The following is a 288,358-nucleotide window of genomic DNA, read 5'->3' as shown; positions in this document are numbered from 1 at the left end:
ATGTATGTATATCTGGGAAGTTTCGGTAATGAAATACCAACTGTCGTGGGAACGTCTCACTAAACTATTTGTATTTGTGATTTTTTTTTTCGTGGATTTCTAAATTTAAACGGCCATTTAAATTTTCCTTAGAAGTACATAAAGAGAATTTCCATTTTTTGATACTTACGGAATCTTAAATATTTTCAAAGTTAGAAAAGTAGAGAACTAATTACGTGATATTATATTGATACGCAAAGAATTCAATTACTTTGCACAATTACATCTGCCATTAGAGCATAGGACTATTTTAAAAGATTTTTTTTACTATGATTTTAGTTTTGTACCTGCATATGGACATATATATATAATTTTTTTTGATTGTTGCTATAGCACTCGAGTGTGCCCTTTCCATTCGCCAGACTTTCTCAAACAATTTTGGGTTGGTTGTTGTTGTAGTAGCATCAATCATTTTCCCTATCATTTTTGTGTCACGTTGCTTATTCTGGTATCGTAAGGCCGTTAAGCTTTATTCTTCTACCACAAGAACAATATAGAGTTTGCTGATATTCGATTTACAGTTTACCATTTAGCTTCATCTTTCATAAAGATATTATGGATGATATTGATGATGAGATATTCTAAGAGATCGGTCTCACGACTTACTTATACTCGTACATGATGGCTTAAATTTCAGCTTGCAAGACGCTGATGTGTCGAGAAAAAGACAATAGCCGCGATAGGATTAGTTGAAATTACCATGCCAACGAAATATGGGTAAGTAGAAAACAGAGATTGAAAAGGACACAAGCCAAACCCTTCCAATGTGCAGTTAAGTTGTGGAAGTATGAAAAAATCTGCTTCGACCATTTTATTTGGCTTAAAACCCACTTACCCACTTTATGCATTCAAATGAATGCTGGTGAAGCATCTGCTATCCGTTTTCTTGCGAACTGAGTATCTAGAATCATATCATATCAAGCGCATTCTTTCTCGTAGGGGTCTAGAAACATTAATACTTTTTTATATTACAAGTTTGCTTGCTTCGACTTCGATTATTATTGTGTAATTTACAAAATATTTTCAAGCATTGAAGGAAGAACTTTTGCCAAGAATGTGCTTATTATATACGTTCGTATACATACATATATATGTACGTACATATATAATTTATAAAGTACCTATGATATAGGTAAGTAACTCTCTGCAAATATTAGAAAAGTTAGGGTTACATGCAAATTGAATTATCAGAATCTATGAAAATATGAATTTATTTTTAATGCCGCGTTTTTTCCTGCAAGATTTTTAGGGTAATTTTTTAATTTTGTTAAACGTATGTGTTTTATTGTGTTTTATAAGCATTTCAATAGAGAACTCACAAGAAACAGCGCATACATGAAACACGTAATGCAATTACTCGTAAACATTACACAAACAGCTGATCGAATGTTTGATGACCACTTGTTTTGTATCTGCTTTCCGCTTTCTCTTCTCCCATTTCATTTTTCATACACATATGTATGTAACGGAATTTTCGTTCGTGTGCCGGAAAACTAGTGCCGGTGTTGTTGCAGTGGATAGGAAAGAAGAGGGTGTGTGGCTATTTATCGGAATGAAAATGCTTTTGGATTTCGCATTATCGCACCCGCCGCTTACATATGAATGTATACATATATGTATGTACGTGTTTTACATGTGAGTGGTTAGCCCACTGAATGTTTGGTTGGCTGGCTGGCTGGTGTTAATAATAATTTACGTTTTTTTGCTCTTTGTTCTATCGCTGCTTTTAACGTATGTAGTATTTTGTTTTTATGTTTTTGTGTTAGTACGTTTTGAAATTATTTTTGGTTTGCTTTGCTTGTTCGTTTTTGCTGCCTATAGGAAAAAAAAAACGATTTTTTTGCTCTCCAAAGGTTCGACTTTTATTTTAGCTCATTTTAGCGGCAGCAGTTTATCATTAGCTGTGGTCGCATTTGCATGTCGTGAACGGGTTCGTGTAGAAAATTTTTATTATGAATTATTCTCATCGAAAAATTTGTTGTGACGAAACTTGAATAACACACAACATTATTGATGGTGCAGACATACATATATATGCATAAATAGAAGTAATTACGATTTGTTTTGAGTGTTGCGAAGTGATTTTAAAATTATCGAATCAAAATATTATTGCACAACTCCTGTGAATAGAAAACAATTACAAAATTAGATTTCTTGGAGTGAAAGTAGAAGTAAATAGTGTAATACAATATAAGTGAAAAGAATATTCCAACTCTATATATGTATGTATATGTTCATAAAAATGAAATTAAATACGCAAAACTCAAATTTTTCAGATAAATGATGACTTAATTAAAAATAAACGATTTTCTATAAGTGGCTACACCGGTTGCTTTCGCAGTAGTTCATCTTGTCCACCAAATCCTATCAAGCCTTGTTAGCAGTTTCTGCCTACTGTTAGATGAGTTAGACATGATGATCGGTGACTACAACGCCCTGGCAGGGTTTAGTAAACTGCTTCGACAACAACAAACAAGTTTATGGCAAAGTACTTTTGATAACACGATTACCGAAATTAGGGCGCAAATTATCAATTATTTGATGCATTGTTTAATATGGAGCACCATTCTGCTGACACCAATTATCGTCCAAATTGATACCTTCAGTTTCAGTTCACGAAGACTCGGCCAACCATGATTGGAGTCGTTCATCGTGGAGCGAAATGGTATTTTCATCCTTATTTTGAGGAAAAAATTATGAAGTGATGCTCACATTTCAAAATTCACAACAAACTGCCGCTTTGTGAATGTGTTAGCTTCTAGAAAATCACGTGCGGATTTTTCTATGCTAAAAATCGCTGAGTTTAAAATGCACAACGTCCAAAGCCTTCTTTCAATTAACCCACCGAGCACTCACTTCGGAAATGGGCTTGCAATATTCATTACTGTTGTTCAAGCGTAAAGCGACTCATTTCGTTCTATGGAGATATGATACTGGCTGAAAGTTTTGAGCGGGAAAAAGCCAAAAGAACATATGATTTAAAAATAAACCTGTATTTAGACTACCCCATACACACATACTTATCTAAATATACAGTTACATATGTACGTATGTAAGTTTTCTTTGTATGTAATTAACTTCATATGTATGTGTATTTTCGAATTTGTGGTCCGAATTGTTTATAATTTACATTTGCGTTAAAAATGTCTATTACTGGAGATGATTATTTTTGTTTTGGTTTTTTTTTTTGTGATTTAAGCCTTGTTGTTGTAGCCAGGTTCATATAAAATTTACATACATAGGTAGGTACATATGTATGTATAAATAGTTTACGCCAGTTTGCCCGTCGTGTATTTGAATGCTCCGAATTGAAGTCAGTTGGACGACAATGCGGGTGCCTCGGTGCGATGTGTGGTGGAACGCGTCATATTTTTGTCTCTCGCTGAGCTCAAAATTTTATGTAAAGCAGCGGCACGCAGCAAAGTCTTATTTGACTCAGTGCGCGCGCGCTAATTAATACAGTTTTATTTGCGCTCCTGTTTTTTTTTTGTTTTTTTGTTTTGTTTTCATACCCAACTCATAAAAGTGCTAAGGTTTTGTAACGCTTCGTCTAAGATGAAGTGTTGTCAGGCTATGATCTAATGACAATAAAATTGAAAAAAATTAAAATAATCATGTAGGCAAATTTGGCGCAAACTCAGTTGCACTAAAAGCGTTGATAACGTCGCTCTGTCTGAAACTATGTAATAATTCAATTTCCACGTTCGTACGTTATCGTATCCACAGCGGTCAAGGACAGCCACTCCAGCCGCATTCCTCAAAAGTTCATTGGGAATGTTTAATGTTGTTGCAACAACAATTGAATTCAATTGCCATATACAGTTGCGAACATTGAAATCCAGATAAATAAAACTAGTGTTATTTTATTTAAATAGTGAATAGCAGTAAATAACAAGTATTTTAAGTAGTAAATAAATTTTTATTTACAGAATTTTGTTTCTAATAACATTAGAAAATCGTCTTAGGTTATTAAGATATTAGATATTCTAAAACCACCAAACCGCATAATTTGTAGAGCCTCCTTTACTTTTTAACGGCTTTGTATAAAAAAGGCCTTAGCAGCCAGTTTCTTCAATTAAAAATTATTTCAAAATTTATAAACACTTAATTTTTATTAGTAATAATAACAAATAAATAAAAATTAACAACTTTTATGCGCCGACATTGAATAGATTTTATTGTTGTGGTTGTTGTAAAAGCATAAAACTTCACCACAAATTTTTAGGTAATGCTGCTGGGGTAACAGGCCCATGTCTGATATATGTGAATCAATAGATTCTGCATTACTTCTGCTTCTATGGCGTTATATCGGGTGAAACAAAAAATAAAGGAGCTGTAAACATGCGTAAAAGTGTATATCCACCGTTTTGGCAATATGGTTTTTCTCGTTTATTGGCAAGTTAAAATATTAAATTTGGAGCTTTCCAAAACCCTGTTACCTCCCTATTACACATCGCTGAAAAGCTCATTGCATAAATTTGGAATCGTCTTTAACTTTTTGCTGCCGCAGGCGACTTTGGCATCAAAAGTCGTACTGAAATCTCCAACGCCAACGTCAGCCTTGGTATTGTTTGCTTGAGTTCTTAGTTAATGAGCTCTACAGATTTGAAATCATTCTGTGTGTTATTAATACACCCTTCTCTAAGCTGATCCATTTCACATCTTCTGAATCCTTTTAGAACCCTCTTAAAATAATCAGTTCTCTCGTGTGTTTTGTAAAATCCCCTATGAAAAACTTCCTAATTTTGAACAAATCTCGATACTAAACTAATCTTTATAAAAACAAATATGTATGTATATAATTGGTGCCTACACTTATGTGGAGTGTTTGGCTGAGCTCCTTCTCCTACTTGTGGCAAGCGTCTTGCTGTTGTTTCACAAATGGAGGAACCTACTGTTTTTTTATGAGGCAAATGATTTTTTATAAGCGACTTTTCATGGTAGAAATACACTCTTATGTACTAATCTTCATGCGAGTTCAAATATAGCACTGCTATTTTGGAAATTTTGCTTTTTAAAAAATACTTGTCAATCATCATCAAAAAAAGTAACAAAACTCGAAAGTTTTTGAAAGTGTGATATTCTTTCTAATTTAATCTGTATTTGTGGTGGTAATAACCAGGCCAGCTTCCTAAAATATGCGGGTGCAAAGTTTTAATTAATAATCATTAATAAACATAGCACAGTGTACACAGTGAGCCAGCCTTTGAAGACATGCTTATTTGACAATTCATATTGGAATGTACTTTATATGTGTTGGTAGTTTGCTTCCATTAACCCAACAACAGCTTACGTAGTTATTTCATAAAGTTTTTTATTTACAGTAATATTTTTTGTATTGCTTTAGTGTTTCCGTTAACTTGCCTTTGGTTCAAATTGGATCAAATTTCTCCCCATCTGAGCATCCAATCTCGTCCGGAATTTGGGATTAAATTAAGTCTCTTAATAATATAATCTGAGATGTACTCTAATGCGGCTTCGTAAAATTTATCGACCTCAATACTCTCTTCAAATTATTCCCATGGGTTACTATTTCATCTAATAATACGTTCACATATGAGAACATAGATTATCTACTATTTCGTGCTTAACTCCCAATCCGTATTTAGAAAGCGAGATTACCCATACAAAATAACTCTCCCAAAATCTGAAATTATAAAATAATCCTAGATTATTACCATACTTTTTTCCATAGCTAATTAATTTTACGAATGGCAAAGTAAAAACTAAATAAAATGGATGCCGGCAAAAAGCCAGGTTAATAAAATTTTTGTTATGTATACCGTGGGCAAAAAGTAAGGTTAATTTGGTTGTAAAATGAAAAATCTTTATTTATTCTTGTAAATCAATTTCATCCCCTTTAAAATAAACCCCTCTCGATGAAATACACTTATGCCAACGATTTTTCCAATCCCCGAAACATGCCAAATAGTCCATTTCCGGTATAGCCATCAGCACCTTCTTCGATTCAGCTTTTATCTCCTCAATCGACTCGAAACGCGTTCCCCGGAGTGGTCTCTTGAGTTTTGGGAATAGCCAGAAGTCACACGGAGCCAAATCAGGCGAATACGGTGGTTGCGAAACGATATGCGTGGAATTTTTGCGTGGAAATGGTCACGAAGAACGAGTGCAGTGTGAGACGGTGCATTATCATGATGCAAAAACCAAGAGTTGTTGGCCCACAATTCTGGGTTTTTTAGACGAATTGCTTCACGTAAACGACGCATAACGCTCAAATAATATTCCTTATTAACAGTTTGGCCAGGTGGAAGGAATTCATAGTGCACCACACCACGAAAATCGAAAAAAAACTGTCATCATGACCTTTATTTTTGAACGACTTTGATGTGCTCTTTTCGGTCTGGCCCTGCCTTTAGCACGATATTCGCTTGATTGGTCGGTTGTTTTAGGGTCGTAAGCACAAATCCAAGTCTCATCTCCCGTAATGATGCGTTTGAGCTTGTCCTGATAGTCTGAAAGCATTGTTTCACACACATCAACGCGACGACTTTTTTCCAAGAAATTGAGAGTTTTCGGTACCAAACGAGATTTGACTTTTCGTAGGCCCAAATGGTCTTTCAAAATGGTTTTCACAGATCCCGCTGATATTCCAATCATATCAGTAAGGTCTTTAATAGTCAACCAACGATTTTTGAGCACTAACTCCTTCACTTTATTGACGTGTTGGTCATCTGTTAACGTCGATGGTCGTCCGGAGCGCTCCAAGTCATCAACACGTTCTCGACCCTCTTTGAAGTCTTTGTACCACTTATAAACATTTTTCTGCGACATGGTCGAATCACCAAATGCCTTCTGCAACATGCTAAACGTTTCCGCAGCCGAAATTTCATTCCGCAAACAAAATTTGATGGCACTTCTCCGCTCAATCAAATCAGACATTGTAAAAATCGAAAAATGTACTCTTGGTCGTTTGGTAAACACAAGCGTAAATATAGATATTACTGATAATGACATTCACATGAAAGTTGTTATTAACAGTGCTGTCAACTCATGAAAAAAATAACTAGAGCGAAATTTTAACCCCGCGAAGTTTGACAAATAAATTCACCTTACTTTTTGCCCACAGTATATTATTAACTATGTATTCATATGACAGATAAAAGCGAGTGTCCATAAACGCTTTGTCCACTTATTATTTATTACAAAATGTAATATCGAATTTCGATAGGTGTATGGCTGCCATAATTTTTTGTAACCTTAGTAAACGTCGTTTACGGATTTCTTCTAACTATTTATTACTAGTAGCCAATTGCATAATTAAATTAGCTATCTTCTTGTCTTTTCTTCATATCGTTAATAATAATTAAACAAAGCCAAAACTCCAAATATTCCACCAAAGCAATTTCTATGAAGAAAAACCTTTCAAAACAGTAGACGTCCAGGTTTAGAAGAACATTTGTAAGAATAGAATTTAGAATGTTATTTAGTAAAAATAGCTTTAAATCGAATCTTCATTTAATAAAGAATGTTTATAAGTGAATATTGTTACGTTTCTGTGTTTGTATTTAAGTGAAATACGCGTCTGTAACAGGGCATTTTTTCAAGCTTATGCAAAAAAGAAGTATTTTTAACGTTAAATATTGCTATTAATTCTTAATTGTAATTTATAAAAAGTACTATAAATCAAAAGGCTGATATAGTGACTTCATTTGCGTGTTATAATTTTTAAATTCGGTCCACACACTTAGACATTATAAGCAAATTTATCGTGGTAGCAATGGAAAGCCCAGCCTAATAAAATGTTACTATGAATGAACTTGAACAAAAACTATCTGCTTACGAAAAATTACTGATAAAATACTGTTATTCAGTCAGATAAAACGACAATTTGCACTATTAAATTTAGTGCCCAAATAACGGAGGAAATATGAAATTGTCCGGTTTGTAGCAATGCCTGGTTACTCAAGAAGAAGACCGTACATTTGTAGTCGAATTTGGGGGAAAAGTTCGTGACGCTACTATAATGCTTCTCGTTTATATACACTTCTTTATTTGTTTACATTTTGATGTTGGCTTGCTATTTGAAAAAGATTGCTGCAGCGGGAGTAAAGTAAAGTATAATCCAGCACAAATATCGATTTGAAATCACTGTTATTAAATTTTGAACCATTTTGCATATTAAATGTGTTTATTCATGCTTTGAGTAATCAGCTCTGTTTTCTACATTTTTGCTTCATCGTATAATTCTTAATAAAAACAAAAACATCTCGTTGAGAAACTGACTTCACGGCTAGAAAAGAACAATTTTTTGGGACCATTGGGAGTAGGATTTTTCACAAGGGTTTTCAATTTGTCCTTGGCCACTCTCATCATCCCTGACAAGTGGAAAGCAGGGAGAGTAGTCCCCCTACTGAAACCTGGGAAACCTGGGCAATCTTATCGCCCCTTAACTCTCCTTTCCCCAGTGGTAAAGACACTTGAAGTTCTCCTACTCCACTGCACTCACCGCCATAAACGCCCAGGTAAACCGCGGGCTTAACCAAAACCGCCCCTGCGAGAGGACTGTCCTAGTAGCGTTGGACATGAAGAAAGCTTTCGATACAGTCAGCCATTCCAGGCTACTAGATGATATATATCAGTCGACACTCCCGTCAGAGCTGAAGAGGTGGTCCGCAAACTACCTGAGCGGTCGTCACTCGCCAGTGATTTTTCGAGACCAAATATCAAAGCAGAGGAAGATTAAGCAAGGTGTACCGCAGGGTGGTGTCCTTTCACCCTTGCTTTTCAACTTCTACAGAGGGAGTCTCCCTGGTCTCATACGCTGTCGACTGCACGATAATGGCGTCGGGCAATGACATCGATGGTCTGTGCTCCAAAGTGAACAGCTATTTCAGCGACCTTTCTCGCTTTTTCACTGCGAGTAATCTTCAACTTTCCCTCGCTAAATCCACGGCGACCCTCTTTTCCACCTGGACAAAGGAGGTCAAACTGTCCCTCAAGGTAAAAGTAGATGACACACCAATTCCGACCGTAAACAATCCCAAAATTTTGGGTGTGACCTTTGACAGTTTGCTTTTCTTCTCAGCGCACACAACCGCAATTGCCACTAAGGTCCAAAATGTTGCTATCGACATTTAAGGCAATTGGTCGGCCGGTTCTAAACTATGCTGCGCCTGTCTGGTTGCCTGGAACTAGTGACACGCAGTGGATAAAGCTACAGACATGCCAAAATACTGCCATTCGGGCAGCGACCGGTTGCCTCCTAATGCCTCCTATTCAACACCTTCACAATGAGGCACAAATGCTCCTTGTAATGGAGCACAATAAACTGCTCAGCAAGCAGTTCCTGCTAGGGTGCTATCGTAGGTTTCACCCTTGCAGACACCTGCTTGAGCCAGAGCCGCCCCCTCGGCACGGCGGTAGACACCTATTAAACTATGCCGACGAGATCCGAATGAGATTTTTTCATGCGGTCGCTCCCAATCGCCTCAAAAATTCTTTTCTTAAAAATTTAGTAAAAATTTAGTTAGCTGACAGGTTTAACTGATTATTAACTCAGTAGAATCCAACTCGTATAACGCATTCGACTTGGTGTAAGCACAATTACGACATTACTGTGATTGTTGATGGCAATTTCTATTCAAGCGTTATTTTGTTTTACTCTCTGTTTTGTTTAATTTTGTGAGTCAATGACAGTTTATAATAGTACTGCCATAGTTGAGTTAACCGAATAGGAATGTTCGTGTACAAAAGAATATGGCTATAATTATTGCTGAATGCTTAGCTAACAAAGTTGAGTTAGCCAAATCAGTTGAGTTTCTTTGATGGTTGATTTGACAGCAAAGGGATATCTGTATCTCTACAAAGAAGAAAATGTGGACCCATTAGATGACTTTATATATAGCCCGTGCTTATGTCACATAAGTGAAACAACTGTAAAAGTACGTTCACATATGCATTAATTACCAATAAATCCACAAAATTAATCTACCCGTTCAAATATTGCAGATTACCTGCAAAATTGACAATCAGCTGTCAATACTGTTTTGAAAGGTTTTTCTTCATAGAAATTATTTTGTTGGAATATTTAGGTTTGTTTAATGACAATTGGCTGCTAATAATAAACAGTTAGAGGAAATCCGTAAATGACGTTTACTGAGGTTGCAAAAAATTATGACAGCAATACGCATGGGAAATTCGATATTACATATTATAATAAGTAATAAGAGGACAAAACGTATATGGACACACGTTTTTTCTGTAAAATGAATCCATAATTAATAATATTTGACAAAAATTGTATTAGATTTTTACAGACCTGTTTTCTTTGCCGGCGTCCATTTCATTTAGTTTTTATTTTCTCCTTACATTCGTAGTAATAATTATCGATAACACGGGGTTGTATGTCAAAAAGTATGGTTATTATCCAGAACTATTTTATAATCCCAGATTTTGTGAGACATTTTGTATGGGAAATCTCGCTTTTTAATTACGGATTGGGAGTTAAGCACGAAAAAGTAGAACGTATTATAAATCAATTTGGCAATATTTTGTCCTAATGGATTTTTTTGTGGCCGACTTCGGCATTAAATTGGTAAGGTGCCAAAGTATAAACAAATAAATATTATATTTATGTGAATTTTGAATATCCGTGAAAATTAGCTATCATCTGAGAATTATAAGAAATCAGTAACAACAAAATTCGATCAAATCTGCGTGTTTATGCAAAAGAATTGATGTGCGTATTATAAATATTTGAGAGTGGTGCAACAACAATTTCAGAATTTATCATCACCTGAAGCGAAAGGAAAATAGGTATAATATAAAGGTATGTTAAATGCAAATAAATAACTATTTGATTACTCTCTCGCCAAAGCTCTCAATTTCGAAGAACTCATTCCGTATTCGCAACAGAAGGACCACTGTTCTTCGTCTTCATGGTAATAGACGGCAAAACCAAATGGCAATGATAAAGACCAATCAACAGCTTGGGCCTGGCCCCTGTGTAACACTGTACTGGCAACGATCGTACATGTTTAGCACCACAGTTCAATACGTCTCTGCTCAAGCTTTGCAAAGGAAGCTGCAAGTTCGACACCGCGTACATGCTACGCAGTTTGTGTCGTTTTTCCATACCGGCACCGTTGATGAGTAAATCGACCACCACCGCTGGCTCCCGCACCGCATGCCCTCCTAACCACTGTAGGTTTAAGTTCTGCTCGCGCCCTTGCATACTTAAATCTCGAATAAGAGCGTTGCCAACCATGGTGATAGATGATCCTTTGTCTAGAAGGGCGTAGGTGTCGACGCGCCTTTGGTTCCCATATAGCGTAACTGGCAGGATACGAAACAGAAGCTTGCCCTAGACGGAGCTGTAACTTAGAACTGCTTGTCCCGAATCTTGGGACGGCTGCTGGCTATGAGGTGAATGCTGCGTTGTTGTAAGCCGGTGCAGGGAACGTGCATTGGTGCCATACGTTGGCCTGTTATATGCATGGGGCGATGTTGACTGTCGTGACAAATTTCTGCTGTTGTCCCCTGTTTCGTGTAAAAGCTTGTGATGCACCCTTCGGCATCCCCCAATGCCACGTGACAACATAAACGATACCTTTTCGCTTCGGCCCACCTTTTTGAGACGGAATATTCTAAGAAGCGCGCACAACCTACGGGCTTATGTTGTCCCCCGCAAATTGGGCGCCTCGACGATCGTTGCGGCTCGACTCGGTGCAAAACGGTGGGGGATTTCGACTCCTTTGTCTATCTTCAATGCAGAGGGTGCAAATAACGTTGGCTTACTTGGTCAGCCAATCACTAAAATGCTTCACCTTGGCATGTAGCTGCATTAACGCTGCAAAGTTTGCCCATTCAATCCGTTTGCTCATGGGTAATTTCGAAACAAGCTCATCAAGCAGCGTAGGATTCATCAAGTGTAACCCACCTCAATGGGCAGATTGCAAAAACACACAAATATTGCTAACCTTTCTTGCAAACGGTATGAGCTTCAGCACCGAATTTTCGGAAATGGATGCAATTTCCTTCACCTGCGACAGCTGGCTACGAATCAGTTGTTCTGGACGACCAAATCTAAATTTTAGTTGTTCAAGGTTATTACCGACGTTATTGAGGATGAGCAGTGACTTAACTGCTTCACGCGCATTTCTTTTCAAGCACTTCTGTAGTCGCTGGTTATTTTCGAAATTGGTGTACCCATACATTACTGTTGATTCTGTGAAAACCGTAAAAAATATTGGCCAATCTTCTGGCTTTCAACAGAAATCCGGCAAATCTTGCATTTTCCTGGGCAAGCTCAACTGGCGTGTGGTTGCAGAATCTGTGCTGGGACTGAGCTGAGTGAAGCGGCCTCGCTTGCGGGTGTGGTCGAGCCATTCATGCTGCTTGCCATCGAAGCATATTACAAGCACCGGTTGGCATATTGACAATGCCGGCACTTGTTACAAATAACGGCGGCGAAGAACGGGCATCAGTAATTTGCTGCAACGGCACTGTGCAATTAGCTAACGATGACGACTGGAACTGTAGCAGGTGTAGTCGAGTTTTGGCCGAGTTATCTTTAAACTTATTCTCTAAAAAGGCAACTATTTTGGTTCTGTTGATAAAATTTTTAAACATTGCAACTTTTTAAGCATAAACTCTGAGGTGATTAATTTGGAAAAAATATTTTGAAAAGCTAATTTCATTTATAAAAGAGTCGATTTGGAGGTATTTTAAAATCGGTCCAGGCCACGTACATCTTAACAATTTTCCGAAATATGTTGGCGTAAGTCTTAAAATATATTAAAATTCATAGTTCCGATGGAAAAACAATACCAATTTCTGTTTTATATGGGGAGTGATGCATTGTAATGTGCATAGCCTTTATTGTATAAATAAATATGCTGTAAAGAGAGCCCTAACGAATGTTGGAATCAAATATTTCCATAGTATGTATGCATACGAAGGCGATAATGGCTTGCCGTCAGGTAGATGTCAAAAGGCGTCAAGGAGAAGAAATGCGAAGCATAACGCACGAAGCAAAAGCGTGCCCATAATTGAACTTGAAAAAACAAAAATCTATTGATTGATTTTACCATTTTAGCATTCGCACTTTCGTTTGGATATTTTGCGCATTCTACTAACTTTCTTTCCGTTGCCCGTGTTTACGTCTGTATTTGCAAGCCAAATCGCGATTTATATATTAGTAAAACAAATATAAAGGGAAAGGTGGCTATGACGAATGAAATCGCTATATGAAGATAACTGCGTAGAACAAATACACAGAAAAGGCTTGCCAGATTTTAAATGATCGCAATTATTGATGTTGAAATTATTACTTATACACATGCATACATACTAGTTGGAAACTACTTCAGAACTAGTGTAAGCCACTGACCCAACTAGTCAGGCGACTGCATTTTTTCCATATGAGTAACTCAGATTTTTTACATTGCGATGTCCTCTGCGACGTTTGTTCAAAATAGACAAAATAGTCCAATTATGGATCAAAATTACTACTTTGAGATTAAAGTAATTAAAAAATAAAATAAATTCATGAATGCACATAAAAATTTGTTAATTAAGTCTATTCTAAAATATTATATAATATTATATATATGTTAGGCCGGGTCGATTTGTGGGGAGGCAAAAAATCGCCCATTGCTCTGTGAAAATCATATTCTAGGGATCAAAATAAGAAACTTTGCCGAAGGAACCATACCTCTAAAACGAATTCTGATGTCCCCCATTTTGGGTCGAACTTTTTAGTTTCTTTTCTCATGTAAAAGCCAAAAATGGTGATATTTTGAAATGATTGTATGGGGAACCCCCCAGGAGAGTTCCAGGGGGTGTGCCACTGGCATGGGTGGATCGGCCGTCCAAAGTTAGTGGGGGTCGGTCATACATTTGGACTCGATTGGAGCACTCTAAATTGGTCAAAGGCATTTTTCGTTCGACTCAAATTAGGGGACATTAGAATTCGTTTTAGAGGTATGGCTCCTTCGGCAAAGTTTCTTATTTTGATCCCTAGGATACGATTTTCACAGAGCAATGAGCGATTTTTAAATCGACCCGCCCTAATATATGTGTATACTCGTATATATATAATTGACACTTACACACTTTTAGGGTGTTTGGCCGAGCTCCCATTCCAATTTATGGTGTGCGTCTTGATATTTTTCTATAAATGGGGGGATCTACAGATTTAAGCTGACTCCGAACGGCAGATATTTTTTATGAGGAGCTTTTTCATGGCAGAAATACACTCGGAAGTTTGCCATTGCCTGCCGAGGGGCGACCGCTATTAGAAAAAACTTTTTCTTCATTTTGGTGTTTCACGAAGATTCGAACCTACGTACTCTGAATAGTAGCCAAGCCATTCGGCTACGGCGGCCGCTTATAATGGATACCAAAGTTGATTTTATAGTAATGCCACAATTAATAAAGCAAGAGGTGCAATTATAAAACGGTGGCCAGAAGAATTCAATGATCCATAAGCTACTAAAGGGCTTTTTACAACTCTTTACTGAAATATAACTGGATTGTCGGGAACCCGCAATAGCCAATTTACATAGATACAAACATCTGCGTATTCATATTGAGTTTCCAACCGTTTGAAGCCGAGCGCCATGAGCCGCAGTCCAGCAAGTAAGTAATGAAGTGAAAGAGCTGGTAAACAGAGAGAAAGAGCGCCATATACTTTAATTAAAACCAAATTTTGACTTAAGATGAAGTTTTATATTTTAGTAAATAATAGATATTCTAACCAGCTTTTCAATAAAATTATACTGAAAAGAGTCGCCCAAATGAAATGAAAAATCAAGTGCAAGGACGAAATATGAGTATTTTAAAAAATTCATCCTATGCCAGCTCCTTTTTATACCCGGGTACGTGTACTCAAAGGTATTATAATTTTGTTCACATAACGGTTGGTTGTAACATTACAGTCACATCAGTTTAATAATGTCTGTTCGTTATTTTCAAAACAGCATAAAGCATGAACTTTAAAAAATAGAAATACAGCGCAAGTAAAATTTAGAAAAAATGGTGTTTGATTGATTCCAAAAATCAACAGCCAACCCTAATTAAATTGTACTAAAATGTGAGTGGGTAATAAAGTTCGGGCGGTGAGCCTTTCTAACTTACTTTAGTTTATGCTTGTGAGCAGCCAGTCAGTGCGTAACTGAAGCATAAGATATTCGAATCATTGGTGTTCTTCCTTTACTCGAACGACAATGCACTTCAGGTCTAGTTTTTAGAATCATGTAAAGGAAATTGCCAGCTTAATGAAGCATTTTTGATTTATCGATCCCACTTTTTACCGTATATCTCAAACTTTTTTTTCAGCTGATGAATTTGTTTTCTGTACCAGAATATTGTTAACGTCGACATGTTTAACAAACTCCTGTCTTTTTTTTGACCAACATGAAAACAAAAATGATCCGTCCGTCATGCGTACTGTGCCCCTCGTGTCGGCTGGGCGGGGGGAGTGTAACATCAAAATGAGCAATTCAATCCCAATCCATTGTTGCAAACTGTGGTCTTATGTGCTAAGGATCTTCCCGACCCCCTGTTGTAGGCGTTCTTCTGTTTAAAACTTTTTTACAGCTCTAAAACAGTTCACTGGAGCGTAGCTACATTATGATATGTAGCATGTCGAGAAAAAGTCATCCAGACAGTGGATGTGAATGACACTACCCGCTTACCAAAAAACTGACGCTTGTTGGTCAACCTTGGCTTTCATCGGCTTCAATTTAGTAAAGAAACCAGCTTTCTTGACCATCCCTTGGTTTCCGGTGTATCACGAGCGGAATGAATCCCTGTTTCGTTTATGGTTACGAAATGGCGAAAAAACTTCTTCGGATTGCGACAGAACATCGCCCAAAATGCTCCTGTGAACTAATCAAACCCAAGAGTTTTGTACTTATAACGTTTTCATTTTCAAATATTTTTGAAACTCAAATCACTAACCCATATAGCAAGCCTATAAGACTCTTCCAGTTCGGAAAAAATAAATTAAAATTTTTTTTTTCGATTGTCGGGGTGGGTTTTCGAGCAAACAAAATTGTTTTGTTGAGCACCCTATATTTACTTTTACACAACAATGAAAACTAGTTCGGAAAATTAATATGCATGCCTTTAAAATATGCTTGTATACCAAGGAAAATCTTTTATTTGAGGTGACAATGCTATCTGCTCTAATTTCCAGATACCATTGATTCACAACGGTACCAACTATTTAAGGTCTAAGCACGAGAACTGCCGAATATTAGTATGTACTATGTCAATCGTAAAGAACCAAGTCCGACACCAGAACTTCATTCAAAAGAAGTGTCTACATTCTGTCAAAAAAATATTAGGAGTTATTCATTTAAAAAGCGCACGATGACTAAACAATTATTTTGCGTTTTATTAAACAATTCCCGGTACTTTTTTGACAGAATGTATACGTAGTTAATGCACTCATAGAGTACCATCTTCATTCTGACCAACTCGTCTATATTCTAAATGAATTTAAGTACATTGCGATAGCTGTTGAAATTTTATTTTTCAAATTATAAGTACAGTTACACGCATAAAATATTCCTCATCTTTGCAATATATCTTATACAAACTTACAAAACTAATCAGTTCATATAATGTTTTGAAATCATGGGATGATTTGTCAATTTCAGTTCGCTATAACGTGATTTGTTTGCATTCTATTCCAAACTCATTAAGTGCCTCATCAAGTTTCACAGCTGTCTTGTCAGAGTTGTCAGAGCAATAATCAATATGCATTTACTAGTTGAGAACGGATTCTACTGGATAAATTTATTTAATTACCTGAGTATAAACGTTTCCTAAAAAAAATTGTTTACAAATACTTTTATTATTTATTTATTTATTTATTCTATACTTTATAAATAAATTTATAAAGTATATGTTGGGGCTAGGCAACTAAGGCCATATTGCCCCAAGGAAAACTGATTTAAACTTCATGAAGTAAGTTATGTACACTAAGAGCGTCTTTAAGGATGTTCATAGCCTTTTCCTGGCTACAGTCTAGGGCTTTTATTAGATTGATGTTTTGGTCTCCTGATACTGGACACTGTTTGAGTATATGTTCAACGCTGAGGATGGTTGAGCACCATGCGCATTCTAATGGCCTTGACTGTTGAAAGTAATGTTGGGATGAGAACTTTGTTACGCCAACTCTCATGCGAGCCATGATTATGCAATCTGATCTGGATATGTTTGGGTTGTATTTGGGTCGGTCGATGCCGGTGTTGTGTTTGGTTAAAAAGGATTCTGATAGAGACCATTTTTGATTTTCATTCTCTTGGACGTATTTTTTGTAATAATTTGTGATAATCGTTCTTAAACATGGAACTTCTGATATTAACGGCAACTTCCTGGCATTTTTGGCGGCATCATCGGCTAGCTCGTTTCCCTTTATCCCTGAGTGACCTGGTATCCATAACACTGTAATGTTTGCTTGGCCTGGCAGACCATTTGTAAGATATGTGAACTGCTCGCTGTTTTCATTAAGAAGAGATACAGCTACGCTGAGGCTGTCGGTGCATATTAGTGCACAATTATGTTTTGTTGCTGCATGGTGTGCTGCAAATCGTATGGCTGCCAGCTCCGCGTTGTGAATTCCAGTATTAGGTGGTAATAGTGATTCGGGAACGACATTGTATTCATCCTTAGAGTTTTGTTCGACTACTGCGTATGTTGCTGTTTCGTCGAGCAGGGAACCGTCTGTATATATGGTTATATCTGGAGCGTGCCTATTTTTGTATTCTAGAAATGCTTGTTGGTAGATGATTGCGTTGGTGTTGTTTTGTTTTTGTCTACTTAAGGAGATGTCAATCATTAATTTTGAATGTGATGTGATCTGTTCTATACTTTTATTAATTTTAAATTTTTAGGGGGGATGTACAAAGAAAAAACTAAGATTGAAGCTAGTGGTAAATGATTGTCTAAGTTAGAGTTGAAATAAACTGACGAGATCGTTAATTATGTGAGAATAAAGCCTGCTAGACACCCAGTTGATTATAAGACTTCACAAAGTAAACAGCCACACGTGTGCTGTGGGCCGCAGTGCAGAATAATTTTTGGTAACGCATGTGCTCTGAATTCAAAATTTATATGATCGATTTACATAATGATTGTAATTTATAATGTTTTAGCTCAGTGGTCGCTCGAAGAGAGCAATGTAACATCCCCTTGTAGGATTGATCTTTTCAAATTTTTTTACGAGGAACAACAGCTTTGAGGGAGTTACAACTACGAATAACTACAAGGGCAGATTTCTAGACCGAACAAGTTGTAAACTTGATATTGATCCCTATTCTTGATCTTGATGATGGGTTAAAAAATTACGAGTGAACGGGAACTGATAAGTGTATGTGGCTTATCGTGTTTCAATCTAAATATCCAACTATTTCAGTTTAAAACCTTCAAATGGTGTAAAAGATGAATTTATCGCTATCTTTCAGATAAGGGTCTTCTAATTGAAATTCACATCTAAGCTAGTAAAGGAGGTCTATGACCTTCTTCAGGTTATGGCAAGAAACTGTATCTTTGCGTGTTAGTGCGGCAAAAACAAGGTGCTGACGAGCTGACAAGAGCCCGTTCGTCCGTCGTCCTCCAGGTCGTAAGTGGTCTACGTCTAAGATACTAATAAATCAGCGAGCATACTCAGTACGGATTAAGCACTAAGTAAAGTGTGATTGTGGGGCAGGAAAAGAGTTTTGAATATCCTCTTAGTAGAAATAACTTAAACCGGCTTTTTTGGGCTGGCTTCTTTCTCTTCCAAGGGGCGCCTCATCGAATGTTGTCATCGTCCAAGCTTCTGAGCTTCTGGGTTGACTCATATATATATATATAATTGGCGCGTACACCCTTTTTGGGTGTTTGGCCGAGCTCCTCCTCGTATTTGTGGTGTGTGTCTTGATGTTGTTCCAAAATGGAGGGACCTACAGTTTCAAGCCGTCTCCGAACGGCAGATATTTTTATGAGGAGCTTTTTCATGGCATAAATACACTCGGAGGTTGGCCATTGCCTGCCGAGAGGCGGCCGCTATTAGAGATTTTTCTATTTTTTTATGGTTTTTTTTTTTTAATTTTGGTGTTTTCACCGAGATTCGAACCGACGTTCTCTCTGTGAATTCCGAATGATAGTCGCCTACCCACCCATTCGGCTATGGCGGCCGCCATCTGGGTTGACTTAGCGCATATTATAATCGACGACGTCCATATCTGATACAGAATGTTACGTCGCGAGAGTATTGATACTTTTCAACGCACTTTGTATGAATATCTGATCCCTCAAATGCGGATCTCTTGTGCAGGACTGCGGCTGTCATCGACCTTTTGGCCATTGGGGCTCAGTAACTCAATATCGGCATATATGGTATAGCATATTCCAGTTCGCAGTTTTGCGCTCTATCACTATCTTCTTTGACCTACTCAATTTTTACGTCTTTTGTTTTTGCGCTCAAATGCACAACATTTCTTTAAGATCGCAGAATATAAAGCTCAAAGTCCAACGGAATCATATACGTTTAAAAGGGCGTGTGAAATCTGAAGTTCTGTTCATGCAAATAACCAGTGGAGTAAAATTTAAGATATCTGAAGGAGTTAGTCTTGATTAAGGTAGGTTACTTTAATTTAAAAGAGGCAAAATTGGTCAAAAACTGCGCTAAATGAAGAAAAACCATCAAATGTTGTTTAAGTATGACCTGAAGAAGTATATATATAGATATATTTGGCTCTTCTTCCTATTTGTGGCGTCCGTCTTCATGTCTTTTGCACAAATAGAGGGACCTATAGCTTATGCCGCCACCGAACGGCAGAAAGTTTTTTATGAGGAGCTTTTTCATGGCAAGAATGCACTCATAGGCTTGCCATTGCCTGCCGAGGAGCGACCGCTGTTAGAAAAAACTTGTCGTATTATTTGGTCTTTCATGCCTGGAGAGAATTTGCTTCGATTCGATCCGCACCTTCATTTCCTTCAAGATGAATGAAATCAAAATTTTTAACTTCAATTATATTTAGTTTCACCTGAAATTACACTTAAGTCACGTGTGTTTAAGCTTTGTTGTGCAATGTCTCTGAAACAGGATTTGATGAAAAAAAATTCTCTTTTAACTCTTCTTTCTGTGCCTTCTTTATGTGTAAGTACAATATTGTGGTAAAACGAATTTAGTATTGCAGGACAAATCAAAAGCCCTCGACATAGTGACGGTGGCAATATCATTGAGAACTACAACGTGTATCACAATTTTCATATGTCGAGTGCAAAGGAAGTAAAATAAAAATGAAAATTGACTTCATTTGTTTGTTTTAAAGATGAAAAATAGACTTCACAACGTTGTATGTTGCTTCCTCACCCTGCTTGAGATAACTCCTTGTATATAGTAAAATTTGGTAGGCTGTCTAAGCGAGGGTTAATAAAACTAATGGAATAACATCGAAAAAATGATTTTAAATATTTAATTCATCAAAATTGTTATTAGCGTCGCAATTGGATAATAGCATTTTATATGTCTGATAAGAGATTGCAACGATGTATTTCATCATACCTACAGTGACGAGCATAACTGAGCGCTTGATGATTTTTTTAATATTTTCAATGTTTCTCGAGTTGGAAGTATTCTTATTTGTTGCTTAAATATCGTTCATTCTTGAATCAAAACCATATACATCAAACTTTACACAAAGAGTTCAACAAATTTATATTTAAATTTTGAAAACTTTAATCTGAATCTTTAGAAAATTTTCAGCTACGCGTTGCATGACCACGAAACTGATTGAATTTTTAATTTTTTTTTTCTTAAATGAACGTGTGGAAAAAAATGCTCAGAAAAGTTTACAAGCAAATTAAACAAAATAAACTCCAGTTTTTATTTTTAAATTAATTTTTTTATTTACCTCAAATATGGGTAGAAATTACTATATTATTTATTATTAATGCAATTAATGCAACTAGCACAAAAGGCACCAGTTTTTATAAATTGCACTTTTTATACATAGACAAAAAAAAACACAAACATCGTTAAAAATTTTTTTTTCAATTAACGCGATTCTTCAGTTATAAAAGTTTCACTTTATTATACCAAAATTCGAATCTCCGTGCATGAAACAGCAAAATGAAGTTTATTCTAATAGCGGCCGCCCCTCGGCAGGCAATGACACACTTCTGAGTGCATTTCCGCCATGAAGAAGCTCCTCATACAAAAAAAAAAAAAAAAAAAAAAAACTGCCGTACGGAATCGATTTAAAACTTCTTCCATTTGTGGAATAACATCACGCCACAAATAGGACGAGGTGCTCGGCTAAACACCTACATCTATACAATTTTTATTACTTTTTTCTTATAAAACAGGATTTTTTTAAAACTTTTTAACTGAGATGAACATTTTTTGCATCTTTCTAAATTATGTATAAAGTTTGAATACAGTTGAAGTGCTGAATGAGCAATATTTATAATATAAAAATAACAAAAAAATTCCAACCCAAAAAACATTACAAATATTAAAAATAAAAAATAATAATCATGGACTCACTTTTGCTAGCCACTGTATATACAAATCTAGCTCAAAAAACATTTTATGTTAAATTCCGAGATATTCGGCTAAATTTGGATGTTTTCAGTAATTCATTCGAAATTATATTTTGCATTTATTTTAGGTGCTAATCAACATTCAGATGAAAATGTAGCCTTGACGTCAGCACAGTCGAACGCTACTTGCATCCTGAATTCTCCGGGAAATAGTCCAACTGTAGCTATTTCTACCCAAAAGCTCTTCGACGATGGTTATCAACAGCAACAACAACAACAGCAGCAGTCAACAAACGATAACAATACCAGTAACACACATCAAAGCGCAAGCGGAGTTGGATGTGCCAACATCGATTCCCAAACCCAACGCCACTCTACAAATTCGTCAAACGAATACACATCAACACCGAAATCCACACGCACGTGCGTTGTTGGTGCGGGAGGCAGTGGCGGCGGTGCGAATTCACCCATAAACATTGCCAGCAATCAGCCGATCAATGACGAGAACACACCGATACAACACTTCAATATTGATTGTAGTGCCATAAACGAGTCACAGCATAATTCCGCTGATGGTGTCTATATAGATAATACAAATAATAGTGCTATCAACAATAGCAATAATAATAGCATTAGTGCAAGTAATACTGGGAATGATAACAACGGTAGTGGGCGCGCTCTCCAAACGCCTCCAATCATAACATCAACGCCTTCAGTGGCAACAACTGCGACGACAAATACTACACTTGGGAGTTCAGTGCCAATCGTTATACCACCACGACAAGCACTCCTTCCTTGGGGTACCCATTCGCGTACGTCAATTATTAACGTAATACCATACACGCAAGCTCTAGACATGCCGTTGTCGCAGAGTGGGTCACAAATGTCATGCGGCAATGAGATATCGACGCCGCCAAGGCCAGGAGAAATTGTTATGCGAAATTTGTTTAGTGATTTTACGGTGCAAGCGGAGAAAAAGATCGAATTGGTTATGCTGGAGAGTGCCGAAAAACAATTATCAAAACTATTACAACGTGGTGAGGATCAACAGTTCGATCAGTTGCTATCGGCGCTTGGATCAGTGGCCGAACACTGCCTGCCCTCGCTGTTGCACACATTACTAGCCTGGCATCGCCGCCAACTCTCAGATGGCGAAATTAAAAATGATCTCAAACGCATGGAGAAGAATGCTACACCTAAGCCCGCAATTGATTTGGAATTTCAATTACAACGCCGAGAAGCTGCCGTAGAATTCATATTTTGTTTAGCTCTGATTGAAATACTCAAACAATTGCCCTTTCATCCCGGACATGAGGATCTCATTCGAAATATTGAAAATTTAGCTTTCAAGCATTTTAAGTACAAGGAAGGTTTACAAAATAATCCCAATGCGCACAATATTCATATGATAGCCGATTTGTATGCGGAAGTGATTGGAGTTTTGGCCCAGAGTCGTTTTGCGTCAGTGCGCAAGCGGTTCATGAGTGAATTGAAGGAGTTGCGAGCTAAGGAGGCTTCAAATACGACAACGCAGAGCATTATAAGCCTGCTGATGGGTATGAAATTTTTTCGCGTCAAGGTAAAACATTACTAAATGTGTAAATAAATGTAATGGAATTATGAATTTTTCTTTTATGTTAATATGTAGATGGTACCTATTGAGGAGTTCGAGGCTTCCTTTCAATTCATGCACGAATGTGGTCAATATTTTCTCGAAGTTAAAGATAAGGACATCAAACATGCGTTGGCGGGCCTGTTTGTGGAGATTATAGTACCAGTAGCGGCGGCAAGTATTATAAATATTGAAAAATGCATGGGAAACAAACTTTATTTGCCGTAATTATTTTTTTTTTTTGTGTAATCAAGAGGTATATTATTGTGCTATACAATAGTGTTAATAATAGCAACTAACTTCTGTTGTTGCACTCTTTGTTGACGAGAAGAGGGAATGTTACTGTTGGCGTCAACATTAACCCTTCCAAGTCGACAGTCATTTCTTATGCTATATACCATACTATACTAAAATGGATGGAACGGTTGCTTGGCGATATTCACAGTGAGGTAATTACTCGCAAAATTTGAACGGCTAGCATACGTGTGCATTATGTAAGCTATGCACACATCCCCCATGGCTGGGATAGTGGCGATCCTTGAACTAAGGCCACTAGATATAAGGCCTCTTCTATTCGCCATTTCTCTGCTCGCTATATCTCTGCTCGGCTCAATTGAAGAAACATTTACATGTGAGCAAGGTTCGCAGCTAGCAAGTATGGTTATACCTCATAAAACTGGTATAACTCACTATTTTACAAAGACATGTAATTTGAGGCAGCTCTATTCCAGCGTTGCCGAAATATGCTCTTCTATAATATTTGCTTCATCTATTCGCCATTTGCTAATGGTTGGCGAAAAGAAGCTTCCTATAGTTATAAATCAGACTGCAAAACGAATATTAAACTGTCACAGCTCGAGGTTTGTTTGACCGACAAATATCGTTTTTACGACTCGAACGCCAGAGAGATCAGTTTAATGCGATGCATTCTCGTGAATACGAGAAAACCCCTTAGTTTAGTAGGGAAGTACACATAAAGGGTGATCAATTTATAGGTATCGGATTTTCAATTGAAATCAAATAGGGAAAATTCAAATTGATTGGGCAATATTTATTATTTTTGTGTAGAACCATTCATGGCCGCAAATGCACCGTAATCCGTGAACAAAGGTGTGATATCACACGATTTGGGTGACCTATCCCCTGCTCCGAGACGAGAGATAAATAGCTCACCGAAACGACGGGACAGTAAATCCATTGTTTCACGGGCTGTATGGCAAGTAGCGCCGTCTTGTTGGAACCAAATGTTGTTGAGATTACGGAATTCAATTTCCGGCATCAAAAAATAGTTTATATGGCGCGATAGCGTTCGCCATTCACTGTTACAATGGTGCAGTCTCGTCTTTGAAGAAATATGGATTGATGAATCCTCCAAGGTTATGGCTGTTCTTGAATGGGTACGGGTTGCTCCTTCTATTGACTTAGCCATTATTTAAATTAACAGTAGTTACGCGTGATCTGTTAAAAAACCCCTATTGGAAAAAGTAGCTCCAATCTGATCACTCTTTACATTCGGTACAATCTAATGTCCCCATAGACAAGAGGGCACAAGATATTTTTAGATCAAAGTGTATATCTCACATAATATATTCATAATACATTTCAGCAAAAATTCCAGATAACGGTTCAAATATGGCAAAAATACAAATTTTATGTTGAGCATAGAAATTATTTATATCAATGAAAGCAAAATGGATAGGGAGTTTAAATTTGCTCTAGAAATTGATTTATAATTTCCTTTAAAAATTATAGCATACAAAATGTGGAACATTCTGATCTAGTTCCTTGATATCGATGAGTATGATGTATATATGATACTAGCTTTAACCCGCTGCCCCGCTCGCGTAGGGGTAGTTTTGAGGGATTTAGGATATGTATATAAAAGCATTACAAACAATTTCATAGAAAATAATTTTTTATTAATAACCATAATATTACAATACCCAGCATCCGTTGCCTCTATGCCTCGTTGAATAAAATCAAAACAACCAATCAGAAAAATATCAAGCAAAATTATTTTTATTAATATAATTTTCTATCTCAAACCGTTTTTGAACTTTGCATTTGGGTCATAGTTGAACATCTAATGCGGATTATGAAGTCTATAGGGTGCTATAAATAGTGGAAAATAGAAAAAACTAAGATTTTTTAGATTAAATTTAAGCAAATATTCGATTATTAGTGACGAATGAGAGTGGTAGCGCGGCCTGGGCGCTGTGGGAAGGGAGTTCCATCATAAAAACATGCCTATAACCTTCATTGGGTGAAAATATGAATGTAAAAAATTTTTTACGTCATTCGGTGTTGTCGTTTCGTAGAGATGCGCGTACAACGTACAGACATTCACCTTTATAGTATGTATATAGTAGATGATAAATATAGGGTATATATAATGTGGGCGTATATCCGAATTTCCCGGCCAATTTGTGATTTGCGTCCTGATGTGGCGCCGCTGAACGGCCGGGATTTGTCGTGTCCTGCTGTGGTTCAACTGCTATAAAAAATTATTGTACAATACCACCAATTATTTTACTGTAACATTACATATTTTATAAAATCTGTGAATAGATGCTAACAAAAATTAACCAAATGTTTCGTAAAATCAGCGATCATTTACTTGTTTTTCAACATGTTGCTTTGAGAGTTATGGGTTTGGTTAAAGTTATTAAATACAAATTTAATTATTTTCTTAATTTTTCAAAATCTTATAGGCTGTGAAAAATGAAGTTAATGTCCCCTGCGTGAAAAATTTCGTTGAGCTGCTATACGTACAAACATTGGATGCTTCAACAAAGTCGAAACACCGCCTAGCTTTATTTCCTTTAGTCACTTGTTTGCTATGTGTCTCGCAGAAAACATTTTTCCTTTCAAATTGGCATTACTTTTTGGCCATGTGTCTTAGCAATTTAAAAAATCGTGATTCGAAAATGAGCCGGGTAGCACTGGAGTCGCTTTATCGTCTATTATGGGTGTACATGATTCGCATCAAATGCGAATCCAACTCGGCGACACATTCGAGACTACAAAGTATTGTAAATTCACTATTTCCAAAGTAAGTGCTGGACTTTGAAAAAAAAGTAACGATCTCACACAACAATTGTACTTGAATAATTTCATTCCACAGAGGCTCGAAAGGTGTCGTGCCACGTGATACTCCACTGAACATTTTTGTGAAGATCATACAATTTATTGCACAAGAGCGTTTGGATTTCGCCATGCGCGAGATTGTTTATGATTTACTATGCGTAGGACGTTCAATTAAGGTGAGTAGGGCCGTTAATTGCTGGCTAATATTTTAAATAATTCTTATTCCCTTTGCTTGATTAATTTTAGTTGATTCTAAATCCGGAACGCATGAGCATTGGCCTACGCGCATTTCTGGTTGTGGCCGATTCTTTGCAACAAAAAGACGGTGAACCACCGATGCCACGCACTGTGCCAGTGTTGCCCTCCGGTAATACACTGAGAGTGAAGAAAACCTACATTAACAAAATGCTCACGGATGATACTGCCCGCAGCATTGGCATGTCGACTTATTTTCCGCACGTACGTCGTGTTTTTGTGGACATTTTGCGAGCATTGGACGTACATTACGGTCGCCCATTGATGATGACTAACACGCAAAATCAAAATAAAGAGCCCGACGAAATTCTATCGGGTGAGCGGAAACCACGCATTGATTTATTTCGTACCTGCGTCGCAGCTGTACCTCGTCTTATACCAGAAACAATGACGGCACAGGAGTTGGTGGACTTGCTTTCTCGCCTGACCGTGCATATGGACGAGGAGTTGCGTATATTGACACATCAGTCGTTGCAAACATTGGTAATTGACTTTCCGGATTGGCGTCAGGATGTCGTGCACGGGTACACACAGTTCCTAGTGCGCGATGTCACCGACACTTATCCGCAGTTATTGGAAAATTGTACCAGAATGCTATTTGTATTTCTGAACATTTGGCGTTGTGCAATAAATGTCAATGGCAATGGAAATTCCAGCACGAATGCGCTCAAAACCACAATGATCACTGTCGGTGTTGCAAATGCGCCCGCCGGTGTTGCCAGTAGTAGTGTTGGTGTCGGTGGCGTACCAGTGGCAACTGGCTTAAGTGCCACGATTGCTAGTAAAGACACTGCCACTAGTCAGCTTTCCAGCGCTAGTAATGTAAAGAGCGTAAATACGAATTCAAGTGGTGCTTCGAGTATAACTTCCAGTGGCATGTCTAGTATCACGCAAACAACTGTCATAAATATTGGTGACGCCGCTAAGAAAAATGAAATACCATTGGTTACCACGCTGCACTTTGTAGAGGGATTTGCACTGGTACTGCTATGTAACTATCGTCCATTCTTGCGAAAGTTAGCTGCAATGATTCTTAAAGAAGTGAAAAATCTTATGAAAGCGCTTGGTATACCGGAGACCGAACCACCGGTTATCGATGTAATTGACAAGTCTTGTCCACAGGTGAGTTAGAGAGTTTGCCTATAAGCATACTACTGTCATTATACTTAATTTCATGTTTATAGGTTCTTGAGAAGTGCTTACCACATTTGCCACCATCGGAGAAGACAGCAATTCTAAACGCGAATGCTATTGATTTGCAATGGATTGCAGAACGTACGAGTGGCGTATGGTTGGCGGGACTTACAGATGGTAAATTATTAATTTTTGCTAATAATTTTTAAACGTTTGCTAAGTTGGCAAATATTTAGTTTTATTAGATACATCAAAATCATCCACTTCAACGCTGAACCTGTCACAGGGCAGTACATCAGTACATCAGCAGCAACAATTTGATCCCTGGTCTGTGGTACTGTTTGGTTTCTTGGAGCGTAATCGTATCTTACAGCAGTGCCCCTCTGCCGTTGCGCAGGCCTGGCCTATCTGCTACGCTCGTTTGACCACACTCTACAGTGTGATCGATCCCACGTGAGTGGCTTTGGCTTAAATACGTTCTCTTTGGTAATTCTTGCTTTTATACTTTTCTTTTTCTTTTTGCAGACCTGTTAGTGACAATCGCGCTTCCTTGCTGCGCAGCTCAGCGCCAACAAAGAAAATGCCCACCGAAAGTCAAAAGGATCTTTACTTAAAATTGTGGCGCAATCAAGTTGCTTATGCTATGCGTCTGGTACCACAAATTCCTAGTGTAGCGGTGCGCTGTGCATCGCCTGATTTAAGTTTGAGGTAAGATATCAATTGGCCTTTGTTTTTAATCATAAATTAAAGTACTGTTGTCTGATTATCTCTTGTAACATCGTAACATAACCAGTGGTTGATCGTCCTGTACGTTTTTTATGCATTTAATTTCAATGTGTGGTTATTTTTAATTTTAAATTTTTTGTTCACATAAACATAACTAAACATTATTTTTGTTGGATTTTATTTGTGTGCATAGAAAAACAATATTCATTCTCTTCACCATTTCATTTGTGCATGTCTATGTAATTTTTTATGCGGTATATTTTGAATGTAAGATGTAGTTAAATTGTTTTTTACACCTTTGGTGGATCCGAAACGTATGTATACAGTGCTTTTAACACGACATCAAACTTTATAATTTTTTAAAACAAAAAAACGAGTTACAAAGGTTATAGCCTATTTCCACCAACTTAATTTCAAATATCATGTCGCCGAAATAGAGTCTACTCAAACAGCAGATTTAAAGAGATTTTAGAGTATTAGGTACGGTGCACCAGATAGAGCTAGCTACAGACATCTCAAAATATTGCAATATACCTACACAATGAGGCATTAATGCTCTCCGTCAAGAAGCGCAATAAAATGCTAAGCAAGCGGTTTCTCCTTGGGTGCTACCGAGAGTGTCACCTCTGCAGACACTTGCTAGAATCTGAGTCGCCTCTCAGGCACGTCAGGAAGCATCTCTTCAACTACTCTGACGAGATCCAGGACAAAATGCATTTATAACTACTGGACCAGACAGTATACAGACAAACAGTAAACGACATTCATCGGGAGGCACTTACCACCTTCCTAAACTGCCGACCTCTGAGTGCCGTCATCGAAGTCCAACCACCACCTATTACAGACGAAAAGCTTCAGCCGCTTCGTGAGACCCGTGGTAGCAGGTGAAACTCGTACATCTCTAAAATCGACCCCGACATGCCCAACAAATGTCCAACATGTGAAGGCACGTTTTCACATGGCCACCAAACCTACTCACTTAACACCTCTTAACCACTTAACCTCTGGACCCAGCAAGGCACATCGCACGACATTAACCACCTTTTTACATGCCTCATCAAACCTACTCACCTAAAACTCCTTTCCCTCTGGACCCAACCTGTCGAAACAGTACGTTTCCTGGGTCTACCGTTAGATGAAGACGACCGGTAATCACATCGCATTGACAGGGCTTAGTAAGCTGCCACAACAACAACAAGAACTTTGATTGTGTTGAAAAATATCGTATTTCCCTGCAAAATATAATTGTGAATGTATAGTGAAATTTATTCTTCTTATGATTTGAAAAATATAATATAGTTTCGAGAAAAACGCATCTAAAGTTTTCGGTACGGTACGCATCGCACTTAGAGAAGATGCACTAAAATTAAAAATAGAAGTATTTACATAGATATTAGGGCATCTTTTAATAAAAAAATTCACATTTTTTTTGAAATATGTGGAGTGATCCATCTTTTGTTTGTATAATTTTGTATAGCTGCGGATCTGGGTGCAACTGGAACATCTTGTAAAAATGTTAAAATTTGTGGCACGGCTATCTTTTTTAACATAACATTTTCTGCTGGACCAACAAAGTTGACTCGACTCTATTTTGAAATAAAGTTTCGATACAACAAAACTTCCACTGGAATTTGAACTTTTAAAAAAGCTTCTAACCCACATTTAGGCGTAAACAACAATTAAGGAACGGTGGAAATATGCCTTTAGAATCACATCAAAGTTAAGAGGGGTATTATTTTATTATACCTACATATGTTACTTATGCTCATTTAGCGTTGTCAATAATGTTTTATACCGGGGAAGATGAGTGAACTAAGCTGCTTCAACATTTCGTTTCTAATAAAGTTTCAAACAAAAATGTTCGGAGTGATTATAGAAATAGGACTAGAAATGTCTATCCGTCCGTCTGTGCAAGAGATAACTTAAATCAACTAAAAACACGTACAAGGTCTGTTAAAAAAATAGGTTGAATTTTCAAATTTCTCAGGCTACGTACATTCCATGTTGGCACACTCGTCTCGAAGATATGTTCACGGCTTTAGCAATATAATGTTTAGTTTGTTTGTGAGAGGCATAAATAAGACAAGTGTTTTGCGTGTGCGGCGATTTTCTGCTATCGACTCTTGGCTCTCCTGGACTCTTTCACTGAGACGATTGGGCTTTGGTGTCGATGTCGTAACCATATACCCATAATTCGTCACCAGTTATGAACCTTTTAAGCACATCTAGATCATCGTTGACGTCATTGAAGTCACATATTTCTAATTAAGAAAAGATTCGTCAAAGGAAGCTAGGTATTCAAGTTGCTCTTGGTTAAAATAGGCAAAAAAAGTCTTTGATCACTACCGCCTTTCATACATTGATAAATTTGAGATATGCACACAAGTTTTTATTTTAGCAACTAATGAAAGATAAATTGCTGAAAATTGTGGCAATCGCTTTTTTCTCAATGTACAATGTAAGGTATAAATAGTTTTCAATTTAATCGGTCAATAACCATACTTTTTTACACATTATTTTCGTTTAAGAAATGGAGCAAAATTTAATCTTTCAATAATCTATAAGGAGAAATTACTATATATTGGTTTAAAGTATAATTAACATAAAAAAAAGTGGATTCTCTAAAAAATTTTGAAAATGAACAAATTAAATTTTAATTTTGAAATATATTTGTGCCTTTTAAAAACTACTTTATTTAAATCAAAATAATGCATGCCTTTTGGTTTCATCTAATAATTTGCAAAATAACGAAATCGAATAATCATGGTTAATCCCCATATAATAGGTATTTCAAAATAAGCCAAAATTGCACAGCCTTAGGCGTAGGCTGGCAAAATACTTGCATATATTTTAATGTAATTCGTGTATAATTCCACCTCACTTACGTTACATATTCAAAAATATTCACCAGCTATGTGTACCTATAAAGTCTGGCTTTGACCTCACTCAGACATTTCCATAAATTTTTACAATTTAATTATTTTTATTATTAATTATACTTTTCTAATTCATCTCTTGCGCATGAGTAAAATTTTATATTATTATCTGTTGCTTTATCAATGTATAAATATATCTTTTTGGCACTTAGCAATTAAGTTTTACTCACTTCATACATTTTCACTTAATGTTGGGATTTTGTGCGGAAAACGACCACTTCATACATTTCCACTTAATGTTGGGATTTTGTAATTCAAGCTTTAAGACTTTATTTAATATTATAACTTAATTTGCTTTTTCTCACACTACTTGTATTCTATGTAATATGTTCGGTATAAATCAGATACATAAATAAATTCCCTATCGTTGCATTCTATCATGAAACATGACCCGAACATACTTGTGCTCTAAGGGCAAACTCGATACAAGTTGTACACAAAACATCGTCATTAATCAAAGATTCCCTTCATTTTAAAGAAGTGCCGCAGCATTTCATGTTTTTTTTTTTATAACAAACACGACAGTCTTTCGGCATGAAGACTCTTCATGTCCATGTACAAAAAAAAAAAAAAAGCCTCAACAAATCAATTCATTAATAATTTTAGTCTACAAGATCAATCGGACTCACGGTCTCTATCCGATTCCTTGGATAACATACCGTCGAACGTGTTTGGACCAGAAGGGATTGTTACACGCTTTACACTGCCGCTATCTTATGGCCGTAAGGAGGCACGACAGAAACGACTTGGGTAAAATACACACTATAGAGAAAAAAAAACTAAATTTTCTTCCTGTAAGGGAGTCTTTGCCTTTAGTTTCGATGGACATGTAAATGTTTATAGTTGATTTCTTTAGTAAATTTCCAATATAATAAGTAATTAGAGTTTTTTTTTGTTATTATTAAATGTTCTAGAAACCCCAAGTATCTAATTGTTAGTTTTAGTAATAACTTAGTACTGTAGTAAATTCTTATTGCATTTTAAACAACGTATTTTATGTGTAAGTTTTCAATGCTAGTGCTGTGTTTGAGAGAAGAAATTGTAAAATTATTTTAAACCTTGCTTAATACAATATATGTGTGTGTGTGTGATGCCGCTGCTTATGCGAATGTGCTTATAGTTGGAATTCTCGTATTTATTTTTAAAAAATCTTATGTCGAATAATGCTATAGAAAAAAGAAGAAAATGCTAGTCAAATAAATGGTATTGATAGCTTCATATGTACTTCTGAGCACTAATTGAAATCAATTAGGGGGCGTCCATATATTACGTGAGATGTTTAAGGGGGGCGGGGGTCGCGTCAAATCTCATCTAATCTTACGTTGGAGAGAGGGGGCGGTCTCGGCAAATATGACGCAATTTTTTTTCTGATTGAAACAAAAAAAAATTATACTATTTTGGTCCATTATCCAGATTGTACATGCTTAAGATTTAATCTTAAGCGTAATCGTAGTATGATTAAGATCATTCACTAATTCGTTCGAAAGAAAATAATTTCATTCATACTTCGACGTTATACATTACTGGTGGCAAACCACCATATTTGTTTTATACCAAATAGCTCAATTTAATCTGAATTTACGGTACAGTGTAGCCCGTCGTTTGTTTTCGCGCCACTATCAGCCGAACGCGCGACTCGATGAACAAGAGCGTACGAGCTGAGTGGCAGCGACAATCGGACAGGTTCCAACCTTCTTTGTTTAGAGAGAGCCAATATTTACTCCAGGTACATTGCAGTTGATTCATATCAAATTTTTATGCGTGCCTATTTTATTTTTTTTGTTTAGTTTTTTAACGAGCGCGAATGTCAACAAATTTTTATTAAGAGTTACAAAGGGAAATTGTTTTTAATGTTTTTTAGGTTGTGAAATGCGATGATCAGAACTGCTGCAGCCCACACCGGAATGATCTGCATATGATTTTTCACGACCGTTTTCTGCCACCTCCATACCCTATCACTTAGGTTCACGGAAAGTCATTTGCTCTATTTCTAATACGCCTACCGATTCTACCGCTGAATGCCTTTATCAGCACGCCTTATGATCTCTATTGCCCAAGTACATATACGTGGTGATTTAGATTAAATATGCTGCAGTACATTCGGTATTTATCACAAGAGCTGCAGAGCACAGGCGAGCAGCTCACATTGCACCAGCTAAGCAAGCGCGTATGTACCGGAAAGTGCGACCCTCACGGATTGTCACAAGACGAGCTAATGAGTTACTGTGCGCAAGCGTCAATGGCTAGATCAGAACGAAGTTGAAGGAGCAGATGATTTTACTAAACATGTTGGTCCCAATAGTCTCTCTTGAAACCGCGCATGATTCTCCATGGACTGAATTAGAGTAGATATTCTTTCTTTAATCGCAGTAGTTACGATTTAAGTCTTATAATTTTTATTACACTTATAACTCTCAGCAATATTGATTACTAGTCTTAACTAGTCATAAATAAAAGCACGAAGCAATTTTTTTTTTCTTTTTACAATAACAATCTAACGTGTTTATATAATATAATATAAGAAACCCACATTTTGAAAAATCTCACGTGGGATTGGGGGATGGGGGAGGGGGTTTAATAAAATCTCACGACATCTCATCAGGGGGGGAGGGAGGTACAGAAAATTGAAAAAAACACCCTTAAATATTATTTTCATTCATTCTCTACCTTCTTCCATTTCTTAAAAATAAGACTCTACCACTTCGTGAGTTGCCACAGGACAACAATTAGTTCTCTTGATTTCCGCTTCAATTTTGCTACGGCTGCGGAAATTATCAAAGCCAACACTAACATGCGAAAGTAAACAGAAAAACGAAGCTGAAATGTCCATTTGCTGCCAAGATGGTAGCAGTGCGATAGCGGCATGAAAAAATGCTACGTTGCTGTGCTGTGAAGATCTGCGCAATACGAAAACGCAGCAACAGCAAAAGGAAAGTAAGAAATTTCCACTGTTGCTTCTGCTGTCGCTTTACTTTTGTTCAGATTTTTGAACAGCTATCAACAGCTGCCATGTGAATGTATGTTCGAAAAGTAACTGCAGTAATTGAAAAAACTGTGCTCTGCTATTCCTACATACCTACATAGCTTTGACCGTTAAAGCAACAGCACGTACGAATCGTAACGAGAATTTGAAAAGGCGCACTCACTAAACTCTTTAAAATTTCGCAGTCAAGACTATAGAACGGCAAATTGAAACTCACATTTCAGCTGAGATGCGAGTTAGCTGTAGACATGTGCGCGGCAAAGCAAAGCCACAAAAGTTTTTGAAAAAGGATATTTTCCAGTGCTGTTTCTGCTATGTTAGCAGTTTTTCAAACATTGTTTCTGCAGTTAAGCCGTAACATTTCGAACTAGCTTCCTCATGGTGTCTTCTATTATGTCAACTAACGATTTCCATATATTTCTGCTTTCTAGCATGTCCAGCAAGTGTTTATAAGTTATAGTTCTCTTTAAATATATTCATATGTTGTGAAGCTTGCCTTTTTGAAGTTATTTTTTGTGCATTCCACTGAATCAGCATTTCAGATAAGGGATGCAGCAGTAGGACGAGTTTTTTGTCGATGTCAGTTCTAAGGCATATTTACTTATACGGAAGATCGGTCGATACCGCTTTCAACAAACCACTTCTGCATTCTCAATGTTCTTGTAGAGCGATGATCCTCATGGGTAGTAATGGTGTATATTTAACTGTGGTACGAGAATATGTTCTGTTTCGACCGGAGCGAGATGTTACATGAGTTTGGTTTGAGTGGACATGGGAAGGGTTCGGGGTCTATTCTTTTAGTATTTATGCTGTGGTCCATTCTGGATAGGTAGGACTTTCATCTGGTACAATATTTGAAATGTAAGTTTGTCAGACTTACGCCGGTCTTGCAAGGTAATTCGAGCTCATCATCTGTAATGGGTGGGTGTTAGTATCCGATTCTGGTATTCATGGGGCGAGCGTTGATGTGGATGATAATTGACTCTCAATGCATGCCGCTGATAGTTTGACGGTTTGCCTACATATAACTGAACTTCGTTTTTTAGCTCAAGGTGGTAGCTAGGGATGGCTAGACTTCCGGTAGATGTCAGCTTGGATGTCAATATAAACTAATTGCATATCATTATATTATGTTCTTTGATGCGGAGCATAAGAGTTTCGTTGCGGGGGTGGTGGCGATAACGAAACTGCAATTTTCTGAGGTATATGAAGAATCTTCCACTACGTTCGACTAGCTCTCGCAGACCAAATCGGAGCCCGTAGTTTAAGACTGGCTAGCTGATCGCTTTGTCTGGAGCTAATTGCTTTTAGTTTCTGCTAATTTGTACCGAATGCGAATACCCAAAAATATACCATATTAGTCTGGCGAAAGCCGGGCAGCTCTAAGCTATCTTTATCTTCGAAACAAGGTGTACTCAGTGGATCGTCGATGATGCCTATGGTGACCATATGTTGACCCCATGAACTGTGGCTTGTAATTAGTTTTATCAGGACTCCTGTACCTGAGAAGGAATTTTGGTTCCACCCTGTCAGGCCTTTTCGAAAAACACTTGGGTGTTTTGCAGGTGTCAATAGGAGCTTATTATTTTCGTTAATCGCTAACCACTTATTTATATACCGAACTGATAATCAATGATTAAGTTCTTGAAAGATTTACATAGCTGGTTGAGCACTAGCTTTGCATTCTGTCTGTTTGTCTTGACAAGTATCTATCAGGGTTAGTCCTCACAAAAAAATCTGCTCGTCCACAGGCAATTATTTAGTAGTTTTTCAAAAGATATTTAAACTGATAGTATGCTAAATAATTGTTTCAGGCCAAAACATAATGGCAATCCACTTGTTTCCTTACTCGGTTGGAATTGTGCCCTTGCATATCAACAATAAACGGAAAGGTTGAATATTTCCACCTAAAAATTGTGTTTCCCAAGCCCTGTCAATTGTCACTGCATGTTATATTTTCGTATACTGAGCTGAATTCTGTAAACAGGAAAGGAAATTCATAATTCCATCGCATAATCCAAAAAAGGAGAGTTCGACCCTTGAAGATTTCAACTTGTATATCTGCTGGTTAGTGATTGCTCCGGAATGCATTAAAGTAGTATCCAGATGATGTTCCTAGAAGACCTGAACATGAGCGTCGAGAAGCCATTGCATTCTCAGAGGATGAAAGTTTATAGCGATTTGAGCGGTGGCATCATTGGCACATTTTTCTTTGAAAATGGTACTGGAAAAACCATTTCGGTCAACCGTGAGCGCTTCAGAGGCATGATAAATGATTTTTGTGATCGGAAATTGCAGATATAGACTTGGACGATATTTGATTTCAGCAGGAATGCACGCTATGCCATACAACCGATGCCACTATCGATCTTTTACGCACCAAGTTCGGCAATCGTTTTATCAGCCGTTTCGGCGATGTCAAGCCGAGAATAATGTGAATGTTCGCTCCTTCGAATAAACTAAGAATATACTGAAAATAATTTAGTTTAGAACCTATATGGATCATCCTGTGTTTCATCGTACTCGAAATATAATTGCGGCACCAGTTAACGTTAAAGACCTGCTAATCCTGCTATCAGTCTGTTTAGCGTTGCAACTGGCTGCCGCAATGTTTCAGCTACGATTTTTTTGTCGCGCCTATTGAAGCATCAACGAATGAAAACTTATGCCTAAGACAATATAATGACAATTGTTATAGTAAATAAGATATGTCTAGGACTATGTTAGTCATTAATATGTTATATATCCTTATACAAGGTGAAGTCCAAAATAAACAAGACTGGCGTCATAAAAATGTTTTTGATAGTGCCATCTTTTTAATGAGTTAATGCGTTGGAAGTTACATCCCTAGCTGACTTCTAGTGAAAGCTTGGTAGAATTCGGTTCAGTGGAAGCGTAATTATTGCGTCTAAAGTGTCAGGATGTTTGTGTCATCGGTACAAAAATGAGTTTCGACCAAAGATCTAATATCAAATTTTGTTTTAAAATCGGTAAAACGTTTACCGAAACATTTGAATTGATGAAAAAATGGCGATGATTGTCTATCTCGATGATTGTCTATCTCGTGCCAGTGTTCATGAGTGGTTTATACGTTTTAGAGATGGTTGTGAGAACATAAATGACAATGAACATACGGGCCGCCGAAAATCAGTAATCACCGAAAATCCATCGAAATTGTTCGTAAATTTATCAAAAATGAACCGAAATCCTCGTTGACATTCATGGAATCGGAGTTGAATATCTCCAAAACATCAATTTATTACATTTTAACTGATCATTTGGGCTTACGAAAGGTCTGTGCACGTTTCATTCCGCACAAGTTAACTGAGGACCAAAAATTGCTCAGAATTCAACATTCGAAAGACCTCATTAAAGAGACGAGAAAAGACAAGAACTTCCTTTACAATATTGTAATTGGTGATGAAAAACGTGGTGTTTCCAACATGAACCTGAAACTAATCGTCAAAGTGCGGATTGGAAGATCCCAGTCCAGTCACCACCCAAAAAATCGCGTTTGTAGAAGCCAATAATCAAGTCGATGCTCATTTGTTTTTACGATTCCAAGGGAATTGTTCACAAGGACTTCGTGCCGACGGATTCGAATTCGCCCGGAATACCGCGAAGGAGGAAGCGGCGCTTATTGCATGATAATGCGCCATCTCATCGATCCACTCTTGTGACTGAATATAAGTGGCATTTTAAAAATCAATCACTCACCGTATTCCCCTGATATGGCTCCCTGTGATTTCTACCTATTCGTAATGTTGCATTTGGCCATTAAAAAGGAAAACGTTTTGTGTCCGTAGAGGCCATCTAAAAGGCTTGTACCGACATCCTGAAGGACATTCCGGATTCCGATCAATGACCTGAAACACTCTTTCGAAAAGCTTTTAGATCGCGCAAAACAGTGTATCGAGGCCAGAGGGGACTATTTTGATTAAATAAACTCGAAGTTATCATAAAAAAGCTCCTGTCGTTTCTATTTTAGCTCATTCTTGTTTTTTTGGACTTCACCTTGTATATGAATTGAACTTTATAAACTTTCCTACTTTTAACAACTATTAAGAAGAGTATACTTGTTTTAAGGCTTGTGAAATATGGTTTGCTTTCGCCTTTTTTAGTTTGGTACTTTTTCGAAAAAATAAACCTTTTATACTTATTAGCATGTAATAATTGAGTAGAATAATAGTTGTTTTCAAAGTAGTTGACCAGTATTTATATTAAAAGCTTTCTGTGCTTCCACACTCACGCCCTACTCTACGCACTTACTTAATAATTAAAATGTAGTTTTACTTTTTCTGGGAAAATGATTCTTATTACGATATTATGCTTTCTTATAATAATTATAATATATAAACTGCTCAAGTAGTGGCAAACTTGGTTAATTAATTTTTGGAATCGCCGATTTCGTGTTAATTTTTAAGTATTTTTGGTTGTCTTAAATTCAATTGAATCGTTGCATTTTAGTTAGCTGAGTTTGGTGATTATTCCAATGCGCTAAAACTAGTATGACCGTTTGCCTTAAAAAAATAAAAAGATAAAATAATAAACTGCCTTTAAAGCTACTCGTTTGGTTACAGTTAAAAAAAAAATCATTTGGACAGTTTTTTTGCCACCGATTTAAACGAAGCAGGAAGAAGATTCAATACATATATAGACTTAATATAAAATCATATAAATATTAGCTAAATGCTATTTAAATCATATTTCGTTTCTCCGCACGTGCTCTTCCAGCTCATCCCCTGATTCGTTAAACGCCGACCGTAGTGATAAATCTGTTATGGGTTCAGCATCGCCTCAAGCGCTCTATAAGCTGGTTGTGCCTCTGCTGCGTTGCGAGGTGGTTGACGTGCGTGATGCGGCCGTAAATGCACTTGGAATGATAAATCACGAAGCCCTGAAGTAAGTAAAATTTGAATTTAATAAGCTTTGTAGTAAATGCTGCCAAGAATGACATAACTCAAAATGTGTCATAAAAATATTCAAAAGGAGGTAACAATATAAAGACTGGGCTTTTTGACATGAAGTTAAATTCGCAATACTTGTATCCCTTTCAGTCGGTCTTGAAGCAGCAATTGTGCTTGAATTTGTTACAAATTTGTTTGTATGTAAAGTCGAAAAGTATGACCGATCTTAATCGATTGTGCGTTTCTTTCCCTATACATTCTTCAAAAAAGTACCGGGAATTGTTGAATAAAACACAAAATAATTGTTTAATCATCAAAATTTATTTTGTCTCCTTCAAAATAGGCTCCATTCGATATACCAATTTAAGTTTTGTCGAAAGGAAAAAGTCGCAGGGGGTTAAATCCGGGGAATACGGTGGTTGTTCGATGATATTTGTCGAGTTTTTGGTCAAAAAAAGTGCTCACAATATGAGACGATGTGTTATCATGATGCAAGATCCATGAGTTTTCTTTCCACAAATTGGACCGTTTCCTACGCACATTCTCTCTCAAACGTCGCATAACTTTCAAATAATATTCTTTATTTGCCATAGAACCATTTGGAACGCATTCCGAGTGCACAACACCATGATAATCAAACAAAACGAGTAGCATGACTTTCACTTTTGACCGACATTGACGCCATTCAGCCGCCCGTTGACTGGTTTGCTTGTCAAACTCATATACCGACGTCTCATCACCTATTATGATGCGCTGGATAAACGTTGAGTCCGAACTCACTTCCTCAAGTATGCCTTATAACACCTTCTCCGATGAATTTTTTTAAAAGAAATTAAACTCTCTTGGAACGAGTCGTGCAGCCACGCGTCTCATGCCCAATTGATGGTGTAAATTGTTGCGAATTAATTCGTGAGACACGCTAACATAAAATATGGTTTTCTCAGCACCATTTCTTTGACTTTGTCGACGTTTTCATCCGTTGAAGATATTTATGGGCGACCAAATCTTCCACGACTTCTCGGCCCTCTGCAAAAGCCTTATACCACTCATAGACTCGTGCACAAAAATTCAGATATATATAACGCGCGTTTTTTAAATGAACAATTCCCGATATTTTTTGACAGAATTATATCTTAAATACGCCATTTCGATCATTAAAGTACATCTACTTAAAATTTTTTTGACATCATCCTGGTTTTTGTGAAAATGTGGCATGCAAGTAAGCTAAGATATTTTTTATAAATTCTAAATTTGGATGTGAATCATTTTAAATTCAAATTATTATATTTGTTGAAAAAAAATTAACTTTCTTTTGAACTTTTATAAAATGCGGAAGTTTTAGTAGCCCTCAAATATTATAAAGGATGACGACAGACCTAATTAAGAGTCTAATTTTGTTTCAAGTTCATAAAAAAATTTATTGTCCAAAAATTGTAAAATTACAGCTACTTTAGCCATGGGTCTGAAAAGGTTATTAATACCGACTGTTACATCCGCGTTCAGGTTGAATTTCAAGAACAAATAAAGAATGTTAAAGAAAGATTTCGGGAGAGCTGAACTTTGTATGTGTCCTATCTACGGCTCCACCCGCAGGGTGTTTTTGATTTAGGATAGCCACACTCGAGCACACCAACTTTTTGTTTGGTATACATTTTCTTTACATTAATAAAAAACAATCACTTAGTGTTCGCTGGTCTATGTAAACTTATTTTCTTACTAAATTCATTCGTATCTTTTGCAAAAGGTTTCAAATTTTGTAACATCTGAGTGCAATATCCAGTATAATAACTAAAATTTCATATCGCTTGAAGCTAAAGTATTATATTTACTTTCTTACACATCTGGGCATTGCAGCATTACAGCGTTGTCCAGACAATTGCTTTTGCAATTATAACATTCTACTTCGATCGTTCCTCTTTCCAATTTGTGATTCACAATTCTGCAGGTCAGCTATGCCCTCATCAATCCAGCGTTTACGTGGCCTCACTCGTCGTCTCCGTCTAATCGGTAGGCTATGGCAGGCTACACTGGCAGCTCTGTTTTTGGCCATTCTGTACATAGGCCCTAACCATCTTATTCTTTGAGTGTTTTTTATCATTGGATCGAGCTCGTCATTATATCTGATTCGATATGATCCGTCACCTCGTCAAAAGGGACCATATGCTTTTCGTAGTGCCTTTCTTTTAAATCTCAGTACATATTTGGGCGGTGTGTGCTGCATCAAGTATTCATACATCGCAGGGCTTTATAAAGGGGGATCAGATTGGATCTACTTTTCCCAATTGTGCTTTTTTGACAGTGCACGCGTACTGCTGTCAAATTAAATAAAATTTTTTTTTCAGTATTCATGGACATTTCATCATGGAGATCCTTACGTCTCAACAACGAGTAGAAATCGTACAATTTTTAATTCGTATTAGGACAATCGACGTACTGTGAAAAGTGTTCATCGCGGGCTCAGGCCAACTTATGGTGCACAGCGATGAGATCCATTTTGGCTGAAGAGCAATCTGTAGCCACTCAAGAGCAGCCATAACATCCATTGAAAACAACCGTTTGGTGCGGCCTATGGGCTGGAGATGTCATCGGCTCATATTTCTTCGAACACGAGGCTGGCGAACGCTGTCACACCAGAAATTGAAGTCTGTGATCTCCACAACATTTGGTTGGATTGACCATTAAGATCGTGTGATATCACACCTCTTGTTTGTGTGGGTATTTAAAGTCTAAATGCTTTGTGGATAAAGCAGCTTCCATTGAGTGATTGGAAGCCCACATTATTAAAGTTATTGACGAGATACCAACCGAAGTCCTCCAGCGAGCCATTCAAAATTGGTCGAATTGGGCCGAATTACATCACATTTTCGGCTAAAATTTCAAAGGAATTATCTAAAAAAAATAAATGTTATGAACGGTTCTACACAAAAATAATAAAGATTAACCAATCAATTAGAATTTTCTTTATTTTATTTCAATTTCAAATCCAATACCCCTAAATTGATCACACAAGAAGCAAGCTCATTAAGGTCAGCCTAAGGGGTTCATTTGTTAGTCGTCTGCATATAATAGGTGCCTGGAAAATTAAAAGCATCTGTTAATATTATTGATAAATAAGACAAAAAGTAGAGAAACCAAAACACTACCTGGAGGTACCCCAGAAGTTGCAATGAGGGGAGCAGAAGTTTCAAGCTCTATAGCAACAAGACAACTCCTTTCACTTAGATACGATTTTAATCACAGAAGGAAAACCGAGTGAAAGCCAAGACAGCCGGGGCCTTGGAGAAATCAGTGTAGATCCAATCAACTTGAAGTCCAGACGAAAATGTTACAGATCTATGCTGATTGGAAGAAATTCGATTTCTCGTAGCAAAGTATATATTTTCTTTAATAATAGCTTCGAATAATTTGGAAAGCTTTTTATATAAACATATTCTCAGTTTGACCACAAATGGAATAACACTGTGTGACAAAAAAAAAAAAATTAAATATACTTTTATGGAGACCTAGCACAACTTGTGGCTATAGAAAAACTAAACAAAATGGTATGGGAGAAATTTCCAATACACCCCCAAAATCTCATTTTATGGTCATAAAACCGTTTTTCAGTAGGTTCATGTGAAGAACCACTCCTAACTTCGCCAATTTCGATCCGATTTCGAATTTGTTTTTTTAGTTCGAAAGAACAAAAACAAGCCTTTTTGACAGTGTGTTGACAATTTTTCTGAAATGACAACTGACGAGACTGTAGGCGGAAGTATTTGGATTTTTTTTTTATTTTTTCTCTATTTTTTCAACTTTGACATAATTTTTACGATATTATCCGATATTGAGGATTTTTTTAGTACACTACTGTTATAGTAAATTTAATTTTGCGTCGAATGAGCTATATTTGACTGTAATTGAATTAAAATTAATAGAGTTGTGTGAGTTTTAAGATTTTATTTTTTTTTACTAATTTGGTATGTAGGCATCGAAGCATGAAAATGATAACAAGTGTCATTATAAACACATAATATTTATTGGAGTATTGTGCAGTGCAGCACTGTACGGTATGGTACGGTGCGGTACGGTGCAGTACACAACGGAACTGGTTCCAAACTTAAAAATGCATTGGAAACGGCCCTTTGGAGTTTAGTATGGTACGGTACAATTGTCATTCTCTTCATCAGTTTTGAATACTTCTCTGTAAGAAATTCGATCATCATCATTAATCTGAAGTCGTAATCACCTAAATTCCATAGAAGTAAATCACGAGAAAGATCTTGAAAATCTGAATTTGATACAATGTGTCGTTCTGAAGACTTAGAACCAGACGGAAAGTACTCTTCATCATCAGGTTTATTGTTATCAGTTTGATCATCATCAGCAATGACTTGAACTTCCTTCAGTTCCTGCAGTTGAGTCAATCATATCGTCCAAGACTACGGGGTTCTTAACAGTTGCAACATCAGCATACTTTATGTGCTTTCGAGCTTTATAATGATGACCGTTTACGTCCGTTTTATAAAAATAACAATCATCTGGTTTATGATAAGGCTGATGATGCCACATCATCGGAGAATATTGAGAAATTCGACTTTTCTGGCAACGTTTTGATTTATGTCTCTTGAATTTCAATGAAACAAACAATAAAACTTTGACGTTTTAATAAGGCTAAATTATAATAACAAACTTCTTTTGTTAATCAATGTACAGTGTAAACTTTGGTACACTTGGGAGCTTTTTCATATTTCCATTGAAAAAAAAGTGCTATAATATGTCAGATATTTTCGTAAGTTCTAACCAGTTCTGTTGTATGCAGTACAGTGTACTCTTATGTATACATATATACTCCAATAAATATTACGTATCTATAATAACGCATCAAAACACGTCCTTATTCCCATTTAGCGTAAGTTATACCTACATACCAAATTAGTAAAAACAAAAATAAAATCTTAAAACCCACACAACTCTATTAATTTTTATTCAATTACAGTCAAATATAGCTCATTCGACGCAAAATTAAATTTACTAAAACAGTAGTGTACTAAAAAAATCCTCAATATCGGATAATATCGTAAAAATTATGTCAAAGTTGAAAAAATAGAGAAAAAATAAAAAAAAAATCCAAATACTTCCGCCTACAGTCTCGTCAGTTGTCATTTCAGAAAAATTGTCAACACACTGTCAAAAAGGCTTGTTTTTGTTCTTTCGAACTAAAAAAACAAATTCGAAATCGGATCGAAATTGGCGTAGTTAGGAGTGATTCTCCACATCAACCTACTGAAAAACGGTTTTATGGCCATAAAATGAGATTTTGGGGGTGTATTGGAAATTTCTCCTATACCATTTTTCTTAGTTTTACTATACCTACAAGTTGTACTAGGTCTCCATAAAAGTATAAAATCACTGTCGCACAGTGTAATTTCAACTTTTCGAACGTTTTGCTAGAGCGCTAACTGAAACTACCCACTAAAAGTAATTTTATCATGATTTGTTCTAAAATATTAACGATATTGAGTTGTGACGTTTTAGTTGTTAGTATATGATATTTAACATTTATAGAGGCGTGAAATTTAAATTACCTATGTCAAAGCACGCACATTTTTATTAAAAAAATAACTGCATAATTAACTTTTGATTTACACTTTATTTTCGATTAACTTTCAACAGGGATTTAATGGAAGAGCTGGTTGTCTATATACGCGAAGCAGTTGATAGAAAACAAGAGAACATGCGACGTCGACGTCGTCGAGATGCTTTACGCTTGCAACTTGTACGTGTTTTGGAAAAAATTGCAGAAAATGGAACATTTGGAGTAAGGCAAGTGGTTTTGAAGGAGACGGCCACAGTAATTGTTACAAATATGCGTGATTACGCAGTACAAAAAACTAAGATGTTTTGATTGGCACAGAAAAGTGGCCATTAATCCTGAAAGCAAGTCATAAGTAGATCATTTGTGCAGAACAAAAGTTGTTTACAGTGTGCCAAAGTTTTAAAATTTTAGTCACACAAATTTATTTCACGTGTAATGGGTCGATTTTTCCTTTATATTATATTGTATGTTATGTAATTGTTATACCATATTATATGTGACCTGGTCTATGAAAAGGTACCTTACGTGTCAAAAAATCATTTTTCACTTTTTTGTTGATTCGAATAGTGTGTGAAAAGCTCTTTAAAATGGTGAAAACCAGAAAGTCATAATTTGTTTAAAAGTTTGTTAAAAGTAAAAAAAAAAGAAAAGTATAAATACGAAAAAAAAACAAAAAGCTAACTTATTTTTTAAAACGATTTCTGCGATTTGCATTAACTTTTTCTTATTTATTTATATATAAAAAAATGTTTTTCACTGCTTCTGTGATTTTATTGATACTGCGATCTATGCTGAAGAAAATAGGCCAAACCGGATTGAAAAATATTAATATTTAAAAAAGTTACAAGGGTTTTTAGAAGTTTAAACTTTAAATGCTGTTTTCTCGAAAACTTGTTTTCGCACGTAAGGTACCTTTTCGTAGACGGGTCACATATATTGTTATACTGGTGTGTAAGTGTGCGGTAGAATTACACGAGGCTCATTTTCTTGGAGTATCTTAATCACTTAACTTGCCTTTTTAGGTGCCAATTCGACTCTTTATAAAACTAAATTAAATTAAACTAAACTCAAAAAAATTTTTTTAAATATAATATTTGAATTTCACGAATTTTTTTTTAAACATTTTTTTCGTTAATACTCGTATAAGAATTTACCTATAATTAGGTGAAATATTCAACTATATTAAACACAAATTACGGTAATATTTGAAGTTATAATTGCAGGCTTATTTCTTTAATATGGGAAATAAAGCATTGGAATCAATATATAAATGCATATATATTTTTTCTGTAGACGAGTATTTCTATCAATTATGAGTAAACGTTTATATTGACGGCTTTTGTGTTTTCGGTAATCTCAACTAAGATTTTCTGACAAATATTTTTGTAAAATATTTTAGTCCTCGCATGGCGGATTTCAAAAGACTTTTTATTCTTTTCTTAGAAAAAAGTTCAAATTGACCCATGAAAAGAGAAACTAGATAGTTAAAATGTTCCTCAAAAACTATCCTACTAGAAATCAGCTTCTTACACTTTTACTTGTGAAATAAAAATTTGTTTGACTTTGGTGTTATAATCTTTGTTCAATAAAAGTGAAGTACTTTCAAGATTATATGGCCGCATGTAAAAATCTGTTGCAAGTAATGCTGAATTGAAAATATTAAATAAATATATGCATATATATATTTTTATATGCAGTACGTGTGTGTTGGAACGGGATACTATGTCCTTACATCCTACATTTGTGGAATACATTGAGGGAGCCATTCAGTATCTATTAGCTGAAACAGATAAGGACAATACCAGCATTCGAGAAGTGAAAGCGCATTTTTGCAATTTCATACGCAAAATGATTAAAAACTTTTCTCGTAAGTTTTCTCACCGTAAATTATTTCTACCTTACAAGAAATTTGCATCTCCGACTGACCGAAACTCGAGTATACATAAATTTACACTTTTAAAATTCATCTCAAGAGTTTGCGGTGCACATACATGTAATCCATCCCTTTTCACCATATGTACTTTCTTAGCCATGACATAAATATTGGGTTGCTCGATAAAAACATAATTTCCCCCCAGTTTTGTTTTATGTGTTTTATATATATTTGAATTTATTTGAAATGAACGGTCAGTCGGCAAAAGTCCTTTTATTGTAGAGATTTATGTACATTTCTAAAAAAATGTATTTTTTGTTTATCTTAACACTTTAAAATTCATTTTAGTGGAATCGTGTGGCACACTTCTGACGCGCGAGTTAAAGCGGAGTCTCTTCAATTTGCTCGCCACTTGGTGCGGATCATTTTCAAAACCATTGGGTTTCACATCACAGATTGGTCATACTCCAGATGAGGAAAAACTACAATTTAGCGCTTTGCAGGTAATGTTAGCTTTGGTTTTTTTATTGCATTTGGTTCAAATCTGTGGAAAAAAGTGTAAAGTGTAAAAAAGTGTTTTGTCTAACGTTCTTTAAGAGCTTGAGAACTTATAATGATAATACAAATCAGAAATATTGTTGAAATGATTTGTTTATTATAATCTGGAAAATAATTTCAGGGCATTTATTTTTTGAATATGTTATGCATATGCCACCTGCTGCGGCTACGAGTTACCTGGTCAATTCGACCAATCCAATTTTGACTGCTTTGTTCAATAAATCTAATTAACAAATCTAAATGAGTCCAATCTGAAAAATAGCTGCGCAAACGATGGCCAATCTTATGCGAGCTGTATTTCATAGGCACGTAAGCCAAGATCCTTGAGCAACAAGTTGAGCGCGACGACGAATCGACATTTCGGCGTCTTTTTCAACACGCCGCTAATATGAACTTCGCGAACAGATTTTTTTTAAGGAAAAATAGAACTAACTCACGCTTTTCTATTGTAAAACGCGGTCCTATGGTTAAAAAAACAAGCGGACTTAAAATTTAATAATGCTTTATGTTAAACTTACTTTAAAAACTCTCGCATACTAATACGTTTGTTGAAACTTCTTCTTCTTGATTGGCTCTATAAGCGCTTACGCGATTTTGGCCGAGTTTAACAAAGCGCCAGTCGTTTCTTTCTCATGCTAACCGAGGTTTTTAGTACTCAATTGCCTACTAAGTCCAACGTAGCACTTGTTGGCAAGAGATATTCTTGATTAGATTGCTGGCTGACGTTGTTATCGGTGTTAATGCTGGTTACTAGATAAACAAAGTCTTTTACAACCTCGAAACCATAACTGTCAGCAGTGACGTGGGTGCCCATACGTGAGTGCGCCGACTGTTTGTTTGATGACAGGAGGTACTTCGTTTTGCCCTCGTTCACCACCAGACCCATTCGCTTTGCTTCTTTATCCAGTTTGGAGAAGGCAGAATTAACAGCGCGGTTGTTAAGACCGTTGATGTCAATATCACCGGCATACACCAACAATTGTACGCTCGTATAAAAAATTGTGCCTGAGCGTTTAAGTTCTGCGACAGGCACGATCTTTTCCAAGGAAGTAAGGAAGTTAAGGAAGTTGGACGAGTGCACTGACCCTGTCTGAAACCTCGTTTGGTATCATACGGCTAGGAGAGGTCCTTCCCAATTCTGACGGCGCTGCTGGTATTGCAGCAAAGCCGTACTAGTTTTGCAGGGACACCAAATTCAGACATAACGGCATATACTGTGAGCGTCAAAATAAAGTGTACAGCGTACATCAGTAGCATTTTAGCGGTGTTGTACCGTAAAAAATACCGTTAAATTTGATTGTTTACTTCCTTTTTCGAAGCATTGAAACTTTTTTCATATTGTATTTTAATTGGTTTCGATCGGCAGAGTGAAAAGTTTTTGTCTACAATAAATTAAATTCTATTATTTATTTTTTTTTTTAATTATGGGTAAACAAACTTCGTCTGATATTAGAGAACTGGTACTAAAGCTTCGCAATGAAGGTAAAACCTTTCGTGAAATTGGCTCTATTGTCAACAGAAGCCATAATACTGTGAAAAAAATAGTTGACAAATACAAAAAGTTCAGCAAAGTAGAAAATCGCCCAGGTGCAGGCCGTCCAAAAATTTTAAATGAGACTGAAATAAGGTCTATAGTGCGTGATGTGAAGAAAAATCCCTTTGAAAGTGCGGTCAAAATATCACAAGAAGTTGCAACTGCATCAGATACTAGCGTAAGTGCCAGTACAATACGTCGAGCGTTGCACGCAAATGGGTTACATGATCATCTCCCACGAAAAAAGGCCCTAATATCGACAGTTAATAAAAAAAAACGTCTTGATTATGCAAAAAAATGCGAAAATCGGGATGTTTCTTTCTGGAATAATGTCCTGTTTAGCGATAAAAGTAAGTTCGAGGGATTTGGGCAGAAAAAACCGGTTAAAGTCTGGAGAACCAAAAATAAAGAGTATGTAGACCAAAATTTGATAACCACAGTTAAGCAGGGTGGGGGTTCGGTGATGGTGTGGGAATGTATGGCGGCAAGCGGAGTTGGCAATTTGGTTTTTATCGAAAGTACCATGAACAAAACAGATTATCTGAATATTTTACAAAATAATTTACTAACCAGTGTGCAGAAATTAGACTTGCAGGGATCTTGGATCTTTCAACAAGATAATGATCCCAAGCACACAGCAAAAATAGTAAAAGAATGGCTCCTTTATCGTACTCCTAAGACATTGGATCATCCTCCACAGTCACCGGACTTAAACCCTATTGAATATTTGTGGGAGCATTTAGACCACCAAATCCGGAAAAGGACAATCACCAATATGGATATGCCGAAACTCGCTATAAAGGAAGAGTGGGATAAAATTTCATCTGACGTGACAAAAAAACTAGTTGGATCGATGCCCCGAAGACTGTCTTCCGTTATCAAAGCAAAAGGGAAATCAACAAAATACTAAATCGATATCATTTTTGTAAAATATATCTCTGTACACTTTATTTTGACGCGTAAAATATGCACTAAATTTTGTTTTTGTCTTACAACTTTTGTTGTTGTTATTTATTTATTTGTTGTTTTCTAGTAATTAGTAGAGAATAAAATACTAATTTAAAATACTAATTTAAAAAAACATGAAATTATATTGTTTTGTTACAAAAGACTGAAATAAAATCCATATTATAACAAAATGCCTTGTACAATTTATTTTGACGCTCACAGTATGTAGGCAACCACTATTCGTGCTTTTCGTTTGTTGAAACTTGTGTCGGAAATAGGGGTACTTTTAACTGCATAATTTAGGCTGTGGCGTGAACTCTCTATGTTTTGTGCACACTTTTTGTATTTTATGTTGAGAAGTGAAATAAAGCAAAATAAATAAGATGTCTGCATACTCTGTTTTTCCATTTTCACAAAATATAATAACATGTACAACACCTTACTAAAAAATAGGATCTGCGTCAAATAAGGTGTGAGTAACTGTATATTTGGACGCCTTTAAGTTTTAGTTTTATTTATATTTTGGAATTTTTGTTTTTTATGATGTATTTAAAAAAATAAACAATAAAAAAAGTGTGAATTTTGTTGAAGTTAAAATTACAAAAATCAAATTTGTAGATATAGTGGGTAACTTTAATATTCGGTTTTTTATTATAAGATCGAGAATTTGAATTATGCTTAAATAAAATTTGAAATAAATAATTTTTTCATTAGATTTGAGTTTTATATATTTATTTCAATTCAATATATTAGCAATGAATAAAAATTGAATTGCCCTAAACAGAGTAGGACAAGAAAATACAAAATAGCCAACAATTCATTCAACATTAATATTCGGGTTTTCAATACGGTAGCAAAATAGTTATACAAAAATGTTTAAAATTTACCAAATTAATATTTAGTATTAAATCCACTGTTTCTAATAAATTTCGATACACGTTTTGGCATGTTTTTAATAATTTTTGTGAATATTAAAGTATTCATTTAAAAACGTCAAGGAACAAATAATTTTCAAAAATCTATGTTTAGTGGTAAAATTTACTACTACGTCGCAGATTATGCACAATAAATTCACATCCACAGTTAAATGTAATAATATAATAAAGTTTGCTAGCATTTTCCCAAACATTGTAGGGTGGCCTACAAGGTGAAGTCCAAAATAAACAAGACTGGCGTCATAAAAATGGTTTTGATGGCGCCATCTTTTTAATGAGTAAATGTGTTGGAAGTTATATCCCTAGCTGACTTCCAGTGAAAGCTTGGTGACATTCGGTTCAGTATGTTTGTGTCATCGGTACAAAAATGAGTTTCGAAAAAAGAGCTACTATCAAATTTTGTTTTAAAATCGGTAAAACGTTTACCGAAACATTTGAATTGATGAAAGAAGTTTATGGCGATGATTGCCTATCTCGTGCCAGAGTTCAGGAAATAAATGCCAATGAACGGTACCAAAATCAGTAATCACCGAAAACTCCATCGAAATTGTTCGTAAATTTATGAAAAATGATCGTTGAAATCAATGGAATCGGAGTTGAATTTTAACTGATAATTTGGGCTTACGAAAGGTTTCAGTCCGCACAAGTTAACTCAGGACCAAAAATTGCTCAGAATTATACATTCGAAAGACCTCATTAAAGAGACGAGAAAAGATGAGAACTTCCTTTACAACATTGAAGGTCCCAGACGAGCCACTACCAAAAAATCGTTTAGAGCAGTCGAAAATCAAGTCTATGCTCATTTGTTTTTACGATTCCAAGGGAATTGTCCACAAGGAGTTCGTGCCAACTGGCCAAACCGTCAATGCAATATTCTATTATGGTCCGGCCAATGGGCTGAAATACTCTTTCGAAAAGCTTTTATATTGATCCCGAGATGGCTAATAATACGATTAGCGAGTTTAGCGCGCAAAATATCCATTGTACCACAGGGAATGTGGCCATTCTACTAAAACCAAAGATCGCCTAAATCCATATTTCCACATTTTTGGTCATTAAAAATCATTTATCATGCTTTTGTAGCGCTCACTGTTCACATTTTCAAAAAAAACAAAAAAAAAAAACAATAGCCAATGTTTGCCACCGCTCCAAAAATAGCACCAAACTGTCACTCTTTGAGAATAATCCTCAGATGCATCAGTTTTGTTTCTTATGTAACCAGCTGCCGAGATGAAAATGCGCTTCGCTGGAAAATACAATTTTGTCTTCTTCAATGTCATTCGCTCGGGGCAGATATCATACCGATTCTCTGCCGAGCTTTCCAGCTAGAAAGAGCTGTCCCTCTCAAAATAATATAATAATATATAGGGTGGGCCATGTAAAATTTGCTTTTTGACTCGGCTATAAAAAAAAAAACTTATCAATATTTTTTCAAACTTTTTTTTTTATTTTGAAGATTGAACATTGTCATTTATGAATGAAAAGTAATATCGTTCAAATGACTGCCACGACTGGCTTTACAGTAGGACATTCGATCAACCCAATTTTTACACACATTTTCGATTGTTTGGGCTCCAATTTCATGTATTGCAACTTCGATTTCGTGTTTTAAAGCGTCAATCGTCTCTGGATGGTTCGCATAGCATTTGTCCTTAACGGCTCCCTACAAAAAATAGTCCAACGGGCTTAAATCACAACACCGAGGCGGCCAATTGATATCGGAATTTCGGCTGATTATTCGGTTTTCAAAAACGGTAGCCAAAAGTGCGAGTGTAACTTTGGCAGTGTGACAAGTTGCACCGTCCTGTTGAAACTAAATGTCGTCCATGTCATCCTCTTCAATTTTTGGAAACAACTCGTTGAGCATGTCATGGTAACGCTCGCCATTTACTGTAACCGCGGCTCCTCGCTCATTTTCGAAAAAATATGGCCAGACAAAAAACCGCACCAAACAGTGACTCGTTGTGGATGCATTTGCTTCTCTACAGTAACGTGTGGATTTTCTGAGCCCCACATCCGACAATTTTGCTTATTGACGTAGCCACCGATGTGAAAATGAGCTTCATCAGAAAAGAAGAAGAAGACTCACCACTTTGGAAATAGGTTTTCAATATTTCCCAATTTTGTTCAAGCGTATAGCGTGCCATTTCGTAAATGTCAAACCTTTAAGTAAATTATGAACACATTTGACATGTCATTTGTGTTACCATTTTCAAAAAAATAGATGGTTCAAAAAGCAAACCCTGTATAGCCCACCCTGTATTAGGCGTCGTTAGATTTGGCAATTTCGACAGCTAGTTCAAATCTCCAAAGAAAAGATCACTCGGGCTGCGGTGTTTAAAAAGCTGAATCGTTGTCGGAACTGTGTAACCGGTAGTAAGTTAACATCGTTCGACGACCAGCAGGCAGCACTATATATGGTAATATCTTAAAGTTTTTCACCAAAAATCGTTACAACGAATGTCTGTTAATGTTCTGTTGTGTGCTTCGTCGTCTCGTTGATGTTTATGGACCCAGTTTGCACGAGAGGCTGAGCCAAATTCTTAATAATAGTCCACGTTGGCGAGGAAATTCACGTTGCGTCAAAATTACAGACCGAACATAACAATAGCTCGATGTTCGTCAAGTGTTTTTCGCTCCATTGCTTGCCTATTAATTCTCTATCGATCTATCAGGTCAGTCCATAAGTTCGTGCGTTTTTTAAAGGTGGTTTTAAAATTAATAAAAAAGATATTTAAAGTATTTATTAATCAAAAATATATTCTCCTTCATTATTTACAATGTCTTCCCAACGTTTAGACAAACTTTTAGTTTCCTGCTCAAAAATTTTTTGTCCTTGGAGCTAAAATACGTCCGATATCCCTTTTTATAGCTTCTTCTGAGGAGTAGTTCTTGTTACTCATATGGGATTGAAGTGCCCGGAAAAGGTGATAATCACAAGGTGCAATATTCGGAGAGTATGGTGGATGCGGCATTAGCTCCCACCCGAGATCGTTCAGCTTGCTTAATGAGGTATGAGGTCTTGCGTTGTCGTGGTGAAACAAAACTTTGCGTCTATTCACTAAAGACGGTCGATTTTTGTTAAGTGCCTCATTCAGGTTTGATAGCTGATGGGAATAATAATCAGCAGTTATCGTCTGGTTTGGTTCCAGAAGTTCATAATAAACAATACCGGCCATATCCCACCAAATAGACAGGATAATCTTCTTAGGGTGAAGGCCATCTCTAGAAGTCGGTTCTGGTGTTTCATCTTTATCTAACCATTGGCGTTTGCGAACAGAATTATTGTAATGGATACGGTTCAAAAAACTTTAATTTTCAAGCCGTTGCAGCAGCTGAGAACGCACATTCACTCTCTGCTGAAGGTTGGCGACGGAAAGTCTATGCGGAACCCATTTTCCCAGCTTTAAAACCTTTCCCAACTGAACCAGGTGCCTGTGAACTGAATTTAACCTCTGAGTTATCATATCGAGTGTCAAATTGGGCTCAGCTTCTACGAGTTCGAGCAAGGCGTCGGAGTTAAAGACTTCAGGACGACCAGCGCGCGGGGCATCCTCCACGTCGCAGTTACCACTTCGGAATTTTGAAAACCACTTTTGCGCAGTCCTTACAGCAGCAGCAGTTGTTGCATTTTTACCACTTTTATAAAAAAATACAAAATATGCCTCTTATACGCATTCGAAAGCTCCATTTTATTTCTTAAAAACACGTGCTTCTATCCGCGATTAAAATCACTTGTATCAATATATCAAAGAAAATATAAATAATTCCGTTATATTCCGCGAATAATTTTTTGTATGCAAAAATCGTACAAAAGTGAAATTATGGCTAAAATACGCACTAACTTATGGACTGACCTGACACAATGTAGATATCAAAGCATAATAACATTTTACATAATTCGCAAAAATTAAGGCACATTCACATAATGACATAATTTTTGCCCAACCTTGTTTAGCAAATTTATGTTGATGTGGGATTAGAATAATGAAATACAGGGTGGCTGATGAATTTTGCTACATTAAGAAACTCAAATAACTTTTTTGTTAGTGTATGGAATTCATTTATTTTTTTTTCAAGTTGAAGGTCATTAAATTTTATTAAATGTAGCTTAACTAGTTTTAAAAATAATTGAATTTAAATGCCCCCATGCTCGTTGACACAAGTGCAGCATCTTAGTAAAAAGTTGTTCATTGCTGCTTTGAGAGTTGCGACAGGAATAGCCGCAATTGTTGCCCGAATGGATTGTTTTAGTTCATCCAAATTTGTTGGCATTGTTTTATAAACATCTTGTTTACATAAACCCCACAAGAAAAAGTCAGGTGCAGTAAGGTCAGGCGACCTGGGGGGCCAACGAAATTCGGAGTTTCTTGAAATCAGTTTATTGGGAAATTTTCGTCGCAACTCTGTCATAACAGTCTGGGCTATGTGAGACGTTGCCCCATCTTGTTGAAACCACACAGAGTTGAAAGAAATTCTCTTTCGGCGTAGTTCTGGATAGAAAAATTCTTTCAGCATTTTCAAATAACGGTCTCCAGTAACCGTAACGGTGTGACCATTTTCTTCAAAAAAATAAGGCCCGACAATACAGCGTGAAGAAACCGTACACCACACTGTCACGCGAAGAGGATGCAATTCCGTCTCGTGGAGTATCTGTGGGTTAGAAGTACTCCATATTCGACAATTTTGTTTGTTCACATTGCCGTTTAAATCGAAATGGGCCTCATCAGACATGAAAAGGCAGTTTAACATGTTTTGGTCTTCTTCCACCATTTGCAGGATCTTCTGGCAAAATTCCAAGCGAATCGGCAAGTCTGCTTCATTCAGTTTGTTAACCATTTGAATTTTGTAGGGAAATAAGTGTAAATCTTTGTGCATTATTGTTTGCAAAGACTGTCGACTGACACCAAGTTGAGCATATAAGCTTCTTGTTGAAACCCTTGGATTGCTTTGTATAGCTGCAGCTACAGCAGCGATCGTTTCCTCCGTCCGAACTGGTGGGTTTCGATGAAAAGGCCTTCTTGCGACTGTTCCTTGCTCAGCAAAATTATTCACCAGTCTCATTATGGTCCATCTGCTCGGGGGATCGCCGCCAAACATCCGCCTGTACTCTCTCTGTACCAAAACTACGGACTCCAGTGCGTGATAGCGGCGGACTATCCAAATTCTTGTTTGCGTGTCCCAGTTATCCATTTTAGTAAATTTTAAAGATCAATCTGCAAATTAAAACAAACATGGAACAGATAACTTAAAAAGAAAATAAGTTATTCAATTTTTTTTTGGTAGCGGCTTTCATCAGCCACCCTGTAGTGTATGATTTTTTTTTATATAAAGAGCTATATAGAAATACAATATTAGATTTAAAATATTATCTCACAGTATACTGATATTTTTATACTTTCCGTAGAATCCGCTCAAATTTAAAAATAGTTTTGTTCTTCCTAACCAAAATGCAAGTATTATTCTTGGAGATCTACTTATAAAGTAGTAGTAGTGCTAGTATAGATGACGGTCACGTAAATTCATGCGTAGTGAAATTGATATCCACTCGAATATGAATGATTCTGTAAACAGGTTCTACTATAGACACCACCAGTTTCGACCTTAAGCCAAGTCGCTTTTCAGAGTATGTTAGAAGGCATATCTTTGAGTTTATTAACGGCAACTGGAGGCAATTCACTCATGTCATTCATTCGTAAGATCCGACATTGGGGGCCAACCCACACTTATTGTAGATGAACACCTAGCACAGTACTTTCCTCTTCACTTGTACTCTTAAATCAACATATTCAATCACCCCTTGATAGTAAGTTATACGCGGCTGGAACGACCTGAATTTATATCTGTTCTAGGACAGTCAATTCAACAATATTCGTCAAGAAATGACGGATAATGTTTTATACTGCTACAACAATAACAGTATGGACTCCTTCGCATACACATAATTCATTAACATACCTATAAATAATTCATTAACCTGAATATCAGGAAGAGCAACATGGTTGAGTATATATATATTAATATATAGGGTTTTTCAGTAAGAGCGCTTCAACTTTTGAACTTTTTTGAATAAAACACAAACGGTTTGACTTTTTTAACTAATTTTTTTTTTTATTATCGAGTTTGAACATATACATTTAAGTATGAAATTCGATTTCTTTTGCATGACCACCGCGCGCCCGTTTTACGAAGTCCAATCGTTGAACCCAATTTTCGACCACTCTTTTGCATAAAACGGCCGAAATTCCAGCAATTTCGCATTCAATATTGGCTCTGAGCTCACAAATCGTCGTCGACTTGTTACTGTAAACCAATGACTTCACATAACCCCAAAGAAAATAGTCTAGAGGCGTCAAATCACACGAGCGCGGCGGCCATTCGACCGGTTCATTTCTGGAAATAATGCGCTCATCGAACTTACTCTTCAACAAATCAATTGCAGCGTGTGCTGTGTGGCTTGTGGCCCCGTCCTGTTGAAACCACATGTCGTCTAAGTCCATACCATTCAATTGCGGCCAAAAATAATCGTTTATCATGTCGCGGTATCGATTTCCATTCACAGTTACGTGGCGATCGTTCTCGTCAACGAAAAAATATGGGCCAATTACGCCGCCGGCATGTAAACCGCACCAAACAGTCACTCTTTGTGGGTACATTGGTTTTTCGGCAATCTCTCTTGGATTATCTTTCGCCCAAATGCGGAAATTCTGCTTATTGACGAATCCACTGAGGTGAAAATGTGCGTCCTCACTGAAGATGAAGTGCGCGATATGCATTTTGATTTGAACGCCCGTTTTCATAATAAGCCTGAATAACTTTAACGCGTTGCTCAAGTGTGTAGCGTTCCATGATGAAATGTATCCTAATGAAGTTTACAAATGACAAGCGAAAAATAAAAAATATTGCGTCGTTCGCCCTCCCTATCGGAAAAAAGTTGAAGCGCACCTATTGTAAAACGCTTTATATACTAAAATAACAACCCTTGTTCACACAAAATTTGAGTCAAGAACAAATTGCCGATGAAATTTAGAGAAAAGTGTTGCGAATAATTATTTTTTATTTATGATTCATCTGTTACTAAGTTTATTCATTAATTTAATATTTTTTCTCAACATATTTTTATCTAACAGGCACTATCTGCTCTACTTTGCTGCGGACATATATTTCACCCACCATATCTCTCAGATTATGGTATTATTTACGAATGGCTGGATATGTTGCTGACATCCAAAGATGAAAAGGTAACTAAATGCGGTGTGATGTTCTTTGTGCTAGCTGCTTTCAATTCATCTATCACCTATCGCGTAGTGAACGAACCAACAAATTTTCTTTGAACTCAGCGTTGCATATAATTTGGCAGCACTGCATTATTTTTGTTTTCACAGTTTGTATAGAAAACAATTTGAAAGCAATTTGTTGTGATCAAAGAGAAGTAAACTAGACAGAATTCATACAAGTAGACAATGAACAATTAAATCTGGTAAGAATAAGCATAATCCGTAAAATATCCCTACTTATGGATACTTAGAATCAGTCACCTGAGCATGTCTGAAATCGCTGAGCACAAACTTGTTTGGAAATCGCTAAACTGTTGTTGCTTTCATATAAAAATGGTTCGTTTGGCGAGCAGAGAAGTGGTGAATCTAAGCAAATAACACTATTTTATGGAATTCTATGTTCTTATGTACTATATATACTTATGTTATATTAAAGTTATTAAATGTTATGCCATGTTATGTCTATAACCAAATTAGTGTTTACATAATTATTTAGTTTGGGTATTTATATTATATAATATTAAAATTAAAACGTTATTCTTCCTTATTCATAGATATATTTGATGGCTCGTGATACAGTCGTTTTACTGCTTGAGTCAAATCCGGACAGTGGTGTGCTACTTGAATGGGTTATTGATCGTTGCTACACATCAACCCCGCGTGAAGCGGATGCTTGCTTTTTGGCTTTGGCATCAATATTTAGTGCAAGGTATGTGTCTATTATTGCATAAGTAAATATCAGCGGATTTTTGACTAAATCACCTATTTCTTTCACATCATTGATTTGCAGATTTTTATTAGTTTAAGAAATATTTTACTTAATTATAATTTACTTATTTTACTTATTTAATGCCACATTCTAACTTTTATGGAATTTTTTGACAAAGGTCTACAAACAGTTTTTTTTTTCAAGTCAATGTTATGTAGCCCAAACAGTGCCTTTATCGAAAGGAAGTGTTGGCTAAAATGAGGCACCCACCGTGCAAGATTGAGTAAAAAATTCATGAGACTGGCATCGATCTGAACAACTCAGTATTTAACGCATGAACCTGATGCGAATTTTGCACAAATACCTGTTGTTATTGCCGGCTACTGCGAAGACAGCCGTGTCAGCTACATATGTAAATAAAATGAAAAAAAAAATTTATAATAAATAATGAGAATTATTGGTCCTTCGAACAAACCAATAATATACCGACAGAAAATTGAACTAAATAAGCGTATACAATTTTAAGCCATTTTCGTGTAGAGTTTAACCATATGTATATATGGTATGTTGGCACATAACTATGTTTATGTGTAACACAACCGCTTCTTTTGCAGTAAACTGGAGAAGCAGAAGTCTTACTTTTTTTCTTCAGCATCGCATGTTTCGTGTTAACATAGAGAACACTAGAAAATGTATACTCGTATATTACTTTCTTTACGATTATTTTTGTTTTGCGTTTCTGTTTCTTTGAAAGCAAACCAACTGCCAAATTACTGCATTTATGATAGTTTCGCGTGCATATTTATAATAAAAAAAATATTATTTCGTTTATTTTTCATTTCATTCGAATGCATTTATGGGAGCATGAAAAAAGTAAAGAATTTAGCGATTAATTTAAAAAAATATATAAAATGAAGGAACTTCATAGCATTTCCAAACGCAAGATGCTCAAATAAAATAAATTTTTGCAAATAATGTTTAAAAAAATCGTGGAAATCAAAATTAAATTTAAATGATACCAAAGTTCGATATGGCTTACGCCAAACTCTCTGGGGTCCATCATGGTAGGCGAGCATCATTTTCGTCTCATCTGAGAAAATAACGTCATCCCAGTACTCTGTAGGTAGCGATATGTGCTCGGTGGCAAATCGCAGTCTTTTATCAACGTTTTGTGTTGATAACAGGGGTTTGTTTCCTAGCCACTCTTGAAAAATATTTGTGTTTTTGCAACACTTTTCGAACAGTTTCATGAGAAACTCTTAACCCGTCTTTTTCCGCTTGAGAGCTAATACTCTTGTACTGCTTTGCGGGCTATTATAAATAGTTTTAATAACTTTACGTTCAATTCGCTGCGTTACTTTTTTTGGTCTGCCTGTAGACCCTTTCAACTCGAGTCTTTCTTCATTTTCAGCACGGTTTATTATATTATATACAGTTCTAATTTTGAGGGAGAACATATCGGCGATTTCTCTGGCTGATTTGTCTTTGTAGTGATTGAAATACATTAATTGAATAATATTTTTTGAAACTCGTTTTCCTGGCATTTTTTTTATTCAAATCTGAGATCACTTGAAGCACTGAAGACAATCACTTTTAACTAAATAATTTCTTACCCCTTTCACATTCCATACCATTTGCAAAAAAAAACCAAAATAAATGAAATTCGCGGAAAATAATTGCTTTTTTGTTGTTTTCATCAGTTATGCAAAGATTTTTTTGACACTTTTTAAATAGAGTAAACATCTTTTTTTGTTGTTGTTTTTGTATTAATTAAGTAGTAGTGTAGACAAGTACAGTAATGGAATGTGTGCATACATTTTTTGGTTTGCTTTTTTATTTGTTGTTGGAATTCTCGATCAAAGCTAAAATTTTAAATTTTTCTTCACTATGCAAAGATATTCTTGACAAACTGTACAGGGTTGCCAGTATTCGACGGACCCATCTGGCAAGCCTGTATCTTTTGACAGAGACGTCAGATCGCTTAATGACATACCGCGTTGGAAGCGTCAGTCCAAGCAGATTTTTACCATGGAACAGTACACGCCACACGAGAGCTCCCAAATTGTTGAAATTTACATTCAACAAAAGAAGTCAATTGTGAAACCTCAACGTGCGTATAAAAAATTAAATAATTTGAAAAGTGCGCCTTCTAAAAACAACATTAAACGTTTGTACGAAAGGTTTTCGACTGGTGATGCTCTTTCTAATCCAAAGAGGTCAAATCAAAACCGACAAGACGTCGTCAAGGACATCCCAAAATCGCCGTTCTCAGCAGTTGGGCATTGCTCGGACCACTTTACAACGAATTATCCGCATTGATTTGCATTTATTCCCGTATAAGATTCAATTGACGCAAAGATTGTTGCCTGGGGACAAGCCTTGTCGATTCGAATGGGCCCAAAGAGTCATCGAAATCCGTCGCGTCCGTCGAATATGGGCAACCCTGTACATATGTACGTTCATACATAAAGAATGTGAAGTATCCTTTGGGGGAAAAAACAAATGGCTTGAACAATTATGTGATGTTTTTCTACATTTTTTATTGCGGTATTTGTGTGTTTCTTATAACTGTAGGTTATTCAATTTTTTATTATTTGGAAATGGCATACAAAGATTCAAAATCAATCAAGCAAATTTTTGACATTTTATGCTCTCTGGTGAAAAGCCTCATAATGCTGAGAAACCTATAAAAAAAAACAACCGACGAATTGAGCGAATGGTCTGCATGGTTTGTATATTTATTGAAAAAGCAAAACAAATTGAAAAAAAATAAATAAATAAAAAATAAACAAAAATATTCTTTGTGCTTCATTTTATCACACGAAATGAAGCGATGTTGTTGAGAACCTTTTTTTCTCGTTTACCATATTCAACATAACGTAGATTATCATTCCTTGTTTATGTTCCGATATTTTATCTACAATTTGCAATTGTAGAACACTTATACTCGTACCATAAATTAGTCTGAAAGTGCGTGTGACGAACATTAAATAAATAAATTTAACTTTCTTCATAATATTAAATAAGAAAACTTAGTGTTTGACATATCTAATTTTAATAGCTCCTGGTGACGCTCAAGCATGTATGCCCAGCAGCTTATGTATGTATATGTGTGCGTGTCGGGTGCATGATGGAAAGAATAATGAGATGGCGCCTATCGTGGTCCCGCTACTTTGCGCTCAGCGAATTTGACAACTAGTTACGTGATTTTAGCTCCAGCATGGCCAGATTACCATTTTCGTAACTTGATTTAGCATTTTTTTTTTGTTATTTAGTTTCGGAGTTTTAGTTCTTTCTTCATGACATTTTTCTAGCTGTTCTAATTAAAAGTAATGTTTATAATTTTGTAAAATATACATTTTTTAATAATTATTTAAATAATTCACTCAGTTTTATTTAGCTTTACTTTTTTTTAACATCTGGTGGCATTGCCCGCGATTGCAGGTGTTGTTGGTGTTCTTCTGCTTTCGGCAGTCAAATCTCTCTCTCGCTACTGCAGTGTTTCCTAGCTTTGGATATAAAAACGCACTAAAATGCCCATTCAAAGAAAATAACCCAACAAATTTTTATTGAATCACTTAAATAACTTTGTATTCGTTACAAATTGTCTTTAAAATGTGCGTTTTTTTAAATAAATGTGTTATGCTTATGTACAATTTAATTTATGAGGTTTTTTTGTTAAGCGAGACTCTTTTGTTAAGGGAACGACTTTTTTGCTATATTTGAAGTTATGTAACTAGATAAGGTACTCTTTTTGTAAAAGTGTCAGTATGGTTTCTTTAGTATTTTCTTGTTTATTTTTACAATGAATATAACTCTTAATGTCCTATGTCTCACTAAGGATTGATGACCGGAAGAAACGATTACACCTCTATGGTTTTAATTCGCATTCAATAAAGTCAAAGGCTTTTTAAAATGTGTAAAAAGGTTTTCAATCTTAAGAAGAGTTGAGAGAGGGGCATTTAATATTTTTGCATAACCTTAAATGGAGCCAAAAATTAAATTTGCACTTTCAAATTATCAAATTTTATAAGAGTAAAAAAATTTTCATTAGCACTAAAATCTTCTCAGAGTGACCTTTTTTAACCTTTTTTTGTTTAATAATACAGTTTGTTTTTTAACTTAAAGTTTTGGTAGCTTTAAATTAAAAAAAAGAAACAAACACGAAACTTAAAAATTTTTGCATTTTGGGTATAAAAAAGCACTAAATTTATTGCCAAGAGCAAATGGTTGGCAATACTGCACAACTCAGCAAACGTGACGTCACGTACGCTCTGATGGGCGCAATCTTCTTTCTATCATTCTTATGTCGGGTGCATGACGCTAAATCTAAAATTTTTGATTTTCATCATGCAATGCCGACAACAAGTATGTGTGACACGAAGCAAGTACGTGTGTCACCTGACACGCACACATATAAGCTACTGGACATGCATGCTTGAGCGTCACCAGGAGCTATAACTTTATTTGGTTTTTGAATCCATTTATTTATTACTATCTGTTTTTTTAACATTTAGCAATACTTTTACTTAAAACTAGGACATTTTACTAGTGAGTCTGTTGTTGACTTCCTCTTCAGTCTGTTAAAAGAGATCGGTGTGAAAGTTATTTCTGTAATTAAAGAGTTCGCGTGCGATTGGACTCTTATATTGTGTGATGTGGTAAACTTTTTTATTTATTCAGCTATTGTGAGAAATTTGATTCCAAGATGTATTTGGGCATTTGTGATGTAATATGGTGCGTTTGTAATCATTCTTAGGTTTTTTGACTGGAATCTTTGGAGTACTTCGATGTTAGACTTAGCTGCAGTGTCCCAGAGTTGTATGACATAGGTCCATATTGGCTTTTAGATGGCTGAGTAGAGTAAGAGCTTTTGAGAGAAACATGAGAATTTCGATTAAGTACCAGATTTCGGAGTTTGATTCCAACTGCCTTATGTTTAGTGAAATTATGTGGTTTCCATGTAAGCTTGTATGTAAACTATCGAAGTGCATACCAAGATATTTCGATACATTATTTTGGGGTATGATTACATTGTTGAGTTTCACGTGAGAGCAAATGCTTCGATTGAGAGTAAAAGATACTTGAACAGATTTTTCCTCTTTGGATTTTATTCTCCAATATTTCAACCATTGAGTTAAAATATCAAGTAATTTTTGGAGTTTAAAGGAATCCTTCAATTGCAAAAACTGCGTAGAGCAAGTATAGGATTGGGCCCATCAAACTGCCCGGGGGTACACCAGCTACATTTTCACAAAGTGTAACAATTTATGGGTAGCCTCGCTTTTATTTTGCTTAGCAATCCGTCATGCCATAGTGCCGATTTACACACGGAGACATCTGGAAGGGAGACACTGGAAATTCTCTTTTAATGTTTCATTCGCGGTCACACGGGCAAAATTGTTTTCCGCAACATTTGGACATTTAATACTTTAGCATCTTGTGGTTCGGATATATTCTACAACCCGCTAATATGTAAAGCGGAGAAAGTTCGTCAACAATTTCTTAAATATTTCAATGAAATTAACTTGAGTATCTAGAAATGGGGGGAAACATTAGAATTCAACATAAACGTGTCCCATAACTTTTTTAAATTATACCTACTTTTCTAGCAAAAATAATCCTGCACTTCCCAAGCAGCGTTTGGATGTTTGTCATCGTTGATATCTTCCGTTTGATTGAAAACCAACACATAACATAACTCAGAACTTTCTCCCACAAAAGAAGAAAACAAATGAAGCAACTGTCAAAATTTGTCGTGTCGCCAGTACGGGAGACAAATTCCCTTCTCTCTTCCGCGGCTGTCCTTCTACCCGGAACAAAATGTTTCCCATCTAAATGTTTCCCTGTGTAAATGGGCACAAACGTGGTCAAAGGCTGGGGATATGTCGAGAAATACGGCTTTGCAATACGTTTTCTGCTCAAAAGTTTTGTGAATACTATCTGCTAGTGTGTGCGCCTGTTTGATGGCATCGTGTATCTTTCTGAAGCCGAATTTATTGAATTGGAAATCTTCTTCTGGCAGTTGTTTAAGTACTTCCCCTGTGATGAGACCATATCTGGAGGCTTTCTTTGTATTAAACTTTTTTATTGCCGCTTTTACTTCTTTCTTTGAAATTTTTTTATGCGCGGACCCATTTGGAAAATTAGTTCAATGGAGTCTTTAAATTTTTGAGCAGTGCTTAGGGAGTGGTGTGAAAACTCGGGATAAGTGCCGAGAAAATGTGTGTGCTTTTTCGAGATCTGATTTAGCCCATTTAATATTTTCCATTTTAATGGCTCATTGTGTTAAAGTTGGCCTTTTTAAATTTTTGGCACCTTTCCAAAGTGAGTAGTCAGTGGCAGGGGTTACAGAAGTAATTCTGTAGTTGTGTGTTGTGTTCTTTTTTGAGAATATCTTTTAGCTCTTGGACAACCGAGTTTAGTGTTTTTTGTCTTCAAGATTTTTACTCCTTTGTCATGTTTTTCTTGCCTGTCGTTTTTCTTTTAATTTATCTTTAACCACCAGAGATACTTGTGTGTATTATCGCTTAGTGAGCGAGGGTGTTGAGTTTCATGCCGCATGTTGAAGGTAACTTTTACAAATGTTTTTAAGCTGTGATGATAAATTTTGGCAGGAATGTAATTCACTGATATGGTACCTAACAAAAACAAAAACAAAACTCAAATTAGTTGACTTAGAGCGTCACCTGACGGTTGTTCCGGGAACGTTTTCATCATGTAATTAATATTTTAATATTTAATTTTTCATCATAAAATTAATATTCCAAAGACGGCACTTTTTAAAAGTTGACTGCTTGGCGCAAGCTAATTAAAAGTTCATAGAAGGCTTTTATACGCGAATAGAATCCGTGCACTAACACCACCTTAACCGCGCGAATTAACTTAAGGGGGGAAGCTGGTCTAGAGCGCAAAAAATGGGCATATTTTATGAATTTATTTTGACTCAACAAAGGAATCAATCGAAAATCTGTGAAATAGGTTTAATAATATAGCTTTCATGGTACAAATACAAAATTTTTCGTCTGAATTAATTTCAAAATGGCCGCTGTCCAGCAGTTCTCCTAAGGCGCCTTTTTTTCTAGTGGGTCCATTGCCGAAGACGTAAACTCCTTAATTTTTGTCCTGGATCAAAAAATAAAATTTTTTTAGTTTCTATATAACAACAGAAAGAGACGTACGTAGGATTTTTTCGATATTTTGTTTTTTCGCGAAATGGTGCACGTTTGAACAAAAAGTTACAATTTTCACTATAAAGAACGACATAAAATTGTTGATTAAAAAAAAAACTATGTAATATAAATAAAAAATCCTACGTACGTCTCCGGAGAAAGGTATTTCGAATGTATTGTCAAAATTTCGTAAGAATCGGTAAAGATTTGTTCGAGTTATGTCTTCGGCCAGTTTAAAAAAAGTGATTTCGAGAAAAACGCGTTTAAAGTTGTAAATAGCGTTCGGGGCATACCTGCGAGGCACTGCCGTCGAATGAAAAATTTGGGCATTTAGACATTTTTGCTGGCATCCCTCATTTGGTATATTATTTCTAAGACCCTAAAGCACCTTTTAAGACAAAAAAAAATTTTTCGATTTTTTCAAAATTCTAGACCAGCTTCCCCCCTTAAGCTAATATTCGTTAAGTTCGTGCGAGTAAAATTCGCTGCCACTGAAACCATAGCCTTAATGTCACGCCTGAAAATTCTCGTATGGAGTTGCCTATTTCTAATGTCTACAACGCTAGTAAAGCCTGAACAACTTCGAAAACCACAACGCCTGAAGGGCTGGTGCTACAAAAGTAAAATATATGTAAATCTGTCAAGTAATGAAGCAATGAGTTGGGTGTGAAGACCTATCTTTTTGTTTTCAATTGGGCAGAGTGGATAAACAAATGTTCGACTAACCGATATGTGTTAAATTTGGTACAAATAAATTCAGCTAGGCTCCAACTGCGGGATTTGCTTTGAAAAATACATACATACATATGTAAGGACATATGTTCAAGTATAATCTTTCTGGAATCTAAAAATGCTTTGCTTGAAAAGGAATCTACATATGCATCATGTGGCCATTTACATATGCTGATACTAACATGCATGTGTACACATGTATGTATGTGTATGTGATTCCATAATCCTTAGTAATATCTGTGAACGTGATTGCTTCTTTCAAATTAAAATTCCTTAACGTCTCAATGGATTTGCCAAAAGGTTTTATCCTCTCCTTCGCCTAACTTTTCGTACTGGCTAATGACCACAAATTTACATACCTATGCAACTAGATACATACAGTTTGTCTCATAAATGTTTTCATAGGAAAATATTTGACAATGGAAAATGTGGGCATTGATGAAATTAGTATTTTTAGGTCATATTACTGTAGAATCTTTTCCCATTTCTCTGTAAAATGTCCAAATAGTCTTCAATAATTTTAATTCCACATCTTTGCCCCAAATACAGGTCCATAACATTACACTTAGCTTCCCAAATTTCACTCTGGGAATAATATTCTTGTTTAGTGGCTTTCTTTAAACTCTCTTGGGTGCAGCGAGGTTATTAAAGGCATTATTTTTGTCTCATCACAAAGAAAAACATTATCCTAATATTCCACTGAATGCGAAGCGTGAGTTAGAGCAAAAGAAAGTAGTTTGCCAACATTAACATGCGATAGTAATGACTTTTTTCTTGCACATTTTGACGAATATTTGAGTTTTAAGAGAACTCTTCTGTATTTCGTGACTTACTTTCACACACTAGCGGGCTTTCATATTCGAAAATCCATTGAGATAACATGAGACGTGATACGGTCGATTACATAGTCGAAAAATTCACAAACATGGAAACTTCAAAATGCGATATCTCAGTGAAAAATAAAGATATTAAAGCAAACTCAACGGCATTTAAAAGAGGAAGACTTATACTTTAAAATACTATGTTTACTTTTTTATGAAGAGCAAAATCTGCGTAGCTACATAACCTCAAAAATGGGCAAAAACAGCGTTTTTTGCACTTTTAGGTTAGGATATCTCAAAATCCTGACGTGATAGAGCAATTTAAACCCCGGATTCGGATTTTACGCAAAAAATTACCTCGGAAATGACACTACACTTTTTCAGACCTGTGTAATTATTTCATGATATTCTATTCATTAGTTCGTGAATTATTGCCCTAAAAGGTGACACCACTTTTGTTATTTTCAAAACAATCAAAAATAGTTTCTTGTTTTAATTTTACACTTCTTAAAAGTGTTATGAGGACTCCACTCCATTAGAAATAACAATAAAACGATGGTATGCTGGCCTCAAACGTTGTCATAGAGACACCGATGATACACCACGCAGTGGACGCCCACACGAGGCAGTAACACCAGAAAACATCAAAATCCACAAAATCGTTTTGAATGATCTAAAAGTGAAATTGCATGAGTTAGCTGACATCCTAAAGATATCAAAAGAAAGTGTTGGCTTTATATTGCATGAGCATTTGACTATGAGAAAGCTCTGTACAATGTGGGTGCTGCGTTTGCTTACGGATGTGTTGATGATGGTAAACCAATGACAAAACTACATGAATTGAACTTCGAATCACTCCCACATCCACCGTATTCGCCAAATTTGGCTCCCAGCGACTACTGGCTGTTCGCAGACTAAAAAAAATGCTCGCCGGTAAGAAATTTCGCTCGAATAAAGAGGTTATCGCTAAAACTGAGGCCTATTTTGAGGCAAAAGATAAATCGTGCTGCAAAGGTGGTATTCAAATGTTAGAGCGGCGCTGGAATGATTGCGTTTTTCTGAATGAAAATTACGTTGATGAATAAAGCTAATTTTGAACAAAAAAAGAAAACGTGTTTTCTTTGTTAGGCCTAGGACTTTTAAGCCCATGTGTTATGTCATAATTGAATCTAATGAGAAAATAATGTTACTTACAATATTTCATTGTCAAAAGAGTTATGAGATAAACTGTATGTACGAGGGCTGTATGATAATTACCTGGCCTACAAATGAGGTTACCAATTAGGAAATTATTGAAAAAATTCACAGTATTGTGATAAACGATCGCAGAGTGAAAGTGCTTGAGATTGCTGAGATCGTGAGTATTATCAAATATGAAAACCGATGAGGTCATTGCTGAAGCTAATGTGTGTTGTGAAGGGTTACAGGAATCTTATTTTTTAGAGGTGATACAAAAGATAGGAAAACGTTAGTCTATGAGTATCAAGCTGGAAGGGGATTATGTTGAACAAAAAATTGTTTTTATGTATCACGGCCAGACACTTAACATACAGCCCTCGTACGTACGAGTACACATGTGATTTCATAGATTCCGTGCTTGATAGCCAGTTTTTATGCTCGCTGAATTGTTTTTAATTGCTTGCCGTTGCTTCGAAAGAAAATAAAGAAGGAAATGTAAATTCGATCCGAACTTTAAACAAATATCTGCGAACTGTTTACTAAATTTAGTAAAATTTGGAGGGGCTGTTCACATTTGGAATCAGACGAACAGACGGAAATTAACATATAAGCAGTTTTTGACCGATTCTTATAATATTTCTAAATGTTGGTTCTAATCTAGGTGAGGAACAATAGCAATACGTGCAATAAGTTTGGGCGCGTTTTATTATCCAGTTATCGAGATATACGCGGGCATCGCTCATTTTTTTAACTTGTCTTGTATTGATTTTTCATTTTTGAGTTCATCATTCGTACTAACCCACTCTTTTGCCTATTTTCAATACAAACCTAAACAACACCCTAGTTTGGGCTTGAGTTATTGTGCGCAAGAACAGACTGACATGATTAAATCGATTCCTCTCATCATTCTGAGCATTTGAATTATACAATGTCTATGTCTATATCTATAATCTTCCCTCCTTTCTACGTTACTGTACTGTAACGTCATAAGCAACAACATCGTAAACAATCCTTCACCAATCTGATCCAAAGGAGCATTGGAGTTCTGTACGTGCAGTTCATTCACTGACAATAGGTTATCAGTTAAGAAGAGAAAGCGAAAAGTTGTTTGGTGTTGAGTTAAGCTTCTTGGTTCGCAATATAAGAGTGCCGGCTGATAAGTTCGCGGTCTAAAGTATTTAATGAATGCGAAGTATGGTTTTATATTTTATATTGTCCAATATAATCCCTTTAATTAAAATCAATTTTTTCACATCATAAAGCACTATATATTATATTACTGAAAAAAAAATCCTTAGAATTCTCTTCGAAATGGTTTTCTGGGCCGCCTTCGTCTGATTGCCGCCCGAAAATCCTCGTGTTCGTGATTATTTTAAATAAAAAAAAAGGAAAAAGTTATTGGAAGCCAGCCTTGGACTGTAGGGTGAGTGGGGCTATTTTCTGTGAATTCCACAGCTTTTAAGACCCCCTTTGCAAGACAAAAGTTGTGAACTGTAACACCACTTCGCTGCCAGTCAACTTGAAATGAATGAATGAGCTTATTACTGGCCGTTCATTGCAAATCTTTTAGCATGTAATCGATTACTAAAAGCTTTGTTTGCCGACCTTATCTCACCAATAACACCCCGAATTTTGACTTCCAAGTCGTTTATATTAGTTTATCTATGTCAGTAACTTGACGTACGCCCAAAAAAACGAATGCCATGCTGCACCGTCTTGCTGGAATTGTTTATGTGGGCAGCGCGCATTGTGGACAGTTATGCTAGTTCCATCTTTTAGCCATCTTAAGAGTATAGCTCTTTGATGGCCGAGTCGTGCAATCACAACACACGGTGACTTTTTGGAATGCAATGGTGGCTCAAGAGTTTTACGCCGCCTCCGAACAGCATATGATTTTTTATGAGGAGCTTTTTCAGTTCAAAAATACTATCGCAGGTTTGCCATTGACTACCGAGAGGCGACCTCTATTGGAAAAAACCTTTCCTTTTTTCATTTGATGTTTGGATGCATGGAGATTCGAACCTGCGCACTTCCAAATGGTCATGCGCCAAACCATTCGCCTACAGCTGCCACCAGAGTTCCGATTTCGCTACCTGTGAGGTTTCAACTCATTTACTGACACACATAGCGATGGCTTCCAATCCGGCAACGGCTGGTTTTAATACGAGTGTATATTAGGCCATAATCGTTGATTAAAACCTGAACGTATTGAACGTATTGAGTTATTGAAAATGACGCTGTGGAATATTTTTCTGCACCGAGGATGCCTGTATTCCATCGTTCCCGATAATCGCTTAAAGTACGTCTTCTTGCAACTTCCATTGCATTATTTTTTTATTTAAAGTATATTACTTATTAGTATCAAAAGTAGGTTTGAGTGCATTTTATATAACTTGTTTTTTTTTGTACCGTTTTATTACAGAGAATATCCATGTGACCACTACACATCTGTCATCACAGTCACACTTCTAATGACCGGTTGTCCACGCGTTGAAGTACATTCCACCGCTCTGCAATTGCTACAAATCTTGGATAAACGTTTCTTTGGCAGCGTTGCTTCACTGCACAACGAAAATGAAAAAGGTATGTTTGACAATCTTCCATCCACAATGTAGCACGCATTATAACATGAACAAAAATTATATTTTCGTGTTGAAAAATGTTATGAAATAAAATCTAATGCATAATTTATGAGATGGATTTCCTTGGGTCGTCATCAGTTGGTGCACATAGAGTACAGCTGAAATAGTGGTTAGGACACTAAAAAAGTGGAAGTGGAAGTATCACAGCTGTATATTAGTGTGAAATTAGTACGTTTTGGCACAGTACTGACCGCGCTCGATGCCCAGCAATTGCTTTCGGCTGCTTACTTGTTTATTTTTAGTTAGTATTGTGGAGAAATAATTAGGAGGAAGAGATAATCAAAATTTCGTTCGAACTTAGTTTATATATACTAGGCCGGGTCGATTTGTGGGGAGGCAAAAAAATCGCCCATTGCTCTGTGAAAATCATATTCTGGGGATCAAAATAAGAAACTTTGCCGAAGGAACCATACCTCTAAATCGTATTCTGATGTCCCCCAATTTGGGTCGAACTTTTTAGTTTCTTTTCTCATGTAAAGGCCAAAAATGGTGATATTTTGAAATGATTGTATGTGGAATCTCCCAGGGGAGTTCCAGGGGGTGTGCCACTGGCATGGGTGGATCGGCCGTCCAAAGTTAGTGGGGGTCGGTCATACATTTGGAAGCGATTGGAGCACTCTAAATAGGTCAAAGTGGGATTTTTCGTTCGACCCAAATTGGGGGCATCAGAATTCGTTTTAGAGGTATGGTTCCTTCGCAAAGTTTCTTATTTTGATCCCAAGAATATGATTTTCACAGAGAAATGAGCGATTTTTAAATCGACCTGCCCTAATATATACTACAGGGTTTGATTGAAAAGTAATGAGCCTTCCCGCGCGATCTGGAAGGCCTTCGACGACGCAAACAGACGAAGATGTGAACCGCTGCGATGTGTGCTTCCCCACCCTCCCTACAGCCCAGACCTGTCCCCTCCGGACTTCTTGTTCCCGCGCCTGAAAAGAAGGCTGAAAGGGAGGCGTTTCGACTCCATCGAGGCGGTCCAAAAAACAGCCGACAGCCGAATTGAACGCTATTCCGGCGGATGAGTTTAAAAAAAGTTTCCTGCAGTGGAAGGACCGCTACCAGTGGTGTATTGACGCTCAAGGATCTTATTTTGAAGAATATTAGTTGTATAAGCCAAAAGGTTTAATAAAACTGCTTACAAAAAATAAGGCTCATTACTTTTCAATCAAACCCTGTATGTATATTGCCGCACAGCGGGATATACAAGGTGGCGCAAAAGTAACCTTGCGATGTTTTTTGGCTGTAATTTAAAAAAAAACAGAAAAACTTTGATTCTTCTTGTGCATTATTTTTATTTGGTCTTTTAATTTTTTTTACATCAAGTCGAGAATATGATTTCATGTAAATGGCCGCGGCCACAGTTGATTGCCATTTGAGTCCTTTTTATGGCATTTTCCATCACTTTGGCCAAAACTCCCGGCGATAGGTCCTCACATTCTTGACGGATATTGTCTTTAAGAGCTGCAAGAGTCTGAGGCTTGTTGACATAAACCCGCGACTTCAAAAAGCCCCACAAAAAGAAGTCTGGAGGGGTGAAATCAGGCGATCTTGCTGGCCAGTGCAAATCGCCAAAACGGGATATTAGGCGCCCGGGAAATGCATCCTTCAGCATATCGGTTGTGGCACGTGCAGTGTGTGCCGTTGAACCGTCCTGTTGGAACCACATGTTTTCCAATCCCAATTCATCAAGTTGCGGCAAAAAGAACTCGTTGATCATTGCTCTGTAGCGCTCACCATTCACAGTAACCGTTTGGCCCGCGACGTCTTCGAAGAAAAAAGGTCCGATGACTCCTCCAGAGAAAACAGCACACCATACAGTGACTTTGAGCGGGTGTAATGGTTCTTTGTGGGTTACACGCGGATTTTCAGTGCCCCAGAAGCGTACCCCTTCAAATCCTGTACCAAAAATCGCTGTAAAAAGACCGTCGACTGATACCCATTTGCGTGGCACGTCGTCTGGTCGATGTCGACGGCGCTTCCATGACATCCTCGGCTACAGCAGCAATATTCTCTGCAGAACGGCTACTCCGGGGTCTGCCAGCATCTCGTGTTGTGCCAGTCTCTTCGAGGCGAGCGGCTAAACGTCGCAGTGTTTCACCAGTAGGCGTTGGACGGCGAGGAAATCTACGACAAAATTCACGTTGTGCCAAAGTCACCGACCGATTATTAGTCAAATAAATAGTCGGCAATATTCCGCGTTCTGGAGCAGTGTAGCGTAACATTGTTTATTAACGTGTATTTCGCATGTGTTTACTACACAAATGTCAAAACAGAACTGACATTAGGGACCAAGCGCAGAATTTATATTATAGCATTTTCTGATAGAAGGATTACTTTAGCGCCACCTGTTATATATATATATATATAATTGGTGCGTACACCCTTTTTGGGTGTTTGGCCGAGCTCCTCCTCCTGTTTGTGGTGTGCGTCGTGACGTTGTTCCACAAATGGAGGGACCTACAGTTTCAAGCCGACTCCGAACGGCAGATATTTTTATGAGGAGCTTTTTCATGGCAGAAATACACTCGGAGGTTTGCCATTGCCTGCCGAGGGGCGACCGCTATTAGAAAAATGTTTTTCTTAATTTTGGTGTTTCACCGAGATTCGAACCAACGTTCGCTCAGTGAATTCCGAATGGTAGTCAAGCACCAACCTATTCGGCTACGGCGGCCGCCATGGCCGGGATACGGCCATGATAAAACCCAACGGGCATTTTAGAGGGTTTCCTATGCTGGTGGACTATGCACTCTCGCCTGCGCTTGCCATTACAACGTTCACAATACTCTTACCCTCAAGGAAGAGTGGAAATGGGACAATGTAAGACAGGGAAGGTCTATCCATGTATTTAAGTACATAATAGCTCAAGGCTCGAGGACAGGGTGGGCGGAGGTTTATATTTCGAATATCTGGGGATATTCTTCAGTTTGATGGCAATAATAAAAGCCGTGGCACTGGTGCAGTGTGATGCGATACCTGAAGCTGATATCTACATTTTCACTGCTAGCCAGGCGGCGATAAGGTCCTTTACAAAACAGAAGACAACCTTCAAGGTAACCTTGAAATGAAGTACATGCCCTAACGAGATAGCTGAGTCGTTTCACCTAAAAGTAACATGGGCTCCTGGCCATTGTGACATTGAGGGTAACTGTAGGGTCGATGAACTAACGAAACTTGGCACCAAGTTTACTGAGTAGGTACACAGGCAATGACATAGGCATACCCTTACAGACATGTAAGCTACTTATATTTGATGAAATTGTACGAGCAGCGAATGAAAAATGGCGTAATGAAACCACCTGTACAATCTCCCGATAATTATGGCCGACTCTCAGTGCTAAACGAACAAAATCTCTGCTAGCCAAGATAAGCATAGTCTTGGCACACTGATTTCAGTTATAATAGGGTACTGCCTAATAGGCAGACAAACCCATCCTTTGGGGCGTAACTTCCGCAGAAACTGTCTAGATAAGGAAGTGGAAGAAACGATCTCGCACTTCCTATGCCATTGTCCTGCTCTTATCCAGATGTAGATTTACTATTTTAGGTAGAAAATTATTTATTGAATGGGAATATCTCAGTATTGAGGAAGTCAGGTATCTCCTAAAATTTTTGAAAAGCACTCAGTGGTTTTAAGGGAGATAAGTCAAGTTCCCCACGCGGCATCACAATAGGCTATGAGCCTGAGTGTGGTCCTCAGTGGACAATCGATTCAACCTCTACTATGGTGTGTTTAACACCGCCGCAAACCTCAGATTTAAATATTATTGAACATTTATTGTAAATTTTGGAACGCAAAACGCATTAAAAAAACTCGTTTCTAGCGCAGTTTACTCAAAGAGCGCATAATAGAAGTCTGAAAGAGTAGGTATAACATCTACAGAGCTGACAAATTTAATTGTCTTGATGACACGTCAGCTTCAAGTGGTTATTGATGCTAACGGTGGATCGACTAAATACTAAGAAGCAACAATATCTAGGATTAAGTAAAGTTTTCACCCTAAAGTAAGTTATTTTGGTATGTACTTGTATGCAAGTATTGTAAGTATGTAGACATTTGTCCGTCTTGACATCGATTTAATCGTGTAAACATATTAAATTTCGATACGGCGATAGAATTAAATGCGAATAACGCAAGAAAAGAAAAAAAACTAGATCAGATGATACAAAATCCGAAAATCAATACCATTAGTTGTATGTATCCATTGCTTATACACGTGCGAACATAGTTATGTATACTACATCCATACATAAACATAATGGGCGCGGCTTCGAGACTTAGGCGTCCCACAGTAGTTTACTTTATGCAAACAAAAATAGAAAGAGAATATATGTATAAAGAAAATTCGTGCATTTGCTATATGGAGAAAATGTGCTACACTATTAAGGAAAAAATGAGGCGGGTAAAAAATCAACGGGATTTTTAAGTAACTTGAAACTTGAACTATTAAGATATATGTATGTACATACATATAGAAACAGAAATCTTAGTTATAGAAATTTTAATTAAACATCGTGGAATGGGAATACAAATTTGATTTTGATGTATATAAAGCCTACAAGTTGGCTTTGTATAATTTTTGTTTGACCATGAGCTATACTTAAAAAAAAAAAAAAAAAATTTTCAAAAGAAAAAAAAAAAAACTAGTCAAAACTAGCAAAACTGCTGATGTTGTATTGATTACCGCGAGGTGTATACCATATTAATATCCTTGTAGAAATCAAGCTTATAAAGAGTCTTTCATTAGACAATTTTTGTAAGTTAGCAGCCATCAACACTGAGGTGTTGAGGAGTTTGTTAGCTTCCTCATTCGCGTGTATCGGAAGATTGAGCGAGTTTTTTAATTTATTCAGCCAGCGTAGATCTTTCAGATCTTGTGGCCACGATGAATATCCTCATTGCGAACGAATTGAGTCGTTGAAGTCTGCTTATATTACTTTGACTGGTGCAACCTCATAATTGCGTGCCATAGGACCACACAGGTTTTATAATGTGCTTATATAAGTACATACATATATAGCTATTTTATTATGTATGGAGAGCTTTGATCTTCGTCCAATTAGCCATTACCAGATGGATTTCATGCCGTTTAAGTTTTATATGATATGCTCCTCCCATCGAAACTTAGCACTGAGCATTATGCAGTGTTTGTATGTGGTATTGCGGCACCTAGAAGTATAATTGTTGGCAAAGTTTACACGAACTTACTTGGCATTGTTCAATTTTATGTGCCAAGTCTTTGTCCATTCTTCAATAGCATTTGTTGCAATTTGAAGTTTGGCTGCAGCTCCTCCTTTTTTACCAGTTACTAGAATAGAAGTGTCGTCGGTGAAAGTGGCGATCCAGCTATTCGGGGTATCGGCAAGGGTCTGCTGTATAAAAAATATAAGAGCGGTCCAAAAATACTTCCTCACGGCACACTAGTATTTATTTATTCCAGGTTAGAGTATTAATTTCCTTGTTTAACACGAAAGTAGCGTTCGGTCAGATATGACTTTACGAGGACGCCTCATTTGGGCGGCAGGTCTTTCGTTTGTTATTGAAACCGTCATGCACAAATTGAGCAAAGAAATTGAAAAATAAATGAGTAGACAATGCCCATATTTTCATAGCTTAAGTTCACACTGTCTGTCTTGAATCGACTCTGGGCTGTTGGCGTAGACCTTCTCTTTCACGTGGCCCCAAAGAAAAATGTCACAAGGTGTTAAATCACAAGATCTCGGTGGCCAATTGTGATCACCTCTTCGAGAGATAACACGGTCCGGAAACTTTTCCCGTAAAAGATCAATGGTTTCGTTGCTTGTGTGGCACGTAGCGCCGTCTTGTTGAAAATAAACGTTGTCCAGATCAATACCATCTAATTGCGACCATAAAAAATCGTTATTCATCTCTCCTGCTTAACACCTAACACCTGTTATTGGTATACCCTTTATTATGATAACCCTAAGCGTCGAAAATGTTGAATAATTCGTATCTTTGGCTAAGAAAGGACGGAAACTTATTCCCATACCCAACAATAATTTCATAATATATTATTTAACCACGAGGCCGTCAAGATCGTTTGGCTATTTTTGGTGAAACCAAATCAAAGATAGAATTTATATAAATTAACAAAAGGCAATTGCATTCGGCGTGAAATTGTGAAAGTAGAGCTCCAATGTTGCTTAAAAATCATAAAAAATTTTAGCAAAAAATCGATATGCAAAAATTTTTACAAAGCGTAAAACTTGAGCTGTATGGTCTTTGTTACATGTAGAACTGAAAAGCGAAAACAATTAATTAGAAAATGAACACGCAGTCAAAACTTTGCAACGTGTCGCGCTGCTACTATTTTGATTGGCACTGTAGTTTCGATAAAAAATAATAGACAATAGGATTGTACAGATTAAATAGGAAAAACGAGTAAAAATATACTTTATATATATACAGTGACCAACAAAAGTCTACACACACCCCCCATTTCCACTGGATTGAAAGTTCAAAAACTTTACTGAAAAATGTGTTTACACAGTTTTATTTGAAAGCTTTTTCTAATCATTATAAACCTAAAAAGATCCATTCACATTAACATAAAATAGCAAAGCTATGGCAAAAAAACCTAAACCCAACGTTGACAAAAGTTTACATACAGTACACAAATCACTCCAGTGTGAAAAACTTCACTTAACTCTAAGTAATATTTCTTCTTAGTATTTAGTTGGTCCACCATTAGCATCAATTACAGCTTGAAGCCATCGTGGCATCGAGGTGACTACATTTGTTAACTTTGTAGAAGTTATATTGTTCCAAGCTTCTATTAGTCGTTCTTTGAGTACTGAAACGCTTGAAATCGGATTTTTTCTAATTTTTCGATCTAAAATTTCCCAGACATGTTCAATAATATTCAAATCTGAGATTTGCGGTGGTGTATTTAATTGCCATGCTCCAGGTAAAGCAGCCAATCCTTCACAATGTGTGCTGCGTGCTTTTGATCGTTATCCTGTTGAAAGACCCAACCTGGGTGAAGCTCCAAATCACCCACCGAAGATTTCAGATTGACTTCCAATAGTGATTTGTATATATAGCGATCCATATTACCTTCAATAAATATCAGGTCAGTCCATAAGTTCGTGCGTTTTTTAAATGTGGTTTTAAAATGAATCAAAAAGATGTTTAAAGTATTTATTAATCAATAATATATTTTCCTTCATTATTTACAATACCTACCCAACGCTTAGGCAAATTTTTAATTCCCTGCTCAAAAAATTTTTTGTCCTTGGAGCCAAAATACGCTTCGATATCCCTTTTTATACCTTCTTCTAAGGAAGGGATTGAAGTCCACGGAAAAGGTGATAATCACAAGTTGCAATATCTGGAGAGTATGGTGGATGTAGCATTAGCTCCCATCCGAGCTCGTTCAACTTGCCTAATGTTTGTCTTGCGTTCTCGTGGTGAAATAAAACTTTGCGTCTATTCACTAAAGGCGGTCGATTTTTGTTAAGTGCCTCATTCAGGTTTGATAGCTGATGGGAATAATAATCAGCAGTTATCGTCTGGTTTGGTTCCAGAAGTTCATAATAAACAATACCGGCCATATCCCACCAAATAGACAGGAGAATCTTCTTAGGGTGAAGGCCATCTCTAGGGGTCGGTTCTGGTGTTTCATCTTTATCTAACCATTGGCGTTTGCGAAAAAAATTATTGTAAATGACCCATTTTTCATCATCAGTAACGATACGGCAGCTGAGAACACACATTCACTCTCTGCTGAAGGTTGGCGACGGAAAGTCTATGCGGGACCCATTTTCCAAGCTTTGAAACCCATGCGATGAATTTAACCTCTGAACTATCATATCGACTGTCAAATTTGGCTCAGCTTCCACGAGTTCGAGCAAGGCGTCGGAGTTAACGACTTCAGGGCGACCAGCGCGCGGGGCATCCTCCACGTCGCAGTTACCACTTCGGAATTTTGAAAACCACTTTTGCGCAGTCATTACACTCACGGTATTCACCGAGATTCGAACCTACGTTCTCTCTGTGAATTTGAAATGGTAGTCACGCACCAAGCAACTGCCCATAACCTCAAAAAAATACCATAGTTCCACAGAAATCGTTTTCAATTTGAGCTTCCCAAAGCGAATCAATTTTTTAACTAAAAATCGCATCAAAGCGAAGAAAGTTTTTTTTACTAAAAACAACGCCAATTTTAACGTCACTAGAAAAACAAAAGTTCAAAAGATTAACACTACAAAAGTAAGATGAACGCAATCATATTTTTAATGGGTTTTGACCGCAGCAGTATTATTAAAATTGTACCTACTATCTAATACTTAACTGTTTTTTTTCTAGAGGTAAATAGCAAAAAGGGCGGCTAATAATCCCAGCGATTGCACCTGTTATCCTTGTGAAGGTTGAGGTAGTTGGCGTGATATGTTTTGTTGTCTCAGCCATTATTGAGCTGCGTATTTATGTATGTACATATGAGAGTATATTTGTGGTTTCGCAGTTGGATGGTGAAAATAAAAATTTCAATAAATCAGCGGTTGTTTAGCGAAAGGATTTCATTTCGCCTGTGACATTACCTATGTACATATTTCTTAAGAGGTTAGGGTTTCATTTAATGATTGACAGGCAAATATTCAACACATTTAATTTAGTTTATAATTTGGTTTCATCCCTTGAAACTGTCATGTACATCAAAATATGTACTTACGTTGTCGTGAAGACTATCAAATTTCAGCACTTTATGAAATTAGTAACTAATTTGTTTGCAGTAAGTTGGGTGGTGCAAGCAAAATATGTATATAAAGAACTGTGTAAGTGTGTGACAACTGACTCTGCTTTATTGGCGCACTAACCGCCTAAGTGGCTTTTGCCATGTTCAACCGGTTTATTTCAGGTGCCAATCGACGCCAATTAGAAATGTCAACTGAAACCAAGTCCTTGTCCACTTAGTCCTCCGAAACAGAGAGCTTTTGCGTTTGTGTCGATTCGTATGGCGTGACATAGCCAGCGGATCCGCTGATTCTCAATTCGCTGTGCTATGTCCATATATATACATAGTTACTTATCATACATACGTCTCGTCCTATCATCTGTCCCGTCGCTAACACGCAAAGGTTCATAAATTCTCCGCAGAATCTTTCTCTCGAACACACCGAGGGCCGTCGCATATTTTTTCCATGACCAAAACAAGAAATACCTATTTTTTAGATTTCTAAAAATCCTGACAAAAAAGCTTAACATTTTTTGCAAGGTTTTAAACTTTGAGTTATATGATTTTTGTTGTAGTATGAACCATATCTTTACAAAAAATGAAAATAAAAGAGGTAAATAAAAATGCTATTCCTAAAACACAAATGCCTGCAATCTATCAATAATCTGATTCCTAACTAAAAATCCTCCTGCAATTCATACTATCGTAATGACAAAAAAATGTCAATTACAATAAAACTACAGGTTGATTTCTGAACACCTAAACACTCATTAAGATTCCCTACCGAAAGCGAGGGCAGCTGAACTCCTAATTATTCAGCAGTCAACTATTTCAGTGCTAAAGGTGCCAATATTTATTTACCCACGGCCAGATAGTTACACAAAATGTGCTCAGATGTCGTATCATCCTCTATACAATGCCTTCTTCAGTTGGCAAACTGCTGTGCGTGACGAACCAAGGATGATACTTAATCAGGTTTGACCATCACCTATGGTGAAAAACAAAATTGTGGGAGTAACTTTGGCTGCCACATTACCGGGGACTCGGCAGCAGAACTCCGGCCGCTCATTGCACACGTATTCAATCAGTTCAATGCGTTCAATCAGTCGTTGTTATGTAGAACTTTTTTCGTATATCACCAACACAAACTCAGTGTTTTCGTAAACAAATCGCTATCATGACCTCGGTTACGTCAGCCAATCAGCTAATTTTTTAAAATTCTCTGAGAACCGGTTAACGATTTTGACCACACCTTTTCACCATATATAATTGGCGGTTTTTAGGCCAAGCTCCTCCTCCTATGGGTAGTGTGCGTCTTGACGTTGCAACTTTACGCCGCCTTCGAATGGCAGATGATCTTTTTCATAGCGAAAAACACTCAAAGGTTTGCCATTGTCTGCGAGAGGCGATTGCTATTAGAAACAACTTTTTCTATCAAATGGTGTTTCCTGCACGGGGTTTAGAAACTGTGCATTTTCGAATGGTAGTCACGCACCAACGCTTTCGTCAACGGCGGCCGCCATCTGACTATCTGTAGGGATAAAAAGAAAGGTTGACCGTTTGATACCAAACCCATACACAGTTTTATCAAAGGGTGATTTAAGAAATTCAGTGATACTTACTTACCTTATGTTACTTACGTCTTTATTTTTTTCATTAGGAGAAGTCGGCGGTTAGGTCAGTTAGAATATGCCATTCCAGATATCGCTGTCTGCTTTTACACAGCGTGTGATAGTTACAAAGGTAGCAAAATTAGCAAGCATTATTTTGTCATCCCGACAATCGTACAATGGTTTCCCGCAGAAGCCAGTAAGCGTTGATATTCTAGCCGATCTGAATAGCCCTTTCTTAAATATTTACGTTCTAATGGATCTCTTGTGTGATTTTACACTGTTTAACATTCAAATTTCATTGTGTAGCTACTGATTAAAATTTTTATTACAAGACAAGTATTTAGCAAGAATAACAGTCTTAAATTCCTAGCTCCGTTTATGGCCTATGTAATAGGCTGTTCCTTTGTTTTTACATACATGTGAACAAAAAAATACTTACGTTTTACATTTATATTTAATACAAAATTCATCACCGTGATTGAAATTTAATCATTTAAAGCGGTTTGGCTTTTATTTACTTTCTAAAGTTAACATTTTTACAGGAAATGTGTACAATGAATAGCTAATCGTTTTACATAAATTTAATAACATTTTTTATGCATAAAGCTAATTTTCGCGCATATTTTAATCCATTTTTTATATGCCAAACATTCATTAAGTTAACACTTAAGCCATATAGCCGTTTGTGAATTTTTAAACGAAGTGAATATCTATTATAAGAAAAACGTTTGGGAGTGATTTGGGAAGTGCCTTTTCTAGCGGTGCTAATTATCGGTTTGGCAGACGCTGTCACGTTTTTTAGGCTGTGCAAAAACCGAAGCCAGCCCGGACTTTGTTAATATTTTCTGAACGTATAAACGAGATAAAACGATAGATTTGCAAAAGTTATTTCGAATTTTTTTATGGCCTACTAAACTTTTCATGTCGCATACTACGTTGTTAAAAATTAAAAAAACCGTTAGAATGTGAAATTAATTTTTAAAATATAATAAGTTTTATGAAAGCTCATTAAAAACGTATTTTGAGGTTTAAAATTTGGTGAACAAAATGATTACAGGAAATATTTTCATGGGTCACGGCAAATGAAAAATTCTCACGGATGAAGGAACATTTAACTATTTTATTTGAAGTAATTTATTAATTAATTTATTCCAGTTTGTAGCAAAGGTACTGCAAAGTCTCCTCTGGTTTTGGGTGAAGGCATTTGGGCCATTTGTTTTTAATTGGCGCTAGCACGAAAAGGGTGGATAAATGAACCTTGTTGAATTCGATGAAAATTGCCTTGCGATTCCTGCGGTTATCAAAAAAAAGAAGGATATGTATTGTTGCAAACCTATTTCATGCCTATTTTTCCCATACCTCCGCGCAATTCTTTAAGTCTCATACACAAAAATTGTTCGTTTTTTAAGTCAAATCAATCAGCGTGCGATTTGCCATCTAGGAAAATACTTTGTAGTGCTCGTTTCGATATTTATTATTGACGTTTTAAGCACGGTGAAACTCAATTTATTTATCAACAGTTTCACCAGGATTTAGGAGCTCATGCAACATTATAAGGAAATATAAAAATTTAGCTGTCTACATACAGTTTAAAGAATGTTTGATTGAACTCGCATACTGAACGCAGGAAAAAAGAGTATTGTCGTGCGAGCCTAGCAATGTTGTTGACGCAGTTTTTGAAAATTCATACATTTCTAGTTAGCCTCATATACAAGATAATTCATCTAATATTTGGAATTTGTAATATTAATTTTTTTTAACCCTAACTACTATAATGACATTCGTGATGTGTCCATAATTTAGTTTATAGTTAGATATGGCTTTTCGCTTGAATAAAGCTTGCCCTTTAGCTTCAGTCTACTGAAGACCTGTTGGCTGAAGATGAGAAAAACAAGTAGGCGAAGCTCATTTCCAGCTATAGTGGTTGGTTCGTTGGTTGAAGTGGTGATTCACCAAGAATCCAATTAGTGCTTCCGCACCATTTTTTTGCCACACTCTCGCTCACAACAACTTATACGATTATTTCTTCACGACTATATTCAGTATGTGAGATTGACAAACCTTATAAGACTGTTTACGTCTATTCCGGCCAGCTTTTCGATGTATTCAATCCTCGCCTTCCATATGGCAGAGGAAGTGGAAGATAGTTTCCTTTTTCTCCGGTTGATTACAACTATGGCCGTATACATTTTAATTAATGCCCATTTTGATCAAGATTACATTCCTGATTGCACCCAGTGAATACCGATTCTGCAAGAATGTTATTCCTGGCAGATCCCCTCTTGCTAGTTCTTCCGCGTTTTCGTTTTATGCAATGTTAGGATGCCCAGGACGCAGATTAAGGTAACGTTATAGTTTACTCTCAAGGTGGTAAGTCTATTTCTTTTTTTCCACTAGTTTAAGGGTTGTTGTAGCCGAATCCAGTGCCTGGATTGCAGCTTGGCTATTCCAAAGAATAGCGGTATTGCTTTTAAAAGAGGAGTCAGCGATTAGTAGCCTACAAGCTTTTCCTATGGCTTCCGCCTGGAAGATACTGCGCAAAGATTTTTGAATTCTAAGAATATATACCTACTCCAACACCACCATTCATTTTTGAGCTCCGTCTAGTTCTGGTGACTATGTTTGGTGCGGAAAATAAGCGAAAAGCCGCCGTTATGGCTACTGGCAAGCTTTATTGTGCTATGCTATTCAATTTACAATATTGTTCCCCAAATGGCATGGAGGACACCTGGTTTCAACCGGACGGCGTTGCGTTGCATGCGAACAACCTTACTCAACATTTCGACACCCATTTGTTTATTTTATAACAACTGCCAAATTTGATTTAATGCGATGGTAATATGCTCTCGTCACGGTGGAGTATGAATGTTGCACCAACTATTGAGAGACGATTATAGAGCTGAAAACTGGAATCGAAGATGCGCCATTGCTGAAATTAGTGTCAAAATTCGCGAAAATGCATTGAAAAATCTGATTCACAGTTTCTAGAGCAAGCCGCGGAAGTAATTCAAATGATATAATGTTTCTTGTTTAATGACGAGGTTAACTATTTACTATTAAGAGAAATATATGTATATGTATGTATATTAAACAGTAGTCAAGTGATTTTTATTGATAGCCGCATTTAATTCTGAACTAGCTAGATGGATCTCCCTGGCATAAGCACATAAAATTCTTTAGCTGACCATCTGTGCATTTAAAGTTATGATGTAATTTTTATTCAAAATACATAGCTTTAAAAATTTGTTTGTATCACTTAAAATCGAGTTCTTTGATAAAAATACTAAATTCTACCTCTTATATATAAAGTATATTCATACATACATACATAGTCACATATGTCAATATAAATAAAATGTATTTATATAAGTAAGTACTTTGTATATTCAGTTTTACTTATGCGAACGATGGACTATGTCAATTTTGAATTTGCATTAGCTAACAACTACATTACTTAAGTGGGTGGAGCTCGTGTATTTCGTTCCAGTACTGCTGCGTCATGGCACGTCGACTTGTGGACGCACTTGCTACTCCTCCGCCCCTGTTGCGACAATATTCCGCCACTGTGAATAGAAAATTTGAAACATAACATGAAAAAGTTTCAGATTTGCTGTCAATAATTTCTATATTCATATTTGCATTTGCATACAACCATGGGCGCAAGATAGGGATGGTTTTGGGGTTCAAACCCTCCCCAAAATTTTGACATCAATTAAGGATGCCATACTTAGCACGACAATAAAATTAAAATATTCAATCAGCGGTCCAAATTTATACTATAAAAAATATAAAATAGAACTGGTCAAAGATGTTGGCCCTGCCTTCGTGTTTTTACACCAATGATAATGCGAACATTATGGTGAGTTTGAATTTAAAAAATGACTCAGTAATGCTGTGAAGTAAGCTGAAAAGAATGGTTTTATTCAAAAAAAAAAAAAAACGTCCAGGCTTAACTAAGCGTTGATTTTCGTTATCGTATATCACTGTGTATGGTACACCGTCCATAGATTCATTTATTCGTCATTTAAATTATGGATTTTTAAAACAAAAAAATGTACTCGTTGGCTTTCCCCTTTGACTTTTTCTCGGTAATACCGCGCGCCTTGATGATAATGGTAATTTTAAATTAATTATAATTTTAAAAGGCTTTCATATTTCTAGTGATGACAGAATGAGACTTAGGGGAAGTTAGAATTAAGTACTTGCCATAAAATAATTTGTAATATGAAGTCCCAGAAAAGGGCAAGTACAGTTTTCAAAGCTATAGAACAGTGCCGAAAAAATATACTACGGAATACATATAATTTATTAATTATTCCAGCAACTCTTTCCATAACAACCAGTGAGAATGCAAGAAAAATATATCAGAATGGAAAACAATTTGAAGCTACAATTTCCTTAATTTCCTTCATTCAGGCGATGAAAACAGACTCGCACACGATTTCTTAAAACTACCTTAAATCTCTTCAAGACTCTATTCCAAATCAAATTTTTGAAGTAATTGCAAAGCATGATGACATTACTAAATAAAACAAATAATAGTTTATAACCAAAAAGTCTTTTTATCTTGGCATTTTCCTCTGCGATCTTAGTCAAGTAACTGAAAAATTAACATTTGTCGGTTTTAATTTACAACTAACATTAAGAGAAGAGGAAACGAAAAAACAAAAGGAAAATATTTAACCTTAATCAAGTGAGAGGGAGTGTATTTAAAAGTTATCAGCGGTATATTTGTAGAGACTCCAACCCCCACGGAGGAAAGAATTTTAGAAAAATTTGTTGAAAACAATCGACGGGTCGAAACTAAATCAAAGTTTTTTCTATTTTCATCCGACTAAATATCTTTATTTGTTTCTTTGGAATTTGAATTTAATTTGCTTTTATTAAAAAGTATTTTTTTTTGTTGTCTTCTTATTGGTTTTTTCGAACATTGAGAGAGTTTTGTACAAATCCCTCCCACGAAAAAAAGCCTAGTCGCGCTTGTACATATGTACATATACAACAATCACTGATGCTTCTGTTGGAGTACAATGATTGACGTTTACACATCTAAATTGGGGATTGTGTGATTAAATTTTCCTAATCGTACATGTGAGCGCATTTACAGATATACATATGTTCATATATATGGATGTATGAACGCCTGTGCAATTTAATGTAAATTTCCTTTAAGTCCAACAGCGTTTTGGTTAGTTTGCTACCATTCGCAAACGATGGCCTGAGTTTTTGATGTATTCAAGTGCAAGTGCACATATGTACCTATATACTTACATATATAATTGGCACGTACATCCTTTGTTAGATGTTTGGCCGAGCCCCCTCTCCAATTTGGTGTACGCGTCCTCCTATAAAAAGGAGGAATAGTTTTATGCCGAATTCGAACGGCGACATATAAATATATACCTATGTAGTTGTTTATGAAGAGCATGACATACTTATTTATATCTATGTATATGTAATATTGTATATGTGTTGGCGGCTGCCGTAGCTGAGTGGTTTGGTGCGTTTTAAATATTGCTATTGCAGGGTACATAAATAAAATAATAAAAATCGAATATGTATATAGAAATGATTAGCTAAAATTTGGTTACTTGCACTTTGGGGACAAATTATAGGTACAGTACAATTCCGATGTGTGGCACCCTTGCAGAGTTATTGAATACTTCTATATTTATAAACCAATCTATTCATATTCATTACATACGAGTGGATAGGTTTGGTGCCGAAAAATGAAATTAAAAAGCGTAGACTCAATAATTGATACCGTAGTATAATTATCGACCAAAGTTATGGGTACAGCACTTTATAATTAATACTTAAGTTTAGTTATATTCATATGTATGTACATATGTATATGCACATACGAGTAAATTTATGAATGTGCGTTGTTATGCAGACGATCACATGATCACCAGGATAGAATCACCGAAATAAGATTTAGTGGAGCGTTTGGAGCGTTAAAAACATTAAAACCTAGGATGTCTTAGGGACTAGATGAAATAAAATTATCTTTGCGAAAATGTGTTAAGAATAACATAAATAATAATCTCTACCTATTTAAAAGTTGTGCATTTGATTTTTAAATAGCAAAAATTTATGATTGCAATAACTTATGTGCTATAATGCAAATAACGTTGTAGAATTTATTTTTTTTGTAACAGAAGTGGAAGCAACTGAAAAAATAAATAGATTATGGATAATTAAATGTAAAAAAAAAATATTATGTGAACTATTTGTTTATTTAAATAATTAGCATACAAAAAAAATTGTTTTCTGTTATTATAGCATAAAAGTAAAATCGAATTAATTATTAAAAACAAAAAAATGATGACTATTTAAAAGAAAAAAATTAATTAACAAAAAAATTTGTCTATTGAAAAATTTACATTTTTTCAAATATCATCTTCAATTTCACTGATGTTAATCATAGGCGCTACATTTAGACAGCTGTCGTCGTTGCACTGTAGGCATGCTACACTGCAGTATAATCCACTTTTTCGGCATCCGCATACAGCTCCACATCCTTTTTTGCAATTGCAAAGTAACATTTTTAATAAATTTTCCGAAGCAGGTAATTGATTCGTAAATATTGGATGGCAGGTATTATTGGAATAGTTCCATCCCCAATTTTTTGGATGATTAAATCATTCCCTAACCACATCTGGATTTGTAGGTAAACCCGTTTTAAGTGTTCAAATGCTGCATACGATGTGGGAGGTAACGAAGATAAAAGAACACTTGTGTCTTTGGCAGTTGCTTTGATGAAAGAATTGAACTTGAATGTATTCAAATCTGTCATTTTTGCCGGAGCACCATACAGTCCCAAAATACATGTAATACCAGCTTGAAATATATTATTTGCATCTTCATGTACATTTTTAAATACTGCTGCTGAGTCATGTAGATCATTCCGCTTCTCAAAATTTTTGATAAACTTAATTTTTGTAAAACGCAGAAGTAGTATCACAGCCCGTGAAAGCATGTAAAAATAGAACATTTTCTTTGCATGCTGGTAGAGATTTTTCTAAACTTTTCGATGAAAATATTTGTTGGTTAAAGCAAAGTTAAGTCGGGATGGTTTTAAAAAATATATTTCACGATCAGTAGGCGCCAATGCCGTTAACACAACCAAGACGTCAATGTCTTCAGAAATTACAACAATATTTTGAGATTCTAAACTAATTGCTGTATCAACAATTAATTTATCTGCATCGCTTTCTGCTTGGCATGTATAAATATTGTTATCAGCTAATTTTATTCTTAACATTTCGATTAGGCGAGATTTATTTTTTTTATTCGTTAGAAATTTATCTTGAGCGATTTTTAACGGCATATTTTCATCAAATTCAATATCTGTACTTATATTTTTTAGTGCGCGACGATTCCTTTCAGCAGATTTAATACCGTCCTTCTTATATCCATCAAATACCACGTATGCGTTATTATAATTATTCCTCAAATATTTTACGTAATGTTCGCATATCATTTTGAATGTTTCATTTAATTGCCATGTTGCAACGATATAACAACATGCCTCCATCAATAACATAATAAACATTTCTAAGCTTTTCAAATTAATCTGAATTTCTGGGAATAATTCGTAGAAAGTTGATTTTTTTGTCTTTCGCAGTTGGCCATCTTCAAACAGAGCAACTGGATATGGCGCCAGTTCATAATTCATATAAGTTTTTAGTTCATCATCTGTTTTTTTCAACACACAAATACGTTGAAACAGCAACAATGGATCAACGGGAATAACATTGTCATGCATTTTTATTTTATTATTTTTAGCCAATAGAGAATTTATTTTATCTTTCCTTAATAACTTCAATTCGCGTACATTTTTGCCTTCGATTTTCTTCATAACTTTTAAACCTTCTTCAAAAGCATTGTAACAATTTATACTTTTATCACCGGTAATTCCAGTGGCAATTGACAATTGCATCTGTATCAGGAAAAGGACTGTGTTCTTTGAAAAAGTCTACAAATCTTTTTACATCGAACCATCCCTTTCTATTCTAGCATCTGTAGAATCACTGTGTTGATGACTTTTATTGAAAGATATGTCACAAAAATTTTCTACGCTTTCAATAATATCTTTACTATAAATAACTCCTCTGATCCATTTATAAACTACACTTTCAGTGGCACCTAGTTTAAAAGAACGACGCTCATTCCTTTCATTAAAGTCTGCTCAATAGTCTGATCACTTGCAATACCAGAAAAAAAAAATCTGATCGCCTAGATGTGAAATATCCTGTTGTATATTTTTCGAACTCTGCTGGATCCATTTTATACTGTAATTCCTTCATATTTTGCAGATAAGTTTGTGCAGCCTTCACTATTACGTATTCCCAACATTCACTCAACACGTGTCACTTATAACTGAACTAGGCAGAACAAATTCATAGTACGCCGCAGCTGCCGTTCCCCTCTTCAAGTTTGACTACCTGCTCAAGGTCTCTTCGACCCTTCAAATAAAATGGAACGTTGGGAAGATGTTTGTCTTTATCTATTTAAGTTAAATTTAACGTAGAACTAAAAAAAAATATTTTCAACTAAATATTATGCTCCAATATATTAATTTTTCATATTTTTTTGTTTAAACAATGAAAAAATTAATTGCACAATATAATATTGGTAGAAGTTACAATTTAGAGGATACAAAAGAAAATTCTGTTGGTTACATGGCAATTCATTCAGTCCCTATGAGATCCGAGGTCAAAACCCCCGGGCACTCCACTAATTAGTTTTTCTTAGTTTTTATCGCCGATTCAGTTTCAGTTGCGCGTAATACCTCGATTGAAAGTGGCAAAATAGGTCGAAGTGCGGATTTACCATTAGAAATGCGTAAAATTGTTATCAAATTGTTCTTGGAAAACAAGTCTCTGCGCGAAATCGACAAAACAATTGGCAAAACGCATTCTACGGTGCAAAGTGCTATTGATAATTACGTTAATACTGGTAAATTCGAGACTAATTACCACCAAACCGGAAAGCGAAATACATTGACTCCACGTGAGGAACACACCATAGTAGCATCAGTCGCGCAAAATCCAAAAGTAATCTCCACGATACTATGTCGAAATATTCAAGAGTCTTTGCATAAAAAAGTAGGCCCACAAACAGTCCGTAATTGTCTGCTTAACGCTAGTTATAGCAGAGTGCACGCCGCAAACCCCACATTTCAGATATTAACAGAAAGGAGAGATTGGAGTTCGCCAATGAGGTTAGAAAAACGTAATTTTCAGTGATGAGGCGAAATTTAATGTTTCCGGATCAGATGACCCTTCAAAAGTTTGGCGAAAAGAAAATACAGAACTGCATGAAAAAAATCTTGTTCCTACTGTTAATGGGTCCCGGTGGTCTAGACCTCGAAAAGTTAGGGTATTTTCAGGAATATATTTTTTAAAATAAAAAAAAAAAATGAAAAACGATATTTGAATTTTTTAGGAAGTTCTTTTATATACAAAAAAGAAAAAAAACATTTTTTTTAATTTTAATCATTTAAAAAATGGCGCTGAAGTTGACCCTCCCGAAAAATTGGACCCGGACGGTGCTGTCTATTTTGGCTCTTCTATTTATCTGAAGCACAAAAACAAAAAAAATATTCATCAGTATGATTGCAGCTATGTGCCGTACTAGAATAAAAAAATTGACAAAATGGCGCAGTTTTGAATTTGGCACTCTAAAAATCGGGGGTTTTTCAGGTTTTTAATCAAATAAATACGAAATAATTGAAAAAATAATATGATGCTAGTACGGGCGATAGCCATTGGTGTTGTGAGCAACATATTCAAATTTCAGACGATTCGGTTAAATAGTTTTTTTTTGACAATACCAGACCGCAAAAAGCAGTTTTGAGATAATTGAGTTTAAAGTTTTGATCATTTAAATATGACCATTCATGCCGCCGCGTGACGAAACTGACTCTACCTGCTAAAACGGCTGAATAATCGAAAATACAGGGAATATTCCTCCAAAAATTTTACAGTGTATTCTTAAAAGCTTCTACTTTCGAAATATCAAAAAAAAAAATCGATTTTTTGAAAATTCTAGACCACCGGAACCCCTTAAGCATCGAGGAGCAAATGCAATGGTTTGGCGGTGAATAGCTGCATCTGGGAGAAATGGTTTTGATTACAATTTGAAGTACAATTAGCATGACTTAAACTTGGACTGGATGCTAAAGGGTTCTTGTTTCAACAAGACAATGACCAAAACACTGGTCTTATCTCATGGAAAATTGGCTTATTTACCGCTGTAAGCAGATTAGAAAGGAGAATCAGAAAGAACAAATTAACATCAAAGATGTCATTATAGACAGCGTTAAGTGTTGAGTGGGAGAAAATTGCAACTAATGAAACTAACGTATTGGTAAAAGTGTACATCGACGTTTGAAAGCAGTTATTAAAACTAAAGACGGCCCAACAAAGTACTGAATACTCGTTTTTTCTATTATTATTATTTTTGAATATTCTTTATATGGCTATGTACGTATCATATATTTGCATAAAATTGTGCCTTAAATAGTTATTACCTTAAGTTCTCTAATTCCAGAAATGAATTCGGACCAATCAGCTACTGTTCAGACGTGAATGAAGAGACATTGTGTTAATTTTTTTCGTATATCACTAAAACATTCTTAGTTTGTTCGTAAATAAACCGATTAATTACCCCTGCTATGTCAGCCCATGATCTGATTCTGTCAAATTCGCTGAGAGCCGTCTGATATTGGCCACAGCATTAAAAATCTTTTCACCATGGTTGTAGACGTTATATGCCGATTTCGTGTTCGAGAATAGTAGTAAGAGGGTTCGAGTGGACTTGCAATTCCTCTGCTAGTTTTATGAATTCTGCTTCGTCGTCGACAATACGTATTTGAAGATCTCTCTCTTTCCCCCTATACACGTTCGACTTTTTGACGTGTCATGGCGATTCCAATTTGTTTGTACCCTTTGCATGATATTTATGCTCCGTTTTTTAAGAGCTTGAGATCTTAAAATGATAATATCAGGTGAAATGTTGTTGAAATGAACTTTTATTTCTTATAATCTGGTAGATTATTTCATGGTATTTATTGAATATTGAATATGATATTCGGTATGTGTCCGCTGCGGCTACGAGTTACATGGTCCATTCTATTAGTCCAATTTTTGTCTGCTTTTTCTCATAAATCTGGTCGCAAGGCATCAATGCTGGCTTGAATATTGCAAATGATCGATTTTTAAGCCCGCAGTTATGTTTGAAAACAAAAATTCAGCCAGTATACCTCCATAGTGCTCGCTATTCACCATAACATCAACTCCTTCCTCATTTCGAGAGAAGTAAAAACCCATGATTCCGTCAGTGCTCTATGAACTTTGTGAAGATATTTTTTTTTCGAAATAAATTTCCGCAATTTAGAAGCGCTGTAGCCGCGTTTAACGATTTATGATGACTTGCCAAAGCTTACTGTACAGAAATGCGCAAAACAGTGTTGCCAATCTCAGCTGTCAAACCATAGTTATCTATATCGATAGTTCTTATGCTGCTAACATCCGATATATACCTATCATATGTTATAAATTATGCATATCATGACTTTGTAGTCCAGTTTTAATGCAGATGTTTTCACTGTGTACTCCAAGTATCAGCCACTTCCAATGGCGAAGTTTTTAGAGTAAACTGGTCAAGAGATGACTAATTGCAAACTTGATGGATAACAAGTTGTCCGTCCCGTTTGTACTCAAGCACGTATGCATATTTAAGTACTTCTGCATACGTACATATACATAAACAAACTCGGAGCATAGAGGGCATGTAGAGAAATTCTGAGTTGAATAAGCAAATTTCTTTTGCAGAAGGGATACTTGCAAAGTGATATTATACTCGTAATATTGTAGAATGACAATGGGATGGATTTAAAATATTACATGAAATTTTTTACCAACTGAGTTATTTTAATTCGACTATTTTGAGTTCTATTTATGTATACTTATACATATACATTCTATCCAGACAGATAGGCTTTCCGTAATTGTCCTCAAAAACTGTTCGACCACGGATGCGGATGAGTTGATTTCCGTATTTTTCTCAAAACCTGTCCGGCCATTATTATTGCGCGCTAACTAATTTTTAATAAATTTTTATCTTCTGGAGTTTTCATCAACGATTGGAGAATCACAAATAGATATTACCCCAAATTTCAAAAGTGGCGAATTATAAGTCGATTTCGAAGCTTTCTACTATAGCCAAATTTTTGGAAGGAATAATAAAGGAAAATATATACTTTGCGACTAAGACTTTAATTTCGCCCAAACAACATGGATTTGTCACGGGTAGAGTTTCCAAGGTAGATGTGCTTTGTGAATATGGTTTTTCAACTTTTGCTGAAGATTTCCAAGTCCATTGTGTTTACACGGACTTTTCTAAAGCATTTGATAGAGTTTCTTACACAATTATACTACGTAAATTGGCCTCGCTAGGTTTTCATTCTGTTTTCTTTCAATAGTTGAAATTTTAATTATTCAATAGATGATGTTTGGTATTGATAGAACTGTCAAAAGGTACTGCCTTCTTTCTTTTAGAGCCTCTACTCTTCATTCTATTAATTATATTAGAACCTGTTTTTCATTGTAGTGTGACTGACGGTTGTTACGTGGATTACTGATGTGCTTGTTGGATAGTTTTATCAGTAAAATATGGACCGCAGACAACAAAGCTGCCCTAATACTAAGAAATAATTATTAATTTAAAAAAATATATTAGTAAATTGCAATTTCTCAAACAGCTCCGAAATATCGAAACAGTTAATATACAGGGTGAATGATATGAAGTGTTACCAACTTCACACTGATTGTATCTGTAAAACAGCTCATGACATCAGCGTCAAAATTGTTCTAATGGCAGTTCAATATATTGTTTATAAGCCATCAAAAGCATTTGCGTCTCAGTTTTGTTAAATTTTTTTTTCTGTGATGGAATTCAAACGTAATAGTGTGATTGCGTTATATTTGGCTGGGAAATCACAACCAGCCATTGTTCGTTAGGTTAGTCACCTCAAAGTGAATAAAATGTTTGTGTATCGCACTATAAAACGTTACAATGATACTGGTAGCATTGCAAAACGCTATGGTGGTGGACCAAAAAAAACCGCAACAACGCCAGAAATGGTTCGGAAAGTGAAGGTTCGACTTGAACGAAATCCACGTCGAAGTGGAAGAAAAATGACCAAAGAACTGAAATTATCGCAAGACAGCATTCGACGCATATTGAAAAATAAGCTGAAGGTCAAGGCTTACAAGTTTCAAAAAGCACACGATCTTTCACCCTCGCGAAAAAAAGTTCGGAGCGAAAGAGCAAAGGAGTTGTTGCTCTTGCACGAATGTGGCGAATTTCCTAACATTGTGTTTTCTGATGAAAAAAATTTCCCATTGAGCAGTTCATAAACACTCAAAACGATCGTGTTTACTTGACCGAACGCTCATACGAGAAGTTGAGCCTACGTATGACCAATCGAAACAATTTCCCATCGCAAGTAATGGTTTGGGCCGCAGTGACCGCTGATGGACGCTCTCCAATCGTTTTTATCGAGACTGGTGTCAAAGTGAATGCGACTTATTATCGGGAACATATTTTAGAAGCTGCTTTAGAGCCGTGGACACGCAAACATTTCGGTCGTAGACCATGGACGTTCCAACATGACTCGGCACCGTCTCATAAACCTCGTGTAAACCACAAAGGCTTTCGAATTCGCCAGACGCAAATCCGATGAACTATTCCATCTGGTTCATTTTAGAGAGCAAGGTGAGGACTAAAAAATATGCCAGTATGGATGCGCTGAAAAACGCGATTATACGAGAATGGGCCAAAATACCTCAAGATCACATTCGTGCAGCATGAAACTCATTTTTTGACCGTTTGAAGGCTATAGTCAAGGCAAAAGGTGGTCATATCGAGCTAAAGTGAATATATGTTAAAATTGTAATTATGTTTGCACAATTTTGTCTTTGATTTCACACAAAAAAGTTATGGTGTTTTGAATAGGTAACACTTCATATCGTTCACCCTGTATTATCGAACGTCTTTATGTAAACAAACATTGTATCCAATCTTTGTTTTTCTCTTTAAAACTTTCATTATTTTTCATTCACATTAGATATTAACTGTGACTGTCATTGCCGGCAATGTTGCCATCGAAAATTACTTTAATCCGTTTAAATTATGAGAATCAAGTCTAGTTGTCAATCGTCATTAGTTGAGCCTAATTCCCCAAATAATTCCAAACTAAGTCGCTAATCCTAATTAATGCTACTTTCTGTCTTGGCTATTATAGTATTGCTAATATTTTCCTTGAATCCGTTCATGAATTAAAATATCATCGTGTCATCTTTGACTCCAATTTTTCATGCAATAGCTGCATTAACTTATTGTATCTACTTCTTACACAGTTTAATAGCACGAAATTCTCTCTAAAAATAAATTTCACTTCCTTTGTTCGCTCTAGCTTCGAATATGCAACACTTCTCCAGATTACCATCAATTTGCAAATGAGAGAATTGAAGTGTGCAGCGGGGGTATCTTAGAAATGTTCTCAGGTCTTTAAATTCTCAAATCCTATCCCTTTCCATAATTCCCTCTTGATTTTAATTAATTTAACGCCTCCAGGTCTACACTCTCTTTTGTTTTCAGTGTAATTAAATGAGAAATTGATTGTACATCTCTATTGTGTATCATTCATTTTCATATCTCTACTAGATTTCTACGCAACAGTTAACATGAATTATGCGCGTAATGTTCCTATTGCCCTGCCCGTGAATTAAAAGAATTTAATGAGATCTCAAGTTCTATTCCTCTCGACTTTTCGGGGTCAACAAAAGAATTTTATGAATTTCTAAACTCTTTTTTTAATTTACTTATTTAACTATCTGCAGAAATTTAAGCTCATATTAACTTTAAGTGAAATAGACGAATTGAAATGAAATGAAATGCAACTTGTCACGTTATGAAGTCAAGATGAATGAAAAGATAATTTTTTTTATTTTAATTAATTTTTTATAAAAAGTCCATTGTATAAAAAAACCTTATTACTTACTCAAAGTTCCAACCTTTGCATAAAAGTCACAAAAATTAGAAAATTTCAAAAAAGTTATCACCATTTAATCATGCAATCAGAATTTTTAGAAAACTTCTGGTTGTGCAGTTTTATAGCCCATTCTATTTGAGTATAGATAATAAAGTACAAGTTTGAAGTCGCTTCAAAATCACATTGATTTTTGACATAGTTGACATTGTTTTTTTGCAAACGATGTGCTGTTGAGAATTTTCTTCCATATAAGCACATGTTCGGAAGTCTGCTGGCTGCTATTTGAATGTTGGAATAAATATTGTTAAACATTAGATATTTACGGAATAAAATGCTAAATATTTTGTAGTACATATTCTATATTTTTCGAATGACTCGGAGTGTATTTAAGCTCAAGTGAATTGGTTACTCATCACTAATGTGTATTTTGCTTAGTGAGACAACTATTAAGCTAAAATATGAATTTCATCACTAAAGATGATTTTTCGAAGCAATTCAGGATTTTTGAAAACTTTTACAGATTACAGGCACGAATACATCGATATAGCGCAAGATTTTTCCGCAAAATTCGTAACAATGTGGACTGCGAAATTCCTGTAACTCTGTGAACTTGACTCATCTTGAACTAAAGGATTTACCACAGTGATATTTTCAGTATGTCCTTCGGTGCGTGGTCCCACTAGTCGCTAGCAACTGATTATATTCAGTTCAATTGATTCGCATACACAGCCTATCTGCGACAGAAAATTAGAGCCAGCGCAGTTAGCGGTCACCGACTCATAACTGCGTTAGTAATTTTCTATATATTTCCAACTCTGCTCGCTCGAGAAGTTCATCATGATGACAATTTTTGGACGTTGCTAGATTACAAAAAAACTAACTAAGTACGAAATGAAAACCCCATTATCTTGAAATTCAAGGCATATTCTGAATTCATTTCTCTAGGGGTATCTGATACATATATACATACAAACATGAGTAACATATCATGGATATATGCATAACATTACATTACACAAAAATGCGTGTGGCTTGTGGTCAGCAAACTAAATTTTAGCTCACAAACTGTCTAAGCGTCTGTTAGTCGCTCGCATGTATGCATTTACTATGAATGTAAGAATGAAATGTGATTCGTGAATAATTTGGTGGAAACTTGATGTGCGTAAATGTCTAGTCACAGAGATTGAATATGATTTTTACTTAACCCTTAATCGCCTGTTGGTATATCCGAAAGGAAAGTTAACTATTAATTTTACACGATTGTAAGTTATATAATATACGTGGGTTGACTTTTATATTTTATGCCCAATAATAAAAGTCGAATATATTTAATTAGCTTTATTACAATATTTGTTTTGCAAAGTACTCTCCTTGGAAGTCATTACACTTCCGCATTTGCTGGAACTAATTTTTAAAGCACTTTTACCACTCCAAAGCGATCTATTTAAAGTTTTCAACAGCTTCTTCATGCACGCATTTAATGTTTGATGTTCGGAAACAAAAAGAAAGCACTAGGTGCCAAATCAGGGCTGTAAGGCAGATGACCCATTAATTTGGCCTTTTGAGTGCTCAAAAGCGCTCTTGGGTGAGCCAATTTTTGAGAGCTCGCGTAGTCTTGGTGAAGGATGTTTCGTCTTCGACTGATGATTTTTCTATATTCTCCCAAAAACTTCAGGCAAACTATAAGGTTGTGTACCATTCAAAATTATCAACTAGTTCTAGTTGGACGCGACACGACCAAATTTTCCGAAAACAAAGGCGACCATTTGCTGTGAAGTGTTTATTCCGCGAACAACTTTTGTTAGATTAGACTCGCCTTGGCACACCCATACTACCGATTGACTCTGACTCATATGTACGGATCCAAAAAACCGTCCCCTGTTACGATGTCATAGATGTGCTTTGAAATACCGCGGCAGAATTTCTTCAACATTTTTTACACCAATCGGCGAGAGTGATGTTTTGGCCAATTGCCAAATTATGCGGTATCCAACGAGAACAAATCTTTTTGACGACTAAATATTCATGCAATATTGAATGTATGTTGGTCCCACCAATGCCCAAGGATACCTCTATCTCGCGATATGCATGGAAATATTTACGAGTTAACTCCATCTTTTGGGCGAAATGAATTTTTCAACTTGCTGACAAGAAAAGGAAACAAATAAAGCTAGTAAGTGAAACCGTTATATTTATTGCTAAAAAATACAAAGTTTTTCGAAATATCGAATGAGAGCTCATCACACAGTTGAAAATACCAAGTGAAGCCAAGTCCTTCACTACCAGATTTTTCAACTCAGACGAGGGCTTCCTCTGCTAACACCAGCTGGTACCGCATTGAATACTTTCAGAGCCGGACCCCTTGTATTCATTCGGACGACATGACTCAGCCAACGAAGTCGCTGGATCTTTATTCGCTGCACTATGTCGTCGTAAAGTTCACACAGCTAGCTGATTGCTCCATCGCCTACGATACTCGCCATCGCCAACGTGCAAAGGTCCAAAAATCTTCCGCAGACTCTTTCTGTTAAACACTTCAAGCGACGCCTCATCGGATATTGCGAGCATCGATTCCTCTGCGCCATACGATAGGACGGACATAATGAGAGCCTTATAAATGGTTGGTTTTGATCGTTGAGAGAGGACTTGCAAGCATGCAAATATTTATAATTTAATTGAGAACCTTATTAACGTACAAATAGTAGTAGATATATTGAAGAAAATAAACGCAAGTAAAAAATACCCAAGAAACAAACGAAGCTATCAGAAGAAAGAAACAAAACATTGCTGTTAGAAAAAGGTATTATAATTATCCCGGGACTCCTCCATAATCCTGGCTTTAAAAATCCCGAATAAACTCAAAACAGACATAACAAAATCCAAACATGACTTAAAACAGACATAACAAAATCCTGACGCACAAATTGACGAAATAGAGAATCCCGAAGCTGTTTCTCTGTGTGCCCAATCCACCTCCACTTTCGATAAGGAGATGCTCCGATACTAAAAATGATGGCAATAATTACCTTCAGAATGCTTTTAATCCATATCAATTTACACTCAATTTTAATAATATATTAACCAGTAATACTTTCGCTCTCTGACCTTACGACGCTTTTTATGATACGAGCGCGTCATATTGCAAAATGTTTACTATTCATTTAGTTTTTTCCATTTTTTATAAATATACATATTATAAAAGGTAGCACAAAATTAATCATTCAATTTTGTTTCTGAATAATTTTACTAAAAAAAAAAATAATTTTGAGTGAATGAAATCTTTATTTTGACCTTTAGCTACTTTACTATGAGTGAGAAATCTATTTGCATGCGAGTACAATGCGAAATGAATTAACATATTGGTGGAGTAACTTTGAATTTCTTCCACAATGTAGGCCGTTTTTTTATTATTTCGCGGTTTTCAGTAAGAACATATTGTTGCAATGAAAGCGATACTCTTTTGTTTATATGTAGAAGCGAGAGGTAATTCATTCGAAAAAGAAAGTTTCACGCTGAACAACTGGCGGTCGTTGGCATTTGGAGTATGCATACTTCTTCCATAGAAGGAGCAATCAGGTTATTTAATAACCATACTTAGTACTATGTTATACGTATGTATGTACATATCTGTTCGAAATAAATAGTTTTCACACAAAATAATTACCTCAGAACTATAAATTTCTCCTAAGTACACTATTTGGGCCTTTTTATGAACTAAGTACATTCTAATTTTCGGCATTTTATGCAAAATCTAAGCATTTTATGCTTTATATAGAACAGCCTTGTTTCCTGAGCCTGAGCCTGCCGTTAGTTGAGAAAGACGACGTTGACCCGTGACTTTACTGTACTCGGCAGGGTTTTTTAAACTGCTACAAAAACAACAACATCATATTTTTCGATTCCGACACCAATGTTTATTGTTTATCCTCAACTTACAATACGGAATAAAAATCTTATCTATCCCTGTGTTTTATATTTTATTCATCTCATGCATTTTTTCTCTGTATTAAAATATAATATGGCAAATTGTGTACTTACCTTAAATAAATGAGTTCATCCACAACAAAGAACCACTCATTCTAGCTTTGTACAGCATGCTTATTTTATAGCATTAAAGAGTATCACTTTATGCCTCTCACAACTTATACCGCCTAAAGCCAATAAATAATAAGTAGTAACAAAAAAAAATATTTAAAACAAAAAAATACTTGGTATTCATGAAGAGGGAGGAAGTGAAACCTTTTGATGCTGTATTTACTAATATATATATATACAAATGTGTGTATATCTATACAATGAGTGTTTTCATAACAGAAATAATTATATTATATTTAAAGGCTTTCCATTGCCTATTGCCATAGCTTGTGCTAGCGCGGCTCCCGTTCGTAACGCTCGAAAAGAAATGTCAAGAGTTTGTGGAATTTTTGTAACTGAGTATTAAGTAATTGCGGCTATTGTGGTATACTTATTTGTTTTTCGCCGGCAATACTGAGAAATTTTACTCAATTCATGCCCAGTCCATGACATTTTACAAGTATTAGACTGACTTACATACATGCAAAAGACTTTGGACTACAAATTTCAGGGATATTAAAAAAATATGGCTGAGCCCCTAACAACAGATTATTATTACATTAAGAAGTTGTATGGCACAACAAAGATAACAAGATGAATATCCATAAAAGAAGTGGCAAGAATAACAAGACAATGTGATTGTATACTATCTAGAATAGGTATACGTAAATAGATATCAATACTCATAGTGCAATATTATGCACGAGTTAACGAAAGTATGAATACAACATTCTTCATGTTGCTCTTACCTAAGTTGGTGCGAATTGAAGCTGGAACAGTGTTCCAGATGCGGACAGATTTGATCGAAAATAGTCTGGCAGAGGTTAAAAATTAGTATTTAATCACGTCATTTCGGGGAGCCTATTTTGTGAGAGATAATGTCTATTAAATTAAGTTAGGTGTTTTATGCAGTATATGTCGGAATAGCAAAATACCTTTCCTCTCTTTGATGCACTAGGTTGTTCAATAAGTTTTGCGGTTCGATAAGAGAGGGTGTTGCTACTAGCGTAATTTTTTTTTATTATCTTGGTACACTCTCCATATAAACGTATGTAGAGTTTCATTTCAATCTGTCAATTCATTCTTTGCTTACAAACCATTTAGTATTGACGTGCCACAGTATTTTCTACATGGAAAAAATCAAGTATCGTGCAGCGAATTAATATTTTTGGAAGATTTAAAAGCAAAGAAAATTTATGAACGAATGTTGAAAGTGTATAAGGACGTTTAGGCATCAATTAATGCAGTAGAAAACTGGGTTGCTGTATTGAAACGTGATCGTATTGGGTATGGGAATAAGATTCCGTCCTTTCTTAGCTGAAATAATACATGATGTTATGTGCATTATATGCCATTGGAGGCTACAAATTTACTCCGACTAAAAATTCGAGCTCTTTTGACTTGATCCATTCATTGAACCAGTTTGCGATGCTCTCGTAAGAAGTGAACCGCTCTCCAATAAGGACTGACTGCATTGATCGGAGCAGATGGGTTTAAGTCAGGAGACTGCGACGACCGTTCTAAAAGATTAATTTTTTCGGTTTTAAACTACAACTTTGCTAATTTCGATGAATGCTTGGGGTGGTTAACCGTATCCAATATTCTCACATAGTCCACAGCATATATTATATTTTATCTTTCACCCAAAATATTGCAGCTACTTCTTCCTCCGAAGAGCATCCACTCTATATTTGCCACCGTGCTTTACCGTTTTTTCGTATAACTGCGATGAAATGCTGTACTTGTGGGTGTCGAACATATTTTTTCAATTCCGATGGAAGAGATGTTTTTTCTTTTGTTTTGTAAACTCAACAATAGTACTTCTTCTGGGTGTTCTTGCTACTAATCTGGCTTCTACCAGTCGGTATCGCAAAGTCCGACTAGTAACTTGCAAACTTAGCTCAGTTTTAAGCGCATTTGATAACAGAAAAGTTTTAATTTTGTTATGATGTTTGAATTTTTTGTTTTCTCTTGCCAGAATTTTACATCTTCTTCCCCGAGTTTCCGGATTTGTTACGTGAAAAATAGCATTAAAAACTATTTTCTTTGAACATTGCATTAATTCTGTTATTGCATCCATCATTTTTCCTTGTTTTCTTAAAATTTTCATTATATGAATTCTTCCTCCGTTCAACACTTAGCACATCCCATTTTGGTCATTTTATTTAATTCTAAGTAGCCCATACTTACCATTTAGTTTATTAATTTTACTTATAAGGGCAACTGAGCTAAATTTATAACGCTTAAAATTTGTTGCTATCACCAAATCGTTACCATTCCAACCACAAAACTCATTTGTTTACTCAATTACATGCATTCCAAATAAAAAATGAGGCAAAATAGAAGATGAGTAATACAGAACAAAAACTCATAAACCACTAATCACATATGGTATATAATCTGAAAAAAAGCAGTTTGTATATAAGTGCACTGTTCCTATTTTGTTTTGATTTTGAAGTATTTTAGCAAGGAAATTTCGAAAAACCCCAAAAATTTTTTTTGTTCAAACTAGGACTTGATCTTTTATTATACATTTTTCGTCATATCGAATTCTATATCGATGTTTTACTATACATATGTATGTACATAATTGCGAGGTGGAGCAAAATCGCAACCCTATCGGAGGATTTATAATTTTTCCACATATGTGAAATAGATAGCTGCAGTATGCAAATAGATACGATTTCCATCAGTCAAAATAATTTTTTTTTATTTAGTACAAAATTGAAAAATTAAAAATAAAATTGATAATTAATTTTGCGCCTATATGCACTAAAAAAGAAATACCATATACATTTGTGAAAATATAAAAAAAAAAGATAAATAAGGAAACGTAGAATTTTCGGTTAATGTGGATTGCATTGCACAAAATTTGATTTTGGTAATTTTTTGCTTCTGCCTTTGTGTCATGTATGTATGTATATATGTATATATGTATATGTATTAGATGTATAGTATCGGGTGTTTTTTTAAGAGCGTGTGAACTGAAAATTATAATGCAAAACAGAAATTGTGAAATGATTGTTTTTATTATGATTTGGTAGATAATTTCATGCCACCAATTTTTTGAATATGATATCCGGCATATGTCCGCCGCAGCTATGAGTTATATAGTCCGTTCGATCAGTCCAATTTTGACTACTTTTTTCGATAAATCTGAGCGTATGGCAGCATAGCCGATTTATGATGACTTGCCAAAGCTTACCGAACAGAAATGCGCAAAACTGTGTTGCCAATCTCAGCTGTCAAACCATAGTTATCTATATCGACAGTTCTCATGCAGCTAAAAAACACCCGATACATATATAGTATAACAGAGCTGACATCATCAGCAGGCGTAAAGCCTACTCGTGCGCATTAAATAAAATCAAAAACATGAAACGACCTGTGGGAATAAGAAAGGAAATATGTGGGAGCATTAAGGCTAAAGTGGAATTAAGTTATGGCCTAAAAATTGAGCAACATATTGTCTATTGTCCGTAAACTAACTCAACTTCCGCTGCCTGATTTTTTTGGTGTTTCCATTTGATGTATTCTTTTGCGCTTTTCTATAGCAGTGCCGAAAGGGTAAGAAAGAACGGGATTTCCTTTCGCCGGAAGTAATAATTTTAAAATTATTTCATTTTCAAAGCAATAATATTTTTATTCATGCTTACATACCATACTTACGAGGTTCGTTTGAAAAGTCCGTGAAAAGAGAGAAACGGCACTACTGGTGCATATCAAGATTATGCTTAGTTAGTAGCATCTCTTGGAAGAACATACCCCAAGTTTCAACCGGATCGGTTTATTTCTTGGTGTTTGGCATTCGTTTGAATCAAGGAAGTCGAGTGATTTTCCTTTTCCATCGCAACAACACACCAGCTCACACCTTAATTGTTGGAAAATAGGGTTTCAACTCATTTCACATCCCCCTTATTCTTCAGATTTTATTCCCTCGGATCCTTCGGTCTGCTATTTGTTCCCCAATTCGAAGAAATGGCTGGTGGGAAAAAGATTTTATTCAAACGAGGAGGTGATTACCGAAGCACATGGCTATTTTTCAGACTTATACGAATCCTATTATTCGGAAGGGATTCACGAACTACAACAGCTTTGTACGAAGTGAACGATGCTAGAAGGAGACAATATCTATAAAAACGGCTTAATCCAATCTATTAAGTAGCTTTTATTTTTGCATAGACTTTTCGAACGACCCTCGTACGGACATTCATTAAGTAGTTTTTATTTTTGCGCAGACTTTTCGACGACCTTCGTACGTACAGTCAAGTACAAACTTAAAAATGTCGGAAACATATTTGACTGACATCAGTCACTTAAGGGAACTTGTTAAAGTTAGGCAAGAAAAGGCTAAGCGTCGGTAATGTTATTCTCTAAAATATTCATAAAAATTACTGATGAAATGGCATATTTTAGTGCATATGTTTGCTGTTTTCTGATTGACAATAGAGGAAGATAGTTGGTGCTAGTGCAACGATTAGTCTAGAGCAGGCCATAAGAGCTGTGTGATTGGATTCTCTCGGCGCCTAAAAAAGCCCTAATGAGATTATGGAGTTATTTGGCTACAAAAACAAAAAAACCGTATCCTAATTTCAAACGAAAAGGTGTGTATGTCTACTGTTCGAAAAAAATACAATTTAGCCCAGCTCTAGCTTTCAAAAACTTATTTTGAAATGAAATAAAATGAAATAGTGGCCATGAAATAGTGGCATTACGTCTCGTTAGTTGAAAGGCACGCAGCTGTGCCAAACATACCTACAACCAACCCATGCACATAACCCTACAAGACAATGCTGAGCGCTTTCGGCAAAAATCCCAACCCACTTCCAAGTATATTAGTCTCTAATACATTATCAGAATGGCATATACAACATTTTTTAACATGGAAATCAAATATTTGATTTTATATTCCTTTCCCCTTGTCGGTGTGATATTCTATCTCTTTTACCAATAGTAATTTCATACAAGTGAAAAATATATGTGTACTCGAAATAGCAAGGCAACAATTTGTAAGATTATAATGTGCCTGGTTTTACAAGCGTGAAAAATTTTTGTATTGGCTGTATCGCCGCCACAGCCGAATGAGTAGATGCTTGACTATCATTTGGAAATGCGTAGGTTTGAATCTCCATGATGGATGAAAAGTATATAAACGTTTTTTAATGAATACAAAAAAATATTATTTTTATAAATAAACATTTGATGATACTCGTAATAAAAATATTAGCTAATAAAGGGTTTCCCAATAAGAGGTGTTATTTCCGTAAAAGATCAAGGATTTCGTTGCTTGTGTGGCACGTAGCGCCGTCTTGTTGAAAATAAGCGTTGTCCAGATCAATACCATCCAATTCAGGCCATAAAAAATCGTTAATCATCTCTCGATAGCGCAATCCATTCACCCTAACTGTTGCTCCAGCTTCATTTTCGAAAAAGTAAAGTCCAATGACTCCGCCGGACCATAAACCGCACCAAGCAGTCACACGTTGAGGATAGAGAGGCTTTTCAACAATAACTCTTGGCTTTTCTGAGCCCCAGATCCGCCAATTTTGCTTGTTGACGAAGCCACCGAGGTGTAAATGGGCCCCATCACTAAAGATGATTTTTCGATGGAATTCCGGATCATTTTCATGCATTTCAACGACCCAATCAGCAAAGATACGACGTTGTTGATGATCGGCCGGCTTGAGTTCTTGTGTTAACTGGACTTTATAAGTCTTAAGACCCAAATCTTTATGCAAAACACGGTGTACTGATGTTTGTGGAATGCCTAATTCCAAAGAATGACGAGGAATGGACAAACCTTGGTTTTCTTCAACACTTTCGGCTACAACAGCAATATTTTCGGCTGTTCTTCAGCGACGTGCACGGGTTTTATTCTTCGCATCACTAACTTGTCCCAACAGCTTGAGTTTTTTCACCAATTTCTGTATTGCGGTCCGGCAAGGTGCTTCAAGGTGCTTGTACAAGACTTCGTTTATTTAGGAACCAGCATTAACACCGATAACAATGCCAGCCTTGAAATCCAACGTAGAATCTCTCTTGCCAACAAGTGCTACTTTGGACTATGTAGGCAACTGAGCAGTAAAGTCCTCTTTCGATGAACAAAACTAAGACTCTACAAGACTCTCATCATGCCCATCCTAACGTATGGCGCAGAAGCTTGGACGATGACAACATCCGATGAAGCGACGCTTGGAGTGTTCAAGAGAAAGATTCTGCGTAAGATTTTTGGACCTTTGCACGTTGGCAACGGCGAATATCGCAGGCGATGGAACGATGAGCTGTATGAGCTTTACGAAGACATAGACATAGCGCAACGAATAAAGATCCAGCGTCTATGTTGGCTGGGGCATGTCGTCCGAATGGATACAAACGCTCCGACTTTGAAAGTATTCGATGCGGTACCAGCTGGTGGTAGCAGAGTAAGAGGAAGGCCTCCTCTGCGTTGGAAAGATCAGGTGGAGAAGGACTTGGCTTCACTTGGTGTGTCCAATTGGCGCCGGTTAGCACGAGAAAGAAACGACCGGCGTGCTTTGTTAAACTCGGCCAAAATCGCGTAAGCGGTTATCGCGCCAATTAAGAAGAAGAAGAATCGGTCCAACTCAGTGCCAAGAAAATGCCCTCCAAACCATGATGCTTTCACTACTTTGTTTAGCCGTATTTTGTGTAAACTTGGGGCTAACGCTTGAGCTCTTGGGCGACGTGGTTTCAAAGTTTTTCAATATACACCCATTTTTTTATCTTGGTTTTCACCCAAAATTTACAAGGTTTGCCTTTGCGGGCTTTTGCAAACGTTGGACAAGATTTAATGCGCTTGCTAATACGACCAAAGAGCTGAGCTTGGTTGGGTCATCATCACCTGGAAATATACCGAACAGCAGATATTTTTTATGAGGAGCTTTTTCATGGCAGAAATACACTCGGTGGTTTGCCATTGCTTGTCGAGGGGCGACCGCTATTAGAAAAAACGGTTTCTTAATTTTGGTGTTTCATCGAGAAGCGAATCTACCTTCTCTCTGAACTCCGAATGGTAGTCACGCACCAACCCACGCGGCTAGCGCGCCGCAGCGGGAAATATCAAGACCATATTCTTGATTTATTTCGAGCACTACTTGCTTTGCTGACTTTGTGAAGTAAAAAAACCTCAGCTTTCAAATCACAACGAAGAAGTAAATTTGCTATTTATCAAAAATGTAAAGAATTCAATTGAAAAGAACGGCTTTTTTACATAAATGCAAACTTCTTGACAAGAAAAAATATAAAATGTATGAAGTATTACATTCCCAATTTAAACAAAGTTTACGACAAAGAAAAAAAAAGTGAACCCAATATTGATTTAAAATTTGTGTCATTTATGTGTCTATGGCTGTAGGTATTAACAGACAGAAGCGTCTGCCGTTTTTGCGAACTGCATGATGAGACCCGGAGCATATTTCCTGCGAACGTCGCAGATCTCGCAAGTCGAAGACTCATACATTTAGGTGGTGCGACTTTAAACCAGTTAATGGGATGGAAAAAAAAGTCTGAGAAGGTACCCAAATTCATGGAAGGCCCGCAATTATAGGCTTGCATTGAAGCGCAATAGACCTCTTATGTGGGAATTTACTTTACTGAAATCTAATATTGATTACAACAGTGATAAAAAGTGAAAATTGTACCCATTTTTGCTATTTCCTTCTATTATTTAAACAATTTTCATTACCGACTTTTTCCTTTTTATATAAATACATATTTGTTTGTTATTTGAACAATTTTCATTACCCGACTTTTTGCCTTTTTATATTATATAAATACATATTTGTTTGTTAGTCCCGTTTCCACTTGCATTCAGCACTAATACCTAAGTATATTACATACATTTAATTTGTCCCTTTGTTGCCTTTATTTGTACTTTACTGCTCTCTCAACTTACACCCACTCTACACTGTTTCTGTTGCAGGGAATGAAGAATGAAAGTGCTGCCAAAATATTCCCGAGCGGGCATACCTTTTGTATTAGGTGAAGTAAAAAGTTCTGAATGTATGAATTTAGTGCAGCTACTTGTTTGTATAGCGCAGTGTTCCAAAGTAGCAGTCAAAAAGTGGAAAGTAGGAACAGACAACTACAAAAAATTTGTAAATTAAAATACTTCTGTAAAATTACCGTTTTTTGCTTGCGTTATGCGATTATTGGCTTTTTTATTGCAGGGTTAATGAAATAGTAACAGGCTATATCCTATTTAAATTACAACCTCACCCACTGTCTCCTAGACTTGGTACCCTCGGTTCCCGCTAGCGAAGCAATGTCGACCGAGTAAGGGCGGAATAACTCTAACATTCTGGCGCAGAGTAAATGCTGTTGCCACGCGGATAAAATTATCTGCAACAAACTTGCCAATAGGCACGTGGACGGACGTGGAGCGGACAACCCCATTCTACGTAAAACGAATAAAAGTCATGATATCTTCACATAAGCCTCGGAAACATTACAACCCTATCAGTAGAAGACCCACGCAACGTTTAAAGGACAACGAGATGGAATTCGGTTCATGCAATGTTCGCACAATGTTACAACCTAGAAAGATGGCGGAAGTAGTCGATGAAATAATGCGTTACAGTCTTGATGTGGTAGCGTTGCAGGAAATTCGATGGAAAGAGATCGGAGAACTACAAAAATGAGATTACTCTTTGTTCTACAGTGGAAGTGAAAAAACTGGAGCAAGTGGAGTTGGTTTATACGTCAGTAAAAAAATCAGAAAAAGCCTAATTTTTTTCAGCCTGTGACATATAGGCTATGTATTCTTAAACTCAAAGGCAAATTTCAGAGTGTAACAATACTCTCAATCTACGCTCCAACAGAAAATGCAAAAAATGAAGAAAAGGATGCTTTCTACGACTTCATTCATTTTAAAGGTTGCCTCCAATTATTCGAGAAGAGCCTTTGCTGTTTGTTGAAACGAAAGCGCATATTCCAAAAAAGCCACGTCAGCTCAGCGCTATAGATTTTTAATATGGGTAAACCCGCCAACGAAAAAAAGTATAACCAATCAACGAGATTTTTTAGCAATTTCTAATTAACACTTTATTGTACTAAAATTAAAAAGCTATAAAACTAATAATTCTAATAATATAAGAACATACATTCTCAAAATTCTAATTGAAAACCATCAAATTTGTATATGAAGTTTGTCGAATTTTTCCAATTTTTGTGTAACGTTTGAAACTTTAATTTATATGATTTTCGTTAGACAATGAGATATAATTTTATAAAAAAGATAGTGAATATCCGAAAAAAAAGAAGAGAAAGAAGTCAGAACTGTTCAAAGTGTGGATGCCCTACCTTTTGTCGAGGACTGTAGTTCATCACCCAAAAGAGCCAAAAGAATTTCAAAAAATGTCTAAATCTTCTAAAGACTTAAAAGCATTAAGAGCAAGACTTATGCTAATTCTCAGCTATTCCTTAAAGCAAAAAAAAAAAAGGATGACTTTATTATTACAGATTTTTCTAACAAAAAATGTGTTCCGCTGAGCTCAAAGATTTTGTAATTTATTCGTATACATTCGGATGATAGCATATTTTACTAGTAAAAGCACAAAACAAACCCAAAAATATTGCCGATTAAAATTCTTCTTAGCGATAAGATTTCGAAACTGACAAAAACGCAAATCACAATCATATAGTTGGAGATTTCTTACCTTTCTCCAACTATACTACATATTAGGCGTATTGTTTTGTGCACGAATTTAAATGTCAAGTTACATGCAAAGCAACAACACTACTCGTATATATTAACTCGGTGGAATCCAACTCTTATAAAGCTACATATATGTACGACTTCGTGTGAGTTTAATTATACCACTATTGGGATTAATCATGAACGAACTTGGAAAATTTGCCTTCAAATGCCATTTTGTTTTTCTCTTTGTTTGTTAAATTGCCAGTTGTCAACGACAGTTCATATCAGCACAGCCATAGCTTAGTTCATCATGTTGGAATGTTCGTTTGCAACTCTTGTACGAAAGAATACGGCTTATGGTATATGAAAATAGAAGGCCCTGCATGAAGGCCGTATTAGTATGAAACATTCTTTATTGCTGAGACAAAATATGTTCGAACTCGGTGAAACATCAAAATTAAGAAAAAGTTTTTTCTAACAGCGGCCACCCCTCGGCAGGCAATGGCAAAACTACGTTGAAGAAGCTCCTCATAAGAAATATCTGCCGTTCGGGTTCGGCTTGAAACTGTAGGTTCGCACATTTGTGGAACAACATCAAGACGCGCACCACAAATAGGAGAAGGAGATCGGCCAAACACCCAAAAAGAGTGTACGCGCCAATCATAAATATATATAATATATATATATATTAGGGCGGGTCAATTTAAAAATCGGTCATTGCTCTGTGAAAATCGTATTTTAGGGATCCAAATAAGAAACTTTGCTGAAGAAACCATACCTCTAAAACGAATTCTGATGTTCCCAATTGGGGTCGAACGAAAAATCCCACTTTGACCCATTTAGAGTGCTCCAATCGAGTCCAAATGTATGACCGACCCCCACTTACTTTGGACGGCCGATCCACCCATGCCAGTGGCACACCCCCTGGAACTCCCCTGGGGGGTTCCCCATACAATCATTTCAAAATTTCACCATTTTTGGCCTTTACATGAGAAAAGAAACTAAAAAGTTCGACCCAAATTTGGGGACATCAGAATTCGTTTTATAGGTATGGTTCCTTCGGCAAAGTTTCTTATTTTGATCCCTAGAATATGATTTTCACAGAGCAATGGGCGATTTTTTTGCCTCCCCACAAATCGACCCGGCCTAATATATATATATATACATATATATATTCTTTATTGCTAATGATGGTAGATGCCAAGGTATGCAATGCAACTTGGTTGCGGAGCGACTCCATCTTAATCGATAATTTCATCTTGTTCGTTTAAAATCGCTAACAAAGGAGCATTGAATCTTGGTTAGTCAAGCCTTCATCCGTGTATAATATCTTGCAAGTGCATTTGACATATCGGCTATATTTTGATTTTTAAATATTGGTAAGCAACAAGCAAACCCAGACCACGTCTCGAAAAAAGAAATTCAAGATCGATTGTATTCAGAAGATGATCTTATCGCGTCTTGGTGTCATTCGAAAAATAATCACACCCGCCTATGAAATATGACTTAACATATTCGATAAGTGCTAGTGGGATACAAAAATCGATGAGAACTTTTTACTTTACCCAATATATTGTTACAAATTATATTTAGATAACCCATTTTGGCTTTTTGTGTAAAAATATACAAAACGCAACCCTACAAAGGGGTCACGAAGCGCCGTGAACTGTCAATCATGCCGCAGCGAAGGATATACACATATCTAAATGCCAAAAGGTGATTCTGTTTTAAGCAACTGCCAAATTGAGTTTGTAACGGCGAAAAGTGAAAGCAAACATTTAATTAGCTTTAAAAATAACAAAGAGAATCTAATTGTGAGTAGAAAAGAAAAAAAACAATCCATAAAAACAAATATAATGTAAAATGGATGCTAAAATTAAATTGCACACAATTAAGAACAACCTTTTAATAGTTTGTATTTTCATTGTAACACAATTTTATTCGTTTACACTCCCACACTGCCATACATTACATAATCACCTTTATATGTGTGAGTTGCCATAGGGATATTCCATTTTCATTTATTAAATTTATTTTATAATAGAGAACTGTTTCGCATACGTACACATATCCCATAAAGTCTGCGCCCACCTTACAAATATTTGTAATTTGATTAAAAACACAATATAAATTTATAGTTAAACACATGATTTATTAATTTATTATTTCATTACATTTTTAAGTTACAAAATCAAAGGAAAATTATAAAATTCTTCACTTTATTGTTTACATAACGGTAAGAAATTGCAGCTACATCTAAATATAGCAACCAGAAAGTCTGCGAAAAGTTTGTTTTTTTAATAATACCGTTAATTTATTAGATGTTTTTCATTTTTACGCTCGATTCATCATTTCTTATTAAAATTGATCGGTTGAAAGTGGTAATAATATGAAAACATGGAAACCAAGGTTAGGTTAGGTTAGTATGGTTGCCCAGGGAGTGGGCACACTTGGACGAAGAGAAATTCGTCCTTTGTGATACCATTTTCAAGGAAGTGAGGAGAGGGGAAGGACCGATAAGGTGCAGGGAGAGGGCGGGGAGAGGTGGTGATGGGAAGGTTAGGAGCGTGCGGATTATGAACGATGACTATGTTTGCGTCAACCGCTTAATGCTGCTGATGAAACTCATCAGATTTTTAATGTCAGCGCCAGCTATCTCAGCAGGCGTTGCAAAGAAGTGAGAGCCAAGATGCCTGAATCTTAGCCCCGCCAGGGCAGGGCAGCTAAGGAGAAGGTGCTGAGATGATTCCACCTCATCCTCCATGCATCCAGCACAGAAAGGACTCGAGATGATTCCAAGTCTCACAGCATGCATTCCTCGCGCATTGTGTCCTGTGAGAGAACCCACTAGATTGGAGAGCTGATATTTTGTCAGCCTCAGAAGCTCACCCGAGCGCCTTCGGTCCACACGTGGCCAGAAGGATTTCGCGACTTTGCACGTTTGTGCATTTTCCCAGCGCTCGCTGAGTTTGCGCGATGCCCATCTTTCCAGGAGCAGACCGCAGGTAGTCAGGGGGATTCCAATTTTCTCCCTCCGCGGGGAAATCACCTCACATGTCCCTTGTCTAGCCAGCTCATCCGCCTCACAGTTTCCCGCAATGTCGCTGTGACCGGGAACCCAGATGAGGCTGATGTCAAAGAATTCGGACGCAGTCGAAAGTGAGGTCAAGCATTCCTTGACCAATTCCGAATGCACCGTCATAGACCCGAGGGCCCTTATTGCCGCTTGGCTATCGGAGTAAATATTTACCTTCTTGACTGTTAGTACACATTTGAGCAGCCAGTCAGCTGCCTCCTTGATTGCGGCTACCTCTGCCTGGAACACACTGCAGTGGTCCGGTAACCTGAATTTTAGTCTGATGGGGGGCCCTTCGCAAAAGACTCCTCCGCCAACCTTTCCTTCCAACTTCGATCCATCCGTGAACAAGTTCACCAGGCCCTGCCCCCAAGTGTAGCCCCCCGTCCACTCTTCCCTTGACGGGATGAGAGAGATGAATGTTCCGGTCGGACTAAATGAGGGTATACACTGGCCTGTTGACAGAGGGATGAACTCAAAGTTTCTAAGGATGCTTGAGTGCCCATAAGGGAGATTGAGCTTATAGCTCCAGCCCCTCAGTCTGATTGCGGTACGTGTTGCGGCAGTTCTGCCTGCGATATCTACGGGTACCACATTTAACATTGCGTTGAGCGCCAGAGTAGGAGTCGTTCGAAGCGCCCCACTGATTCCAATGAGTGCCGACCTCTGAACTCTTTCCAGCTTCTTCACCAATGTCGTCTTCTCTAGTGAGTTCCACCAGACTATGACTCCATATAACAAGATAGGCTTTACAATGGTATTATACAGCCAGAAAACAACTCGAGGCGAGAGGCCCCATCTTTTGCCAATTGCGCCCTTGGAAACCAAAGTAAAATAAATTATTAAAAAGAAAAATAATTATAAAATTGTGGAAAGATGCAAATATGTAGTTCCAAAATATTGGCAAAGCCTTCCTCTGTTCAACGCTTAGTAAACAATTTCAAGCAAACTGGAATTTTAACATCTATAGTAAACCCAGTTATGGGCATCCAAGAACTTTATCGGTCCGAGAGGGCGCAGCATAATTACTATGGCAATTCAAAAATTGTTGAAAACGTAAAACAAACATCTAATTGATTAACGCAAATCAGGCACAGGCACAGCTGTTGAGAAACAAAATGTTGCTGGTACAGTCAAACACAAGTGGTGTAGAATTTATTGAGTCTACAATAGCTAAATGATGGTATTTCAACATTTTAAAAAAGAGTTTGATACAGAGCACCGAAGATCGTGGCTTATAAAGAACCTTTTGGTTCCAATAATGGAACCATGGGTCGTTATTCAAAACACTCAGCCTTGTTCGTTAAGCTTTGGCTCTTGTACAACGCTCTAAAACAGCTCACAACACCCCATCAGTCGTGCGATCTGAATCACATTGAGCATCTGTGCGATGTACTAGAAAATGAGCTCGACAGCATGTGATAACAAGTAAGATGGCTTGGTGAATTGTTATGCGCGCAGAATGGGCGAGGATTACAACTGAGAAAACAAAGAAGTTAGTAAACTCAATGTCAAATAGATTGAGTGAAGTCCTAAAACATCGTGGCTATTCAGTAAAATACAATATTAATTTTCGTTTTTGTATATTACTTATAAAGCTTTTTCCATATGTTTTAAAACTGTACCTAGACTTGTTGGTTACTATATTTACATGTTGTTCTTTTACTCTTCTAACTTAAGAATGTAATGAAATAATAATAAATACATAAAATATGTTTTTAACTGTAATTTTTGTTTTTTATCAATTTACAAATATTTGTAAGGTGTGTGCATACTTTATATGTACGAAGTAATATACTTAAACTGTTTTTCTATTATTGCACTGATCTCTTTGCTTTTTTTCCTTGTTCGCTCGTCTCGGAAGCATAGGGTCTCCCTCAGACTGTCTTGCGTTGGTTTCGTTAATCTACATATTTGATTTCTGACAGGGTAGGTGATTAGCCTGCCGCTACCAGTCCTAAATAGTGGGAATGCCCACCTGTCGTTGCTTAGGAACAACGCCTTCTTACTGCTTGGAGCGCTTGGTTGAGTACTTCGCTAAATTTGGTGTGTATACGCTATTACCGCGGTTGCCCGTACGCTAGACTACCGAGACCGCTCTGACCTACTATCAGTAACAAAACGTAGTGTGGAGCAGAGCAAAACAGTTGGTCTCGTGTTCTGCGGCACCTACTCCACTGCTCATCTATTCAAGTTCTGATCGGTGGTGAGAGCAGAGCAATGTTTTCTTTGATATTCCTGTTACAAAGTAGTTTAGGTAAGAAAGTGCTAGTTTGAAGTTGCTGAAAAATTCCGTTGTTTTTTATTTACTTTTTTTATTAGACGGGTGTATTAGCAAATGCACGATACGGTAGCCGCAGCGGGTTGCATGGCGAAGAACGATTCCTTACACTTTTCTTTCTTCCCCAAATGTAGTTGCTAGTATAATAGTCGTCGCAGGCCAAATCAGAGAAATATGGGGAATAGTGCAAATAAATAATTTGGCTTTTTATCAGAAATCCCTTTACAACGCTTGACCATTGAGATTATGCATTATCGAGAAAAAGTGGCCAGCTGCTAATTCACCATATTCAGAAGGAATACTATGTTTTCTTCTGCCTTTTTTTTGTTTTTGGCTTAGAATTAGCTCTTTGCTGCTTAGCTCCGATTTCATATTCCAATAAAGAGCATCTGGTCATCAGTAAGCAACGTTTTTAGAAAGTTTAAGTCTCATATAATGCATTCATAGAATGCATTTGATGCCATTCTTGCAGTGCACAATTCAATTCGTTCAATTTTCTTGTCGCCTGTCAACTTGTGTGACACACAGCTTGAGATTCACAGCATTGCCAGTTCCATTTCAATGGTATTCTTAAAAAATGTCTTACTATTTTTGAATGAACTCACACACCCACGCACTTGTTCGATGTTTTCGGAGTATGCCATACGTTCGCTTTGGAAGTCACTAATTGTATACAAGCGGCGGGGTTTGGAACATTTGACGTGGTACCAAACTCTGCACGTGACCTCACATGTGAGTAGCATAACTGTGAGGGAGTTATTTAAGACACTTTTTTTGAGTGGCAGTGATGCGAGTGTCTGCAAATGGACGAAAAATTGATTGGAGCTGTTCAAAGTGAAAAATGCCAGTACGACGCAAAAAATCACGTCATTAAAAATTTATATTTGAATGCTCTAAAAACATGATTCAGTTATTAAAGGTTCGCCCACTTGTGACATTAGAATTCTGACACTGCCTTACAAAAGGTCGCATTTAGGAAGGGCGAAGAAAGCGGAAAAAATAAATACCTTCGCGGTAAAATTGGAAGCAAAAAGTGTGTTTTTTTTTTTACTTAAACTATACATAAATAATAATACAAAAGAAAAGTGCCAATTATTGATTATTGATATTAAAAAAAATTGTTTAATTGAATCCCAGAATTATATTTTGGGAATTAGTTTTTAAATTCAAAACTGATCTCGTAGTTTCACCAATATGACGTTATCATGTTGCCTTTTCATTATGACCCTAATTAATTCTTTCTTAGAAGAGGCGGATTCATCATAAATGTAGTTCACTAAAAACAAACCTTGAATATATTTAGACCTTATTTTTTACGCTTTGCCCACGTAAGTTTGGGATCTGGTCGAGATTTTATTGTAATTTCCCTGGACATGATTTCCCACTTTCTAAAGGGATTTCTACGAATTCTTGCTCGAATGGCTTTTATGGCTGCACTGGTTCGAATCAGGCGAGGGTGACGACTTCTTTTCTGTGTGTCAAGTCAGCAAACATTTTCAAAATATTAAGTTTTTTCAGCAATTCGTAAGTCTCATTTATACTTTTACCACACTTCTGTAATGTAATCACTGCAATGCAATTCTCCTTAGCTCCATCACTTTTTTTCCGTCACTGAATACCATCACATGTTCGAGTTGCTCTCCCAAAAACTAATTACAGGGTACGGCACTCGAAATGTAACCAATTAAAAAAGGCATAAATTTAATTTGGAAAAGTGAAAAATGTGTGAAGACATCCTGGAACATCTTCCACTTAGTGCTTTGATCTATTTTGTTTTTCCCAAAAAATTATTTCCTAAGCTATTTATATTGTTCGCGTTGTTGTTTTTATTTTCGAAATGTTTTTGAAGGACGTTTTTGGTGTAAATAACACCCCTATATATTAATACACAGATAAAAGTTATTTTGGGGGATTAGGCCAATGAATATGGTTTACCAAATATTTTTCTTTTATTCTTTTTGAACTAAAGCACTTCCTTCACACATAAAAGTAAAATTCTTAAAATTTTAAAATGTGAATTTGTTTCTTGTTGAGCTCATTATAGTGGTGTTTGGCGTTAAATTACTTGATACTTGTATAATTATTTATTTAGTATATAAACTAGTATTTCCTCTGGAATTTATTCTTGCGCTTATTTAATAACAAAATACTTCTCAATTTCGTGAATAATTCTTTTTGGATACCCCTCGGCAGGCAATGGCAAGCCTCCGAGTGTATTTCTGCCATGAAAAAAGCTCCTCATAAAAATATCTGCTGTTCGGAGTCGGCTTGAAACTGTAGGTCCCTCCATTTGTGGAACAACATCAAGACGCACACCACAAATAGGAGGAGGAGCTCGGCCAAACACCTAACAGAAGTGTACGCGCCAATTATTTATTTTTTTTTATGTATGTATGTTTATGTGTAAGTATACACAAGTTTTTATAATTATTTTCAAATATTTACATGGTAATTATTACAACTTAAATGCAATATAAAAAAAACGCAATGCTTTATATCAAATTGAAAATTGGCTGAAATGTATACAGCGCAAAGCTCAGAACTCCGGTGCGCTGGGCGTATGAGTGACTTCACCGAGACACAATTTGTAATTACTCATACGCCGTGTTGATCAAAATATAATACTAATTTTTCATGACGGCTTCGGATTACTTTTTCGAATATTTAAATTTTTTGATGCCGTTAATGGCATAAATACTAATAATGAGTAATTGCCTCTCGAAAATTTTACCAAAAATTAATAACTTATGCACAAAGGGTCGCCTTAGAAACGCATGCATAATTTTTCTGTTACAGAAGTTAATTGGTTGCTTGACACGCGCGTGCGTTTGTAGAATTAAACTTCACTTTAAATGCTTGATATATTTGTTCAAAATACGCGTTCTAAAGCAGATAGATGAAGCTAATGTTCTTTGCTCTAATAAAACTAGAAATGAAAAATTACCAACCACTTTTTTGCACTGAGTGCAAGCGCACACAAATGCAAATTAGGCGCAAAAGACATCCAAGCTAATCGCACAATTATGTGGCAGAATTTCGATACCAAAGCCAGCGCAAGACGATACAGAAATTGCGGCTTTTTCACCGAATTGTGACAACAGCAGGTGTTAAGTGGCTGCAAGTGTTTGTTAATGCCTTACCATTTTTCAATATTTGTATGCAGCTAAACGCACTGTATGAGCGATGTGACACTTTTGAGTAAAAATAAAAGTCTACAAAGTTTATGGTTTTGTACAATATTTGAAAATTTATTCGTCTCAAGTTTTATGGCATTTTTATCAGCCCCTAATTTAAGTTAGTGTTCAATGAAAATTACACATAAATGACAGAAAATTGCCATTTAGTTGAAAAAATTCATTAACGGCTTTGGAACACACCTGTATGTCATAATATTAGGAGCGCGACATATTGCAAAGGTATTTGTTTAATTGTGTATATACTTTTAATTCTTTATTTTTTATCAAAATATAGTTTATACGGCAATAAAAACCATGTAACCTAGAAATTGAGATTTTGTACTAAATAAAAAAAAAATAAATAAAAAGATTAAAAAATTATCAAAAGAATATTAAACTTTTTATTCCGAATTTGTACCAAAATTTCGAGCGTGCAGATTTGTAGTCCATTGAATGGAGATCACGTTTAAAGTGGCTTGCTGACTTTTGCATTTTCTCCAAATAAAAACAGATTTCCATTATTCGTTACATGGAAAAAATGCACAACAACGTCAACAAAAAAAGTCACCAAAAACTCAAGTAAATTTCTGACCCACTCAAAATTCATACAACCTTGTTCCAAAAATCAAGGATTACAAAACTGCATACCCACGATTTTTCTGAAAATTCCGTTTAAGAAGTTCGAAAGTTAGATGCAAATTTCTTGGATTTTTTAAAATGTTGTATAAAGTTTGAAACTTTGAGAATCTTTGGAGATGATTTAAAATTTTGTTGATAATGTTTTTGGGCGATTTTGGGTTTTTAAAATCTGAATTTCAATTCATAAACAGCATCCTTCTAAAAAGTATATTTTGGACAAGAAATATTGAATTAAAAATCAAAAAATTGTCGGCATATTGGCTTCGTCAACTTTGGCGACAGATTTGTATTCAGTGCACGACAAATTTTAATAAATACTTCATATTTTGTCTTATCTATGCTTAGGTTTGCGATGGCGTTAAAGAATTAATGCAGCCGTTGGACTAATTAACTAAATTTGGTTTTGCGCACTAATAGCGCGCTGAGCGACAATTGAAGTGCTTATCATATTAAAATATGACTCTATAATAGTGGACAGTCCCAATAGATCGGTCGCAAATTTGAGTAAAGCTAATACATTTTTAATTAATTTTGTAGGATTTCTTAAAATTCTAATATGTGCGATTTTTGTTTATACATTTTTTTGAAATTTTTATTAAACCAAATACTTCCTATATATTGTTTAGAGCCATTATACTATTAAGGTAGAGCTTCTGAATTTCTGATTTGCATTTGGTAAACCTATACATAATTCCTTTGTGTGATCCTTTTCTTGTTTTAGAAAAAAAAAATTATGTTTCGTATGCCAACAACTTTTCTAAATGTACTAAATTCACTTTCAGTGCATTGGGAGAGGTTTGCCGAGACCGAAAAAAATGATAGCCTAAGGGTTCGAGCACAGGGAATCACTTCTCGTTCTATAAAAAGATGAAGTGAAAAGTTATTTCATGTTTTCGTATCACTTTGACTCAGTTTCTGTGAAAAGATGAGAATAAATGTCGAAATATTTTCATAAGCAAAAGGTGGTACGAAGCGAAACGTTTTAACTTTTTCACAATCGTGGCGATTCTCGTTCTGTGAAACAATGCAACTAACTGTCGAAAACTCCTCATGTTTAAAAAAATGTTACATAGCCTATTTGTTCCTGAAAAGAATATGAAAAAGGTCAGTAGAGGAAAAAAACTTTTTGCGAAATATTAAACAAAGTAATTAAGGGGGAACGCCACTGTGGGAGGTCAAAAAATAATAGATTTTTGGGATTTTTTTTTTCGTAAGTAGGAATGATTATTCGCGGATCGGACAAAAGGCAATTTATTATATATGTATTAAACTATGTTGATGTAAATTTTTATTAAAAAATATTGAAAATTGACAAATTTATCTAAATAAACGTAACGAGCTAAAAAAAATGACGTCATCTGGTGGCAGCGATACAGCATTAAATAATCATCTGAAATCAAAAAACTAAAAATTTTATTAATCTACACAATAGTGGTTATCGATGTACGTAGCTGTTTTTTTTTTTTTTTTTGACAAAATGGTGGTGATTTGAATTTCGATGTGTGTTTCTCACCATTTTTATGATTTTCAACAGGCCCAAAAAAATAGTTATATTCAAAATTTGGAAAATCGGCTACGTAAAACGATAGTCAATGCGATAACAAAAGTTTTGAAAAAAAGAAAATTAAAATCGGTTCATTAGTCTTCGAGAAATCGTTGTCGCCGTATCAAAAAAAGTCGTTTCGAGAAAAACGCATTTGAAATAAAGCATCGTATCGTAAGCGCTACAGGGCCGAACCGACGGGCGCTCACTTAAGTGCACATAGAATCGGAAACAAAGCGAACTTCGCTTTAAAATTTTTACCACATTTTCATTTGTTTATGCAAAAAATCGATTTCTTTGAATTTTCACAGTGACGTCCCCCTTAAGATGGTAATTTTTGTTTCGGATTTATTTTTCCTGTTTCACGCTTTTGTTAAATTTCAAGTAACATACGTACAAAACGTACTTGTACTTCTAAAAGTTGCGCGGCTATAGTATGTGTATGGAAAAGGCTTGTGAAAACGGATATGAAAACTTTTTTCACCTCATATTTTCATACAACGATAGCTGAACATCGAATTGTAGGCTGTTTGGAGATCCCACTTTGAAGGAAATATTTTTTACAAGAGGAACAAACAATTCCGAAATGGCATAGAAAGTGAATAGAACTGATGCATTATTTGGAAATATTTAATATTTTTGGTGCTCAAAAGGCTCCGATTGACTTATAGAAATTTTAACAATATTGTGGGCACATCATATGCATCAATTCAAACAATTTTGAATCATCAATTTGTCGTCAGATGGGCTGTGTGACGTTCGGTTCCAAAAACACTTAGGTAGGCAGGCGAAATAGTTGAAGTATCAGTTTGACACTCCCCAAGTAGCACTAAAGCGCCGTTTTGATACCATTTTGATGTAATGGGAAAGATTTATGGGATTTAGGTTGGAATATTGCCCCAGGCTGTCGAAGAAAGGATCTCTCAGTGACTTTAATCGTCTAGCTACCAAACCCAATCTCCTTCTCTGAAAGATCCAAACAACTTCCGCGATGGTGATTAAATGGTAAACCTAGCTTTCCTGCGTGTGCGCCGATCGTCCAACGAGTTGGAAATTGAATGGTGGGAAGCTCCTAAAACTATCTGCGTCCTGCGTCTATTATACTGGGACTAAAGGGTTTTCGAAATAGCACATGCAGACATGGAGCTCCATCTGTCCTGGAGAAAAAAGTTGTGCAATTCCCCCTTAACAACAGTCAAGGGAACACCGATGTCTGGGTAGGAGATTCCTGAGGCCAATTAATCGACCCATTCTTGGCAATCTCATCAGCAATTTCATCTCCCTCTATGTTCCTCCTGGAATCCGGATCAGAGAAGTGTTACCTGCACACCCAAGAGATTTGATCTCCTCCTACATGTCTGCAGGATCTCAAAGATTTTTGTTTGAAAAACAGTAGCAGTCCTGCTACTCGAAACACGTTGAACATTTGAACCCTCTACTTGCCTTTTTTAATGATCTTTTATTATAACCTGGGGACGAGTCAAAAAAGCCCATTTCAGGTAGGAGTTGGAGGGCTAAAATCTACTGAAAAAAAATTCGTTAAATTCTATACTAAAGTAAATTCATTCTGCACTTTGTTCCCGTTCATCTTCAATCAACTGCCACTCAGAGCGCTGTTGAGTTGAAGGAGGTTGGCCTCTGGAGGAAAACTTCTGTAAGACTTGGTAGCATTTTGAGGCAGATTCCGCCTTACTTCACCGTACTTCGCACAGATCTCTCCATCCGCAAACTGGGTTTAGAGGGTTGTGCTTGGGTTATCTTTCCAAGCAGGCTAGATAGAAAGGAGGGGAGAGTCTTCACGGACATAGGCACCTCTATTTCCACCGACGGATCCAAAATGGAATCTTGGGAGGAAGGCATACATATCTTTTTCGATAGTCAAGCTACCATTAAGGCCCTGTGGTCGCATTGTTGCAGCTAGCTCTCTTCTGATCATGTGTGTCTCGAATGTGTAGGAAACATCTCCCTTATCTAGGTTGTAAGGTATAGGTTGCCAGGACAGGCTGTGGGCCTTTCAGTTTCGGTCGGTTTCAGTTGTCCCCAACTCAGACATCGGTGTCTCCTTGACCGTTGTAAACGGAACACTGCTAACATTTTTTCTCAAAAAAGCACAAGGTAGACGGAGTTCTATTTTATCATGTGCTATCTCAAAAACACTCAATACGACAAAAGCAGGATGCTTAAAGTGCTAGGGATCCCACGTCACTCAATTTCCGAGCTCAAAGTGGTGGTCACCGGTCACTGGGTGATCGGAACTCATGCGGAGAAGCTTGGACTTGCGTACAACCCCATAAAGGCTATAGATAAAATATATAAAGATACTCTTGAACACTTTCTTTGCAAATGTCCGCGTCTGGCGGCTAGGCGCTTGAGGTTCCGTAAAGTGCTCTTCGGAGATGGTTTTTCCTCCTTTAAGTTTTTGAGATTTTTCGCATCATATTATCGCTGTACTTTTTTTTACAATAAGTGGCAAAACTTTAACTCCTTCATCCTTTTTCATAATTATCAGCGTTTGGTCATGTTGAGTAATCGCGCTGTTGGACAGTGTTATCAGTTAAAAATGAAAAGAACTCTAAGGCATGATTTGGCGAAGTATTTGGAAACGAATATTAAGAAAAAGAGATATTCTTATTTACTGAAGTATATTTATTTTCAAATTGCATGCAATTTCTAATAATTGGAAAATAATCAATCAGAAATTTTCATTTTCTCATCACTGTTGTATGCAGCAGACCTGTAGCTTTTTTCCTCACTTGGCTACATCTACTTACATATCTACATACATACATGCATATATGCGGATGAGCTTCCATGAACAGCAATGAAGCAAAACCAAATTCAGACATTTCACACCATCATTTTCCTGGCGCTAATTACAGGCCACATTACCTTATCTGCCTCTATGCGTGTACCCACCTGTCACTTGGGTGGTGCCTTCCCTCTGGGTTGACGATACACGCCTAAACATGCTTAGCACTGCTTTGCTGTGAACGAGAAGTGTATAAAAGACAAAGGATAATATGAAATTTAAAATTTGAAGCAAATTTTCAATCAAATTTAAATTATTGAATCATTTGAAACCGACTATCTTTGTAAATGAAAATTAGAAAATTTCTCCAAAAAATATTCTTCAGTAATATTTGAATAATATACATATATATTTTGAATATTTCCTTAATTTGAAGCATTTTTTATCTAATTTCCCTAAAATGTGAATATGAATTTAATAGTAGGGAGTTACTTTATTATTTCCTACTAAAAACAATAGTTGAACTGCAAAACTTTCATCAATTACAGTAGTTGCTCAAACATAGGATCTCATATAATGAATATGGCCCATGGGGTCTGGCAACTCATGGTTCAAACAATCCGTAAAGATTTCTTCCACGGAAATATCACAATAGACTGCAAAATTTGTGCCTATCTATTCCAACTAAGTATTAAATCCATAACTCAGAATGTATTGGGACTGTTTGCAAAATGAGTTGATTGTTCGTGGAGTAGAAACTATTCCGGTCTACATTTACTTTTTGAAATCGCAACGCCACTTTATACAGGATATACCGTCTGCCTAATAGAAGCGTGAGCGCCATAACTTAGAAACTATTATATTTGACCATTTCGATTCTATAAAACTGCATTGTATGGGCTTATAGCATTTACTATATGCAGTACATTCAATAAAATGTATAGTCACCACCATTAGCTTTAATGGCTTCAAATCTTCGTGTTATACTCTGTGTTATTTTCGGCGCAAGTTGGGTTCCAAATCAGCTGAATTTGCATTGACAACTATTTGAGTGTCCATATTTGTTTTGCTCTGTGTTTTTGCTGAACTCTTGCCGAAACATTTTTAATAAGATTGGCAGGAGATGACTGTGAAAGCCAATTCAACATTCAATCACCTTTTGCTGTTTCCATTTTACACACCTTCTGCTTCGATGCTTGGGATCGTTGTTTTCTTGTGAAGCCCGAGGTTAATTAGTTCTCCCAAACATCTTCGCAGCGGATTGTAAAAATGCTTTTTGTTAAATTTTATTCATCAAAACTACATTAAAATTGGTCATAAACACAAATAAACGGCCAAATCCTTTTTCGGAGAACTAGCCCCAAACATAAACCTTAACAGGAGGCTTAATAATTCGTTGAAGTTGTTTGCGCAATTCCGTTCTGAATTTGCTTTAGCCCTTGCAGCCCTTTTTTCAGTGTGTGATAATGAGTGTAGCGGGTTTTCAATGTGCTCTGTGCTCAATCGTGTCTTTTAATATCTTTAAAATTTTGCTTACGACTACTTCCGCTTCAGGCTAAGATAAGTTTGGCCTTGTCACAAACAAATAAGTTATTTTGCTTTGGAGAGGTGCTTTGTTTCGTCCTTATCCGGGAAATTCGTCAAGGTTTATACTTCAATTATTTTGCTGCAGGTGCACGTGACATTTTAGATTGTGTACATAGGAACACATATTTTTATTTTATCTTCTCTTCGCATATTCAAGTGTTTCGTAAATTAATTTTCCAGTAAAAGAGCTAGGGCTTCTTAAGGGGTAACACCACTGTAGAAATTTCAAAAAATTGATTTTTTTTATAAGCTTAAAAAATTCTTTGAACCTTTTAAAATACAGAACAAAAAGTTTTATACGTTACCGAAGTCTATTTCATAAATATTTTAAGCTTTTAACCAAGTGTTAGTGACTGCTACCTAACGACTTCTCCAAATTTCCAAACTTTAAACGCGTTTTTCTCAAAACACGTTTTCTGAAATTGGCACGCAGCATAACTCAAACAATTTTAAATATTTTTAATCAGGTTTTTCACTACGTCTGTATCATAACCTTCTTAAGAGAAGAGCGTAGGGGATTTTCGATAGATTAATTTAAACGATTGTTATAATTATTTAAGTGCCGTTTTTTTAGTCCAAAATAGAGTTTTTTCCTTCAAATGCTTGCTAATTCCACAAAAATAAATATTTTTTAAATCCCCTACGTGTTTCTCTAGCTATTCTTATCTAGATTAAGAAAAAAAATGTTTCTTTGTTCCAGATTAAAATTTGCACCCTCTGTGCTGCGTGCCGCGGAGCTCCTTCAAGAGAAACCACATTACAAAAATGTCTCCAATGCCGCCATTTTGTAAAATTTTTCGATCAAACTTTGTAGTTTTGTATTTTAGTATATAAGTAATAACTTCCCAAATCAGAGTGATTGTTTTCCCTTTCCTTCTATACAAAAAAATTCTTTAAAAAACGTGTTTATTTTACGCGTGTACAGTGGTGTTACCCCTTAAAGAGAAAAGTGCAAAATAATTTTTTCTTCATTAGACAGCTTTTTCATTTCATCAAATCACAACTGGTGCTAATTTGATCTCATAACTTCGAGGTTTTTTTCTCTTTCCCCGAAGACTCTTCTGATTGAAAGAAAGACTTGGGCAGCCGACTTTTGAATTTAAAGGCGTTTCAGTGTCCTCAATAGTTATTATTTATTATTATAATAAATTATACAATTATATAATACATTATAGACAGATACAATATTCAAACACACAAGCAATGGAGCGCGTAAAGTCAAAATAAAGATTTCCATCACTCAAAATTAGTTTTTTATTTAGTAAAAAATTATAAAAAAAATTGATGAACATTTTTGCATCAGTTTGTACATTAAAGTCAGATTGGGCACTCACAATCACGGTTTTCACCCTCTTAACCAGACATCAAATGTCTTCTTAAATCCATTCAAGCTGCTACTCACTTTCCCTATTGATGTTCTTGGCTTTTTAATACGAAAGATTTTGTAGGTAGTAATTGTTTAAAAAGAGTGCGATCCATTGCTTTCGTTGTATGCTCTGATTGTCTTAATTATTTAACTGGTAACTGACTACAAACAAGTGGAAATGGTTCAACGAAAGCAGAGAAAAGCAGATGAAACTAATTTTTATGGCATTCGGAGTGCTTAACTGCGTATATGGATCTTATGTAGTGCATTTTCGTGGAGCTTTTTTATATGCTCGCATAAATGAGATTAAATTGTTCTTCTCCCCCAATTTAACTGGCTTAAAACCGCCAAATTTCTTCCATCCTTTTGCAATTGGGGACAAATTTTTAATACTAGTATTTTTACACACTGTTGGCGCACTTCACCATATCGACTCTTTTTTACGCTGGGACGAATTTTCGTTGTTCAATAAACATGAGCTATATTTATAAATATTTACTAATAATTTCATGATTAAGAGGAAATATTTTCGTGAGTGACAATTATAAATAAATGCTTCTTAATATATTATATTGCTTATTATGAAACTACTGAGAGGGTTGCCATGCAAAGCCCTTAAAATTTTTAATTTTTGCCACAAAATGGGGTAATTTTACCCATAGCGCATTTATATGAATAAATTTTTCTTAATAGTGTTCAATATTTCTCTAATTTACAAAGCTCACATAATCGAACTTGTTGGCACGTTTTCTCAATTCCCTGAATGCTAATATGTGCCATATGCTTATTACTTATACTTCTAGCTTATGTTTACGTACTCACCGAAAATTTTGACCGCTAACACAGTAAAGTACAAAATTTATACCAAAATTTGTTATGAATAGCAGCTGAAAAATATATTGCAAAATCACTGTGGTCTTTTCGTTGGTTGACGTCTGTGTCTGTAAGAAAATTCATACACACAAGTGAGAAGATTTAATTAAATTTGTAACATAAAACTAAAACAAATATTCAAATACCAAAATAGTTTAGGGGATTGTTCTACACTCGGAATCGAATTGTAGCTTCAAATGCTTTATTGTTGCATTTGAACTTTAGCAGAAGTAATTGTAGCTAATGCTCTTTTTGGCAAGAGCGCCCTTGCGCTCATCCATAATTCATCACATTGCTTTTTATCATTTATTCCGTCACTTCTTAAATGTGTTTCTTTTCATCAGCTAGGTACCAATGGAGCTAATTTTCCTTTTAATTTTTCCTTCGTCTCTTTAATTTTTTACATTCCAAACCGTCATGTTCTTTTCAGCATAGGCGGATAAACCTCAAGGGTTTAAAAAGAGTTCATTATAAAATTTTCGAATGGCTACGCAGTCCAACCATGAAGAAGAGCAAAAAATTATCAATTGCAAGGCCAGTTTTATGGCGCAAGTCTTTAATGTATTTTTTGCATCAGAGCTACAAAAGGAACACCCGAAAGCGGCTATATTTACATTTACTTACAGTTGCACCATTTTGTTTTGTTTCATGTGTATCCAGCAGTTTGAATTTTCGTTTCTATCAAACGGCGGCGAATCCATATAAGGAGATAGCAGAGGTACAAAACAGAAATACAAAACCCAAATTTGCATATTTTTTCCGCGTATTTTGATTTTGCAAATTGTTGCAGCGGCCAGTAGACAAAAATCTCCTTTTTTACTTTACAACACTATTAACCGGGCCACATATGTTGTTGCCTTCCATGTAATTCGCTAAATTTCCTAGAGCTCTTTTACAGGTCGGGTGAAAAATGAATACAGCTATTAAAGTGTGTATCTGCTAAGTACTCGTAATGTATGTAATATAAGTACTTAGTCTTGGCATAAATTCTGTGACATGCATACGGCGAGAACAAATTCGCAGAAAAAGTTCCGTTATTTTTGCTTTTGTGCGTATGCATTGTCTACTTAGAAGTTATACTCAGTTTCGTGGCAAATTTTGATGGATTGATTCGACAATGTTTGTTTACCGCACGATCAATCGTTTTTCCCAAACGTCTGAAGTGAGAGACAGAAAAAGAAGTCGTCGGTGTCAGATGGTTCGAACAAGTGCAACCATAAAAGCCGTTTGTGAAAGAATTCGCAGAAATCCCCTTAGAAAGCAGAAAAGCATGTCGAGGGAAATGAGTGTATCGACCAGACCTATGCCAAGACTAATTCGAGCTGATTTCCACATGAAAGCTTACCGTCGCTCAACCGGTCATCTTTTGACAACGCACTTGAAGGAAATTAGACTCCACAGAGCAAGCAGCTTCTTCGGTGGCACGCGGTTAACGGCCATGAAATTTTTCTTTCCACAGATGATACAATTTTCACTGTTGAAGAAGTCTTTAGTAAGCAAAATGGCAATGCTAAAACATCTAAAAAAGCCAAAAATGTTGTTCTAAAGGTTCAGCGTGGCCACCATCCAACCTCCGTAATGGTTTGGTGGGGAGTGTTTTACCAAGGCGTTACATTTCTTCATTGCTGCGAAAAAGGAGTTAAAAGAGTTAAGTGTACCAGGAGGATGTCTTCGAAAGCACTGTGAAGCAGTTGAGCAGTACTCTCTTCAATTGAGAGCGTTGGATCTTCCAGCAGGATTCCGCTCCAGCCCATAAGGCAAAAACCACCCAGCAGTGGCTGAAAACAATATTCCTGGATTCATAGCCGCAGAAGATTGGCCGTCTGGAAATTCAGATCTTAATCCAAAGGACTACAGTTTGTGGTTAGAATTGGAGACCATGACCTCTCAAAGACCTCAGAGAAATTTGCAGTGTCTCAAGCAATCTTTTGAGCACCGACGTCAATATCCATGGAAATGGCACAATAGTTTGAAGGCTTGTGTAGAAGCAAATGACGAAAGTTTGTTTTTTAATATTTACATCGTTAAAAGTAATATATACGGGACCTAACTTCCAACAGAACTTATGGAGGACTAAGCACATAGCCACACTTCGATCGATTTCCAAACGGGCGTGATATAAGAGTTCGTATGGCAGAGCTTGGCGAGAGTAGTAGCATATATTTTAGTCCTCACCTTGCTCTTCAAAATGGACCAGATGGAATAGTCCATCGGATTTGCGTCTGGCGAATTCGAATACCATTGTGTGGACGAAATGAAGTGTGGAACATGATTTTTTAACCATTCTTGGTTCACACGGGGTTTATGAGACGGTGCCGAGTCATGTTGGAACGTCCATGGTCTACGACCGAAATCTTTGCGTGTCCACACAATGTTAGAAAATTCGCCACGTTCGTGCAAGCGCAACAACTCCTTTGCTCTTTCGCACTGAACTTTTTTTTGCTGGGGTGAAAGATCGTGTGCTTTTTGGAACTTGTAAGCCTTGACCTTGAGCTCATTTTTCGATATGCGTTGAATGCTGTCTTGCGATATTTTCAGTTCTTTAGCCATTTTTCTTCCACTTGGATGTGATTTTCCAACCAAATATAACGCAATCACACTATTACGTTTGAATTCCATCACAGAAAAAAAAATTCAACAAACTGAGACGCAAATGCTTTTAATGGCTTATAAACAATATACTGAACTGTCATTAGAACAATTTTGATGCAGTTTTACAGATTGAAATCAGTGTGAAGTTGGTAACACTTCATATCGTTCACCCTGTAACTCCAAATTTTATCAGGATCCCATTATCTTGCTTGCAGGGAGCATAGCCCAGCTATTAATGAAAAAATAAGGAAAAAATCTGATGGGAGGTGTTTTTACAAATGATAAAAAAAAAATTTTTTACTGCAAATTTTGAATAAAAAAATTAATTCTTTTTCATAAAATTTTTTTTTAAATTAAAATTAAAAAAGAAACACAAAAGTGTATAAAAGTGTTCCAAAAGAACCGAAGATATTTGACTTCAAAATACTTACTATTTCTATATTTCTTTGAGTTATAAAATTAAATTACTAAGAAAGTAAAAAATTCAATTATTTGTAAAATAAATAAAAATTCACACAAAAGTTTACAAATAAAATAAATCAATAAACAAATTTTCAGCATTGCATAAATCTGAACGTTTAAAAATTTTTTCAGTTTACTTTAAATATTTTGGGCTCCTGACACGGAAACACCGCTTGTTGTAACTACATTCCATTGAGAACGCTTGATATTTCTGAAACTGAACAGAGCCTCAACTGTGCTACAATTAAGTTCAGTTGAGAATTATCGTTTCACTATATTTTTTCCATTATATCCTTTTTTGGGTGTTTTTATCCGCATCCGAAAGGCAAATGGTTTTTTGTGAGGTGAGTTTTCATGGCAAAAATACATTCGCAGTTTTAGCTTCCAAGGGAAACTCGCTACCAGGAAAAACTTTCTATCACTAGTTGTTTCGTGTACGGAGATTCGAAGCTGTGCACTTTCGATGGTAGTCACGCTCCAACCCATTCGGCTACGGCAGCCATTAGAGTATGATAATTGGCAACCAGCAGGATTCAAATTGCTAACAACAAAGTTGTTAAGTTAAAGTTAGTTATACTAAACATTTTCGATTGAGTTCCTACGTTCTCACTTGGTACAAGTAAGGCAAAGCGCATATTTTCATTCATTTGCGGGTGGGGCAATTATTAAATGAACAAACTAATTAAGAGTAATTACGCACCCACACATTAACATATGTGAGCAAGTTAGAAAGTTCAAAGCAAAACATGTGATTATGTTATTATGTGTGAAAGCGTTAATGCTCGACTTGTTGCTACTGGAATATGGTAATTTTCTTCCCTATTGGTATTTATTTTTGGGTTTCTGCAATCCCGATTTCGCTAACCAAGTTATTTACACCAGCGATGCCCAACAAATGTATCATACTGAGCAAAATGGCAACCAGAACCTAGCTTATTCCACCAAGTTGTGATGTGCGTCTTATTGTGGTTCCCCGCAATAGAATACCGAAAACTTGTATGCCTACTCCGAATGGCAGATTATGTTACAACAGTAGTACACATGTTTATTTGAGAAATGCACGATTTTTCTTAAATTTATACTGAGCGTGCTTTTCTCAATACAGAGTCAGATTTGAGAAACGTCTAATCGGAGTTTGTAGTGATTAAGATAAAGCACCTTCACGGGTGTTGCACTATGATCTACCATAACATCTACTTTTAAAATTGTAGCTTACCGGCAGTCAAGTTATACTTCATGGCGACGTCATTATTTTGAGCGTGATGGGAAAGCGTCTAGGTTCTAGACACATTATGCCAAACTGTCCTCTAGTAATATAAGAGAGCAAACTTAATGTTGGTACAACCAAAACCGAAATGCTACTGTTTTCAGTACACTGGTATAAATTACCCATTTCTACGCTCACAATCTTAAACCAGGCAAAATTCTTTGACATCATGTAGGGCAGGAAACTCGACTGGAATCAAAATAGTGACGATCGATTCAAGATAAAGTATATCACTTTCATAAGTCACAATAAGACGGGGGTTGGAAATGTATGGGAATAAGGCCTCATGTATATGTAATATATATAACCAGGTGGAGTTCACTGGAAGTTGACTGCGTTGGTACTTCCCATCCGTTTTACGGTGTTACCGTCTGGTTGCCTGCGATAGATAAGATCTCAACGGATTACTTCCTTCCTTGTCACGGCGGCTTCGCTTTGCATTGCCGCAAAGGTTCCCGAGCTTCTATTAAACCTTCTCCAGGCTGGATGCTAAGCAACAATATTAAGTATGACTTAACGCTGGAATGTCCTCACAATTTGACACTTAAGAATTCTAGAGACTGTTTCTGAAATATCAATAATTTTAAAATATCTGAATAGTTTTGAAATATCATTTTAAAAAAGAAAATGTCTGGAAATTGCGCCTAAGTTACAACTGCGCTCTTAATGTACGTAGGCAAGGTTACACAAATACATCAAGGAGCTCATGAAACAAATTTTCATTTCAGCACTGGTACTATTTCGCCTGTTGCAGTTTTGTATCGCCTACATTTCTACAACTAGGTAATACGTTGTTACGTCTAATTAAATAAACTAAAAGCAACCATTTGCATAAATATTGAACAAAATAATTTCTAAACATTTTACGAAAATAATTTTTAGCCTTCACATTCGGGGCATAGATGCTTAATTTATCCAGAGTTTCAAGTCTACAGTAAGCTATAAATAATTGCCCAAAAAGCTGCAATACCCAACTAAAACAATTTATTGGCAATATCCATAATTCAATTTTATTATCGAATCAGAGTAAGGGTTTCACTATCACTAAATCTTCAGTTTTTCGGTGTTTTAAGAGGGAGCCTGGTTTATAAGGTCAAAAAAATCATTTTTTTTTCGTTTTAAGCGATTCCTAATATATTTCAGAATATTCACACAAAGTTACAGAGCCTAATTCTCAATATTTCCGTAGATAAAAAGCCAAAGGTAGGCGAGCGTTAGGTAGTTACACACCGGACAGCTATAGTACAAACTTTATTTTCTTTTCTCGACTTTTCATTTTTATGATTTCTTTGAATTGGAGTACATGAATGAAAAAAAACTAATGAACCTTTTGAAATGAATCATAGCTTGTTCCCTTCAGTATTAAATTCTCTTCTATTTGAACTAACAAAATAGATAAAAAAAAATTTTCAAGATTTTTATACCAAGTTGAAGTGAATTTTTTTTTATAGAAAGGCATTTTTTTCTTTAAAACCTCCAAAAAGTTGAAATTTCGGAATTTCTCTCAGTTTTCTTAGTTTATCTAGAATAAAAAATCATGATAGTTAGAAATCCATTTGCATTTTTTGCTTTAGATAATATTATAATTAGGAGCTGTATCTTGTACGCCAGTGGGAAACTCCAGCGTTGCAGCGCTCTACTAATTTCTATGTTAAACATTTTTTTAAATTTATTTTAACCAGTACAAAAATTGTTTATACTTTTTAAATGTTCATTAAATGATAGAAAAAACTTTGCAGTGCTAAATTAATTTGTTCCTTAAAAAAAAAAAATTCGCAAAGAGATGCAATTTTTATACCTCATAAACCAGGCTCCCCCTTAACTATCCGTTTATTGCACTAATTATTTAGGGCACTATGCCCAACCTTGTATCGAATCATGAGTTCTACAAGTTTGGAAGGTCTGAAGTGTGTACGATAACTATTAGGGAATATGACAACTTAATAGTTCCTCTAGATGAATTAATAAAATGTTATCTTTTGTACATGTGGAAAGCTTTGTCTATGTTTGGAGACTTCGAAATGAAATTCGTTAGTATGCTCGTTTCACCGAGTTTAGTTTTTTAACAGCTTTAACCCTTTAAAAATACATTCATTGACACCAATGTAATAAAATGTCTTTCAAAAGACGCTTCTAGATGCTGTTTTAAAATTAAACACATAAAAATTTAGATTCTTCCAGGTTTCACTATTTTCCTTCAAAATAATAAATAATAATAATTAAAATTTCCACCAGAGAAAGTCTGCAGGTAATATCCGTCAAACAGTCGATTCATCAATGCATAATTGTTGAGAACGTCGAGATGTTGTTATTTATGGTTGTTTAGCAACACTTTGCATTACAGCAGCGAAATTCTCAACAGAACGTCCAATTTTTGGTCTGCCAGTCCTCGACAGAACCAGTTTATTGAAATTTTTTCATCAACCTTTGAATTGTTGACCCATTCGGATAGTTATTTTTACCAATAAATCCACGAATTTTGGGATATGTTGTTCTTAAATATCGACTATTTTCATAATAAGTTTCAATAATTTTAACGCGTTGTTCTCTCGTGAAGTATTCATGGTTCGAATTGCACTTTTATCTACTTGGCAAATGCCAAAGATGTCTTAAGAAAAGGTACCGTCTAGAAATTACCAACTACTCAATTCTAGGCGTCACTTTTGAAATACCCTTTTATTATTTCATCAGCATCTTCAAATTTCTTTTACGCTGATGGTGAATTATTTCTCTCCCCATTCACAAAAAGATTCTACAGTACCAGATATCCGTATGTACTCTTAATTTCAGCTTTACTACCTTCTGAATCTTTTCTCAATGCATTGCTCAAAACAAATTCTGAGAACATGTTCACTTAAAGTTGTTTTCTACATAAAAATTACATTTTTTCATAAAAAGAGTGGGAATCGACACCCTGGCGACGCCGATACTGAGCTTTGTAAGCAGGTTGTTTGTTTGAACTGACGCAATATTTCAGTCTGAATTATAGTACCGTATGTAAGTGTAATTCTTCATGCAGTTGCTTTGACATCTTCGTTTCGCATTTTAAATTCTTGTGAATGTAGTTATGAACGTACATATGTACATGTGCATATTGTTCTCCGGCGATAAGAATTCCAATGATATTTGTGAATGAGTGCACTTAAAGGGGGAGTTTTGCGCACACTTGTACATTTGTTTGCCTTCACTGAGATTGTTGCGCCCAATATTTAGCTTCTAACTCTTAATTTAACTTAACTTTGACAATACATTCTGTTTTTCTCTCTATCGTTTCTTATGTGATAAGAAATACCAAATCTTATTTAGTTTTCCTTTCTAAAAATAACCCCTCTTGCTGTGAAATTCCTGGAAAAAAGTTAAAATCAGTCGAAAATCATTTTGCTATCCAATATTAGGCATAAGGAAGTGCAAATATTCCTTTCTTTCAAATTTTTGTGATGATTTTTCCATTGTTCGAAAAATTCTTTTCACTAAGTTAGGCAAACAGAAGCTGAAAATCGAAAATTATGTACATACACAAGGTTTGTTAAAAAAATAATGGTAGACTCGTTTCGAAGATATCTTCATGGTTTTAGCAATATGGTGTTTAGTTTTTTGCGAGCGGCATAAATAAGACAAGTGTTTTGCGTGTTCGACGATTTTTTGCTATCGACTCTTGGCTCTCTTGGACTCTTCCATTAGCCTTTGGTTTCGATGTCATAACCTCATATCCCTGATTCGTCTCTTTTTATGAACATTTTAAGCAAATCTGGATCATCGTTGATGTTATTGAACGAAACTTGGAACGAAAAAATTTACCAAACTTGGAGCGACCTTCATTTTCTCCTTACTCAAAATTTTCGGAAAGATTGCATGACATGAGCCAATCGTGAATCGATAATTCTCTATAACAACCACAAGCAAATCTTCACTTTCTCAACATTTTCATCGGTTGTTGATGTGCTGGGGCATCCAGAGCACACATTTTGTTTTACTAATAAAATAAAGTATGCACATTTGCAAATCTAATTTCTGATAAAAAAATGAATAAATAAATGTTAAATACCCGCGAGAAGTCCATGACAGTTGTAGAATTGATTAGAGTTGCAAAATTAACATTTATTGTTTAACGACTCACAGCCAAAGGCTAATCAACTGAGTAGTCGATATCGCGCCGATTCTGCTGCTTATTTGTAAGGTTCGTTGAGAGATGTGCAATTTTGGCTTACGACCAATTTTGACTTACGACCTTTATTTTTCTCTCTCTACGCTAAACAGTACTTTTCTATCAAATGTCAACATGACTTTTTTTCACTTATCGCTTATTAGTTTATTATATCTAGTTAACATATTGTAATTATATGACGGCTGTCATATGATAACGGGTTTGTGCTCACTAATATCACTCGGCTGGTCTCGAACTTAAACCCACTACGGGCAAGAAGCAGGACGTGCAATGACTCTTCTTATAAAATGTAAATGGATAAAAAGGCGATTGTGGGATATTCCTGTTAAAATTTTGCAATTTTGGGTTCATACTAAATAGAATCCAGTTGCATAAAGAATATTCTAAAACACTCGAAGCTAAAATTCGTAGACAGATACATTTGTTAGCCTTCGTCAAAGAGGGGCAATTTTGAAATCTTATTCTGTTTTCTTAGGTTTCACTCTACAATCAATTAGAATTTCTCTATTTATAAGGGAAGGGTATTTTAGTTATTACGCTGATTATTTATACACCACCCATATTAAGATAAAATTAAAAAAATTACGCCATAGATTTAACAAGAAAACAGATTTACATAGACCCAGAGAAAAGTATCGAATTCATGTTGTTGTGGGATGTAAGGAAATTTTTAGTTTCTTGGTTCCGTTTGTGTTATGGTTGTGTTTTATATCGAATTTCGGATTATATGTCAATAAATGGTGATTTATTGCAATTAAATAATTATTATAATATACTTAAAGTTTTACGGCGGCCGCCGTAGCCGAATGGGTTGAAGTGTGAGTACCATTCGGAATTCACAGAGAGAACGTCGCACATACAGGTATTTGAAAGATCTACGGGGACAAAAGTCCATTTAACAAAACAATAAATACATTTACAAAAATTACTTCCTGAGGTACCTGACCTTTCCAAGAACAAAAGCCAGCCCCTCCCGCGCACTCTACAAGCATTTGACATACGATAACGGCAGTCGGAATTCGATCGTCTCACCTCGTGCACGTTATCTGTTCTCGGCACTCTTGCAAAACCCAAACTTTAAAAGTGAAATTTTATGTTTTTGTGTTCAACAGTGGAGTAAAGAGTTATGGATTCTGAAGCATCAGGTTAGTAATGAATGAAATCAATTAGAATCTTTATAATTTTCAAGTATTAAAGTTAACTTTTCAACCCTATAAGTACACACCTTCTTAAACTACTTTTTTTTCTTAAAATAATATTTGTTAGTCAATAAGTAATACTATCGAGCTAGATCCGGTTAAGATTCGATTATAATTGTTTAGTATGTACCTTGTTTTGACAATTCATCAAAGAATTTGATCCGGATAAGTCCGGATAAACGGTATTTTAGTACTTTGAATGTTGTTGGTAAAATTTTATGAAAAAGGTGTTTTCCATTACAAGGGATTAAGCGAAATATTTATTTGTTGTAGGTTCAATGGGAGCATCGGGAATGAGGATTGTGACTGGAAAATACTTGTTTGACCTCATGAACAATGAAAATTTACCCAACATAGAGGCAAGGCTAAATTTCTTGAAAGATCAGTTTATGCCTATTAAAGGATTCTCTGACAATCAAATTGAGACGTTGAAAAGCAGTTTTGCACATTTCAAATCAGAATTTAAAAATCGATGGACTAAAGCTCATTATAAAGAAGCGGTATTCCTAAAAAGTAATGAATCTCGGCTGAACGGAACCTTCGCCATTCCCGTTGTTGCTGACAGTCCTTCAAATCGAACAGGACGACCGAGTAAATCTCTAACACGAGACCAATACGAGACAATAAGAAGAACAAATAAGAAATTCTTTCCTTGTTATAGTCTTTTACAAAAAAGAAAAGTACAGGTGCGGAAGCCGAATTGCAACCTTTGGTCGACCTTACCGTTAGACGATTATCGGACTACCTGGAAGAGGTACTAACAACATTGAAGGTCCAAGAATGTGAGACCCTTAAATTAATTTGTAAATGGGGTTGCGGAGGGTCCCAACAGAGCCAGTTCAAACAAAAGATTGAAAATGATACGGATTCAGATACGAACATTTTTCAAAGCTGCTTTGTTCCTGTAAAATTAGTATGCGGCCAAAACATTTAAAAGACTATATGGGAAAATCCAACACCATCTTCTCCTCGATTTTGTCGGCCTATAAGATTTAAATTTATCAAAGAGACTACTGATGTAACAGAGCAAGAAATTAATCACGTCAATAATCAGATAAACAGTCTGGTTGCAACAGAATTTGACTTGAGTGGCAAACATTATTCAGTGAAACACGAATTTATAATGACAATGGTTGACGGAAAGGTCTGTAATGCTGCCACAGGAACCACATCAACCAGTCGTTGCTACATTTGCGGCACAACCTCAAAGGATTTCAACAATTTGGATAAAACAATAGCTGTTAATTTCGAGGCTATTCAATTCGGCCTTTCAGTACTACATGCCAGGATAAGAATATTTGAGAGCATTCTCCATTTGGCTTATAAGTTGCCAGTAAAAAAATGTAGAGCAAGAAAAACAGAAACTGAAAAAAGCCTCGAGAAAGAGAGAAAACAAGAGATCCAGGACAGGTTTCGCCAAGAAACGGGATTGTTAATAGATATGCCAAAGGCGAATTTCGGTAATACCAATGACGGTAACACAAGCCGAATATTTTTCGACAATCCTCAATTAGCATCCGATATAACAGGCATCAGCTACGAATTAATATATAGACTGAAAGTTATTCTAGAAACAATTTCTAGTGGTCATAAAATTAATCCTGAAAAATATGATATTTATGCAACAGAAACTGCTCGATTATATGTGGATCTTTATCCGTGGCATCCCATGACACCCACAATGCACAAAATACTTATTCATGGAGCTGTTATAATAAAGAGTGCTTTGTTCCCAATTAGCCAGCTCTCTGAAGAGGCTGCAGAAGCCCGCAATAAGCATTTCCGCTCTTATCGGCTAGATTTTGCCCGAAAAATTACTAGAGAAAATTGCAACAGGGATATTTTTAACCGCCTCCTTTTAAGTTCGGACCCCTTAATGAGCTCTAGGAGGCAAATAAAAAAAAGAAAGTCCCAATCATTTCTGCCAGAAACATTGGAAATGCTCATGCCTGCCGATCCAAACCTAGAATTTTCTTCACGTAGCGATGAAGAAAATCTAGATAATACCATTTGATTGGATGCTTTTTTTAATTGATTATATTTTTTTATGTTTGATCTTGTAAATCTTTCTTCATTCTCATATTATATTTCATTCAATAAATGTTTTAAGTTCATTATTTTAGTTGGTTTTATTCAGAAACATCCATTAGCACACGTTAAGCCCAAAAAATACTTTTGTCCCCTTAGATTGTTCAAATACCCCTATGTGCGTCGGTTCGAATCTCGGTGAAACACCAAAATTAAAGAAAAACATTTGTCTAATAGCGGTCGCCCCTCGGCAGGCAATGGCAAACCTCCGAGTGTATTTCTGCCATGAAAAAGCTCCTCATAAAAATATCTGCCATTCGAAGTCGGCTTGAAACTGTAGGTCCCTCCATTTGTGGAACAACATCAAGATGCATACCACAAATAGGAGGAGCTCGGCCAAACACCTAAAAAGGATGTACGCGCCAATAATATATGTATATATTAGGGTGGTCCAAAAATGCATGGGAAAAAATTTATATTAAAATTTTTATGCTGCCGCCCCCCATAATGGTAAAGAATGAAAAATAAAAAGACCCGTATTTTTTTTTTTTTAATCAGACCATATTTAATGGTGCCGCCGGGGCTTTGAAATATCCCATGTATTTTGCATGGGGAAAAAAATACTTTTTCGTAGATTTCATGTAAAAACCTGGAAAATGAATATATTTTAACCGGATAACTCAGTTTCTCTTCATAATTGGTCAGCGAATAACAACCAATTATGAAATAATTAATTTTTTTGTATTAACTATTTTTTATAGAACCCCAAAAAGCCCCCATAAAACGAAAATCTAAGAAAAAATCGAAAAACAATATTTTATATTACTTTTATGAAAATAGTTAATACAAAAAAAAATTAATTATTTCATAATTGGTTGTTATTCCCTGACCAATTATGAAGAGAAACTGAGTTATCCGGTTTAAATATATTCATTTTCCAGGTTTTTACATGAAATCTACGAAAAAGTATTTTTTCCCCATGCAAAATACATGGGATATTTTAAAGCCCCGGCGGCACCATTAAATATGGTCTGATTAAAAAAAAAAAAAAAAATACGGGTCTTTTTATTTTTCATTCTTTACTATTTTGGGGGGCGGCAGCATACAAATTTTTTTTGGACCACCCTAGTATATATATATATAAAACTTTTTCAAACACCTTTCGTCTGATGCCATAATTTTTTTATGTATTTTCTACGCTGCCTGAAAGTGCACCTTTAGTTTGTTCTAGACGTTGGTCTAAATATTCGGAACCAGTTAAGCTATTAAAATAAAGTATGGCCTCCAAAAGGAACGCATTGGCCAATAACTGCGGTGAAAAACAAAATTGTGAGGGGAATTTTGCCTGTCACGTCTCGGGAGTATTCGCCAGCTGAAATTTACACGATTTTGTCACATATATTCACACACTCGTTCAATTGACGAAGCGGTTAATTTTTTTCGTATATCACATTCTTAGTTTTTTGGTAAACAACCCGGTTCACAACTCCTACTACTTTAGGCCAACCGCTGATTCTGTCCAAATGCGCTGGTCACATCATTAAACATCTTTTCACCATTCGCAGTGTGTCCAAACACTTAACAGTAGACTTTTAAAAATTGTGAATTCCGTGTAATTTTACTGAAAAGTTTTGCTCTTCCTCTCACAGTAGTGAATACCCAGATATTTTTCTACAAATCGGATCGGTGACTAAAGAGAGCTTGCAGTGTGTAGTTGTTTTCTGTCTGCCTTAATTATTTAACTTGTGTACTTCTGTCATTATTGTCATGACGAATTGATAAATATGCGGGTAATGAAGATTGGCCAATACAAATTGCAATCAATACAAATGGCAGCATGAAATGTTCGGATATTCCGAGAATTTATCTGTTGTACAGATTCAATGTGTTGCATTGGGTGTCACAGTTACTTACCTCCAAATACGTTTTGATGCGCATTACACAGCTGGGCAAATTGAGGCAGACAAAAACTGTGGAGACAATCAGGAGCATCTTAGTCACCTTCAATTGTGATGAGTTTGTAACTTTTCGTCTCTCTGTGAATAGAGGTAAGTGAAGATAGTTGTCCACATCGATAAAATCACAGGCCTCTTTTGTAATTATATAATTTATCAGACATAAAATATAAAATATATTTTGTAATAATATGTAAAATACTTTCGTATAATTAATTAATTATATATATGATTTTTCAGTAGTTCTCAAGTAAAATGAAAAGAGTTTTATATGTTATTTTGTAAAAACTCCAAACTGGATATGCGCCAACATTTTAACTATTTTTTTGATTTTTTAATTTCCTTAATTTTTGATTGATTTTTTTTTGTCATTCTACAACAGATGTAATAAAAACTAAATTTCTTAAATTTCGTACAAAATTTATAAAAATTCGAAAAATCCTTTTAAAAATTTAAATTTTTTTATATCAGAATACAATAAGAAATCTTGGATATGCAGTTTCATAGTGCATTAAATTTTGTTGTTTATAATTGATACAATTTTTTCAACCCTGACGGTGCTGCGCATTTTCTCCTTATAAAGGGTGTTTTTTTTAGAGTTTAGGTTTTCAAGATGAAATAAAACGTATATAATTTAATGTTATGGCCAAGAATTTAGCTTTATTATAAAGATTTCGGGCAAGTGGCCGCCGCGGCTGGCTCGAATAAATTCCAGCCGAGAGGCCCAATTTTCGACCACTTTTTCCAGCAATTGGGGCCGTATGTCAGCAATAACGCGCCGAATATTCTCTTCCAAGACGTCAATCGTCTCGGGCTTATCTGCGTAGACAAGCAACTTCACATAGCCCCACAAGAAATAGTCCAACGGTGTTATATCCCACGATCTTGGAGGCCACGCCACAGGTCCACGGCGCGAGATAATGCGCTCACCAAAAGTTTCCTTCAATAAATCGATTGTTGCGTTGGCTGTATGGCATGTAGCGCCGTCTTGTTGGAACCAAAGATCGTCCACATCAACATCGTCCAATTCAGGCACGAAAAAGTCATTAATCATGGCTCTATAGCGCTCTCCATTGACTGTAACATTATGGCCGGCTTCATTTTTAAAGAAATATGGACCAATGATTCCCTCTGCCCATAGAGCACACCAAACAGTGACTTTTTGAGGATGTAACGGCGTCTCAGCAATGGCTTGTGGATTATGTTCACTCCAAATGCGACAATTTTGCTTATTGACATACCCATTCAACCAAAAGTGAGCTTCATCGCTGAACAAAATTTTCTTCGATGCGTCGCGCGAACCGAACCATTATTTTCGTAATAAATTTGCACGATTTGCAAACGTTGTTCAGGTGTAAGTCTATTCATTATTAAATGGCAAACCAAACTGAGCATAAATCAAGTGACAGCTGTCAAAAAGACCATCTACGAAAAAAGTAGTGCCAACTTGAAAACCTAACCTCTAAAAAACACCCTTTACAGTGGGTAGCAAAACTGAGTACATGTTCGAAGACTTTGCACAAAAATGCCCACAGAATGAAAACGATCAAAGCAAATGAAAAAAATTTTTTTCTTTATTCAATAAGAAATAATTAACAAAATTTCATAATTAAACAAAAAAAAAAAGAATATTCCATAAACCGTACAAAAATAAAAAATGAATGGACTCGTATGTACTCAGTTTTGAAAGTGCAATTTTGTTGGCTTTGTTTTAATACTTGGTCCATAGATCTTTATTTTTTATGACTGAAAGAATACGTCTAGGCATACTTTCTACCAAATTATGCAAAATGTCGTGGGGAATTTGCTTCCATTCATAGTTTATTATTTGCCATAACATGTCGAGGTTAGTGGGAGGAGTATCATATTGTCCCAACCGTCGCTTCACTATTGACCACAAGTTCTCAATCGGATTGCGGTCAGGACTTTGTGGGGGCCACTCCATCAACTTAAAACTTTGAGTCGTAAGCCATTGCTTGACCACCTTTGCTGTATGCTTGGGGTCTCCGTCCTGCTGAAATGTAAGTTCAGCTGACTGATATGCGCATACGTTCACAAAGCTGGTAAGATGGGTTTGAAGAATACTCAGGTAGTCCTCTTTTTCATTATGCCATATATTTTTACTAAGGGACCAAGCTTCCACCACGTAAAGCAACCCCACGCCATAACATTGCCGCCTCTGTGCTTGACGGTTTCCTTTATATGGCGTCTTTGCAATGATTCGCCTGGACGCTTCCAGCAATATTGCTTCCCGTCGGACTGGTAGCGGTTAAATTTTGACTTATCTGACCAAATAACTTTTTTCCAGTCGTCTATGGTCCAGTCTCGGTGTTTTTTGGCAAATTTTAAACGAGCCTGAACATTTTTTTTAGATAATGCCGGTTTTTTCTTTTTGAGCTCAGCCACGTATCCGATTTTTTGAAGGGCTCTCCTTGTTGTCCATCGAACATTTTTGCCAATAGCAGCCGCAGCATCTTTTGGTGTTAGCTGAGGGTCTCTCTTCAAGTTTGTGACTATGAGCCTTGCGTCACCATCTTTTAAAAGTCGTGGGCGTCCACCAGAATTTTTTTTAAGAGGCAAGTCCACACCTTTTCTGCACTCTAATTACCACCGACTGACTAATATTTAAAGCCTTTGCAATTGTTCGAGACGAAGAGCCTTGTTCTGTTAGGCACTTGATATTATTCTCAACGTCAAAAAGAATTTTTTTAATTTTTGTTAATTAAATTTTAGGAACACTTCAAATATTAATGCAATTGATTGCACTGATCTCACCGAAAGACTAAAATAAAATAAATTACATATTTCTTTCTTTTTGGGATGATTTTGCTGCTTGATAACTGTAAATCAAGATGCATTCGGCGATAATATAGCTAAAAATAGAAATGTGCAAAACTGAGTACATGCGAATTGTTTTTGTTTTTCATTTTCTTTTTCATCATTCTTTTAATTTTTTATTTCTCTTTCACTGAAATGTATTCTGAATTGATACAGCAAAATTACAAAAAAAAAATGTTTCATTTGCTTTGATCGTTTTCATTCTGTGGGCATTTTTGTACAAAGTCTTCGAACATGTACTCAGTTCTGCTACCCACTGTATGTAAAGTATGCACAACGTTTTTTATCTTTGTTTTCATCTTTTTATATACAGTCACTCACAATCTTTCTGTATGTTTTTGAATTTTTTGAATTGCAATGAAATGAGTGGACACGTGTTTCTATTTTATGTTGAAAAATGCAATAAATCAAAATAAACGATATATCTGCATATTCTGCTTTTCTATTATCGCAAAATATTGTGAAATATAGAACACTTTACAAAACCGTTTTTAATCGTCCTCTAAAGCTTATTCTTAAACCACATCTTTACTGTTTCTTCAATTGAAGTGGTGGTTTTCTTTGACAATGGTGTAAGTCCATTTTATATTATATGGATATATTTAAGGGTTTGCATTTGAATGGTTTGAAAAATATTGGAATATATTAAACCACTGATTTTATGTTTTTTAAATATTAAATTGCTTTAAATTTATAATGTAATCATTTTTTTTAATGTGATTAACAAAAATGTATACTTTTAATGACTTCAAAAAGACTTGCACCACTTTCTAAGTCAGCCAAAAGTAAAAATCTTACATTTACAAAATATTACAATAACTACGGGATCTCAATTGAAACAAACCAATTTATTTTTGTGAACTTTTCATTAAATACTTCAACAATAAAAAAGGCTTTATTTCAGCATTTACCATTCAACCAATCTTACTATTAATATATTTTAACTTTTTTCATGATGCGCAAGTTTTTGAAAGTAGTCATGATGTATTGGAGGGATATATGGTTGATTTATTAACCATATCTGTAAATTTTTAGAATTTGATTGGTCTGGAATGATGATATAAACTTGTTAGTACTTTCCAAAGTATTTCCAAAGTTTTGTGGTCTTCCCCTTGAGGGCAATACATTTAGTGATTTTAAATCCTCATTTCGCTAAATAAATTTCTATAGCGAATTGCTTTTTAAAACCCTAATCCAACATATCTTCAACCAATTAACTTCTTCACCATTGATATTTTTTCGCCTTCTTAGAACCGTTCACTCTAAGGGTTTGAAGAAACAAAATCAATATGTTTCATTTCATGCAAAATAAACTTTTTTATATTTTCGGCATTGTTTTATGATAGTATAATAATCTTTAGGGACATACAATAAAACTTTTTTCTTATAGTACTCTCGATAGTTCCAAATGTCGAAATTTTGTTCAGTTTCATTAACAAAAGTTTTACAATTTTTTGAACAACCGCACTCTATATTTTCAAATTTTTTGGCTGGAGTTATTTTACTTGTGTTTGTGTAATATTTTTGTCCGCTGTTGCGCAACATTTTTCTGTTCTTTTGCGTATTTATATTATTGGATTTCGTATAATCTGACGCGTGGTTATCGAGAGAAACAATGCCATCTGAACTCAACGTGGGTTGCATAATTCTCTTTCTTTAAAAATATTTATTTAAATAATAATTATTTTCATCAGAATTGCTTTCAGTACCTGATTTTAGGATTCTTTTTTGTTCATTTCTATGAGGGAAGAATAATATATTATATATATATATAATTGGCGTGTACACCCTTTTTGGGTGTTTGGCCGAGCTCCTCCTCCTATTTATGGTGTGCGTCTTGATGTTGTTCCACAAATGGAGGGGCCTACAGTTTCAAACCGACTCCGAACGGCAGATATTTTTTATGAGGAGCTTGTTCTTGTTCATGGCAGAAATACAGTCGGAGGTTTGCCATTGCCTGCCGAAGGGCGGCCACTATTAGAAAAATCTTTTTCTTAATTTTGGTGTTTCACCGAGATTCGAACCGGCGTTCTCTCTGTAAATGGTAGTCACGCACCAACCCATTCGGCTACGGCGGAAGAATAATACATTATTAAAATTAATTAAAATGTGGAATGACATGTATCGAGAAAATTTTTTTTCTGTAAATATTCACCTGAATACTTGTCCGATTCTAAATTGCAATTTTCCATTTTAATAAATATAAAATATGAAATGCACACTTAGTACCAACTTAACACTTAATAGTTTCAAACGTAATAATTCGTCTCACCTCCATTAAGATAAGTTAATAAATGCGACACTTTACTATATGAATAAAAAATAAAAAACTAACTCAACTCCATATAAAATAAAATACACTAATACAAAGAAAACCGATCAATCGTTGCCGCTGACTCCATTTGTTGAAATAGTGTCCGTGCAGTTGTAGAGAGGTATCCCTGCACTTTCCTGTACATTAAGCTTTAAAATCCGTTTCTAAAAGAAAAATCTTCGCCTCACAGATGACGAGCAGTAACGCTACTTTATTTGAAATGGTAGCTAGCTTTTGGTATTTAATAACTGGCATACCTCAATTTTACAACTAGTTGTTGTTGCTGCTGCTGTTGTGTGTTAAGTTATACTCTTATAGTACATCCATTGACAGTTATTAGGTATCCCGCTATACACACCATACATGTGGGCAGTAGAACGTCACGAATCATTGATAGGAAACGCAATTCTTCCAACCCAATTCAGCTGAATTATATTTGTTGTACTTGTAATTCAGTAACAAATGGGAATTCGCTTCTTTGACAGCGTAATAAACCATAGCACATTCACTACGGTTTCTAATGCGTGTGAATGGTTTTTGAAACCTCCAATTTAATAAGGGATGTTTATTGCAAAAAGATGAATGTTCGCTTAACAGCGAATACTCGTAAAAGAAAATATAAATAGGACAAATTATGCTATGGTGATTTAATATTGGACACTGGATGCGAATTATAAAGCGTACGTACATACTTACATATATGGCACACATGCACTATGTGCAATGCATTTACTGATAAAGTTATAATTTGTATATATGGCAAAAGTGTTGCCAAAAGCGAAGTGTTCGCTTTTATTTGGTTTCCAAGAAATGATTTTGCAAGCAATTATATTTTAATTAAACACATTTTTTAAAGTAATTAAACAAATTGTTTTTGTGTGGGCATAACACTCACTTTCCGTTTGTTTTATGAAGTTATGGTGGTATGCTAACACTTCTTTTGAATTTTCTCATTTCAATTTAATAATTCGGTTGAAGAGTATTGAAAACGACACCACAACTTTGACGTTCACACGTTTTTGAACAGTATTTGGAGAAATTTCGAGATTGTAAGAGCAGAAAAAAACCACAATGCCCGAACACAAGCATCTCGGTGCCTTTGTATATCCCTTTGAGAAGTTACGTGTTGAGGGCAACAAAAGCAGCCCTGTATGCGTGCGGTTTAACCAATAGAGGGATTAAAATGTATACGCCATTTTGAATGTTTACCTTTCATACTTTGTTTACAAGCCATTTGACGTTGACGGGTCAGTGAATTTTTTACAATAAAAATAACCGAATCTCATGGAGTGATACAATTTTTTGTCTTGGAAAGCTTATCGAATACGTTCGTTCATTCCAATCGTCGCTCAAACGCCGAAGTTGAAGTAACTACGTAGTGAGCGTCCGAAAAGTGCAACAATACCAGAAATCGTTCAGTAAATATCTCATCTTGCTTGTGAAGATCCAAATTTGACTACCTGATACGATAGGCACCTTAGATGAACGATCATCCCATATTTTACATGAAGAATTACATATGCAAAGCGAAGTTAGTGCGTTAGACCTTCACCAAAAGCTGTAGAAAAATATTCAGCGGAAGCTTCGGAAAATCATCCCATACATAGTATGAAGTTAATGGAGGATAAATAGAATACGTGTAAATAAGTAGATAGGAGAAACGATTGAAGTACCAGTCTGGCACTCCCCAAGTGCACTAAAGCGCCGTTTTGATATCATTAGGAGACCTCCAACAGGCAGATATCTACAGCCAGCCAGAGCTGTTGATGTAATGGAAAAGATTGAAGGGATTTAGGTTGGAAAACTGCTGAAAGCTGTCGAATAAAAAAACACCCAGTGACCAGAATTATTTAATTGCCAAGATCAGAGCCTTGATCGCAGCTTGATTATTAAAAAAATGGTAATATCCCTCTTTCCCACATTCTCTAAGGCTGCATGTCTGCAGAATCGCAAAGACTTCTGCCTGAAAAACACTAGCAGTATACGGCAATTTTAGGCATAAAGATAGATTGGCTAATCTATATAGAGAAAACTTCTGAGTGACTCCCGATTCTATATTGAAGGCAGATGTACCATCGGAGGTACTATCCGCAAACTGTACTGTAATAGTACAGTCCATATAATTTAATGTTTGAAGATTATTTCATGCAAATGTTGACCACGACTGCGCTTCAAATGGTCCATCCGCTTAGTCCAATTTTGGCATACTCTTTCCAATGCTTCGGCCGGTATCGCACATATAAATGTTTTAATGGTGTCTTCCAATGCGTGAATTGAAGCAGGCTTATCTGAATAGACATGAGCTTTGTCATATCCCCACAAAAAATAATCTAAAGGTGTTATATCGCACGATCTGGGTGGCCAATTGACAGGTCCCGAATGTGAAATAAAATGTTCACCGAACTCGTCTCTCAACAAGTCCATTGTTACGCGTGCTGTGTGGCATGTGGCACCGTCTTGCTGAAACCACATGTCATGCAAGTCGAAACCTTGCATTTTGGGCAAAAACAAGTTGGATATCATTTCACGGTAGCGCTCACCATTCACAGTTACGTAACGATGCGAAGCATCTTTGAAGAAGTACGGTCCAATGATACCTCCAACCCATAAACCGCACCAAACTGTGACCTTTTCTAGATACATTGGTAGCTCTGGCAATTCTTCTGGCTGATCTTCACTCCAAAATCGACAATTCTGCTTATTTACGTACCCATTGATCCAAAAATGAGCTTCGTCGCTGAACACAATTTTTCGATAAAAAAGTGGATCTTCGACCAACTTTCCAAGAACCCATTCACCAAAAAATCTGCGTTGAAGTAGGTCGTTCGGCTTCAATTCTCGCACTCTACGTAAGCGTGTTGGTGGTTTGATGTCCAATAATGTAAATTTGGTTCTACATTTAGTCACAATAGCTCGAATAACCGCTTCAGTGGGTCGATTAAACTGACCATAAAATGGAAGCAGCGCGCGATAAACTTTCTTAAAAGAACACGAATTTTTATAATACAATACAATGATTTGTAAGCGTTGTTCGTTTGTAAGACGATTCATGGTTAAATTATAGACCAAACTGAAGATGTTTGATAGTGAAATAAAACACGAAACGTGCGTCAGCTGTTTAAACCAACTGTTTAAAAAGATAATAGCTAAAAAATCACCCTTTAGTTGTGGTACGATTTAGCTTTTCTTTTAAATATATCAGTTATATAAGGCTATGCTAGAAAAATTACTAGAGAGAAGCCTTCGGTTATATACTTCCTTATAATATTATATATAGTTTTATTCCGATTTTTAATGAAACAACTACCCCTAAAGTTGAAACTTCCTTTTAGCGATTCTAGGGGGGTTTGTGAGTAACTAAGCCCTATTTCTTCAAATGATTTACCTCGGAAAAAAATATGTGTTACTTTTTTGGCCTCTACAGTATTTGAGCTCACCTGATTTTCTCTGTAATACTCTGACATCCGCCTGATTTTCATTATTAAGTGAAGTGCTGTATGTGGATGATGATTTTTGGCGCTTCACTGATGATGATGACCGATATGTCGATGACGTTAGTGCATCTTTAGACACCTGCTGTGTTTTTCTGAAATAGGATAAATAACGAAAATGAGTTTTAATATTATTAAACGTGTTTTCACATTTATATGTATGTACATAGGTACATAAATGTATGTAAATATAGAAATAAAAGAGTGGCACTCGAAAAGTCGAATGTTGAAAAGCAGTTAATTGGCAGTATTGTGTATCGTGAATGCAAAATAAATAAATACAATAGCAAGAAGAGCTATTCCATGCAAAGAGGATTCGAGGAGCTACAGAAAACTCTAGCGAAAAATTGCTGTGGAATTTTCCAAACCGGTTGAACACTTCTACATCGGTAGAAATATTAACCTAGCATTTGATTAGGACCCAGTTGTGAAACGAAATTTCATCGTCCAGTTGAATAGGAACAATAGCGTAGAAGGATCTGATCCTCTAAAGGATGCTAAGGAAGTAAATGAAGTTCAGCTGTATCCTCCATTGCCCTCGTTATTAATATTGACGCGAATTCCATTCACAAGCACACCCCATTATACTACTAAGTCATTGTAGATACATAATTAGTTTGACTGTGGCTGTATAAGCGAGTATATTTTTGTCGGTTCCGTCTTCAATTTTTCTCCAATTGGTCTGCTACAGGAGCGAAGTGTGACATTTCCTTGCGCGCTTCATCTGCTACAAAGGGTGATTAGCATGGTGAAAAGATTGAAAGAAGAAAAATTTGTCAGAATCAGCTGATGGAGTCACGGCACTTGGGAAGTGTTAACAAATAAATAGAGATTGTGTTGGTGATGAATGAAAATAATCAACCAATGACACTTCGTTGCCGTCTGAACAATGACTTATTGGACGAGTGTGTGAATATGTGTAAAATGATTGCGCAGATTTCGGCTCTTGAATCTTCTAAGTGACGTGGTAGCGGAAGCTCTCCTCACAATTTACTTTTTCACCAGAAGAGCCGACTTTGTAAATCTATCATCCTTGGATGATTAGGTTATCTTCCTATATTTTTGGTTTTTACAAAGGTTTTACCGACTAGAGTTATATTTTTAACATCGTCTTAGTTTGTTTCACCACAAGGACAATTTGTTAAAAAATCCATCAACTAGATCAGATCAATTTTTTTACTCGAGAATTTTTACTCGAGACTCCAATATAGCATTCATTGATGTGCTGCTTTTCTCGATAATATACCATATTTCACTTCTTTCAACAGGCTATCAACTAGTAGGCTCCACAGTAATGGTGAGAATATCTCACCTTCCTGTGTTCCTCTTATAAAACTCAAATCTGTTAACAGAAATTATTTGTAATTAGAAAAATATTGACTAAGCACAAAAAATAAAATTGTTTATTGCTTAACTTCTAGAGAGAACCTTATAATCAGAATATGTCTGAGCTCTGGGGTGACGCCGTGAATTCATAGACGCTAGTACAAGTTAATAAATCATTTGGGTGACTTTATGAAGGAAGTGTGCATAGTATAGCAGCTATAGTCGCCATCCAAAATTTGGTAAATGACACCCACCACACGAAGCCCATAGTGACTTAGCGATGCAAATGTCATGTCCCTTGCCCGACCATTGGAATATCTTTCAGTTCAAACTAGCATCTAGAAGCTGTAGACAGCTTATGGTCAACTTTTGTCCCATTAAACAAAATACCTATATGCATATATTCAAACAACTCAGTTGTTCCTAAGAAGCCTAACTCCGTCACAATCATTTTGGTAATAAATAGTAAAAAATTACCGCATATTTCTTAGCGTGATAGCACAGCAGTTCGTTCCTCAGTTAGGCGTACCGGAGCGCATAGGCTCACCAGGTAACGAGAAGGCAGATAAGAATATAAGCTTCGGTATTTCTCTTATGGTTCTGGAAATAACCAAGTTTTAATTAGATTTCTTATAGAAAAAACGGGTATAGGATTTCGAAGTGAATTCAGCTCAGGCTCATTGCCTCCATGGACTGTTTTAAGAAGAGTAGTGGTTCTAGATACATCTGGTATTGAGCACAACTGGCGGTCTGTGTTTACAACAGAAATGTCAGCAATTAAGTTAAACTAACTTATAAACTGCAGGTTTTGCCAGACAATGGAATTCATTAATAAAGTTAGTGGTTTTTTTGTATTCTGGGTACTACGCTGAAAATACATTGAATTGTCTGGTTAGATTTTTATTAGCAAATACATTCCATTCTATTGTAGTTGAAGTACACAAAAACTCCTGAACAATTTTTTAATTGTGCGGACATAGTTCGCCCATTCTACTAGAGTCTTGAGAAACTATAGAGGGTGGGAGAATCAGTGATTGGAACGGTGGTGTGGTTGCTAACTTCACTTCTCTTCGAACTGCGCAGAATATTTGAGAACCATCTAAATCTTTCGCGAACCGCCGAGAGTGCTAGATGATAAATAGAAGAAATTGCGTACTTCATTTAATCTGCTAATTTAATTATGGCATATGTATGTGAATACTGGTACATACGAGTATAGCAGCTGGTAGTTTTCGAAATTTATTAAAATTAAATCACGATTCTGTTTAAAAGTCTAAATTTACAAAGAGGGTGCGTCTTTATCCGTGTAAACTCTTTACTAATTACCTCTTTTGCATTGTTAGCGAACGCCGAATAGTTGCAAACTTCCATACTCTACAAGCAGTAATTGTGTTCAATACAAAAATTGTTGTAAATGGTACTGCAAAGACCACCAATGTATCCCAGTAGTTCATTACCGTCATGAAGTCCTGTAATTAATAGAAAGGTATGCAATTTTAATTATGTATCAGCAGTGTGAAAAGTGCGGTATGTACGGAGATATGTTTAATTAGAGCCAACTAAAAATTATAAAAATTTTAAACATTTTTATGCAGACCTTTTAAGTCTAAATTCTTTTATCATTTGAGGGGATTTTTATACTAATTTTATTTCTAAAAAACTCGGTATTGAAAGGGATTTCCAACCCGTTCCAGCTCACGTAAATCTTAGTATTTTTCGGAAATAGTTTGACTTCAGTTTTGAAATATAATAAATTTTATAATTCCGGTGGGAACAGCAACCGTTTTTGGTGAAAACCTAATGTACATACATATCAAATGTACTGTACAAATGAATGTTTGTTTGTTTCATCATTCGGTGTACAAACATTTCGGTGCCATTCATTTCAATGCAATTTTAATTGTTGTGTTGCTGCGGGTATTTCATTAATACGGCTATACAAAATGACGCTGCTCAATACCAGCGCCGAGCCGTGTGATACTAAACGAGACAGGGTGGCTCGCTGTTGGGTGACTTCTTTAACCTGATCTTGGAGAGGATCGTACGAGCCGCAGAACTTAATCGCTCAGGCACAATATTCTATAAGAGCGTAGAATTCTTGCCTTATGTCGATGATATTGACTTCATCGTCCTTAACAACCGCGCTTTTAGTTCTGCCTTTTCCAAACTAGATAAAGAAGCAAAGCGAATGCGTGGTGAACGAGGACAAATCGAAGTACCCCCTGTCATCAAACAAACAGTACTCGCGCAATGCCACCCATGTCACTGTTGACAGTTACGATTTGCAGGTTGTAAGAGACTTCGTTTATCTAGTAACCAGCATTAACACGGAGAATGTCTCTTGCCAACAAGTGCTACTTTGGACTAAGTAAAGAACAAAATTAATACTCTACTAGGCTCTCATCGTGCCCGTCCTAACGTATGGCGCAGAAGCTTAGACGATGACAATATCCGATGAGACGTCACTAAGAGTGTTTGAGAGGAAGATTCTGCGGAATATTTTTGGACCTTTGCAAGTTCGAGACGGCGAATATCGCAAGTGATGAAATGATGAGCTGTATGAGCTTTACGACGACATAGCTATAGACATAATGCAGCGAATAAAAATCAACGGTTACGTTGGCTGGGTCTTGTTGTTCGAATCGATACAAACGCTCCAGCTCTGAAAGTATTCGATGCGGTACCAGCTGGTGGTAGTAGAGGAAGTGGAAGTTGCGTTGGAGAGATCAGGTGGAGAAGGACTTGGTTTCACATGGCATGATAAAGAAACGACTGGCGCGCTTTCTTAAACTCGGCCAAATTCGCGTAGGCGATTAACGCGCCAACAAATAAGGTAGCGCTGGTGTCGAGATATTTATAAAAATCTTATTTATGACCCGATGTGGCTGATATTCAGAGTTTATAGAATTTGCAAAAATGAAACGCACCAAGTGGCATTAAAGTCAAAATATTAAAATAAATATTTACTGCGATCGAGATTATATAAATATACACCAGTGAGCAAATACCCCTTACCATTGAACATTTTCTGCTGAATTTTATTTTGATTTTTAAATCGGCTATGCTACAGTGAGAACTTTGCTTAAAAAAGATACCACAAAAACCGTTTATATAACGGTAGCAGAAAGGACCGCCAGGAAGACGTCGAGACTGTCAGACAATTTTATACACCGAGGAGTGTTAAAGATCGTTTCGGGCTTTCCGGTAGACCACTAGTCAAAAAATCGCCGTTCACACAGAAACTGTGGGTCAAAGGATTGGAGTGGGCAAGAGCGCATCAAAATTGAACTTTTAAGCAACGGAAAAGTGTGGTGTGATCAGTTGAGAGTAAATTTAATTTGCGCTGCGCCAAAAATATATCCTACGCTCAATGATTTCGAGGAGAAGATTTAAAGGATCGTGAGTCATAAGAACCATTAAGTATCCTCGGAGCGGACCTTTGCCGTTCCATGATGGCTTTATGAACGGTGACATTGTAGGGGCCTCAATCATGCCTTAGGGAAAAATCTGTAAGTTAGGTTTTGGAATACAAAAACTTGCCAGCATATCGTTAGGATTTCAGTTAAAATTTCAGTTAAGTTTTCGGAGCTCAAAATAACACTAATGGATTGACGCACAGTGCGGCCGATTCCCGAAAAGCGGGCCAAAACTCAAAAAATTAAGTAATTGATTCAAAATTTCTTACTCGGGGTCGCTGATTACGAATTTGATCTTAAAATTTTGAAAATCCACCCCCTTCCACCCCTATTGGCCACCCCCTCACGTGAAATAGCGTATATTCTAGAACATAATCAAGATGCATATAAATTTATATGTTTTCGGGTTCGCTGATTACGAATTTAATCTTAAAATTTGTATAGAAACCTACGTTACTTATACAAGCAGTATGTACTTATAGTAAGTACCTACTGCATAAATATAAGAAATGCAGAAATTTCACGCTGAACATTTCTGTAATGAAAACTCCGCATAGTAAGAAACTTTACTTCCATAATAAGTTGTACCTACTTATGTATCGGGTGTTTTTGTTAGCTGCATGAGTACTATCGATGTCAATAACTATGGTTTGACAGCTGAGAATGATAAACTGTGTTGACATTTCAGTTCAGTAAGGTTTGGCACGAATCAATTATGAAAATAAATCTGTTCGCGATGTTCATAGCGCACTGTCGACGTCATCGTCAATGAGGAAAAAGCCGCCGTTACGGTGAATGGCGAGCGCTATGGAGGTATACTGACTATATAGTAAAATAACTCACAAGTGTCATTTGCAAAAATTAAAACATCTTCCGATAGAGTGATTAATTTTTTTTTGTATTAAATTTATGTTAATTTCAACGTCGAAATAAAGTGGAAAATATGTTTTGAACTCTTTACTCCACCAAAATCCGTACTGATAGTAAGTTTGTGTTTAAATAATTGATGAATAAGCGGGTATAAGTACAAATGCAAGTAATTTGTGTACCAAGTTAGCGAGTTCTTTCACGAGTGGGCAACACTCAAGGTCGGTACCGACGCGAATTTGGCGCAGGGTGTACGAAACCTTATCAAGGAAGATTGACAAAATACATTTCGAAACCAGTCTGATGAGAATTTTGCATAGGAATCTCAGATTCCTTACTTTCAAGGTACAATTGGCTCTCCAATTGAAGGCAAACAACCGTTCGCTTTTTTCGCTACTTAGCTTGGGCCACTTCAATTGGGCGTTAAATAATGTTTTACTTTCGGCGGCTATATCAACAAACAAGCATGATCCTTATGAAAATTGGGAGACCTGCATTCGATTATTCAGAAGTCACACACCAACCCATTTGACTACAACGGCCCCCGGCATCTATATTCGCCTACATTCAACAAAATAAAGTCTATAAAAATGTATGTATGTTCGCTAATAATTATGCATAGAATACTCCGATGTGCATAATCTTTTTTTATGTTTTGAAGCTTATCTATCCTCGAAGGGTTTTTCGATTTTCGGATATTTTAATGATCACTTAAATATTCCATTTTGTTCCTATTGTCACTAGTTTAATTTTTAAGAAATCCTTTAATTATTGTTTATTTTTGTGATATTAGTCTATTAAATAAACACCACGTACAATTAAATATGTTTTATTAGTAATTAAAAAAAAATTGCATTTTTCGTATGAACGTGCAAGAAGTTCCGTATTATCAAACATTTATGCGTTTAAATGAACGAAAGAGTCTATCCGCCCAAATTTAATTTACATTTAAGTGCAAAGAAGTTATACAATCATCGAAATGTAGTCTCTTCAGATATTGCGAATTTGCTGTATTACAAATTCAGCCTTTTTCGAATTTTAGGTAATGGCAAAACGAGCAAAAAGGCAGTCGAAGGGTTCCTGCTATTTCACGAACTGCTGCTTGCATGTGTATAAACGTATAAGTACGTGTGTATGTATAATATATGTACGAGTACATCGTTTATATGTATGTATAAAACATCTGTCAGCGGCCGCCGTAGCCGAATGGTTGGTGCGTGACTACCATTCGAAATTCACAGAGAGAACGTAGGTTCGAATCTCGGTGAAACACCAAAATTAAGAAAAACATTTTTCTAATAGCGGTCGCCCCTCGGCAGGCAACAGCAAACCTCCGAGTGTATTTCTGCCATGAAAAAAGCTCCTCATAAAAATATCTGCCGTTCGGAGTCGGCTTGAAACTGTAGGTCCCTCCATTTGTGGAACAACATCAAGACGCACACACAAATAGGAGGAGGAGCTCGGCCAAATACTCAAAAAGGGTGTACGCGCCAATTATATATATACATAAATTTGATAAATATTACACATACATACATATGCATATATATAATATATACGTATATAACAAAGCGGCATATCAAACGTAAGTTAACAATTTGTGGAATGGTTGATGTAGAGAAGAATAGCAAATATTTTCAAATTTATTTACTTATGCTACATTTTTTACAGTTACAAACTTTTCAGCAAAATAATGGAACATTTCATTGCACAGAGAGTTACTCACATAAATGCCTTTTTACGCCTGAAATAAAAGTAAAATCAGATTTAGGTATTTGCATATCTAACATATTAAATGCGCAACTAAGTTCCCGCTGTTTGTAGATGCCGCTAGCAGTGTGCGCAAGTCGATTCTAACATAACCTAAACGTCATAAACCAAGCTTAGACATTTGGTAAACAAACTGCTTCGACACATTAGTGATTTGGTTTTGGTATCATATACTTTTGGTTTTGTGAAAATGTCTGATTTTGTGCCGAATAATCGTCATTTGCGGGAAGTGTTGATTTTCCTCTTTCATTCGAAAAAAAAAACAGCGGCTGAAGCGATGCTGCTTTAAGTAAAACAACGTGCCGAGTTTGGTTCCGTTGCTTCAAAGACGGTGATTTTAATGTTTAAGGAAGGTCAAAAACCTTCGAAGACGCTGAATTGGAGGCATTGCTCAATGAGGGTCCTGGTCAACCGCAAGAAGAGCTTGCTTCAGTATTAAGAGTCACCCGCCAATCCATTTCTAAGCGATTGCATGCTTTGGGAATGATTCAAAAACAGGGGACCTGGGATCCTTATGACTTAAAACCAAGGGATGTTGAACGTCGTTTTTTCGTCTGTGAACAACTGCTCTAGCGGCAAAAAAAGAAGGGTTTTCTTCATCGCATCATGAAAAATGGATTCATTACAGCAGTTCAAAGAAAAGAAAGTCATGGGGACTACCTGGACATGCTTTTGCGTCGTCGCCTTGGACGAATATTCACGCTGCGAAGGTTATGCTATGTATTTGATGGGCCCAAGTTGGTGTTATTTATTATGAACTGTTAAAACCAAGCAAAACCATCACTGGAGATCAGTATCGACTTCAATTGATGGGATTGAGCCGAGCACTGTGCGAGAAAAGGCCGCAATACGCGGAGAGGCATGACAAAGTGATTCTACTGCATGACAATGCTCAGCCTCACGTTGCCAAAGCCGTTAAAACCTACCAGGAAACACTAAAATGGGAAATCCTACCCCACCATATATTCTCCAGATATTGCGCCGTCCGATTATCACCTGTTCCGATCGATGATACATGGTCTAGCTGACCAGCAGTTCCATTCATATGAAGACATCAAAAAATGGCTCAAAAAAAATAACCTCAAAAGATGAACAGTTTTACCGCAACGGTATACGAGATCTACCAGAAAGATGGGAAAAAGTAGTAGCCAGCTATGGGCAATACTTTCAATGATTCTCTTGTAACCATTTTTTTTCATAATAAAGTTGTATTTTTATCAGAAATACAGTGAGAACTTAGCTGTGCACCTAATACTTCCATTTATATGTATGCATTCCTGTGTTCACAATAAAAGCAGCGCAACATATTGCAACGCTTTGACTCTTATTTATTTTTTACAATATTATTATTTAATTTGTCTGATTCAATTTTGTTACTTGCTGGCGGTCTGTGTATTTTCTCTATATACAAAAATGTCCAGCATTCCCTTAACAAGAATTTCGGGACCCTTTAAACTTGCACAATATCATATCAAAATTGAATGGGCCATACAACTGCATACCCAGAATTTTTCTAAAAAATCTGTCTAAAAGTTTAATATTTGGTTAGTTTTTTTACAACTTTGAGGGTTTATATTGCCTCTGCTGTTATCTGAACTAAATTACTATAAAAAATAAATATTACAAATAATTAAATCCTTGTAGTACACCCATAATCAAAAGTATTTACACAAAGCTCAAATTGTTATACTGTTTATTAGACTTTGTTTGTTGTTCTAAAAACTGTATTGAAAAATGCTGTTGTTGTTGAAATCTTGAGAGTATGCAAAGATAACTAGTGGAAATTCAAAGAAAATAACGTCATAACACGTGGGCTGAAAATTGCCGGGCCTAGCAAAGAAAGCACTTTTTTTGTTCAAAATTATCTTTACTCATCACCGTAATTTTCATCAAGAACAACGCAATCATTTCAGCGCCGCACACTGGGGATTTTTGTACAGAGATGCGGAAAAAAGTATACATCCCAAAAAATATTTACATTTTTACTACTAACGAAGTTGTATATATTTGTGTATGAAAAGAACATGTATAAAAACTATTTTTTAAAAAAATTAAAAAAAATTTTTTTTTTTTGTTTTTTTATTAATATAAGCCAGCGAATATTTACGCACAGGATACATGCAAGTTCATAATTCTGAATTATCCTCAAAATGTCAAAACAAAATTAAAAGTGTTTCGTTATCATTATGCACACACTAAAAAGCGTTTAGTTATTATCATTGCCAAAAAATAATCAGTGGCGCCTGGTGGCACCTGCAATTGATTAAAACCGAAAGAGACGTTATTAAGCAACACGTTGATACTAGTTTCTGACCGTAGGTAAATGTAGCTCAACTTGCAGATCCAAGAATATGAAGGAATATGATTTTTTTTTTTTTCGTAAAATTAATTATAAATAGATAATCAAATGCTTTACAGCCTTTGTTCTTCCGGCTAAAATATATAAAAATATCGTACCCTAAATGAAAAATAAAAAATTGGAAGTCGGCTCAAGCAAAAAGAAAAAAAACCACCTTGAGATTTGAAGTTTTTTCTTGGCCAGTTCAATACTATAAAAAAATTATACTTTTGACATATCTATAAAAAAGAAACTGTAAGTCGGAGTTTAGTAATTTTTTTTGATTTTATTGTTGGTTCTATTCTGGAATTTAGAAATACCATTAAACATTGCGTAGGTGGTATGTTGCATATTTGACTTTTTTCGCAAAATCCCCAGTGTGCGCCGCTCTAACATTTCAATACTAACTGTAACTAAGTTTCAATTTCATTCGAGCGAAATTTCTTACGGCGAACATTTATTAGTCTGCAAACAGCCAGTAGTCGCTGGCAGCCAAATCTGTTGACTACGGTGGTTAAAACTCAGCAGAAAAGCCCTGAGAATACTGTGTAACCACAGGCCAGAACGCATGTGGTCAGCATATGGCTGCCATGGGGGTCGTAGACAGCCCGATATGCCTATTCTGTCTTGAGAATGACGAAACTGCAGAGCATTTTCTCTGTAGCTGTCCAGCGTTTTCCAAAATCAGACTTAGGATATTGGGTTGCGATATACTGAATATTGATAAAGTTCATACCCTTCCTCTTCCGGATCTCTCTTGTGGATTAAATTAAAATTAAATTATGTTTTATTATTAATTAAAAAAAAACTTCCTCACCGGATCTCTCTTGTGGAAGAGTGACCTCAAACTAATTTATCCGTCTTACCACCCACATTTTATCTTTTCTATCTCTCTATTCTTTCTACTGAAATCTATCCGGGTGTGGTACAATGGTCTCCTGACTGCAGAGCTTTCTCATAGTCAAATGCTAATGCAATTAAAGCCAAGACGTTCTTTTGATATATTTCAAATACGGTTTGGTGGATTTTTTTTATGTTTTCTGTTGTTAACGCCTCATTTGGACGTCCACTGCGTTGTGCATTATCGGTTTCTCTACTACCACGTTTGAAGTCAGCAAACCATCGTTTTATTGTTATTTCTGATGAAACGGAGTCCCCACAACACTTTTTAAGCCACCGCTTTGCTTGAACGGTATTTTTTATCATCAAAAAGCAGCATCGGACATTCGGTTAATTATCGTAGTAGAAATAAATGCATTGATGCATCAAGTAGTAATTTATTAACTACTTATATGGTAGTATGTTTGCTGATTATTTAGTTTGGCTTCTCACTGCATTGCATACAGAGGTGGCGTAGTGCATGTGTTTTGCTTTCTTAATCGAACGGGTCAAGCATATCGGCTTTTATTTCGAATATTGTGGATTAGATTCAAACTTTTTGCGATAAAATATCATAAATGAGTCATCTAACGCACGAGCGCGATATAGTACAACTACATATGTATGTATAGGAATCTAGGAAAAACCCTAGAGATGAGGAGGGATGTTTTTAGTGGGATCCCATCACACGTAGTACCGTCGAGTTAACTATATGGTGCGAAGGCATTTTTAACCCAACCTCACCGCCAAAACAAAAAAAAATATATGCATATATAATATATACAATATATGTATATATATATATACATATATATATATATATATATATATATACATATATATATACATATATACATAGGGCTATGAATAAGTTCGTGCGGTTTCCAATTCGGTATCCATGAACTTTGGCGGCGCACCCTCGCGTTCTTCGTCTTCCAAGCCAAAATCACCACTTTTAAAGCGTGCAAACCACTTCTGGCACGTTCGCTCAGCTAGAGCATGCTCACCATAAACTTCCACCAAGATACGATGACTTTCGGCTGCTTTTTTCTTCATATTAAAATAATGAAGAAGAATTCCCCGCAAAAACACATTATTTGGCACGAAATTCGACATTTTCAAGTGTGGTAAAAATATTGTTGTTTACGCTTCAAATAAAAAACTTATACTGACGTTTGTGCCTTACGACAGTAGCTCTCCAATGAATGTTTGGAAATGTGGATCGATGGAATAATAATCAAGTTACGCCATCTGTTGTAAAACCGCACGAACTTATTCATAGTCCTATTATTTTTATTATATATATGTATGTATTATCCATGTAATGTTAAGAAAGCAAGACGACGACCACAAAAATCAGAAGCCAAATTTTGCTTTTTCGCAGTTAACATATATATTTGTTAAGAAATGTGAAACACGTTGGAAGCTGTGGCTACGAAGTGGCCTCACTACATAATTACTTATATATATATATGTGTGCACCTATATACAATTTTTGTACTCTTCTTTTTGTCCTTTGAAAATTTTCCAGCTTTATCAGATATTTAAATGCTTCAGTTCGCTTCTTTATTGACCGAACAAAAACAAAATGAAGAACTATGAATGTCGTTGAAACCATATTTACTATTTTTTTTTATTTATTTGTTTTTGGTACATATCGTACTTTTCATGGAGCTCGAGCACTTAAGCTACGGGCGACACGCTTATGCATTTGCTGTCCAGCAGCTTATATGTGTGCGTGTCGCAACCTCAGTTGGCGTCGGTTACGGATTTCCTGCAACTGTCTATTACTAGCAGCAAATTGCGCAATTAAATCAACTATTGCTTATTTTTGCTTATTATTGATAATTAAAAAAACCAAAAACACTAAAAATATTCGACCAAACCAATTTCTATGAAGAAAAATCTTTCGAAACAGTCTTGACAGCTGACTGTCAATTATGCAGCTAACCTGCCCTATGTGAAGGTACTTTTAATGAGTTAAAATGTGCTACGAAAATATTTCCGTCAAATTTTACGATATGTAGGTATGTATATGTCTTAACTTTCCATTTCGTTCAAACATGCACATACGAGGAGCGTTCAATAAATACCCGTGTTGGAAATGAAGATATCATTTTTCCAAATTTTTTTTTTATTTTTCAACATAGTCCCCTTTTAGAAAAATACACTTCTCCCAACGCCCGGCCATGTTTTAATACCTCCAAAAAATAGGATTTGTCGGACTCTCCAAAATACGTTTCTGTATCGGCGATGACTTCCTCGTTTGAACTAATTTTTTATTCCCGCGAGCCATTTCTTCATGTTAGGGAACAAGGAAAAGTCGCCTGGCTCCCTGCGGGTGAAAACGGGGGTGCGGCAGCAATTCGTAACGCAATTCATGCAGTTTGGCGGCGAAATCTGCAAATGGATATGCTGGTGCGTTATCATGGTGAAACAGTACCTTCTATTTCGCCAAATGCGGCTGTGTCTCCTTCAATTTTTTGTGAAAGCGGTCCAGTATCTCACTGTAGTATTGCCCCTTGATCGTTCTTCCTTTTTCCAAAAAATTCATGAGGATGACGCCGGCCAATGGGACTGTCTTCGCGTTCTTTGGAGCAGATTCACCGGGACAAATCCATTGTTTTAATTGGTGCTTAAATTCTGGTGTGTAATGATGAATCTAGGTTTCATCAACGGTGACAATTCGACGCAAAAAGCTAACAGCCGCATCCGCCAATCGCGGCGACAATTTTTTCATCGCCAACTTATCATGTAAAATATTAATTGCCGTTCCAGTCGACACACCTGTGGCCTCTGTTACTTCGCGAACATCCGTTCGTTGAATCATGTCGTAAACTTTTTGAATGATTTTCTCGGTAACCACATCTACCGGGCGTCCTTGTCGGTCCTCATCAAAAACAAATTCCCTTCTAAAAACAAAAGGCGAATCACTGAACGATACTGCTCTTTTTCCATCTTAGCGAAAATCACGAAATATACATCTTGTTCGAATAGCTGCCAGATCCAAACTAACCTATCAATCAGTCTGAAATTTGTTTTGCCGCCCTTTGATAGATGGTAGCATACGATGCTAATATTTAGTTCCCTCAGAAATGCCCTCTGTCATCCAACACGGGTACTTATTGAACCGCCCTCGTATATTTTGATGGTTTTTGAAAAACAACTTATGCTGACACATGAAAGCTTTAGTAGGCCGTAAGAAAATCGAGCTAACTTCTATAAATCCATCGAGTATTTTATTACTCATTGGTATACATTTAAAAAATCTTAACAGAGTCCATCTGGTTTCGGTTGTTACACAGAGTAATTAGTAGTAGTAGTAGTAGTATTTATTGCAAATAAACGTAAAATATACAAAATTTGAAATTTACTTATTATAATATTAAGAAAAAATAAATATTTACAATAATTTTACGACAATGGCATGAACCGTCTGTCGATTTATTTTTCGTACAAAACAATTATTCGGTTTACGGTTTTTTAAAACCAGTTAAACTCTTTTATTAAGTAATCTCTGTATCTAGAGGTATATTTAATGAAACGCAAAAGTTTATCCCATTGATCATTTTCCCCATTGAGAATCTGAATCAGCTGTGAATCATTTAAGGCATATTTTCCGAAAAAGACTTTTCTGTATTCTCTTAATATTGGCAGCGCGCCAGGAAATGTGCTATGTTGAAAACATAAATTGCACATTGAGCATAAAACTTGTAAATCTGTGGTTATTTAAAATTACCATGTCAGTTCTAGCCCTCATTATCTACATGCTTGATTCTATATTATATCTTTTTAAATAAACCAGAATTTTGACCAATCTAATTCCTTATATATCCTACTAGTACTTAAGCCTTTTTGTATGTACAAATTCATCCTAGCATGGTTGTGGTTTGTTAAAACCAATTTTGCATCTTCTATCCAGCTTTCTGATTGTATATTATCTGTTCGCCAAATGACATCGTTTTTACTAAACAAGTTCTTTAGATCTCTAATCCAGAAGACTTCTTTCTTTATAACAGTTTTGGACAGATAATGTGGCAGCCGATTTTCTGAGTACATAATCAATATTCTGTGCATATACTTAAGGAACAGTTCTAAAGTGAACAAATGATTTTCTTGCATGCCGGTTTCCAAAAAAGTATGTATGTCAGCATTTGTGATGGTAGCTTCAGAATTCGCTTTACAAAATACTTTTGCAATATATCAACTTCTTCAAACCACCCGAAACCCCACACCTGTGCTGCGTATGATTGTATTGAACGACAACTGCAAGAAAAAGTTTCCATTTAGCTTCAATTGAAATTTCTTTCTTTTTTAAAAGACAAGTACACGAAGCATTAATACCATTCTTTGCTGCAGCTGTTCTGTTTTCAACATGTTTTTTAAAATCATCTGAGGTGTTATTCCCACTCTTAAGTAAGTATGTATATCGCGACACAGTCTGCATTTCTTCCTTACTATAATACCATTTCTGTTCTTTACTAAGTTTCTCACCTTTTCTGAACACCATTATTTGAGACTTTGAGCGGTTTACTTCAAGATTCCACAGGTTGCAGTAGCTTTCACGGTTATTAATCATCACTTTGGCCGCGTAGCCGAATGGGTTGGTGCGTGACTACCATTCGGAATTCATAGAGAGAACGTAGGCTCGAATCTCGGTGAAACACCAAAATTAAGAAAAACATTTTTCTGATAGCGGTCGCCCCTCGGCAGGCAATGACAAACGTCCGAGTGTATTTCTGCCATGAAAAAGCTCCTCATAAAAATATCTGCCGTTCGGAGTCGGCTTGAAACTGTAGGTCCCTCCATTTGTGGAACAACAACAAGACGCACGCCACAAATACGAGGAGGAGCTCGGCCAAACACCCAAAAAGGGTGTACGCGCCAATTATATATATATATTATACATACAATATGTAGTTTGCCTGGGTGATCTGCTAACAAAATGATATCATTCGCATACATTAGAAGTCTAATATTTTTCCCTTCTCTGTTTAATCCTCCTTCTAAGCTTTCATGTAAGTCGTTTATGTAAATAGCAAATAGTATTGGCGACAATAAGCATCCCTGTTTGACGCCTGAGTTTGTTTGGAATGTATCTGAAATTTCTGAGCCATTCTATACAACTGTCTTTGTATCGCTGTACCTTCTGCTCAAATAAGAACAAGACGTTATCAATAAACATTTTGAGACAATTGAAGTCATAAAAGAGAATTCGAAGAACACACTCGAGCTTGACTTGTTTACAGTAGCACAGAAAACAAACTATGTGACATATCACGCTGAAATTTGCCATGTAAGCTTATAACAGTCCTACCAAAAAAATTATTTCTGCCATATGTCATCAGCGGGCAGTTTTATTGATAACGTCTCGTTCATATTTGACCAGATGGTATATATTCTCTATGTCGTTTATATATCAAGGCGTTTCTTGATACTCTATCAAATGCCGCTTTAAAGTCGACAAAATACGCGTAAACTTTCTTCTTTTCTTCGAATTTTAAATAGATAATAGCGGCTAAATTGAATATATTGTCGACTGTGGAGTAATTCTTTCTGAAGTCGGCTTGATACTCGTTTAAGATACTGTTCCTTTCAGTCCAAGAAGTTATTCTTTCGTTAATTATGCCCATCATAACTGTAGCAATGCAGTTCATGAATGAAATTCCTATGTAGTTTTCTACCAGGGCAGGATCCCCTTTTTCGAAGATAGGAAAAACTACGCTGGTTCTAAAAGCCGTGTCTACTTTGCATTTTTCGTAAAGATTTGTGTAAGCACTCGCTATAGCCGCAATGAAAGTATCGGGAGCATTTTTTAAGAACTCATAAGGAATTCTAAAGATTCCTGGAGTTTGTTTAATTTAACTTTGTTTAGCACAGACCTAACTTCACAGGGTAATTAGTTTTAACTGGTTTGGCCCTTTAGTTACGCTCCCTTTTTTTAAATGTATTTGTTTTTTTTATTGTATTCTTGTTTGTCGTATCGCAAATGAACATACGAGGTACATGAATGCATTATAAATTAAATTTTTTTAAGGTTTTAGAATTTGCGTTTCCAAATGTTCAATGCAGAGATATGTAACGACTGATGCAATGCATTAGCTCATACATACATGTTGTAAATTGATAAAAAATATTAAGTGTAACAAAACAATTTTATTTTTATTGGCTGCCGCAGTGAAAGTCTCCTTATGATACCTAAAAATCTTTCACATAAATATTAGCTTTGGGAAAAAGAAAGCCATTATTTTCTCGGTAGCTGGCTGTAGTGATCGATATCTCGTCAAACATCGATCAAACGATTTAAGGTTTATGCTCGTTGTCAAGTTGACATTTCTCATTAAAAAAATTCTTCTGCTGTATTTTGTTTGCTCCATTTAGTTGTTAGTACGGGGTGTTAATAATGGAAGTCAACAGGAAAAAAATCGGTACATTTTACAGTTTTTCTTTGATAAAGGCAAAAATGCAGCACTGCCGCTGAAATTATGAATGATGTTTATGGTGCCGATACTGTACTATCTTCATACGTGTAATTTTGGTGTCGTCGATTCCGTTAAGGATTTTTTGAAGGTAAAGATGCACCCCGTACAGGCAAGCCCGTCATTGAGTTAAGCGGCAGAAGTCGTAGCAACGCCCAGGAGCTAAAGATCGACCAAAAAACAGTTTTAAACCAGTTGTGCAAAATTTTTTCGCATAAATAATGGGTTTCTTTTTCTTTCACTACTTCCACTAAAATGTATAGTTTGGTGTAGTTTTAAATTATTGGATTTACTTTCCTTCAGACCAGTGCAATGAGTTTTTAAATAGCAGGGGGTTAATTCTCGTTCCGCGAAATCAAAAGTTTTTTCCCCGTTTTCTTTACACTTTCGATTCACGTTGAAAAAAAGGAAGAGAAACGTTAAAATGTTTTCACATGAAAAAAGGAGAATGAAACGAGATCTTTTCACTTTTCCATTGCACACTCGATAACTGTTGCGTGTTAAAGTGAAAATATTTTCTTATGAAAAATTTTCTTTTGCCTGACAATTTCTACGTGAAAAAATGGAGAATTAGTTCCGCAGCAAGTGTGTAAGTGCGAGTATAGTTGCCTGGCTATACAACTGTGTACCCGAAAAGTTTCTAAAAGTTTTGATTCAAAAATTTAAGAATTTGATGAAAATTTGAAATGTCTTTTTAACTTGCACAAAGTTTTAAACTAGAATTTATATGGTTTTTGTTGTGGAATGAACTCTACTTTTATATACATACTAGCTTATACCCGTGGGTTTCACCCCACATTTCTATCAAAAAGTATGCAATGTAAATAAAACAACTTTAACTTTTTTAAGTCAGTTTAGGTATTATTTAAAACGATCGGATATACGACATTTTTTGTTATATTATTTTGAGTATAAATAAAAAGGTTTTTCGGTGCGCCAACTCTGGAGCAGGCTACATATAATTGGCCATGGGTAAAACATGAGTTGGTTAGATTGCTGGACTGTTTACTTACCGATAAAGCTTTACCAATAAGAGAATGCATTCAATTCAGTAATACCTCTATCGTTGATAATATAAATTCGTTTCTTTATCAAATGGTCTAACCCCCATTTTTCTCTAAGCTCATATTTTTTCTAGGAGTACTAAATACTAACTTCATTAAACTTTTTACCAATTTTTGGTATTCTACCATAAATGCGCCCAGTGATATGCAGCATGAAAAATTCCATTTGTATAGGAGGTGTCACGCCCCATTTCTAGCTATCACCAGTTTTCATGCAGGTGTTAGGCTTTAACCTTATATAATCTCTTACCAAATTTCAATTGTCTACCCCAAATACTTCCGGAGATATGGACAATGAAAAATTGCATTTATATGGGAGGTGCCAAGCCCCCTTTATCGTTCTTCTCAGTTTTCTTGGAGGTGTTAGGGATTAACCTCATATAACCCCTTACCAAATTTCAGTAGTCTAACGTAAATACTTCCAGAAATACGGACTGTTAAAAATTCCATTTGTATGGGAGGTGCCACGCCCCCTATATATATTAAAATATTTTTTAGCCCATGACCATCCCGGTAAGGTATCCAGTTCGTGTTTCAAATTTGGTTACGATTAAAGTGGTGCACAAATGACTTGTTTATTACAAAGCAACAATTCACACATTGCATGTGACACTGTTTGTGATGACAAAAAGCAATGTAGGCACACAACTTGAACAGCAACGAAGAAAAACTGTCTTCAACAAGCAATACTACTTCGGCTCTATCGACAGTGCACGAATTGCACGACGCTGCTTATATGCTTGCATGGCAATGGTAGAAAAACATTCTCATACAAGCCTTGCCGAAAGACATCAAGTACAATGTGTGAATTGGTGTCATATGTATGTATGTACGTAGTGTGTATTAGCACCCCTTCGAGATGGATGAAAATTGCAAACATACACATTTCTTCGCTCCCCGCGCACTTTTGCGTATTAAGGGGAGAATATTAATAAATAACGGTAAACTTTCGATTAATAATTTTTAAAGCTATTGAAGTTATGAAATAAGACAGCTTTTAGTAAATTTAAAAGCCAATAAAGTGCGCAGAAGAATATTTGCCGGCAAAGTGTAAGTTATATTAAAATATTAATCAGAATTTAATTTTTATTCTACAAAACCATCATACCAAACATTAACTGCCTATTTGATTTTAAAATATCAGGAATTCATGTAAGTAAATAATCCACATTTGACACAATTCACTTGTTTGAATTGAATTGTTTTTCATTGCCTTTCAGTGTCATTGCTTTTATTGCTATCTTGCCGAAATATGTGTGTTGTGACAATGCTGAGAGAGAAACAAGTCATACAAAAGCATGATTTGGTTTTCTCTCTAGCTGCTATTGCCTGTTACTGTTAGTTGAGAACAAAACACTGCATTGTTGTGTGAATTTAGCAAATGACTTGAAAGCACATATATGTCGACTTGTGCACCACTTTAGTTACGATCGGTTTATGCGTTTAGGACGCAAGTCGATCTATAGATACATACATAATTTGAATTTTATATATATAAGATAGATAATACAATTAATGAAAAAAAGTGTGCACGAAAAATGTAGCAAATATTGAAAAAGAGAATATTGGACCATTTTGACTGGACTACTGCATGCATCTATGTATAATATAATTAATATTTAAGATTTCCAAATAAAACTAATTTTTTTGAAGTATTTTTATTTATGAGTACACTTCAAAAAAGTTATTTTTATTTAAAGTTTAAATATTTAAGTACTATTCAATTACCTTTGAACACCAAATTTAAACCAATGTAGCTTATGAACAAACATTTTTGTTAAAAATTAGTGGAAAAATTAAAGAAAATTTTGTAACTGCATGTTATTGGTAAAATTATCTTCCACTATTTGCAAACGTTGGGTTTTGCACTGTTCAAAATATCATGACTTGAAATATTAGTTAGTTAGTTGCATGCTAGTTCTCCACATGTTCTTCAGGTTCCTCAAAGTCTTCTAAATAAATCTCATCGTTGGTGGTCATTTCAAAAGGATTTTGTCCATCGCGAAGTGAACGTCTCAGCACTTTCAACAAATTCCAATAAATATTAAATTATTTTCAAAATCGGATTAAATTTACTAAGAACCATCACGAACTCTGTGCTACAAATCAAGCAAAGTAATATAATTATTCGCGATATATTTTCTTTACTTTAATCTAGCTTGACTTTTGTTTTGAAACTTGAATAAATTGCAAAAGTTTCATGGATACAGTGGAAATGGAACCCTTTTATCATGGCACAAACGGGAATCGTAAAATAATGGTTTGTGAAAAGACAGATTGAAAAGTGGCTGTGAAAACGAAAATGAAATCTTTTTTCACTTCACGTTTACACAGATTGAGGTGTTCGTGACATAAGCTAGACTTAAGCTACGGACACTTTAGCATTCTTAGCACTCAAAGTTGTTGTCTATGCCCATGGTGCTGGATCATTGTACACGCTCGCTAGGTCCAAGCGAAACTTTTTCCATTCATATTCCTTCAAGGGAAGAATCGGCGGGGTGCAACATTTCGAAACAGTGCATGGCAAATATGTTTACAGATGGCTCGAAATTGGACGGAAGAGTTGGTGGGGGAGTATTCTGCGAGGAGCTCCCCATCAAGCCCCAATTTAAGCTTCCTGACCACTGTAGTATTTTCCAAGCAGAAGTAGCCGCAATTAAGGAAGCTGTGGATTGGCTGCTCGCTTCTGTAATTACAGTAAAAGAGGTGAATATCTACTCCGACAGCCAAGTGGCAATTAGGGCCTTGGGCTCGCTGTTTGTGCGTTCGAAACTAGTCGGGCGGAATGCTTGAATTTCCTCTCGATTGCATCGGAATACTTTGATATAAGGCTCATTTGGGTTCCCGGTCACAGCAGCATAGATGGAAACTGCTGGGCCGATGAGTTGGCCAGAAAGCGAATCCTTGAGACGGCTTCATGGCAATATGAAAGGATATGAATTCCCTTAAGAATCTGTAGCCTGCTACTGGAAAGATGGGCTCGTTTCAACTCAGCACGCGCTGGGCTAGTGCGCAACGTGCAAAGTCGCGAGAACCTTCTGGCCGCGGGTAGATCGGGAGCACTCGAGGGTACTTCTAAGACTAACAAAGTTACAGCTATCGAACTTGGTAAGTATCCTTACCGGACACTGTCCGTTAGGTGTCCATGCGGTGAGGCTTGTCATTGCTTCAAGCCCGTTCTACAGAAGATGTCTGGAGGACGAGGTGGAATCATCTCAGCACCTTCTTCTCAGCTGCCCTGCTCTCGTCGGGCTAAGGTTTAAACATCTGTGCGGGTTTAAATATCACACATCTGGTGAAATTCATCAGCCACTCGTTGGTCGTCATCCTCTAATCCAAGCCCTGGATTCTGTCTGATTCCTCCGCCTCTCCAGTTCCCCTCCCGTCCCCCTCTATGGTATCACAACGGACAAATTCTTGTCCAAGTGGGCCCCTCGTATGGGCAGCCATTTAACCGAACCTTTACACAGAATGAGAATTAAACTCTAGCTCCAGCAATTTTGTATATAAACGTAAGCACATAATTTGTTTGCCAGATTTAAGGCAATGCCAACACGTCATTCAAAGTATGCATTTGTATCGCGGTATGCGAAGATTAACACTAAAGTAAAAGTTTCTTGTGGAACTCTGAGTTGCTGGTTCTAAATTCATGTAAGTCATAATAATCAGCCCACCAGGCGGTGCGTGCAATAGTGCATGAATTCTAGGCAACATAACGTTCATTGAATGTGATTATGTATTTTAAATCGTCCTCATTATTCCTTTCAATGTCTATTTGGCAATTGTTTTATATTTTATTTACATATACATATATAAGTATATTTTTTCAATTTTAGTTCTTTGCTTTGCTTACCTTATAGTCAGTGTTCATATCACATAAAATCGTTTCCAGCTTCGGCGCATAGAGCGGCGTTGACGAAATCCAATAGGGTGTGCAATGTAGGCAGCCCCAAGCAGTGAGTGCGAATATAACGATTTTCGCGCGACGCACGGTACACATTGTCTGCCGCCTAAGTGGATATCCCACAGCGATGAAGCGTTCCACAGTGAACGCCACTACAAACCAGGCTGAGCAGAAGCACGCCAAATTGCTGAAGAATGTAAAAAACTGACAGAAGAAGTCACGATTGTAAATGTCAATGTCGACAAAGTTAAGCCACTGCATGAAGAGGCCCAACAGGAAACAAGTATCACTAACCGCCAATGCGGCCAAATAGAAGCTGGACGAAAGTTTGCGTAATTTCGTTTTAAAAAAGACAAACACTGAGAGTATATTACCCAAACTACCGGTGCACACCAAGACGGGCACATAGTAATAATTCAACATAATACCGAGTATTTCGAAAGTGTTCAACATCTCATTACTTTCATCCAGGCCGCTAACAGTGCCACTGCCATTGCCATTGCCTGTCGAACTTGTATTCATGATTTGCAAACTGTTGTTGTATTTGCCAAGAATGAAATTATTCTGAATGTCATGAATGTTGCTAATATTGTCACCGCTAATGATGCGATTGTTGTCAAAAAGCATAAAAGTTCCGTGTGACTTTTTGGCTGTTGTAACTGTTGCGAGTGTTGTGAGTGACAAAGAGCTCATCGCCGGCGACTCGGATAAATCTTGCCGTGAAATTATAGACTCCATGGCTTTTTCGTTGTTGTTGTTTTATTCCCGTAAATAATTACATTTGATGTTATCGGCTTGTTTGCGACACTTTTCACTCAATGTACATTTTTATGTCACCAGAATAGCAATGATGTTCACTGCATATGCAATTTCTTAGAAGCTTAGTGTCAAGTTCACAAAGTATATCCTAATTACGGTTTGCTGTAAAGTTTTCCTCTTTTATAAAGTTTATTACCATAGAATATTTTGATTTTATTTGTTTCGTAGAAGAATTTTGTCTGCTTTTGAGCGCTGATTATTTTATTGATTTTGGCGCATGCATGTGTGCGAGCCGAAGGCTCATTATATTATACGTACAGAGTCCTTCAGGTTCGAGTTTCTTTGTTTAGCAACACTTTCTTTTGATATGTTCCACAGTTAGATTGCATGATTCACAGATATTAAATGGAAAATATAGAGCAATTTACAAAAATGCGTGTGATTTCGCTCGATAATTTTCAAAAATTAATTAAAATCCACTACGTGAACGGTAGATAAAAAGAAAACTCGATAAATTTCGGATATTTTCTGTTAAGAAAGCTATTCGTAAAAACAGCGTTGCACATTCGATCCTGCCATTCCGTGCGCATTATGGTCTGGTGGTGAACCCGTGCAATTTTTCTTCGTATGCTTCTGTATGTATGTTTACGTCTTAGTTTTTTTTTGCCTATTATGTATGAATATTGCCCATATGTCATGCTACACAGCCAACGAATCAATCAGTTAATGGCAGACAAATTTCTCGGATAGAGGAGTTTCTCGATATTCTGTCGCCCAATTTAATGTGTTTGGAATATTTTCTGTGAGACCACATCTCAAAAACGTGCATGCGTGGCATATTTGCAAAATGTCTTTTTTCATTCATAAATTATAGACCTTGTACTTTATCAACATACATAGTATATGTAAACCAATAAACTCGAACATGAAAAACCCTGTATATTTACATGTTTAGTTAAAAAATTTGTTCTTCTTTTGAGGCAACCTTTTTTTTGGGCCTTGTTTGTTCAGCTGTTGACTTTTCCTACTTTATTAACTTTTGTTTATTTCCATTTTCACACGCGTTCACCGGCAGGGTATTGTATTTAATGCGTTATTTTCACTCCTTGCTTGCACTTGTTTGTTTTCTTTGTTATAACTTTTCAATTCACTGCTTATAAACGTAAGCCGTAAGATTTGCGGTATTTCTCTTTTTCACATAGGTTTAATGTTGTTGTTTTTTTATTCTATAATTTCATTCTATTCTTATTGGAAATGTTGTAGGCTTACATTTCAGACTCTGCTTATATAAATGGTTTAGACACTTAAGACCAATGCTCGTAATGCCAGCATCCATTGTATGTAGATTTAGCGCTTTGTCAATAATAATCCTTTCCAAATCATTACATCACCACTGCTTAAATTTAGTGTATCCCTGTGAGTATGTGGTGGTTGGTGTATTAGACGTAGACTGCAGTCAAACCTATTAGTTCTAAACTATTTCTCTACCAGATTATTTTGTAGCTCAACTAAAGAGTTTGTTCTCTAACGTTTCTCAATGCTAGCGGTTGGTAAACTTATTTTTAGCAATGCGATATTCTACGGAACCCAATGTTCAGGTTTGGCATCAGCATTTTACGAGTTAATGGATTACTTCATAATAGACAAAAAATATTCTAAACCAAGCGAAAATCGTTAGTTTTGTACGAGTTGAAAAAATAAATAAGAATTGTTAAATGAAAGTTTCAGAAATATTTATTACTATTAAACGAAATATTTACATATCTTTACATTTGTGACTCGACTTAACCCTATGGACAGCTAATTATAAAAATTTTACAAAATTTTCATCAAAATTTCATACTTTTGAAGAGCATTAAATTTTGGTATAATAGAGAGGGTAGTCGAATAAGTTGGTGAGAGCCTTGAAATCCAACGAAGAATATCTTTTGCCAACAAGCGCTACTTGGGACTAAGTAGGCAACTGAATATTAAAGTCCTCTCTCGACGAACTAAAATTGCACTCTATAAGGATCTCATCATGCCTGTCACAACGTTTGGCGCAGAAGCATGGCCGATGACAACATCCGATGAGGCATCTCTTGGAGTGTTTGAGTGAAAGATTCTGCGCAAGATTTTTGGACCTTTCCACGTTAGCGACGGCGAATATCGCAAGCGATGGAACGATGAGCTGTACGAGCTTTTCGATGCCATAGACATAGCGCAGCGAATAGGATGCACCGGCTACGTTGGCTGGGTTATGTTGTTCGTATGGATACAAACGCTCCGGCTCTGAAAGTATTCGATGCTGTACCAGCTGGTGGTAGCAGAAGAAGCGGAAGGCCTCCACTGCGTTGAAAAGATCAGGTGATGAATGACTTGGCTTCCTTGGTGTGTCCAACTGGCACCGGTTAGCACCAGAAAGGCATTTTTGATATTAAAGAAAATGTCGATAAAATCACAGAAATAATCGAAGTTGACCTGCATATTATGATAGTAGTCGTAGTATCGCCCGGGAGTTAAAGATCGTCCAAAAAACAGTTTTAAACCACTTGTACAAAAATTTTACGCAGAAATAATGGATTTCTTTTGCTTGCACTACATCCACTAAAATGTATAGTTTGGTGTAGTTTTTGGTCTGGTAATAATTGGGCCATTTTTCTTCGAAAATGAAATGAAAGAACTGTTATTATTAAAGAAATCGCGTTAGACAACTGATGGCAAATGTTTGTGGTCTGAGTTTGAAGGGATAGATACAGACCATCTTTATTTTCAACAGGACGTAGTCACAAGTCACACAACACGGGTAATGCTGCGTAATGGTGACATCAACTGGCCAAGTAGATCATACGATCTAACTCCACAAGACTACGTTTTGTGAGATTTTTGAAAAGTAAAGTATATGTGTATAAATATGTATATAAGCCAACCACGATTCCAAAGCTGAAACTCAGCGTTCGGAGCTCAATGCGATAATCCGTGTGCAAGTCTTTGAAAATTTTAATTCTCCTATGGCAGCCTGTAGATGTGCTCATGGTGGACATTTAAATAATGCAATTTTTCACATACACATAATTGTTAAGAGTCGTATTTTGAATAAAAATAGTGAAACCTTAAATAATCTAAATTTGTATATGCCTTACACGGCTTTTGAAAGACCCTTTATCTGTAATAAAGAGCAAATCTTTACACAATTCAAAGGTTATTGCCCCTGCAAGTTGAACATTTTGATGAAAATTTGTTGAATTTTGGTTCTTTTTAATTAAGACAAGGTTTGAAATTTTTTTTCGTGGGAGAATGATCTATGTTTGCATAAAAAATGATTAAAAGTAAAAAAAGTAAAAGAAAAGTAGGCAACACTGGTCAAAAAATCGCATTTCTAATTAGCTGTCCAAAGGTGTATGTTGGCCCAACTTGCATGGAACGATTTTTTTGATCTTGTTTCTTGTAGTAGATGTGAATTTTACATAAAATTCAACGAAAAAAAGCCCTAATTTTTCGTTTTTAAAAGAAGCTATGTTTAATTAATAAAAAAAAAAATATAGAGGAAGCTCTATAAACAAATAATTATAAATACGTTGTTAATTGTAACAAAAAATAGTGATAAAAACATAATGTTCAACTTGTTTTTAAAATATTGTAAAATTTCCGTATTTTTGGTTTTTTGGCAAGTTTAAGTTTGATGTACTTATAAAGAAATTGCATACAGTGATTTTTCCTATTGCAATATTAAAAAATTACATATAATTTACTTTTTAGTGCCATCTTGCTGTTCTTTAAATAAAAAAATCCCCAAGTGCAAGTTTGTGTTCGAAAATTTAATATTAATAATACTTTAGTAAATATTAATGTTCATATTAACTTCGTATGAATTAAAGGTAGCTTCATTTAAAATTTGGACAACACGAAATTAATTTTGACGCTATGCTCAATGACTTTTTTATATAATAATTTTATGTAAAATCCGAATTTGCTAGGCACAATGCCACCATCAAATGTATGTTTTTATGTGATTGATTTTATTTGTAAAAATAACATTTTACATGAAAAAAAATTAAATTCTGTTATTCAATAAAGTTTTACTCTTTATTCAAATATTCTGCTAAGTTAGATTTTTAGTATTCACTACTTGGCTGGTTGGCTCTATTAACATTTATATTCGAGCAAACCTGATTTCTTGCATCTTTCATTTTAGAAGCGTTCCCATTTTTAGTAATACGTATCTAGGACTCTAATTGGTCATTTTGTAACTGGAACAATTATAGCCACTCTCGAACTAGTATGTCTTCTTCCATCAATTCATGAAATGTTTGCTGAACAGTTAAGCTTATCACTGCAAGGTTACTATACGGCGCATGTGTAAGACAGCATCGAGATGGTGACCGCATACCACAAATTGTAGTGGGAGCTAAGCCTAATACATAAAGGATGTATGCGTCAATTATATATATTAGGTATAAGTACATATTGGTACATTAAGGTGCACCGCTCTTCACTTAAAAAAAATGGTACTGGTTTTCCTTCATGTTATATTTCAAGACTTCCGCCACAATATTTCGAAAAATTATTAAAATTGGAGTGAGGTCGATTGAGATCGCTTTGCTTTATAAATAAAATTTATATTATAACAAAATGTTTCTTTCAAAAATATCACCTCAGATGGTGGAAGAATTTAAGATTAAAAGATTAGCATAAAAAAGTCTACAAATTTTATTGGCATAATCAAAATAGTGGAATTTGTCAAATTTGGGACATTAGTCACAGTTTAGAAGCTTAAGTCGCTCAAGATTTGGCGGAGTTATTCAAGTTTCCCTTATATCCAGCTTCGAAAAAACAGCATCAAAAACCGCATTAACTATTAGTTATTTAATTCTGTTGAACGAATTTTTAAGCCTAAACTCTTTTATCATATGATTACCTCACTTTTGGGGGAATAACATTTTTAAAAACTAATATAAAACAATAGATTTTCGGGGATACTTTCAAGCTCAAGTAAAATTAATATTTTGTTTTTTGTATATAAGTTTTATAATTCCGATGGATAACGCGTAATTTGTTTTTTTGGTGAGGCACCCTAATATGTATACAAAAATATGTTCAACACAAATACACTTTAATTTTGTGTTGAGAAATTTGGTCAGATTATTAAATTATGTCTTCACACTCGCATATGAATATTTGCTAAAAAGTTTTCCAGCCACCGAGAAAGTGAAATTGACGCGTTTACTTTGAAGTATAAGTTGGCCAGCCAAATGCGGAAAACGACGTGCTCTAAATAATAGGCCATAGATTTTTCATTTCTAATTGCTTAAAGCTTTATGAAAGCTAATCCCTAGTCGGTTGTACAAGCACGTGTTGTGTCTTTATGGTTCCTGATATACAATTAACACACACACACAGAAAAACAGCCGAAAACTTAAAGTCGGTAAAATTAAATTATGAACTCAAATTTGAAATTAAATTGCCTTAAATTTGCCATTGTCAAAATCATAAAAGTTACGACAGTAAGCTAATAAGTGTCTTAGCTCGCCACTTGGCGCCGCAAATAGTATTAGGTGAGTAAAAAGTTGTTTCGCTTCATTTCGTCAATGTATTAAATATACACAAAGTAGCGCGAAATTAATTTTGAATAACTTTTTCATTAAAAAAAAAAAAAAATTATTTTGAGTGATGGAAATCTTTATTTTGACCTTCACGCGTTCGGTTGATTGTCTGTTTGTACTGATCTACTGCACCTGTCTTCCATAAGTGTCAAATATGATTGCAATAATTATAAATCTTCTGATAGGGTAAGTAATTTTGCGTCACCTTGTATATAAGACCATGCCGTTTATACTCGTATATGCGGCGTTTTTTTCGATATTTTTTCTACATTGAGGGTGATGTTACAATTTCTCGTCTCTATTATATATATATATTCCCAGGTGGAACAAAAGGGCTTCAAAAAATAAGTTAAAATTATATTTATTTAAAGTTAAGTCGCATCCACGTGTTAGATGACCTACCACATCTCCGACTGCCTTGTGGGTTCCAGTCTGGGGCTACTTTTGCGATATCCCCATGTGGTTTTCGCAGTGTGTCATCGATTCCACTTATCTATCAGTATGTAAAAAAAAAATAAAAAAGCTTGAACTGCCCATTTTCGCAAACACCTCTTGAAACCAGATTTGTACCATCGGGGAAATTTTGCAAATGCCGGAATATCTGACGATTGCTTTGAATAGTACGGCGAATGCAAAAGAACTTTCCTTCTGAATTTTGGAGCTTCTAGCGTGTCTTAAAAATGTGGGCGGTCTGATGTTATCTCAACAGAAAATAGATGGTCAATCGCCTGCTTCAGTCTGATCAGCTCTTGACATTAGCAGTCTGAATTGAGTATTTGATCCAATGGGAGCAGTTCATAGTGGATGATTTGCTGTCACACGCACCAAACAAACAGAAAAGCCTTCTTGGTGGCCGTCAATCCGGGTTTGGCAATTGTTTTCACCGATCGTCCTTTTCGGCTTCTGTTTCTGTCAGTGACCCATTTTTCATTTGTATTCATCTCGAAAAAGCGTCGAAATCGCAAATAATTCAGAATCGAAGCAATTGCGGCACTGTGAGAGAAATAATTTTCTTAAGCGTAAAAGGGCTTGCAAGTAGGCATTTAAATACAAGGCGACACACAAACAATAAAATCTCTTACAAACCTCAAGGGAGTACAAAATAATATTGCTCCCAATTCAAAAATGAAACGCAAGCCCCTTATTTATCGGGTGATAAATATTGCATTCAGGTAATTTTTTATCCAAACAAAATAGTGAGTAGTTAGCAGATTGCACCTGCCCTTCATGGTTGGTAATCTCAATCTTTTGACTTTCAATTATTAAAATTTTGATCTGTTGGAATTCTTAATAAAGTATCTTTGGCTTGGCAGTTACTTATGTATTGTGTTTCTTGGCCATGCTATTTTTAAGCGGTTACATGGGTTTCGTCGGGTAAAAAAAAGCCTATTTTCAATATTTTTTTTCTATGTAAAAAAATTATTTATTTAATTCAAACCTTTTTCTGTCTTATAGATACATATTTAGAAAATAGTTTCTGAAATTTTCAAAAAAAATTAAAACTCCTCCATTGTGACGCCAATTACCGTTGACCCCTCGAAAAAAAGGTGCGGCCGCGTTGTCAGCATAACTCCTGACAGGATCAACAATAATGAAAAAACACAAATAAGTGCTTGAGCGAAGGAAAGAAAAAAAGTAATTTGAATTTTGGCAGACATTTTTCCCAAAAACTGAAAATTTCGGTCAAATTTGCTTGACATTTTGTTTTTTTTTAGTTGTTGTAATTGAAAAAAAAATCCTTCGTACAAGCACGAGTAAATTGTATCTCGAACACCTGTGCAAAATTTCATCAAGATCGGTTGAGTAGTTTTCGAGAACATTTGATAACCGACTTTGAAAACACTGTTCCGAAAAAAACGCGTTTAAAGTTTTGAGTAATAATAAAAGTGGCTTCGAGCGCACTCCTTCCAATGGCTGTGTCTCCGAAACTATTATTCGGATCGACTTGAAAATTTAGGATAATATTCTTGAGAGGTTGTAGAAATTAATAGGCCAAAAACAAAAATCGATTTTTTAAACCCACGAAACCTATGTAACTCCTTAACGGAAAGTTTTCTTCTTATTTGAAATATTTATCAGGAGTTGAGCTACCAGTGTTAAACCTGCAAATTATTATACATAAATATATATATATAATTGGCGCGAACACCCTTTTTGAGTGTTTGGCCGAGCTCCTCCTCCTATTTGTGGTGTGCGTTTTGATGTTGTTCCACAAATGGAGGGACCTACAGTTTCAAGCCGGAGGAGCTTTTTCATGGCAGAAATACACTCGGAGGTTTGCCATTGCCTGCCGAGTGGCGACCGCTAGAAAAATGTTTTTCTTCATTTGGTGTTTCACCGAGATTCGAATCTACGTTCCCTCTGTGAAATCCGAATGGTAGTCACACACCAACCCATTCGGCTATGGCGGCCGCAAGTTATTCACACACGTGAAATTATAGCTCTAACATAGTAATGCTGCGCACTCAGTTTTTAATTTTTCATCAATTTAAGGGGGAGCCTGGTTTATAAGGTCAAAAAAATCAATTTTGTGTTTTCGTTTTAAGCGATTCCTAATATATTTCAGAATATTCACACAAAGTTACAGAGCCTAATTCTCAATATTTCCGTAGATACAAAGCCAAAGATAGGCGAGCGTTAGGTAGTTACGCTGTGACCGGACAGCTATAGTACAAACTTTATTTTCTTTTCTCGACTTTTCATTTTTATGATTTCTTTGAATTGGCGTACATGAATGGAAAAAACTAATGAACCTTTTGAAATGAATCATAGCTTGTTCTCTTCAGTATTAAATTCTCTTCTATTTGAACTAACAAAATTGATAAAAAAAAAAGATTTTTATACCAAGTTGAAGTGAATTTTTTTTTTATAGAAAGGCATTTTTTTCTTTAAAACCTCCAAAAAGTTGAAATTTCGGAATTTCTCTCAGTTTTCTTAGTTCATCTAGAATAAAAAATCATGATAATTAGAAATCCATTTGAATTTTTTGTTTTAGATAATAATTACGAACTGTATCTTGTACGCCAGTTGGAAACTCCAGCGTTCAGCGCTCTACTAATTTCTATGTTAAAGATTTTTTTCAACTTATTTTAACCAGTACAAAAATTTTTTATACTTTTTAAATGTTCCTTAAAAGATAGAAAAAACTTTGCAGTGCTAAATTAATTTTTTCCTTAAAAAAAAAATCGCAAAGAGATGCAATTTTTAGACCTCATAAACCAGGCGATGTCTGATGCCTGATAATGATGTACTTAATATTAGCCTTCAGTTTAAGCTTTAATCACTTTTTTCACACATTCATTTTTTTTTTCAATTTTGTTTTTAATAAAATTGTTTAAACACAAAATTATAGAATTGATTGAGTCTAAAAATGCGCGTTTTTTCTTCTTCTTCGTAACATGGTTTTAAATTATTCTGAAAATTGTTTTGTTTTGTATAAGATTAGTTAGTAAACTGGAAAAATTCTGCAAAAAATATAGGAAACATTTTGGTATAGAGTTTTTAAAGTGAAATATCTTTTATAAAAAAAAACCATTGTTTTTCCTGATTTTTTTAAATACAATATAAAATAAAGTTAAAAGAAAAAGTTCTAGTTTTGTAAACATTTTTTAGTGTCATTATACTTAAACCAATTTTTTTAAAAATCGAAGACCATGCCCAAAATATTATTATTATTTATAATAAAAAAAAATATTGTTTTTTCTGAATTTTTTTAAAATAATATAGAATATAAAATAAAGTTAAAAAAATGTTTTATTTTTGTAAAAATTTTGAAGTGTATACGTAAACCAATTTTTTTTTTAAATCGAAGACCATGTCCAAAATATTATTATTATATACAGTTTATTCATAAAATAACTTTTACAAGTAAGCATAAAAAATAGGCTCTAACAGCTAAGGTTTACGGCCTATGTCCAAAATACTTGGATCACTTGGTATAGAATCGCTCTATAGACTAAATATTTGTGCTAAATAAATTTTCTTTCTTGATTTTCGTTGTTTGTGGCGAACATTCGTTGCCTAGTACTGTTTTTTGAAAGCATTTTGCTTTGTTTCCCAATTTATTTCAGACACCAAATTGCTCACACACTTATTAAAGAGTATATAGTTAATTATTTTCCGTTTTATACCATAGTTTTCCATATTTTTTGCAATTTTAATTGCAGAATTTTCAAATTCCTTTTTGAAAACATATTTTTTACGCACTAAGTGAAAATATTTACATATTTAGCGTATTTTGTTTTTTTGTTTTTGGTTTAAATTTTGTTTGTATCATCAATGAAAATATTTTTATTAGTTTCCGTAATCATGTAAATCGTATGATGCTCAATTAACTTCTCGCATATTTTCTAGGATTTATTTTTCCGTTCACGCCAATCGCCTTATCAACCGTAACTGAAGAAAATATGCGGGTCACTTTCGCTTTTTAACCAAATTTCTATTTTCTTCATATTTATCCTGTTTACATACACATAAATAGACATATATACATCTCGAAAAGCTCACTGGAAATATCGTAAAAGCTTAAAATTTCTTCTACTCTTTAATCAACTACCATAGCTCTGGCTCGTAACTTTCAGTGCTCTCTGTGCCTGCGCAATTCCGCGCAACTGCTATTCATTCATAATTTCCGTTAGAAGGATAATAGTATATTCAATTTTATTAAAGTACAATAAATACTGGTATGCCTGCTTGTGTGCTGATAATAGTAACCGGCACTTATGCTCAACAAAATACAAATACTAATATATATATACATGAATGTGCGTGTGTATTGCAAGTGCCTTTCACACATCACCTGACCTGACCTCTGTGTCGACACATCAACAACTATCAACAAGTGGTTGTAAATAAAATATAAGCAAATAAAGAGAGTTGTTATTGTCATTGATAACTTTGTGTATGTGAATTCAGGTGCATGTGGGTGTGTTTGTGTGTTCGCACGTTTTAACTTGAAGCATCATGCCCGTATGTATGTATATGTACATATGCGCATTTGAATTTTGGATTTGTCATTATTTGCTCGAGTGCATTCAATCATTTTCTTATCGGTTGCTTCAAATCACACTTTTTTTATTTATACAATATTTTTATGCGTATTTATATCCTCTCGAAGTTGAGTGATTTGTGTATCTGTGCAAAACACCGTCAAAGTGATGGTTCCGTGATTAGCTGCGACTGAAATGCCAAGGACTTATTATTATACAAAATATTCCATATGTGATTGATGAGCTCAGAAAATTGTTGGTAAATTATCACCATTTGAGCAAATATTTTAAGAATGTATGAATGTATAATGTAATGAATAAAAAATATCTTTGTAAACATAAATGCGGTATACCAGGAGCATGGCATGGCTATTGAATACGTGAAATATGGGCATAAAATGATGGAAGAATTATTTTGTACTAACTGTCGCCAAGAGGCAAGCAATGAATGGAAAAGCTTCCATAAAAATCCATCTACCATTCGGAGACATAATAAAACTGTAGGTCTTGCAATTTGTAAGATCAAGACTAAAATCCAGCAGCACGGTCAAATCAAAACTTATGGCGCCATTTTTTTTATAGAAGTTTTGAGTTCTGTATACACTGTGTTCACATAACTAATTCACTTTAGCCTTTTCCAATATTTGCAATATTTTATTTGCTTATCTTTTTTAAAAATATAGTCTTCAGAATATTGAACTTTTTAGGCAGAATCTTAAAAAAAACTTCTGGGTGTGTTTTATTAAACCCCATTAAATTTTAGTATAAAAAATAAAGGAAAGAAAAATTGCACCAGGCAATTCCGGGTCGATCTTGACTCATCAGAAGATCAGCGAGCTCGATTGAGAGGTTTTGATGCTGTTGCTGTTTATGTATTTTCCTGTTTATGGATGTTCTTGTAATGGTGATCGACTGTCCCAGTTTTCGGAAAAATGGAAGCTAGGGCTTCTGAGACAAGGGGGATTCTGCTGTTTCCGTGGCGCCACAATCTTATGGCGGATTCTTATAGAACTCGACAAAAGAAAACGAAATGAAGGAGTAAAATTTTTTGATATCTCGCTTAGTTTTCGAGATATTGAATAAAAAAAAGGCTGGAATTTAGAATAATGTATATTGGGCAATTTTTGGCAAACTATTATGTCTTTATTAATGAAACTTGGTGGAGATGTTCGTGAGGTGTTAAGGAACACTCTTTATAACTATTCCAAACTATTCGGGAAATAATAATTTCATAATTATTTGCTTTCAAAATGCCCTTTGGAACTTCACTATCATTTGCCACATTACACTATATATTTTTTAACACTTCACTAAAATTCACGAAATATACACTCACACGCGTGTTTTTACTTATTTTTATCCTTATATTCGAATTATTTGTATTAAAATAAAATGCAAATGCATTTGTCCATACAGTCACTTTCCAATTTTAAACGCGAATAAGAAGAAGATTGGAATGACAACAGTATGGTGTTGCCGGATGCCTGCAAATGAAATAAAAATTAAGTATTTAAGTTTAGTATTAATGTTGGGGATGGGGGTTATTGTGCCTCCTTAGGCCGCCCACGCGAAAAGAAGTTCTACGCAAAAATACGGTGGATTGCGTAGCCAGAGTCGGACTGATAAGGGTTATTTTTTTGAAAATTTTACTCCTATATTTTGTCTTATCTCGCCGAATTCTATCGAAACTGAAGAAAAAATTAGTATTATTATTATCATTTTTTTATTTAATATCTCGAAAACTAAGCGAGATACCAAAAAATTTTACTCATTCATGTCGTTTTCTTTTGTCGAGTTCTATAAGAATCCGCCATTAAATTGCGGCGCCACGGAAACAGCAGTATTGCCGAGACAAGCATAATTTCATTATTTCATTATCTTCAAAATAGCAAAAATATATCGAAAGAGGCGCATATTTGGCATATGTACGACGTCTTTATAGAATCATTTTAACTTTGCTAATTAAAGCTGTTTAAGTGAGTAACGTTAAATTTTGTTCTGTTTAACTTCTAATTTGTCGAGCAAAGCACTACTCGCTACTACGAGGCTAGGTCCTCCACAGAGAGGATTATCCTCAGAAAACATTGACAAAGAGCGCAATTTTCTTCAATGCAATAAGAAATCTCTCTGAAGATCATTGAAATTGAATTGATAATTTGAACCAGATAACGGTGTATCCCATTTTTACCAAGTTTACAGGTCTTCGTAAGTTCAATTCGAGATTTGTGCCGCACAAACTCACGGACAACCAAAAATTCGATTATCTTTGGTCAAGTGTTGTGAGTGAATTTTTGACAAAAAGATAAATCATTTCGTTGCACCATTGCCATTTTCACCTGATTAGGCACCCTGCGACTATTATCTATTTATGCATTTCCGTTGGCATTTGGTAGTGAAAAAAAAACGTCATGCAGCTGCACGAAGCTATTAAAGCGACAATGGCAACCGTACCAACAACATTCTTAATAGAGGAGAGAGTAACTGAGCACATGATGATTTCTTTAATAAAATGCTTTTTGAGTTAAAATTGTTTGTAATTTTTTTTTTTTTTATTCTTTAACCAAAACCATACAAAACAAACTTTGCTCTTTTTAATCTGAATTTTTGGGCCATTATGCAGTTTTATAGCCCAATTAAATGTTACAATTATAAAGTACAAGTATTATGCGTCTAAAAAATAGCGTTGATTTAACAACAAAAAATTTTGTTGGGGGAAATAAGTGTAATTTATAAAAACTGGGCTTGATTCTTTTTACTGTTTTTTTTTGCTTGCAAACATTTCTGCGCATTTTCTCCCACAATAAATTGATTTTTATAAGCCGTACCCAAAAAAAACTAACTGATAATAATAAAAAGCAACGCGATTTTTAGCGGCTTAAATCTAGCACCTATTTTCCTAAAACTTCATCAGCCATGTTACTGCATACCCAAAATTTTTCAAAAGATTCAGTTTAAAAAGTTCTTCAGATTAAAATTTGTTGAATTTTTCTAAATTAGTATTGTAATTCCTAAATAGTATTAAGGAAATAAATTAAATTAATTATTACTTGAAAAACATTGCCACTATTAAATCAAAATCATCTGCACTTAGTTATGCGCACCACTACAGATAGTCCGCTTGGTGATTTAGAAAAACGCGGAAAGCATTTTGCTATGAAAGGGGGTGTGTACATACATATTTATTTGAATATATTCTCTTATAAACTTACTTATACATACATAAAGGCCGAACATAATTGGAATTTGTTTCAGAATCATGCTATTTAATAGCTCAGTACCAATCTTGGTGTGTTGTTGGCGTAGTGTTTATTTTGTTTGGCATACCTGACATACCTCTATTTAGAATTCTATTGTAATATTTTGAATTTCTGCACGTGTGTCTTCCATTTATTTTTTTCTGAAGGGCAAATACCCTTTTTGTGAAAAAAAAATATTTATATACATATTAGGGCGGGGCGATTTAAAAATCGCTCATTGCTCTGTGAAAATCGTATTCTAGGGATCAAAATAAGAAACTTTGCCGAAGGAATCATACCTCTAAAACGAATTCTGATGTCCCCCAATTTGGGTCGAACGAAAAATCCCACTTTGACCCATTTAGAGTGCTCCAATCGAGTCCAAATGTATGACCGACCGTGGGGCCGATCCACCCATGCCAGTGGCACACCCCCTGGAACTCCCCTGGGGGACTCCCCATACAATCATTTCAAAATATCATCATTTTTGGCCTTTACATGAGAAAATAAACTAAAAAGTTCGACCCAAATTGGGGGACATCAGAATTCAAGATTATTACTATCGAATAAGAAGGATGGCGTAAGGGCTTTAGGAGGGTTCTAAAAAGGCTAGTGGAGTCGGCGGTGGGATATTATGTCCAGAGTTAGACTTACGGAAGTCGTATAAGATTACAGATCACGGTAGTGGTTTTCGTAGTTGGAAAGGCAACATATCTAGTTTATGATACAACTGGGATCAACTCCAAAGTTAACTTTTACATAGATAGTCAAGCAGCTATTAAGCAATTACATGATTTAGCATAACGTCCAAGATAGTCAAAGAATTGTACATTTCTACTACATTTCTATTGGGTTCCAGGCCATAAGGGCATTGAAGGGAACGAGATAGTAGACGATATAGCGAAAAACAGGGTCCCTATCTTCGGATTATGTGAACGAAATACCAAAGTCAAAACGAATGTTATGTAACGAACTAGAAGAAAACTTTAACACCAATAACAATGTCGGCCTTGTAATCCAACAAGTGATACTTTGGCCTAAGTAGGCAACTGAGTAGTAAAGTCCTTCCTCGACAAACAAAACTAGCAATCTAAAAGGCTCTCACCATGCCTGTCACAACGTTTGACGCAGAAGCATGGACAATGACAACATCCGATGAGGCGTCTCTTGGAGTGTTTGAGAGAAAGAGTCTGCGCAAGATTTTTGGACCTTTACACGTTGGCAACGGCGAATATCGCAGACGATGGAACAATGAGCTATATGAGTTTTACGACGGCATAGATATAGCGCAGCGAATAAAAATATCCAGCGGTTGGCTGAGTCATGTCGTCCGAATGTATACATACGCTCCGGCTCTGAAGGTACTTAATGCGGTACCAGCTGGTGGTAGCAGAGCTAGATGAAGGCCTCCTCTGCGTTGAAAAGATCAGGTGGAGAAGGGCTTGGCTTCACTTGGTGTGCAATTGGCGCCGGTTAGCACGAGAAAGAAATGAATGGCGCTCTTTGTTAAACTTGGCTAAAAGCGCTTAAGGGGTTAACGCGCTAATCAAGAAGAGAAGACGAAAACATGATCAGAAATTTAGAACAAGATGAGAGAGCCTAACCACTTGCAGGAATGCCAATAACATGTGTAAACATGATGATCACAGTCGATTCTTGATACTCGATTTATACTATTACTAACGCGAAGAGATGGTAAAACTATGATAGGTGTGCTGATGGGACATAGCGCAGTAGCAGCGTATGCTTATAAGATAGCAATCTGGGACTGGGAGGAATGCAGGAAATGTAGGGAGCAGGGCTGTGGAGCATTTCCTCTTTGGATGTTCTGCGTTATTCAAAATACGCTTAAAATATCCGGGGGCACCGCAGTTTGATGGATTGGAAGATATCTCAGCAGTAAGTTGAAAACATCTCCTTGGGTAGACTACTTCGCTAGTCGCTTTCCATAAGGTCTGCTACGGTTGTGCGTTTTAATCATCATTGAGAAGATTTCAGCCGAAGTAAGGTTGATTCTGCATTATTGTCATGATTAGTCGCTGTTTGTGAGCTTGTTGGTATGTTTTACTAGGGTACAGTTCATTATGCTTCGCATGATTTTCTTTTGCAGACGTTAAATAGAGGTGACGTGCTTTTGACTAGCGCATCCCCAGAATTGTTTAGCGAAAGCCGGTCTTAGTGTTTGTTTGTAAATAAGTAATTTGTTGCGCATTGATAAGCTTGAGCGCCTACTAATGAGGTAATATAGCTTATTTGATTTCAATTAAAGCGTTTTTCGTTTCTCCTTGATGTGAGTTTTCCAGCGCAGTTTAGCATCAAGTGTTATGCCCAGATATTTGGCCTCGCCGATGGTATTTCAAAGCAATAATGATTGTCTTTTGTCAATCTTCATGAGCTCCTTCGATGAGTTACTCAAGAGAGAGCAATAAGTCAACACTACTATGTGCACTTTATTTCTGAATCTTGTAAATATATATCTGTGTATATAATTTGCGCTATTATCCTTTTTGAGTGTTTGGGCGAGCGATTGGTTTGTTGGGACAAGCTTTTTCATGGCCGAAATACACTTGGAGGTTTGCCATTGCCTGCCGAAGAGCGACAGCTTAAAAAAAAGACGGTTTATGTCAATTGGTGTTTTGTGCCCGAGATTTCGATCCTGTGCACTTCAAATGGTAGTTATCCATCCATTCAGCGACAGCGGCTGCCATCCTGCAATGGCACGAGAAAAAAACGACTAAGTTTTTGGAAGTACAAGTCATGGGCTCTGCATCAATGCCGCAGACTTTTCAATAAAGGGTACTAGATTAGGGTCCGTTGCAGCTGTGAAAGTGCTCATATTTTTACTTATGTGAACGTTGGTCGGTTGCAGAACAGTTTGGCTTAGTTTTACATTTTTCAGCTATTTTGGACATATGGTAATAGACCGGATCAGTAAGGTATTGAAATCCAGCGTCACTCAGTTATTACAGGTGGATTGATGTGTGGCATTAATTGACTCCTTTTTATGACGATGATGACGAGGTATAAAACGTTAGTAAGACATGATATAAGACAATTTTGTAAATTTGAATTTTAATCAACAAATAAATATTAATAATCAGGTACGAATCATCAAATAAATAATCCTGTCAAAAGAACTTACGATATGGCTTCAGTTTCAGCGATTGTTTACGCCAGAGAGGCATTCTTGTTATTCCAGTTTTCTACGTGAATATTTTTCCTTTCCACGAAAGCTTTCCGCTCAAAGCTAAACATAGGACCAAACTACATATTTCAATTGCTGCTGCGAACAGTTGCAATCCTGACATCAGCAACGAAGGATATGTAACGCTTACAAGCAATTTTGTCTGCAATCTCTTGATAACTTTAACTTCACGTCAATGTCTACTAAAATAGGTTTTAATTTTTCATATTTATTTAGTATTTTAAATTTTTATATATATACTTTAATTTTTCCTACTTTTCCATTTTTTGATTTATTAACTTCTTTTGATTTGCTGGCTAACAACTATGTATTTTTATTTGATGTTCTTTCAGAAGATGACAACAAAGTGGGAACTTTGGATACACTACTCAGCAATGCATACTGTCGTTCGCAACGGTTTCTCTCCAAACAATTGGCTCAGCTGCGTTCAGAACTAACAATGTCAATGTTCTCTGGTAAGTAAACTTAAAGCCATCACCCATTTCAAATATGACCTTCAAACAAACATACTCATTACTTGTAAATACTTTGCGCTTATCCTTTATGTGTAAACGCTCGGTATGCTTGCTCATGAATCGATTTGCTTACAACAATTTCTTCCTAATTGAATTGTGCCTCATTTCAAACATCATTTTAAATATCTTTGCCTTTTGCTATCTCTTTCTTCTCTTTCAGAAATTACACATCGCTTCCAATCAGCTCGAGAAGATGTGCGTGCGCTGTTAATACAATGTCTATTGCCATGGTTGCATAATCTGGAGCTGGTTGCCACAAGTGTGCCACCGGCAACGCCGTTATCCTACATTATGGTGAGCGAAAACTATGATATGCACAATTATAATGTGTAAATAATAATTCAAAAATTGAGGCCTGTGTTCACAATTATATTTCTACATTTTTTTTTTAATATTTTTTTTTTAAATTAGTTTCGATTTTTATAGCCCATTAAATTTTGGTATGATAAAGTGCAAGTTTGAAGTGGCTCGAAAACCGAGTTGATTTTTTACAATATTTTTTGTGATCTTATGCATTTTCTCCATAAAAAAAAAACAATTCGTTATAGGGAAGAAAATGTACATATCGCTCATTTGCTGCAACGTCGTCATAACTCAAAAATTGTGATTTTACAGGAGACGCATTTTTCAGTTTTTAAATTGTTTTATATATATTAAAATTGTATATGAAAAGGAGATTATGGTCAAATTTGCTGAAATAGCATCTGGTTAAGACGTATATGTAAATTAAAGGTTGAAATGTATAATGGACTTTTTTCTGTAGCTTCAAAAGTACTCCGAGTTTTTCTTATGACGTTGTTGCTGCAAAAATAGGTTTTATGGTCTGACATAATTAAAATTGTGACGTTACTGCAAATAACAAAAAGTTTTATGGCTGAAAACCTATTGCAAATTCTGACTTGTGACTGTATTATATTTGCACTTACTAAACATTATATATTATATATTAGTTCTTATTAGGCGATCATTAATATTCAAAGTATTTTTAAAAAACAGTTTGCATACTCGAACTTTCTGCCCATTGAGATGAAAATAGAAGCCATTATTATTTTCCCTTTTCTTTCTCGTACCACCTTCACGCACATAACGATATTTAGGCTGAATGAGCTCCATACTATTCTGAATAAATAGTCGCTGTTTTTCGTACATAGCCAAATCCCAGTATGATCTAAAAATTACCATCCGTTCCTCTTCTGTAAATTTTTCAAAACATTTTCGCTTACACTTCTCTGTACATGGAGGTTCAATTTTTCTCTCTTTTCGAACTTTTTGACACGTAGACCTCATTTTGTTTTCTTCTCCACTATTTCGCAACTTTTTGTTTACATTTCTTACCCAATTACTCTCATTTCGTTTACGCTTTACTCCTTTTTTTAGTGGACTCGTCAAAATCATCGGAGTATCGACACCGGTTGTGTTAGCATCAGAACTGTCTGATGTTGAATTTGGTTCGCAGTGACTGTTACTCTTACTGACAATATCGGGTGGAATGTATGTGGTATCACGTACGGAATCGTCATCATCCTCAGAAAATGAGCTCGAGCTTAATGAGTCTGATTTCATTTCAACAAAATTCACAGTTGATGTACTTTTTATCTGGCATTCTTTACCCTTTCCATCTTGTTTTTTTAAAGCCATTCCCACCATTTTGGCGGATCGAGAATTAGTTTCCATTATTTTTTGACAGAAAATGACAACAATACTGACATAAATGGAAATGATTCATAGCAAATAATTTATACTTAAAAAATATTTAGTGCAAGAATGCCATAACAGTGAATAGTTCTTTAATACACTATTGCTTCACTAATACATCTTATTTGTAATAGTGTTTCAAGACAAAATAGTACTGAAATAAAAATTATTATTTTCTGCAAAAACGTCATAACACTCAAAAACACTACAGGAATTCACTCAAATTTTTACATGCACAACGTCATATCTTAAAATAATGCAATATACACGATACAGAAAGAGATATAAAAGTGAACTTATCTTTTATTAATATTGTCACAAAACGAAATATGACACTTTTCTAGAGAACTCCACGATATTAACCACACAAAAGCCGACGCACAACTGAGATAATACGTTGTTGCAAATACGCCGCAATAGGATATGTAATTAGAGCGAAAGGCATCTATCGCGATGCTGCGTGAAATGTTAAAACTTCGGATATAACACTTTGTCAGTTGATCAAACATATTATTTCCGATATATTAGTGATGTTAACTAAAATTTTGCGATTTTTGAGTTATGACGACGTTGCAGCAAATGAGCGATATAATATATGAAATATCGGCAACAAAACAGATTATTAAAAATCAAAACGAATTTTCAGCCACCTTGAACTGGCTACCTGGCTAACTGCATATCCTCTGTTCAATTAATCTTTAAATAATAGAGAGTCTTTCAAAAGTAACGCCTAGATGTCAGCACTGAATAATTCCTAGACTCTACCTTTTTCTATGTCATCTTTGTCAAGTAGACGGATGAACAATTTTACACATTAGGATAACGCTTTGAAATTATTGAAACTTATGTTATTACGAAAATGGTCGATCTTTAAGAAAATCATATCGAAAAATTTATGATTTTTTTGTTGGAAATAATTGTGCGAATGAGTCGACAATCCAAAGGTTGGTGAAAAAATTTCACGAAACAGGTTCTGTCGAGGAAAGAAAAAGGACTGGCAGACCAAAAACTAGACGTTCTGTTGAGAACCTTGTTGCTGATATCTTGACGTTCTCAACAATTAGGCATTCTGAATCGACTGTTTGGTGGATATTATCTGTTTAAATTTATTAACATGATAGAGAACGTTCATTCGGTATTGACGTGTTTTCAGCGTACTCCGTGCTTTTTAGTTCTATATTGTGTAATATACTTTGTTTAAAAATACGTAATCTAAGTAATAAACAAATGTTATAGGGGCAATGACTCCTTTATCAAAATATAAAGCATAAATTGCATATTTGCTGTACAATGCAGAGAGTGGATCGCTACAAAGTTAATGCCAAAGTTCAATGTGCTAAATGTGGCGAATTTTTCCATTTGGATTGTGTTGGGATTTTGCAATCCGATTTAGAGTTTTTGCTTAGCTTAACAACAAGTACTTGTGTAAAAACTGTCAGGCTACTCGTCGGGCATCTATTCGTTCCCCTCCCCTATGCCCTTCTCCAAGTGAGAGCATACTAAACAAACAGTCACCGACGTAAACGCAGTCCCCTGTCAGTTGTTACTATCAAACTAATGAGAACCCCATGTAAATGAAAAATTCCTTCCTTCCGTATCGTAGTGCCGTAGATTTTATTGCACGAGTTTTGAAAATTCCCGGTGTTGCCAAGCAGTACATTTCGAAATCATTTAGAAAATAAACTTAGAAAAATATTAATTTTTATTAAAATACCTTAAAAACACTGTTGAATTATGTTAAATTATAGGTAAATGAACTATTTGCATTTGTTGGTTTTTGGCTTTGGTTTATTAAACAATGAAAAATTGTAGCTGATAACGCGGATGTATGAAAAAGTGTGTAGCAAAACTATCAATGGCAACATGGTGTAGATACAACCAAACACATACACACACAAACCGATGTATTGTGTAAATATGTAACTATAAGAACGCAGTTCTTCTCTACGGGATGAGTTTTGCTCAGTTTTGTGCTCGTTAGGGGCTGCGGTAAGGGACTGCATACGCCGGTCACTGTTTTCAGCATAAAGCTATGCGCAAATCACACGCCGAAGCTGCTTTATCTGCTATTTCTATGCTCACAAAAGAAGTTAAAGAACTCCGACGCATTGCATGCTCTTGCAAGTGTGCTAATAAAAATGTGAAAAGTGCACCAAATTTAACAATTATCTCTCCTAATGCTTCGGCGACACGCTTATGAATTTGCTGTCCAGTAGCTTATATGTGTACGTGTCGGGTGACACACGTACTTGGTTCGTGTCACACATATGTACTTGTTGTCGGATTTTGCATGATGAAAATCAAAAATTTAAGATTTTTTCGCAGGCAAGCGTCATGCTCCCGACACGCACACATATAAGCTGCTGGACAGCAAATGTATGAGCGTTGCAAGTTTTTTCAAGAGCGAGTAAGCAAAGAAGTGACTACTTAGGAACTGTACCATACGCTCTGTCTCCTGCCAATGAATTATCAACAAGTACAGCGAATATACATACAATCAAAATGTGAGTGTAATGCAAGAATGATAGAAAGCAGATTGCGCCCATCAAGAGTGCGTGACGTCACGTTTGCCGATTTGTGCAGTGTTGCCAACCATTTGCTCTTCACAATAATTTAATGCTTTTTTATACCCAAAATGCAAAAATTTTTAAGTTTCGTGTTTGTTTCTTTTTTTTTAATTTAAAGCTACCGAAACTTTAAGTTAAAAAACAAACTATATTATTAAACAAAAAAAGGTTAAAAAAGGTCACTCTGAGAAGATTTTAGTGCTAATGAAAATTTTTTTACTCTTATAAAATTTGATAATTTGAAAGTGCAAATTTAATTTTTGGCTCCATTTAAGGTTATGCAAGAATATTAAATCTTCTTCTCTCAACTCTTCTTAAGATTGAAAACCTTTTTACACATTTTAAAAAGCCTTTGAATTTATTGAATGCGAATTAAAACCATAGAGGTGTAATTGTTTCTTCCGGTCATCAATCCTTAGTGAGACATAGGACATTAAGAGTTGTATTCATTGTAAAAATAAGCAACAAAATACCAGAAAATACTAAAGAAACCATACTGACATTTTTACAAAAAGAGTACCTTATCTAGTTATATAGCTTCAAATATGGCAAAAAAGTCGTTCCCTTAACAAAAGAGTCTCGCTTAACAAAAAAAAAAACTCATAAATTAAATTGTACATAAGCATAACACATTTATTTAAAAAAAAACGCACATTTTAAAGACAATTTGTCACGCATACAAAGTTCTTTAAGTGATTCAATAAAAATTTGTTGGGTTATTTTCTTCGAATGGGCATTTTAGTGCGTTTTTATATCCAAAGCTAGGCAACACTGCAGTAGCGAGGGAGAGATTTGACTGCCGAAAGCAGAAGAACACCAACAACACCTGCAATCGCGGGCAATGCCACCAGATGTTAAAAAAAAGTAAAGCTAAATAAAACTGGGTGAATTATTTAAATAATTTTTAAAAAATGTATATTTTACAAAATTATAAACATTACATTTTAATTAGAACAGCTAGAAAAATGTCATGAAGAAAGAACTAAAACTCCGAGACTAAATATCAAAAAAAAAATGCTAAATCAAGTTACGAAAATGGTAATCTGGCCATACTGGAGCTAAAATCACGTAACTAGTTGTCAAATTCGCTGAGAGCAAAGTAACGGGGCCACGATAGGCGCCATCTCATTATTCTTTCCATCGTGAGTGTAATGCGTATTAAATCTACGCAGTTTTATCGTAGTGCGTCTTTACACGATTATGACGTTATTGCCATAACTAAAACTTGGCTGAATGACAACTTCTGCTCAGGCGAATATTTTGATAGTTACTATCACGTATACCGGAATGACCGCTGTCCGGAAGCTACTGGTCTTCAAAAAGGTGATGGAGTGCTACTTGCGATTCGAGCTGACTTATGCAGAAAAGGTGTAGAATTGGATAGTTTTGGAGGCACAATCGACGAAACCTGCGTCAGTGTAAAATTTTCTAATAACAAGTCAATTATATTCATGTTGTCTCTTATACCTGATTATAAAAACAAAGTTACTTATCAGAAACCCTTAGATAATTTAATTAATATTTTGAATGTTGTTAAATACGATGAGGTAATATACTTAGGTGATTTTCATTTAAGCAATATAACTTGGTCTTACCATAATAAAAGATTGTTACCAATTAATATCAAATCGGATGTCGATATTTTAGTTATAAGTACTATACTTTCCCAAAGTCTAATGCAATTTAACTCTATTTTAAACAACAACGGTAAAGTCTTAGACCTTGTGTTTGCTTCCAACAACTTGAAGATTATTTGCGCGGAGTGTGTCACTCCAATTTCAAAGAATTCTTTGCATCCCAAAGCTTTATGTATTAATTTTAAATTTTATAATTTTGATACTCAAACAGCTGTTGATGCAGAACACAATTATTTCAAGGCCGATTATAAGGGCATTAGGAGTTGCTTTGATGAAACCGATTGGAGCTTTTTGGATTCAGCAAGTGATCCTGCTGATTCCTAACAAATTTTATGTCTAAAACTTTCAAATGCCGTTTAAAAATTTGTTCCTTTAAAAAACCAGCAACCAGCAATAAAACACCATAGTTTAATCCTAGGTTAGTGAACTTAAAAAACAGAAAAAACAAAGCTTTTAATAAGTCTAAGGCCAGTAATTCAAAAGACGACTATGCACAATTTCTCAAATTGAGGAAGGAGTTCGACTCCTTTCACAATTTTTTATTCCCGCAGTATATGCTTTCTATTGAAATGAGCTTAAAATCCAATCCATCGAGTTTCTGGCATTACATTAAAATCAAAAGAAAAACTACGTGGCTTCCTGATAGTTGAGAATATGGTGGAAAGATTTCTGATAATACCCAAAGTGCATGTGACTTATTTGCTCAAGAAATTTTTCAGAAAGTATATGATAGATATAACACCACGTTATTTCCTACCATACCAGCTTCACCTTTGCAAACTATCAGCTCCTTTGAGATTAATAAAGATGATGCGCTTCTGGCGATTTCAAAACTTAAGTCCAGTGCTAGGTCAGATAGTGAGGGTTTCTCACCACATCTTTTTAAATATTGCGCCGATTTACCAGCTCGTCCTCTTTTATTGATATTCTAAATGTGTTTAAACAGTGGAACTTTCATCGACTCATGGAAACTTTGCTGGATTGAACCAGTCTATAAATCAGGTGACTGGAATGACGTCTGTAACTATAGGCCTATTGTCAAGCAGAGGACTGTTGCTAAGTTATTCGATCAAATAATACAAATGAAGTTATAATATTTGATGATATACCATAAATCAGGTTATATCACATTACCAACATGAATTTTTCTCCAGCTCTCTCACCTGCTCCAATCTTGTTATAGCTACTCAATATTTTTGTAAAAGTTGGAACTCAATGGGATTGGAGGAAATCTCTTAAAGTTCTTCGCCAGTTTCTTAAAAGGTAGGAGACTATAGTGAAAATTGGACCCATTGTATCTAAAGTCAAGGAACTCATTGCGTGTCACTGCTGCTTACTATTTTTGTAAATTACTTACCTAAATATTTCAAGTTTGCAACTATTTAATGTTTGCGGACGATATAAAACTCCTTCAAGAGGTATATAACTTAAAAGATAGTCAAAATTTACAATCGGATCTCGTCGCCTTTCAAAATTGGTGCTGAATGTGAATAAATGTTTTATTTTAACATATACCAGGAAGCCAAATTACTTTTCTCTCAACTACAAATTAAATAACTGTATCCTAAGTAGGAAGTGGGAAATGAAAGATCTTGGTATTATTTTTTATACTAAACTTTCATTCACTAAACATATTGATTATACTGTGTGACAAAAAAAAAAAATTAAATATACTTTTATGGAGACCTATCACAACTTATGGCTATAGAAAAACTAAACAAAATGGTATAGAGAAGTATTCAAAACTGATGAAGAGAATGACAAATGTACCGTACAATACTAAACTCCAAAGGGCCGTTTCCAATGCATTTTTAAGTTTGGAACCAGTTCCGTTGTGTACTGCACCGTACCATACCGTACAATGCTTCACTGCACAATACTCCAATAAATAATATATTATGTCTTTATAATGACACTTGTTATCATTTTATTTATCATTAAATTTACTATAACAGTAGTGTACTAAAAAAAATCCTCAATATCGGATAATATCGTAAAAATTATGTCAAAGTTGAAAAAATAGAGAAAAAATAAAAAAAAAATCCAAATACTTCCGTCTACAGTCTCGCCAGTTGTCATTTCAGAAAAATTGTCAACACACTGTCAAAAAGGCTTGTTTTTGTTCTTTCGAACTAAAAAAACAAATTCGAAATGGGATGGAAATTGGCGAGGTTAGGAGTGATTCTTCACATCAATCTACTAAAAAACGGTTTTATGGCCATAAAGCGAGATTTTGGGGGTGTATTCGAAATTTCTCCTATACCATTTTTCTTAGTTTTAGTATACCAACAAGTTGTACTAGGTCTCCATAAAAGTATAAAATCACTGTCGCACAGTGTTATGTGATATCTAAAGCATTTGCAATGGTTGGTTTCATCAGAAGAAATTCCATTGATTTTAAAGACACTCAAACGTCGAAATCTCTCTATGTTGCCTTAGTACGACCTCGCATTGAGTACTGTTCACTAATGTGGAACCCATACTATGAGGTTCATCCGAGGAAAATTGAAAATGTACAAAAGATTTTCACAAAAAGGGCGTTGTTTAAAATGGGCTGGAAAGATTATTTTGCCCCTTATATAAGTCGCCCTAAATTACTTGGCTTATAGTCATTACAGGATAGGCGTATATACTTCTATAACATCATTAATAGTAATATCGATTGTAAGGAGTTATTAAACCAGTTTCACATCCATATTTCTTTTTATAGTCTAAGAATTAATCGTTTATTCAACATTTCTAATAATACTATTAATTATGCATTTAATGAACCTCTTGTACGATCTGCGCGATTGTGTAACAATTATTGTAACATCATTACCTTTAATGATAATATTGTAAAATTCAAGCTTATCTGTTTACCATATTTAATTAAGTGAACTAGTCTGTAAGAACATTTTCTGTAGACTGAAGTAAATAAATAAAATGTGCTCATGGTGGACATTTATATTAACTAATTTTTCACATACAATTTTTAAGAGAAAGAAAGAATCTAAATTTTCACATGTTTTTTTTTTTAACGACATCTAGGCGTATCCTTTGACCCTTTATAATAATAAAAAAGTTACTAAAAAATATGTGTAAATACTGCAGAAATATTGCTTAATTACGAGTAAATGAATTTATTTCAGTATTTCCCCGACTCTGGTACACGTGGGCGTAGAGAAGGCACAGGATCTACGGAGGCCACTGAAATGATTTTAAATAATCTTTTCTATATCACAGCAAAGGTAAGCCAAGTATAAACATGTTCTGTATCAAATAGATGCAATTAAAACAAGATATTTTACTATTGGTATTAAACGATTATTTTTAAAAATATTGTACTAGATATGTATTTTTTTAATGAGAGTTAAACCTTATCTAAAAAAAAGTCATAAATGAATTGAAAAAGTTAACTGAAGTATTGCGATGTAGGAGCTAAATGAGAAGTATATATAACAGCGCAATTAAAACTCTTGAAAAAAAGCTTAGTGTTTTCTAAAATTACTGACAAATATTGTATATTTTACATATTAAAAATACCCCTATTAGTCAAATGGGTAAGGCTATGGACCGATTTTGCTCATTTTCAATGCTTTTGTCAAATTTGCATTGGAAAATGTTAATTTTTGTTCAAGTTATCGTTCTTTTATAATTCTGAGCATTTATCTCGATTCCTTTTTGCTGTTAAATGCAACCGTAATGTGGAAAAAAATTATAATGCCTTTTGGAAAATAAAATTAAGATCAATAAATTTTTGTAATAATTAAATGCAAAAAACGTTTCCTACAATATAATTTAGGTGAGTTTCGAGTCCACTGTGGATTTCGAGTCCGGGCTCTACCGAATGGTAGTCTCACAAAACCCATTTGGTCGCAGTTTTGGAATACTCTATATATGTATGTATATAATTGGCGTTTACGCCCATTTTGAGTGTTTGGCTGAGCTCCTCCCCTTATTTGAGATACGTGTTTTGATGTTTTTCCACAAATAGAGCGATCTATAGTTTTAAATCGACCCCACACGACAGTTATTTTTTATGAGGAGCTTTTTCATGGTAGAAACATACTCGGAACTTTGCCATTGCCTGCCGAGGGGAACCGCTATTAGAAACAACTTATTCTATCTTCCGAATGAACAACTTATTCTATCTTCACGTACCAACCCACCCATTCAGCTACGTCCATCGTCCTTATTACAACTACCTCATTACTGTGAGTGGCACGTATACATCGTTTTTTTTTTTCTTTTTTTATTTCGTTTATACATTTACGGGATTCCGAAAATTTGAAAATGTTCGGTTCGGTTTGGTTTTAAAAATCAATGTTTGATCGTTCTCCAGTTTTGATCTTTATAAGCTCAGCCGGTCTAGGATAGTTCTTATTTACCGTCAAGAATATGTAACTCTTTTTGAAGAAAAGAAGAAGATTGAAGAAAACTGTTTTTAAGTTTTGTGGCTTTGTGGTCCCATGGATTAAAGGTACAGTCGCGCTTGAGAATATTTAACAGGTGGCGCTAAAGTAATCCTCCTATCAGAAAATGCTATAAATTTTGCGATTGGCCACTAATGTCAGTTCTGTTTTGACATTTGTGTAGTAAACACATGCGAAATACACGTTAATAAACAATGTTACGCTACACTGCTCCAAAACGCGGAATATTGCCGACTATTTATTTGACCAATAATCGGTCGGTGACTTTGGCACAACGTGAATTTCGTCGCAGATTTCCTCGCCGTCCAACTGGTGAAACACTGCGACGTTTAGCCGTTCGCCTCGAAGAGACTGGCACAACACGAGATGCTGCCAGGCGTGGCAGGCCCCGGAGGAGTCGTTCTGCAGAGAATATTGCTGCTGTAGCCGAGGATGTCATGGAAGCGCCGTCGACATCGACCACACGACGTGCCACGCAAATGGGTATCAGTTGACGGTCTTTACAACAAAGTCCAGACGGTGCATCAGCTGTTAGCTGCTGACCGCCAATCGCGTCTAACATACGCTCAAGCCATCCTTAATCACCACCAAGAGGAAGATGATTTTTCATCAAAAATAATCATGAGTGGTGAGGCCCATTTCCATCTTAGCGGGTACGTAAATAAGCAAAATTTACGCTTCTGGGGCACTGAAAATCCGCGTGTAACCCACGAAGAGCCATTACACCCGCTCAAATTCACTGTATGGGGTGCTGTTTTCGCTGGAGGAGTCATCGGACCTTTTTTCTTCGAAGACGTCGCGGGCCAAACGGTTACCGTGAATGGTGAGCGCTACAGAGCAATGATCAACGAGTTATTTTTGCCGCAACTTGATGAATTGGGATTGGAAAACATGTGGTTCCAACAGGACGGTGCAACGGCTCACACTGCACGTGCCAAAACCGATATGCTGAAGGATGCATTTCCCGGGCGCCTAATCTCCCGTTTTGGCGATTTGCACTGGCCAGCAAGATCGCCTGATTTCACCCCTCCAGACTTCTTCTTGTGGGGCTTTTTGAAGTCGCGGGCTTATGTCAACAAGACACAGACTCTTGCAGCTCTTAAAGACAATATCCGCCAAGAATGTGAGGACCTATCGCCGGAAGTTTTGGCCAAAGTGATGGAAAATGCCATAAAAAGGGCTCAAATGGCAATCAGCTGTGGCGGCGGCCATTTACATGACATCATATTCTCGACTTGATGTAAAAAAAATTAAAAGACCAAATAAAAATAATCCACAAGAAGAATCAAAGTTTTTCATTTTTTTTTAAATTACAGCTAAAAAAACATCGCAAGTTTACTTGTGCGCCACCTTGTAGAAAATCATTATTATTTGCATTCCAGCAAATCATATCAATTCAATTTTATCTGTTTCAGTAGATTCCACTCCAAACTTATGGGATGAATAAAAATTGATTTGCTCTGCCAACAATTTCTAAAAATCCCTATCAAAGCATTCAAAAAATTAGTGCAATACAGTATGTTTGAATTCTCTTCTATTTCGTGATATACCTACTAAACAAATTTGCTTCAATTTCATCCACATTTTCATCGGACTGATCCTTTGCTGGTGAAGACCCTTATGAACCATCTAAGAAGCACTAAATATTCATCGAGTTCATCAATTGATAGCTCCACATCGCCAGAAATAGTTAAAATATAACTCAAAATAACACTAATTGAAGCCCAACCTGCGCATATAGGGTAACCAGTTAGAGAGGAAAAGAAATACAAGAAATTTTAATAACACAGCAACGGTGTGAGATGTCAAATTGATTCTGGATTTATTTTGAAGCTAGTTTCGTGCCATTATATGTATATGGAACAGGAGCACATCATTCAAATGGCTCCACTGGCAGTGCTTTAAGCCGTCGCTATAATTTTTGGTGGCTCGGTTCAAAGTTGCTGCCTTATTAGCGTAAACTAAGGGCTTGACGTAGTCTCAGAAAAAATAATCGAGGGATGTCAAGACACATGATCACGGCGGCGAATTAAGGGGTAACACCACTGTAGAAATTTCAAAAAATTGATTTTTTTTATAAGCTTAAAAAATTCTTTGAACCTTTTAAAATACAGAACAAAAAGTTTTATACGTTACCGAAGTTTATTTCATAAATATTTTAAGCTTTTAACCAAGCGTTAGTGACTGCTACATACCTAACGACTTCTCCAAATTTCCAAACTTTAAACGCGTTTTTCTCAAAACACGTTTTCTGAAATTGGCACGCAGCATAACTCAAACAATTTTAAATATTTTTAATCAGGTTTTTCACTACGTCTGTATAATAACCTTCTTAAGAGAAGAGCGTAGGGGATTTTCGATAGATTAATTTAAACGATTGTTATAATAATTTAAGTGCCGTTTTTTTAGTCCAAAATAGAGTTTTTTCCTTCAAATGCTTGCCAATTCCACAAAAATAAATATTTTTTAAATCCCCTACGTGTTTCTCTAGCTATTCTTATCTAGATTAAGAAAAAAAATGTTTCTTTGTTCCAGATTAAAATTTGCACCCTCTGTGCTGCGAGCCGCGGAGCTTCTTCAAGAGAAACCACATTACAAAAATGTCTCCAATGCCGCCATTTTGTAAAATTTTTCGATCAAACTTTGTAGTTTTGTACTTTAGTATATAAGTAATAACTTCCCAAATCAGAGTGATTGTTTTCCCTTTCCTTCTATACAAAAAAATTCTTTAAAAATCGTGTTTATTTTACGCGTGTACAGTGGTGTTACCCCTTAACGAACGCTCGTCGTGAGATGATCGAGTCATCCAATTTCTCCTTCACAACTGTGAGCATTGCAATGCTTGTATGGCATGTGTCGTTGTCGTCTTGGAACCACAGTAGAGATATACCGATGAGCTGTGGTCGTAGAAAGTTGGTTTGCATCGCTCTATATCGACGACCATTATCGATAACAGTGCTGCCTCCCAAATTTCATTTCAATAACACAAAAAAAAAAAGGGTCTGTTGCTGCCACTATGTCATAAACCGCACCAGACATTCAATCGTTGTGGATGCATTCACGCTTGATATGCGCTCCAATAACTGTAATTTACTTGTCGACGTAGCCGCTGACCCAAAAATTGGCTGCGTCCGAAAAGATGATGTTTAGTCAAAATACGGATATCTTTCTTAATGAATAACGTCTGAATGTATACTAGAATATATTCTGGATAATCATTGAAAAAGTTATGAAGTGTGTAGCACGCACAACAATTAAATTATTAATTACTTTGATTTAGCTTAAGTCTAAAACAATAAGAATTTAAATCCTATTTGATTATTTAACGTAAGATTTAAGTACTAATCCATAATTTATATTCATTTTTAGTTGCGTGTTTTTAATTATTGTACAGGGTGCGCCGCCTCCATTTGTGGAACAACATCAAGACGCACACCACAAATAGGAGGAGGAGGAGCTCGGCCAAACACCCAAAAAGGGTGTACGCGCCAATTATATATATTCATATATCTACATCCATCTTTTATGTCGGTATGAAAACATTGAATAACTTTGTTGATTTGTATAAGTGAGGTATTTTTATTTGGTTTGGTTACAATTTACAATTTGTTAAAACTATTTTTTGAATACAATATCAATCAAGTGACCACCTTTATTAGCAATCACAAACTGCGATCTCTTTTCTGCGTTTGTCATCACCTTGTCAAGCATTTCGGGGTTTATAGCGCCGATTTATCGTTCTTTCGGTGTAAAGCGATCCATGGTTGAAATTGTATTGCATTGACATATCGAAAACATGTATAGTATGTTGTAGTCGATCGGCTGGTAAATGACAAAGTTATTCAGCGTTTACATACCGACATAAAAGATGGCGCACCCTGTAATATACTCCTACGTAGCAATTATGCACTGAGTTGTTTCTTAATTAACGTGATTATTAAATATTTTCAGTTTTCTGACTCACATCCCCGTGATATTGAAGAACTCTGGGGCACACTCTGCCAGTTCTGGCCAAACAACCTCAAGGTGATCCTACGGTACTTGGTTATAATGAGTGGCATGGCGCCCAATGAACTTTTGCCATATGTAAGTGAGAGTCAAAACAGAAAAAATAAAACCGCCTCCACATCAACAGCGACAAATGAAATAACACTTTTTTATATTAATTTACACTCTGCTCGCTTATGCGAGGGCCACTTTTTATATTGCGCGCCTAAATGTTATTAGATGTTAGGAGAGATTTCCACGAAGAAGTTGGAGGTTTTCGAACTTATTCTAAAGGTTTTGATATTTGACCGCGGTTAGTACTATTTGCATTTACTTGAAAGCTGTGTAAAAAAAGTAAAAAAGTCTTAAATCTTAAAAATTAAAATTATGGAGCTTAATCGCTGGGCCTTCGCACAATTAAAATTTCGGTAACGTCATTCAAAATTTGGATACTGCGCAAAAACTGATGCAACAACTAAAGCAAAAAGTACGTTTTTTTAGTAATTAGTAAATTTAGAATTTTTCCTTAAATAAGCTTATATCCAATTTTTGAGACATAGGCGTGGCACCGCTTACCTTCGAGTAAATATAAATTTATTTTAAAACTTTTTACCAAAAAACCTTAAAATAATTGAAATGCTACAAAACCCAAGCCCACTCCCTCCCATACGATTAAAATTTTTACTACCGCGTTTGCCTAACTTCCTGCAAAGAAAAATCCACCTAAAACTGGAGTGGGGCATCTTTACGAAATTTAGTATAAATGCCATTTGAATTGGACGAACGTTACGTTCCCCTTTCCTACAGTCTTAAATTTAAAAGTAGCTAAAAATACGAAATATTTGTAATTAACGAATGTAGTGTGATAAAAATTAGAATAGCAAAGAATAGTCAAAGAAAGCAATACGAATACAAATAGGTTTACAAAATACCCCCACATATTGATAAATTTGTAATTTCAATTATTTTTTTATAAAAATATAGTTTATACTGCAATAAAAACAATATAAGTGAAGTCTCGAGCTTCAAACTCAGAATTTTCAGAAAAATTTCGGGTATGCTGTTTTATAGATCATTTATCGTGTTGATTTTTGACAATTTTTTCAGCTGACGGTGTTGGGGGTTTTCTTCCATCTAAAAAACACGTGGAGTAGGCGTTAAATGTAGAAAATGCACAAGACCGCGACCAAAAAAAATCTCAGAAATCAGTATGATTTTTGATCTGCTTGAAATTTGCACTTGACTATACCAAATTGTAATGAGATATTAAATTGAATACTTGAAATGTTTTCAGAAATTCTGAGTAAAAAATTTGATATTTTGGTGGCAATTGCCAAATTCTTACAAATTTTATACAAAGTTTGAAACTTTGCTTTATATGGTTTTTTTGTCATTTGAACCGTGTAAAATAATTGAAATTAAAAGGTAAATAAATAAAGTCTAAACTTATTTATATGGTGAACACTTTGCTTTGACGTTGACTGTACAATTTATTAGAAGTTACAACGAGCGCGAGTTACATAAAGTTCAGTTTCAGTCAAACTTAAATTATTCCATAGATGTTACTATTAGACACCGAACATAAATAGTGGCCTTCGTATATGAATAAATTTGTTTTATTTGACATATCCAACCACGATATTTGTTTGTATATCTGAAAAGGCGAAGCGCGTTGCACTGTATCTTGCCCGCACCTGTCCCGACCGTCTGCTGGACGAGCTGATGGTAGAACTACAAACTGTGGAGACACTTAACTGCTTAATTGAACGCACCGAGACACCACCATTTTATCGCTTAACAAGCATGCGGAAAGCTTCCAGCCATTCTGCTGACGGTAAGTTCACGAATTTCGTCTCACACATACCTATAAAAAACATATATTGCGGAAGGTTGGGGACTATTATTATATACAATACATACTCTACGTTTTTTCAATTATGTACTTATATTTGTATGTATGTATGCTTGTACTACAGCAGTTTATCACAGTTTTAGTAGTTATATCGCTTGTTTCAGTTATAGGGGAAAACATTCAATTGTGATTGTTGATGCAACGTGTATAAGTATAGGGTGTTTTATTTTAAATTATTGGTAGAGGAAAAAAAATCTTTTCCGTTGCGTGTCAAAGTGAAATATACATATATTATGGGCTAGTCGACACTCTTGCAGTGAAATGTTCACTGAATTGGCCAGACAAGGTCCTCTGCAGACACATAAAATTATAAGTTGCCATGCTTGATCTGATGCCTTCTTCGGAAGGCTTTTTCATACAGTAGTAGAGTTAACATACCATACACCTTAACAAATTTCGTCTTCACTTACGATAATATTTAGGTGTAGAATACGAGGTGTGTTCAAAAAATTAGGTGCATTTTCAAATTACGCGGGTTACGTTCGAATTTCGATTATTATTTTTGTTTAATGTTGGTATACTCGTCTCGAAGATATGTTCACGGTTTTAGCAATAGAGCATGTTTAGTTTGTATGCGAGAGGCATAAATAAGACAAGTTTATCAAAGAAGTTGCATCAAATGTTGTGTAAAAAATGGAATTAAGTGCGCAAGAACACTTGAAATGTTGACAGCGGTATACGGTGGAATACTTTGAGTCAAAAAAATGTTTACGACGCTCGCTCTGGACGCCCTAGCACATCAACAACCGATGCAAATTTTGAGAAAGTGAGGAAAATTGTTATGGAAAATCATCGAATCACAATTAGAGAAGTTGTTGAAGATGTCGGCATATCGGTTGTCTCATACTATGCAATCTTTTCGGAAATGAAGAGAAGTTCGTTCCAAAATTGTTGAATTTTGACCAAAAACAACGTCGCATAAGCAACGCTCAGGAATTGTTGAATGACGTCAACTATGATCCAAGACCAAAAAAAGTACGCCAAGTTCGATCAAATGTCAAGGTTTTGCCCACTGTTTTCTTCGTTTACCACGGCGTAGTGCATCAGGAGTTCTTACCACAAGGTCTTACGGTAAATAAAGAGTATTACGCTGTTTGCGTAAAGAAATACGACAAACACGCCCGGATTTGCTCACTCAGCTTTGCTTGTGAGAGATTATTTGGCCTAAAATAACACCATTGCCATGCCTCAGCCACCGTATTCACAAGATTCGGCCCCCTGCGACTTTTTCCTGTTCCCAAGATTGAAGAGCCCATAGAAAGGACGGCGTTATGTGACGATTGAGGAGATAAAACCGAATCGCTGAGAGAACTCAAGGACATACCATAAAGATATCAGGACACCGCAAAAACTCCAAAATTGTCTCCAGAGGGCTAACTTTTATTAGAAATGCCTGAATTCCGAAAGTCCTGGAACTTATGGTTCCAAAAATTCTGATTCCAATAGCAATTCTACCGATTTTTAAGACCAATCAGAAGATTAATTAAACATTTTGTGTAGATATAGGGGCAAAATACCAATTTCCTACTGAAATATAAAAATAATTGTTTAATTCTAAAATTAAAAAACAAAAACTAAGAAAAAATATATAAAACAAGAGTTAAAGAACATAATTTAAAAAATATTAATTAATTAAAATAAAGTGGTTCATAAATAGTACTGCCACTTCCTCAGGCGTTACAACACTAACAAAACTAACTTCAGCTCCAGAATTCGTATAGACAAAGTAGACAAATTAAAGATAAAATTTTAGAAGTTAATCTAAATAGTTACAAAGAATAGCATACGTATCTACTCAAAGTGTGCTCTCTAAAGAAAAAAATTATCCCAAAAGTCATTTCAATATCGTGGTTGTTGCAATTAATGGCTATTTAGCAAACCGCCAAGTTGAATTTTAAGAATTGACAATTGGAGTGTTATAATTTATAATTCAAATATGTAATAATTTGCAAAATAAAAGCCGGAACTTTATTTATAATGAATTTCACAATTTGAGAATCTACCAGCAATGAAACATTTAGTCAATTGCGATTGCGCTACCTAGGAAGATCGTGCCTTCTAGCTGACGATATTGTTACAGAGTTGCCTACAGTGGTCAATCTGCTGTCTCTCATTAAATAGTTTGTTGCTCATTATTCATTGAGTGGCATGCTGAAGGATCTCCAGATGGTTGCAAATCTTCCAAGCTTCTATAGAACTGACTACAGACATCTACAAGGCACTTATTTAACAAGCTTAAAAAATCGGTTTTGAATGGCAGCAAGACTTGGCAATGCCCCGTCTTTAAAGCCCCGAAACTTGGATCCAAAACGACATTTTCAACTTTTTTGTAAGACACTTGGGAAAGAAAGGAGACAGTAATCCTGAACTTTTAGCTATTTCCTATTGCAATACTATAATGTTATGGCCGTCTTCTACTCTGAATAAATGTAACTAAGGGTTTTTCAATTAGCGCGGGTCGATTTTGGCGCCCTGTGGCAGCCATTTTGTTTTGGTGACATCTGCCAAATCTTTTGTTTATTATTCAGTTGTTTATGCCAAATCATCATGGCAAGTTACACGATTGCACAGCACGTTCAAATGATAAAACTTTATTATCCAAATGAGTGTTCAGTAACGCAAACGTTGCGCGCATTACGCCCATTTTTCGGTAGACGTGGTGGGCCTTCCAATTCCTTACGGCCCATATTGAAACATATGGACCTAGACGACATGTAGTTCAAGCAGGACGGCGCTACGTGCCACACAGCAAACGCCCCGACATTCCATTTCAACATCTAGCCGCCCTTATTGAAAAACCCTTTACATAATGAAGCCAAAAACTCGTAGTACACGAAACTGAAATGTTTATGAAAGTAGCGGCGTTTCAATAACATTTTCTAGTTTTTGTGTGTGAAGAGATTTTCAATATTTCTTTGGTGTTCGTACCATATGCGAGGTGTGTTCAAAAAGTATCGCGAATTTTGAATACGCAGGTTACGTATATTCGAATCTCGATTTTTCTCTGGCGATATGTTGGTGCTCATGTCTCTCACTCATGCCGACGAGTTCAGCCAGTTTGAATGTTCAGTTAATTGTTGACAGCTGCTTTGACTGCACGTGTTTCGGCTCGTCTTCAATTTTTACCTACTTAAAAAGATGGATCAAAGAACCTGTATCAAATTTTGTGTGAAAAGCTAAATTAAGTGCGCGGATGCATTCCGAATGTTGTCTGTGTCATACGGAGAAGCTACTTTGGACTAAAGCAACGTTTATCGGTGGTAAAAAATGTTCTACGAAGACCGAGATGGGAGCGACGAAAAGCGTGCCGGGCGCCCGAGCACTTCAATAACAGGCGAAAAAATTGATGAAGTGAAGAAAATGGTATTGACCAATCGTCGAATCACCGTTAGAGAAGTTGCTGGGAACCTAGGCATATCGATTGGCTCGTGCCATTCGATTTTTTTTTAATGATTTGGGCATGAGACGGGTCACCGCAAAATTTCTTACCAAAACTGCTTAATTTCGAATAAAAGCAGCATCGCATGAACATTGCTAATGAGATGTTGGACTCTGTCCGCGACGACTCAAATTTACTCCAGAGGGTCATAACTGTTGATGAATCGTGGGTTTATGGTTATGTCGTGGAATCTGCCGCACGAACCAAAACCGAAAAGAGCGCGCCAAGTGCGGTCGAATGTAAAAGTTTTGTTTACCGTTTTCTTCGATTGCAGGGGCGTGCATCATGAGCTCTTGCCACAGGGTGAAACGGTCAATAAGGAATATTATCTGCAAGTTATGCGCAATTTACGCGAAGCAATCCACCAGAAACGCCCGGATTTGTGGAAGAACAAAAATTGGCTCTTGCATCACGATAACGCCCTTGCTCACACATCGTTGCTTGTGCGCGATTTTTTGACCAAAAACAACACACTAATGATACCACAGCCACCGTGACTTTTTCTTGTTCCCGAAACTAAAGAGGCCCATGAAAGGACGACGCTACGCTACGAGACGCTACGATTGACGAGATAAAGACGGCATCGAAGGGGGAGCTGAACAAGATAAAAAAAAATTATTATTGGAAGTGCTTCGAAGATTGGAAAAAACGTTGGCACAAGTGCATAATATCTCAAAGGGGGCAAAATATGTAGATATTAATGAATAAATAAATAATTTTTGAAAAAGCACAAAATTCGCGATATTTTTTGAACACACCTCGTACTACTATATATCTTGGCAAAGCATTTAAAACAAAAAAGGGCATCTGACTATCCGCTTCTATTTTGTTTTTTTTTTTTTGTTACCATTGGCAGGCCAGGCAGTTGGAGGCATCAACGACTCGCGCATTCAGGATTTAATCGTGGAGAAAGGAACAATACACACAAAACGTCATAGTGGAGAAGATCCCATTAAGACAGGGTAAGTAAATATATATATTTTGACTTTTAATAGTCTTTTGCTGAATATGTTAATGCCTGGTTAAAATATAGGTATATACTAAGTATTTTCACTCAACTACTTTTGAAAATCTCGGAGTTATGTGATTTTGGATATTTTTTGAAATTTGGAAAATACTGCACCAATTTGGAACCCTAAATTGAAGCTTTTAAAATTTGTTTATGATAGTTAACTACTCCTGTGATATATCCAATTGCATACTTTACTTGCAACCACTAAGATTTTATTTAAAAACCATCACTTTCTACGAAACAAGAATATATGTATTCAATAAAGGGAAATAAATTAATTTTTGCAGAACTTGTAAATCCGACAGCGGTATACGCGCCTTCACACAATCCACAAATAATCGTCCACCTCGCGGAGCTGATAAAATTCGTGCTGCCTCTGGGCCATCAATATTACCCCGCCCAGAAGATATCTTAATTAACGATGCTGAGGTAAACACACACAGCTACATAAATACTGCATTCGTACTTATTATTAATTAAGCCTTCGACTTAAGCATTTATTTCCTTTTTTTCGTTCCATATGCAATGAACTATGCCCGCACATAAACAGTTACGACAGGAGGAGAACGTGGAGTTACGTTCAGCTGATGCACCATTAGTACCACATCCGCTACCCATGCCAGAGTATGGTGGATATTTTGCGCCGCTCACTGAATTTCTGCCAGACGTCAGCCTGCCAATTAGCGGTTTTCATCGGTTAGTAGCCATTACATAATGAACCTTTTTCATGAATCCTTTAATTTTTCCCCCTTTTATATTTTTCGATTCTCGTATGTTACCTTTAGCTGTAATGTTGCCGTAATGTTATTAACAGACATTGTTGTCGATGGTATTCCGGGCATTGATTGGACATTGCATTTACCATTGATGTTGCACATTTTATTTTTGGGTCTAGACCACACGCGTGTAATTGTACGAGAGCACTGCAAGCAGCTTTGTATTAATTTACTGGTAAGTATTTTTTGCCTGTTCATGGCTTCAGTATGTATACAGATGCGGGCAAAAAATATTAATACAATATATAGTCAAGCAATCAGTGTCGTCATCAAGAATACCTTGTTTTGTATTTTTATTTCTTTTAACACCATGCCAGTTGCAACGGCCATTGCAAACTACAATTGTTTCTGGATATAATGAACTAATTATAATATTACGAGACCTGTTCACGCTACCCAGATAGTTCAAGTTGACATTTTTCGTTCAGAAACTTTTTTTGTGTTTTTGATTTTTTGAAATGTTCACAGCAATTCGTAAAAGGGTTACTAAAGTGGAATTTTAATAAAACAGTAAATACATAAATAAAAAATGGGAAAATGCAACTACATTTGTGGCTGGATATAATGAATTAATTACTAAAAGGCTTGTTTACGGTACCCAGAGAGTTCAAGGTTAACATTTTTCGTTCATAAACTTGTTTTTTTTTGTGTCCTTAATTTTTTTTAAATGGTCACGCCAATTTGTAAAGCGGGTACTAAAGTCGAATTTTAATAAAACAGTAAATAAATAAATAAAGAAGTGTGGGAAATTCAGTTGCATTTCTGTTGGGGTATATTGAACTAATTAACTAATTATGACAAGGCCTGTTCGGGGTACCCAAATAGTTCAAGGTTAACATTTTCCGTCAAAACGTATTTTATTTGCTCAAAATTCTCAAAATACTTATTCACAAATGCAAGAGGTCATTGGAATAAATACTCGCATTTTCTAAGGATTTCTCTCTTAGATGCTAAAATTATCTGGTGAGAGATAATATTACGTCTCTTTTTGTTTATTAATGATTTTTTTTTTTTGATTTAGCTACCCCAAATATGTTTGCGAAATATGAAACACTAACGCCTCTCCCGACTCTGAATGATTTCATGTTTTTTCTTCAAGTAAACGAATTGCATAGAAGGCACTATCAATTTTTTAGCATTCATAAACTTTTAAATATATGTACAAAGCCTTGATCTGCACTCGACAAAAAACAAAAAAACTAACGCTAATCTCAAGTAACAGCAGTCAAATTACAATTTAGGGGAATACACGTTTTCATGTTTGATTATTTTGTTTGTTTTATTGTTGATTTCTGCTAGTAATTGCTTTTAAATTTTTTTCACTATTTAGGAATTTTTAGATGGTTCACTATTTTAAAAAATTCAGGGTTCACTATATCCAGACACGACTGTAGTAAACTTGGAGAGTGTAATACAATGTTCCAAAGATTGGCATCTATAAGCAAAGCGGAGAGTATAGTATGCTCCCTTACGTTCACGATAAAGTCACAATAATTTGCTATTCCTCGTTACGTGTATTTGCTACTATTATTTTGACTGTAACTGTATGTGCTACATACATTTATATGTAATTTTCTGTATTCTTGAGTAATGCAATTTCAAATTGCAGTAATATGTATTTAATTTGTTTCCCACATTTCTTTCTTTAGATCGTTTTGCCTGAGCATAATGACCATCTGACTGTTGCTCGTATTTTGTTGAACAGCGAAACAACGAAACTTGACTTGAGGCTGTCGGTGCCGTCCTTGCCCGTGATAGATAATGTATTTACAGGTGCGTTAATGTATGAATCTTATATTGATTTTAAGCAATGATTTCGATAAATTAAATAACGTTCAATATACATAAAAAATTTAAACTTTGCTAACTTTTCCATTTGAAGAATCGAATCATATTCTAATATTTGATAAGTTTAGAACAAATCAGTTTTTGTTTTCAGTGGAATGTCATAGCCATTGTTAGGCCTATATCATAGGTTCGGTTTTAGTTTTGTGCGCTGAACGAGATTCTGGAGCCCTAAAGTGCCTACTATGTAATGGTTTTGAGAAAATGTGGGATAAAAACCCATAAAAACGTGTTTTTAGGGCTTTTAACTCCTCAAAAATCGAACTGGCTAGAGATTTCAACCCATACTCAAATTAAATCTCAAATTGTACACTATAATAACCATGCAGCGCTAGCTTAAAGTAAAAAGTTGCTAAGTCCACTTTTTCTAAAAACAACTAACAAAGCAGTAAAAATATATTATAAAAATGTGCCATTGTCAAAAAAATCAAGCTACCAGATTTATTTATTTTATGAAATATTTTTTATTATATTATATTATAATATTTTAGATTATATTTTATAAAATACTCGCTGAAAAAAGGATAAGTCCCAAAGAATACAAAAACAACGTTGTGGAAATATATTCGTTTGGAGTTGTCTAGCTTGGAATACGCGAATGATATGGATTGTATTAGAAATGTGGCGAAATAAATACTTGAAGAAAATAGTTTTAAAGATTTTTATTTTTTTGTACTTAGCAACTTTTCACTCTAAGCTAGCGATATGTAAGTTAAAAAAAAAAAAGAAAAGCTTTGAGCGAAATGGAGTTAAACTTTTGAGATACATTGATTACGATCGAATTCTAAATTATAAAACTTCGATGGAGCTAAGCTCCTTTAAATAGCTACTCGAATGTTTTTGTGTCGCTGATTACACATTCGTTATGTGGGAGAAAATGTAATGCACCGTTAACAAAAAAAAAAGAAAAATTTTCAAAGATCAATGCAAATTTGAACCACTTTAAACTGGCGCAATATTATACCAAAATTGAATGGACTACAAATATGCATACCCAGAATTTTTGTAAAAGTTCTGACTAACAGGCTTTAAAATTTTGAAGAAAATTTTTTGATTTGTTTCAAATTTTATACAAGGTTTCAAATTTTGAGTTATACGGTTTTTGTTGTAATATGAACTAACTTTACAAAAGAATAACAAATAGATAAATAGTCAGAGCTTTGCAATATGCCGCGCTACTATTACTATGAACAAAGGTGTGTTTATATGTATGTATATATAATGTGCTTATTCTCTTATTTAAAAAAAATATTGTGCAGTTTTTATTGCCCGTGATTAAAAAGTCTCTTTAACCTTGAAATCATTATTTTGGAAGAAATTACGTTAAGTAGCCCCAAAAAAATTTCAAAAATACTCATCTTTGTTATGGCCGGCCTTGGCTATCATCCAAATTTCAAAATTTCGAGAAATGGTTGAAGTGTGGAGCTTGCGTCAAAAAATTGCAACAGATTTCTGAATATTTTGTGAAAAATTCAAGCCACCATTATTCATTAACCGTTTGAGTACGGCAAAATTTTCTTATGCATATGCTAAAAGTCCGGGATGAAATGCGTAGAATTTTTTTTTTATTTGGGGGAAAAAAAATTATTTTCACGTATAACAAAGTTAAATGAATAAAAACTGCTACTGATATTACTACAACTGCTCTCAATAATTGCGTAAAGTATACTACCAACAGCAGCGTCTTCGCATTCTCGATACAAAACAAGACAAGCGCTTTCGCGCTGCGCTGTATTTTTGGCATACGACAAGAGAAGCACAATAGCGCTTCCCCGGACTCAAACGGTTAAGTTCTTGCCTTGCATTAGCTAGAACACCAGGGAAATGTTTAGGAGCTTTACAATATGAGAAGCTGGAATGTATCTCGAAGTTAGAACTTCAGAGTTACATTCACAAAATACGCAGACTTATTGCATAGTTTTTCCATGAAGAGCGTTTCCATGGCGGAAATTAAACATTTTGCTCTATCTTGGAAAGGTCCCTCTGGTGTTCGAAGTTGACTTGCCACTGCATTAAATTTTTTTTTTTCTAATTTACTTGTTGTTTGTTGTAATTTAGTTAATATAGAAAACAAAAAAATTCAAAAAGTCGTTTTGTTTTTGTTTTGTGAAAATTATATTAAAATTATATTTTATATAATTAGTTGGATAAATACAAATATATACAATAACTTGTTAAGGGGGAAGTCTACTGTGACAAGGGAAAAAACAGGCTTATTTTCCGGATTTTATTTCTAACAAAATATTGCTCGTACATAAAATCTATTTAAACTCTTATCTTTATTATATATTTAAGTTTTTGAAAAAAAAAATTTAAGTCAAAATATTCAAAATGGCCGCTGTGGCACTTCTGCAAGCGCAGGTCCGCTTTTCTTAGGTGCCTAAACGGTGTACATGAAATCTTACGTTTCGGTGATCTAAAACAAAAAAACAAAATATTGTTATCATATACATAGTATTGACTCTCGTCTGACGTAGGATTATGTCGATAAAAAATTTTGGCGTTGAAAAAAAAATTCTTGAAATTTTTTTCTTTTTTTTTGCCTAAAATTGATGTTACTATTGTTTATAACAATTTAACAAATAACGATATCAAAAAAATCCTATGTCAGACGAGAGACACTATTACAGAGAATATATAATTAAATTTTTAAGCTGATTCATTTATCAGAACTCGAGATATCGTGTACACCGTATAGAAAAGCGGACCTGCGCTTGCAGAAGTGCCACAGCGGCCATTTTGAATATTTTGACTTAAAATTTTTTTTTCAAAAACTTAAATATATAATAAAGATAAGAGTTTAAATAGATTTTATGTACGAGCAATATTTTGTTAGAAATAAAATCCGGAAAATAAGCCTGTTTTTTCCCTTGTCACAGTAGACTTCCCCCTTAAATAAACTTTTTATAATAAAAAAAAATCCTAAAAAATACTCTCACTATTCTGACTTTATTTTTAGAATCGCATCAAGAGTTCGACAGTTACTTGTACAACGTTAGTTCTTGTAATTTGCCAGTCTCGAACTCAAGTGGGATGCATGCGCTGGGTCATAATGTCAGCTCTGTCGCGCCGCTGACGGCCGTAACTGTGCAAAATGCTCATACAGCATATTACACAGTAGCGCAACAGCAACAACAAGCGCAACACACAAACCTGCAACATCCACCGCCACTCACTGCTCAGCTGCAGTCACAATCGCAACAGCAGCAACAACAGTGCCAAGCGATTGGCCAACAACAACAGCAGCAGCAGCAGCAGCAAAATCAACAGTCTGGCCAACAGCATCAAGTTGTCTTGAATGTTGGAAACTTGCAAATAAATCCTAATACATCAGAAAACTCTGAAGTACCATTAATAATAACGGATGAAAATGCGCCACCACAACCTGGACCCACCATTCTAATCTCACATGTAATCAAAAGTTTGTTAAAGTTTCTTGCTCAAGACACCTGCCAACCATTGTGGAACTACGAGGATATCACAGCCAAAGGTGAGTTGTGCGCTTAACACACGGTTTTTCGTTTTCTTATCTTTTCTTGGATGGAATTTCATTTCAGTATGGATGGTGAAGTCAGCTGAACAGCTTAGCTGTTTCCTTAAGCACATGGTGAAAGTGTTTGCAGATAGTTACCCACAGGCACGCATTGCTGAGCGCTGGGCACAAACAGCACTGCAATTGGGATTATCTTGTTCGTCGCGTCACTATGCTGGCCGTTGTCTGCAAATATTTCGTGCGCTAAATGTGCCCATCAATTCACGTATGCTCTCCGATATACTATCTCGCTTGGTGGAGACCGTTGCCGAGCAGGGGGAGGATATGCAAGGTTATGTAACTGAATTGTTACTAACTTTGGAGGCGGCTGTTGACAGTTTGGACTCCGACTTCCGTCCGCTGGATGTAATGAAGGATATCTTCAAGAGCACGCCGAATTTGAACAACAAAGACGGAGGACCGAATTCCATTTTGCCAGGCAAGAAGTCACCATCTGGCGGCATTGCACCACAATCACCAAATTTCTCCGTTCCTAGCCACGCACGCAGCACCAGCTATTCGGTAACGTACTGCGCTCGGAAAAGCACAAATTCACCATGCGACAAACAAGGTTTGTTTTGGTAACCTGCAAATAATTCTGCATCTAAAATATGTGTATATTTGTAGTTGAATTGCGAAATCGCGCATCTGGCATGTCGGGAATGTCTGAAATGGAAAGAAATGCGGCTAAGTTTGGTGGCTCGGCGCTTTCGCGTTCACGCAGCGCGCAAAGTTTGAAAATGTTGGGCGATAGTGCCACACAAGTAATTGACCTTCAGCATTTAATTAATACAACTGGTATTTTAACTCTCACATCTTTCTTCTCTAATACAGGATGATAAAATGACCATTCTGGCACAATTATTTTGGTTGTCTGTCTCACTGTTGGAAAGTGATTATGAACATGAATTCCTTTTGGCAGTGCGTTTGCTGACTCGAGTGCTGCATCGCTTGCCCCTTGATCGTCCTGATGCTCGAGACAAAGTTGAGAAGCTCCAACAACAGCTCAAATGGGCAGGGTATCCGGGCGTCCATGCACTGTTACTAAAGGTAATATAGTATGCGGAAAGAAACAACAAATGCAAAACTGCTTTTGTTGTTATAGGAACAGTGTAAAATCTACGAAGGTGTATGCGCCTGCAATTACAAATATACCACTTTCAACTTCAATAACCTTCAAACCAAAAATCCCAGCTTCGAACATTTACTATCTGGTTGCTATTCTGGTAGCCATGCTACGCAACAACAATCAAGAATTTTATATTATTTTATAAGATTTGGCCAACGGAATCAAAATTGTGAGAGTAACTAACGGCAACGAAGTAACATCAGCACTGTCTTCGTGCATGACCAACACAATCTCAGCCACAATCGTTGTCATATCTCTTATTATGTCAGCAAATCAGCTGATTCCTACAATTTCGCTGAGAGCCGATTAACGGTTTGATGCTGGCCACACCTTTGCATTCTGTACATGGTGGAGACAACGACATTAAAACTGAAACACGTCGAACTATTCTCCAAAGTAAAATTAGGTCGGTAGATATGAATTCTCTCATTAATAGTGCTGACCACTACGACACACCCCTTGTGTCCAGCGGCACACAGTCATGATCAGAAATTGGTTGATATTACTAAATTTGAAAATTTGAAAAGGTCGAGCCAAGGAGCACCAGGAGATTTGGTGGCTCCTAAAACACTCAGGCTAAAGAGCCCATTGTGTTTAAAGCTCTGGAAAGGGGGTAGATAGTCAAGGAGCGAGTGAGAAAAGTATCAGAGAAAGAGATAGAAAAGAATAGAGACAGAGATAGAGATAGTTAGTGCTGTGAGAATTTTCCAGATTCTTTGGCAAATCTGTAAATATCCTCCAGTTTTAGAGAACGAATATTACTCATTCTCATGACATCGGAACCCAATACTCGTAGTCGTGCTCTAGCAAGGGCAGGGCACTCACAGAGAAAGTGCTCAGTGCTATCCGCCTCCTCCAAGCATGACAGGCATACCGGGTCCTCGATGATTCCAATGATGGTCATATGCTGACCCCATGGGTTGTGTCCTGTAATGATGCCGACCATCAACCGAATGTCTTTCCTTCTAAGTTTTAGTAGAAAGTTTGACAGTTTACTGTTCGGACTTGTCACAAAACACTTTGCAGTTCTGCAGCGTTCTAGACCGGACCATCGCTCTTTATGTAGATTGCCTACATAATCGCTGATCCAATTCTTGATTCCTGCGGGACTGATTCCGATTATTGGCTCTGGCCCCTGTGGGGCACCGCTGATCCACGGTTGGCCAATTCGTCGGCAATTTCGTTTCCTTGTACACCGGAGTGTCCCGGAACCCATATAAGTACAAGCTACAGGACTCTCAATTAGGAGATTAGCCAAAGGTGCGTCAGCATTAGCGGGCAAAGTGGAATAAGCACTTGAAGACTTTTACTTGTATCCCACCAAAGACAGTATCAACAATGATAACAATGACAACCTCCAATTTCACCTCTGTCCCATTGCCGGGTGTTCATCACATTCTATAATTGTACTCTGCCAGACCCGACGCGAACTGCGAGTTATTTTAGCCTGTAATTCATTTTACAACCTGCGGTGAGAAAGGTTAAGCGTCGTATTTCCGGAAGAATGGACAAACTGCCAAATAGCAGTGCGCAATTGCTTCCACCTGTCAGACGTTCATATGTTCAACAAACACTTGAAAGCCTGTAAACCAAGTGAATTCCTGTCGGTCGGTATCTCTAATTCTGCCTGTAGAAAAGTAAGGCAGCAAAACAATACGGCTTCAACGTAGTGTGCAACTTTTAACGCCAAACACTTGGATAAATCGTAGCCCATGCTCCAACAAAATTTTTGTAAAAGTCAACACGTATTTCGAGGCACTTCATATTTTCACTTGGGTGCACATAGTCGTATATATACATGACACTCAACGTCTTCAATAAAAACATTAGACTACGTCTAAAATTTAGTCTGAATCCGAAAATGTATGTGTTACATCAGCATTTCGACACTTCGCACAGTGGGTGGGCTTATTAAAAAGCGCGGCAAAAAATGGAAACTATCCGTTCTATTTGACATTTGACATAGGCCACTTTTGCGTTGAGATTAAGAAAACTTGGAAATGTGCATGGTCACTCAACTGTAACGCCTACCTCCAATCGTAAAAGCAGATGCAAGACATTACAGTCTCTAAATTCGTATACTAGACGGTTATAGGTATGCATACAATGACAAGAAGGTTTTGTGTTTGGACGTAAGGTATTATTTATCGCTCCCACTTTTCAAAACTACACTTTTTTACAGTATTTCTTACATTTTACGTTTACATTTTATACAAATTGGGGTGATTCTCACTTATCAGAAAATGGTCTCAAATCAAAAAAACTATCTCAAGACTGATAGCATCTTACGTACATAGCAAGAAATATTTTCACTGCTCCAGTTTGCCAAATAGTAAAACGGTAAAAGCAAAACAAATGCTAAAACCAAGAAACTACAATCACTACTGTAAATTTTTTAAAGTTAATCATGACTGGACTCTTGACACTGTCCACCGCAGAAATGGCAAACGATGCCTGTTACTTTTCTTATATATATTTATATTTCAATTAAATTGTGGAATATCTAAGAAAGAGGGAGGTCTCGGAACCCAATTCTTATTATTTTTTTTTTCTAATGCATCAACAAATATAATGATCGAATCAGAGGCAAACTAGATTTTTAAGTGTATTTAATTAATAGGTGAAAAAAGTGGCAAACTAGGTTTTTAAGCGAATTTTAAGATGAAAAAAGTTTTCGCATAAATATTTAAACACCACAACAAGTCCCTTGCAATAATAAATAGAAAAGCTTAGGTTGTTTAAACATTTCTGTGTTGTCATAAAAAATTATTGTACCTGAATATACTCTATATACTCCAGTTTTTTGTCATTAAATTTTCCATTTTATCGTTTCTAACCCTAAACTGCGGAATTAGCAATATGTGGCGTCATGAAAACCACGCCATCCATGGCTTTGGACATCATGCTACATCTGCCACCCCTAGATTTCTTCTGCAAATACTTAGCGGCCTGCTCCGCTGTAAGGCTCAAAGCGAGCTCCCAATGGAAGACTGTCACACAGGGACATTCAACCATCTTAGACTCCTACACGGATATATCCAGTGACTGTGATTATCCTTCTCCCATTCTCTGCTTCGAAAGGAATTTCCTAATGAAAATCCCTTCTAGACTGGAATGGTTTGAAAAAGATCCAGCACCCAACACACCCGTTAAGATCTACACGGACGGGTCTAAAATGGATACCGGTGTAGGATCAGGGTTATTTTGCGAAGAGCTTTCTATTAGTGAATCCTTTAAACTACCGGATCACTGTAGTGTTTTTCAAGCGGAAATAAACGCTATTCATGAAGCCTTAAAATGGCTAAAGATAAACAGGATATCATCAACGGATATCTGCATTCTATCAGACAGCCAAGCTGCCCTACGAGCCCTGGATGCATTCCAAACAACATCAAGGAGTGTCTTACGTTGTCGCCAATCTCTAAATGAGATGGCCAAACAATATCGTATAATCTTGTGCTGGGTTCCAGGCCACAGAGATATACCAGGGAACTGTAGGGCAGACCAACTTGCAAGAGAAGGTACCTGTATGCCAGACATAAGTAATTTTATGGAGATACCTCTCGCAACTTGTAAGCTTCTCATTAAGGACGCATTAATCAGGTCTACAAATCAGAGATGGATTAGCGTTAACACCTGTGAAATTGCTAGGCAAACATGGCCAAGGCTAAATTTACGTCTGTCCAAGAGTATTATAAAGCTGATGAATAGACTTCAAATCAGGACCTTAGTAGGGGCCCTCACAGGACATTGTCTCATAGGAAATCATGCAAAGAGATTAGGCGTTTACACGCATGATTTCTGTCGTAGCTGCAGAAATGAGGAGGAATTGGAAACAATTCAACACCTTTTTTGCACATGCCCAGCTCTAGCCAGAGGCAGGAACCGATTTTTAAAATCCTACTTCTTAACGAATATAGATAATCTATACATTTTAGGTATCAACAACCTTTTACGCTTTGTCAAAAGCTCAGGATGGTTTAATATGGAGAGGGAAATGTAGCTCAGCCCCCGCGGTTCACAACGGACCCATTTCGTGGTCTAAGTGGCATCGTTGTCTCTATGTGCGATGCGGCTGCCAAACCTAACCTAACCCTAAACTGCCAAATTAAAGCCGGTGCAACGGCAGAATTGTAAAAAAGTCCAGATGCTCCAAAACAATGTATTTGTTTGTTTACAAAAAATGCCATCGTATGTTTTCAGTTACATGTTTTTGTATTAAATATTTCGGCAAACATTTCTCCAGCTTAAAATGAACCGTACTGTCGCTTTTCGCTCTCAATTTTTGGTTGTTAAGGGGGGATTCTACTGTAAAAATCAAATTTTCATGGATTTTGTTTTCATACTTGTATTAATTTAATTAGTAAAAAAAAGTTTAGGGTTACATAAACACAGGTCTTGAGTGTACAAAAAAATTTTTTAAATTTATTTTCATTTCAAAATGGCAGCTGTACAGCCGCTCCCCCGAAACGCCTTTTGAAATCTGCCCACACTGTCGCGCATTTAAAAAAAATCTGAAATGAAAAAAACCAAATTTTTTTTATTATATATCATTATTTTTAGTTGTTAAGCCTATTACTTGCAAAAAAAAAATTTTTTTGTAAAATTTTTGAAGTTTTTTAAAAAATCGACATTTTTTTGTTGTCATTTTGTTATTAAAAAAGGGGTTATAAATAATAAATGTTTTCCCACCATAGCTTTAAAAACTAGTAAATATTATTAAAAATATACTATCAAAGTTTGAGCTTGATATGTTAATTTTTCACGGAGCTGTGATGTGGGCAATTTTGAAAACGTGGTTTCGAGAAAAACACGCTTAAACAATTTTTCATACTTACAGCTTAATCAGCTATTCCTGCCCCATATAACATTTCGTCTGCTCTTAATATTTCATTATCCTCTTCAAGAAGAGCCTCTGTACGAGCTTTTCGGGCTTCGTGGGTGGATTCAGAGCGACGTTTAACCTTTTTCTTCTCACGACGATTGTGGAGTAGGGAACGTCTTATCTCTTGATCAAGCGCATATGACCGTAAACCGCTCGAGCGCTCAGTTTATACCTGCTTTGTTAAAACTTTTATAACTTGAAAACTATTCAAGATTTCTTTTTAAGATTTTCATGGAACATTCTGGAGTTGTTTTTGAGTATGTTTCAACAAAAAGTAAAAAATCGATTTTTTTTTAAGTTTTACAGTAGAGGCCCCCCTTAACGACTTTTTTGGCGTTAACGAACGTCTACTTGCAAAAATTAGTAATAACTTTTACAAATTTGTATGTTATCGAACACGACTTTTATTAAAAAAGTAACATTTACTCAAAACATTTTACTCAAATGCCATATGAAGCATTAATTTGTTCATTTCTTAAATACGACTGTTCATTTCATATTTTTTCCTTTTCAGGGTTGCACTCACACCTCAACATACGAGCCCACCATTACCCTGCTTTCTCAGTTCGCACCGATGCTCAATTTGCCTGTTTGCGATCCGACACAGAGCTGTGCATTCCCAATGAATGTCATTTCTTTACTGCCATACATGTTGTTGCACTACGAGGACGCCAATGAGATTTGCATACGTAGCGCAGAGAATATAGCGCAGGTTTCATCGGAACTTGGTGCCAAATTAGAAAATCTCGGCACTGTGATGACACTCTACAGCCGCAAGACGTTTTGCAAGGAATCATTTCAGTGGACAAAATGTGTGGTGAAATATTTGCACGATACATACGCGCATATGGGCCTGCATATGTTGGCCTTCTTGATTGAGGTACTGGAGAAGGGCCCACAACAGATACAGGTGCCTGTGTTGAATGTGATACATTGTATGTTGCACTATGTTGATTTGTCCGCGCCACAAGCACAAACAATTAATAGCGATTTGTTACGCGCCATCGGCAAATACTTGGATGTAAGTCAGAGTAAAGGATTTATAATTCAAATATTATAAAATAAAAAAATTTATTTCATTAAAAATTTTAAATGATTTTTTCTAGACCGCCAATTGGAAAGATGCATTGAAGATACTCAAATTAATTGTCACACGCAGCTCCTCGCTGCAAGTAGTGCCGCCAAGTGAAGGTTGTAGCGCCGGTTTATCGTTCTCCTTCTATGGCACATATCCGGATTCGGATATGTTCTGTAAAAAGGAACTTGCTGGTCGCACGATGGAGTTCACATTCGACGTATCACAAACGCCTCTTATAGGGCGACGAATTCTTTTAAAGACAGATGATAATCCCACCATAATAGGCGGTACACACTCTTCGAATGCCTCAACGAACACCACCGTGACAACAGCCAGTAGTGCAACAGTTTTAAATAATGCTGGTGGCGGTGTAGCTTGTTCAGTAGGCACACAGCAGCGCAATGCTAGTAATATGGCAGGGGCAGCGGGTAGCAACAATTATAATACAACATCTACCGGAGCGCACTTGCAGCATAATAACAGCGTGGTAGGCACACCGAATTCACCACGACGCAGCGCAAGCCTCTCACCAGCCGATTCGGCCTCACTTAGCGGTTGGAAACGGCCGTGGATGTCTCAAGGCAGGGTGCGCGAGTGCCTTGTGAATCTGTTGACCACTTGTGGTCAACGTGTAGGATTACCTAAGTCACCATCGGTATGTATGAACTGGCGGTGTGCAGTGCCTCACAATAGTTTAAAATTGACAGCTTCGCAAAAACGTAAAAGTGCTATTTGCTTTTTATGCAGCGACTTATTGCTCGGTTGCTACTTAATGTAATTTTCAGCTCAGACAGCAGGAAAGAAATAGACGATGTATTGGGTATTAATAAGTATTTAGTAAATATAAATTAGCGCTTCCAATTGTTTTTGGACTGCGCTATGTTAGAAATATTTTAAATTTATTTTACTTTCGTTGACCTGCATGCTAGTTTCCTCTTTCTTCTTTCATACATACATATAAACAGTTTGCCTTCCTTATTCCTTTTTCATCACATAAATATAATATTTAATTCATCATTGATAATTAACCTACGAAACCCGCTTACCATTTCTCGTTTTATTTCCATGTTAAATTCGTTTCGTGATATACAAACAATTATTGCTCCATGTCAAAATTGTGTTTCAGGATGATTTCATTAACTCTATTTGCTCAAAGGTAGGAGTATAAACCATTTTGTTAAATTTAAATGAACTTTACAAAAACTTGTATTTACTTCGCTTAGCTTTTTTGTTGTTCCACAATCCTATTATGGCATTTGTTTCTGTTTGTATGCTTTAATTTTGTGTCGTTGCTTTTGATTTTCGTTTACTCACTTAAGGGAGGGGTCTAGGGTTTGAGCATTTTTTTTAATGAATTTTTGAGACTTTGCTTTAGAGATATGAATAGTGAAAATGTATTTAAACTTTTTGTACATTATAAAGCATCATTTCAACAATATTGTACTAAATTTTTGTAAGAAAATATCGGGAAATAAGCCGGTGAGGTAACTTTTCCGAAAACGCCTTTTCTAAAAGGTGATTTGCGGTGACTATCGTATCTAGTTGTAGAATCACCTGAAATAAAAAAAACAGAATTATTTGGTTAAATTATCACCAAAACCTCCCCCCCACTGGCTCCGATTTTTTTTTTCATTTTTACGTTGCCAGCGCGTTTTTGAAGCAAAAAGTGCGATTTTCACTGATTTTTTCGCTGTATAAGTGGAAACCGCCCTTAATGTAAAACAAAAAACTGAAAAAGGAGGGGGAGGTATTTTATATATAGAAGTTATATACCAAATTTGAAAAGGATCAGTTAAATATTGTTGAAGTTCTAATAGTCACGGACTTTGAAAAAGTGGTTTCGAGAAAAACGCGTTTGAAAAAAAGGTATTTTTGTAACGCTCCGCTCCAAACGCTCGCAGCTGTCGCAGAGGAGTGGGGACAAAAACGTCTATAACTCCAAAAGTTTTGCTCCGATTGAGCTGAAATTTTGGGACAATATTTTTGAGATGATTTACTATAAGAAAAAGCTATTTCCAAAAAATCGATTTTTTGAAAGTCAACCCTAGACCCCTCCCTTAACATGCCATATTTGTAATCTATATTAAAATATAATTTTAAATATTATTTTGTAAAATGCTTTAAAGAAAATTCAATTTACAGATATAGAACCCATATCTAGAATATTTAAGTACATGATTCTCATAAAAGTTGAATTATTGGAAAACAGATTTTGAGGTCCTTATAGTACCAGCTTATTCACGTGTATTGGCAAGATTTTCATGACCAGTGCAACCTTTTCCTCTTTGAATTATAGGTTTGAGTTCTTGTTTTAACGAATAGAGGGTATACACAGGTATGCTGTACAAGTGTTAACACGTACTAGCATCATCCAGTAGGCGAGATTCGGGCTATTGAAATAACCGCTTCAATTCTCAAGTCTACATAAATAGTTAAATAAAAATTATATCCTCTTGAAAAAGCATAATTAACACATTGACTGCCACGTCGGCCATATATGTGTGACACTGTACTATGCGGTTTACGCCTCGTCGGACACATATGTCCGACACGACTATTATTCTCTCTCGCCATGTCACACAGCAACGATTGACGATAAATATGATTTTATTGCAATAATAAAATATATGGGTTCCCATGAAATTTCTGTTATAGTGGCTTCGGCGCATCTCAAAAAAAATTTTCTTTTCGACATTCCGTAACACAAATATTATCAACCAATAGAACGCGATCAAGTCTTCTTGTTTACTGAGCATGTAATAAGCTTTGACTTGTTTCTGTTTGCAAAAATAACGGATTCAAACATCAAAATACATTGTCGTCATATAACGTTGTTTGGTGTTTGTTTGCAAAAACAACATACTCCCAATTGTTTTGTCGTGCATATATGTCCGCCATGGCTCTGAGTTAAAAAAAGTCGGTAGGCGCCACGTCGAACATATGTGTGTGAAATACTAATTAGTTAAAAACTGCCTCTTTCTAAGCAGAAAATATTACCAGCACTACCCTAAATTCCAATTTTGACGTCTCTGATGAGATTAAAAAAAAAAAAATGCTGTGGCCCCAGAGCATCTTATTTGCTGAAAGTGCCTTGGCAGTCAATGTGTTAATACAATATGTTTTCCAAAAAAATATTTTATTTTACTAGATTTGGGACCCAAATTTTTGGCAGCTAACTACACTACGTTAACAAAAAATTCAATATTCTCACTTTGTGAATATTAAAATATTTAAAAAATCTTCATAAAATTTCACACTTTTTAATCCGAATTGGACAAAAAAAATTCAATTTTCAAACTTTATGCAAATTAAAAAAAATTGAAAAAGCCTTCAAAAATGTAACACTTTTTAATCAGAATTAGGCCGAACTCGTCCTATTTGTGGTGTACATCTTAATGTTTTTCCAAAAATGGAGGGACCTACAGTTTTGCGTCGTCTACGAACGTCATTGTCATTGCCTGCCGAGGATCGACCGCTATCAGAAAAAACTTGTTCTATTATTTTGCTATTTCACGCACGGAGATTCGAACCTATGCACTCGCGAATGGTAGTCGTTCGCCAACGCATTAAGCTATGGCGGACGCAAGTGCAAGTTTCAAGTGGCTCAAAGATCGTACATTGAAATATAAAAAAAAATATTAAGCATTCGTTACATGCAAGTTTCCTTAGCCTACCATTAGGTGGCCACAATAACAGCGATTAACTAGCTCGCCGGCTTAGGCTTAGATTTGCCTTTATCTGTTGTGATGAAACATTTTGGACAACTAGCCAATGTGCCATTTACCAGTGCGCTCATCTACGGCGTCCGATAATGGAATATTTCTTGTCAAACGTATTCGGATTCACTTGTGATGAGATTCAAACAATGAATTTCAGTTGACTTTTGTGTTCAACTCGCTAAATGTATTTCCGAGATCATCCAAATGATTCAGTATACATTAGGGGATTATTGTTTATCCCATACGCAACTTTGCGAGTGGTGCAACTGTTGAGAAACCCTTACGACAGACCAAGTCGTCTTCAAAATTGATGATCATCAGAAAACAACGAAAAGGTGTATGATTTCATTCGGAATAATAACAAATCGTCTATGAAAAGTCTAGAAATGGAATATGGCATTTTTCAGATTACTGGGTATTGATTTTTGATCGACTTTTTAGGTATTCTTGAACTCAAGTTATCGTCTGTGCTACACAAGCTAACATATTTAACAGATGAGCTGAAAAGTCCCGCGCCTAACAAAGAAAACATGTTTTTTTTGTTAAAAAATTTGCTTTATTCATCAACGTAATTAGCAACGCAATTCCAAAAACGCAACCATTCCAGCGACGATCTAAATATTCAATACCACTTTTGTAGAACGATTTATCCTTTGCCTCAAAATATTCCTCAGTTACAGCGAAAATCTCTTCATTCGAACGAATTACTGGCGAGCACAATTTGGTGAATACGGTGGGTGTGGGAGCAATTTGAAATTCGACTCATGCTGTATTGCCTCTGTGTTGTTTGACTTGTGACACGGCGCGTTGTTGTGTTTTGGTCAATAGTGAGTCAACGCGGCGGCACCCACTTTGCACAGAGCTTTCTCATAGTCAAATGCTCATGCAATATAAAGCCAAGACGTTCTTTTGATATATTTACGATGTCAGCTAACTTACGCAACTTCACTTTTTGATCTTTCAAAACGATTTTGTGGATTTTTTTATGTTTTCTGTTGTTAACGCCCCATTTGGACGTCCACTGCGATGTGCATCATCGGTTTCTCTACTACCACGTTTGAGGTCAGCATACCGTCGTTTTATTGTCGTTTCTGACAAAGCGAAACCCCGATAATAGTTTTCAACTCATTGCTTTGCTTGAACGGTATTTTTTCCATCAAGAAGCAGTGTAAAATTAAAACACGAAATTCTTTTGAATCCATTGTTTTGAAAACAGCAAAAGTCACTCTTACACAATAACTCACGAACTAATGAATATAATATTATGAAACTTCAACAGCTGTCTTTTTAAGCTTAGTACTAACTAAAAATGAGGTGAATGCACTAGAAGTAGTGTCATCTATGTGTTGGGCACGGGACTTTTCAGCTCCTGTGTTACGACCAAAAAATTGATCGTTTCCGATCAAGAGTTGTGAGTGAATTTCTAACAAATTCATCTGATTTGGCGCTTCGCGACATTTATCTACATAGTCTCGAAACAGCATTTAGCGTTTGGAAAGTGAATCAATTGGCGTCATTCAATCCCAAACTATGCCCACCTACCCAAAAGACATTCCTAAAAATGGCATAAACCCTATGATCAGAAAGTACCGCGAATGTTTAAATAAAACAAAACATACTTAAATTTCAGGCAAATTTATTTTACTTCCTTCAAAATATGACCCGTATGAAGCAACACACATGTGCCAACGTTTCACCCAGTCCTCCATGCACCCATGGCCTTCAGCTCCTTCGTCGCCCTCTCTTTGATCTCCTCTATCGACTGAAATCTCCTTCCATACCAGGTGAATACGGTGCTTGCACGATGGTATTTACTTGGTGTTTGGTCAAATAATCCAGCATAATTTTGACTCGGTGCGATGGCGCGTTTTCATCATGCAAAATCCAAGAATTGTTTGCCCACATTTACGGCCGTTTGCGATATACAGGATCTCTCAAACGCTTCAAAACGGATAAATAATATTCTTTATTGACTATCTGGCCCGATGGAAGGTACTCATGGTGCACCACGCCTTGGCAATCGAAGAAAACAGTCAACATCATCTTTACCTTTGATCATAGGGTATATCTCGTTTGATAACTTGGATAAGCATGCAAAATTGTGTATAGAAGCAGAAGTCGAATATAGTTATTAATTCTACTTATTTCACAGTAGAGATTTGAACAAAAACTAAACTCGTGAAGTTGGTGTCATAGTTATTTCTATCTACATATAAAAGTACGGTGATTTTTGGAATATAGAGATTATATCCAAACCCCATTTATTTATTTATCGAAAAATAACGGCGGCCGCCGTAGCCGAATGGATTGGCGCGTGACTACGTGACTCCGTATTTCTGCCATGAAAAAGCTCCTCATAAAAATATCTACCGTGCGGAGTCGGCTTGAAACTGTAGGTCCCTCCATTTGTGGAACAACATCAAGACGCACACCCCAAATACGAGGAGGAGCTCGGCCAAACACCCAAAAAGGGTGTATGCGCAAATTATATATATATATACATATATAGGTATATAACCAAAGTAATGTGAATTTAGAACCAGAAATGTTGCGCTATCGATTTGTTAACTTGCTCCTCATAGTTGGCTTGTAACGCTAAATATTATATATTTTTCTGGCATATAAGTGATTGCTTTTCGATGTATGTACCTTATAGGTATGTGAAAATGTAACACTGCAGTGTACATGTGTTTTATTGTACGCCCATTTATAGACCTAATTGCATTGCTTGCATTTGCCTTCGCTCAGGAACGAGATTACTCGAGCTTGGTTAGTGTGGGAAATATTTTTTACTGAACTGGAATTTGAATTTGATTTCAGTGCTTATGTTTTTGTTGTTTTAATCTTTGCTTACACTTTACGTGCCAACTGCTAACCGCAGTCCTTGACAACTTCGACCATAACTGGATCCATTGCAACCAGACAAAGCGTAAGCGTTCTTTTCTCATTATAAATTTTTTCTTTTTTCATATAACTTTGTCATTAATTAAAATATTTTGTAAAATGATTTCTATTGCTTTCACTGTGCAGCGGATGTTTATAAAATACACACCCACACACACTGAAGCATATGCACTCGATATTGTTTTTGGAGCATATATCTGTTTTGAAAATTAACGGCACTTGTTCCTTTGTTTTAAAAAATTTCTCTTACTCTCGATTTCCTTCGTGCAGGTGATTTTCAGCCAATCGTCCGATCTAATGGAGCGTCAATCGTCCGCTGCATCCTCTACAGAAGAAACCTCTGGCCCGCAAGGTGATCTGAGTAGTGGGTCACGGCGGGACGACGGCCAGCCTGACTTTACCGTCTTCAAAGATTTCGATTTTCTCGAATACGAAGACAGCATTGCCGGCGAATCGACAGACAACTTCAATTGGGGCGTAAGACGTCATCAATTATTCGAAGGCGATGAAGAACGCTTGACTTGTGGCAGTGGCATTGGCGGTGGTTCAATCAAGGGTGGTCACTCATCGGCGCTAGAGGACAGTTTTAGTGAGAAGACGCCAATTTTGAGCAAGAGACGTCGTCAAACTGCAGATGATTCATCTGACGAGGATGGCGAATCGGAGTCGCCAATTGATGAAGATCATCGCCAAGCTTTTATAAAATCAGCATACAATGTGGGCCCGCCCACTTCGCTAAGTTTACGTGAACGTCGTCGTCGCAATTCTGTTTCACGCAGCGATACGAGCGGCTCTAGTGCCGGTGACTTGGGCGACATAACGCCTTGCAATGCATCTCCTCATTTGCCGGGCATTATACGTTTCGGCGCACCCATACGTGACGAAGCCGAGGAGAACTGGCGCAAGCAACTTCAATCGATGCTGATCAATCAACCCTCGGCGCATACATCGGAGTTGCTAATGCAACTTTATCGACTTATAAAGGAGTTGACCTTCAAGACGATCAGCATATCGAAGGAGGCAAAGAAATACTTTACCGGCATTGGCTCACAACTTGGCAACCGCATTTCGCTGTTCACAGATTTGCTCAGTTCGCGTGCGGATCCACCGCGTGTGTGGTGTAGCGATACACAGACCACCACTCCTCGCCTATTCGAAACATTGCGTTTCAATGTGTTGGAAGTGCAAGAGCACTTGGAGACTTTTTTCGACCGAAAGGATCAAGTACTGGAGGTGAGTGGTAGCGTAGGTTATGAGATGAAGTATGTATTGTAATTGAAGCATTTCACATTTACTTATAGTGTCTCGATGCGGTGAAAACATCTTGCAAATTGTCGCTCTTCAATGAAGCAGACGTGGCGGCGTCTAGTATGGAGTTGGCGACGAGCACCAACATTGGTTACATGACTTTCGATCCAGCCTCCTCTGAAGTGGTATTAGATTTGGGTCGCGCTTTGTATAAATTAATGTTTCAACTTTTGCTACTCATCGAGTCGAATCACAAAATATCCTCGAATGTTGTAAATCATTTTAGAATCAATGAAAACGTAAGTTACACTTAGTATTTTTAACTCATATTGTGACACCCTTTGATGTATCTTCGTTACAGATGCATGACATATCCGATTTATACGCATTGGTGCGCGATGCTTTGGTACGCAGCGTCAGTGAAGCTGAGCTCGAGTGCTTCGAGGCGGCGTCGACATCCACCGAAGGCGAACACACACCCACCCCCTCACCAGGTATACCCATGACAAGCGAGGAATTCGAAGTTACGCTACAAGAACTTATCGAGTCGCAAAAATGGTCTGTAGCTATAACGCACGTGCGCCAATATAAACGCATCTCCCAAATGACTGCATCCAATCCCAATTTGACCATATTTAGCTACAGCAATTTGGATAACCGTTTGAAGTTCGATGAAATGTCCATCATACTGAATGCATATGCTCAAAGCATAATGAAGGATCGTACGGGTATGTACAAATTTTATTAAATGCGCCTAAAAGACACAAAGTTGACTGTCTGCATGAGTTATTGACACCTGTCAAAAATCTTGCTTTGTTCCTTTAATGGTTGTTGCTAATAGCCTAATATGATAGTAATGTAATCGTTGAAACTGCAACAATTTTCTCAAATAAGAGTGCCAATTTTTTTATTTGAAAAAGTGAGTCCAGTAAAGCTTTTCAGACACTTGTTCACATGAACTAAATATGAATGCAACCGTACAGCAGGCATGTTTGTTGCTTCCCATATAAACTAACTTTAGCCTCCGTTCGTCTGCGGAACCGTTAACCCAAGCAAAAATCTGCCCACCTAAAAGTTAACCGCTACCACTCAGAGCTTTCTCTCTGATTTTTCTTACATTCTTCTTCTATGTGTAGAGATTAACTTAGACAGGAACTTCGGGAATGAGCGAATTGCCAATCTAACAACCAAAAGCGGTTTAAAAACTCATATTTCTCCCGAAGGATAAGCTAGAATGCTCACAGGCCATTGCAGACTGCGCAGCCAGCGGTCCACTGATTCTTGTCGTCTCTGCGACGAATCCCAGAGGGCTCCAATGCACCTTCTCCTTGAATGCAACGCTATAGCGCAGAGGATGTTGAGACATCTCGGTCATTCGCTGCCAAAAGATAGATACATACGCTCAGTCCAACCCAGCTCTATTGTAAGTTTAATAACGGAAATGTATCTGGATGAGAAACTGTGATGAGTATAGGGCACAAAATACCATGAAGTCGAAGAGCACATCTCAAATAAATCCAAATCTAAATCTAAATCTCTACACTATTTCCACGCAACCATTTTTGTCAGATATATAACGGGTGATCAATCATGAGGTGCTTTTTTCAATAGTTAAAAAAAAAAAAAAATGTAAATTATGTTCAAAACCTTTATTTATCATTTGAAAGGACATTCTTTGACATTTACTTTTTGAATATGACTTCATTGAAATGTTGGCCGCAACTACGCTTAAGGTGATCCATTCTGAAGGTCCAATTTTCAATCACTCGTTCGAGCATTTCGACTGGTATATCGTGAATAACACGCGTAATGTTGGCTTTCAGAGCTTCAATCGGAGCTGGTTTATCAGCATAGACCTTGGACTTCACGAATCCCCAAAGAAAAAAGTCCAAAGGTGTGATATCACAAGATATTGGTGGCCAACTCACAGGTACTAAACGTGAAATCAGCTGCTCTCCGAAATGACTTCTCAATAAAGTCATTGTTTCACGAGCTGTATGGCAAGTGGCTCCGTCTTGTTGAAACCAAATGTCGTAGAGATCATTAGATTCAATTTCAGGTAGCAAAAAGTCCGATATCATGGTACGGTAGCGAGCACCATTCACAGTTACGTTGCGGCCATCATCATTTTTGAAAAAATATGGACCGATGATTCCACCAGCCCATAAACCACACCAGACCGTTGTTTTCTCTGGGTGTAAAGGTAGCTCTTGAACCTGTTCTGGTTGCTCTTCATCCCAAATACGGCAATTTTGCTTATTGACGTAACCATTGAGCCAGAAATGCGCCTCATCGCTGAACAAAATTTTGCTCGAAAACAGCGGATCTTCTTCAATCTTTTCAAGAGCCCAATCAGCAAAACGGTGACGTGCAGGAAGGTCATTTGGCTTTAGTTCTTTTACGAGCTGTATTTTGTATGCTTTTAAATGAAGATCCTTCCGTAAAATTGACCAAGTTGTTCCATACGACAGTCCAAGTTGCTGAGAACGGTGCCGAATCGGTTCATCGCGGTTTTCACGTACACTCTCTGCTACTGCCGCTATATTCTCAATGCTTCTTGCTGGACGTGGTCTATTCGGTCGAGAATTATCCACCAATGAATATTCGGATTCAAATTTGTTGATGGTATGTCGAATAGTGTTTAAGGCAGGCCGATTATGTTGACCATAATGCGGTCTAAGCGCACGAAAAAAATTTGTCACAGAACGCTGATTTTCATAATACAGTTGAACAATTTGTAGACGTTGTTGCGGTGTGAGTCTTTCCAAGATGAAATGCCAAACGCTGTTCAACAAATCCACGATGACAGTTTGCCACAACTCGCGCGCGATCTGTAAAAAAAACGCAAATGAAAAAAACTCCTCTTAATTGATCACCCGTTACATAGCAATTTTAACCAATTTTAACTGTAAATAACACCAAGTTACTACGAGCAAAAGCCCGTGCAAAATTAAAAACTACTTATTTGCTTGCGGTAAACCTTTGTCTTCGGCATAGTCTCCTTTTAGATTTATACACTTCATCCAACGCTGTTCTAGTTTGTTGATCCCTTCCGAATAATGAGATATGCCCAAGTCTGGAAAGTCGGGAAAATAGACAATCGTTTCTGTAATAATGAATAAAATCTTCTTTCTGCGAGCCATTTCTTCAAATTGGGGAACAAATAGTAGTCCGAGGGATCCGAGTGGTCCAAGTCTGGAGAATACGGAGGATGTAAAACGATCACAACTGCTGAGGCGTCTGTTGATGCGTTGTCGTGAATGGAAAAGAGTGATAAAAAAGGAAAATCACTCGACTTCCTCGATTCAAACCAATGCCAAACACAAAGAAATGGGCCGATTTGGCTGAAACTTGGTGTGTGTTCTTCCAAGAGATGCTACTAACTAAACGTTCACAAACGTACGCGCCAGTAGTGCCATTATCTCATACGTACGTCAGTTTGCGGTACCGCGATCACAAGTAGAGCACGGAGCCACAGCAAAACTTTCAAATCACAAGTCGTTCCTGGCTGGACGTAACTCGTAAGGCGATGTGGCCGGTTAGTCCAAAACTATGCAGCGCGAATTTGCATGCTCTGTAATGAGATTCTACTGGGATGTTAAAACCACTGGATTGGCACGGTATCGACAAGTTTTGAAAACAGAAAATCACCAACTTCAGAGACTCTCGTCTCAGCTGCTACATAAGCCCAGCATAACATTGAAACAATTACGCTCTGAATCTTGTAGGACTAAAATCGACCCGAAGAATTCGATATATTTTATGCATTTGAACAAACGCTGTTGCGGAATATAAAAGTTGTTATCGACAGAAGTGGCTGGGCATCTGATATCGCTCTAAGTAATGAGGATACTCTAGCATTCACAGGCGGCGCCTAAATTTATACTGAAATAGGATATGACGTATTATCTCAAAAAGCTTACATTCTTCAAGATTACTGCTATATTTTTCAAGCCGAGATCTATGCACTCGACGTGCCGGCAGACCCGGTGACTTCCTGTACGAATGCCAAATGGCGGTGATGTTCTCAAAAGAATAAAAGTGGTGTAAGAGTTTAAGAAAAAATATTAATGGTTGATATCCAGGGCATACTTAAGTTCTGCAGATAAAATTTTTGTCTCAGCTACATTTCATTTAAAGCATCCTTCGAATATAGAAGTGAAGTGAAGGTGACGTAAAAAATCCTGAATGTTTTTCGTTATATGTTTCTAGAGAGTTACATTTCAAATTTTATACATTGCATCGATTTGTCCTATACGGCGACTTAAAGGTGGCATTATATAGCGGACGTCTAAGGAACTCAAAAATTTGTCTGCTTATGGCAGGTGACCGCTTATGAGATAAGTGTAAAAAAATTAATAATATGTTATCGGGGTGTTAACATGTTATGGGAGAATTGTCAGCACAAGAGAAAAAAATTCTTAAGGATTTGTGGTACGTATAGGAAAAAGTGTCCGCTTATGGGAGGTTTCCGCTTAATGAGAGGTGTCCGTTAGCAGAGGGTACACTGTATATATGGCACATATTATACAATTGGCGCGTACTTCGTCCGTTTGGTGCTTGGCCGAGGTCCTCCTTCAATCCGTTCTGTGTGTCTTCTTGCTGTTCTACAAATGGAGGAACCTACAGTTTTTCGCTGCCTCCGAACGGCAGATGGTTTTTTGTTTTTTAGAACATTTTTCATGGCCGAAATACACTCTGAAGTTTGCCATTGCCTGCCGGAGTGAGAAAAACCTTTTCATCAATTGGTGTTGTGTACCCACAGTGGGTTTCGAACCCGACGCTCTTTACTGACCCAATACAGTATCGGATATAATGCAAAGCGGTAATCCCAACAATTCACTTCTGGTAGACCAACCATCAAAAATATTATAAAAATAATGAAAATTGTCGAGTTGACCGTGATGAGAGCTTTTACTGCATTGCCCAGAAATTGAAGATTGGGCAAAAAAAATTTTTGGAATAGTTTACATGAATATATTTATAACTTCATCATCATCATTGAAATACTACTGTGGGCAAAAAGTAAGGTGAATTTATTTGTCAAACTTCGCGGGATTAAAATTTCACTCTAGTTATTTTTTTCATGAGTTGGCAGCACTGTTAATAACATCTGGGCCAAATTTCATGTGAATGTCATTATCAGTAATATATTTACGCTTGTGCTTACCAAACGACCAATAGTGCATTTTTCGATTTTTACAATGTCTGATTTGATTGAGCAGAGAAGTGCCATCAAATTTGGTTTGCGGAATGAAATTTTGGCTGCGGAAACGTTTAGCATGTTGCAGAAGGCATTTGGTGATTCGACCATGTCGCAGAAAAATATTTATAAGTGGTACGAAGACTTCAAAGAGGGTCGAGAACGTGTTGATGACTTGGAGCGCTCCGGACGACCATCGACGTCAACAGATGACCAACACGTCAATAAAGTGAAGGAGTTAGTGCTCAAAAATCATCGGTTGACTGTTAAAGACCTCACTGATATGATCGGAATATCAGAAGGATCTGTAAAACCATTTTGAAAGACCATTTGGGCCTACGAAAAGTCAAATCTCGTTTGGTACCGAAAACTCTCAATTTCTTGGAAAAAAGTCGTCGCGTTGATGTGTGTGAAACAATGCTTTCAGACTATCAGGACAAGCTCAAATGCATCATTACGGGAGATGAGACTTGGATTTATGCTTACGACCCTGAAACAACCGACCAATCAAGCGAATATCGTGCTAAAGGCGAGCCCAGACCGAAAAGAGCACGTCAAAGTCGTTCAAAAATAAAGGTCATGATGACAGTTTTTTTCGATTTTCGTGGTGTGGTGCACTATGAATTACTTCCACCTGGCCAAACTGTTAATAAGGAATATTATTTGAGCGTTATGCGTCGTTTACGTGAAGCAATTCGTCTAAAAAGACCAGAATTATGGGCCAACAACTCTTGGTTTTTGCATCACGATAATGCACCGTCTCACACTGCACTCGTTCTTCGTGACCATTTCGCCAAAAATTCTACGCATATCGTTCCGCAACCACCGTATTCGCCTGATTTGGCTCCGTGTGACTTCTGGCTATTCCCAAAACTCAAGAGACCACTCCGGGAACGCGTTTCGAGTCGAGTGAGGAGATAAAAGCTGAATCGAAGAAGGTGCTGATGACTATAACGGAAATGGACTATTTGGATGGACTATTTCATCGAGAGGGGATTATTTTGAAAGGGATGAAATTGATTTACAAGAATAAATAAAGATTTTTTCATTTTACAACCAAATTCACCTTATTTTTTGCCCACAGTAGTAAAGCAAAAAGCGTTCAAAACTTTTAACTTCGCCTTATATTATATGAAGATTGACTTCGTACGAACTTACAACACTTCTTTTCTTATAAAATTGACTTTATTTCTTTACTCTGAATTTTCTCAGCGTTTACCTTAGATTGCTACATAACTAAGTACTCTATTTTTTTCAGAGGCTTTTATCGTTTCAAAATCTGATTCGGAGCTCTTCGAGGTGTACGCAATACTATCGGAGAACTTGTACCATGTATCCAGTGCACTCACGACCATGGAAATCAATATGAAAAGCTACTCCGGCAGTTCAGCCGCTGCAGCAGCGGCCCTTGCGGCGGCCAGAGGGGAAAGCAGCGATGCAGTAACAAATCTTTGAGAACCTCCTTTTCACATTGTCAAAATTTTCCATTTAGTACTACATTTTAACATAAAATTTCGAACGAAATTAATTAAATTTATTTAAATAAGACAACTACTAAAGAGCAAAGAGATGTGACATCACTGATTGATATACATATATCAATCAGACAGATTTTAAGCGATAAAAAAGTTTGCACAAGTGAATACAAGTGGTTTATTTTAGTTATTTCTTATCTAATAGCAGTAGTTTAGTTGAAGAAATGTTTTTGTTAGAAAGAGAAATTATGTTATATTTATGTGTTAGTATTTTATTTTCATATAAATGTGGAATCCATTTAATCCATTCAGATATTATGTGATGAGTTTTTTAAATTTCGCAATCCATTCAAGTTGCTAATTAAATATTTTGACTTAAAAACTATTTGATTGAAAATTGTGTGCAAATACTCCTAAATAGCAGATTTTATTTATTTTGATTGCTGTTATTACGTCGAATAAAATCACCACAAAAATTAATATATTTCTTTCATTATTCAAATTTAATGAAATTTATTGTGTAAAAACTTTATTGGTATCTTATACAGACAAAATGGTCCACGTAAAACTTACCTAGATTGCTTTCACTAATGAGGATTTTGCGCGAATTTTTTGGTCCAACCGATTGCAAACGGCCTGCAGCATTAGATCTTCCCATTTTGCGTCTCGTTGTAGTTGGAATTAGGCTTCGAATTTTTTTCGAATTCAACACCCGACCTGCATCAGAATCATGCTTTCCCGCATTCACATATTTTGTACCGAAAAAATGTTGCAGTACTATCAATTGTTGAGCTTCCCCAATGCATTTTCATCACATAGAAATTTGTCATTTTGACTAGTACTGGTATAAGTGTCAATAACAAAAATAAAATGTTACAGGCAGCCAGAATTTTGAATTTAAATTGAAAGACCACTCAGCTCATCATCGGCGCGCGAGGGCTTCGTCCGTCTTTCAGAGTCATGATATGTGATTCTTTTTTGTTTTTTTTATTTATTTATTCACTCTTTTCATCAATTAAAGTACAAATCAAATAGATTAATAATACTAAAGCTTAAATATTATATAATATTTGGTAAACAATACGGAAAGATACATTAATCACAATTCAAAAAGTGTATCTCCAGATTAAGTTTGAGTTGGAGAATATATCTAAATTTTTAGAAAATTGGTTAGAATGCTATATATAACATGCAAGCGGTACATTATGACTAAAATTGGTCTTGTAATTAGGTAAATGAAATATATTGCTGAGTCCTAAGTTACAAGTCGGACAATTAAAAACTATTAGCTCCAGTATGAGGGGGCATTTGATATGACCCATGGCTATGTCCCTTATAAACATTACCGAAGACATTTTTCTTCGCATTTCTCAAGTTCGCAATGCTAATAAAAGGCATCTACTTTTATATGCAGACAAATTGGGAGGGTGTCATTATTCTGTATTACAAAACTCTGGGTGACAAAATTCTGCTTTATTAAAATTCTGCTTTTTCAAAATTCTGCATGTTTAATGCGAACAATTCTGATTTATTCAAGTTTTGTGATTTTCGTCATACAAGAAGTAACAAAATAAACATTTATTCCATAAATATACATATGTATATGTTTAAGCGATAACAATATTTTAGTTTAGCCAATTACAATATTTTTTCCAATTCTTTTTAAATATGTAGTGTGACTTAATTCATTTCTTTTCTTAATAATCCTTCGCAGCGGTTCGTTTTTTAGAAGAGTTCTACGCAAAAATACTGTGGATTGCGTAGCCGGAGTTGGACTGATGAGGATTATTTTTTTGAAGCGCGGCCGAAGGCCGCCCACGCGAAAAGAAGTTCTACGCAAAAATACGGTGGATTCTATCGAAACTGATGAAAAAATTATTATTATTATTTTTTATTTAATATCTCGAATAATAATAAAAAATAATAATAATAATAAATTAAATAATTACATTACCTCTTTCACATTGTTAACATTTTGAAGCAGAATTTTAGAAAGCATAATTTAAAAAAAGGAGAATTTTAAAAAAGCAGAATTTTAAAAAGCAGAATTTTGTTTTTAGAATTTTGTACATACAGAATTTCGACAACAACCCAGACAAATTACAAGGCCAACGAAGGGAATGAATGGCAAATCTAGTGAAACGTTTCTGAACCTTCTCAATTCTTCAAGATAATCCATATAGAATGGATGCCAAATAATGCTGCAATATTCGAGGTTTGATCTAAGAAGAGAAAAAAAATCAGCGTAGAAATATCCTGGAACTCGCTATTACAAAGCCAAACAATGTTCCAGACTTGGCAATCGTAAAGTCTATATGTTTAGAAAGCGACGTTTTCGATGTAAATATGACCCTCAAGTCTTTCTTTCCATAAATTTGTGTGAGGGTGGTGGTGCCCACCTTGTAATCGAAATAATCGCAAGTTTGCGGCTACTGAAAGACAATTGCTGATATTTACCAGCATTAAGAGGTTAAGAGTTATCATCACACCATGCTCCCGACCTTGTTAAGTCCTTTTGAAGTCTTCCAGTCAGTTACGTCTTCTAAACGACTGTAAATTTTCAGGTCATCTGCACACATTAGACAACGCGATGTCACAAAATCGTCTGGGATATCATTAACAAATATAATACAGGGTGGCGCACGAATCGTGCTACAAAAACAAAACGTAATAACTTTTTTTCTAATCAATGTATTTAACTTTTTGTTTTTTTATTGTATAGATAATTCAATTTTATTTTATGTAACTAATTAGTTTTGAAAATAATAGAACGTAAATGACCTCCATGCTCATTCACGCATATGCGACACCTGATGAGAAAATTGTTCATTGCGCACTGAAGGGTTGAAGTCGGGATCGCCTCAATTATTGTTGTGATGGACTGCTTCAATTCAGTCAAATTACTTGGTTTTGCTTTATACACCTCTTGTTTGAGATAACCCCATAAAAAAATCTGGTGCAGTGAGGTCAGGTGACCTTGGGGGCCAGCGGAAAGTGGAATTTCTGGATATCAATTTATTTCTAAATTTTCGTTGGAGCTCCTCCATAACCGGTCTGGCTATATGTGCAGTTGCTCCATCTTGCTGAAACCAAATGCTGTTAAAAGGGATACGTCTTCGCCGCAGTTCTGGATAAAAAAACTCCTTCAACATGTTTAAACAACGGTCCCCATTTACAGTCTCTGTTACACCGTTTTCTTCGAAGAAGTATGGCCCGACCATGCACCTTGATGAAACTGCGCACCACACTGTGACTCGTTCTGGGTGCAGTTACATCTCATGGAGTATTTGAGATTTGATTGACTCCATATACGGCAATTTTGCTTGTTTACATTGCCGTTTAGATCAAAATGGGCCTCATCAGACATAAAAAAGCAATTTATGAAGTTGTTGTCTTCTTCGGCCATTTCAATAATTTTTTGGCAAAATTCCAGGCAAATAGGCAAATCCAGAGGGTTTAATTTGCTTGTGATTTGAACTTTGTACGGAAACAAGTTTAAGTCATCATGAACTATCCGCTGCAATGACCGTCTGCTAACTCCAATTTGCGCCGACAAGTTACGAGTCGAAACTCTTGGATTTGCCTGAATTGACGATGCTACAGCCGCGATTGTAGCTTCGACCCGAACATGGGGATCTCGATGGTACGGTCTGCGTGCGATGCTTCCAGATTCAGCAAACATGTTCACCAACCTCATAATGGTCCATCTGCTCGGGGGAGTGCCGCCAAACTCCCGCCTAAATTCCCTTTGGACGGAAATGATGGACTGCAAAGCATGGTACCGCTGCACTATCCAAATTCTCTTTTCGGTATCCCAAGCCTCCATTTTTTGTAAATCTAAATCTAATCTGCAAAATAAAAAAAAAACAAAAGCCGATTACTCACACAGAAAAAAAGTTATTACGTTTTGTTTTTGTAGCACGATTCGTGCGCCACCCTGTATTAAGCACGAGATGGCTACCTTGAGGTAACTTTGATGACATCAGATTTTATATTGTTTATACGAACGAATTGAGTTTTATCTGTGAGATAAGATTCAAACCACTTAAGTAAGCTAGGATGAATACCAATTGAACCCAGGTTTTTAAGTAGGATACTATGGCTGACTCTATTGAACGCTTTCAAAAAATCGGTGAATATGACATCTCATTGTTGGCCAGTTTCAAATTGTTTTAAGACAAAATTTGCGAGTAAACCTAATCTCGTAATAGTAGATCTACCCTTAACAAAACCGTGCTGATAAGGCGATATGAGATCTTGAATTGTGAAGAAAATCAAATCATGAACTAGTTTTTCAAAGAGTTTAGTGTACTAGAGATTTTGCAGTTAGGGCGATAATTTCGGTCATCCGACTTACTTCCAGACAAGTTTTTTCCAATTATGTTAATTAAAGATAATTGTTAATGGTTGTCCTAACGATGTGCATAGTTTTTTAATAATATGGGAAAGAAAACATATTCTCCCGGAGTTGTGTCATTGTTAAGGCCTAAAGGCCCCCGAGTACATTATTAAATGAGAGTTGGAAACCTTTAAATGTGGGTGACCTGTTAAAAGAGGCATTTTCTATTCCGGTATCAGATTGACAAACATAAACTGAACGAATCGTTATAGCATAAACTATGGTTTTTGGGGAATGTTGCTAAAATGACAGTTCTTGGTCGGCTATGAATTGGAGCTGTTGCAGCATCATAAACATTCCCCATACTTACATACGGGGAATGCTGTTGGAGTGACAGTCCTTGGCCCGATATAAATCCGGGTCGTTTCGGTAACGTAGAACCGACTGTCGTGGAAACGTATGAATTGGATTCGAAAGTGATGGTGTTGGAAGTGCTACTGAAAATGCCATTTAACGGTAACGGTGAGTACTAGAGCACTGATGGCCATACCGTAGAACAAAAGAGCTGGTCAGCTCTTTACTAAAGCAAAAAAAAAAAAATTAGCTCACGAAAGAGCCGATTATTCACTTACAGTTCTCTGTTCCGTAGACTTTGATCTGTTCAATTTTCCCTAGCCCACATCTTCAAGTTCTTCAAATGTCTAATAATTTTAATAGGTCAAGCCAAGGAGCACCAAGAGATTTGGTGGCTCCTAAAACAGTCGGGCTAAAAAGCACATTGTATGTACAGACTGAATCGACACAGACCTTTTAGGTGAATCAAGCCGCCTATTAACTTTCGGAAGACATACTGGGGTGTGAGTCACCCCACAAATATTTGATGGGTTGTAATTTGGTACGTATCCATAACATAGTTTAAATTCAATAATTTTCAAGGCTTGATATTTGTTTTATGTGACGAAAATTATAATCTAAGCCGATTTTTTTTAATTCAACGCCGCACCATCCTTTACTACACCTCAATTTTACGATAGATTGGGGGTGGGATACGGTACACTAGACAGGGCTAGTTTACTGGGGCGGCAGCCCTTGGTCGGGAAAAACCCGAAACAACACCTCAATTTTGTTCGCTGTGTTTTGAAGCTACTGCTCTAATTACTTTTGTTACGTTGAAAACTTCGAAATAAATTTCTGACGGTTTGTACTTTCCCACCATAATATTCGTATATGCTATTAGCCAAATAAAAAAAAAATGTAGCAGCTCTGTTCTTAGAGAGAAGAACTATTTTCAAAGTTAAAATCACCTTTGTTTCTCCACCGACTTTGCTCACCCATAAACGAAAATCTCAATTTTTTTTATTTTTTTTTAATAGCACCACTTCCTATATTTAAAGTACAAAATTGCTTTGAAAATGTACATAAATGCAGAAGACGTTCGGGACTTGCTTATGTACATATGCAAATAAAATTGATGCAAATATTATTTTTTAACAGCAAATTTGTACAAATTCATATTAAAAATATTTTGTATATGTAAACATTTAAGGATTATATTAAACTTATTAATTACTAAATATCATTCTAACCGAATTTGTTGTTGAGGTCCTATCGGTTATTTAAAGAGATTTTTCATCGCTTCCTTTTGTGTGCGGTTGTAGTTTGCAAGTAATTTTTTAGCTCGGCTTAATTCGCTCAGCACACTTTTATTCCCTGACATTATTTCATTCGCTCGATTTAAATCAGCAATGGCATTTTCATAATCTTTTAGAGCTATGCTTGCTTGACCACGGCGATAATAAGCCTTGCAACACCCTTCATCAAAACTTAAAGCCTAGAGTAAATTCATAGAGTTAAATTGGAGCTTTATTTTTATAACAAATAACAAATATTGTAACTTGGTACCAACCTCGTTGCATGCCGTTCTTGCGTTATCATATTTTTCCAACTTTAGTTCAACAGCTGCTAAATTAATTTGATTAATAACTGAAAAAGCATCTATTTTCTTTAGATCTTCAATAGTGCCGATAAGGTACTCGAACTCCTCTTTCTCAAAGCGTGTACGCAGTATATTGTAATAGCGATTTGCTTTTCGATACTTTCGACGCGCTTCATAATACCGTTGTTGAGTAAAAAAATGATTACCTGCACTACGTATACCAGTTAGCAAGGCTACCATTTCGTCGCCCTATAAATGGAATAACTAAAAATAACTTTGTATTGCGCTAATCCGTAATAATTACTGTATACGGAGTAAATTTTTTATCCCAATCTCGGGGGTAAGGCGGTAGTTTATCATCAGTCTCATCATTATCCAGAAAACCCCAATCTTCTCCGGGGTGTATTTCTCCACAGTCTGTAATTATTATATCCTGCAAAATATGCATGCATAACTTCACGAAGTAATTCATCTTGGCAAATTCACCTCTTCCGGTACACCATCTTCATTTGAAACCAGCTCCATATCAGAGATGATAGCCAAACCACGCAACACTTTACCGACAACCACATTTGTACCATCAAGGTTATTGCATGACACTGCGACAATGAAGAACTGCGAGTTGTTTGTGTTTGGCTCACCATAATTAGCCATACTAATAGCACCTTCTTCATGCTGTAAATAAGTAATAATACTAATAAATATAGATAAAATCGTAGTACGTCAATAAATTTCGACTCACCAATAGTGTGAAGTTTTCATCCTCGAAAATTGGCCCATAGATGCTCTCTCCGCTGGTGCCGTCGTTGTTGACTACATCTCCACTTTGCGCCACATACACTCGAGTGACTTTATGGAAGCGTATTCCTTTGTAATGCAGCTGCTTGCCTAATTTACCGTTGCCTTTTTCTCCAGTGCATAGCGCACGGATATTCTCTGCTGACTTAGGCACTACATCTTTCCGGAGCTCAATAACCATCCGTCCAGCTATTGATAAATTACGATTTTGAAATATTTCATCTTACTAGGGTGGGAAATTAAATTTACCAAACTCATTTCCTATTGTAATATCAAAGAAAACTAATGGGTTGGTTTCACAAACCGGCTGCAACAATTTGTTCATGTTTTAGAATAAAAAAATACAACTAATCGATGAAATAACAAGCAAATAACAAAAACAAAAGGAGTACTGCAAATTCATCGATATATGTGAAATCGATAATTTGATATACACCAGACGATATCAAGTTCTTCATTGGTCAGTTTGTATATCGTTTTCACAAATTTGTTTTTCTTTTCATTTTATTTAAAGTATCTCTAGAAAAAATATCACAGAAATGTATACAAATAATACAAAATACAAAAACAATAAAAAATAGTATTCAACTTCAAATCATTTTTTATTAAACAAAACCTTATTCTCCTTCCATTTTAACTTCGAAGTGATAACCATTGTACAGAAGTACGAGTAAAACATTCTGTTCTTCCTTTGTACAGGTACCCTAGTTGTGAATTTAACATTTACTTAGGAGTACAATAGTGTGAGTGCTTGGTCTGTTTGCTTGAGTGTATTGACGGGGTGCTATGCCAAATTGGATTTTTTGGTAACATTAAAAACTAATGGAATATAATAATACAAAATAATATCTTTTACTTGGAAAATTTACAATAAACAATAAATATTTTTACCGCATTTCTTAGCTATTAAATGCTTTTTTCGAGAAATATCTAAATTTGAACGAAATTTTCTGGATTTTTTGTTACGATTTTCTATGAAATTTAATAATTCTTTATGCAACCCTGTTAAGAAAAGAGTGTTTTGAGAGTAGGTGATTTCAGCTGTGGTTATTTTTTGACGACCAGCTGAGTGTATTTTTATTTATATATCTGTACTTCATGATGGAAAGAATAATGAGGTGGCGCCTATCGTGGTACCGTTACTTTGCGCTCAGCGAATTTGACAATGAGTTACGTTGTTTTAGCACCAGTATGGCCAGATTACCATTTTCGAAACTTGATTTAGAATTTTTTTTTGTTATTTAGTCTCGGAGTTTTACTTCGTTCTTCATGACATTTTTTAAATCTGTTCTAATTAAAATGTAATATTTATAGTGTTGTAAAATATACATTTTTTAAAAATTAGTTGAATAATTCACTCAGTTTTATTTAGCTTCATTTTCTTTAACATCTGGTAGCATTGCCCGCGATTGTAGTTGTTGTTGGCGTTCTTCAGGTTTCAGCAGTCAAATCTCTCCTTTGCTACTACAGTGTTGCCTAGCTTTGGATTTAAAAACGCAATAAAATGCCCATTTCAAGAAAATAAATACCAAATTTCTATTGAACTACTTAGAGAACTTTGTATGCGTTAGAAATTGTCTTTAAAATGTGCTTTTTTTTTAAATAAATGTGTATGGATATGTACAATTTAATTTATGAGTTTTTTTGTTAAAAGAAACTATTTTGTTAAGGGAACGACTTATTTGCTATATTTGAGGTTATGTAACAAAATAAAGTACTCTTTTTGTAAAAATGTCGTTATAGTTTTCTCAGTATATTCTGATATTTTGTTGCTTATTTTTACTATAGTTACACCTCTTGATGCCCTATGCCCCGCTTAGGATTGAGGATCGGAAGAAACGATTACACCACCATGGCTTAAATTCGCAATCAGTAAATTCAAACGCTTTTTAAAATGCGTAAAAAAGTTTTCAATCCTAAGAAGAATTGAGAGAAGAAGATTTAATATTCTTGCATAACCTTAAAAGGAACAAAAAATTAAATTTGCACTTCCAAAGTATCAAATTTTATAAGAATCAACAAATTTTCATTTTTTTGCACTAAAATCTTCTCAGAAAGACCTTTTTTAACCCTCTTTTGTTCAATAATATAATTTTTTTTAACTTACAGTATCGGTAGCTTTAATTAATTAATTTAATTAAAAACAAAAAGAAACAAACACCCAACTTAGAAATTTTCGCATTTTTTGTATAAAAAGCACTAAATTTATTGTGAAGAGCAAGCACTGCACAACTCGGCAAACGTGACGTCACACATTCTCTGATAGGCGCAATCTTGTTTCTATCATTCTTGTCTGTACTTATACAATGTTTGTAACTCTGTTGCAGATACTCAGCTGATACTTATCTTAAATACTGCAAATACAATAATTTGGGCGGTTTGCATTTGAGTGAGATTTTAACAATGAATTAGTTGTTAAAATTAGAAGTGGCGACTTGAAAATTTGTGACAGCGGCTTATTACTAGAGTATAAGAAATCAAGCAGTCAAGGCTTGATGCGGAAAGAAAGTGCGTTAAGACGGAAATAAAAAACAAGACTGTGACAAAATTTGCAAACTTCTTCAAACTAATTCAGTTGTATGCGTACGATATATTTACAAATGCATATTTCCCACATTTTCGGGAGCATTTAATGTAAGCAACGCACTTTTCACTAATGTCTGTGTTTGATAAATTAATAAAAATATAAGAAATAGCGAATTTGTTTAAAGTAAACTTCTTCCAACACAAATTTTGCTGTTCCGATTTTTCAGAGTTATGCGTATATGAAACGTTTAAATTCGAAATGCTCGAACGCTTAACATTTTCAAAAGTTGAAAACGTTTTAATATCGCTTCGCAATATTGCCATATTTTTTTATTTTTGACGTGACAACCTCTTATAATTCGATTTACTCGGCTGCACGCACGAAAAAATGTGTCGTTGTCTTGCTCATGCGTCGTTATCTTGCTCAATCGTCGTTATCTTGCTTGAACTGCAAGCGAGAGCGCGGAACGAACGACAAAGAGCACAATCGGCCCCCCATATTCGGCAACGTTCGACATCTGGCTCTCTCCTACTTGAGTGAGCATATATATGTATGTATATAAATTCACATATTTGTATTTGCATATGCATTTTTTCTGTGTGCATGGTAATGAACCATTTCTCTGTTGAGAATAGGACGATGATAGGAAAAGTAGGAAATGAAAGGGGGTGTTTCGAGTGTAATGTGTCTTGAAGAAGGCAAATCGATGATGTTGCCTCTTAGTGTTGTTGACTTATTAACATCTGATGCACAATCGAAATTGAACATATCGCACCCTAAATACAAAAGGGTCACAACTCAAAATTTTCCACACTCGAGCTTGACTTGTTTACAGTAGCACAGAAAAAAAACTATGTGACATATCACGCTGAAATTTGCCATGTAAGCTTATAACAGTCCTACCAAAAAACAAAAAATTTATTTTTGCTATATGTCATCCGCGAACCGTTTTATTGATAACGTCTAATTCATATTTGAGCAGAAGTACATTTTGAGTTGTGACCCTTTTGTATTTAGGGTGCGATATATTTCATGAATTTGATAAATGTTTCGTCATTTTTCACGTTTGCGTAAATGTAACTTGACCTATTCCATTGCAATTCCATTTACCTCCTCCTCTATATCCATACAAAATATCTATCAAACATATAACATAACAATAAAATTAAAATTTTGTTTTGAAAATTGCAACCATTACATCAGTATTTTCTTATGACGTTGTGACGTTAAACTATCGTCAGTAAACCGACTTTACAGACAACCTCTTTTTTATTTATTTTTTTAATTCCATTATGAATTACAATCTGTTAATACTAACAATAAGTAATTTGTGTTGGGGTTTGGAATTAAAATGTCCCTTCGCTTTGGAAGAGAACAGTATTGACTTTGGTGGTATTTAGTTATAATTTTTACTAATGCAACATAGTTTTCTATAATTATATTTATATTACAGTACGAACAAGATCTGTGGGTGTTTTGAGTTTTAATCTTCTTGGTTGAAGTTCCATTTTCGGTATCAGTCTCATTTCATAATTTTGTGCTGTAATAGTCGCAAGATATGCTTACTGCTGCTTCTTTTTACTGTTTCAGTGACAGTGTCTATGCCGAGGTCGCGGCTTCGGTATCAGAATCACTATTAAGAACCTCCTGGTGTCGGGTATAATGTGCCTTGATTAAAAATATATAATAAAATATGCCCTCGCATATGTACAGGGTGGGCCATGTAAAATTTGCTTTTTGAATCGGCTATAGAAAAAAAAAAACGAATCAATATTTTTTCAAACTTTTTTTATTTTGAAGACTGAACATTATCATTTATGAATGAAAAATTATATCGTTCAAATGACTGCTTTACAGTAGGCCATTCGATCAACCCAATTTTTAAGCACATTTGCGATTATTTGGGCTCCAATTTTATGAATGGCAACTTCGATTTCGTGCTTTAAAGCATCAATCGTCTCTGGATGGTTCGCATAGCATTTGTCCTTAACGGCTCCCCACAAAAAATAGTCCAACGGGATTAAATCAACGGCCAATTGATATCGAAATTTCGGCAGATTATTCGGTTTTCAAAAACGGTAGCCACAAGTTCGAGTGTAACTTTGGCAGTGTGACAAGTTGCACCGTCCTGTTGAAACCAAATGTCGTCCATGTTATCCTCTTCAATTTTTGGAAACAACTCGTTGAGCATGTCACGGTAACGCTCGCCATTTACTGTAATCGCGGCTTCTCGCTTTTCGAAAAAAAAAATGGCCCGATGATGCCGCCAGACCAAACACCGCACCAAGCAGTGACTCGTTGTGAATGCATTTGCTTCTCTACAGTAATGTGTGGATTTCCTGAGCCCCAAATTCGACAATTTTGCTTATTGACGTAGCCACCGATGTGAAAATGAGCTTCATCAGAAAAGATGATTTTTCGGTAAAAATGCTCATCTTCGGTCAAACGATTTTCTGTCCATTTTCCCAATTTTGTTCAAGCGTATAGGGTCCCATTTCGTAAATGTCAAACCTTTATGTAAATTATGAACACATTTGACATGTCTTTTGTGTTACCATTCTCAAAAAAATAGGTGGTTTAAAAAGCAAACGCTATATGGCCCATCCTGTACAATTTTCAATTAAATTTTCTTAAGATAACCTGCGCAGCTTATTCAAAATTTACTATATAATCTACAACGGTCTTGTTGTGAGTGCTGTGCTTTTGCCACAAGAAAAAAAACTCGTGAGGGTCGTATAACCCCAATATACTATACTTATGTATATGTTAGTGTGTAATGTAGTAGTGAGCAATGAATGGCATTGCTATTGTATGTAAAAGTTTGGACTAGGCCTGTGTTCAGATTTGTGAACCAATTTATTTGTTGCTGGATTACGCTTTTTTTTCTTTCTTCGTTACTATTTTTTCAGACCAAGGAATATTAAAAATGGTGTTTCCTGTTTCGTATTACCCCGCAAATAGGGGCCGGAATGATGAGAACTATGCTGCAAACTAGACTTACTTTTTCTTATAAAGCGAATATTCTTGAAAAATATTTAACGATGTTTTGTTTTAGGGTAGTCGGATGGGCAAGTATACGAGCAAAAAAGTGAGCATGAGTTCCGCACGTAGCAATTTTTGAACAGTAATAATTTATTCTCTTTTTTTGCGGTATCTTGATGTTTAATATTTTGTATTCGGGTATTTACAAACACTTAATATAGTGATACTGAAATGCTTTCATCGGGAATTAAAACAAGCTGGAAGATTTAGATATAATTGGCGCTTACACACTTTTTTGGGTGCTTGGCGCCACACTGTCGAAGAGAAGTTTTTTAATTTTGTTAAAATACGTTACCATACTTTTTAGACCACTCAATGTTAATTGTATTCTCATATATTTTTATTCAATTAGTTTAATTTTTGTAAAAATTAAGCCTTGGTAAAAATGTTACATGCCGAATTTTTATTGCAGTTGATGTTCGTTAATACAGGGTTTTAGTAAATTAGAGAGTACAGTTTAGTCGGATGTTATAACGAATATACCATGTACATACAAATATTTATGGACAAAAATTCAAAACCAAAAATTTATAGGTCCATTTTTTGTTCATTTCGGGAATAACAACTTAAAGAAAATAAGGGCGTATACATAAAAAAAACAGAATTGAAACACATTTTAAAGCTTAACTTAATTTTTTTCACTAAAATATTTTTATATGAGACACTATATAGTATTTGGATTTTTAACTTCTCACTTCGCATGCCCTACTACAAATATCCATTCAAAATCTTTCCAGGTATGCTTTTCTGAGTTTGTTTCTGTGGTTTATTGGGCAGTGTTTAGCGATTCACAGATCGCTTATGGCTCCAGTCGACTACGCGAATAACAATCGTTGGGTAGTGCTTGAGCTATCGCACGAATATTTGCAACTTGCTCTTCCAAATCGTATAAATCTTTTTCATACTTGTCGATCCATTTCTTTTGCGCATTGCGTAAGTCGCGGAACTTCTCAATACGTCCCGTTAAATTGACTCGATTCAATTCGATCTCCACTTGATCGAGGCGACTTTCTATGTGAAGAATGTGAATTTGGTAATATGTGCGCAATCATTCGAGTTCAATAATAAATACTAACCAAGTTTATCCAAATCGTCTACATTAATATCTTTGAGATTTTCCAATTCTTCCTTGATGTCATCCAATTCTTGTATAGACTTATCAATCTGACCCTGTGCTTCTTGGGCGCCAGCCTTCGCTTGACCAACCTAAGTTGTGGACAATAAAAAAAAAGAAAAAAAAAGTATTTTTTTAAATCCACCTTAGCTAAAGTTACCTTTCGTTTAGCATCATCCACCAGGTTATCGTCTTTGTTAGCCGATTCATCCAACTTGGCAATGCTGCTCTCAGTAATTTGTACGCGGTGATTGAGTTGATCAGCTTCATCATGCAGCTTGCGGGCATTGACTTTGGTATCGTTTGCTTTTTTGCGAATTATTTCCGCATCCTAAAAATATGTAGAATATAAAATGTTTTGAAAATTGAATCGTTTTTCAAATGATAAATATTTAGTATACCAAAAAGGTGACTGTTTATATCTTTCGAATATTAGCGCTTTCTCAAATATTCGAGGTACTTATGATACGCCATTTTTGTTTTCGCTTTGAGCTCTTTTTTGTTTTGGGAGCCAGAAAAAGCCGCAGAGGACCAAGTCCGGTAAAAGTAGTTGCTGAGGAGGATTGATGTTACAAACAATGAGAGTTCATTTATTAATGTTATGAAATAGTCATTACTGCCCATTACTGCTTGTTCCACAATTCTAAATGTTTTCTCTTTTCTTCTTATTCTTCTTCTCTCCCCATTTTCATTAATGCAATTGGGATTTCGGTGTCATAACCGTATGCCCATGTTACCAGTTATGACTTTTTTAAGAAAACCCGAAATCGTTGCTAACATCATTCAATAACTCCTGAGTGATGTTTGTGGTACGTAGGTAGAAGTGGCAATCGGTCTTCAAACCCTCTCAGTTAGACCGTTGCCGATCCATGGTGATACCACAGTAACAATTTATCTGCTAAAGCCTCGTTCAACCATTTTTTTTTAATTGCAAACTCATTAATATGGCTGACACTTATATTCCTAAGGTCAGCAGTATCATTTATGAAGGATCTAAGCATCAGGAACAGAGAAGTTGTCTAACGGATGGAAGACCTCCTATTTATTCTTGCAGCCTCTGCACGTCGAAATGAAGTACGTCCCATCTTTGAGCATGTCGACTCATGAAACAGTGGCCTGGGCTCAAGACAACTAACATGGAGACGTTTTTCCTTGACCGGTTCAGTAGCGCCTTCGAACACCTAGCGTCCCTGCAAATTATTTTTGTAGCATTACATGTCAGTCTATCAACTCATCTTGTGTTGGCTTAAGTGGCAATGCTACTTGTACTCGTACAATGCAGTTTGTAGGTTGAGAGGGATATACCTACAATCTCCATACCAAGAGCGAGGATAGTGGTAGCGCCCAGTCTCACTAATTTGTCATTGCCGCTGAAGCCTGTTTCTAATCGTTGTCTTGTCGGCAGCCGTCCACCAGAATATAATCCCGTAAAGGAGGATGGGCCCTATACAGAAAGTGAGTGTTCTTTGGAGAAAGACCAAAGCTGTGTCTTATTGTCTATTTGCATGAGAACAGAGCTAGAGTAGCTTTCTTTACTCTGTCCTCTATATTAATGTTCCAATTTTGTTTTTTGTCGAGAATTACATCTAAATATTTTGCGCTATCTCCTATTTCTAGCCTTACACCATTTTATGTTGGCATCACAAATTGTGGAATTTTTTATTTCCTCGAAAACAGCACTAATTCTGTTTTCTGAGGGTTAACATTCAGACCGCTTTTGAGAACCCATCTAGACAGCTAATTAGAGCGGTCTGCGATGTTTATGCGACGGTCAAAATTGATCAATTTCGAAGCAAAAATCGTCAAGCACACCAAAACAAGTGCGACTTTAAATCTATCAAAAGAAAACTAAAAATGCAAGTGACGGATAAGGACATGTTGAAAAAAAAAAATGGAAAAAGCGAATGTACGTAACGCGACAAACTTGAAGAGTCACCTTTTTTCGAACAAACCTCGCATGTTTGTGTGAGTATGTATAGGTAGTTACATACATACCTGTGATGCCTGTTCGGCATACTTCTCTTGCGCCTGCTGGGCGTTCGTTTTTGCTTCCAGCGCATTTTTATTCGCACCCATTAGAGCCTAAAAGAAGGAACAAAAAAAAAAAAAAAAAAAATTATGGAAGCATATATGGGATAAAAAGATATAATTAAAAATCGATGTTTGTTTACCTCTCCCGCCTGTCTTATTAATTGTTCGGCATTTTCGATTTCCTGCTCGATGCTTGGTACTGTCTTTAGTGCTAGATCAGCTTTTTCCGACGATTTCTGCACATCAGCCTGAAAGCCTATGATTACAATGTACCGTTATTACTTTGCATCTCAAAACTAAGTCTCAATCTGCACATACCTGCCAAAGTGTGGTATGTGTTATTGGCTTCTTTCAGTGTGTTGTCGCCTTGTTCAACAGCTTTTGTGGCCTTATCAAATGCTTCCTGAGCTGTCTTTAAAAGCTTGATGTCGTCTTGTTTTTGTTCGTTCGCTCTTTAAATAGGCAACAGAGAGGAAAGTTAATATTTTCTTCTTACCTGAATTTTCATGCACTTTGTATACTCACCTGAGAATTAGAACGTCGGCTAGTAGATATTCTTCATCGAAGTCGGCAAATATGTTACCGTTGCTATTGGATATATCGTTAACTTGCTTCAGCATGCGATCAGCCTACAATTAATTAATTCATTTACGTACATGCATAGATCGCGATATATACTTGATTACCTCTTCATTTGCGGCCAACGCATCCTTCTTTAGCTTTTTGATATCGATTTCAGGTGCGCTTAGTCCGTTGACATCCGTTAGCATAGTGAGGGCGGCGTCATAAACTTCGTTTGCTTTCGTCAGAGCATCCTTAGTGGTTTGCGCTACATTGGCCAGTGATTGCTTTACGGTATTCAACTCCAAACGCACCTCCGAACGCAGTTCGTCGCTGGGAATACAAATTCAATAATTATATTTCTTTCTCCCATTGGATCTAAGTTATGGCTGGTACTATCTACATCATTAATACAAGTACTAACCTAACTTTCTGTTGTAAGTTAATGGCACTCTTAGCCAACTCATAGGCTTTCTCCACTGCTTCATTGGCATCCTTGGCATTCTTCAAGTCGACTTGTGCCTCAGACTCCAAGCGGTCAGCTAAAGCGCGCGCTTCACGTGATATCTCCGATATTTGATCTGATTGCACACCGAACTCCACAGATTTATTCTTGGCTTTGGCCAGTGCCTGTGCGCCATCATCATTTAGTAGATTCAGCGCATTCTGTAGTTCATTCTTGGCAGCCTCAATAATATCGTGAGCATTTGTGTAGTTTTGTCTAGCCTTAACGATCTCATGGTTAGCTTTGTCCTGCAGTTCGTCGGCGGTAACGAGATGAGTACGGATATTGCTGAGACGCTTGTGTAGGTCATCCAATACTTCAGCATAAGTCTGACCACTTTCACCAGCACCATATTTTGCATCGGTTAATAGTATATTCACTTTTTCTTGCACAGTTTTCAATTTAGCCTCAAATTCCTCATCGTTGGTAACGGGTGTGCGCGCAATCTCGTCTAATGTTGAGCTGAGGTTTTGTAATTTGGCACGATGCTCGTTAGCCGCATCTTGCACTAGATTATAACAATCCGGACAATCGACGCAGCCCCGATGACGGTCATATTTGTTTTCCTTACAACGATCACAACGGCGACCCTCTACATTATCATTGCATGGGCACTGACCATATTGATCGCACTGGAATCCCTTCGAACCGCTCTCATCACACTCGCATGTCTTACAACCCTCCTGGGAGAATCCGTAATGATAGACTTCACACTGATCGCAATGTTGACCAACAACGCCTTGCTTACAAAAACATTGGCCGGTGAATTTGTCACAGGTGGAATTGTAGCTACCAATGGGATCACACATGCAGTTCTCGCAACCATTACCCGACATAATATTGAAGTAGCCCGGCTGACACTCGCCGCAGTCACGACCAATTACATTTGGTTTGCAATGACACTGACCAGTGACTTGATCACACTGTGTAATACCATCTTGATTTTGTTCTGTGCCCGGTGGGTAGCAGGTACAGCGGTCACATTGACCATGTGGTAAAGCCAGTGGATCGCCGAAATGTCCTGGTAAACATTCATCGCAGTGTTTGCCAGCGGTGTTATGTATACATTTGAGACATTCACCGGTAGTACGATTACAATTACCTACTGCATTGGGATCCACGTTGCCGTTACAGTCGCAGGCTTTACACGTTTGGACAGCGCCGTAGAGACCAGTTGGATCGCCAAAGAAACCGTCCGAGCACATTTCACAGCGCGCGCCATAGTAACCAATCGGGCATTCGGTACAAATTACAGTATCGCCGTTAATTTGCATGCAAGCGCCGTCATTGGGGCAGGGACAACGTTTGCAATCGTAAGGTGTGCCGCCCAGGGCGTTGCCATAGTAGCCACGTGCGCATTGGTCACAGTTGTCGCCGGCTGTATTATGCTGACAAATGCAACGTCCGGTTTCTGAATCGCAAATTTCGGCATGACCGTTACAGTCGCAAGGAATGCAAGGCATAAATGGACCACCGCGTGCTGGACTATGCCTGTAACCAGGCGCGCAAGATTCGCAGAACTGTCCCAAATAACCCTCTGGGCAAGTACACTGCTCAATCCAGGTGGCAACCTGACCGGCAGCGCCTCGATGAGCCGTTTGCAGTTCTACATCGTCCAAAATAGCTTCTCCTTGCACGGAGTAGGTAGCGCGAATTTTTATTGCTGTCAAATTGGAGAGTATTGATAGAAAACCACGGGACGATTGTGTGGGTTGCCACTGGTAGTCGCGGTGTTCGTGCAGCCGGAAAGAGTATTCCTTCACACTTTGATCGGGCAAACCGTTGCTCTGCGCAAATATCGGCAAAGAAATCTTGGTGCCAGCGCCCTCCAAAATAACATCACTAGCACTGGTGCTGGGTGCAATTTGGCCAACCAATTGCAGTTTGAATTTTAAGTCGCGATTATATGAAGCGCGCTGATCGCCAAGGAAGCGATCAGGTGCCAAAAAGTAGATATATTCGTTGCCTTGTGCGGTCGTGCCTATACTGCGGCTATACTGATTATACTTAATATCGACATCGCGGTTGAAAAGATCCATGGCAGTCCAACGTTCTTTGTGCTTATTGAAGTTCGAAGTTATTGAAACAACAGAATAATGAGGCGCGGTTTGACATTCAGAGGTATGACCGTAACAGAAGCAGGGTGTGCAGCCGAAACGATTCGCCAGATCTAAGTTGAAGAAACCAGGTTTGCATCTGCAATAGCGAAATATGATATTCATCAATATGCAATAATTTGAAAATTAACTGTAAAACCTACTCGTTACAACGTTTTCCCTCTACGTTTTCCTTGCAGTGGCAAATGCCAGTATCCGGATTACAAGATGGCACATTGTCAGCAGAGCCACGCACATCACAACCACAAGGCTGGCAGCCATGCTGACCGAATTGATAATAATTGTTATCACAGCGATTACATTTTTCACCAGTTACACCGGGCTTACATTGACATTTGCCGTGACTATTGCATTGAAGCGAACGTGAGCCCACCGGATCGCAGTTGCAGTTGATACAGTAGCCGTCTTCGCGCATGTAGTAGTTCTCTTTGCAACGTTCGCAGTTAGGTCCATCGCGATTCTCGCGACAATCCAAACAGTGACCACCATGTCCAGTTATATTGAAGAGATGTGCGTCAAAGAAGCATTTGTCCGCAAAACCATTGCAGTTGCAAGCTGAAAATTATACGTACATACATATAGACAATACATATTCTTCTTTGTCAACGCTTTTAAGGGACAATTACAATTTACAAAATACCAGTTGGTGGTATGAAAATTGAATTTGTTTGTTTCAAGCGAATAGTCCCAGTGATGATGACCCTGCGGCTGAACCCATAACGCAAATACCGTTAACAAGCGCAATATCGATACAAGTAAAAATAGACCGGTAGTCATTTTCGTCTGGTCACTTGCCTAGCGAATGTGCTACTGTGCTAAACTATTCTATTCTATTCTACTTATCATTTTCCTCAAACCTATCATTGCCACATATCGGCATTTGTGAGTGATCTACACACTCTAATACCACTACTATGTATGGTAACTAAATAATCCTGTTTTCACGTAAAGCGCAAACATTGATTTGTGGGACCACTCTACTCCATCCCCCCAATGCTTACCTTTGCATTCGTTGACTTCAGTGGATGTTGCCCTTTTCCATTTTACGTCATTGTACAAAGGCAGACACTTTTCACAATCCGGTCCATCGGTGTTGTGACGACATTCGCAAACCAATGTGCGTTCGCCGTGCATGCCGGTGCTGGCTACGCACTTGCTAGCGTGACCGTTACACTTACAACGTGCGCCCACTGCGATATCGGAGATGGCGTAAAAGTATGATTTGAGTACCTGTGCGTCACCGAAGAGCTCATCGCCGAATGTGTTCAGACGATCCAAGGTGATGCGTATGTCGGTGGCTGTGACCCATTCCTACAAATAGAAAGCGCATTCAGTTCGGTGTAGATATATAGAAGATTTGGCTGAGTTAGCGCGCGGTGCAGATTGGCGTTTGTGCTAAGTTTTCTCAGATTACACTTGCACTTACAAACATACATACATTATAATTGTGAATATATTATGTGCGTGTGTTGCTCACCTGCAATTCGCTGCTGCGTTCAAAAATGATACCACTCGGCCGGCCCTCTAGCGTGGAGAAGGCGATTTCACCGTCACGCAACGGTGATATGTCACTGTATTCGCCGGTGCAGAGCGCATGCGCCTCGCCTTCACCCTTTAGTATGGCACGCGAGTCAGGCAATGAATATGTGTCACGGCAAGTTGCACTGTAGTACTGATACGGAGTCCATTCACTGTTTTCCGAAGTACGTTTATAAATGGCGAAAGACTCGGGACGTGGAGAGCGGAAGAGGATGCGCACATAGGTGATATCATACGATTTACCTACAAAGGAAAAAGTTCAATTGCGTGGCTTACAGCGGCAGTATTTTTGGCGGTTTACCTAACTGCAGCGTCAAGTTGACGTGGTTAGGGTGTTGAATACCCTCAAACATTGTCTCCGACTGCCACCATGTGGGGTTCTGTGGGTCGTGAAGATCGGTGAGGTACGGTGGGTAATGATCTTCATACCTAAGCAAAAACAAAATTTTGAAATTGTTGTCGATTAATATTTGTATGATAATCGAGGCTTTATTCGTTTAATGATTTAGACTTACCTACAGAATTCGCAATTTTTATGATTCGGATTCATGGTTTGTATACAAAAGTGATTGTCGCCATTCTCACCACAAGTGTTTGTGGCCTCTATTTGTAGCTGATAGGCGGCATTTATGAATTCCGGCATACATTTCTGTGAACGTAGACGAAAAGGTTTTTTAAGTTAAAAATCAGAGTTAGATGCTTGAAATAATTCTTAAGGAGGTAAAAATAAAATCGAATAAGCATTTATAAATTTACATATGAAATAACTCCGAAGAAGTTTGTAGGACTTTTGGTGAAATAAACTAACTCTTTAACGACTCTGAGACATACCTATATGGACCAAGTAAAAAAATTATCATAAATTGATTAAATCACCATGAAGTACTTATATTTTCTCCCTTGGTTAATATTTTGTAGAATGTTCTGAAAATCCGAAAATATTTAGTGAATTTACATTATTTATTTGTTAGAATTTTTTAATAGTTATGGGTTGGCAACTAAGTAATTGCGGATTTTTTTTCAGAAAATCAAAGGCAATTTTTCATGAAACTAAATAACTGTATTCTATAATGTATTGCCCATTTTGCATCTTTCGGGCAGCATCATAATCCCACGATCATAAAACTTCTGGTTTTTATTAGCAAAAAACTGAATCAGGTACGACTTGATATCATCATCATTATTGAAATTTTTACCATTCAAAGAGTTTTGTAAAGATCGAAACAAAAAGTGATCCGATGGTACAAGGTCAGAACTATATGGTGGCAAAACATTTCAATCAAGCTCCAATAATTTTTGCCGAGTGGCCAAAGATGTGTGTGGCCTTTCATTGTCAATACCTTTTCAATTTGTCAATTCGGGCCGTTTTTCTTCAACTGCATTGTTCAATTTCGTTAGTTGTTCAATGTAGACATCAGAATTGATCCTTCGTTTGGGTTGTAAGAGTTCAAAAAAGACAATTCCTTTGTAATCCCACCAAACTGACAACAAAACCTTCTTTTGATGAATATCAGCTTTTGATGTTGTTTGAGTCTGTTCACCTGGCCTGCTCCACGATTTTTATCCGCTTGATGTTGTTGTAAACAACCAATTTTTCATCGTCAGTTATCAGTCGTTTTAAAAATGGATCATTTTCATTACGTTTCTTTGGCAAATCGCAGTTGTTAATGCGTTGCGTGAGGAACCCATGTGTCGAGTTTTTGAACATAGCCAAGTTGTTTTAAGAGATTTTCAATGCGTGAGATACATGAAGCTTCTCTGCAATCTCACGTGTTGTACTGTGACGATCCGAATCGATTATTGCTTTGATTAGGGCGTCATCAGCTTCAACAGGACGAGCAGAGCATTTTGTATCTTTGAGTAAAAAATCACCAGAACGAAATTTGGCAAATGCATTTTGACACTGCCGTTCTTTTAGGGCTTCGACACCATAAACAGGACATAACTTTTTGTGAGCCTGTGATGCGGATTTCCCTTTGCGGAAATAAAAAAGGAAAATATGACGAAAATGTTCCTTTTGATTTTCCATTTTTCAACGAACGCCAAACGAAAACTACGCAACCGATCAAAAAACTTTTTTTACTGATTAATAGCTGAATTGCCAACTATCAAATAACAAAATGTGTTTTACATTTGTACTACGTCTGCAAGCCAAAAAATTTAACTGAAGCCTTCTATGAATGAAATCCGCAATTACTTAGTTGCCAACCCAATATAATTAACAATTAATAAACTATATGGAAAGTCTTTTCATAAGTCTCAATGCAATTGTCGAAAGGGCTATTTTGGTGGCAAAAAATAAATTCTTCGACCATTGAATCCCAAAAATTTGTTGTTTTGAGAGAAATATTTGTGTCTCATTAAGTAAAACGCACAATTTTTCGCCACCAAAAGTTATAACTTGTTTTAAAATTAAATGCATTTATGTAGGCGTGGTTCTTGTATTTTTAATTATGTGCATACTTTTTATAGGAGTAGGCCGAGTTTCGTTAATAATTTTGACTATAGGTACAAGTGAGTTACCCTTATGGAGTGGCCGATTTTGACCATTTTTAGGATTATTATACATATATATATATATATATATATAATTGGCGCGTACACCCTTTTTGGATGTTTGGCCGATCCCCTCCTCCTTTTTGTGGTGTGCGTCATGATGTTCTTCCACAAATGGAGGGACTTACAGTTTTAAGTTGGTATGTGACTACCATTCGAAACTGCCCAGGTTCAAATCTCTGGGCCTGAAACATTAAATGGCGTCTAATATGGCAAACCTCCGAGCGTATTTATCTCATGAAAGAGCTCCTCATAAAAAACCATTTGCCATTCGGAGTAAGCTTAAAATTGTGCGTCCCTCCTGCAAGACGCGTACCACAATTATGAGGAGTAGTTCAACCAAACACCCAATAAAAGGTGTAAGAGCCAATATATAATAATAAAGTATATAAAAATATTAAGATAATAATATATATAAGGTTGGCAAAAAAGTCTTGCGGCATTTCCGCAAGCTTGTCTTTGCAAGCGCGTAGTTCTAGTTGTATACCGTTGCATCGGTTCACGCTAGAGCTTTTTGGAAAGCTCTTTTCACGTGCTAACACGTGTTTGATTAATTGTTGTTTGCTTTTAGTCGTTCGTGAGTTATAGCGTCGCAAACATGGAGCAAAATAAAGAGAAAATACGGCATATTTTACAGTACTACTACGATAAAGGCAAAAATGCATCTCATGCTGCCAATAAAATTTGTGCAGTTTATGGACCCGATACAGTTTCCATTTCCACTGCACAACGATGGTTTCAACGTTTTCGTTCTGGTGCAAAGGTGATCGAAGATGCGCCACGGTCCGGAAGGCCTGTCGTCGAAAATTGCGATAAAATCGCTGAATTGATCGAAAGAGACCGGCATAGTAGCAGCCGTAGCATCGGCCAAGAGCTGGGCATGAGTCATCAAACCGTTATAAACCATTTGAAGAAGCTTGGATTCAAAAAGAAGCTCGATGTATGGGTGCCACACGAATTGACGCAAAAAAACATTTTTGCCCATATGGATGCATGCGAATCGGTTCCGAATCGCAACAAAATCGACCCGTTTTTGAAGCGGATGGTGACTGGCGATGAAAAGTGGATCACTTACGACACCGTGAAGCGCAAACGGTCGTGGTCGAAAAGCGGTGAAGCTGCCCAGACGGTGGCCAAGCCTGGATTGACGGCCAGGAAGGTTCTTCTGTGTGTTTGGTGGGATTGGCAGGGAATCATCCACTATGAGCTGCTCCCCTAGAGCCAAACGCTCAATTCGGACCTGTACTGCCAACAACTGGACCGTTTGAATGCAGCACTCATGCAGAAGAGGCCATCTTTGATCAACAGAGACCCAATTGTCTTCCATCAGGACAACGCCGGGCCACACACATCTTTGGTGACGCGCCAGAAGCTCCGGGAGCTCGGATGGGAGGTTCTTTTGCATCCACCGTATAGTCCGGATCTCGCACCAAGTGATTACCACCTATTTCTGTCAATGGCGAACTAGCTTGGTAGTCGGAAGTTGTCCACAAGAGAGTCCTGTGAAAATTGGCTCTCCGAGTTTTTTGACAATAGGGAAGCGAGCTTCTAACTATAAGAGGGGCATTATGAAGTTGGCATCTCGTTGGGAACTCGTCATCGAACAAACCGGCGCATATTTGACTTAAATCGCGTTATTGTAACCAATTTTATGAACAATTGAAAATTCAATAAAAATACCGCAAACTTTTTTGCCAACCTTATATATATATATATATTTGCATACATATGCATAGTACAATTTCCTTTAACTTCGGTTGGAGTGTAGAGCCAGAAGAATTTTGATAAACGAGCTTAAACATAACATGGACAGAAATTTTCACTATCCTCGGATCCCTTTTTGTATTTCTTGTTGAAGTGCGTAGTTTTGATAAAAAAGTGCGGTCGTCACCAAGCAAGCAATATCCAACACCTCATACTATAAAAGCTGGTTGCCGGTCGGATTATCTCAGCAAAGCAAGCAAAAAGCACGTCAACATTTTCTACAGTTTCGACTATTTTCCTTATTTGTAAATGTTCATTATTATTTTTTATAAAAGCACAGCTCATTGTCGAAATAAGCCATATAAAACACAGTTTCAGACTTACAATAGGCTTTCATCGCAATTCCACGGTTTTTGATTATACTTTTTAGAAATATTTTAGCTCATTAAATTTTATTCAAGTGAAAGTGTTGGTTGGTCCAAATTTCCCATTAATTTTTGATAATTTTCGACTGTGTTGCAATTTTCTCCATATATAGGCCACACCCCAATATGTATGTATTATAAAAAAGCAGCGATATTTAATAAGCTATAAAATGGCGTACCAAAAGTTGTTGTACAAATTTGATCTAAAAACTGTGGCATTGGCATGAAAAGTTGGAAGAATTCTTCTAATTTTGTGTAATAAAACTTGAAATATTTAATTTAAAATAATATTAAACATTTTTGTTAGGTAATGACCTATACTTTCATGAAGAAAATAATGAACATGCAAAATAAAAACAAGAAGAAAACTAGTAAAATCTGGTTATAATTTTGATGCCCCATCATTTTGCTGCGGGCTGTACATATACATATACATATACATACATATGTTGAACCATTTAATGGTATCCCAAAATCACGCATGCTTTGTTAGCAATTCCCATACGGAAACCGAACTTTCCTTTCCTCTTCCAACAGTCTTTTTAAATTAGACAAAATACATATACATACGGGTATGTACTTATATTTATATTTCGATCATACTGTATTATAAAAGTGACAAATAATAGCAAATTAGTCTGTATGGTTCGAATTAATTTATATTAATTTAAGTAAATTTGTCGACAAAATATTCTATGCACAACTAGTATTAAATTACATACATGTATACCTATATACATAGAGGGTTTGATTGAAAAGTAATGAGCCTTCCCGCGCGGAGCGTCTGCCAAGTGATCAACCGAATCGGCTGGAGGGGGAAAATGATCGTTGGACCTTCCCCTTCCACTAGAAACCGGTCCCAGTTCACTGGCAACAGCGGTGCAGTCAACATCGCTCCGCGCGTGAAAGCTGTTTTAAACCCTGTGTGTTAGGATTTTGCAGTGGCGAAAATGCAGCGATCGTTGGAGCAACGTTACTCGATCAAATTTTGCGTAAAGCTAAACAAAACGAGTACCGAAACCATTGGGCTAGTCAAGGGGACCAATTTCTGTCCAGTGCCCAGGTAAAACGGTGGCACAAGTCGGCCAAGGAAGGCCGGGAGGACGTCGAAGACGAACAGCGATCTGAAAGACCTTCGACGACGCAAACAGACGAAGATGTGAACCGGGTTCGTGAATTTTTGAACATTGAGATCAGTGAAGAGTTAAATTTAACTTATTACAATGTGCGGGAAAAGAAAGCTGAAGGGGAGGCGTTTCGACTCCATCGAGGCGATCCAAAAAACTGTGACAGCCGAATTGAACGCGATTCCGGCGGATGAGTTTAAAAAATGTTTCCTGCAGTGGAAGGACCGCTACCAGGACGCGTATTGACGCTCAAGGGCCCTATTTTGAAGAATATTAGTTGTATAAGCCAAAAGGTTTGATAAAACTGCTTAAAAAAAATAAGGCTCATTACTTTTCAATCAAACCCTGTATATGCATACAATAATAACGAATAATAGGTTGTGGTATTCCATTCCATTAGCGAATAGCGTAGTTGCGCGAATAGCAGTCGTTTTTTGTTTGCTTGGATTGAAGGATGTATTGGTTTGATATATGTCAGTACATATCCTGCAGTGAAAAGCCAAACTAGAAAGGAAACATAATAGTTCAGAAACTGGTATTTAATACAGGAAATCTTACTACTTCGTCATTGACTAGTATAATACCAGCAGTAAAATGATCAATTTGTCTGCAAATTTGTTGATTTTTTTCATGCCTCGTCAATTGAATAAAAGCGGTTGTACCGAAAAAGGGCCATCGCAGAAAAATCCTGGCAACAACCAGACACATAAAATATATACTCTTTTTTTTGCCTCCTTTATAAATTAAGCCTGTCGTATGACACTAAGTAATTCTTTCTACAGCTAGAATTTCATAACATTAATCATTATCATTATTACATTTTGGTTAAGTTTTTGTGTGAGTTTACATACAATATATATATATAATTGGCGCGCCTTTTTGGGTGTTTGGCCGATCTCCTCTTCCTATTTGTGGTGTGCGTCATGATGTTGTTCCACAAATACAGGGACCTACAGTTTCAAGCCGATTCCGAAAGAAATACTCTTGAAGGTTTGCCATTGTCTGCCGAGGGGTGACCGCTATTAGAAAAATGTTTTTATTAATTTTGGTTTCATCGAGAATCGAACCAACGTTCTCTCTGTGAATTCCGAATGGTAATCAAACCCACCAACCCATTCGGCTACGGCGGCCGCCTGTATGTACATAACTAGCTTTAAATTATTCTAGTTATCAGCTGAGTTGGGGTTGGTCGTTTGAGCCGCCTGGAGTTTGTCCTTTCTTCTGATGGGAGTTGTCGCATGTCAGTATTCGTATGGTTCATTAAACGGGCAATATGATTTGTGCTGCGTTTGAGGATGATTTCCACTACTATATCGATGTTGAGGTCGCGATGAATATCTTCGCTTGGGACATACCAAGGTGCATTGGTTATAAAGGGTTTTCCAATAACAGGTGTTATTTTGGAATGGATTGCGCTATCGAGAGATGATTAACGATTTTTTATGGCTGGAATTGGATGATATTTTTTTTCTGTGAAAAGTTTCCGGACCGTGTTATCTCTCGAAGAGGTGATCACAATTGGCCCCCGAGATCTTGTGGTTTAACACCTTGTGATTTTTTTCTTTGGGACCACGTGAAAGAGAAGGCCTACGCCAACAGCCCAGGGTCGATGCAAGACCTCATATATGGAATTCGTGAGGCTATCGAGGACATAAGGCAGTCACTTTGCAATTCAGTTATGGAAAATTTCATGAAAACGATATTGTCCTGTAAGCGTGGTCGTGGTGGTCATTTGCCTGATGTTATTTTCCACTATTAATGGCATACCTTCCTCTTTATAATGAAATAAACATCCGATCATTTATAAAAAAAATGGCATTTTTCTTGGAATATCAAAATAACACCTCTTATTGGAAACCCCTATAGTTCTGAGTATTTTCGATTGTAGTCGTTGAATAATGTTAATGTTACTTTTGCTTGCAACTCGCTAAATTTCTATGCCGCATGCCCATATTGGCACAATCACAGTTTTGTACACAAATGTTTTATTCAGCAATGACAGTTTCGAGCGCCTGCCAAGTAGCCAATATAGTTGTCGGAATCTGTTTTTTACCTCATTTCTTTTCAATATATTAAATCAAAATGCAATCCAGCATTCATTTTATTTATGCTACAAAAGGAGGACATTTTATTTATTTATTAGTTTTCCCAAAGAATTTGTAATAATTTTCTTCTGTGCGAGCTTGAACCAGTTTTTGAATATTTAACCAATTAGTTTCATTTAATTTGAAGAAAAAACATATTTTGTATACATTTTTAATGTGACATAGAATATTTCAAAGCGGTGGAATGAAATGGAAAATATGTTTTGTTTTAATATTTCAACAAGTTTAAAACTGGTTATTTTAGAAACATATTGGACTAGATTTTTTTTGCTGGTATGAACTGGTATTTCGCTGATGCATAGCCGGGGAATCGACATTTCGGTACTGGTATAGATAAATATTGCATTTCTATATCGTTATTTTGTACTAAAACTTTAAATTTCAATGCGTACAAAAATCTATGAGTGCCTATTCTGACTTTTTGACTGATCTGGTAGCTGTAATGAATACTCATTTTTAAGTGTTCACCTTTTTGTACATTAGATATAACGGGCTAAAATATACCACAAAAATAGTAGTCATAAAATTCTATTATAAGTCTCTTAATACTCGATGACGACTTAATAAAACGGGCCTAAACTTGGTACCTACTCACGTTGCTACCACCTCATTTAGATTCTTTCAAAAGACGCGCCAAAATGTTGTTTTAAAATAAAACATGTAGCGATTCAGATTCCTTTAGGTTTCACTATTTGTATTAAAAAAAACGGCTCCTAACAATTTTATGTTAAAAATTAAATGATTTAAATGTTCACCAGAGGAAGTCTACAGATACAATAAATCAAACAGCCGATTCATGAATGTCGAATTGCTGACGAGATATGGACAGGATGTGCGCTGCAGCAGCAATATACTCAACAGAACGCTCAGTATTTGATCTGTTAGTTAGTCCTTTTTCTACCCCAGATAGAACTAGCCTTTGTATTGTCGACTCATTCGGACGATTATGTCCACCAATAAACTACGAATCTTGTGATATGTTGTTCTTAAAGATAGACCGTTGCCATAAAAAGTTTAAAAAATTTTACGCGTTGTTCACATTGCATATCTGTCTATTTGACAAATGTCCAAAATGCCATCAAAAGAAGGTACCGCCTAAGGATTATTCACTACTGACATCTAGGCGTCGAAATACCCTTTATTATTGAAAACGTACAAAAAGCCCACTCATCTTTATATACCGTCAATTTGTCTGATCTTACAAGTTATAACTTGCATTGTTTGTGAGTTTGATTGATTCCAAAAATTAACCGCCAGTTCAAAATAAATTTAACTAGAATGTGCGGAGGTACATTAAGTTCGGACCGGACTAAATTAAGCACTTTCTTACTTGTTTGAAAAATTAACTAAGTATCTATTAATAGAAATAAGAGGTACTCACTTGCGGTCGTCCATAGTGATCATAGCATTCCAGCGCAGGCATGAAGGTGGTGGCGCCGTGTCCTGCGGCAGTTGAGGTTGGTGCTTGTTCCATGAGTACGCACAACAAAAAAGCGCAGCATAAAAGTTGCCACCGCTTGGCGAATAAGCTCCATGTATTATGACTCATCTTGGAAGATGGCACTTTTGCACAATGCTACGCTTGCTACTTGTTTTTTATTTTATTATTATCAAATGATTTTTCTTCCCTTTTTAAATTCTTTTAATACATTTTTTAACACATTATGGCAAAGTTTTATTTCTGAATTTGATTTTATAATATACTTATTTTAGCACATTTGTGTGTACGCTCATACTTTACGGGAAGTGTGAAATTTGCTTATTTCTATTGCTTAGTTTAAACAAGACACTATATACATATGCACATATGGTCCATACCGTTAAATATTCACTAGCTGCCTAATAAAGTTTTATTTATGTATGTATACCATACATGTACGTACATATACTCTTATATGTATATACGAGTATGTATCATAAGAAATCAGACGGATGGGCTGTACTGCGGCACAGCGATTTTTCCGGCGATTCATAAATCGACCGTCTGGTCCATTATCGTACCCGTTTGTTTATGCAATTCTATATGAAAGCCGCTTATTCACGCACACTCACACGTATTCAATTTGGAGTTAATTTAAAAATAACAAACACAAAATCCCGCCAAATAAAGAAACCACTATGGCAAAAACAAAAAAAAAAGTAGGTAAACATATTTTTCTTAACATTGTCCAAGTAGATACTCTCGCCCAGTACGGGCGGTGTGGCGCGCCCAGCATGGGCTTAAATAAATATAAAAGTAATATGTATGTCTGTGTGCACTAGGGATGCCAATCCCGGGATGCTCAGGTGGTTCCGGTATTTTCAAGTCGCGAAAAGTTCGATCCCCCCGCATTTTCGGGATTTGTGATTTCTTACGAAGTATATGAATTGGATATAGAAAAATCCACTTTCATAACAAAACAAAGCAATCCTGACCTTAAATTTTCAGCAAACGTGGATATGTTTGAACTTTTCGTTTTTCTATTTTTTTAGTATAAAAAACTAGGTTTTGTCGCGCAAAATTGATCACCTAAGTTGTGTTTGAATAACCTTCTTACTTAATACAACATTATGATTTCGAGTGATGCAAATCTTAATTTTTACCTTTACGTCCTCCATTTTCTGTTTGTTTACTGCAGCTGTCTAGTGCGCAAGTGTCAAATATGATTGACGAACGACGCTATTTGCGAAAATATAAATCTTCCGATAGTGTGATTAATTTTGCCATCGTTTAATATTTTTTTTGAGTGAATATATGTATATTAAAACATACTATTTTTTGCTTAAATTGTAAGAGGTTAAAAAATATATGAACACCAACCACAAAAGAAAGGGTATTCAGATTGGAGGTACTTTTTCCAATAGAGTCTTTTTGACAGATCTTGCTTGGCTACTGTCAAACTAAATACATACTTTTTTTCAGTATTCATTGATATTTCATCATGGAAAGATTTATGTCTCAACAACGTTTACAAATCGTACAATTGCATTTCGAAAATCGACGCTCTGTGAAAAGTGTTCATCGCGCGTTCAGGCTAAAATATGGTGTTCAGCGATGAGTCCCATTTTTGGTATAACGGCTACGTCAATAATAAAATTGCCGTATTTTTGCTGAAGAGCAACCCGTTTGTTGCTACCTTGGAGAATCATCGGCCCATATTTCTTCAAAGACGAGGCTGGCGCCAATGTAACAGGAAATAGCGAACGATATCACCACGACAGTTGGTTCTACGTAACCGGAACGACCCGGATTTTTATCCGGCCAAGGACTATCATTTCAGCAGCATTCCCACCATATGCATGGGGAATGTTTATGCTGCTACAACAACAACAACAACGATATCACACCGTGATAATCGATTTTTTCGTGTAGGAAATTAAAGTCCGTGACCTCCACAATATTTGGTTCGAACAAGACGGCGATGCTTGCCATACAGCCCATGAAACTATTTATTTCTCATTTCGGACCAGTAGATTGGCCACCAAAATCGTGTGATATCACACCTTTTCACTTTTATATGTGTGGGTATGTAAAGTCTAAATCCTTTGTGGTTAAACCAACTTCGATTGAGGCATTGGAAGCCAACATTACTAAAGTTTCTGACGAGATGCCGATCAAGGTCATCCAGCTAGTCATTCAAAATTGGTGTTTACGGATGGCCGAATTACGGCGCAGTTGCCGCCAACATTTGAAAGGTATTATCTTTAAAAAATAAATGTTTTACATAAAAGTAATAACTATTGCCCAATCAACTTGAATTTTCGTGGTTATATATCGATTTCAAATCCGATACCTCGAAATTGAGCAGCCTTTGTTTTACTCGTTGTTTACTTTATAATATTCTTGCATAGATCTGTTTTCGACAAACCTAAGTTACTTTATGAGATATGTATATGCTAAAGTATTATTAAATGTTTATGAATCTGACTTTTGTTTTACACTAATGACATAATTTTTACTTTAAATAAAAAATCTTTTATTATAAGAGAGCTTCTCAAACAAAATAGATGCAATTTTTTTTAGGTTGTTGCAAAATAATAGAAATCTACACCCCGTTACCAGTTCCGGGATCCCGAAATTATAATAACATCATCCCAAAAATGCCGGGATTATAGAAATCGAGAAAATTTGCATCCCTAATATGCATCGGGTTGTTTTTTTAGCTACATGAGAACTATGGATATCGATAACTATGATTGCTGTTATCGATGCTGAGAATGGCAACCTATGATGACATTTCTATTCACGCTTCCAAATTGTGGAAATTTACTTTGCAAAAAAAAGGAAAAAAAAATATATATATATATATATATTATATATATTCACGAGATTCGTAGAGCACTGGGTGTATTATCGGCCCTTATTTCTTTCGAGATGAGGAAGAAGCTGCCGACACGATGAATGGCGAGCGTTATCGAGCCATGCTGAATGAATTTTTGTTTCCAATCAGCTAAGTATCCAAGCAGAAGGCGCAACTTGCCATACAGCGCACTTAACAATCCAGTTATTGCAACATTCAAAGCGCTATTGACGCCATACGGCCAGATTTATTGGAAAAAGTAGTCAAAAATTGGACGGATCGAACGGACCATGTAACGCTTAGCCACCACGGACATTATATTCAAAAAAGAAATGCCATGAAATTATTTACCAGGTTATAATAAAAGCCAAAATCGTTCCAACATTATTTTTGCTTCGTATTATCATTTTAAATTCTCAAGTTCTTAAAAAACATCCTATACATGCATACCCGCTCACTAAAAATAATGCGATCGGAAACGATTGGACCAACTGTTTACATACGCACAGATAATTGGATGGCTGTGAAGATAAAAGTATGTACATAAATGTATACGTATGTATGTATGTAAATACAGTCTGTTGCGTATGTGTGTAGTCACGATTACCGAGAGCAAGTTAACCACGGCATTGAAAATTTTGTTCGCATACATAGAGTTATTGTATTGCCCTTTGTGTCCAAATATTTGTTCGATTTAGTCAGTTTCTGTAGATTTAATAAAAACGAGTGCTGCTTAGCTCTCTTACTTTGAGTCAGTGTTTTGGGTTCTCAAGGGGGCTAAAAAGGGTCGAAGGGATTTCTGAAACATAACCGGTTAAACGAAGTTCAACGAAGTCAAAGCAGTTCGTAAGTAGGGGAGTAACTTCTCCATAGATAATGTGCGAAAATAATCAGGAAAATATATCACGTGGATGTTAGATTATAACTGAAACTACTGCAAATTGGATTTGATGATATGCTTGCAGACAGTTCTGCAGGCCCATTCAAACATTAGCTTTCTCTGAAATTTCTTAGCCAAAAATCACTAAAAGAATTTTAGCGAAGAGTTCTGGCAAAAAACAAAATTTTATTTTTTTGGCAAATTTTTGCAATAATAAAAAAATTATATTAACTGGAATAAACTGAATATATGTATATTATGTATTTCAGTTATTTTTCACAGATTATATAGTAAAATTTCAATTCCCGCATATTTTGAATCGCTAAAATCTCCATTTTGTAATTAAAAAGCTGTGAAACTTAACTTTGGTGACGGGAAAAAGTTGGCGCTAGCAAAATGGCTCAACAAAAAGTTTGTACTATTTGAATACTCGATTAGAGTAAATCCTCCCTTGGGCGGACACTCATCGTCAATCAACTTTTGTCCACCCACGGGAGATGCCCCTTCATGAGAGGGTAACTTTTCCGGGAGGGTATCCTAAAACTTGGAGTGGAGAAAAAATGCCCACCCAGAAAGTGGCCTTCTAATACAGGAATCCTTTAGGAGTTGTTACCAAAATATGAAAACCAAACATTGTAATTAATAGGAACAAATAAAAAAGTGACGCCGTGAGTTTTTTTACAATATTCGCAATATTTTTTTATTGTCAATTTTATTTAAAAATATGTTTCATACTATAATAGGAACAATTTATTTTATTTTATTAAAAAAATGTTTAATAAAATTTCGAGCTTTTTACTCAGAGTTTTAAACTATTCTCTGGCGCAGTAAAGTGCAAGTTTGAAGGTGCTGAATATTTTCGTTGAATTTTAATATTTTATTTGCTGATGGGCTAGTACTTAATCTTTCATACGATAGATAAGGAGCCATTCATCTGGTCGAAAAGTCTATCACGCATGTAGTTTTAGATAGGCAACCTAAAGAAATACCAGGTGTATACCTATGAAATCAGACTTTTTTTCAATTTCAAACGTTTATTAACGAAAAATGGTTACAAATTTAATCTTAAAAATAATAGCCATCGCTAGCGACACATTTTTCCCGTCTCTCAGGCAATTTGTGGATGCCGCGCCAAAAAAATTAGCCGTCTTTGGCCCCAAGCCAATTATCGAGCCATTTCTTGGCTTCTTCGTGAGAATTGAAGCTCTGCTCGGAAAGTGCGTGGCCCATTGATGCAAACAAATGATAATCGGAAGGCGCCAAGTCTGGTTCCCAATCGCCAGCGGTTCCCAATCGTACGTTTCCACCAATTCCCGGGTCACTCTTGTTCGATGTGGCGGTGCATTGTCATCAAGAAAAATTACTTTGTGACGCCGATCGGCATATTCTGGGTGTTTTCGGTGTATAGCGCTGTTCAAATCGGCCAATTGTCATCTGGTTTTAATAGCTCGTACCAAATCATACCACGCTGATCCCAGAAAACACACAGCATTGCCTTGCGACCGAAGCGATTTGGTTTGGCCGTTGTTTTTGGCTTGTGGCCGGGCGGACCATACGATCGTTTACACTTGGGATTGAAGAAATACACTCATTTTTCATCACCCGTAACGATTCGATGCAAAAAAGACTTCCTTTTGAACCGGGAGAGCAGCATTTCACAAGTGGTTTCACGATGTCCGCAAATCGTAGTTTGAAGGCACGAAATTCGACATTTTTAAGCGACAAAAATGCATTGTTGTATGAAATGTAACGAACAATGAACTGAATATTGTTGACAGATGACAGACGAAAAAAAACAAGACATTTGGAAAGGTTTAAAAATACTCCTAGCGACATCTATGAACTAATAACTGAAAGTCACACTTCATAGGTATATACCTGGTAAAATACAAATCATAAATAGAAAATTCCCGATAAGGTGGTGCTAACGGGTCTCAAATCATACTAGCTTTCAAGTGGGAAGCAACAATACACACCCACAAAATTTCATTGAAGTCGGTTTGGTGGTTTTGGAGATTAGCATACATGAACATAGGACACATAATTTTCATATACATTAAGTATTAAGAAGAAGAAACAGATTTGTATTTTCATATATGCGTTTATTACTTTCAAATAAGTACTTACTTACTGTTATGAAGTAACTACAATTTTATGTGACAGACTGTACGTAGTTATGGATATATGCACACACATACATACACATGTATATGAACATTGAGGGATATTCGCACTTGTCCTATGCACGAGTACAATAGCTTCCAGCAAATGAACGCCCTCCATACTCTAATGGATGATGATGACTTCATTCCTTAATGCCATTTTTGATTGACTGCAAATCAGCAAAGCATATAGTCAAACAAGCAAGCAGTCGAATCGCGTTGTGAATTGGAAATATTCTCTTGCATGCATATGAATGTATGTACGCAGACATATACATTACCTCGATGATGTTATGATTTGTAGGTGTAGTGACGCGATATGTGGTTGGCAACGACTCGCGGGATTAGGCTATGAAGTGGACATTAGTGCAAATTCCGACATTTTAAGTTTTAATTTGAACACATTTTTGAATAGTTTGAATTAATTTAACATTGCAATGCTCAATTACATTGCTCAGAAAAGTTGTACTACTACACACAAGGCGAATAAATGTACACACATATGCGCATGTAAATATTTTGCACATTTCCGCCACAACAGATGTGGGATGATATCATCATCTCATATATATAAGGCTGGGTCTTATTTCTGTGATTGAACACACAATTCTCCTTCTCCTTAAAAGCTTCTTTCGTTATAAGAAATCATAGAAAAGGCGAAGCAGAGAGAAATATTTATATACTATTAATATCGGCAGACAGTTCCGATTAGGGGGTTCAATCCGAGCGGCGGACAAAAGTAAGCAACAGATTGTTTTGTTGTCTATTTTCTCAGATTAGTTGACTCTTAGAAAGCTATGGCGTGACTCCAACTGTGTTTTCGCCAAGAAAAAGTTGATCATAACAAAGATTTTAGCTTAAGTCCAATGTAATGATATCTAAATATCAGTGCAAATTATTTTTAACTGCAAATATAGTACAAGCACCACAAATTAGGTGAAAAGCTTGCGTCTTTGAATAATGCATTTATATACACAAGTTGTGGCCATCAACGCCGAATGGCTTGGTGCGTTACCAGGTATCAGGTTCGAAACCTAGGGAATGCAACATCAAATGATAGATACAGTTCTTTTCTAATAAAGGTCGCCCCTCGGCAGGTAATGGCAAACCTTCAAATGTATTTTTGTCGCGAAAAAGCTCCTCATAAAAAACTATCTGCCGTTCGTAGGTGACCTAAAACTGTAAGCCCCTCCATTTGTGGAACAGCATCAAAACGCACACCATAAAACAAGAAGACCAGTTCTACCAAACACCCAATAAAGGGTGTAAGCACCAATTATAGATACTCGTATGCTTGAAAGCTACACCTTTTAACCAGTAATACCTACATATTTTCTCTTTAATAGTTCATTTCACTCACGCAGTCTTATCTCGATCCATCAAAGACGAATTCACAAAACATGAGTCCACTATAGCATCTGATTTGTTTTCTTTCTTTTTTTCTTGCGAGATGGAATGCTCAATTGACCTGCTTCTTTGTTGATACCTTATGTGTTTTTTTACATACGCATTTAAATTTCAATATTCGAACAACGAAATTGGAAAAATGAAATACTATTTATACATACAGGGATGATAGAATACAAAGGTGCGTCTTCCGAATTCACTGTGTCGTCTGAGCCCAATTATAATATAACACAAGGTGGCGCCTCCCGATTTTGCTGTCCTGTTAGAGCCCATGATTAAACGAACAAAAGTAAGGGGAATTACTTGTTTGTGAAGAGGAAGAGCAGGCGAAAACAATGGAAACAATCAATCACACAAGAAATTCTACGCACACACACACACCTTCTTGCCACGGCGTCTTTGGCATAAAAACGCAAAAAAAACTGTATTTGGAGGCATTATATTAATTTGTAGTTTCACAATTAAACATGCGGCACTTCGTTTTCATTAGTTTGTTTAGTTTAAATGTCACAAATCGCAATACTACCAAGCCATTCAGTGAATTTTCACAAACATGCAATTTCTTCTCCTTTTGTTTGTTTTGTATTTATAAGACGTCAGACTTGTCAACACCGTGACAATAAAATAACTATTTTAAGAAGACGCCACCGTTAGAACTAAATTCGCCTGGACCGTAATCGTACAGGCCAAGGCGAATTGAGTACTGAAGGTGGCGCCATTAACCAACAGTTAGTTTACTCTGACATCAGCTCCCTTTGCATTACAAAGCAAACAAAAGTAGGAGAAATTGCATGTTTGTGAAAATTCAGTCAATGGCTTAGAAATATTTTGATTTGTGAGATTAAAATTAAATAAAGTAATGCAAATGAAGTGCCGCGTGTTTAATTGTTAAAGCACAAATGAATATAAGACCTCCAAATGCAGTTTTTATGCGGAAGAGGCCGGGGCTAGAAAGTGTATGTGTGTGCGTATAATTTCTTGTGTTTGGCTGTTTCCATTCCTTTCGCCTACTCTTCTTCTTCACAACAAGTAATTCCCCTTCCTTTTGTTTGTTTATTGATGGACTCTTACGACACAGGCAATTCGGAAGGCGCAATCTTCTTCTCTATCATTCTTGCGTACAGACCAACCTTGAATGAAATAATAAGCGCTTGGTGTGGATAACGAATAATTTTGCGAGGTAGTAGTTTCTTCTTATATTCTTTAAAGCAAAATATCCCCAAACCATAATGGCAATTTGGGCGCTATTAGAGTTAATCCGTTGGTTTTAAATGAAATAATATACAACTTTTCGGACACTAAGACAAACAATGGCTATAAGTTTTTTAAGATAATTATTTTGCAGAATGAAGTAAGAAAAACTATTACAATGGGGTGTTTTAAAGCGAAGGCAAACGGTCGAATAACCCATTTATCAACAATATTTTTGCCAAATTCAGTGGTTTCTAAACTGGTACCGAATTTAAATAAAATTTTGTACATTTGAATGTGAAGAACCGATTGCCTACATGAGCATGGCAGAAGAGTCTTGATCCGGTAATCATAAATGTTTACTCTGATTTTGTTGACACTCAAAACGGAACTCAACAAAGTTCCTTAGGTCCTTATTTCACTATCTTTGACATTTTGAATAATCTCTAGCGTTCAGGGCTTACTGTTTTGCTGCTCGAACACTTTTGAGAAAGAGAAAGGGGTTTTTATTTTGGGTGAATGGTTTGTGGTTAAAATGGTTTTTGTTTTTAAGGAGTGTGCGTTGCTTACTTTGCAGATATTCTCTGTTTCACAGAGCTTGTGGAAATCACGAAAGAATACGAGTTCAACTATTATATACAATACTTATACATACTATATGTATACCTTAATATTTTTAGTTAGACGAAGAATAAAAGTAGCGACGGAAAAATAATTGTTGTCATGCAAACAATTTTTAATTATGAAGGGTGCTCCCCCTAGAATTTGGTAATTTGAACTCTCGATTTATTTGACTTTGCCAGTTTAAATAACACCTGTGACATACTAGAAATTTAGTTTGTGGTTAGAGATTTACAAAATGGGTCGATTTTCGTTTGAACAAATTTAGTAAATATTGAAAAAGTATTCGAAAGCCTTGGCAAGTGGAATATATAATATATATATATATAATTGGCGCGTACACCCTTTTTGGGTGTTTGGCCGAGCTCCTCCTCCTGTTTGTGCCGTGCGTCTTGATGTTGTTCCACAAATGGAGGGGCCTACAGTTTTAAGCCGACTCCGAACGGAAATGCCTGCGGAGGGGCGACCGCTATTAGAAAAATGTTTTTCTTAATTTTGGTGTTTCACAGGTTCGAACCGACGTGTTCTCTGTGATTTGCGTATGGTAATCACGCACCAACCCATTCGGCTACGGCGGCCGCCTGCAATACTCAGCCCAAATTTTAATATACTGGAAGCTGTGACTTATTTATTCAGTTAATAATCTATAAATGCAGTATTTCTTACAGACTATGAGAAACAGATAATGGTGGATAATACTCTGAATATCTAGAGATCTCCTTCAGTTTTCGGCTCCCCGACTACTGCTGTGTCTTTGAGGCTGAACTGATGGGAATAATGAATGCCATGACTCTGGTATAGTGTAATGCGATATCTGGAAATAATATCTAAATTTTCACTTTTAGCCAGACGAGGATAAAATACTTTAGGCTGGCAGAAACCCATTTAGAGGGTAACTGCAAAGCCGATGAACTAGCGAGACTCGGAACCAAACTGCCCGATGAGTTCATAGACAATGATATAGGTACCTTTACAAACATGTAAGCTACTTATCTTTGATGAAATTGTAAGAGCGTAAGGGTGTTTTTTTAGAGGTTAGGTTTTCAAGTTGGCACTACTTTTTTCGTAGATGGTCTTTTTGACAGCTGTCACTTGATTTATGCTCAGTTTGGTTTGCCATTTCATAATGAATAGACTTACACCTGAAAAACGTTTGCAAATCGTGCAAATTTGGCCCAAAACGAAATGGCCACCGATTCCGATTTTCACAAGAAAATTTTGTTCAGCGATGAAGCTCACTTTTGGTTGAATGGGTATGTCAATAAGCAAAATTGTCGCATTTGGAGTGAACATAATCCACAAGCCATTGCTGAGACACCGTTACATCCTCAAAAAGTCACTGTTTGGTGTGCTCTATGGGCAGAGGGAATCATTGGTCCATATTTCTTTAAAAATGAAGCCGGCCATAATGTTACAGTCAATGGAGAGCGCTATAGAGCCATGATTAATGACTTTTTCGTGCCTGAATTGGACGATGTTGATGTGGACGACCTTTGGTTCCAACAAGACGACGCTACATGCCATACAGCCAACGCAACAATCGATTTATTGAAGGAAACTTTTGGTGAGCGCATTATCTCGCGCCGTGGACCTGTGGCGTGGCCTCCAAGATCGTGCGATATAACACCGCTGGACTATTTCTTGTGGGGCTATGTGAAGTCGCTTGATAGCCCGAGACGCAGATAAGCCCGAGACGATTGACGTCTTGGAAGAGAATATTCGGCGCGTTATTGCTGACATACGGCACCAATTGCTGCAAAAATTGGTCGAAAATTGGGCCTCTCGGCTGGAATTTATTCGAGCCAGCCGCGGCGGCCACTTGCCCGAAATCATTTTTAAAACATAATGGCAAACCCTTATCTTTATAATAAAGCTAAACTCTTGGCCATAACATTAAATTATATACGTTTTATTTCATCTTGAAAACCTAACCTCTAAAAAAACACCCTTTAAATGCTATATCAGTATTTCATACATATGTGTGTACATGAAATGATTGCCAAACATAACTTGAACGGATTATACATAAGAACCTTAAGCTTGATAGTGTTTAAGAAATCCAAACAAATGATTATGCAATCTCAAACTACATGGGAAAATATTATACAAATCTCACACACACTCGCACACAGGCAATATGAAATTGTAAGAACCCTGCAGGTACAACTTCCGGTTCAGAAGTGTTACGTTTTTGTCAAATCCGAACCACTCCGCTTCTCATGTTGGCATAGCAACTACTGCCGCTAAAGTGTGGCAGTGTCGAAGAAGAAAATTTACGCAAGCAATCGGTCTTACGACCGCATAATGGCTTTTGATAGGAAAATTCCTGGTTAGAGTCCAGCTGGAAGATGATGCTTTTATTCTTGCCTTTAAATCAATAAATGGATGTGATGTATCCTACTTCATTTGTAATATAAAATTAAATATACAATTTATATTCTTAAGGTTGAGTACAAATATTTAAAAAAAACAACAAAAAATTTGCCCGCCTCAGGAAACGAGCTTAAGCGAGCGAGTTGTAGTTTTGTTATAAATGACTCGCCAAAATAAATAAATTTGCCAAAATAAGAAAAGGGTCATCTTAAAATGAATTTAAAATCTTAGTCAAATTTATAAGATAAAAATACACGAAAATCAAAAGAAATTTCTTTTAATAAATAAAAACGAATTGCAGCACAAGATATGTCAAATCAGTGATTTGAAACTAAAATAATTTAACTCAATCTAAAAAATAACACTATACAAATTTAAAAGTTTTTATTTTTATTTTTATTTCTTGAAAAGCACTACTTATAGAATATGGTTTCTGGTATTATGATTTGTTTTCATTAAACAAACTTTCATGTTTCTATGGAATCAAAGAATATGGACATACTATTAATGCTCGCCTCGTAAGGTTGATCTCTTTGATGAAATTGCTTTGCCGGCTCAGTTGCCTTTGAATTTAAGAATTATTCTTGTTTTATTGGCACAACTTTTCTCATATAATTAGTCAAATTTAATACTGGTTATAAATTACCAAAAAGTGCAGAGCGCAATAGAGCTTAGCTATCGAATTTAATGTTGTAAGTACGGCCGAATCAGTGAAAAAAAATACAGCGTAGGGCGAGTCAAACCACCTGTGCAAAATACATCAGTTACTTATATGAAAGAAAGAAACTATTCAAGTTTCTAAAGTCTTTACGAGCGCATCAGTTCAATATTTGCGTATTTTCCTGCAGGGGAGCGATGAAAAGGCGATGACTTTCATTCAGAACACACATCCGCTGCCGGGTGATTTCGGATCTTGTGTTTTTTATATTTTATATTTTATTGTTATTGCTTTTGCTTTCTAAAGCGATACAGGCCAGTTCCTTTTAAGATAAGCTTTTTGAGGTTACGAGTATGAAATATTGAATGAAGCCCAGCATCGTGGCACTCACATAGAACAATGTTCACTTGTTTGTATGTAATGTATGTTTATTAGGTTAGTTCAAAAAAAAAAAAAAAATTATACGGATTCTAAAACTTTGTCTGCGTTTTTTGTTCCCCGCAATGTATGATTGCTAGTCAGTCTGAGGTGGATAAAAGGTTGTAAAAAGGGAAAAGTGCTATTTGCATTAATTACAGACACTCGGAAAAAAGAGCCACGGACAAAAGCAAAATATTATATTCTCTTCTCTATAGATTTTTTTACTCGGCTTTGAGCCGGATTTTAAAGTTTTCAATGTACAGAGGCGCCCAAAAGCCTTTCTTAAACGTGAAATCAACACTCCCAGGCCAAAGCTTTTTGAACTGCCCATCCACCTTTGCCGGTGTAAAGGGGCACATGAGTGGATATCTAGGGAAGCTTCCATTTTCTCCGAAAGAGTTCTAAAAACTTAGTCAGTAATGGTTGTCGGGTCTACTGCCAGATTTTCGTTTGGACATGCTGTTTCTGGGTTGGAACTGGAAGACTTTATTTGATGCTGATAACATAAAAAGCTTGACAACGCTTTAAGAGTTGAAATGTTTACGAACTCGTGCTTCAATCTTGAAAGGGAAATAAGCGAATATTTCTTAGCCGATTGGCTGAAGCGCGCGTGTTGGCCGAAAGGTGATAACTTTGTACCAGATTCCGGCTATTCATTTTATTTTGTGCCTTATAAATCGAAGAAGTTTTACTTGCTTACATGAATTTACATGTGATTATTTGTGTTTCAAGAACAGTTATTACAGCCATTGAAAACAACCGTTTGGTACAGCCTAGCCCATAGGAATCATCGGCTCATATTTCTTCAAAATGGAGGCTGGCACCAATTTAACAGTAAATGGCGAACGATATCGCGCCATAATAAATGACTTTTTGTAGCCGAAAATTGAAGTCCGTGACCTCCATAATGTTTGGTTCGAAGAAGACGGCGATACTTGCCATACAGCCCGTGAAATAATTGATTTACTGCGTCGTCGTTTCGGTGAGCAATTTATTATTTGGCCACCCAAATAGTGTGATATCACCCCTTTTGACTTTTATATGTGTGGGTATGTAAAGTCTAAATGCTTTGTGGATAAGCCTGATTCGATTGAGTGATTGGAAGCCAACATTATTAATGTTATTCACGAGATACCGATCGAGGTTCTCCAGCGAGCCATTCAAAATTGATGTTTACGGTTGGTCGAATTACGACATAGTTGCGGCTAACATTTCAAAGGGATTATATTTAAAAAATAAATGTCATGCATGGTTCTACACAAAAATAATAAATATTAACCAATTAATTTCAATTTTCGTTGATTTATTTCAATTTAAAATTCGATACCTCTAAATTGATCACCCTTAATATCTGATATATTTCTAAATTCCACCCCTATATATTTTTTATTCTGTATTTTATTTATAAAATTGTTATATCCATATTGAAAATATTTCCAGGGTTATAATTTGCTGTGCGCCTCACTCAAATTTTTGAAACATACAAATTTTCCCATGCAAATTAGAACTAGTGATTAGACTTGGAACGAGCGTTTACGTGCGTGCGTTTGTATGTACATGCAATCATATACAGACCAGTGATGGTAAATGATTTTTTGAAAAATCCCTACACAGCCCAAAAATATTCCCTACGCTTACAAAAAATTTTCCCTATACAATTCCCTACATTTTTTTTCCTGTGTTTACACTATAATGAGGCACTTGCAACGTCAAAATTGAATTATTTGCTTAAGTTTTGGAGCTATTTTGACACTTTATAATAAAAACAAATTTTATTTCAAATATATATAATTACACATATTTATTATATTATAAACACAAATGTAAAGAAAAATTCAGCAAAAATTCAGCAAAAAGACTAAAAATTAGACTTTTTCATTACATTCAGTTCTGTTTAAAGCAAGGCAGAGTTTTTATTTTTTCAGAATCTGGCACGGTTTCTTTTAAGAGTGGGATTAAATGGTTCACCACTTGCAGCGCGACATTATGCTCAGCGAAGAACATGATAAGTCTTAATTCGAAATTTCTGGAACCATTTGGTTTACTCAATTTTTTCTTAAAAAACTCTGTTTATTTTAGGTGTCTTTTTTATTGCCTTCATATTTTTTTTGGTGCATTTCTGATTCGGCGTGCTTCTGAAAATCAGACTTGCCGCAGTTCAAAACTTTGTCGCACACAGCGCATTTTCATTTGAATGGATCGTTAGCCACAGCTTCCAACCAGCCACTAAAATTGTCGTCGTCAAGCCACTTGTTATTGAACTTTTGTTTCCGATACTTGCATGGTTTTTTCTGGTGTTCCTCCGAAGAGCCAGTCGAAGAGGGGGAACTCATATATAAGTATATATGCATTTTAAATATAAAAAAAGCTAAAACTAAATTATTTGCAAATTTACTTCAAAAGTGAAAAGCACCAGAAAACTAACAATTTTCGCGCGAAGAAAAATCGCGTTAGCGTTAACGAAGAAAAAAAAAACGGCAATGTTGCCAAATTAACGCTTTTAAAAGTATTCTGCCATAAAGAAAAAAAGTCTGGCATGAAACCTTACTGCGGATTTTTATTTTAAATGAGCTTTTCTAATTTTTCCCGCTATTTCAAATTTTTTCTGTCCTTCTTGAAAATTCCTTACATTTACAGAATTTAACAAAATCTGCCCTTCTTTTCCCTACACCCACATTTTTCGACAAAAATCCCTACATGTAGGGAATTGTCCCTACATTTACCATCACTGTATTACAGACAGGTAGATCTATATTTGTGTATGAACACTGATTATTTGGCCGTATGAGTGTTTTCACAATAAAAGTAACTTGAAACATATAATTTTTGAAATATATTATTTTAGAATTTTTAAAACTAATGCTTTGGAACAGCCTTTATATTGGCACGCCTCTTTTATACTGAAGACACATTCAAGGTTCTTTTAAAATTCGCTTTGAGTTATTTGTATTGGGATATATTTATTTAAATATACGCACAATAATTGTAAATATTTAACTTTTAATTGCATTATTTTTATTATATAAAAATTTTTTATCTTGAGCCGTTTAAGCCAACTTTAGAGTTTGTTTTTGTATTTCTCTGTGTTTTCCCCATCTTTATTGTGCATTTTGTTTTTGTCCACACTTTGCATCTCTTATTTCTCGTCATTTAACACCTTTTGTATAGCGATTGCCTATTGAGTATCGTCGCCGATTGGCAAGCCATTGATTGCTCTCTGAGTTGCATAGGTGTAGTAGAAAAGTTTGGAGACTTGATCGCTCCAACGCTAGCCTTAAACTACCTTTGACTTCTCACTTCGTTTACCGCACTCCAAATTGATTTAGGGTAAATGCACTGGGAGACGAAATACACAAATGAATAATGAATAGTACGGCTACTTTCGAGTTGTAAGATACAAAAACATTACGAGCATGTTTTATGCTCGTTTTTATGTAGCTATCAGTGTATTGTTGTTGTACTGCAGTTTTTTCAGAGAATGCACTTAGTTATCACTCATTTGTAGTTTTTGTTTTTGGCTTTTTGGGTTGATCGAAATTTCCACGAAAATAATGGCATGTAATTCTAGACGGTTTTATATCTTCTCGCATATACATGCAGATACAGATATATGTATATCGTGTCGTGTATGCATTATCACATGCATAAGTGTGCACGTATATATAATTTAATATTATATAGAGACTTTTTTCAACATTTTCTAGTAAATTTAATAATATTTTTCACATTTCGCCTACAAGACACGCATTTTCTGTTGCTTTTCACATAACATTATACTGAACTCCTCCCAAATTTCACACTTCGAAGAGAAATATGCGATACAAAAATGCTATTTTGATTTCATTTCTTTGAGTTTTTAAAAAAATCGTTTGTTATTAAAATTTTTATGCACTTTTAATTTTACAACATCCAGTCACCAGTTGCACTGTATTTCATTTTAAGTTTCACACAAAAGAAATTCGCAGTGTTCAGATCTGTTAGCCGGATACCGACATTAGTAGTCTCCCACATACACACAAACACAGACACACAATCTTATGTAGAATTCTTGAATAGCTCATTTTTGTTGAACCTTTTTTATTTTTGATTTCTTTACTTCACTACCAGCGTATTGAGCCTTTCCTTTGCAATCCAGCCCGATTCGAAATAATCCGTAAACTGTGCGTTTGCTCTGGCGTCCAATGCTCAACTGAATTGCTTTATTGCTTGTCGAGTAAAATGAAACTCTACAAGATCCCGACTGCGATGTGTATTATTTTGCCTTGGGCTTGGTTGTCTTGCCAATTGCGCGCTGCTCCGCTTGGACGTGCTGAGGCATTATCTCGCATCATGCGGCATCTCAGTGCTTTGACTTGGACTTCTCACAAATCCAACTGGTACGATCACATGTTGTTGTTTTTGTTTTTTTTTATGCTATAGTTTTGCTTTACAAGTATTGTAGATAAATGAGTATTGTGTTTGTTTTGTGTGTCGGCGGCACATACTCACCCTGCAGGAAAGTCTACTAACATCGAGCGGGTGTGTTTCTATTGTAGCGTAAAAACAACTGATGCGTTTTATACAGTTATGCTCTAGAAAATGCTAGTTGCACTTTTGCACGCTATTTTGTTGTTGTTGTTGTTGTCGGCGGGATATAAATCCGGGCCATTCCGATAACGCAGAATGGACTGTCCTGGAAATGTGCACGTTCTGCATAACATTTTCGATCAAGCTGCAATTCCTGAACCGGAAGACGAGAATTACAAATTTCGGCGAAAATTTAATAAAAAGTACCAACGTATCGAGTGAGCCACTTGCGAATATTATGTTCCATATTTATCCTCAATCCTCTCCTTAACATTAAATACATCAGACCTTTGCAACCTAATACCGGGGCGCATTTTCAAATTTCAAAATAGTCCCCGATCTTCAGATGATTTTTATGAGAAGTCTTTCAATATAGAAACATACACGTGAGTCTACTATTGCCTCTCTTCTAAATATTACGTCAGCAAATTAGCTGATTGTGTCAAATTAACTTAGACGGGCAAGCGGTTCGCGGATGTTCTGTGCAATCTTTACCGCGGTTGTCCACTCAAGAATACACGGTAGTAATATGCGAGAAAAAAATTTGTCTGAGTGAGTTGATTCTCATTTGGCGGAATACCAAAAAAAAAATTTTTTCTTGAAGCTGGTACATCGCATATTAGTACGGGCTACTTTTATCGCCGAATCGAAACATTTGCCGAAGCCGACACCATAATAAACTTCTCAAAAACGTCGACAATTAAATACTAATGAGCTATTAGCAAATACTCTTGGAGTTATTGAGAGACAGAGCGAAAAAGGAAATTTGTTGAAAGAGGTCGGTGAATTTTTGAAAAAATATTAGGTTTCATTACAGAATTTGCGCCGTTCGTGCTATTTCTAAAGACGATACTAGGGTCTTCAGGTTCGAATAAAAGAAGTAGAAGAATTGGGCACTTCGACGACTTAAGACGTAACTCAGTTCAACAATGATACAAATTTGCTTAAATCATATAGATTTTTACATGTTTATCTAAATCGTTTTACTAAATCGTCTTATAAGAAAACTACAGAGGTGAACGGAGGCAAATTATTAACTACAGTATGGACTTTTTTTTTTTTTTGGCCCCCAAAATGTTTTTGAAATTTTTGAGTAGGTTACCCTTAACATAGGTTAGGTTAAGTTGTATTGACTGATAGCCCATTGATATCACATGGTAAGCTTGTCCCTTGAAACCAACTTAAAATTAAAAAAAAATTTAGTAGGCCTCTTATTTCTATAATGCTGGGATCTTTCAACTCTTTAAAAAGTCTCTATCTAAAGTGGTGAGCCTTCGTCTGTATAGAGCAGGACAGTGGCCAGAAGGTGCGAGATTATCTCTTCCTCCTCTTCGTTTAGACAGCGTCTGCTGAAGTCATGTGTCTGGACGTATAGTCTCTGAGGGTGTTTGCCTTTAAGACAGTACTCGGTTATAATAGAAATCAGTGAGCTAAGGCTAGGCTTAGTTTGGCTTAGCAGGGATGCTGTGCGTTTAACATTGACAGCCAGCCACAATTGTGGAGCGATCCTGCAGGTGGGCTACGTATGTAATTTTTCACTCGGTTTTCCTAAAATTTCTGAAAAATAAGTGTCTTACATGTTTGTTTGGGTTATCATCATTATTTTCAATATTGTCGTTCGAAGTTGTGGGCCTGAGTCTCACTAGCTCATCGGTTCTACAATTTCCCTCGACGCCACAATTTACAGCAACCCATGTTACATTTGGACGAAATGACTCAGCCATTTCGTTAAGAGAAGTATGGGAATTCTTGGAACCTCGACTGCTTTGTGACGATTTTATCGTCGCCGGCTGTTAGTGAAAATGTATGTGAAAAATAATAATAGTAAATAATAATCACACTGTACGGCCTTTACATCGTTAAGACTTTAATTATTGCCATGAATTCAGTCTGAAAAATAGCTGGCGTGTCGAAAACTACAGAAGATTCCTAGATGCTCGGAATGCACGCCTCCATCCACCCTGTCCTCGAACTTTAAGTTACCCGTGTACATATACATAGATAAACTCGCACTCTTTCCACTCTTCTCTTAAGGCTAGGAGTGTGGTAACCGTTGTGGAAACTCCTGTTACAGCGTCAATATTGCGATAATTTCTTTTACCCAAATTAAGGAGAAACTTAACTTCTAGTTTGTCTTTTTTTTGATAAAGAAGGGATTTTTTTATTCAATTATTTTATTAAAATTAACGTTACTAACCTCTTTTTTTATCGGTTTTTTTCATTCGCCGTTTTTCCTACACTTAAAAAAAATAGTCGAAAAACAATTGGAAATGATCCACAACACAGAGTTGCATATACTATAAAAAGTTATCGTGTTAATTTATCAACATGAGTTCAATCCTGAATCCTGAGTGTGACAGTTCGTATGCTTAATCTGGCGGGAATTATTTACGGTTTGGTCAACTAAGCTCGAAATAATCTCCTATATGTGCACATATTATTAGATTAATTTCAAACTTTTTGTTGCAGGCAGTAAAAATGTAGTTTAGGTAAGCATTTCTGTTTTTTTTCATATTTCAACTTTAAAAGATAGAATTTCTGCTATCTTTCTGTTTCTCAAATGAACCCGACTAGTTGCTCCCGTTTAACTAAAAAATGCAAGTAATTGTAAACGATGCTCGAAAACATGTATGCAAGATGCTCTTTTTCGTTGCGGTAGCGCACTTGCCAACCCGAAACCGGCGAAAACTTTTATTTACAAAAGGTGTATGGGTTTGTCTGCGCGCATGTATATAGCGAAG

At 36.2% G+C, this 288,358-nt stretch overlaps 5 protein-coding genes across 9 annotated transcripts in view; 2 read left to right on the top strand and 3 right to left on the bottom strand.

Annotated features, from left to right (window-relative positions):
- LOC129242694 (protein furry-like) overlaps positions 1-108,622 on the top strand; it is a 110,219-nt gene extending 1,597 nt beyond the window's left edge. The window contains exons 2-18 of one of the 3 annotated variants that reach the window (XM_054879490.1): positions 21,672-23,122; positions 23,192-23,329; positions 25,867-26,207; positions 26,280-26,418; positions 26,489-27,619; positions 27,682-27,808; positions 27,868-28,084; positions 28,157-28,339; positions 31,900-32,043; positions 39,011-39,178; positions 44,839-44,988; positions 46,459-46,628; positions 46,983-47,137; positions 57,740-57,850; positions 58,441-58,595; positions 70,922-71,082; positions 108,531-108,622. In XM_054879490.1, the coding sequence (XP_054735465.1) occupies positions 21,672-23,122; positions 23,192-23,329; positions 25,867-26,207; positions 26,280-26,418; positions 26,489-27,619; positions 27,682-27,808; positions 27,868-28,084; positions 28,157-28,339; positions 31,900-32,043; positions 39,011-39,178; positions 44,839-44,988; positions 46,459-46,628; positions 46,983-47,137; positions 57,740-57,850; positions 58,441-58,595; positions 70,922-71,082; positions 108,531-108,544 (4,955 nt within the window). In that variant the 3' untranslated portion in view covers positions 108,545-108,622. Of the gene's footprint in view, positions 1-21,671; positions 23,123-23,191; positions 23,330-25,866; positions 26,208-26,279; positions 26,419-26,488; positions 27,620-27,681; positions 27,809-27,867; positions 28,085-28,156; positions 28,340-31,899; positions 32,044-39,010; positions 39,179-44,838; positions 44,989-46,458; positions 46,629-46,982; positions 47,138-57,739; positions 57,851-58,440; positions 58,596-70,921; positions 71,151-108,530 lie in introns of those variants that run through there. The other 2 variants (XM_054879489.1, XM_054879491.1) reach the window with 2 other exon arrangements.
- A 35,429-nt stretch (positions 108,623-144,051) lies between these two features.
- Positions 144,052-172,628, bottom strand: LOC129242126 (cysteinyl leukotriene receptor 1). The gene is made up of 4 exons (XM_054878684.1): positions 171,840-172,628; positions 152,500-152,642; positions 149,794-149,942; positions 144,052-144,077 (listed from the first exon to the last, which is right to left on the bottom strand). Exons 1-4 carry the CDS (start codon positions 172,626-172,628, stop codon positions 144,052-144,054), a joined length of 1,107 nt encoding a protein of 368 aa, XP_054734659.1.
- A 17,368-nt stretch (positions 172,629-189,996) lies between these two features.
- LOC129242693 (protein furry-like) lies at positions 189,997-239,074 on the top strand. The gene is made up of 20 exons (XM_054879487.1): positions 189,997-190,115; positions 190,336-190,469; positions 199,206-199,304; positions 204,441-204,575; positions 206,139-206,310; positions 210,684-210,789; positions 211,127-211,268; positions 211,390-211,535; positions 211,625-211,790; positions 213,265-213,388; positions 216,420-216,950; positions 217,018-217,563; positions 217,620-217,756; positions 217,827-218,042; positions 223,521-224,027; positions 224,113-224,739; positions 230,978-231,940; positions 232,009-232,254; positions 232,317-232,683; positions 238,417-239,074. The coding sequence occupies exons 1-20, from the start codon at positions 190,100-190,102 to the stop codon at positions 238,611-238,613; spliced, it is 5,577 nt and encodes a 1,858-aa protein (XP_054735462.1). The 5' UTR covers positions 189,997-190,099; the 3' UTR covers positions 238,614-239,074.
- Positions 239,075-244,091: 5,017 nt separating this feature from the next.
- LOC129240830 (peptidyl-prolyl cis-trans isomerase D) lies at positions 244,092-246,084 on the bottom strand. Its single transcript, XM_054876844.1, has 6 exons — positions 245,956-246,084; positions 245,651-245,895; positions 245,395-245,583; positions 245,213-245,341; positions 244,879-245,157; positions 244,092-244,803 (listed from the first exon to the last, which is right to left on the bottom strand). The coding sequence occupies exons 1-6, from the start codon at positions 246,029-246,031 to the stop codon at positions 244,585-244,587; spliced, it is 1,137 nt and encodes a 378-aa protein (XP_054732819.1). The 5' UTR covers positions 246,032-246,084; the 3' UTR covers positions 244,092-244,584.
- Positions 246,085-251,655: 5,571 nt separating this feature from the next.
- Positions 251,656-285,252, bottom strand: LOC129240212 (laminin subunit gamma-1). 3 transcript variants are annotated; one of them, XM_054875859.1, is made up of 16 exons: positions 285,156-285,252; positions 268,441-268,740; positions 259,658-259,791; positions 259,444-259,571; positions 259,081-259,385; positions 258,605-258,914; positions 257,747-258,158; positions 255,406-257,682; positions 255,107-255,314; positions 254,946-255,049; positions 254,739-254,872; positions 254,561-254,676; positions 254,385-254,471; positions 252,550-252,720; positions 252,352-252,481; positions 251,656-252,286 (listed from the first exon to the last, which is right to left on the bottom strand). In XM_054875859.1, the coding sequence occupies exons 2-16, from the start codon at positions 268,606-268,608 to the stop codon at positions 252,075-252,077; spliced, it is 4,896 nt and encodes a 1,631-aa protein (XP_054731834.1). In that variant the 5' UTR covers positions 268,609-268,740; positions 285,156-285,252; the 3' UTR covers positions 251,656-252,074. The 3 variants fall into 3 exon arrangements, with proteins under 3 accessions (XP_054731834.1, XP_054731833.1, XP_054731832.1); XM_054875858.1 differs by having other exon boundaries at positions 285,148-285,250; XM_054875857.1 differs by having other exon boundaries at positions 285,124-285,247.
- Between the last annotated feature and the right edge of the window lie 3,106 nt (positions 285,253-288,358).

Source organism: Anastrepha obliqua, chromosome 3 (genome assembly GCF_027943255.1).
Source record: "Anastrepha obliqua isolate idAnaObli1 chromosome 3, idAnaObli1_1.0, whole genome shotgun sequence".
In the NCBI taxonomy this organism is placed as follows: Eukaryota; Metazoa; Arthropoda; class Insecta; order Diptera; family Tephritidae; genus Anastrepha; species Anastrepha obliqua.
The sequence above is the reverse complement of the archived record's forward strand: the minus strand, read 5'-3'. Positions and strand labels throughout refer to the sequence as shown.

Bases quoted from the DNA above. Each gene is read 5' to 3' on its own strand.
- LOC129242126 (XM_054878684.1), bottom strand. From the start codon at position 172,628: ATGGAGTCTATAATTTCACGGCAAGATTTATCCGAGTCGCCGGCGATG. The intron at 152,643-171,839 runs GTAAGCAAAGCA...TATTAATTACAG, and splicing joins ATATGAACACTGACTATAAG to GACTTCATGACGGTAATGAA. The intron at 149,943-152,499 runs GTAATTAGTAAA...ATCCTATTTCAG, and splicing joins TCGCTAACAATGCAAAAGAG to AAAAACACAGCAGGTGTCTA.
- LOC129242693 (XM_054879487.1), top strand. The intron at 204,576-206,138 runs GTAAGTGAGAGT...ATATCTGAAAAG, and splicing joins CCAATGAACTTTTGCCATAT to GCGAAGCGCGTTGCACTGTA. The intron at 217,564-217,619 runs GTTTGTTTTGGT...GTATATTTGTAG, and splicing joins TTCACCATGCGACAAACAAG to TTGAATTGCGAAATCGCGCA.
- LOC129240830 (XM_054876844.1), bottom strand. From the start codon at position 246,031: ATGAACAAATTGTTGCAGCCGGTTTGTGAAACCAACCCATTAGTTTTC. The intron at 245,896-245,955 runs GTAAATTTAATT...ATTTATCAATAG, and splicing joins TACAATAGGAAATGAGTTTG to CTGGACGGATGGTTATTGAG. The intron at 245,158-245,212 runs GTAATTATTACG...TTCCATTTATAG, and splicing joins AAAAATTTACTCCGTATACA to GGCGACGAAATGGTAGCCTT.
- LOC129240212 (XM_054875859.1), bottom strand. From the start codon at position 268,608: ATGAGTCATAATACATGGAGCTTATTCGCCAAGCGGTGGCAACTTTTA. The intron at 254,873-254,945 runs GTGAGTATACAA...GCCTATTTAAAG, and splicing joins GCCGACGTTCTAATTCTCAG to AGCGAACGAACAAAAACAAG. The intron at 252,721-254,384 runs GTATGTATGTAA...ACATATTTTTAG, and splicing joins ATGCCGAACAGGCATCACAG to GATGCGGAAATAATTCGCAA.